The following is a 273,363-nucleotide window of genomic DNA, read 5'->3' on the forward strand; positions in this document are numbered from 1 at the left end:
TATATATATATATATATATATATATATATATATATGTGATAAAAAATATTAATAGTTCGATACTATTAATATTTAAAACACAACAAAACATGTTACTTGATATTTTTATGAATATATTTTTACGGGTTATTCAAACACATATAATATATTTATCAAATATTAACTAATTCAACAAATATATTAACACAATTATATCATAAAATATTACATTAACATAAATTGATGCAAGAGAGTATGAATCAATGGTTTAGTTAGTTGTAAAACATAATTATATATATATATATATATATATATATATATAAAGATTAAAAATACTAAATATTTACATTTCTAATGCGAATAACAAAATTAAATTAAAATAAGTCATAAACAAAACATCAAAAAATCTAATAACATGTGAATAAAAAAAGTAAACTAACTAAATAAATGAAAATTATATTTACAAACATAAACCATTAAATTGTAATAAACATATAGAAATTATTGATTCTCAAATATATTTCTTTTTAGTATGCATCCTCTCGAATATTGGTCTATTACCCTTATAACAAGATGAAAATTTAATTTTATTATAATAATTTAAGTCAAACCGAATTTCATATTGGATCATCTATCAGTTCAACCGGTAGCCAGATCCCGGGTTTTAGTTGTTTTACGGGTTTTATAGGATTTTAAAATAAATTTTTTTTTTTGAAAACTAAACCGAACTACATACGAGACCACACAATTTGTCAATTTAACTGCGGATCGGGTCGGATTTTAAAATACTCAATATAATGTTTCATTTATAAATCTAAATGTATAAGAATACATATTTATATTAAAGAAATTTTGAAATGTGTTGAAAATAATCCCATGCTTTCAAAATCTAGCAGCATCTTATGTGTTTACGAGTTATATCCTAAACAAGCAGTATAAAATTTCAGTTTACGAGTTATATTATAAACTGAAAATCTTTAATTATTATTAATGTCTAATGTGAATAAGAAAATTAAATTTTAAATCTAAAATAATATAAATATAAAACATAATACTATAATAGATAATTGATAACAAAATAAACTAATACCAAATCACAACAGTTAACTTTGTTAATAGATTCATGATCCACAAGATTGTATAATCTTATTTTATAAAAAAATAAAAAGTCTAACTTCCAAATTAGAATACAAACAGATTCTAATAATACAACTAAAAATCATATGCGTTAATAATTAAAAATATGTATTGGTTCAACTAGTAGTTCAACTGGCAACCGGTTTTGAGTTATACTGGATTATTAAATAATAATTTTTTTCTAAAACACAAACAAATTACAAACCGGATTGTTGGGTTTATCAGTTTAACTGCAGATCCGGATCCAATTTAAACAAAAATTAGGTATAAGTGTATAGTTATGCAACATCACAAATTCAATACAATTATCAAAACTTCTTACTAATATTTTTTTTTAAATAGTATACACAAATATGATTACAACAAAAAAACACAGATATGATTAAAAAATAAAAATATACCCGCTCTCTGAAGAGCGGGTCAGAATCTAGTCTATACTATTAAAAGGGAAGCAGTCTTGAAAAGTTGACTTATACAAGTTATTTTGGACCCTTTTATTTTTAAATTGTTTTGGTCTTACCTTATATTTCTCTAACAATAAATTATAAAGAGATAAATTTTATTTTTGGTATTACCTTATTTCTCTAACAATATTTTTTTGGTCTAATCATGTCTCTATTTATTTTAATAGATCTTATTTCTACAATTAACCCACCACGTATATGATCATATATAAGTAAAAAGTCTTTAACGAGAAAGTTAAAAGCTATAGATCTTTGTTATATGCCTTATTATTTTCTATATTTTATTGTTGTCATAACTATATTGTTTTCAACCTCAGTGTAACGTGGCTTCGCCAGTCCACAGAATCATGATTCCAAAAAAAAAATGAAGATTGGACATGTATATATTTTTAGTCGATTCTGATTTGGAAGAAAATAATTATTAGTTAGAAGAATAGTCTGTATTTTCCCTTGCCAGTGAAACAAGTATAATTTCAACGAGATGAAGAGATTGACTAGGTAATAATCATGAAAATAAACAAATACTGTCATATCAACAAGTTTTTTATATTTTTATTTTGATGACATAATAAAAATTTCATAAAAGTTTAAGGAATCACAATTTTATGTAATATTAAAACCTATATCAGAAATTTAATCAAAAAGAAATTATCGAATATTTTTTGTTTTTATCAGATCAATGATATTAAATCGCGGGTTAATAGCGAGTTTTTGGGTTTTTACTAGATTCTATCAAATTTTCAATGCTCAATCTATTTTATTAAAAAGGAAAGAGTTGATAAATCTACCTATAAAATTTGTTTTGAATTTTTTTTTTTGGTTTTACACTCTATATTATAAATATGCTAAGCCATCCAACAATTAGTTTCTATATTTATGCATTTCATCATTTATTATCTTTACATTTATTTTGTCGTCACACGATTTTAAAATCTATTACCCAAATATTTTTTGTACCTAAAGGTCAAAATTAAATGCCTCCAAACTACACTATTACCATACATGCATACACACATTTCATCGTTGTGATTTCAGGCTGTCAGCGTTTGTTTGACATCCTTTTCTGGGAAATCAAGATTCATCAAAGACGATAAAGTATCGTCATTCTCACGGAGAAAGAGAAGAAATGGAATACATTTTTGTAGTTTTAGTTGATGCTGCTTAGGTTTTTTAACAAAAACGAGCTGAAAACCCGCGGGTTGGCGGATCAGCGGGGCGAGTTCGATCTGCAATCCAGCTTTAACTATGTGTATACCGAATTAATTTTTAAATTGCTATTATTTAATAAAATATATTTTGATTAAAATTTATACACAAATATGACTACAAAAAATACAAATATAATCAGAAAGAAAAAATAAATATCAAAAATTAAATTTAAAATAAAAAATATGTCCGACCTTTTAAGAACGGTCAAAATCTAGTTAATAGATTATTCCCAAATACTTGTATCTAAGAAAAATGCTGCCAACCAATTCGGTAAAAAAAGAAAAATGAGAATCCGTCACGTGTGTGTTTCCATTTCGTGATATTTTTCTTCTCTGCGACGACCACTCATCCATCACTTATCACTACACACACAAGAGGAAACGGAGTAAAAAGACAAAACTCTATCCTCATCCTAAATCGAATCAGACCACAAAAAGAACCACCTCAGATACCCAAAGATACATATACACATCATTGAGAATATAACTGTATTAATTAGTATACGGTTTAAGAACAAAATATACGGTTTAATAACCAGCAGTTTTAATTTATTCATTTTATTTAAGAGATACAGTAGTCCATTTTTGTTTAATGGTGGCTACCGTTTTTCTTTGTCACTCCTTTTTTGTTAACAAAAACAAAAGTCTATATATAACCTCTTCTCACCACTCCTTTTTGCTATAATATATCTATACTCTTTTTCAGAACACTATAACACATTATGACTTTCTAAGTGCAAGCATTCGCAGACGTAAAACTATTTAGAAAGCTCACCAGAAAGGTCCTCCCATGGCGGATTCTAGCTCTTCTCTTCCTCCTCTTTTCGAAAAGATCTCATACAAAAGATATTTTCTGAGGGCTGTGGATCTCACGATGCTCGGGCTTCTCTTTTCTCTTCTCTTGTACCGGATTCTACATATGAGCCAAAACGACAACGTTTGGGTCTTAGCTTTCTTGTGTGAATCTTTTTTCACTTTCATATGGCTGCTTGTTACTTGCATAAAATGGACCCCTGCTGAGTATAAACCATATCCAGATCGACTTGATGAAAGGTATCATAGTATATTAGTACATATATGCACACAAAAAGCATACATGCTTATTAATTTTGTGTATTAAGATCTAGGCTTCTAGGTAGCTGCTACAATGCTCTAATTAAATTTTATGAACTAACTATTGATTTCAGGGTTCATGAGCTTCCATCGGTAGATATGTTTGTTACCACGGCGGATCCCGTCAAAGAGCCGCCGATTCTTGTTGTGAACACCGTGCTTTCGCTGCTAGCTGTGAATTATCCGGCGAATAAACTAGCATGTTATGTTTCAGACGATGGATGCTCACCTCTCACTTACTTCTCTCTCAAGGAAGCTTCTAATTTCGCCAAGATTTGGGTTCCTTTCTGCAAAAAGTACAACGTTAGAGTTAGAGCTCCTTTTACATATTTCTTGAACCCTCTGGATGCGACAGAGGATTCAGAATTCAGAAGGGATTGGGAAATGACGAAGGTAATTATTTGATTGTCTATTTCGGGTTTGGGTTTGTTTCTAAGTTTACTAAATTATGTTTACTTTAAAACCACAAGACTATAAACTTAAACAAACACTTTCTTTATTGAATTTGAGTTTACAACTTTTATAAATGATTTTTTTTTTCAAAAAAAAAAAGATTTAACCATGCGCATTATAGTAAAAAAAAAAGAAGAAGAAGAAGAAAAGGTAAAATTAAGTAGTCAACAAGAGAAACACGTTTTCCATTTGAGAAATAGCTATTAACCTTCGTGTTATTAAACATTCTACAAAAAACTGATGGTTCTTTTTCTTTCCAATATGTAATGATCAAGAGGGAGTACGAGAAGCTAAGCCGGAAAGTGGCAGATGCAACCGGAAATTTGGACAATAACGATGATTTTGAAGATTTCTCAAACACAAAACCAAATGATCATTCAACTATAGTAAAGGTATTTCTATAATTTACCAAAGTAGAAACTAGAAAGAAAATGAAATCTCATTCCATCACATCATAAAAGAGTTTGTTTAAAGAATATGAATTACTATCACATATATAAAATCTGAAGGTGGTATGGGACAACAAAGGAGGTTTGGGAGATGAGAACGAGGTCCCTCATTTTGTCTACGTCTCAAGAGAGAAAAGGCCAAACTATTTCCATCATTACAAAGCTGGAGCCATGAACTTTCTGGTTAGTGAATATTCTCACACATGTCTCTTTTTTTTTTAATTTAGTACACTTTTTTTTTTTAACTGTGTTAGTCCTGGCCGTGCCACCATTACAATATTGGGTGAGGTCCGAGATCATACATGTGACCTCTATAATTTTGATTTTCCTATAACATGCTTGCAAAATAAAATTATGAGACGGTATGAGGTATTTCTACTGGTTAGAACCTTGCGGGCCAATTGTCATGCTTCCGGGTTCGACGCCAGCCGGAGACGAACTGCCTCTTCCATGTTACTATTAGCGGTACTGAACTTCAGCTCAGGTTAATGTCTTCCCAGATGAAGTGGACCGCTACATGATCGGATCTAGGGAATGACCCGCGAAGCGGGGAACCCTGGATTATCAAAAAAAAAAATTATGAGTGTGGATATATGTTTGTGATGTTTTAAGTGAATCTTATTATATAAAACTTGATTTTTCAAAGTTACTAATTAACATGATCGCGACACATGGCAAATATATATTTTAAATTGTGACATGTGTGAATCTATTTTATATTTAAAATTATATATATTAAGATAATAACAAAAAAAATGTTAAAAATTATTATAATTATTATCTAATAGTAATTTTTCTTTTTTTGTGAATCCAACTCATAATTAAAAGTATATACTAAGATAATAACGAAAACGAGTTTGTTAAAAAGTAATTATAATTATTATCTAGTAGTATTTTTCCATTTTTTAGAATCCTAAACAAAAAATAATTGCAAAATATTATTTCATATTATTTTTCGTTTTAATATTTTGACATGTAATGACTAAAAAAATATATACTAAGATAATAAAACGAATTTTGATAACAAATAGTTTTAAAATTTATTTAATAGTAAATTTTTAAAATTATTTAAAATTAATTTTTAAAAATATTTTAATTTTTAAAAATCCTAAACAAAAAATCTTTTTTTTTTGTAAAAGATTATATAGAGCTTGGTTTTTGCTATTAACATGATTGTGACATATGACAGTTATATATTTGAGATTGTTATGAATTAGACAATATAATAATTAAAAATAAACATATATATTATTAAATAGTAATTTTCCATTTTTAAAATATTAAAAATATAATTGCAAATTATTATTTGATAGTAATTTTATTTTTAATATTGTGACATTTATTAGAATATCTCATGATTAAAACTATATATAATAAGAAAAAAAAGAAAAACTATTTTTCAAAAAAAAAAGAATTCAAAATAATTTTATCGTAAAAAATATTTTTAAAGTTATTTAATAGTAATTTGTTTTGGAAATTTCTTTTTTTAATCCTCAAGAAAAAATATTTGTAAAATTTAATACTAATTTTTATTTTTCTAAAATCCTAAAGAAAAGATCATTGTAAAAGATTATTTAATAGTAAACTTCCTTTTAAAATTTTGCCATATGTTAAAATATATCATGATTAGTAAAATATATAATAAGATGATGAAACATTTAAAAAAAAGTAATTTAAAATTATTTAATTGTATCGTTCTCTAATTTCTTTCAGTTTTAAACAAAAAACATTTGTCTGAAATCTATTTAATACTAATTTTTCATTTTCTAAAATTCTAAAGAAAATATAATCGTAAAAATTTTTTTGATAGTAATTGTCCTTTTCTAAAATCTTAAACATAAGAAAATTGTAAAAGGGTGTTTAATAGTAGTTTTTCTTTCTTCAAATATTAATCAAAAAAAATTTAGAATAATTATTTCAAATTTTTCTTTTGAATAAACAATTTTCTTATTTAAATAGTTAATTTTCTTATGAACTACAACTTTCATAAACCAAAAAGAACTAGAATATATTATTCACATCTATATATGTGATTAGGCTTTTTCATATTTTGTCACTTCTCATAGTTTGACACCAAACATAATATCAAATGAGTTATTCTGCATGCTCTTTCACATCTTTACCAATATATACTGAAAAATTGAAGAACTAATGTGAAAAAAAGATTTCATTCTTTGTATGTGTTCGTGAAACTAAAAGATTAAATAAAATCCGTGTAACGCACAAATCCAAATCTAGTGTTATACTAATCCTTTGGAGTATAAAAGAAAGAAAAATATGAAAGGTCACATGATCGAGTAGTACTTAGGACTAATAAATCCTTTGGTTTTAGGTTTGGGGAAAGAACCTTGTCCCGAACACCTAGTCATAAAAAGAAAGAGATAATGAAATGCTGTACTTCCCTATTGCAATGAATCATCACTTGATTGATATAAATGGGCCCGATTATATAAAACGATGTTCCATGTGATATTGGAGGTGGCATTTTAAAATAAGTGTTGAAGTGAAAAGGTAACCATGTATTGGAGGTGGCATTTTAAAATAATTGTGGAAGTTTATATAGTTTAAATTTTTGAAGCATCAGTTTTGCAACTGTTAATGATTATTATAGGTCTTAATTAGTTCTCTTTGTTTGTTATAATCATTAAATATGTGATGATCATAACTTCATAAGATGATTTGAACAGGTCCGAGTGTCAGGACTGATGACAAACGCACCATACATGTTAAACGTGGACTGTGACATGTATGTAAACGATGCAGATGTGGTGCGACAAGCAATGTGTATATTTCTGCAAAAATCAAAGAATTCAAACCATTGTGCTTTTGTTCAATACCCTCAAGATTTCTATGATTCTAACTGCGAGGACCTCGTCGTTCTACAATCAGTGCGCTTTCTCATCCTTACATTTTAGTTGTTCGTTTATAATATGAATATATAAAAGCATGATACTTTTTTTTCTACTATTTTTTTGTTTTTTGTGAAAATTAGTATTTGGGAAGAGGATTTGCGGGAATCCAAGGAATAATGTACTCAGGGTCGGGGTGTTTCCACACCAGAAGAGTTATGTACGGTCTCTCTGTAGACGACATAGAAGAAGATGGGAATCTTTCTTCAGTTGCTGCAAGTAAGTACTATTGGTAAAACCCATAATAGATATAAATCATTAAAACACACCAATCATTTCATATTATTTAATCTATCATAAAATATTTACGCAATACTATTGTTGTTCTACCAGTCAATTATATTCATTCACTTTTTTCAAATATTCATTAATTTATCAAATGATTCACGGCTCATGTTGTTATTTCATCAAGGGGGATTTTTGGATGAAGAGAGTTTTGCGAGAAAATTTGGGAGTTCTGAAGAGATAAGGAAATCGGTGGCGAATGCATTGCAAAGAAAAGCAAATTCTCAAAATATTCTTACAAACTCAGTGGACGAGGCCAAAGAAGTGGGCCATTGTCAATACGAGTCCCAAACGAGTTGGGGCAAAACCGTAATTCTCCTAGCATTAATCATTATAGCCTATAAAATCAAACAATAAATATTAACAATGTTATAATGTTTTTTATATATGTAGATCGGTTGGTTATACGATTCAACAGCGGAAGATGTGAACACGAGTATAAATATCCATTCGAGAGGATGGACTAGTTCATATATATATCCGGATCAACCGGTATTTCTAGGTTGTATTCCACCAGGAGGGCCAGAGGCGATGGTTCAGCAACGGCGATGGGGGACGGGCATGCTCGAAATCCTTTTCAACAAACAAAGCCCCTTGATCGGTATCTTTAGCCAGAAAATGAAATTTCGACAACGGTTGTCTTATATTTACGTCTTCACTTGGGGTTTAAGGTCAATCCCTGAGTTATTTTACTGTCTCTTGCCTGCTTATTGTCTACTCCACAACTCTGCCTTGTTTCCAAAGGTGACTTTCTCTCTCTCACTTCAGTATATACTGTATATAGCTAATTTGTTGTTAATATTTTTGCACACAAATTAAAAATTATTAAAATGCTCTTTTATTCATGTTTAATATATTATTTTGTTTAATTTTATTGATTCATGAACAAAAAATAAGAAGAAAATTAGAAAATAATTTAATATGTGCATTAAAAATGTGAAAAATATTTTAATAATTTTCTTTAATAAAACAAGTTAGAATAAAAATGTAAATTAACACTTATAATACAATAAATTTTAAATGCTAAAATGGCCTTAAATAAAACAATGGAAGTACCATATTTCTTTACTAGTATACTAGTCATAAATAATTAGAAATACCTTGTTCTGTGTTGCTTTAGGGAATTTGTTCAGGCATAACAGTCACACTTGTGGGGATGCACTGCCTTTACACACTTTGGGAATTTATGAGGCTTGGATTTTCGGTACATTCATGGTATGCCTCCCAGTCATTTTGGAGGATAAAACCTACTTGTATTTGGTTATTTAGTGTCACTGATGTCATATTCAAGCTTCTTGGAGTTTCGAAAACCGTGTTCATAGTTACAAAAAAGACTTTCACCGAGACAAAATCAGGAAATGGGGACGGACCATCTTGTAGTGCGGACCCAAATGCTGGTAAATTTGAATTCGACGACTCAGTTTATTTTTTGCCTGGCACGTTCATTGTGTTGGTCAATCTAGCCGCTATAGCCGGGTTTTCAGTGGGTCTACAACGATTAAGTCATACCTACGGAGGCGGTGGTTCTACTTTTGTAGAGGCTTGTGCATGCATTTTGGTGGTTATGTTGTTTCTTCCATTTCTAAAGGGTTTATTTGAGAAGGGGAAATTTGGTATTCCATTGCCTACGCTCTATAAAGCTGCCTTTTTAGCAGTGTTATTTGTTGCATTTTCTGTAGGAAAGTAATTTATATAGCAATGTGGGTTTGTTATGCAACAAAACTAAGTTTATCATGACATTGTCCCAATGAAGAACTAGTGATATTTTATTCAATTAGTTTTCATTTACTAGTCATATAAAATAACATTTCCACCAAATTGAAGAAAAAGAGCAAGCTACTTCACGTGAGCCTGCAACATGCTTGATATGAATTTGAATCGATAGAACCACGTTAGCACTGCCGCATTTCAAGGACTTAGCACCAGTTATCATTGCTTGTAAGATTATTACTAATTATTTTCGAGTGCTAACTATGTAAACATAAAAAAGCCTCTTAGAGCATCTCCAACATATTTTGCTATTTTTACCTTTAAAAGAGAGTATAATAAAAATAGGATATGTTCTAATATATTCATCTAAAATAATAATATTTAAATAAAAAATAAAAATAGAGAAATGTTGTTTTTTCCTATATAAATAGAGAAAAAATAAAGATCTCTATTATATAGGAAAAAATAGAGATAAATTGGAACAATTTCACTTTTAAATGCTATTATAGAAGTGAAAATAACAATGAGTTAGAAATTCTCTTAGTCAATTGGTTTGAATAAGAGTTTGTTTCTACAAATTTTGGGGTTTAAACTCGAAAGAAGCGTAAAATTATATAGATTATTGAGAAAATATTATAAGAGATCTTCAGTAATACGTGTATTTACATAAAACAGTATAATTGTTGACTGTATAATCATTTATTAGACTTTGATCTGCGTGTTCGTACGAATATATTTTTGTAAAATATATTGCTATTTGTTTTTCATGTTAATATTAGGGTTTGGCAAACAAACCCAAATTTAAAAAATCGAATCAATACCGATCCAAAAAGTAGTAAGAAACTTAAATCTAATTTGAATAAATATTCAAATTATTCAACATTTTGGTATTTAGAGAACCAAAACCGAATCAAATCTGAATTGAAGTATTTCGGATTCCCGAATGTAATCGAAATACATTTATATACTTATATATATTAATTATTTTTAGATTTAATGTATATAAAAACATCCATAATATATATGGTACTTTTAAGTTGGTTTAAATACTTGAAATAGTTAAAGTATACTCAAAATAGTTAAGTTGTTTAAAATAGTTAAAGTATACTCAAAACACCAAAAATACTTATAAAATTATTGGTTTTCTATCCAACTATTTAAACCAAACCAACTTATATGTTAGTTATAGGTTTCTGACATATGTTATTCAAATTTATATTTAATATATCAATTTTTATAGATTTTGAAAAATTAAAAGTATAAATGAATTTTAAAATCTTGAAAATAATTTAAATTTGTTATCCGAACCCGAACCAAACTCGAAAAGATCCGAATCAAAATCGAAAAAAAATTTAGAAATATCCGAATAAGACTGAAATCTTTGACTCTGGAAAACTGAAACTCAAACATACCCGAATCGAACCGAACGGGTATCAGAACGTCTACCCCTACTATTATATATCATATATGTGTCATCATATGTAATTAATTTTATTTTATATGTACCATCATACAAATAATCATATAATTAAGGCCTATAATTAATAGTATTTTATAGAGGTGTGCGTTCGAGTATCCATTCGGTATTTGGTTCGGGTTTATTCGGGGTTTTGGGGTCAAATATTTAAGCACTATTTATGTATTTCTAAATTTTGGTTCGGGTTCAGTTCGGATCTTTGCGGGCTCAGTTCGGATCAGATTACCCATTTAAATTGTTTTTAAAATTTTATAAATCATTATATATTTTAAATTTCTCAAAATCTATAAAAAATAATATTTTATATATAAATTTGAATAACATATGTCAAAATACCTATATTAACCTATAAATTGGTTTGGTTTGAATATTTGGATAGAGAATCAATAAATATTTTAAGTATTTTTGGTGTTTGAGTATATTTTAGCTATTTTAGACACATATTTTTGACTATTTGTATATATTTTCAAGTATTTTGGACAACTTAAAAGTATCTTATATATTTTGGATGTTTTAATGTAAATTAAATCTAAAAATAGTTAATATATTTAGATGTACATATCTATTTTGGATACATTCGAATACCCGAAATATTTCGGTTCATATCGGATTCGGTTTCGGTTCTCTAAATACCAAAATTTTGAATCCGTTCGGATTTTTTATCAATTTCGGTTATTGTTCGTTACTACTTTTTTGGATCGAATTCGGTTCAGTTATTCGTATTCAGGTTTCTTGCCCAGCTCTATATTATACGTACCATCATATAAATATTCAGATATATTATATTTTTTAAATTTAGTTTAAAATATAAAAATCATAATTTAATTTGATATATGAAATTGGAATTTATATTGTATTTTTCTGATATATATTGAAAATATTTTTTTAATAATGATTATTGGAAAATATTTTAATAAAAATAAAAATTTGAATATATGTATATTTTGAGTTAATTTTTGATATAAATCAATTTTAAATTATTATTTTGATTTGAAGTATGTAATTGATAATTTCTTATAATATAATGGATTACCAATTTTTTTTAATAACTTAAATTTATTACTTTCTTTTTCTTAGTATATTGCTATATATGTTTCTAAACAACATTATATTTATTTTTTATATTATTATTTATGTTTCTAAATAAATTTACTTTTAAAATTGGTATTTATGTTTCTAAACAAACCTATTTTTAAAATTACTATCTATGTTTCAAATCAAACTCAATTTATATTTCAGTTTTAATAATACAGATAGACGTAAGATTTTTCTGATACCATAATGTTACGTTAAGAAAAAACTATATTAACGTACATGGTATTAATGTATTATGTTACCTTAAAAAAAACTATGTAAACATACATGGCGCTCTGGGTTCGACATGCGGTGGCTATCGGGGCTAGCGTTAAATCGCAAGAATACGTGGGTTGCCGTCGGTTTCGTGGGATTAGTCTGGGCAAAGCATGGGACCCATGGTTATCAAAAAAAAAAATAACATACATGATACATTATCATTTTACGTAACGTTAACATCTCCAACCATCTACGCTTTCTTAGAAGTCAAACACCCCACGTGCTTATATTCGAATCAGTGGCACTTTCGCCTCGGACATGAAGACATATACATTGGCTAAATATTGTAATACTAATATAGATTCATGTTCCTTAATTTCATATTTACGAAATAATATTCATAGGCAAAAACAAATCATATCACATAGTATGTTAATATACGCCATTTATTGCTTAATTACCGTGGTGCACGCAAATTGTATTTGTATCATGTTGATGAATATTATACTTTGACAAGATACTAAATACAGTAAAAAATCTATAAATTAATAATGTTTATACTTTGATGTTTTATTAATTTATCGAGTTATTAAATTTACAAAACATTTTTCTCAGATTTTACCATAAATATATTTTAAACTTTAGGAAATCAATTTTCTATTATTTATTATATTATCTAGCGTATATAAAATATATTTCATATAATTTAATTGTTGTTTGAATATAATTTCACTAAAAATTATCAAAAGATATTGAAATATTAAAAAAATAGAGATAAATTATATTGTGAATATAAAATAAGTAATATTTTTTCTGTTTGTACTTATAAACTACATATGCATAAATTATTAATTTATTATTTCACTGGGATTATATATTTACATATGATTTTCTTAAAAAAAATATTTATCTAATCGATTTATGTATTATTCTGAATCCGTCTCTGAGAAATTTATTAATTTATTGTGTTTATTAATTTATCAAATATTATTTATATAGTTTTCACTATATTAGTAGCATTCTTAGTAATAGTATATATAGACGTGACGCATTTTAACCATTCGGAAAAATACAAAAGAAAAACTTAACAAAGCTTCTCCCATGGCGGATTCAAGCTCTTCACTTCCTCCTCTTTGCGAAAGGATCTCACACAAAAGCTATTTCCTAAGAGCTGTGGATCTCACGATTCTCGGCCTTCTCTTTTCTCTTCTCTTGTACCGGATTCAACGTATGAACGAAAACGACAACGCTTGGGTCGTGGCTTTACTCTGTGAATCTTGCTTCTTATTCATATGGCTACTTATTACGTGCATTAAATGGAGTCCTGCTGAATATAAACCTCATCTTGATAGACTTGACGAAAGGTACCGTTTTGATATAAACAGTTATATTTACAATCATCTGATCTATTAAAATAGAATCCTAATTTTTATCTACTTAAAAAGTGTTCATTTAAATTTTAGACATATTCCATCTTACTAGAATTATTAGCCATATTTAAATCATGTTTTATTAAAAGTAAATATATTTCATTATTGTTTTTAACTGATATTAAGATAATTGTTTAAACAACTAATCAAACTGATTTCCACTATTCACGTATATCTCAACATATATTTTTTATTTTGACCATATTTCTAATCAATTTCATATTTTTATTTGTGCTTACTTAATATAAAACAATTTTAATTGTTGTATAGAAAATCTCTATTTTATTAATTAGATAGGTTCTACACATATATTATTCTCGGTATATTATCATCTAAATACCATATATAATAAGATGTAATATGTTGAACCATATAGAATAACCTTTCATATTTTAATGCATATATCTATTCTATTAAAACAATCCAACTATTTTAATAGAATAGATTAAAACTTCTTATTATTCATTTAAGAAAATATTATTAAAAAAAACATAAATATGACCAAAACACCAATCTAAAAATTATCATCTAATCTATTAAAATAGAATCCTAATTTTTATCTACTTAAAAAGTGTTCATTTAAATTTTAGACATATTCCATCTTACTAGAATTATTAGCCATATTTAAATCATGTTTTATTAAAAGTAAATATATTTCATTATTGTTTTTAACTGATATTAAGATAATTGTTTAAACAACTAATCAAACTGATTTCCACTATTCACGTATATCTCAACATATATTTTTTATTTTGACCATATTTCTAATCAATTTCATATTTTTATTTGTGCTTACTTAATATAAAACAATTTAATTGTTGTATAGAAAATCTCTATTTTATTAATTAGATAGGTTCTACACATATATTATTCTCGGTATTTTATCATCTAAATACCATATATAATAAGATGTAATATGTTGAACCATATAGAATAACCTTTCATATTTTAATGCATATATCTATTCTATTAAAACAATCCAACTATTTTAATAGAATAGATTAAAACTTCTTATTATTTATTTAAGAAAATATTATTAAAAAACATAAATATGACCAAAACACCAATTAGGGCTGGGCAAAAAATCCGAACCCGAAAAACCGAACCGAACCCGATCCGAAAAAGTAGCACCGAACCCGAACCGAAATTGATTAAATATCCGAACGGGTTCAAAATTTCGGTATTTAAAGAACCGAACCGAACCCGATCCGAACCGAAATATTTTGGGTACCCGAATGTATCTGAAATAAATTTATATACTTAAATATATACATTATTTTTATATATAATGTATATTAAAAATATATAAGATACCTTTAAGTTTTCCAGAATACTCAGAAAATATATGCAAATAGTCAAAAGTAAATGTTTAAAATAGCTAAAGTAAACTGAAAACACCAAAATAGTTAAATATCTATTGATTTTTTATTCAAATATTCAAAGAAAACCAATTTATATGTTAAATTAAGGTATTTTTGACATATATGTTATGAAAATTTATATGTAATATATTATATTTCTTATAGATTTTGAAAATTTAAAGTATATAATGAATTTTGAAATTTTGAAAACATTTTAAATGGGTTATCCGAACCCGAACCGAACCCGCAAAGATCCGAACCGAACCCGAACCAAAATTTAGAAATATCCGAATGGGGCTGAGATCTCTGACCCCGAAAACCCGAAACCCGAATGGACTGAACCGAAACCCGAATGTGTCACCAATCTAAAAATTATTATTTTTTAAACGTAAAACAAAGAATATACTCGCCCTAAAAAAAGGCGGGTCATTATCTAGTATACATTAAAACTAAGGTTCTTTTTAATTTTATGTATTGTTCTAGCTAGCTGGTACACTACGCTCTTTCGGTTGTGAAGTTAATATTCCAAAAAAAAAAATGAATTTGCATCGTAATTATCATTTCAGAGTTCATGACTTTCCATCGGTAGATATGTTTGTTACCACGGCGGATCCCGTCAAAGAGCCGCCGATTCTTGTTGTGAACACCGTGCTTTCTCTACTAGCTGTAAATTATCCGGCGAATAAACTAGCATGTTATGTTTCAGACGATGGATGCTCACCTCTCACTTACTTCTCTCTCAAGGAAGCTTCTAAGTTCGCCAAGATTTGGGTTCCTTTCTGCAAGAAATACAACGTTAGAGTTAGAGCTCCTTTTAGATATTTTTTGAACCCTCTGGACGCAACAGAGGATTCGGAATTCAGTAGAGAATGGGAAATGACAAAGGTAACTAAAGAGCCATGCTATGTTTTTTATATCTACTTTAACTTCTCATGTTTCACCTTTCTTGAAATTATATCTTTGTTGTTGTAACAATATAAAGAGGAAGTACGAGGAGTTAGTTCAGAAAGTGGAAGACGCCACCAGAAATTCTTGTTGGTTGGATGCTGGCGATGATTTTGAAGCTTTCTCAAACACAAAACCAAGTGACCATTCAACTATAGTGAAGGTATTTCTACAATTTATTAAGTTTACAAAAGATCTAATTATATCTAATAATATTTACTTACATAGCAAAAGGTTAAAGTCAACTTGGACTAGACTTGATGATGTATATTTTGTAAACTGTTTTCTTTCGGGGTTGGACCAATGAATCTAGGAGGTTCCTTCTCATATAATTTATAGTTGACAAACATTACCTGTACTTGAAATTGTGGTTTGGTATTTAAAGGTGATATGGGAGAACGAGGAAGGTGTGGGAGACGAGAAAGAGGTCCCTCATTTTGTCTATATTTCAAGAGAGAAAAAACCTAATTGCGTTCATCATTACAAAGCTGGAGCCATGAACTTTTTGGTTGGTTAATTTTCTCACACATCTCTATTTTATTTAAAATTTTATCAGAGTACATAAGCTGTGTTAATTAGTCCGGTGAGGACTTACAATTAATATTGGTTGGAGTAAGATAGACTATCATAAAGCATGGGTGCGCGAAAAAATACTCTCATAAGGCATACCTCAAATTTGGCTGCAATGGTGTACTTTTAACATAACAGGGGTACTAAGTTAGTCAGGCTAGTTTTAAAGTAATAAGCATACATCAAGTTATTCATTCTTAGTTTTAAAGTAAGTGAATAAGTTCTGTTAGTCCGGCTAATGAAATTACTATGCAGTTCGTTAAAATATCATTCAGAAGAAATTAAATATATCTGTTGATCTATATGTCTTTTAATCAATTTTTTTATATATTCATGAACCCATCTCCCTAACAGACCAGAAAACCCCTTAAAAGATGGTTAAGCTGAAATAATCCTCCAAGCTAGTTTCAACCAAGATGTCATATTGACTTAATACCCAGACCCCTTTGTTTTTTGCCTGTACTGAATGGAAATCAAGATGTGTAATCAGTTAGTCCTTAGTCCTGCAAGATAAATAGTGGACTTTTGGATACCCTATCTTGAGGCCAGATCTCCATGTTCAACAACTATCAATTATTGTAGATCTTTGTTTTGTTATAATTAATGAATGTGATGAGTGTATAATTCATGCTAATGAATGTGATGAGTGTATAATTATACTAATGGAGTAGTTGTTTTCATACTAATGAATGTGATGAGTGTATAATTAATGCTTTGACCAGGTAAGAGTATCAGGGTTGATGACAAATGCACCATACATGTTGAACGTAGACTGTGACATGTATGTAAATGAAGCAGATGTGGTGCGACAAGCAATGTGTATATTTTTGCAAAGAACAATGAATCCAAACCAATGTGCTTTTGTTCAATTCCCTCAAGATTTCTATGATTCTAACGCTGATGAATTCGTCATCTTACAATCTGTACGATTTCTTTCTTACCTTTTATTTTATACTTTTCATCAATTCAATATTATTTTTCCAATAAATAATTTGTTATTTTGTTTATTGATATTTTAGTATTTGGGACGAGGAATCGCGGGAATCCAAGGACCAATATTTACAGGCTCTGGATGTTTTCACACTAGAAAAGTTATGTACGGTCTTTCTATCGATGATTTAGATGACGGTGGAAGTATTTCTTCAGTTGCTACAAGTAAGAACTTTTCATAAGTCTACCTATATACATCCAGCTATTTTGATATTCAATTATAAACCAAACTCTTTATGCCTCTCTTGATATGTGTGATTAAGGGAGGATGTTAGCTGAGGGGAGTCTAGCGAAAGAATTTGGGAGTACTAAAGAGATAGTGAAATCGGTGGCCGAGGCGTTACAAAGAAAACCAAATCCCCAACAAACCATTACAAACTCCATAAAAATAGCCAAAGAAGTGGGGAATTGTCACTATGAATACCAAACCAGCTGGGGCAAAACCGTAATTCCCTTAATTTAATAACCATATAATAAAATCAAAATAAAATATTTTACAGTATGCTTTTGTTTTATTCTATGTAAATCGTTTAGATCGGTTGGTTATACGATTCGATGGCTGACGATGTAAACACAAGTATTGGAATCCATTCGAGAGGATGGACAAGCTCCTACGTTTCACCAGATCCACCAGCATTTCTAGGCTGTATGCCGCCAATGGGACCGGTGGCCATGGTCCAGTGGCGGCGATGGGGGACGGGCATGCTCGAAGTCTTTTTCAACAGACAAAGTCCGTTGATGGGATTATTTCACCAAAAAATAAGATTCAGACAACGATTGGCTTACATTTCCATTTCTATGTGGGGTCTAAGGTCAATCCCTGAGCTCTTTTATTGTCTCTTGCCTGCCTATTGCCTACTACACAACTCTGCCTTGTTTCCCAAGGTGACTCTCGTTTATTATCTCTACTCATGTATAACTTAAAAAGCTAATGTTTTGTGTTGCTTACTTGCTTTAGGGACTTTGTTTAGGTGTCATCGTCACACTCGTGGGGATGCATTGTCTCTACACTCTATGGGAATTTATGAGGGTTGGTTTTTCCGTACAATCATGGTATGTCTCCCAATCAATTTGGAGAATAAAAGCCACTTCTTGTTGGTTATTTAGCATCCTTGATATCACGCTAAAGCTTCTTGGAATTTCGAAAGTCGTGCTCATAGTGACCCAAAAGACTACGCCTGAGTCTAGGTCAGGGTCAGGAGACGAACCACCTCAACGTATAGATGATGACTTAAACCCATCTTCGGGTAAATTAGAAATCGATGGCTCACTTTATTTCTTGCCAGGCACATTTATTGTGTTAGTAAATCTAGCGGCAATAGCCGGTTATGGGGTAGGTCTACAGCAATGGAGTTGCAAGCATGGAACAGGTGGTTCGGGTTTGGCCGAGGCTTGTATGTGTGTTTTGGTGGTTATGTTATTCCTTCCATTCTTAACCGGTCTGTTTAAGAAGGGAAAATATGGTATCCCGTTGTATACTTTATGCAAAGCTGTATTTTTAACAGCTTTATTTGTTGTTTTCTCTGTGGGAAAGTAGTATAGTGATATAAATTTGCTATGTAAATGTATTTATCCTGACACTGTCTCAAATTCATAGTATTATTTATGCAATCAGTGTGATTTTATCATCATATCTATACTATTAAAGCAGGATCCTATTGGCTTTTTTACTAAAACTACCCCTTTCTTTGATAACATTGCATATTTCATTAAGGGCAATCAAGTAATATTAATAACACATCTATGGGCTTGATTGACAGAGCATTAGCATTAGCATTATGCTCCTTATTATCCAATCAACATTGATCACAAAAGCATTTAGAAAAGCATTTACAAGATGCTAATGCTCTCCAAATGCTATTTGCTCAATGCTCTCATATGAAGCTTTTGAAAGAGCATTTGCATTTTGAATTTATATATATTCAAAAATAATTATATGTAATTAAATTATGTGTGTTTAATAATATAAAAATATGCTTATAATCAAAAATAAATTTATATTTAAAAAAATAAAATTTGTGATTAATTATTTTATTTTTTTTAAATAACAATATTTCACATTTAAAATACAATAAAATTAATATAATTACACATAACATTCATTATTTTTAATAAATACATAAAATAATATATATTTATATATTATAAAATAAACACATTTATATTATTTATAAATAAATAAATTATATGTCATAGATTATTTTTATGATAATATTATATATGGATCATTTATTTCTCAACCAATAAATAAATAATGATAATTTTTATATAAATTACTTTTTAAAATTTATTTATTTTATTTAATATTATCAAAATTATTTTTTCCAAAAATAAATTTTATTTTTAAATAGTTTTTTTTTATTTTTAAATAATACTATTTCACATTTAAAAATTAATTTAATTTATAAAATTAAATAAGATTCATTATTTTTAATAACAAATATATTATTAATATATATTATAATTTAATATATATTATTTTAAAATAAATATATTATATACTAACTTTTATGATAATTTTAAATTGTATAATGTTACTGCTCTACCAATCACTTTATTAAAAATTTTAGTGAGAGCATACAGCTTCTACAGCATACTGCTTTTACAGCATTCTGCTACTGCTTCTTCATCTGTTGTACCAATCGAGGCCTATATTGGGTCACTTTTTTTAAATTCAGCCCATTGCTCACATCATCTCTTTTGGGCCATTTGGGCCGATTAACAAATCAGATTCAATTTTTATTTTTTTTCGGATTGGGTTCGAGTCGGATCTTTCCGGGTCCGGGTGGGTTCGGTTCTCATGCATAAGAACCTGAAAAATAACCAAATAACCAAAATATCTAAAACGGGTTCGGTTATTTATACTCAGAGTAACCAAAGTATCCGATTCGATTCAAATTTTTGTATCCAAATTACTCAAAAATAACCAAAAGTAACCAAAAGTAACCAAAAATATCCATTCTATACAGTTTTTTGGGTAAACTTTTATCCAAACTATCATATTTTATCCAAAAATACTCAAAAGTACTAAAAATGACTACTATAGTTAACTTATGATATTAATTTAAAATATTAAAATAATTATAAGTATAATTATAACATATATTTTTAGATATATATTCATATTTCGGGTATCTTCGGGTACTCATTTGGTTCTCGGTTCGGATCGGGTTCGGATCGGTTCTTCGGATATAGCAATTTAGAATTCATTCGGATATTTACCCCGGGTCTGATCGGGTTCGGAACCCTGATTTTTGGGTCAGTTTTGGGTTGGTTCTTCGGGTCCGGATATTGTGATCAGGCCTATACTCATTTAAAATGAAACACGATAAAGAAAGATAAAAAGCTTAAGTCTTTTATAAAAAACAAATATATGAAAATATGACATTTATTAAATATTTGTCAATTTAAAAAAAGATAAAGGAAAATAAACCCGCGCTTTAAAAGCGCGGGTCAAAATCTAGTATGTACGTTTATTTTTCGTGCAAATTGTGTTTCCAAAAACTTATGTGAAATAATTTAAATCCGGTTCTTAAAACATTACGCTAATGTGGATCGTAATGTGAACGATCCAGAAATATATATTATATATATATATATATTATTTTTTTTTGAAGAAAAATTATATATATATTAAAGAATATCATATGAAATAGTTATTAGAAATTATGGCAATTTTTTAAAAAAGTAAAAGAAAACTAAACTATGATGCAAAAAAAAAAAAAAATCCTTAAATAAGTTGTCCAAAAATCCCGAAAAACCTTCAACCGGCACTTGTGTACGTAAAACCAAAGAGAACCAAACCGCATCAACCTCGTGTGATGTGATTTTGATTGAACCTTCGACACCCTTGAGAGGCTTTGACTATGATGACACCCTAGAGAGGCTTTCACTATGATGACTTCTTTTTAAAAGGCCGAATTAATATTAACCAATGTTCGACAGATATTTCAATCACAACGTAATCACTTTGACAAAATAAATAAGGAGCTAGACCAAAACGTGATCACTTTGTCGTAGTTGCTGACTTGATGTTACGCCCTCACTTTGTCAAAGATGAAGAATAAGAGGATTCTATTTCTCCACACTATATTACACATACCAAGAGCGATTCCGTTCCATTAACTGATGAATTTTCATAGTTCTGGATCGTGCTCTTGTTCGGTTTAACGATACTTCTGTTAGCTAAACCATAATGTGTGTACGTGATCACTTTAACAACAGCTTTGAAATCTGACAATCCACAAACAAACAACAATCATCAGAAACTTGTCTATCGATATACTAACTTGACTTCTTTAACTTTGAAAACATTTAATGTGAGAATTTTCAAACTGATGTCATTCTGAATCCAAATGTCACGTTAGTAATTGAGTGGCTCTTAGACATTCTTCTTTACAGGTTACCTAAGTCGACTTTTATTCCAATACAAAACCACATATCTCTATTTATACCAGTTTGTTTTCTTTCACTTTTCTTTAAACAGAAAGAAAAATCAGTCTTCTTTTAAAGATCTTATGACCACCATGTTAGAATCGCTTATGCGTTTGCATTTTCTCTTGTTACCCTTTCTATGTTGTGTCTCCCCTTCAAACTCCGCCACTATAAAATTCATTACAAGTGATCCTCTTGCTGGTCTTGTCGGGTGTCATCCCCACCAGATTAAAGTATTTAAGCAGTTCAAGAATGAGTTTGATGCCCGCCGTTGCAACCACCCCTACAACGGAATCTGGTGCGATAACTCAACAGGTGCGGTCACGAAGCTACGACTCAGGGCATGTCTCGCTGGAACGTTGAAGTCCAACAGTAGCCTCTTCCAGTTCCATCATCTTCGGTTTCTCGATCTTTCTCACAACAACTTTGCCTCCTCTTCACTCCCTTCCGAGTTTGGAAATCTCACCAAATTAGAGGTTTTATCTCTTTCCTTCAATGGTCTCCTCGGCCAAGTTCCTTCCTCATTTAGTAACCTAAGCATGCTTTCTAAACTAGACCTTTCCCAAAACGATCTCACTGGTAGTTTCCCACTTGTGAGTAATCTAACCAAGCTCACTGTCCTAGACCTTTCTCATAACCACTTCTATGGAACTTTGTATCCCAACAATAGCCTCTTTGAGTTGCACCACCTCCTCTACCTTAATCTAGCTTTCAACAACTTCAATTCCTCTATCCCTTATGAATTTAGCAATCTCAACCAATTAAAAGCCCTTGCTCTTTCCTCCAATGGCTTTACCGGTCAAGTCCCTCCCATATTTGGTAACCTAACCCGGTTAACTCTGTTGTACCTCGACCGAAACAACCTCATTGGTAGCATCCCACTTTTACAAAACCTAACCATGCTCTCCGTTCTAAATCTTTATGAGAATCACTTCTCTGGAACCATTCCTTCTTATCTCCTCTCTATGCCATCCTTAACATATCTCGATCTGCGTGGAAACGACCTCACCGGTTCTATCGAAGTTGATAACTCATCTAGTCTCCAATACATGTACCTTGGGCACAACCATTTTGAAATAAAAATCATAGAGCCTATCTCAAAGCTCATCAACCTCACACACCTAGACCTTTCTTTCCTAAACACAAGCTATCCAGTTGACTTAAACCTCTTCTCCCCTCTCAAATCTTTGGTGCACCTTGATCTTTCCGGTAACAGTATATCTCCAGCCAGCTTAAGTTCAGATTCATCCATCCCATTGAGTTTAGCAATGGTGTTCTTTAAGCATTGTGGAATCAAGGAGTTCCCAAACATGTTAAAAAAACTTTCAAGCATGCAGTTTATAGACCTATCCAACAATAGAATAAATGGGAAACTTCCAGAGTGGTTATGGAGCCTTCCTCAACTGGGCACACTAAACATTGTAAACAACTCTTTCAACTGTTTCGAAGGCTCATCAGCACAAGCTTTAGTAAATTCATCAGTGCGGATATTACTTTTGGAGTCAAACAAGTTCGAAGGAGCGCTTCCAAATCTACCACTCACCATCACCGTCTTCTCCGCCGGTACTAATAACTTCACTGGGGAGATACCTCTCTCAATCTGCAACAGGAGTTCACTCACCGTCCTTGACCTAAACTACAACAACTTCACCGGTCCGATTCCTCAGTGCGTGAGCAACTTCACTTTTGTGAATCTCCGGAAGAACAACTTGGAAGGAAGTCTCCCAGACATGTTCTGCGTCAGCACCTCCCTTCGGACGCTTGACGTCGGCCACAATCTACTAACCGGAAAGCTCCCGAGGTCGCTTCGAAACTGCTCCTCTCTAAAGTTTCTAAGCGTTGACAACAACAACATCAAAGACACGTTTCCTTTCTGGCTCAAGGCGTTACCGAACTTGCAAGTTCTCACCCTCCGTTCAAACAAGTTCCACGGTTCGATATCCCCTCCTAATCAAGGTCCTCTAGGGTTTCCGGAGCTACGGATACTCGAAATATCGGATAACAGGTTTACCGGAAGCTTACCGGCAAGATATTTCGAGAACTGGAAAGCATCATCATCATTATCGCCCGCCGCGGGGAAACAAGATGTGAGTATATACATGGTGTACGAGAAGAATCCATACGGGTTGATTGCGTATACCTTCACGGATCATATAGATATGCATTACAAAGGTTTGCGTATGGAGCAAGCGAACGTCCTCACTTCGTATAGCGCTATTGATTTTTCAAGAAACCTACTCGAAGGAATGATTCCTGAATCCATCGGTCTTTTAAAGTCGTTGATCGCACTCAACCTATCGAGCAACGTCTTCACGGGCCATATTCCTGAATCTTTGGCTGATCTCACGGCTCTCGAGTCGCTAGATATGTCCAGGAACAGACTCTCTGGAACTATTCCTAAAGGACTCGGGAGCGTGTCGTTTTTATCTTACGTAAATGTGTCTCACAATCAGCTCAGAGGTGAGATACCGCAAGGAACACAGATTACTGGACAGGCTAAGTCATCTTTCGAAGGGAACGCAGGGCTTTGTGGTCTTCCTCTTGAAGAAAGTTGCTTCGGTACTAGTGATGAACATTCAACAGAAAACTATAAGGAAAAAGACGAAGACCAAGAAGAAGAAGAAGAAGTGTTAAACTTGAAAGCAGTGGCGATAGGGTGTGGACCAGGAGTGTTGGTTGGATGGGCAATAGCACACAAGTCGTCTCATTTGTTCTTCCGTTGATCGACTATAATTATTATATTAGGAAGATTTTGTCACGTATTATAGATACATCTGTTTTTTTTTTTTTTTGCCAAAATATAGATACATCTGTTAAAAGATATAACAAGTCATTAATCATAAACTCAAGCTATATTATTTCTTACACACCACCTCTTAGAGGATTCTCCTCTCTTTGATAGTGAAATTTTATCGTTACTTCCTGGTGATTAGCGTTTAATCATTTTAGCTTACGTGTCTTCCTTCGTAGCTCTATAAAGTCTTTAGTTTTCTTATTGGTTTTGTTGAATACAGACTAGAAATTTCTCCGAAATGCTATCTTCAACATCAGTCATCAGGGGCATCTTTCCTGGAAGAAGTATTTCAATGATAAATCCGTTTGAAAGAAAAATATCATTGAAAACGAAGTTTTGTTTATGATTATTTTTCTTGTAAATTTTTTTGCAAAGCATAATCTTACATTTGGTAGATTTTGATCTGCGCTTAGAAAGCGTGGTATTATTTTTGTTGACATATTTATTATCTTATTTATTTGCTCACTAATATGTTTGTACGCATTTGGTTTTCGGTTTGGTTCTAATTTGTATTTTTTTGTTTTCAGATTCATTCCAGTTTGATTTCCATTTCTCGATTCAAGAAATATAAGAATCGTTCGGTTATTTATGAATTTGGATTTGATTTTGGTTTGGTTAACTTAGTTTTCGGTTTGGTTCGAATAACAACGTTAAGAACCCGTTAAAATTTTGAGTTCAATTCGACTATGGTCCGGTTCTTGTTTTTAGATAATTTAGAGTAATTGGGGTAAAAATGATCGAATATTTGGAAAAATAACGGATAATTCAGATAAATATAGATATTTAAGCTAAAGAGTAATCGAGTGATTCTATTCTAGCAGAAAATTAAAATAATTTTAAATATTTTGGATAAAAAATAGTATGAAAATTCATCTTTTGGGTAGAAATATAAGAATTGTTCGGTTATTTATGAATTTGTATTTGATTTTGGTTTGGTTAATTTGGTTTCCGGTTTGGTTTGGAAAACCATTAAAATTTCGAGTTCAATTCGACTATGGCCCGGTTCTTCTTTTTTTGGATAACTTAGAGTAATTAGGGTAAAATGATGTTTTTTGAAATTTCAGAAAAAAATAATGGATAAGTCGGATAAATTTAGATACTTTGGATAAAAAATATTCGGATGATTCTATTTTAGCATAAAATTAAAAATACTTTCAAATATTTTGGATAGAAATAGTAGGGAAATCCGTTTTTGTGTAGTTCAGTTTATAGATAGTATTTTAGAATATTTTATCATTTTAAAATTAAATATAATAAATATTTTAAAAATATATAGACTGTATTTTGAATATTTGGATATCCATTTGATTTTTAGTTTAGTTTTGACTTGGTTGTAGTTTTTCTGTCCCAAGATATAGGACTTGTTTAGATATTATAAATATTAATCCGGTGTTGATTTTATTTTTTTTTTATTTGGAAAATACTATTACTAAGAACATAATAATAAACTAAATTTATTTTAAATGTTTGGTAAATATTATATCATATAATAAATACTTTGGCTAAAAAAATATTCAGGTGATTCTATTCTAGCAGAAACTAAAAATAATTTCAAAATTTTTGAATAAAAATAGTAGGGAAATCCTTTTTTCTGTGTAGTTCAGTTTATAGATAGTAGTTTTAGAGTATTTTATCATTTTAAAATTAAATTTTATCATTTTAAAAATATATAAATTTTATTTTGTTTATTTGGATATCCATTTGGTTTTTATTTTGGTCTTAATTTGGTTTTAGTTTTTATGTCCCCAAGATATATGAATTGTTTAGATATTTATAAATATTAATCCGGTGTTGATTTTATTTTTTTAATTTGGAAAATACTATTACTAAGAACATAATAATAAATTAAATTTATTTTAAATGTTTGGTAAATATTATATCAAATAAGTATACTATTATAGTAATATTATTATACTTATAGAAATCTGTACTCAATTATTCATTTAATTAGGATTACATATTGAGAATAATTAATATATTTTGAGGTGGACAGTAAGTACAAAAGAAATTAACATATTATAACTTACCATATATTTTCGATTGTAAATAAGGTGGGGTCTGCAATTTATTTTTATATATCAACTATTTATTTGGTTGTTATAACTAATTTCTATAACTTATTAATTAAAATTAAATGATAATGGTACTCTTGTAAATAATTTAAAATTAAGAGGATGTCTGAAAAATGTCTGCTGTTTTAATTGTATTGATTGATTAAAAGAAAATAACAATGGGAATTTTTTAGGATTAATTGAAATTTTAGTTGAATTTGATTGAGTTATCCAATAACATGTGTGGAAAGAATTACTAAAGAGGATATCTTTTACTTTTGGTCAAAAATAAAGAGGATATCTATTTTCATCATCTTGGTCATAGTATTCAAAATTCCAAAATGAATTGATAGTTTTGATTGATTCTACAATTAAATCTGAAATTTTAAGTAAAATAAAACAATCGAATATTTTTCTGTAAATTAGGAATTTGCCCATATGTTTATATTAATCGTCACCTGTATTCTGTAAGCTTCGAATACGAATATGATCAACAACAGAGTACAACTAATGGGCTCAATGAGAAATGGCTAGGCCCAATATTAATTTACCAAACCCAAGCTTATCACTTCATTAAAATTTCAGGGAACTGAGGTCTGCAACAAGAACTACAACTTCAACGGTCCTCCAATTCCTCAATGTGTGAGTAACTTCCAAACATGTTCTATATTAGTGCCTCGCTTCTTCGGACGCTTGACGTTGGCTACAACCGACTAACCGTAAATCTTCCAAGGTCGCTTCAACGCTGCTCCTCTTTAATCTCTCCAAATGTTGACAACAACAACAACAACAACATCACTACACCAACAGCTACTCTCAACCATTTGATCAACGTTCACTTGCGGCGGCACGACGATGACGGTTTGGTGGAAGCACGCAGGCTATTTAATCAGAACCGGACATCGACGACATCGCTAGACATCTCAACATGGAACGCGATGATCTCAGCCTACGTTCAGCGCGGCTTGATGACGGGAGCTCGCCAGGTGTTCGATCAAATGCCTGTGAGAGACTTGGCGTCGTGGAACACCATGCTCATTGGTCTGAAGAAAGCCAGAGATGATCCAGAGAGTGTTATCAGGCTTTTCATAGATATGCGGAGATCATCGTTGAATCCAGACGAGCTTACTCTCCCCGCAGTGATCGATGCTGCAGTATCAGTATCAGTATCAGGATCTGCGTTTTTCTTTAGGGTTCTTGTTCTGCAGATTCACGCGCTTGCTATTCGGTTAGGGCTTAGCTCAAGCTCTGCTTTGTTGAGAGGCTACACGAGTTTAAGGGATGTGAGAGGTTTAGAGAGAGTCTTTGAGGAGATCTCGGTCAAGGATGTGGTGTCTTGGAATGTGTTGATTACGGGTTACATGAAGTTAGGTTTCGTGGAGGATGGTGAGAGAGCGTTTTGTGAAATGCGGGAGAGGAACATGGTGACTTGGCACACGATGTTGATTGGGTACATAAACAACGAGGAGATGGGTAAAGCTAGGGACTTTTTTAGTAAGATGAGTCAAAGGAATGTTTTTTCTTGGACTGTGATGATCAACGGCTACGTGAAGTGTATGGAGTTTAAAGTAGCCTTTTTGCTTTTCCGTGAAATGGTTGAGTTTTGGAGTAACAGGCCGAGTCACTACACGTTTTCCAGTGTTTTGAAAGCGTGTGCTGCTTCGTCGTCGCTTCTTATGGGGAGACAAGTGCACTCGATGATCGCAAAACGTGGGATGGATTGTGATGTAGTCTTGTCGACTTCTCTCGTAGATATGTATGCCAAGTCAGGTGATATCACCGCTGCTTTAGGCGTGTTTAGAGCAATGCCAGTGAAGAATCCAGCTTCATGGAACTCAATGATTGGAGGGTTCGCGAGACATGGACTAGGGGTGGAAGCTTTGGAAGAATTCGAGAGGATGGTCCAGTGCGGGTACAAGCCTGATCAGGTGACTTTCATTAACTTGTTGTCGGCTTGTGCTCACGCGGGGCTAGTGGAAGAAGGGGAGAAGCAGTTCATGTTGATGGGTAGGTTTGGGATAAGTGCAGAGAAGGAGCATTACGCATGTATGGTGGATCTGCTAGCAAGGGCTGGACAATTGGATAAAGCAGAGAGGTTGATAAAGGGTATGCCTTTTGAGCCTGATTTTGTTATTTGGGGGGCTTTGCTCGGGGCTTGCGGATTGCATTCATGTTTGGAGCTAGGTGAAGTCGCTGCTAAAGGAATCTCGAGGTTGAGAAGAGAGCATCCCGCAGCTTATGATGTTCTGTGTAGAGTTCATGGCGAGAAAGGAGATTGGACTAGTGTTATTGAGTTGAGGAGATTGATGAGGAAGACTAAAGCCAAGAAACAAGACGCTAGTAGCTGGATTGAATAGAGCTGATGTGAGTGAAACAGAGCTTTTTGGTCTTCCTACTCCTTTGAAGGTAATGCAGGACTTTGTGGTCTTCCTCTTGAAGAAAGTTGCTTCGACACAACAGAAAACCATAAGCAAGAAGAAGAAGAAGAAGTGTTGAACTTGAAAGCAGTGGCGATAGGGTGTGGACCAGGAGTGTTACTTGGATGGGCAACAGCACACAAGTCGTATCATTGGTTCGTCCGTTGATCGACTATTATATTAGGAGGACTGTGTCATGTATTGATACATCTGTTAACAGATATTACAAGTCAGTAATCATTAACTCGAGCTATGTTATTTCTTACAGAACACCTGTTTATTATCTGGATTTAGTTTACGTTTGAAATTTTCTGTTTTCTATTTTCTGTTTTGATTCTCGCAGATGGTGAAATTCTTCGTTGCTTCCTAGTGATTAGCGTTTATCATTTTAGCTTAGGTTTTTGATGGTTCTTTTTCTTTATCATTGATTCTAGGAGTCCACGATGCCCTGCAGAGGAAGAAGCTCATATTCTGCATATGTGAAACCACAGTAGATGGTCCAATGATTGAGGAATATGCTTGTAAGTTCTGGCGAGATGATGATGATTAGCTTGAGAAAAAAGTGTAGTTACTAGTTAGTTAACTGGTCGATAGTTCAGTTAATTGCCGTTTCATGACAGTTTATTCTATAATTTATGAGTTCGTCTTACGTTTTGATTGAGAACTGGTTCATGGTTGACATTCTTTTATGGTTTTCATTGGAGATCAGGAGTTCATCTTGCAAATGGTAATGAATATTGTAACTGCCCTGGCCTTCTGGGGGTGTTCCATTTCCGTCGGTTTCTTAATTGCTCATCACTACTTTTTGCTTCTGCTCCAGCGCACCATTGTGATGAAGCTTCTGTACTATGATGATGTTACAGTATGTATTGTATAGGCTTATAGCCATCTAAATTCTATGAATCCTGGTGATAAACAATGCAGCTTGAATAGAGCTTCTTAACTCTGACTTCCAGACAAACATTGTGATAATAAGCATTTGAACTCATTTCCTGGTTTACTGATAGTGTGCCTCTTTGCCTAGGTTAATGATTACTGGGTAACTACATTTACCAAAATTCTTTGCCTCTAATACTTGAACCATACGTTAAAAATATAGTCAAAGTCAAAACCATAAAAATCTCTTTACATCAACAGAAAAACACAGATATCTCTCGTTTGTAAACACAGAAGAGAACATGAAAATGAGGAACTTGTAGCTCCCAAAGAAGAGTAACTTGTCTCGCTACCGTCTAAGCACAAGATGCACTGAAGCCTGAAGGGAAAGTATATATATATATATATATCTGTGTACATGACAATAATGCCAAATATCTCCTAAAAAAATCTCATCGATGCTCCCTTGCAGTCCAAGAAACTCAAGACCCTAGAAAGAAGAAACCATTTGATTATATCTTGCTACTCACAGAGAGAGATATAGAGTTAGACCCATGTTAATGAAACTCAATCAATAAAATTCATTATAGAGTGATGAACTTACTCAATCTTGTGGTAGATTATCCGGTGGTGGTGGTGGTGGAGCATTAACACGGGCATGCTCAAAGAGGAATGCAGGGTTGAACTCTTCCCCTGGTGATTGATCTGGCGGCGGTGCTGGATCTCTCCACCCGAGAAGTGCGCAGCAATTGACGCACGAGACCTCATGGCCGCAGAAGCGATAGAGGTCGTAAAGAACTGGTACTTCTGCAATCATGACATTGTACCTGCCCAAAAAATCTTTATATTTTCAGATTTAACAGTTTTTTTTAAAAAAGGGCTGGAATTAATGGGAAACTTACACAAGGTAAAACTGATATAAGTCGAGCCATGTTGCTTCCAAGAGATCTTCACTTTTTGCGATTTGAACATTGCATGTAGCGCATGTATAGACTGGTCCGTCTTCTTCGACCAAGAACACTCTTCCCATAACTCTAAAACTGCAAAATCATTAACGTATGACTCGGAAGAAAGAATCCATGGAAACGCAACAAGAAACCGAGAGAAGAAACTCAAAAGATTTCCATTTCCGACGATCAAGTTAAAGAGATTTCTAAATTTTGAGGGTTTAAGAAAGACAGCAATAATCACTTTGGCCGGAGATAGTAACTGAAACGATACGGGAAGAAACAGAGAGAAGTTCCAAGATTCTCAAGAACACGGGATCAAAATTTATATCAAATACTATTAAGAAGACTAATTAGAAGATAAGGATAGATTAAGAGAGAGACAGATAATCACCTTCGAGGGTGATATTAGGGGGGAAACGTGACGAATAATGACAGGATAGAGAGAGAGAGAGAAGGAGAATCTCAGGGAGAATGTGGAAGACAAGACTTGAGAGGGTATTTCAAAATTTCCCGGGATTTATATGAATTTAAAGCCTAAGGCCCAATAAGAAAGCCCAATACGTATGCAAAGTTTTGTCTCATTTCTATTTAACGTCTCTTTCTTAAAGCATTTCTCCAATTCTTTGATTGATTCTCTGTGGCCTTCTTTTGCTTGGTTGATCCCTTGTGGTTGGTGATTCTGCAATTAAATCTGAAATTTAAAACAAGCAAAAAAAAAACAGTGGGTGAGGGCAGGAGGGCTAGTTTACAATTTGATTATTAAAATTAATAAAGATGTGTGCCAAAAATAATTACGTTTCCTGATCAGAAAGTGGTTTCAAAAATCAGTTTTTTGATCGGTCTCTAGGTATAGTTTGGTCCGGCTCTGTTTGACTGCGGTGGACGCAGTACAATGAGTTTTAGTTTGCAGCCAAAATCTACAGAAGAAAAAGCAATTCTCTCTTTGTCCAAAAAAAAGCAATCCTCTCTCTCATTTCAATCACTTTCTGCTCATATCCTCTTGCTTTAGGTTGTTTTTGGGTCGATTCGGGACTGTCAGGTCGCTTATTTAGCTTTAACTTCCGGTCCCAAACCTCAGTTGCAAACCGGTGGATAACACTAAATTAATCTTCATATGATGTTGAGATTAGACAAGTTATTAAAATCTAAAAACGTTCATAATGATGTACGTATGTTATATTGTTATGTACACCAAAATATATGGTTTATTTAATATCCTTTTGAAAATGACATTTTTATGGAGTGGACCATCTGTGTCCGCACATGAATAAATAGTGCAACCAATACAACACCGTAAGGAAGTTTATGCATCATTTAAATTCTCATAGTCCTCCCAACCATCTCTTCAAAAAGGTCTCTTTTCTTCACCCTTTATTTTTTGTTTGGTTTTTAGCTTCCACACACCTTATGAAGAGAAACAAAACATAGTAAACAAAACAACAAATGATTCGCTTTCGACTTCTTTGCCTCTTTGTTCTTCTCTTCACTCTCGTTTGTGTTTTCTCCAAAGCCCCAAGCACTCATGCTGCTGGAAGACGAAGCTTTTCCTCCGGACCTTCTAGAAGAGAGAAAGGGTTTTCCTACTCTTATGCCACACGTGTGATCGGCTCTGGACAACTGAAGCAGGAGAAGAGAAAGATTCCGACGGGGTCAAACCCTTTGCATAACAAGCGATAGTAAAGGGTTTATTTCTATGCCGGCAACAAAGAATATTAGTGTTCTTTTTATCTTTTGTTTTGCGTCTCTCCCTCTCCTTGTTTTTAAACTGGAGAATATATGTAAAATGTCTATATATAATTATATATACACTAATGTGATGTATACATGCTCCCATATATCCTGGTGTAGCTAGGAGTTTTTGAAACGTATATTGAAGGATTCAGATTGATTGCAGTTCATCATTTGATGTTTATGTATGCAGAAGTAAGTGTTGTATATCGTTTGTGTAATTGTGTTCTAAAAAATTATGATTCCTTATATGGTTAAATAACGCATATAACATGATTTTTTTTTGTTTAATCGTACCATACTATTGTTAGCAAAGATATGTTTGATCAAAGATGATTTTCTCTTTATAGCTTATATATTTTTCGGTTTATAAAGACTACTATTTATTTGACCAAAAAGACTATTATTCAAAATAGTTCCATCTTGAGAATAACAATCTTCAATGGCTGCAAGGCTACGTCCTAATAAGTTTGGAATTAATCTCTTCTCTGCAATGACTGTTAAATTATCTTCTACACCGTCGGTAAAAATAGTTTTCAATAATTAGCGGATCATTAGTATATATAAAAAAATATATATCAAAGGGTGACAAATATTGTAAACTTTTATGTTGATGCTTAATTATTTTGGAAACAGAAGAAGAAGGATAAAATACTTATTATATTTGTGGATGTAGAAAATTGTGGTTTAATGATTTGGTTTATGGTTGATGATGGAAAAAGAGCCTGTAAGATTGACTACTCCAACCAACTTTATGAAAATCGAGCTTTTATCTAAAAAAACGTGACTAGATTATCTCATATTAAAAGAGAGTCTGAAGAAATCACCAAATGAATTTGCTCCCATTTTGTATTCATCACGACTTCAATTTACTTTTAGTGTTTCGCGCAGGCGCATTTGTTTATTGTGGAAATAGGAAAAATCAACTTTGATCAACAAAATTATTATGCAGTTGAAAGTGTGAAAAAGGGTATAGTTGTTTTCTTGATATCAATTATAGCACAAGGCATTATAATCCCAAAAAGGCTAACTCAAAGTCGTATACGTATCGATATGCGAATATTACAGACATAGAAGTATAGTGTTACTATGATCTAAATGGTGACACTTCAAAAGATCAATCATGTGTATGCATGTGTTGTTATAAGAAAAACACTAAACAGTCCAAAAAAATATTTGGGGAAATTAATGACTATATGCAAGAGGTTATTGATAATCTCGAATAGTTCCCATAACACACGAGTGTATGTGACAGAAAGACAGGGCCTGTGCATACAGTATCAACTTATCAAAGCTGACCACAAATTTCTCCTTTGAGACCTTAAGCAAAATAACAGCACACCATGTACGTTTATTGGTTTGATCATGAGAAGACAAGCAGGAATGTCCCAGAAGGTGACCAGCTTTCCACCATACGTACCAATCTTATTTTCATTTAGAAAATAGCCTATTTTAAATAAGCATCATGTCAGAGTACCGTTGATATTCTCCTACATTTTTTAAAAACTTTATTTCATAATAATACCATACATTCTCTACCGCTCGAGTACTCAACCAAGTGTGGACCATGAACTGCATGCTACAACACTCCACAATCCAAGTCTTTGGGGGCAGATAACAAAAGAAGTAATCTCAATAACTCAAGAACTAAGTATATGAAACAATTTTCAACAGAGATCAAAGAATTTGCAAGACTAAGTAGACAATTTCAGTATTTTAATCTTTTTCATGTTGATAGGGTAACTAATTCAACAATTGAGTTTTTGTCGGTACAACCAGCGAAAGAGCTCCTTCATCGACCACATCCTTAACCATGGTGGTAGACTCCTCCTCGTCACACTTCTCAAAACCAGATTTAAACCGGTCATAATTAGTCATCTCAACCGGTTTAAACGGACGTTCACCCAAAATTCTCACAAGATCATCCTGATGCAACACTTCTTTCTCCAGCAAAAGCTCAGCCACCTCAGCCACTTGCTCTCTGTGTCTCTCAATAAGCTCCACGGTCTTGTCGTATGCTTTCCTCAACCATTCCCTGACTTCCTCGTCTATGATCGCACGTGTTTGGTCGCTATACCGTTTGCAAAAATCTTCACCAAATGAGACCAGCCCCACCTTGTCACTGAAACCGTACACAGTCACTTGCTCGTACGTCATCTTCGTCACTTCCTCTAGATCGTTCTGTGCACCCGTTGATATCTTCCCTATCAACACCTGCGTTGCAATACACCTTAAATCTTTAAATATTATCTTGACAAAAAGTATTTCCTCTCATTATAAAAAGAGTAGTCTATTGGCTAAAACACTAGATTACCTGCTCGGCTGCACGACCACCTAGTGTCACGCAAGTCATATCGAAGAACTGTTCTTTGGTCATGAAAAGATTCTCGTTTGGAACATACTGTGCAAACCCGAGCGTGGCAGTGCCTCGTGGCACTATACTCACCTTCAGTAACGGCTCGGCATATTCCAAGAACCAACCAGCAACTGCGTGACCAGATTCATGATACGCAACGGTACGTCGCTCCAGTTTACTTATCACCTGTATGCAAAGAGATACATTCATATTCTGGTTTCAAGAAAATATCAAAGTTAGCTTATATATGTTTACCAGATTATTCTTCTCAAGACCACCAATAACACGATCAACCGCAGATTCAAAATGCTCCATCCTAACCACATCTCCTTCATCTCTAGCAGCGAGAAGAGCCGCCTCGTTACACAGATTCGAAATATCAGCTCCAGAGAAACCAGGAGTGAGAGCAGCAAGCCTCCCAGAGTAGTAACACAACGGCTTCTCTTGTTCAAGTTTAATCTTGTTCAAGTAAATCTTGAAAATCTCATCACGGCCTTTCACATCCGGTTTATCGACAGCTATCTGACGAGCAAACCGTCCAGGACGTAACAAAGCTTTATCCAAAACATCCGGTCTATTGGTCGCAGCAAGAACCAAAACTCCTCCTCCGTCCATCTCAACTAGCAACTGATTCAGAGTGCTTTCATGCTCGTTGCTACCTCCACCTCCTCTTGCACGACCAATGGCATCGATCTCGTCTATGAATACAATGCTAGGTGTAGATTGTCTAGCCTCTCTGAACAGACGTCTCACCCTCGAAGCTCCAACGCCGGCGTATACCTCAACGAAGTCTGAACCGGACATGGACAGAAACGGCAAACCGGATTCACCTGCTGTAGCTTTTGCTAAGAGGGTCTTTCCCGTTCCGGGAGGACCTACTAAAAGCGCACCTCTAGGGATCTTAGCACCCAAATCTTGGTACTTCTTAGGGTTCTTGAGGAAATGTACAAGCTCCATGAGTTCTTGTTTAGCCTCCTCGCATCCAGCGACATCGTTAAAACGAATCTTCTTATCTTTGGAACTGTTATCTGCTTTCGTTACTGTGGCTTCGCCTGTATTGGAAACTCTAGCACCGGTTCTTTTCACAGCACCTGATCCGCCTTTCACTTGACTCGCCCAACAGATGAGAGTACCAACGAGCAGTAAAGACGGAGCAAACCTCAGTAGATCTTGAAACCAGACCATTTCAGAGACGAGAACAAACTCCTTCATGTACTGACCACCGCGTGTTTTGGCAGGGATAACGTTACCATTATTACCTTGGAGTTTCACTAGTGATTTGTTTGAAACATCGGTATGGTCAATCTGAAACAGACAAGGTGTAGCCACAGAACATTACTAATAGTGGGGGAAAAAAAAAAAAACCCCTAAGAATATCACAGAGTTAAGTTTATTGTGTATATGTGCTTGCCTGTTGATGTTCTCTAGAGCCATGTGGGAGAGAAGAAAAGAAGACAGCAAGATCCCGCAGCGGATTTAGCAGGTTTTGGAGACCATTCATGAACATATTGATTTGTACAAATCAGGCAACAACTTGATCAATCTTCCAAGAAAAACTCGTTGTTTATAATTCTCCTCCTCCCTCCCCTAAACAATGGTGAAGAAAACAAATTTTATACATATAAGAAGAGCCTAGAGTATATATAATAGAAAAACCCTAAACCCAATACAATTAGGAAACTGATATCGCTAATAAGTATGTAAAAACTAACAAAGAGAAATTTAACTTGAACAAAAATGGAAATTTTCTTTTTGTTAGATTCTGACTATTTTTTTTTAGTGGACAGGGAAGAGGGAATTATATTGTTCAGAACTACAGAGTGTATACTTTATGAAAGGTTCACTGCGGTATTTCAGTATCAGTGTCCAGTGTTGTACAAGTAAATCCTCTATTGACTAGGGTTCGGTGTAAGTGAACATGCAAGTATTCGGGTCTAATGGACCAGAACCAGCTGGGAAGGCCTTCAAGCAACAATACAAGATTTGAACATCCCAACCACAACAGAAGTTAGAAGATTTTTACCCCTTTGATTTCGTTTCTCTCCACCACAGCAACTCTTCAAAGCATTATTGTAAGAGTAATAATCAACCTCCAGCTTCTCCATCCAAGGGGGACATGTTCTCCATTATCTCCTGCATATCGAAATGAAGAATCCATAGTCAGCCAAAAAAGCATCTTCTCGTGAAGTTAAAAGAGTGCTTATGCATTTGGTCAAAGGCTTTCAAGATTCACACACTATAAGAATTTGACATATAAAAAAAAGAAAAGGAAATGAAACTCCTTGTCTCTGCAATGAAAAACCAGTTACTAGGAGCAAACTCTTATCAATGAACTAGGCCATTAATGGTTCCATCACAATAATGCAGAACGTAAAATCACTATCTAATTCTGATAAAGTTCGAAACTTTTGTTTCATATGAAAGATGCCACTCGGCACTAACTTCAGTTTTACCACTAAAGACAAACACCATTTTCCTTGGGAACCCAAACCAAAGTTTAGAAGCAGACGAAGAACATGGAATTGAAATCGTTCATCAAGCAAGAAACTTTAGAAGCACTTACAGAACGCATTCAAGCTCTGTCGAAAGCTTGAGACCTGTGTTTTAGAGGGGGACACTTGCGTTTGAACTCTCACTGTCGTGTCGGAGCTCTCCCTCTTACTCGCCTTGTCCGAGCCCATCTATGCCCAACTGCTGAAGTTGTGCAGAACCACCATGGCCATGAATCCCTAAAAAAAACTCGGAGATGCTATAATCTCCAGATTGTTGCAGTGTGTCAAGGAATCTCAAACAGTTATCAAAAACAAAAAAAAAAACATATGGGTTAAATAGCACAGAATAAACTTCCTTTGTAAAATTAAAAATATCACAAATATCAGGGTCTTTTCTGTAACTTTTAATTGTATCCTCCACTCTGTTATAATTTCATCAAACTGGGAATTGGATAAGCCTGGCTCAGGGTTTTAGGGTTCTTGAAGTCACTCACAGTTCCATCTCTATCCACTATCTTCACCATCCACAGGTAAAATGAATATAGGATGTGTCTTAGATTCTGAAATTCACAACATTTCTTGGCTTCTTGGGTTTCAAATTTCATATATTTCTGATTTTTTCGTCTGGTTAATCGACCTATATAGCTCTGTTTGTAACCAAACTCATGTTACGTTCGGAACTGAAACAATCACGACGTTATGTGAATCCTGATTTTATTAAACCCTATGTCATTGATTTATAAGCTATTACAACACTAAGTTAGATTATAAAGCCTCATGCTTTACAACAAACTCACTTGTAAGGAGATTCAAGATCTTGAGTTTAAATTCTTGTGCCCCTTCTTTATAGCTTTCACAGATCTTTAATTTGAAGAGAAGCAGAGATGGCAAGTCTGATAATGGCCACACCATTCCCAGGCTCTTCTCTCACCCAATTCAAGAAAACGAATAACCTCTCTGTTCAGAGAGCCTTTAAGGTAACATCTATGCAGACACCGTTGGAGGAGCTGTACAACGTTAAGGTGGAACGTAAAGTGTCGCAGAGACGGTTAGACGAGCTGGGTGTTTCGAAATGGTCGGTTTGGAAGACGGGGAAGTGCAAACTGCCGTGGGACTGGCAGGTGGATCAGCTGGTTTACATAGAAGAAGGAGAGGTTCGTGTTGTACCCGAAGGAAGCAAGAGGTATATGCAGTTTTTAGCTGGAGACCTTGTTCGTTACCCGAAATGGTTGGAGGCTGATCTTTTCTTTAACGCTCCTTACCGCGAACGGTATTGTTTCAAGGCCTATGGTGATGATTGATTTAGAAGTTAGAGCCAAGAAAGTTTAAACTTGTGTGTGTGTGTGTGTGTTGTTGTTGTTATAGACTGATGGATCTTTTTTGTGATAGTATAAGAAAACAATTCTCTTCTTCTTCAGAATTTGTAATGCTAAACGTAACAGAGCAGAGATAAAGAAATCACAAGTGAGCTCTCGAAGTTTCTTGTTTTGGAGAGAATGTAGCATTTTAATCGAACTAGTCAACTTTTGGAACAATAAGTAAAACAGAGTAGCTTTCAGACAGATTTGAGAGAGGGATGAAGAATCAAAAAGGATCTTGTTCCCAAGAATAGATTGTAGCATTTTAATTGAATTAAAAGGACATTTTGAAATTGAATAATTAGTTCTTGGAGCATTTTGAAGGTTTGTTTGCTTCGATAACCTCACAGTTCCTTGTTAACTTTAACTGAAGTTTCTTTAAAATGTTGGGAGGAAGTTTTGGTGTGTGTCTTTGGTATGCTTGCATCGGACGTCTCCTTATGTTGGGATAACCTAGACTTGAACGTTGGCTTTGCGTTTACTTTTCATGTTTTCAGGTTTGAAATTGATTCTCTTAGTTCTCTTGGGTGTTTGTTTGACTCCGGAGATGTTTCCTTTGTCTCCGTTGTAGGACCATTGCTTTGCCATAATGTGTGAACACTTTGGCCCTCACGTTACCAAGTCCCAGACAAATTCATTTATGTAGTTTTGTACATATGTGAAAATTCCAGACTGATTCCAGTCCAAGTTTTTATTCTTTTTTTTTTTTTCTGTTAAACTACTCCAATCCGAGTTATACGCTATAAAAAATCAACTAACGTGGCTTTCATTCATCTCAGGATTGAGTTTTAGCCATACAAATTACAACGTCTATCTTACAACTTTGTATTACGATTTACGTATATATATAGTAACGCTCTGATCATTGATTCACATGCCAAAGAAAAAAAAATCATTGCAACTCCTAAATTATCACGCACATCCATCTAAATGTCGAACTCACATTTGTGTTTGCTCTCACTCATGTCCATCTTATCCTTACTCATCACTACAACAACCAATCTTGTCGTCGCTCAGCGATGTCGTCCCGACCAAACCAAAACCCTCAAGCGTTTCAAGAACGAGTTTGCGTTCTCCAGCAGCTGCACCGACGAGGCCTACTTCTTACGCGGTGTGACCTGCGATAACGTGACCGGTGCGGTCACCCTGCTAGAACTCCCCAGTGGATGTCTGCGTGGCACTCTCAGAGACAATAGTAGCCTCTTCGAGCTAAGCCATCTCCGTTACCTTAACCTCTCTTTCAACAACTTCGCTTCATCTCCTTTACCTTCTAGTTTTGGTCAGCTACAGAATCTTGAGGTCTTGCTTCTCTCCTCTAATGGATTTTTAGGTCAAGTTCCTTCCTCTATACGCAATCTCACAAAACTAACTCAGTTACAGCTTGCTCACAATAAGCTCACAGGTGATTTAACTTCACTTGTAAAGAATCTAACAAAGCTTTCACATTTAGACGTTTCTTCTAATGAATTCTATGGAACCATACCTTCTTTTCTCTTCACTCTGCCTTCCTTGTCTTATCTTGATTTGAGTGAGAATCATCTCACTGGCTCATTTGAAACCCCTATTTCTTCACCTAAGCTCCGAGTTCTCACGCTCTCTTACCTAAACATAACCCACCAGATTGACTTAAGAATCTTCTCCTCTCTCAAATCTTTGTCAGACCTTGATCTTTCCGGAATCAGTTTGACACCAACGAGTGTGGATTCAGACATCGACTTTGCAAAGTCTCTCAGGTTCTTGTTCTTGTCGGAATGCAACATTTATGAGTTCCCAAGATTCGTTAAATCTCTAACGAATCTCGAGTACTTATATCTTTCTGACAACAGAATCAAAGGGAACGTTCCTGATTGGTTATGGAGTCTTCCTCATTTGACCTCACTGGATCTTCATAACAACTCTTTCACCGGCTTCGAAGGTTCATTAGATCATGTTTTAGCCAACTCATCGGTGCACGCTCTAGACATTGCTTATAACTGCTTCAATGGTTCCTTCCCTGATCCACCACTCTTCATCATCAACTTGTCTGCTTGGAACAACAGCTTCACAGGAGAGATCCCTCTCTCAACTTGTAACAGAACCTTTCTTGATGTTCTTGATCTCTCCTACAACAGCTTCACCGGCTTAATCCCTCCATGTCTCGGTAACATCAGCATAGTGAATCTCCGGAAAAACAAGCTGCAAGGAAACATCCCAGACGAGTTCTACATCGGCGCTTCCACACAGACGCTTGACGTGGGATACAATCAACTAACCGGGAAGCTTCCGAGATCCCTCTTGAACTGCACACTCCTAAAATTTGTTAGTTTGGATCACAACAGAATCAGTGACTCGTTTCCCTTCTGGCTCAAGGCACTGCCGAGTTTGAAAGTCCTTACTTTACGTTCAAACAGATTCCACGGTCCTATATCTCCACCTGATGGTCCAGGTCCTCTTGCCTTTCCCAAGCTCCAGATACTTGAAATATCCCATAACGGGTTCACCGGAAGCTTACCAAGAAATTACTTTGAGAACTGGACTGCTACATCTCTCAAGCCTAGCAATGAAGAGAAGATGTATATGGGAGATTATTTAAGTGATAGGTTTGGTTATGATGATACTTTGGATTTGCAATACAAAGGTCTATACATGGAGCAAGGAAAGGTTTATAATTTATATACGGCCATAGATTTCTCTGGAAACAAACTCGAAGGAGAGATTCCGGAATCTATTGGTCTGTTGAAGGCATTGATTGCTCTCAACTTATCAAACAACTCATTCACAGGACATATCCCTATGTCTTTCGCCAATGTGAGTGAGCTAGAGTCATTAGACCTGTCAGAGAACAAACTGTCAGGGGAGATTCCTCAGGAGCTAAAGAGGCTTTCGTATTTGGCATACATAGATGTCTCTGATAATCAGCTCACTGGTGAAATACCACAAGGGACACAGATCACAGGGCAGCCTAAATCTTCATTTGAAGGGAATCTAGGGTTATGTGGTCTTCCTCTTGAAGAAAGTTGCTTCAACGAAAACATACCATCAACAGAAGAACCAGAAGAAGATGAAGAAGAAGGAATATTGAAGTGGAGAGCAGTGGCAATAGGGTATGGACCTGGAGTTTTGTTTGGATTAGCAATAGGATATGTTGTTGCTTTGTACAAGCCTGAGTGGTTCATCAAGAATTATATTTAGAACAGGCTCCGAGGTATTTGATGCCTTTAGGATCAATTTGTTTCTGCTTATCTTTTTGTTGTTGTAATTTGATCTTTGAATGTGTGTTAAGTTAATCAAAAACATAATTCTAGTATGTTTAGTGTTACTTTAATTCTTGTCTCAAAGTAAAGTAGTTGAAACCACTGACTTAGTTACTTGCATATCAAACAACAAGCTCAGGTAACTGCGAAAACATGAGAAACAAAATAAATTGTGAGTTCTTGTGTGTGTGTTGTTGTTATAGCCAGATTAGATGTTTTGTGATAATACAACAAGAAGACAATGATTTTTCTCTTCTTCAGAATTTGTATTACTTATCATAACAAAACAGAGCAGAGATAAAGAAATCAAAAGTGATCTGTGACAGTATCTTGTTTCTGAAGAGAAGGTAGCATTTTAATTGAACTAAACAACTTTTTAAAAGGAACAATAAGTAAAACAGAGTGGCTTCAGACAGTTTTGAGAGAGGGATGAAGATTCAAATGGAAATCTCGTACACGGAGCAGCCCTGGCGGCAAAGATTCAAAAGGATTGATGATGTATCAATGTTTTGAATAGGTTAAACAGAGGAGATTGTTGACTTGTTGGAAGCTGCAAAGAAAGCCGCTGACGTGGCCAATGCTAAGGCGATAGCGAGATGTCGTTGCTTATCCAAGCTCTGTGCGTCTGTACTTAGCAGTCAATATTTCACAGAATTGTTCTTGACCAAATCTTCTGTTAGCCCTCAGCTTCTGTTCGCCTTCGAGGCTGGCAGAGAGATATCCATTTTTTCTTCGCCTCAGCCTGAAAATCCAGAAGATAGCTCGTATGTTGTAGCTGCCAATCACCTTGCACGTTTCCCACGTTCCTATAGATTCTCTGCTCCTACCAGTGGCTTCTTCTGTTATAAAGTTAAACATACATGTGAAGGGGTGGACGTTCCAGAGTTTGTTCCGGTGATATGTAACCCCAGCACGGGACAGTCCTTGACCTTACAAAGATTGAACTCGAGAAAGAAGTATGGAGGGGAAACCTATCTTGGGTATGACCCTGTTTCCAAAGACTTCAAGGTATTGTCAATGGAACACTCGTTTGTAAGTGGTGAGTTGATCTCTGTGGAGCACCAAGTTCTGACATTAGGAACCAATAAATTGTCATGGAGGATGGTCGAATGTTGCATACCACATTTTTGTTCTCATAAGTGGATATGCATCAGTGGTGTTATCTACTACGCAGCTACAGCAGCCGGATCTAAAGTGGAATTATCTATGGTAGCTTGTTTTGATTTGAGGTCTGAGAAGTTCTACTTTGTGAAATTAAGTAGAGAAAGGCCTGGTTCAACAACTCTGGTAAATTACAATGGAAAACTGGGTTTGCTTATGTCTGGAGATTCTGGTTATATTAGTCGAGCAAGTAAAAGTCTTGAGCTGTGGGTTCTACGAGATGCTGGAAACAATGAGTGGTCCAAGCATATATACGTATTACCACCTCTGTGGAAGGATGTAGTTGCCAGGGACATGCAAATACGCATTGCTGGAATGGTTGGTGTAAATGAAATTGTCTTGGCTCCTACTTGGTTCCAAAACGTGCCTTTCTATGTCATCTACTTCAACGTGGAGAGAAAAACGATCACAAAAGTTGGCTTCCAAGGAATGGAAGCGTTTCGGGGTAAGAGTTTCGACACCTATCTCAACTACGTTGAGAATGTGAAGCTTATTTAAGCATTTTAAGAGAGAGACAAGTGTAGTTTTCATTTTGTGTACGTTTCGTTTTTTTCCTAGCATCCTAGTTTGAAAAAGCCCACCTGTTGTGGTTTCATGTACGTGCACACATATACAGTATTGTTTTTTGACCAAAGGTTTACATGTACTTATATTAAGGCTATAGTTTTGTGCTATTTTTTTTAACAGAAGTCAAAAAAGTTCTAAAAGTAAACTACCTGCATTAAAAACAGAGGTATGATGGAATAGACTTTGTTAAAAGCCTTGGCACATTTATCCGGAAGCAAAAAAATGAACCGAACCGAAAAATGAGGTTCAGTTTTGGGTTCAAATTCTATCAATTATTCGAGTGAATCTTATATGTCTAGAACCAGAAAAATGAAAATCAAATCAGAAACAAACCAATAACCGAATGTGTACACGAATTTCTGTAATATAGTTTTATATACTTTTAAATATTAATTATATTTAGTTTTAAAATAATTAAATATTTTTAAAAGACTATTTATAAACCAAATTATTTGAAAAATCAAACCAGCCGAATACTCCACTCCTCAGATATTTTAAATTATCTAAATTTTTATTCGAAAACAGAAAAAAAATCTGATATTTAATCCAAATTAACTGAAAAAATTGAAACTTAACCCAAGTAAATTTGACCCAAAATGATCTCTAGCCCTTCTTCAACTTTAAGCAGAGGATCAGAGAACAAGAATCTACAAAGACGAGGAAACTAGTGATGTGAATCATTGTAAAAGCTCATGAATTAATCATTGTATCAAGAAGAGTATGAGTGTGAGGAAGAGCTGGAATCCATTTGTAAAAGTTTTGGTAAGAAATTGCTTCGGTTGTCAATAAATAAGATCCCACATTTTATCTTTGATTCTTATGTTTTTATTGTCTCTTATGCTTCCACAGTTGCATGAGTAAGCTGTTTGATATGCAAGTAATTAAGTCAGTGATATGTCAACTCCTCTGCTTTCAGACAAGAGTTTAAAGTAACACAAAGCAAACCAAATTTATGTTTTTGAGTAACTTTACTCACATTCAAAGACAAATTTACAACAAAAAAAAAAACTAAGCATTGATCCTAAAGACTTCCAATGCCTTTGAGCCTGTTCTGACCATAACTCTTGATGAACCACCCACCAGGCTTATACAAAGCAAAAACATGTCCTATTACTAATCCAAACAAAACTCCAGGTCCATACCCTATTGCTACTGCTCTCCACTTCAACACTCCTCCTTCTTCTTCTTCTTCTTCTGCCTCGTCCGTCGATGTTGTGTTTTCAGTGAAGCATCTTTCTTCAAGAGGAAGACCACACAACCCTAGATTCCCTTCAAACGACGATTTAGGCTGCCCTGTGATCTGCGTCCCTTGCGGTATCTCACCAGTCAGCTGATTATCAGAGACATCTATGTACCCCAAAAACGAAAGCCTCCTCAGCTCCTGAGGAATCTCCCCCGACAGTCTGTTCTTCGACAGGTCTAAAGACTCGAGCTCACTCACGTTAGCGAAAGACATCGGTATGCGTCCCGTGAACGAGTTGTTAGATAAGTTGAGAGCAATCAACGCCTTCAACAAACCGATAGATTCAGGAATCTCTCCTTCGAGTCTGTTTCCAGAGAAATCGATAGCCGAGTATAACGTGAGAACCTTCCCTTGCTCCATGTATAGACCTTTGTACTGCAAATCCAAAGTGTCTTCGTAATTAAATTTATCAGTCACGAAATCTCCCATATACATCTTTTCTTCATCTTCAGGCTTGAGAGATGTATTAGTCCAGTTCTCAAAGTAGTTTCTTGGCAATCTTCCGGTGAATCCGTTATGGGATATTTCAAGTATCTGGAGCTTGGGGAAGGCAAGAGGACCATCAGGTGGAGATATTGGACCGTGGAATCTGTTTGAACGTAGAGTAAGTACTTTCAAACTCGGCAGTGCCTTGAGCCAGAAGGGAAACGAGTCATCGATTCTGTTGTGATCCACGCTTACAAACTTTAGTAGCGAGCAGTTTAAGAGAGATCTCGGAAGCTTCCCGGTTAGTTGATTGTATCCCAAGTCAAGCGTCTGCGTAGAAGAACCGGTATAGAACTCGTCTGGGATGTTTCCTTCCAGCTTGTTCTTCCGGAGATTCACTATGCTGATGTTACTCAGACACGGAGGGATTAGGCCGGTGAATTTGTTGTAGGAGAGATCAAGAACGTCAAGAAAGGTTCGGTTACAGGTTGAGAGAGGGATCTCTCCTGTGAAGCTGTTGTTCCAAACAGAATAGTTGATGATGAAGCGTGGTGGATCAGGGAGCGATCCGTTGAAGCAGTTGTAAGCCACGTCTAGCACCTGAACCGATGAGTTGGCTAAAAGATGATCTGATGAGCCTTCGAAGCCGGTGAAAGAGTTGTTACGAAGATCCAGTGAGGTCAGACGAGGAAGACTCCATAACCACTCAGGAACGTTCCCTTTGATTCTGTTGTGAGAAAGATATAAATACTCCAGATTCTTTAGGGACTTGACGAATCTTGGAAATTCATAGATGTTGCATTCCGACAAGAGCAAGACCCGCAGAGATTCTGCAAAGTCGATGTCTGAATATACGCTTGTCGGTGTTAGGCTGTTTCCGGAAAGGGCAAGGTATGTCAAAGATTCGAGAGAGGAGAAGATTCTTAAGTCAATCTGGTGGGTTATGTTTAGGTGATAGAGCTTGAGAACTCGGAGATTAGGTAAATAAAAAGGTATTTCAAGTGAGCCAGAGAGATGATTCTCACTCAGATCAAGATAAGACATGGAAGGCAGAGTGAAGAGAAAAGAAGGTATGGTTCCATAGAACTGATTAGAAGAAACGTCTAAACGTGTAAGGTTTGTTAGATTCTGTAGAAGTGAAGTTAAATCACCTGTAAGCTTATTGTGAGCAAGCTGTAACTGAGTTAGTTTTGTGAGGTTGCGTACAGAGGAAGGAACTTGACCTAAGAAGCCATTAGAGGAGAGAAGCAAGACCTCAAGATTGTGTAGCTGACCAAAAGAAGAAGGTAAAGGAGAAGAAGCGAAGTTGTTGAAAGAGAGGTTAAGGTAACGGAGGTGGCTTAACTCGAAGAGGCTACTATTGTCTCTGAGAGTGCCACGTAGACATCCACCGGGGAGTCTTAGAACGGTGACCGCACCGGTCACGTTATCGCAAGTCACACCGCTTAAGAAGTAGGCGTCGTCTGTGCAGCTGCTGGAGAAGGCAAACTCGTTTTTGAAACGCTTGAGGGTTTCGGTTTGGTCGGGACGGCATCGCTGAGCGGCGACAAAGTTGGTCGTAGCAGTGATGAGTAAGGATAAGATGGACACGAGTGAGAGCAAACGAAAACGTGAGTTTGACATTTGGATGGATGTGTGTGAAAATCTTAGGAGTTGCAATGAGTTTTTTTTTCTTTGGCATGTGAATAAATAAATGATCAGTCCGTTATTATATACGTACAAGAAGACTACAAGTTATTTGAAAAACTGGGAGGGGCGTCTATCCGTGGGCATTCCTTCTCCTTGGGGATTAGTCTGGGCCTTCTGGGCCTGGGATACCCCCAGGTTAAACAAAAAAGAAGACTACAAGTTGTAGATTTTTTTTTTTTGTCAACAACTACAAGTTGTAGATAATTACGCCTTTTACGTTGCTTCAGTTCTTGATATACACAAAAGTCCAACTTATATTTTAAGAAAAAAAATATCGAAAAGCAGAAAGATATGATGAGGTCTATAATCTATTGTTTCAAGACGATGATGACCATGATAGTGTTCCGCGTTAATAATTGTTTTTATTTCATTGGTTTGTTAAAAACTTAAAACTAAAGTGTTTACACAGTGGGAATATTGACTATTTTTCTAGTCAATGTTTTATAAAGTAATGAAAAACTACGAGTGTACACTAGCATACACGTTTCTGTTGACAAAAAAAGAAGAAAGAATAACGTGTCAGTATAACTGGTTGCATATATATATTTGGACCAAGATGTCTCCTCCTCCTAAAGCTGACTAAAGATGTGGTCTTGACCACCTTTAGAATCTACGAAGATGAGGAAACTAGTGATGTGGAGAATGGCTTGAACAAAAGAAAAGAAGTATCTAGGGAATTCAAAAGGTTTTGAAATAATGTATCAAAAGAGGATGAGCGTGTTAGGAAAAATGGAAATGATTTTTTTGCATTGTCGAGTGGTAAGAAAGCATGTTAGTGGGTTTCCAGGATGTTACATCATCTTCGTTTGGATAGCAAATTGGTTTATAAAAATATAATAAAATGTATGTTAAGAGATAGATACAGTCAGTGGCGGACCTACAGCAAATAAAGGGGGGTCAACTGACACCCCTTAAATATAAGAAACTGATCTTTAACCTATATTTAGTTAGCAGACACAGCTCAGATGGTTACATTACTCCTTGCCCGACACCCCCAATCCGGGTTCAATTCCCTTCATGCACCATATTACTCCCTTTTTGTTTAATTTAGTGTATGTTATGACCCAGGTAAAATAATTTCCTGGGTCCGCCACTGGATACAGTAGTTCTGACACATGGATTACCGACCATTCATATGACCTCATGGCTTCTATCATTTTTTTTTTTTTTTGCCATCTGAAAGTTTATTAATGGGTCAAGGTCCAGCAGAACCAAGCCCGAACGATACCCCGAGCCCAAAGGCCCTATTACAAACAACCAAAATAAAAAGTCCACAAAAGGACACATAAACCCAAACTTAAGGCCCAAAATACAAAGAAAACGGCACCAACCACGCGTCCAAAGACCAACGTGTTACCGTCCACGTGTTTGCCCCACCGAACGCACGAGACACGCGTCACCTACTCACAGCTTCGTGAACCAGAGGTCGAAGCTTTCACCGAAAAAACGAAACGATAATGTTTCGCCGGAACCCACCGGAAACAAGCCATCGCACCCAACATCATCACCGCTAGAAGATCATCACCGGAGCAGCTTCCGTCGGTCCACCGAATCACACCAGAAAAAGACTCTGAAAGAAGAAGCCGTAGAGATGATCTTAGTCAATATCAAATCAAACCACTCCGATTTAAAAGCTGGAGGTCCAACCGAGATCTCCAAATCGGATGGCCGCGGAACTCGTAGGAATCCGAGTTAACTCGGATAGAAGCCAATCGACGCCACCGGAAGAGAAACCCGACATGCACATCGATGGAGCCAAAAGCCGGTGCATCACCGAAGAGAAAGGTGTTTCACCGGAGCCAAAAGCCGGGAGCTCCGTCAAAGAGAACGCGAGCTACCAGAAACCAAACCAACCGACCACCTAGATACAGATGCGCCACTGAAAGAGAAGACCCAAACAGGGTCGAGATTCGCCAGAAAAGCTGGCCTGAGATTTCCCTCTTCTTTCCTCTGTGATAGATCGTAGAGAGGAAACAGAGCAAAAAGGAGAGAGAAATCAATTTTGCTGAGACTTATGGCTTCTATCATATACTGGTCAACTATATATTTTTTTTCTTTTTTTAGTTAGGAAAATATGAATATCGTTACCTGAGTAGAATAGTTTCAGATTATTAGGAACAATCTGATGTCAGTGAAAGTCATATATGGATTCAATCATCCAAACATTACCATACAACGATAATTATAAACAAATCTTAATTAATAAGCGATTTATTATTTCTGATGTTTCATAATAACCTTATTTTAAAATTCAGGAACCTTTTCTTTGACAAAAAAATAGTCATGAACCTTTTCTTAGAAAATAATTAAATTTCTTGTTACACCTTTTAATAGTTTGCAATTATATTTTGACGGAATTAAAAAATGTAATTATATTATTTCAAGAGCAAATAATATAGTAGCACAGAAATTTGCACGAAGTGATCGAAATTCTCTAGATACTAGTATATATTATGTTGTTCATGTATGGCTCGATTGACTAATTCAAAAAATATGTAATGAACCCTCTTAATCATATCTATCTCTCATAAAACAAGACAAGAGTTTCATCGCACTTTTAAAATCCACTGTAAGTTAGATGTCCATTACAAGCTTTATACAAACCTAGAAAGCAGAAACATTTTTAATTAAATTAACTAATTATATCAGATAATTAAATTATGTAATTAATATTAATTAACACGAACGAAACCGTGATAAAAGGAGAAACTTCCTCTCTCTGTCTCACAAACGTTTTCAAATTTTGTTGTTTGTTTGTTGTCTCTTCAACAAGGTCTCAAACGATCGCTGCGTCGTCCCCATCTCTCTCTCCTCCTTTCATTCCCCTTCTATTTTGGATCTTTCTTACTTGCGTACTCACCAAGGAAACCAAAAAGGAAAATCAGATTTGCGGTGCGTTAGGTTTTTCTTTTCTCTCTTCTTCAAGACAAAATGGGACAAAAGAATTTGATCTACAGCTTCGTTGGTCGTGGCACGGTGATTCTTGTCGAGTATACTGAGTTTAAAGGCAATTTTACTTCCGTCGCTGCACAATGCCTCCAGAAACTCCCTTCTTCAAACAACAAGTTTACCTACAACTGCGACGGTCACACCTTTAATTACCTCGTCGAAAATGGCTTCAGTGAGTCTCCCTTCTCGATCCAAACACATTTTTGTGTGGATATGATTCTCTTTATGACATGGATGTGTCTTTGTATTCGTATTGCAATATATTACAGTGGATCTGTTTGCTTATTGGTGGAACCAGCGACGTTAGTGTGTATATTTATGGCATTATTCTGCTTCTGTTAAAGTATTTTGTGTGTTTCTGCATATTAAGATTTCTTGCCGATGAAGTTAGCTTTCGTTTGTATCTTTTTACTTACTGCTACATCTGTTGGTTTGGATCTCTCTGAGTCTCTGTTTTTGTTGTTCTTATTCGGTGGATGTTTTATGTTTGTCTTGTTTGTGAGAGGGGCTCGCTGTTTGCTTCATGTTTGATAATGTTAAGAGTCAGTGTATAGGTTGATAGGATCCTTAATGAAGATCAATTTTATGCGGTTATGTACTTGGCTCTTGATCGGCCTGCTGTATTTGTACTAGTTGGCTTTATGATCAAATTAGATCTGACAAAAGAACTGTGTATGTGTTATGGTTGTGTAGCGTATTGCGTTGTTGCTGTTGAAGCTGTTGGGAGGCAGATTCCAATGGCCTTCTTGGAGCGAATCAAAGAAGATTTCAGCAAGAGATATGGTGGTGGGAAGGCCACCAATGCTAAACCCAACAGCTTGAACAAAGAGTTTGGGTACTTTTACCTCTACCATCAGAATGAAACACAAAAACTTTCTTTCTAGTCTCTGTGGATATGATATTAACTTGTTTGCCTTTCCCATAGGTCTAAGCTAAAGGAGCATATGCAGTACTGTGTGGATCATCCTGAGGAGATTAACAAACTTGCTAAGGTTAAGGCTCAAGTGACTGAGGTGAAAGGAGTTATGATGGAGAACATTGAGAAGGTAAGAACAGTATTATCCATGTTAATCTCACAATTCGGTTTTATTAATTTGAGCTTATTTGTCATAACTGGCTTGAATTTTCTATCTCATTGAGGTAAAATTGACCCACTCCTATTTAACTGACTGAGATTTATGTAATTGATTTATTCGTAGGTCCTTGACCGAGGTGAGAAAATTGAGCTTCTAGTGGACAAAACTGAGGACCTTCGTTCACATGTTAGTGCTTACCTTTCACTGATATGTGTCTTAGGTTTCTAATAACATCCTTTTCAGAAATTTTAAATTCATGCATGAAGCAATCAAAGAAAAACTTATGTGTATACATAAACACATAACAAGGCATTAGAGTTCTAAGGCTCTTATATTTGCCATTTGAATATCAAAATGCAGGCACAAGATTTCAGAACGCAAGGAACGAAAATAAGAAGAAAGATGTGGTGGGAGAACATGAAGATTAAGCTCATAGTCGCTGGTATCATCATTGCCTTGATTCTCATCATCATCATCTCGGTTTGTCCTGGTTTCAAGTGTACTTGAAAAGAAGAACACGTTGATAGATTGTAAGCCCATCATATTGCTATACTAACCTAACTCCTCCCGGTATTTACCCTTCTATTTTGATCTTTTTTGTTTTCGCAGTGTCTATTTTATAGTTCTTTTTTTTTAAGTTTGTTAGGGAAAAGCAATATGATGACTCAGTATTGACAAATGATCCTTTGGGTCGTGAATGTTTGGAAAGAGATTTAAGCTGTTGGGGTTTGCTTATATATAGGCTAGGACTTTGTGCTCATGGTGACGACATGTTTTTTTCTCTGTAATCTTGAATCGAATGTTGGGCTTTTGCTGTTTCCTTCAATATCCTAAATTTTCTCATTAGGGGAAAAACATTATATTAGATCTTTGTGCTCATGGTGATAGAAAATTCACTCTTCTTTTTGGATAGAAGACGAAATTAAACAAAGTATTAGATTAAGATATAACAGAGCATATGGTAATGCTTTAATACACGACCACAATTGACAGACACAGAAATATCAACTCAAACTGAAACAATTCTAAAGATACACAAAGAAATGCTTCATTACAAGATCAACTACTTGAAAGACACATAAAGCGCAAACTCAAAACTGGAATAATCCTTGAGAAATAGTCCCTGTCAGTTGGTTGCAAGCTCTAGTGACTCCAGCTTCTTAAGCTTGGCGAAAGACAAAGAAATATGTTGTTCGACAAGTTGAGTGTAACCACTACTGCCTTCAACGGTTTCAGGAATCTGTCCTTCAAGTTTGTTTTGGCAGCGTAGAAAGTAAAGACCCATGTTTTCTCCATAGATATACCTTTATAATGAAAATCTCTAGTATCCACATACATAAATCATATTGTAAACCCCCATAGTCATTCATTGTGAGTGATGATGCTTTCGAATTTATAAAATAAGTTGATGGCAAGCTTCCATTGTACTTATTATCAGATATCTCAAGTAATCTGCAGATTGGGAAACCTCAGAAGACCCTGATAAGGAGGAGATATAGAGCCATAGAATTTCTTTGAACAGAAAGACATGGAAATTTTGTAAGGCCTTGAGCCAAAAAGGAAACTTGTATTTTATTATGTGGTGGTTAACAAGTAGAAACCTTAAAGACAAGCAATATAGAAGATAAGGAAATAGAACAAAGCATACGTGACAATTATACAACAAACATATGGAAATAATTCTAACGGTTTAAACGCTTATTCTGACGGTTTCTGCGCTTACTGGGACCAATTATCTTAACGAGCCACTCAGGTTTGTATGAAGCAATGACGTGTGCTATTGCCAATCCAAGAAACAGTCCAACTCCATACCCAATAACCACACCTTTCCAGAGCACTTGTTCCTCTTCCTCCTCATCTTCTTGCTTAGGTTGTTGTGTGGGTGGCATATTAGTCCCAAAGCAAGTTTCCTGGAGAGGAAGACCACAAAGCCCTGCATTCCCTTCAAAGGATGATTTAGGTTGTCCAGTAATTTGTGTTCCTTGTGGTATTTCACCCTTGAGCTGGTTGTGAGACACATTTATGTACGATAAAAACGAGAGGCTTCCAAGCCCATTAGGAATTGTCCCGGAGAGGTTGTTGCTTGATAGATCTAGTGACTCGAGCTCTCCCAGCTCGGAAATAGACAGAGGAATATGGCCTGTGAAGGCGTTGTTTGATAAATTGAGTGCAATCACTGCTTTCAAGAGACCAATTGATTCAGGAATCTGTCCATCAATTCTATTCCCAGAAAAATCGATGGTGGCGTAGGAGTTAAGGATCTTCTTTTGCTCCATCAACAAACCTTTGTATCGCAAATCTATAATCTCTGGAGCGTTATAGTACACTTGCCCAGAGTTAAATGGTTCGTATAGCATATATAGATCACCATCTTCATTCATTGTGAGTGATAATGCTTTCCAGTTGACAAAGTATCTTGGTGACAAGCTTCCGGTGAATTTATTATCAGCTATTTCAAATATACGCAGCTCTGGAAACCCGAGAGGACCTCGATCAGGAGGAGAGATAGGTCCATATAACTTGTTTGAACTGAGGATAAGGACTTTCAAATTCGGTAAAGCCTTGAGCCGGAAAGGAAATGTGTCTTCAATCATGTTGTGGTCAGCAACTAGAAACTCTAGAGCTGAGCAATTCTGAAGAGATCTTGGAAGTTTCCCGGTGAGTAGATTGTGTCCGACATCAAGTGTATGTAGAGGAGCACTCTTATAAAAGGCGTCAGGAATATTTCCTTCCAAGTTGTTCTTCCGAAGATTCAAAACCGTTAAGTCCTGACTCAAGCATTGAGGAATTGGTCCCGTGAGGTTGTTGTTAGATACCTTCAAATGCGTCAGAGATCTACAGTTGCAGATTGACAGAGGTATGCTCCCTGTGAATCTGTTGTATGATGCTTCAAAGACTTTGATAGAGAGTGGCAGAACAGGAATTTCTCCTTCAAAGCAGTTTGCCCCAGTACCTAAATTCTTTATGGATGAATTTACCAAAACGTCCACTGGACCTTCAAAACCAGTAATGGAATTATATGAAACAAACACGGTGGTAATACGAGGAAGGTTCCATAACCACTCCAGTATTTTCCCTTTGATTTTATTGCTGTTCAATGCTATAAACTCCAACTTCTCAAGGTTCTTTAAGATATTTGGGAATTCAGTGATGCCGCAGCTTTGTAAGTACAAACTCTCCATATTTGCTGGAAAGTCTAAATTTGCATCTAAACTGGCAGGAGATATACTATTACCGGAAAGGTCGAGAGCCAACAAATATTTTAGCGAGGAGAAGAGGCTTAAGTCAACTGGATAGCTTGTGTTTAGGTATGAAAGCTCAAGAATCTTGAGGTTGATGAGTTTTGAGATAGGCTCTATGATTTTTCCTTCAAAATGGTTGTGCCCAAGGGACAAGACCTCGAGCCTAGATGGGGTAGAGGAGTTTGGAATTATAATAGAACCGGTAAGATGGTTTACGCCCATACCAAGACGTGATAAGGAAGGCATGGTGAAGAGAGAAGAAGGAATGGTTCCAGAGAAGTGATTATCCATGAAAGATATATATGAGAGCATGGTTAGGTTACTAATGGTAGGAGGAACTTTCCCAAAAAAGTCATTATAGGAAAGAGACAAGTATTCTAGTCTGGTGTGGTTTCCAAATTCAGAAGGGAGTGATGAACTGAAGTTGTTGTAACTTAGATCAAGGTAACCCAGATGGTGCAACTCAAAGAGGCTAGTACTGTCGGGATTCAGAGTTCCAAAGAAATGATTATGAGAAAGGTCTAAAACCGAGAGCTTTGTTAGATTCCTAACAAGTGGGAAATTACCAGAAAGCTCATTTTGGGAAAGGTCTAAATAGGTAAGAAGGCTTAGGTTATTAAATGAGGAAGGAACTTGGCCTACAAAGTGATTATTGGAAAGAGATAAGAACTCTAACCTGCTGAGATTGCCAAATTCCGTAGGAAGTGAAGATGGGATGAAGTTGTTTTGGCGGAGGATAAGGTAACGAAGATTATGTAACCTAAATAGACTACTGTTGGGCTTAAGGTTTCCACGAAGGCAGGCTCTGAGTTGTAGCATTGTGACCACACCGGTCGAGTTATCGCACCAGACTCCATTGTAGGGATCACTGAAGTTGCAGTGGCTGCTATCAAACTCGTTCATGAACTCAGTGAGAGCTTTAGTCTGATAGGGAGGACAAGCAACATAGCTTCTATAGTCAATCTTTAAAATGAAGAAGCTTGAAGGGGAGACACAACAGAGCAAGATTAGCGAGAGAAAATGCAAGTGCACACGGGATTCAGACATGGTCTTTATGAAAAAGTATTTAAGATGAATTATTTTGATTTAAGAAAAGTGAGAGAGAAGGTTGGCGGTATAAATAATGATATGTGAGTTTCAACCGGAGCTCTATCACCCACACAATGACACAACTTGACTTAGAAAGAAGACAGAGCTAAGTTGAAGTTTTTGTATTTTGGCTTGAGGTACAGTATGGCTAAGTGGCTATTTGCCACTCAATCATGAAGTGAAATCCACGTTAGTTGATTTTTAAAGCGTATAACTGTGGATAAGTATAGTTTAACAGAAAAATACAAAAAAGAAACTTGGATTGGAAAGACATCAGTTTGAAATTTCTCACATATGTTCAAAACTACATAAATCAGTTTAGCATAACGACATGTGCACATAATGTTAGTGGAGTGTCAAAGTTGCAGACCTGGTCATAGACAAAGTGGTCACGTTATGGTTTGGCTAACAGAAACCTTACACGTTGATACAAGGAAACGTATGAGGACAGATGGCAGAAGAATAAGAGAAGCGAAGGTTGTTAAGAAGTTAGTTACAAGAGAACAGCTGTCATTAGATCAGTGGACGATCAAAATGAATCGTTAGAGTTGTTGTATAAAACAGAGTCTGTTGTAACTGAAACTATTCAGAATCATTTGTGAAATTTCTAAAGATCTAATAAAATTCTCTTGTGTTCTTGAGTTTGCTGCGTTTGAAGATTGTTCTTTACTCGTGATCTTCAACAGGTAGACTTCGATTCCTCGTTTTATGAACGTCGAATTGATCATAGAGTGAAACCTGGCTCTGATACCACTGATAGAGTTAAACCTACATAAAACGAGGAATCGAAGTCTACCTGTTGAAGATCACGAGTAAAGAACGATCTTCAAACGCAGCAAACTCAAGAACACAAGAGAATTTTATTAGATCTTTAGAAATTTCACAAATGATTCTGAATAGTTTCAAAGTTACAATGACTCTAACGATTCATTTTGATCGTCCACTAATCTAATGACAGCTGTCCTCTTGTAACTAACTTCTTAACAACTTTCGCTTCTCTTATTCTTCTGCCATCTATCCTCATACGTTTCCCTGTATCACACGTATCACACACTAAGGGAACAAGAATCTTCATTTGGTGTGTGTAATTTCGTGTGGAGAGATGTGTGAATGGGCTGAGTTACATCTCTGTGATTCTTCTTTCCCCTTTGGTATTTACGAGATTCTGGAGGTTTTGTAGTCTGTGCACTATGAGCCAGAAATACAAGATGATATTGAGTCGTATTGTTTCTTTTTTTTCTACAAAATAATTGTGTAGTTGTTCTGACATTAATTCACAATTTTGTGTAGATATGATTCTCTATAAGCCTTGGATTCGCGTAACAATAAGTTTCCGAAGGCAAACTAATTTCGCAGACATAGATATGTTTCGTTCTGTTCGTATTCCAATCGGTTACAGACTTATAGTTGACCTATTTTAGTAATTGGTAGCCCCAGTGATCTTGTTTTTGTATATTTATAGCATTTTTTCTGCTTCTGCAGTTCTGTGATTGTCTTTTTGTGTGTTTCTGAATTTTAAGGTTTCCTGCCAATGAAGTTAGATTTCGTTTGTTTGTATGGATGGATGTTGGATAGATTTTTCATTTTCTTTATTTTTTAAATTGCTACTGCATCACCTTTTACGTCTTGTTTGCTTAATAGTATTTGTTGTGAACAGCCGTCTTTTAGGTTAGAAGAAGAATAGAGAAGAAAACGTATTGAGGTAAATACCCGTTTAGGGTTTCTTATTAATGATGTGTTAATAATTTACAAACCCTTAGACCCATATTTATACAGCCTCAAAAACCCGATTTCCTTTTCCCAATAGAAATAGTAATTTTCCTTTTCCCACGAGTGCTGGGCATTTTACTGGTACAACAGAGATTTAAGACACACAGATGCAACAGTATTGTTGTATTGGCGGTGTGTTAGTCTCAAAGAAACTTTCTTAGAGAGGAAGACCACAGTGCCATGCATTCTCTTCAAAGGAAGATTAGGTTGCCATGTGTAATTTGTGTTCCTTATTGTATTCTTGAGTTGGTTGTGAGTCACATTTGCTTACTTCATTTACACATTTAAAAGCCATCTATTCTATTAATTCTTCAACATGTCCAATTGATATTAGTTGTGTCTATTTTAAAATATAATTTTGTCTAAAATATAACTACATAAAGTAAACTATAAATTCAACTAAGTATAACTGTATCTAAAGTATAACTGTTCCACGTTTGCTAACCACTAAAAATCCTATTTTAAAGGGATATGAATATGGCAACAAAATGTAGATGTACGTATGTTGACAGAAATGATAACCATCTAAATATAACTGCTCCATATATTATGTCCAAGAACTAAAATGAATTATTATACGTATGTTGACAAAACAAAACACATGTGTACATATATGTATATATATAACATTGGTGTATTTGATTTAGCTAAATCGTTAACTAATATCTTGATTCAAGTCTCAGTAAAGATATATATATACATATATATAAAATATTTAGAAAATACACAAATTTAGTTTTATATTTTATTTTATTTTCATTTGACATATAAAATATAAAAATAATCTTGATTATTTAAATATTTTTTTGTAACAAGTTAAGATTTATGACATTTAATTGAAAATATCAAAAATTTATAAATATTTATTTGTTTAATGTAAATAATAAAATTAAACTTCAAATCCAAAGTAAAACAAAAGTAAAATATTATTAATAAATTGTCGATAACAGAACTGAAAAACCTAACTACTTTATCAAAAATCACAAACAGATTTTAAAAACAAAATTAAAAACTAAAAAGGGTAAAATTTATTTATTGGTTTAACCAGTGGCTTAACCGGTAACCGGATTCCATGTTTTAGTGATTTTTGCGGGTTTTGTTAGATTTATAAATATAAAAACTTAAAATTCATAAATATTTATATGTGTAATGTGAATAATAAAATTGACTTTCAAAAAGTAAACGAAAAGTAAAACATTATTAATAATTGTCGATAACAAAATTGAAAAACGTAACTTCTTTATTAAAAATTATACAAAACAGATTTAAAAACGTAAATAAAAACTAAAATAAAAAGAGTAAAAGTTATCTATTGGCTCAACCAGTGGTTCAACCGGTAACCGGGTTACGAGTTTTAGTGGTTTTTTTGTGGATTTTATTGAGTTTTAAATATCAGAAATTATAAATTCATAAATATTTATATGTGTAATATGAATAATTAAATTAAATTTAATATCCAAAGTAAATCAAAAATAAAACATTATTAATAAATTGTCGATAACAAAACTGAAAACTTTAGCTTATTTATTGAAAATTATACAAAACAGATTTTAAATACATAATTAATTATCTTTTTAAAAGTAAAATTTATTTATTGGTTTAACCGGTAACCGAGTTCTAGGGTTTAGTGATTTTTAACGGGTTTTACTAGATTTTTTCACAAAACTCAAACTGGATTTATCTTGGTCACCGGATTTACTGGTTCATTCGCACCGAATACAGTTGATAGTTTTTACAAAAGCATAATAATAATATATATAATTTTATTAAAATATTTAATATATGATCATTAAATAGAGATTTCCTTAAAATTTTGTATTTAATATAATTATCAACATCCATTTTTATTGCAAACTATTCTTCCATATAAAACCAAAATTTATGTAGAAATCTGTTTTACATTTATAGTTAACTCAAGTATATTCTATTTATTAATAATGTTAGTTCCAAAACTCACAAATATAACCTTAAAAATCATTATAAAACCTATAAACTAAAATTTATAACAAAAATAAAATGAATTTACCATATAATAAAAATAAAATAATTTCTTCAATTTTATGTAAATATATGAGAAGTTTAATTTTTTTAAAATCAAACTTTTCTAAAATTTTGCATGATCCATCGGTGTTGGTTCATAGGTTAACGACAGAGTTTTAGATTTATTTTTATTATATGGTAAAAATAAAGAAGGTGACAAAGAAGCTTCACATCAAGAACATCATTTTGGTAATGTCGAGACAAAGAAGGCAAATCAAACTTCACAATATCAAGATTGGATGGAAATTAATAGAGAGGATAAAGATAAAAGAATGAGTAACCTGTTTACAAACTCCAAACAAAAAGAAATGCATTATATGCATTTTCTTTTAAATCATAACAAAAAATTGACCAACTACACAGATTTACGAACTGTTAATGGAGTTTTGTATCCAACTTTTGAAGATGCTTATAATGCTCTTTTTTTTTTAATTACTATTTTTTCTTTAGGGATTTTTTTATTTCTTTGTAAGCTTTCGTCCAATAATAATTTCATTTCAATGTTCAAAATAAGAAGACTAATCATTTTGAGAAAAAAAATACACAAGTAAAATTAGAAATAAAAATAAAGATTTGCCCAAAACACACATATCTGATACAAAAATATATATATAATAACAAAAAAAAGCATACACTTAGAAATGCAATTTCAATAAAACATACAAAACAAAACATATACCCGCCCTCTTAGGGCGGGTCAAAATCTAGTGACTGTTTAATGTTTTAACCCTCCTGCTTGTATCCCTCGTCTGCAAAAGTCAAGCCTAGTTGACTTTGATGTATCAAATGAAATGATTTTCTTTTTATTAAACTTTTATTTTGTATGCATCTGTGTGATCGATCTAGTATTTTTAAGCCTGCAATAGTGGTATTTTTAATAGTGGTATTTTTAAGCCTCAAAGACGTTTCTTAGTTCAGAAAATTTCCCTGTCGTCTGCCTTTTTTATCCCACTCCTCACTTTCGAGGCTTTTTCTTCTATCAAGTGAACAATGCATTCAGGCTTTTTCTTGTAAATTGAAAGGGAGAAATCTCGCACAACCAACTCCAAATTAATAATTGACCCAATCACAAAGATTTCTATACAAAACATTCATCAGTTTCTTGATTTTTCTTATCGGAATGTGATCGATCTAGTATTTGAATATCAGTAAAGCCCAATATGACCACCTTTCACCATCTTCCTTGCTTTTGCCATTTTACTCGGTAGAAAAAAAAGAGAGGGGTGCACATGAAATTGTCAACAAACATTCACCATTCTTTCTTTATTGAAAACGAAATAGAAACAAAACATCAGATAATGATACAACAAACGTAAATAGATGATTCCGTACACGAGCAACACTTGACATACATTAAAGGATCATACTCAAACTTTAAAATTCTTAACGGTTTCTGCGCTTGTTCGGACCAATTATCTTAACGAGCCACTCCGGTTTGTATGTTGCAATGAGGTGTGCTATTCCAAATCCAAGCAACACTCCAGGTCCATACCCAATAACTATAGCTTTCCAGTTCAACACTTGTACCTCTTCTTCTTCTTCTTCTTGCTTAGGTTGTTGTGTGGGTGGAGCATTAGTCACAAAGCAACTTTCCTGGAGAGGAAGACCACAAAGGCCTGCATTCCCTTCAAAGGATGATTTAGGCTGTCCAGTAATTTGTGTTCCTTGTGGTATTTCTCCTCTGAGTTGGTTGTGAGACACATTTATGTACTCCAAAAACGAGAGGCTCCCAAGTTCACTAGGAATGGTCCCTGAGAGTATGTTGCTTGATAGGTCAAGTGACTCCAGCTTGTCCAGATTGGCTAAAGACAAAGGAATACGGCCTGTGAAGGCGTTGTTTGATAAATTGAGTGCAATCAGTGCCTTCAGGAGACCAATTGATTCAGGAATCTGTCCTTGAAGTCTGTTTCCAGACAAATCAATGGTTGCGTAGGAAGCAAGGATAAACTCTTGCTCCATAGATAAACCTTTGTATCGCAAATCTAAAGTATCTCTATAGATATACCCGACTGTCTCCAATGTAATTTTTTGGTTTACCGTATATATACCCCAATCTTCAATCGTCCTAAGGGATGATGCTTTCCAATTCAGAAAGTAACTTGGTGGCAAGCTTCCGGTAAACTTATTATCAGATATCTCAAATATGCGTAGCTCTGGAAACCCGAGAGGACCTTGACCAGGAGGAGCTATAGGACCGAAGAACTCATTTGAACGAAGGGTAAGTATTTGCAAATCCGGTAAATCCTTGAGCCAGAAAGGAAACTTGTCTTCAATTTTGTTGTTGTCAACGCTTAGAAACTGTAGAGAGGAGCAATTTACAAGTGACCTTGGAAGCTTCCCAGTTAGTCGATTGTAGCCAACGTCAAATGACTGAAGCGGCGCATCAGCAAAGAACGCGTCAGGAATACTTCCTTCCAAGTTGTTCATGCGGAGATTTAAAAACATCAAGCGACTAAAGCATTGAGGAATTTGACCAGTGAGGTTGTTGTAGCCTAGCAACAATTGCGTGAGAGATGTACAATTGCAGATTGAAAGAGGTATGTTCCCTGTGAATCTATTGTTGTGTGCAGCAAAGATGTTGATAGAGAGTGGTAGCATAGGAACTGCTCCTTCAAAACAGTTATTCTCCATAAATAAATTCTTCATTGATGAGTTTTCCAAGACTTCTAATGGACCTTCGAAACCATTAATTCCATTGTTTGTAACAAACACTGTGTCCAGATGCGGAAGGTTCCATAACCACCCAGGTAATTTCCCTCTGATTCTGTTGTTAGACAAATCTATTAACTCCAACTTTTCAAGTTTCTTTACGATTTTTGGGAACTCGCCGATGCCGCAGCCTATTAACATCAAACTCTCCAAGTTTGTTTGGATGGATGAATCTGAACTTAAGCTGGCTTGAGATATACTGTTACCAGAAAGATCAAGGTGCAACAAAGATTTGAGAGAGGATAATAGGTTTAGGTCAAATGGATAGCTTGTGTTTAGGAAAGAAAGGTATAGATGTGTGAGGTTGATGAGCTTTGAGATAGGCTCTATGATTTTTCCTTCAAAATGGTTATGCCCAAGGTACAAGTATTGGAGACTAGATGAGGTAGATGAGTTGTCAACTTCAATAGAACCGGTGAGGTCGTTTACACTAATATCAACACGTGATAAGGATGGCATAGTGAGGAGAGAAGAAGGAATGGTTCCAGAGAAGTGATTCTCATAGAGATTTAGAACGGAGAGCATGGTTAGGTTTTTCAAAATTGGGATACTACCAGTGAGATGGTTGTACTGAAGGTGCAATTCGGTTAGCAAGGTTAGATTACTAATTGTAGGAGGAACTTGCCCGAAAAAGTCATTGGAAGAAAGATCCAAAACTTCTAATCTGTTGAGATTTCCAAATTCGTAAAGGTTTGATGACCGTAAGTTGTTGGAACCTAAACCAAGGAAACGGAGGTGGTGCAACTCAAACAGGCTACTGTTGGGATTTAAAGTTCCTGAGAAATGATTATGAGAAAGCTCCAGAAAAAAGAGCTTTGTTAGGTTTTGTATAAGTGGGAAACTACCGGTGAGCTCATTTTGGGAAAGGTCTAAAACGGAAAGGAGGCTTAACTTATTGAATGAAAAAGGAACTTGACCCACGAATCCATTACTTGAAAGAGATAATACCTCTAACCTGTTGAGATTGTCAAACTCAGAAGGAAGTGAAGATGAGATGAAGCTGTTTTGATCGAGGACTAGGTAACGAAGATGATGTAACCTGAAGAGACTACTGTTGGGCTTTAGAGTTCCACGGAGACAGGCCCTGAGTCGTAGCTTTGTGACGGCACCGGTGGAGTTATCGCACCAGACTCCATTATAGGGATCACTGAGGTTGCAGTGGCTGCTATCAAAATCGTTCATGAACTCAGTGAGAGCTTGAGTCTGATGTGGACCACAAGCAACATAACTACTATTATCGAAGTTTATAGTGTGGAAGCTTGAAGGGCAGACGCAACAGAACAAGAGTAGCGAGAGAAAATGCAAATGGGATTCAGACATGGTTTTTATGAAAACTTTTGAAGAAGATTTATTTTGGTTTAAGAAATATGAGAGAGAAGGTTGGTGGTATAAATAAAGATATGTGGGTTTCAACTTGAGCTACGTCACCCAGGCAACTTGACTTGAAGTTAGAGATAAGTGAAGTCTTTTTTTTTTTTTGCTAAAAAAAAAAAAAAGTGAAGTCTTTGTAATCTAGCTTGGAAAAAAATGGCTAAGTAGTTAATTGCCACTCAAATCATGAAGTGAAATCCACGTTAGTTGGTTTTTTTAGCGTGTATAACTTTGGACTGGAATAGTTTAACAAAAAAAAAAGGATTGGAAAGACATCGGTTCGAAATTTCTCACATATGTTCGAAATTACATAACTCACTTTTAGCATATAACGACATGCACATAATGTTTGTGGAGTCTAAAATTGCAGACCTGTTAACGAAGGACGGTAACAGACAAAGTGATCACGTATGTATTGGTTTAGCTAACAGAAGACCTTACTCGTCTCGCACACTTGGCGCATCACCGTAAGTAAGGGAACTAGAATCTTCATTTGGTCTGTGTAATTATTAGAGAAATTGCATCAATATATCTTATTATATAAAGCTTGGTTCTTCAAAGTTACTATAAAGCTTGGTTCTTCAAAGTTACTAATTAATATGATCGTGACACATGACAATTAAAACTTTAAGATTGTGACATGTGTTAATCTATCTCATAATTAAAACTTTATTATAAATATTATTAATAGTAATTTTCCATTTTTAAAATTTTAAACAAAAGATTTAAGATTATGACCTATGTTAATCTATCTCATAATTAAAAACCTTATTATAAATATTATTAACAGTAATTTTCCATTTTTAAAAATTCTAAACAAAAGATAATTGTAAAAGATTATTTGATAGTAATTTTCCTTCTAATATTTTTACATGTGTTTAAATATATAATGATTAAAAATATATGTACTTATATAATAAAAACGAATTTTGAATAATGAATTGTAAATATTTTTTAATAGTTAAAAATTATTTAATATTATTTTTTCAGAATTTTTCCTTCTTTAAGATTGTAACATGTGTTAATCTATCTCATAATTAAAAATTTATTATAAATATTATTAATAGTAATTTTCCATTTTTAAAATTCTAAACAAAAGATAATATTTTACAAACTGGTTTTAGTTTAAAACACATGTCAAAATAATTAATTAACATGATTGTGAAACATGACAGTAATATATTTAAAATTTTGATATTTGTTAAAATATTTCATAATTAAATATATATATATATATATATATATATGTATATATACACAATATTTTTTAAAATTCTAAACAAAAGATAATTGTAAAAGATTATTTGATAATAATTTTTTCTAATATTTTTACATGTTTTTAAATGTATAATGATTAAAATATATATATATATGTACTTATATAATAAATACGAATTTTGAATAATCTAATTGTAAAAATTATTTAGTATTTAAAATTCATTTAATATTAATTGTTTCAGAATTTTTCCTTTTTCAGAATTCTAAACAAAAAAAATTCTTATTATAATAAAGCTTAGTTCTTCAAAATTAGTAACTAACACGATCGCGACACATGTCAATTAAAACTTTAAGATTGTGACATGTGTTTAAAACTAAAATCAATTTGTAAAATATTTAACACTAATTTTCCTTTTCTAAAATCATAAAGAAAAAATAAATGTAAAAATATTTAATCGTAGTTATCCTTTTTAAAAATCTTTAACCAAAAAATTGTAAAAATATTGATTAATGTTAATTTCCTTTATTGAAATCATGAAGAAAAGATAACTGTAAATAAATAAAAAAACTGTCAAAAAATATTTGATGATAATTATATTTTTTTGAAAAAGTCTTAGACCAATGAAACTTTGTTTTTCAAAGTTATAAATTAACATGATCGCGACACATGACAATTAAAAGTTTAAGAATTTGTGACATGTGTTTTAAACTAAAATCAGTTTGTACAATATTTAACACTAATTTTTCTTTTCTAAAATCATAATGAAAAAATAAATGTAAAAAATATTTAATCGTAGTTATTCTTTTTAAAATCTTAAACCAAAAAATTGCTTAATGTTAATTTTCCTTTATTCAAATCATGAAGAAAAAATAACTATAGAGAAATAAAAAACTGTCAAAAAATATTTGATAGTAGTTATCCTTTTTAAAAAATCTTAGACCAAAAAATGTAACAGACTATATAATGTTAATTTTATTTTATTCAAATTCTAATTAAAAAGATTATAAACCAAAACGAATTACAATTATTCACATCTATTTATATAGAACTAAACTCTCTCATATTTGATCACCATGTATAATTACTGATTCAAGAAAAATACAAGGTATGGTTATGTATCCTTATCTTCGCATATTCTTTTCTTCTTACTCATGTTGATTTCTTTTGTCACTATTGTCATGCTGCCTACGTAAATTATTGCCACAATAACGATTAGGCATTTGTATAGTAATATTTATCACTCTATAAAAATATTTGTTTATTAAAGCAAATGATTTTTCTTAAAATAATTATTATTATCTTAAAAACTTCATATATAATTTTTATATATAAAAATATTAAACCTAAACCCTTAACATTACCCATCTCTCAACTCTAAATCCTAAGTTTAAATTACTTAACCTTAGTTTTTTTTGGTCGATGTTAATTCTAGGATTATAAATGTGTTTTCCTTTTTAAAAGTGAAATATAATAGTGGTTAGTGTAAACATGAAAAATAATAATATAAATGTAGTATTTTTGACAATTTTTTTATTTAGTTTAGAGACTAGAAACCTTACATTATGATGTATTCACTACTCCATAAAATATCTTATATCAACAACATGAATATTTGATAGTTTTTAGTTTTATGTTAATAACATGTATTAGAAAAACATGTTCAAAAGAGATGAAAATTAGGAAATAAAAGAAAATAGAGAAAAGATAATTTAGTAAATGACATTTATTTAACAAAATTTAGGATAAAAATGTGCATTAAATACTAGAGTAAATAGAAAAATATTTTTAATTAAAATTAATTTATTATTAAATAAAATATTTTTCTAAAGGATTTTTAAATAGAATTTATCTTAAAATTACTACTAAATATTTTAAATTGTAAATATAATATTTAATAATTTTGAAATATTTTTATAAATTAATTTATTCGTAGTATATATATTTTTAATCATAAAATATTCTAACAAATTTCACAATATTTAAAATAAAAATATCATCAAATATTATTTTGCAATTATTTTTTGTTTAAAATTTAAAAATAGAAATTAATATCAAATAATATTTATGCTAAACTATTAACAGAAATCATTTTGTTATCTTAGTATATATTTATTTATTTATGAGATAGTTTAACTCATATCACATTTTTAAATATAATAATTGTTATGTGTCTCAATCATGTTACCTATTAATTTTGAAAAACTAGGCTCAATATAGTATTTTATGATAAGATTTCACTAAAATTTTAGAAAAAGAAAATTAGTATTAAATAAATTATTTTTCAAATCTTTTTTTCTGTTAATTTAAAAAGGAAAATTTCTTCAAGTTACTATTAAATAATTTTAAAATTGTCTTTTAACATTAAATAATTTTTAAAATTAGTTGTTTCAAACTTCGTTTATTTTATTTTCATGGTACATATATTTTTAATCATTACATATTTAAACACATGTCACAATATTAGAAAACAAATTGTTATCAAATAATCTTTTGCAATTATATTTTGGTTAGGGTTTCAAAAATGGAAAATTACTATTAAATAATATTAATAATTACTTTCTAAATTTTTTTTTGGTTATTATCTTATTATATATTCTCTTAATTATGAGATATATTAGAACAAGTCACACTTTAAATATATAATTGCCATCATTTAATTATCAACTTTGAAGAACCAAGCAACTTAAAAATATTATTAAACAAAATTAAATTATAAAATTCAACAATATAATAAATTATTTAATAAAAATCATGAATAAAAACTATCTATTAAATGAATAAATAAAACTCATTTATGTATCATGATTATAAAATAAAAAATTTAACTTGAACTTATGTAAAAAATTTAATTATAAATAAATCTCACACAACATATGCAAATCAATCATAAAATTATAATAAAATTATTATTACTTTATGTTTTTATTATATCTAGTTAGAATATAAAGCTTATCATTATCTATTATATACTATTCCATATTAGTTTAAGAAATTATGTTATTTATTCTCTATATAAACATTGCATCTTATAATATTATTTTCATGAAAATCCTAATATAATTTCTCCATAAACACTCTTGTGTTCTTTATTCTCACTAATTTGTCATGGTATCAGAGAAAGAACAAAACTAAAAGCATCAAATAGTTCTAAATCTTTATTCTCATGTTGCTTTGCAAAAATCGCAGAACAACAATGTTTCATTCAAAACTTCTTTATTCACGACTTGAAGAAGAAGATTTTCATTCAATCATAGCCTTGTCGTCTTTGCAAAATCGCAAATCAGCAAACTTATTCTCTATTCATTTGTTTCAATTTGAAGCAACCATTCATTCATCAACTTTCGTATGGCTATTAGTTCACAAAAGCTTCAGATTTCTTGACGGTAGTTTACCAGCAGCCGATTCACCTATAGTTAAGATTGGACAACAAACAATCATCTCATTATAAAATGGATAAAACAAACAATCAAACCAAAATCAGATCGTCTATCTCAACTTGCGGAATTGTAGGAGTTCAGGGACATTCATCAAGCTTCTGCAAAATTATCAACCATCGGTGTTTCACAAGTTTTTGAGTTATTTTTACTAATATATTTTGAAGATTTTCCAATCTCATACGTGTTACTAAATATGAGTTTGAGGGAGGGTATTAGGATATACATCAATCAATATATTAGAATATGAAACTTATCATTATCTATTAGATACTCTTCCATATAAATTTAGGAAATTATGTTAATTTATTCTCTATATAAACATTGCATCTTGTAATATTATTTTCATGAAAGTCTAATATAATTTCTCCGTAAACAGTTTTGTATTCTTTATTCTCACTAATTTGTCAGTAATGTCGTGTGGAGAGATGTGTGAATTAGCGGATGTATTTTCTGAGATTTCTAGAGGTTTTGTGGGCTAGTATTGGCCTTAAATACAAGAAGATGATGGGTCGTCGTGGTCATTACTTTCCAACAAAACAATGAGGTCTCTAAGACGAGGAATGCTTCCGATTTGGAGTAAAACAAGACGTCCGAATATAATCACACTTTAAACTGAATATATCGGAATCCAAAAACGATAGATAAAAAACTACATATATCAATCTAGCATAACGACATACACGTATTGTGTTGTTGCTGTTGAAGCTGTTGGATGTGTCTTTGTATTCGTATTGCAATCGATTACAGTGGATCTGTTTGACTATTGGTGGAACCAGTAACATCGGTGTGTATATGTGTTGCATTATTCTGCTTCTGTTAGAGTTTTTTTTTGTGTATTTCTGCATATTAAGGTTTCTTGCCGATGAAGTTAGCTTTCATTTGTATCTTTTTTTTTTTTTTTTCATTTGTATGTTTTACTTATTGCTACATCTCTGTTTTTTGTTGTTGTTCTTTTTTTGTTTTTAATTTTAAGTGTTAAGGACATTTCTGAATTCAGAAAAACTCCCTGTCGATTGCATTTTGTGTAGTCTTGAAAAATTAACATGGTGTGATCCTCTGCTTTTCCTCACTCCTCTGCTTCGTTTACGTATATACAGAATCAGGTTTCTTTCTCTAGAAAGAGTGGCTTCCATATACGATCAATATTTTGAAACTTGAAAGGCAGAAATATCGCACAACCAGCTCCAAATTAATAAGTGACCCATTCACAAAGCTTTCTATACAAAACGTCCATTTGCTATGTTAGTTGTCTCTATATCCCATTAGTTCTCAACAGTTTCTTGGCATCTTCTTATCGGAGTGTGATCTATCTAGTATTTGAAATTTTGAATATCACTAAACCCCAATATGACCCCTTTTCACCATCTTCCTTGCTTCTGCCATTTTACTCAGTAGAAAAAAAAGAGACATGCAAATGAAAATTACTACAAAACATCCACCCTTCTTACTTTATAGAAAACAAAATATAGAAACAAAGCATCGGAGAATGGTACAGCAAACATAAAAGAGATGCTTCCACACAAGAGGAATCTCATCAACCACTTGACATACATACAATCCTAACGATTTCTGCGCTTTTTGAGACCAACTATCTTGACGAGCCACTCCGGTTTGTATGTAGCGATGAATTGTGCTATTGCAAGTCCAAGTAACACTCCAGGTCCATACCCTATTGCCACAGTTTTCCAGTTCAAAACTTCTTCCTCTTCTTCTTCTTCTTCTTCTTCTTCTTCCGGAAGTTGGTGTGCTGGTGGCGCATCAGTCTCAAAGCAAGTTTCCTGGAGAGGAAGGCCACAAAGGCCTGCATTCCCTTCAAATGAAGATTTAGCTTGGCCCGTAATCTGTGTTCCTTGTGGTATCTCCCCTTTGAGTTGGTTATGAGACACATTTATGTACTCCAAAAAGGAGAGGGTCCCGAGTGCACTTGGAATGGTCCCTGAGAGTTGGTTGCTTGATAGGTCAAGTGACTCGAGCTTGCTTAGATTGGAGAAAGACAGAGGAATATGGCCTGTGAAGGCGTTGTTTGATAAGTTGAGTGCAATCAGTCCTTTCACGAGACCAATTGATTCAGGAATTTGTCCTTCAATTTTATTCCCTGAAAAATCAATAGCCGCGTATGAGGTAATGATCCTCTGTTGCTCCATCAATAGACCTTTGTATTGCAAATCTATAGTCTCCACAGTGTAATAGTAAAATCCCCCAGAGCTAATTTGCCCGTGTACCATATATAGATCTTCAGCATCTTCTTTCATGGTAAATGACGATGCTTTCCAATCCACAAAGTAACTTGGTGGCAAGCTTCCAGTAAACTTGTTATCAGATATCTCAAATATTCGTAGCTCTGGAAACCCGAGAGGACCTTGACCAGGAGGAGATAGTGAACCATAAAACTTGTTTGAACTGAGGATAAGAATTTGCAAATTCGGTAAAGCCTTGAGCCAGAAAGGAAACTTGCCTTTGATTTTGTTGTGGTCAGCAACTAGAAACTCGAGAGATGAGCAATTTTGAAGAGATCTTGGGAGTTTTCCCGTTAGTCGATTGTGTCCAACATCAAGTTCCTGTAGAGAAGCACCGGTTACAAATGCGTCAGGAATACTTCCTTCCAAGTCGTTCTTCCTGAGATTCACAATCGTCAAGTTACTCAAGCATTGAGGAATTGGACCCATGAGGTTATTGTAAGATAGCCACAAACGCTTGAGGGATGTACAATTGCAGATTGAAAGAGGTATGCTCCCTGTGAATCTATTGATTTTTGCATTAAAGAAGTTAATAAATAGTGGTAGGATAGGAACTGCTCCTTCAAAATAGTTTTGCTCCAGATCTAAAAGCTCCAACGATGATGAGTTCACCAAAACATCCACCGGACCTTCAAAACCAGTAAATGAATTATTTCGAAGAAGCACTGAGGTCAGACAAGGAAGCTTCCATAGCCACTCAGGGACTTTCCCATTGATTTTGTTTCTGGACAATTCTATTTTCTCCAACTTCTCAAGGTTCTTTAAGATATTTGGGAACTCGCTGATGCAGCAGTCTTGTAGATACAAACTCTCCAAGTTTGCTGGGATGTATGAATTTGAATCTAAACTGGCCGGAGATATACAATTACCGGAAAGATCAAGATAGGACAAAGATTTCAGCGAGGAAAAGAGGTTTAAGTCAACTGGATAGCTTGTGTTCAGGAAAGAAAGGTCAAGCTTTTTGAGGTTGATGAGCTTTGATATAGGCTCTATGATTTTTTCCTCAAAATGGTTATTCCCAAGGTACATTTTCTCGAGCCTAGATGGGGTAGAGGAGTTAGGAAATTCATTAGAACCGGTGAGATCGTTGTCAGTCAGATCAAGACGTGATAAGAAAGGCATGGTGAAGAGAGGAGAAGGAATTATTCCAGAGAAGTGATTCTCACTGACATCTATAGATGAGAGCATGGTTAGATTTTGTACCAGTGGGAAACTTCCAGTGAGCTGGTTGTGGTCAAGGTACAATTTGGTTAACGAGGTTAGGTTTCTAATTGTGGGAGGAACTTGCCCGAAAAAGTCATTGTAGGAAAGAGACAAGAACTCTAGTTTGTTGAGATTTCCAAACTCAGAAGGGAGTGATGAACTGAAGTTGTTGAAACCTAGATTAAGGTAACGGAGGTGGTGCAACTCAAACAGGCTAGTACTGCTGGGATTTAGAGTTCCAGAGATATAATTTTGATTGAGGCCTATAAACGAGAGCTTTGTTAGGTTCCGTACTAGTGGGAAACTACCGATGAGCTCATTTTGGGAAAGGTCTAAAACCGAAAGAAGGCTGAGATTATTAAATGAGGAAGGAACTTGACCCACTAAGCCAATACGGGAAAGAGATAAGACCTCTAACCTGCTGAGATTGCCAAATTCAGAAGGAAGTGAAGATGAGATGAAGTTGTTTTGAGTGAGGTTAAGGTAACGAAGATGTTGTAAGCTGAATAGGCTACTGTTGGGCTTTAGAGTTCCACTAAGACAGTCGCTGAGCTGTAGCTTTGTGACCGCACCGGTAGAGTTATCGCACCAGACTCCATTAAAGGGATCACTGAGGTTACACAGGCTGCTATCAAACTCGTTCATGAACTCAGTTAGAGCTTGAGTCTTATGGGGATGACAAGCAACATAGCTATTGTAATCGATGTTTAAATCAAAGGAGCTTGAAAGGAAGACACAACAGAGCAAGATTAGCGATAGAAAATGCAAACGCATAAGTGATTCAGACATGGTCTTTATGAAAACTTTTGAAGAAGAAATGTTTTGATTTAAGAAAAATGAGAGAAAATGTTGGTGGTATAAATAGAGATACGTGGGTTTCAACTTGAGATATGTCAGCCACACAACTTGACTTATAGAAGAAGTTAGATCTTAGTGAAGTCTTTGTATTCTAGCATGGGAAAAATATATAGGGCTAATTGCCATTCAAATCATGAAGTGAAATCCACGATAGTTGATTTTACTCTAGCGTATAACTTGGATTGGAATAGTTTTAAAATAAAACAAAATTGGATGGGAAAGACAGCGGTTTCGAAATTTCTCACATAGGTTCAAAACTACATAAATCACTTTAGCATATAACGACGTGCACATAATGTTTGTGGAGTATCAAGTTGCAGACCTGGTAACGTGAAAGCGGGTCACAGGCAAAGAGGTCACGTGTATTTTGGTTTAGCGAACAGAAGACCTTACACGTCTCGCACACTTGGCGCATCACCGTAAGTAAGGGAACTAGAATCTTCATTTGGTCTGTGTAATGTCGTGTGGAGAAATGTATGAATTAGCGGATGTGTTTTCTGAGATTTCTGGAGGTTTTGTGGGCTAAGTAGGTATTGGCCTTAAATACAAGAAGATGATGGGTCGTCGTGATCATTACTTTCCAACAAAACAATGAGGTCTCTAAGATGAGGAATGCTTCCGATTTGGAGTAAAACAAGACGTCCGAATATAATCACACTTTAAACTGAATATATCGGAATCCAAAAACGATAGATACAAAACTACATAAATCAATCTAGCATAACTACATACAAGTAATGTGTTGTTTGCTGTTGAAGCTGTTGGATGTGTCTTTGTATTCGTATTGCAATCGATTACAGTGGATCTGTTTGACTATGGTGGAACCAGTAACATCGGTGTGTATATTTATTGCATTATTCTGCTTCTGTTAAAGTTCTTTTGTGCGTTTGCATATTAAGGTTTCTTGCCGATGAAGTTAGCTTTCATTTGTATCTTTTACTTATTGCTACATCTCTGTTTTGTTGTTGTTGTTCTTATTCAGTGGATATTTTATGTTTGGCTTGTTTGTGGGAGGGGCTCGTTGTTTTCTTCATGTTTGATGATGTTAAGAGTCAGGTATAGGTTGCTAGGATCCTTAATGAAGATCAATTGTATGCGGTTATGTACTTGGCTTTTTCTTATGGGAGTCCTTGAGGAATCTGTTTTCATTTACGCATTTAAAACTATGACTGTTTTAATCCTCTGTTTTTAGTCCTCCTCTGTAGAAGTCAAACCTAGTTGACTTTGATGTATCAACGAAAGGATTTTCTTTTTATTAAACTTTTATTTTGTACGTATCTGTCTTCTCTTCTAATTGTGGTATTTTAAGAGTTACTGATGGCCAGGAGATAAAATACCACAAAAATTATCTTAATGAAAGATGAAAACTCGCAAATTTGGTAGAGCTGAAAGGAACTGTGTCATTGATTTTTGCTGCTTTCAAGGATAAGAAACACTACAGAGGAGCACTTTACAAGAGGCCTTGGAAGCTTCTCTGTTAGCCGGTTATATCCAACTTGTATGTGTCTTTGCACAAAACTCATCAAGAAAAAACTCATGTGTATACATATAAACACATAAGAAGGCATTCGGGGTTCTAAGGCTCTTATATTTGCTCAAATTCAAATATGTACAGGCACAAGAATTCAGAACGTAAGGAACGAAAATAAGAATAAACATGTGGTTTGAGAACATGAAAATAATAATATTCAGTATACTTATGTGATAGAAGAATAAATTTGATAAGCTAATGAGTAAAATATAATTGCTTATGGTAACTGATACAATTTCAAGATCTCAAACGAGACCTTGAGCCTATACACAAGAGACCTTTCTCTCTGTATTCTCTGACATTCTTAACAAATTGACCAACTAACAAAGGTTATCACTCTCCCTATTTATATTTATAGGTCCCTATTCCTAACAAACTCTGTGTTTTTGGCTCTCAAGTTGTTGCAGCAGTGCCCGCTCAGCTCAACCACTTGTCAGTTGCTTTCCATCGTGTTCTCATCCTCCATGGCTAAGTTCTTCTTCTTCTGTCAACAATACACTTGCCAGTGCCTATCAATACCCCCTCGCTAAGAAGCTTGCCCTCAAGCTTCAATGGAAAAAATGAAGCTCCAGAAAAGCAGAAATATAGGCTTATGTCGACTACCGTCTCTTCATGAAGTTGCAGAGGAATAGTAGCCTCAGGTATGTGAAATAGCTTCTTTGTAACAGAGTTTTGTAGGCAATGTTTCTATTAGGAGAAAAAGATATATAACAAACTAGAGAATTTCGTATATCTCCTAATAGTTTCCCATGTAGGAAGAGCAATAAACCCCCTATAAATCTTATGGCTTCACTTATGTAAATGATTAATTGTTGCTGCAGTTGAGTGTGGTTCGGTTCACAGCTGAAATGGCCATGTTTATGATCTGTTCCAGCATCATGTGATCCTTTTTTCAAGTCACTTCCAACACTGCTTGTATCCCAGGTCGTGCATCGTACTGTACTACTCATGTAACAACCACAAAACAAACCCTGCACCCTCTTGTTCCACAGCATTTTAATGGCACCAACACAATATCCCAGTCCCACAGCCAGTGCAACCAGTTGTAGCTGTTGCGTAAATGGTGATAAACTCTCTTCCGTGGTTTATGATTCCAGCAATGCCACACAGCAAATTGGACTCTATAGGCTACAGTTCTCAAGTATAACAAGAGAACACTGAGTGTCTGAGTTGTGAAATATCTCTGGAATATATAGTCTCTGTCTGAACTTGAACAACAACACCCAAATGTTATAAAACTCTTCTTTCTTCTGATTTTGGTGTTAGCTCCGTCTTACAAACAAATACTTGACAGACATTGAAATCTCAAACTCAAAACTGAAACAATCTGTCGCAATTTTTTAGCAAAAAAAAAAAAAAAAAAAAAAATCTGTCGCAATAGTTATCTTCATGTACATTCCTAATTGCTACTCCCTTCCAATTCAGCTCATCACTTTCTTCTTCGTGCTTGCTTCTGTTATTGTTCTATTATCAGTGCATTACACTCAAAGAAACTTTCCAATAGAGGAAGACCACAAAGCCCTGCATTCCCCGCAAAGGAAGATTTAGCTTGCCCCGTACGTAATATGTGTTACATGTGGTATTTCACTCTTGAGTTGGTTGTGCGACACATCTATATACCTCAAAAACTAGGGGGTTACAACCCTTGAGGAATAGTCCTGATCAGTTAGTTGGTTGCTTGATAGGTCTAGTCACTAGTGACTCCAGCTTCTTGAGAATTGTGAAAGTCAGAAGAATCTGGCCCGTGAAAATGTTGGTCTACATATATAAATAATTTGGTGGCAAGCTTCCAGTAAGCTTATTAACAGATATTTCAATTATCTGCAGCTCAGGAAGACCTAAGGACCTTGATCAAGAGGGGACATCGAGTCATAGAATTTATTTGAACGGAGGATTAGGACTTCAAATTTGGTTTAGCTTTGAGCCAAAAAAGGAAACTTGTATTTGATTCTGTTGTGGTCAACAACTAGAAACCTTAAATACTGAGAAATATAGAAGAGACTTCAGAAGCTTTATAGAAGAAGAAAAAAGGATAAACAGAACAAAACATAAGGAAATGCTTGCATACATGAGCACTTAACGACACTGACATACATTCAAGGATTACACTCAAACTGAAACAATACTAATGGCTTCTGCTCTTATTGGGACCAATTATCTTAATGAGCCACTCCGGTTTGTATGTTACAACGAGGTGTGCTATTGAAAGTCCAAGTAACACTCCAGGTCCATACCCTATTGCCACACCTTTCCAGTTTAACACTTGTTCCTCTTCTTGGTATTCTTGCTTAGCTTGTTGTTTCGGTCGCACATTAGTCCCAAAGCAAGTATCCTGGAGAGGAAGACCACAAAGGCCTGTATTCCCTTCAAATGAAGATTTAGCTTGCCCAGTAATTTGTGTTCCTTGTGGTATTTCACCCTTGAGTTGGTTGTGAGACACATTTATGTACGCCAGAAAAGAAAGGGTCCCAAGTCCACCTGGAATTGTCCCTGAGAGGTTGTTGCTTGATAGGTCTAGTGACTCGAGCTTCTTAAGATTAGCTAGAGACAGAGGAATATGACAACTGAAAGCGTTGTTTGAGAAGTTGAGTGCAATCAATGCTTTCAAGAGACCAATTGATTCAGGAATCTGTCCTTCAATTCTATTCCCTGAAAAATCAATAGCAGCGTATGAGGTACGGACCCTCTCTTGCTCCATTGTTAGACCTTTGTATTGCAAATCTATAGCCTCTATAGTGATATAGCCCAATCTCCCGGTGGTAGTTTTTACGTAGACCATATATAGACCACCATCTTCGTTCATCATAAGTGATGATGCTTTCCAATTGACAAAGTATCTTGGTGACAAGCTTCCGGTGAATTTATTATCAGCTATTTCAAATATACGCAGCTCTGGAAACCCGAGAGGACCTCGATCAGGAGGGGAGATAGAGCCATATAACTTGTTTGAACTGAGGATAAGGACTTGCAAATTTGGTAAAGCCTTGAGCCAGAAAGGGAACGTGTCTTCAATCATGTTGTGGTCAGCAACTAGAAACTGGAGAGCTGAGCAATTTTGTAGAGATCTTGGGAGTTTTCCCGTTAGTTAGTCGATTGTGTCCAACGTCAAGTGACCGTAGAGAAGCACCCATATAAAAGGAGTCAGGAATGCTTCCTTCCAAGTTGTTCTTCCGGAGATTTACAAACATCAAGTTACCCAAACATTTGGGAATCTGTCCTGTGAGGTTGTTGTTTGAGAGCTTCAAAAGCGTCAGAGACCTATAGTTGCAAATTGAAGGAGGTATTCTCCCGGTGAATTTGTTGTCTAACGCAGAGAACATGTTGATAGAGAGTGGTAGAATAGGAATTTCTCCTTCAAAACTGTTTTTGTCCAGATATAAATTCTCCACCGATGAATTCACCAAAACATCCACTGGACCTTCAAAACCATCAAACAAATTAGCTGAAAGAAACACTGTGTTTAGACAAGGAAGGTTCCAGAACCACTCAGGGACTTTGCCTTGGATTTTGTTCTCTGGCAATCCTATATAGTTCAACTTCTCAAGGCTCTTTATGATATTTGGGAACTCGGTGATGCCGCAGCCTTCTAACAACAAATTCTCCAAGTTTTTTGGGATGTCTGACTTTGAACCTAGACTGTCCGGAGATATAGGGTTACCAGAAAGATCAAGGAGCAACAAAGATTTGAGAGAGGAGAAGAGACTTAAGTCAATGGGATCGCTTGTGTTTAAGAAAGAAAGGTCAAGAACCTTGAGGTTGGTGAGCTTTGAGATAGGCTCTATGATTTTTCCTTCAAAATGGTTATTCCCTAGGTACATGGACTCGAGCCTAGATGAGGTAGATGAGCTAGGAAATTTAAGAGAACCGGTGAAATCGTTTCTACGCAAATCGAGAATTGATAACAAAGGCATATTGACTAGAGAAGATGGAATGGTTCCAGAGAAGTGATTCTCACTGAAATCTACAAAAGAGAGCTTGGTTAGATTTTGTACAAGTGGGAAACTACCGGTGAGCCGGTTGTGGTCAAGATACAACTCCACTAACGAGGTTAGGTTACTAATAGTGAGAGGAACTTGCCCGAATAAGTCACTGGAGCAAAGAGACAAGACCTCTAGTTTGTTGAGATTTCCAAATTCAGAAGGTATTGGTGAACTAAAGTTGTTGATACATAGATCAAGGTGACGGAGGTGGTGCAACTCAAACAGGCTACTGTTGGGATTTAAAGTTCCAGAGAAACGGTTATAAGAAAGGTCTAAAACCGAGAGCTTTACTAGGTTCCGTACAGGTGGGAAACTGCCGGTGAGTGTATTTTTGGAAAGGTCTAAAACGGAAAGAAGGCTTAGGCTATTAAATGAGGAAGGAACTTGTCCAACGAAGCCATTATTCTTAAGAGATAAGACCTCTAACCTGTTGAGATTGCCAAATTCAGAAGGAAGTGTAGCTGAGGTGAAGTTGTTTTGACTGAGGACAAGGTAACGAAGATGATGTAACCTGAAGAGACTACTATTGTGCTTTAGAGTTCCACTGAGGCATGCCCTGAGTCGTAGCTTTGTGACAGCACCGGTCGAGTTATCGCACCAGACTCCATTATATGGATCTGTGAGGTTGCAGCGGCTGCTATCAAACTCATTCATCAACTCAGTGAGAGCTTGAGTCTGATGGGGACCACAAGCAGCATAGCTATTATTGTCAAAGTTTAAATTGAAAGAACTTGAAAGAGAGACACAACACAGCAAGATTAGCGAGAGAAACTGCAAATGCACACGGGATTCAGGCATGGTCTTTATGAAAACTATTGAAGAAGATCTATTTTGGTATAAGAAGAAAAGTGATAGCGAAGGTTGGTGGTATAAATAAAGATACGTGGGGTTCCAACTTGGGCTACTCCACCTTGGCAACTTGACTTAGAAGTTAGAGTTATGTTTTTAAGTCTTTGTATTCTAGCTTGGAAAAATAAAGTATGGCTAATTGCCACTCAAATCATGATATGTGAAATCCACGTTAGTGGACTTTCATAGCGTACAACTTTGACTGGAATAGTTTAACAGAAAAAAAATTGGATTGGGAAAACATCGGTTCGAAATTTCTCACATATGTCCAAAACTACACAAATGAATTAGTTTAGCATATGAAGAAGCATATGTATGTTCGCGGATTTGTACTGTTTTATCTTCGTACATCTATCTTATTAAAACAGAAACATTCTATTGGACCTAACATTTATTTTGTAAGTTTTTAAATTAAATACACTTTTATACTTTATAGTTAAACCTACATTAAATCACTAATGTTCATTTATTTATACTACTATCCATGTTTCCAAACAATATACTTATTTCTTTATACTACTATCAATGTTTCCAAACAATATATTTTTATACTACTATCAATGTTTTTAAACAATACAATAATTAATCTTAATATTTTATATATATATCATTTTCTCTTTAAAATTTTGTAGAAACATCATAATTTCATAAATTGCAAAATAATGAACTTTAAAATTTGGATTATAAGATTACAAATTATGAAACTATTACAATTTAAATCAAATTAGATTACATATTGGCCATCCATCAGTTCAATCGGTTAGTTTCGGATTTTAGTGATTTTTGTTAATATGAATATTTTAAAAACCTAAATTGAATTGTTAGATCTCCAGATTAAGCGGTATAATCACAATCGGGTTGAATTTAGAAACACTGATTTAAATACAAAAATATTTTAAATACACTCTTTAAAAGTTACCAAAATATTTGTTAAGTTATTAGTGAAAATTTTCATTATAAAATATTCCGCGCTTCCAAAGCGCGGGTCATAATCTAGTTTTCTAAGATAAAACAGAAATAATCGACAGCCAAATAAGAGATACAATACTTGGCAAGAGGCACCGACCGACTTTCAGTGACCTCATATGTGTTTGGCTTGAAAATAAGTAGTAATCCAATCTTCCATCCTATCCAAGGATTAGACTCAACTTTTTTTTTTTTTTTTGAAACTCTAGGATTAGACTCAACTTTGTTTTAACCTTTTTTGCCTTGGTTCAAACATTTTTTATTTTTAATTGAATTCAAATATTTGGCAAAGTAAATTAAATAAATAATTTACCGTTATTTAAAAATTGATAGTTTATGAGATGAATCTCGTTATTAATACAAAGGGAAACATACGAGAGTTTGAAAAAAAAATCTGATAAACTCTATCAGTTGATCTATTCGACTTCGAAAAAAATATACTTAATGCAAGAAAAGTGGACTAAAAGCATACCAGTGACTGGAGTTAAAAAAATATTAAAATAAACATGTATTAGAAACAGTGAAACAACCACTCAATAACTGTGGACAGAAGGCACAAATCGACTATTTTATTAACCAAACTTGAAACCAACCAAAGCATAACATAATAATAGCATACAATACGACTCACAAATCACAATTGCTAATGTATCATTTTATTGAATAATTACTCAATAATTAATCTCACTGTTTCACGTAATTAAATAATAACAACGTACGAATGTATGATCATGAGCCTCATCACTCATCAGTGATGGCCACCGCCACCATAACCGCCTCCCAAACCTCCTCCACCACCAATGCCTTTACCAAATCCACCACCAGCTCCACCGCCGAATCCTCCTCCGCCTCCATATCCTCCTCCGCCACCAAATCCTCCTCCTCCTCCAGCACCTCCACCGCCTCCAAGTCCTCCACCGGCACCACCACCGTATCCTCCTCCAGCTCCTCCGCCCACACCACCACCGCCACCTAGACCTCCACCGCCTCCTAGACCGCCACCGCCACCTAGGCCTCCACCTCCGCCCAAACCACCACCATGTCCTAGACCGCCTCCTCCACCCAAACCGCCACCGTGGCCTAGACCGCCGCCTCCGCCCAAACCACCACCGCCTCCGCCCAAACCACCACCACCGCCTAGACCGCCACCTCCTCCAAGACCTCCACCGCCGCCCAAACCCTTTCTAAAACCCTTCTTGTAAATGCCATGCTTGTGGAAGTAAGGACGAGGTTTATGGAAGTATGGACGCGGCTTGTGAAAAAAATGTTTGTCGTCATTAACCTCGACATTTCCGAATGCAAAGTCGGACACAAGGGCGAATACAAAGATAAACACACACACCTTACGGGCAATTAAACCCATAATCAAGTGGTTTTCGAAATTAATCAAATAATTTCACGAGTTTTATTTGATGGATATGAAAGGATGAAGACAGTTGTGTCAGTGAAGCCTAGTCTTGGTCTGTTTATATAGGCATAACGTTTACTCGTGAATACGTTGATACATAACCGGTTTGGCATATTTTCCTATTGGTCTCTAGTTAAGTCCGGTTTAGTTTAATTTATATCTCCATATTCTCTACTGATTTTGTGTTATTGACAGATTCCGCATAGGTCGTCTAATCATTTTGAGATTGCTAATAGATAATTTTTGAATCTGGATCAATGTTAATAAACTTATATGCATTGACAATTAAGCTACCTCGTATAGAACCGTGAGGAAAACCGGCAATGAATAAACCGAGTGTTCAAACTTCAAACTTGTAGCAAACCAAAGATAATATAATTGGTTGAGGACAACAATCAAATTAAATGACAATCTACCTGTCGTTGGACAATTTATTTATGTCTGCCAACTGCACAGATGATATGATCTCATCTAACGTAACAAGAAACTGAAATAATTTAACATTTTACCAAAAAGAAAGAAACTGAAATAATTTCTAGAATTGATAAATCTATGATATATATTCAATGTTTGAGTGTATACTATTGTTTAATAATTGGTTCATGTTCAATGCAATAATCAGCTAGAAATGTTTCCAATAAATGTACATTTCTTGACTTATAGACTTATAGTTAGCAGTGCATATATGAGGCATATATATATGATTCCACACAAATTAAAAAAGTACATTTAAATTTATCCAAAAATAATAGAGAAATTTACCTTTAGAGTCACTTTAGTAGTTATTAATAGAAAAATTTACACTATGGAACAGTTTCAAGTTTTTAATTACAAGATGGAGCACTTAGTGCTACCAAGGCAGTTTTTTGTAACAGCTTCCCACTTGTCATAACTAGCTGGTCACCACATAAATAAAAGCACTAACACTTTGACTAACTAAATCTAGTGTTTTAGCGGGAACTTCTCTCCACCCTTCATCTTTATTTTTTTGGACGGTGTAGATTTTTTCTGAATTTTTTTGACAAGACTTATATCTACCAATTCACAATCATCCGATTACATCATCCATCTCACCGACTAATGGTCCAGATTTTCTGAATTTTACCATCTCACAGTTCCTTTTCAATTTTTTTTTATCTTTTTCATTCTAACAAAAAAAAAAAAAGAAAAAATCAAAATTTCAGAAAAACTTCATATTCCTCGGACATTTTGCTGCAAAAAATAAGTTTGTTCTGCTTATCATTTCTTTCATCTTCTCAAACCCTCCTTTAAACTATTTTTTCCAATTCATTTCGCAAGTTATAATGTTGGACCATTGCATGGTCATCCCTGGAGAATTGACAATGTACATTCACGCCTTTGCCCGTATGTACACTATATGACGGTGTCCGTTTGTACACTAACGTCTGATGTCCATGCATAAACGATTATCTATGTATTTCAATGAACATGCATGTTGTGTACATGTGTACAGTTAAGGCCTATGCCCATGTACACCTTAGTGTCCATCGGCCACAACGTGTACAATGTATATTCATGTCTGTGTCCATGTATACATAACTGGGCGTCCAAATGTACTATGAGTCATTTACAAAGGTTGTACCCACGTGTATACATTAGTTCCCATGTTCCCACATGTATAAACGATTATCTATGTACAACAAATGTTCAATGAACATGCATGTTGTGTACATGTGTACAGTTAAGGCTTATGCCCATGTACACCTTAGTGTCCATCGGCCACAGCGTGTACAATGTATATTCCTGTCTATGTCCATGTATACATAACCGGGCGTCCAAATATACTATGAGTCCTCTACAAAGGTTGTACCCACGTGTATACATTAGTTCCCATGTTCCCACATGTATAAACGATTATCTATGTACAACAAATGTTTAATGAACATGCATGTTGTGTACATGTGTACAATTAAAGTCTATGTCCATGTACACCTTAGTGTTCATCGGCCACAACGTGTACAATGTATATTCATGTCTGTGTACATGTATACAGAACTGGGCGTCCAAGTGTACTATGAGTCCTCTACAAAGGCTGTACCCACGTGTATACATTAGTTCCCATGTTCCCACGTGTATACATTAGTTCCCATGAAGGCCTATCCGCATGTATACCTTAGTGTCCATCGGCCACAGTGTGTACAATGTACATTCCTCTCTGTGTCCATGTATACAGAACTGTGCGTTTAAATGTACTTTGAATCATGTCCAAAGGTTGTACATATGTGTATACATTAGTTCTCCTGTTCCACAGAGTCCACGAATATGATGTACATAAAAACATGGAGTTAGTTTACTCAATATACTCGTGTACATGTTGTACATAAAAACAAAAATGAAACATGGAGTTTGTTTACTTTATCCGAATTAATCATAATCTAACAAGAACATGATGTACATCTCTAACTCTATCCAAAAGAATCAAAATTTAAATAATTAAGAAAATTTAGACTTTACATTGAATTCTCCTATTGAGCTACTTATATAGATATTGATACAGCCTGGAAATCAGACCATATGAATTGATGAACTGAGGTTCAACCTGAAAACAAAGAAGATAGATTTTTATGAGTTTTTATGAGTTTTTATAAGGCAAAACAGAAACAAATGCAAAGGGATGAGATGCTGATGATAATAAGAATAAATCAGAGTAAATAAACAAGGGATAGAATGGAATTAGGCTGCTGGATGTGTATCACTCTCAGCCTAATCAGTTGATGATTGAAGTGGATTGAGATGGTGCTTTGCTTGCTGGTTGTGTAACTCTCTCAAGCTTGGCAAATGAATGGGATGGAAGGATGGATGGATTGAGGACGCCACAAGACACTATGGAGAGGAGTCTTGATAAGTCAAGGTGCTCTGGAGCTGCTTCACACAAACTCTAAAGACTTCAAACAATAGTTTTAAGAAAACTAGAAAACTGAATAATTCATATTACTTTCAAAGATGGGTGCTTTACAATGAAACAAAGACTAGAGCTTTATAGGCTCGACCAAGACAGACTCTAACAGTCATAAAATGATAAAAGGAAACTAATAAACTCGAAATAAAAGCAAAGGAAATCAAAGGTTTGATGGCTCCATGGAATATAGCCGTTAGAGGCTTAATGGTGAGAATCTTGGCCAAATGAATGTGGCTGATGTTCTTCTTGTATCTGGACGGTTTTAGGGGGTAAGTAAGCTTCCTGGGAATCTTCCTTATGGTCTGCAAGGTGCTGAGGTCGTGCCTTAACTGAAGAGAAAAGAGCTGTTGGAGCTTTATTGCAAGGATCTCCAAATAAGGCAGTTTGGTGTAAGTGTGGATCCTCCTGATCCAATGGGGGCTGGTGCATAGTAGGAACTTGTAGAACTCTTCTTGGACTCCTTTAATGTCTCCTGGACGTCCTGGTTTAATCCTGATGTCTTCTGGTTGGATTGGAATTGCTTGGAAATGATCAAACCGAAAGATTGTCCAATCTTGCCATAAATAGCTCCGGTTTGATTTAAGTGACTCTTCATTGAACCAGCTGATCTCCTGGGCTCTGGTGTAGCTAAGGACTTCTTCAATACCTCCTGATTGGTTGAAATGATCTCCTGGACGCCAATGTCTGGTTTGAAGATGATTGAACCGGTTAGCTTCCAATTGAGGCAGGTGTAGAACTGGTTTGACCGGTTTTGGAGAATGGATCATAACTTCATAATTCCGTGGCCATTTCTCCTGATATTGGGCTTCCTGGAAAGATGAGAGACTCCTCTTGAATCCTATGATCGGCTTTGGTTCAGGCCGCTCCTTCATTGGGCTTGAATCTCCTTCAAAAGTCGGGTACTCGCAGATGGATGTGCTGGCGAACCTCCGGTTTGTAAAATTCATAACTTCTTTCTCCGTGAAGTGTTTCTTGTAAATCCAAGCCTCGGTGAATCCTTCATGAGTTGGCTTTCTAGGAAAATTGGGTTCATGACAAAAGACCTTCTGGTTGTTGAGATATTCGCCTGGGACTGGACCTCTGTCACTGGTACCTCCAAAGTGGCCGGTTTGGACTGTTTGGTTGACCTCTGGTTCAACCACTGGTTTGATGGCCGCATCATTCCCTCCCCCTTGTGAAAGTTTTGACCTCAAAACTGGATAACCTGATACACCACAATAGAGCAAGTCAGGTTTCATTCTCATTTGGGAGTTTAGAACCTTACCTTGATGATACAATTTTGGTTTGGTGTGGCATGATGCATCTGGTGGCTCTTCTTTGGACAGATAGGAAAGGATCACGCCTCTGCTATGTTTCTGGTCATTGCATCTCTTCTGGAGTGGATGGTCCTTCAGATTATTAGGGGCCATGTTTCTGGTACTTCTTGGAGTTGATCTTCCTAGCAACACAAGATAATCTGGTGGGATATCTTTGAAGCTTTCTTCTTTGCAACCTGAAAATTTCTCAACTTTCTGGACAAAAAGCAAGTGCATTATATCTGTGTTTGGACACTGATAAAAATAATTTGAAATTTCCAGACTTACTTTGATAGCTTCCACAAGTTGGAAAATGATTTTCTTCTTTGGGCAACATGTGTTGGCTTGCTGCCTTCTTTGCACCTTTTGTGTTTGGCTGATGTGAACTTCTACTTCTCTTATTCCTGGATCAAAATTTCTTGGCAAAAGCAAGTGCATCACATCTGGAAAATCAAGTGATAAAGACATTTTAAAATTGAGAAGACTTTCCTTACCCATGCTGACTTTGAATGGAATTTGTTCAACATCTCCTTGAACTAGTTTCTGGACAGCATCTAATGACATCATGGTTAAGGTTTCTTCTTGCAAGATTTTACCACGAATTGGAGTGCCTTTTTCTTTGCTTATACCTGGGTCAAAACATCTTGGCAAAGACAAGTGTATTATACCAAAGTAAAGGAATTTATAAACTGATGAAAACAAAGAACAAAGAACCTTACTTTCAGCTGTGGTAACAAGAAATTTTAATTCTTTGTTTGGCTTGCTCTCACCTTGGTCTCCTGTACCTATTTCACTTTCCCTTGGACAAGACAAGTGCATTAATCTTATCATGGAAATAATAATAGCATTCTGATCCATAGTGAAATTTACCTCAGGTTTTGGCACTTGAACAATTCTTTGTTCAGATTTTGGTTTCCACTTGTGGTGTGGATTTTGATTGAGCTCATGGTCTGGCTCGGCCCTTGGCACTTCAGTAAGCATAGAGCTCTCATCTGGTATCCCTGTACCAAGAATATAAAAATTTAAACCAGTATCTAAAGGTGATGTTAAACACTTACCTTGGTTTGATACTTTGATTACTGGTTTTGCTTCTTTAAGCAACAAATCATTTCTTCCAGTCTCACTTATGGCTTCCTCCTCTTTAGCAATACCATGCTGGCAGAATATGTCTTCTCTTTTAAGTTCATGCTCCTTAATTCCTGATACAATACCCTTTGACAAAGACAAGTGCATTATACAAGAATTTGGAACCAACAAATCAGATTGAATAAAACTATCACTCATTTTAAACAATTCAGTTTTAGTTTCTAGTGATGTTTCTTTCAATACTTGCTTAGCTGGACAAGATTCAACAAGGTGGTCTATTTTAAAACATGTCTGATCTTTCAGAATTTTAAAATCAGAAGACTTACCTTGGCTTGATGTGTCCTTCTCTTTGGGGTCTAAAATCTCCTTGTTCCTTGGACAAAATTCTTTTTGAACTTTTGATTCAAACAAGGATGTGGATTTCGGATTTTTCTGGACCTCAGGACCTGTCTTAACATTCTTTGACAAAGACAAGTGACTTATACCAGTGGAAGCAGATTCATAAACCAAATTATCAAGTATAGGACTTACCTTAGCCTTTACTTGCATAGTATCTAGCAATGGTTTTGCTGTGGTTCTGTTCAAAGTGTTTTGGCTGACACTTCTAATCTCCATGGCCTTTGGGATGTCACTTTTCTGGTCTAAGTATGGGACAATGGCGTGCCCCTGTTTTGGTTGCAAGTTGGCTTGTTGAGACAAGCTTCTTTGACCCTCTTTTTGGACAGCTTCTCTTGCTTCTTGGGAACCATGAGTTGGATACCTCCTTGGGTACTGCTCCTTGATTTGAGATGTTGTAAAACCTGGTGCAAACTCATACCTCATGGCTTTCTTAAGTGCTCTCCACGTTTTGATAGTTGGCTCCTTGTAAAACCTCCTATCATCTTCTTCTTGTACCCACCATTTGAAGGCTTCTTCTCTAAGTAGATCAGTGGCATAAGCTAGCCTCTCTTCCTTCATGATGTTGTTGTAATGAAACCATTCATCAAGGTTTCTCTCCCATCTAAGATAACCTCTTTTTCCTGAAAATTTAAAGAGTTCAATTTTATCAGCAAAAGAGTTATATTCAAACCGAGAATTAACAACATGATGGTTGTGGGTTTTAGAAATTAGAGTTTGATTGATCCTTGAAGGATCTGGTGGCTTGGGCTCGACATAGACAGCCTCTGGTGCATCTCCAAATCTTCTTTCTCCTGGCTGTGGACGTTGGCCTTGTGCCTTTCTTCTTTTCCTCAACTGAGCAATCTGTTCAACCTCTTGCAAAGCTGTCAAATGTTGGCTCAGCTTGGCCCTTTGGTTTTGGCCGTGTCTCTCCTCTTCCATTGCTCCCTGAAACAATCTCAAAGATCAAGTGAAGGTATGGAAAGCTTTGGTCTAACCAAAATAAATCAAATGCAAAATGCAATTTACACTAAACCGAGAATTATACAAATATGAACCGATATGAAATAAACTATGCAATAATGATTTTTCTTTTGGTTTTCTGGATGCAAACTCGAAATGAAACAAAAATGAATGATAATTAACACAAATGTAAAGGAAATATGGAAAGAAAACTAATGCTGAATTTTTTTTGAATTTTCTTTGGATGAAATGCAACAATTAAATATGCAAATGATATAAACTAAAGCTTAAAAAAAAAATATTTTCTTTTTCTTTTCTGATGCAATCACGAAATGGACAAGTAGAAATGGTATGAAACAATAACTAGGATGATTTCTTTTGGCTTTTGAATTTATGAATGCAAATGAAAATGAATCAAATTCAAAACAGAAATTTTTATGGGATTTTCTTTTATGGAAACTAATGAATGCAAACACTTTCTTTTGGGATTTTCGATTTTAAATGAATCAAACAAAACTTTTTCTTTTCTTTTTCGTGGCTTTAAAGTATGATGAACAGCAAGAACAAAAATATGCAGAAACAAAACTTGAAACAAAAAGAAACAGTTTTTATGGATTTTCGGTTTATAAATGCAAAACAAATGCAAACAAATATGAAATGCAAGGATAGATATCACCTTAGTCAGGAGCTTGAGCTCTGATACCAAATGATACAGCCTGGAAATCAGACCATATGAATTGATGAACTGAGGTTCAACCTGAAAACAAAGAAGATAGATTTTTATGAGTTTTTATGAGTTTTTATAAGGCAAAACAGAAACAAATGCAAAGGGATGAGATGCTGATGATAATAAGAATAAATCAGAGTAAATAAACAAGGGATAGAATGGAATTAGGCTGCTGGATGTGTATCACTCTCAGCCTAATCAGTTGATGATTGAAGTGGATTGAGATGGTGCTTTGCTTGCTGGTTGTGTAACTCTCTCAAGCTTGGCAAATGAATGGGATGGAAGGATGGATGGATTGAGGACGCCACAAGACACTATGGAGAGGAGTCTTGATAAGTCAAGGTGCTCTGGAGCTGCTTCACACAAACTCTAAAGACTTCAAACAATAGTTTTAAGAAAACTAGAAAACTGAATAATTCATATTACTTTCAAAGATGGGTGCTTTACAATGAAACAAAGACTAGAGCTTTATAGGCTCGACCAAGACAGACTCTAACAGTCATAAAATGATAAAAGGAAACTAATAAACTCGAAATAAAAGCAAAGGAAATCAAAGGTTTGATGGCTCCATGGAATATAGCCGTTAGAGGCTTAATGGTGAGAATCTTGGCCAAATGAATGTGGCTGATGTTCTTCTTGTATCTGGACGGTTTTAGGGGGTAAGTAAGCTTCCTGGGAATCTTCCTTATGGTCTGCAAGGTGTTGAGGTCGTGCCTTAACTGAAGAGAAAAGAGCTGTTGGAGCTTTATTGCAAGGATCTCCAAATAAGGCAGTTTGGTGTAAGTGTGGATCCTCCTGATCCAATGGGGGCTGGTGCATAGTAGGAACTTGTAGAACTCTTCTTGGACTCCTTTAATGTCTCCTGGACGTCCTGGTTTAATCCTGATGTCTTCTGGTTGGATTGGAATTGCTTGGAAATGATCAAACCGAAAGATTGTCCAATCTTGCCATAAATAGCTCCGGTTTGATTTAAGTGACTCTTCATTGAACCAGCTGATCTCCTGGGCTCTGGTGTAGCTAAGGACTTCTTCAATACCTCCTGATTGGTTGAAATGATCTCCTGGACGCCAATGTCTGGTTTGAAGATGATTGAACCGGTTAGCTTCCAATTGAGGCAGGTGTAGAACTGGTTTGACCGGTTTTGGAGAATGGATCATAACTTCATAATTCCGTGGCCATTTCTCCTGATATTGGGCTTCCTGGAAAGATGAGAGACTCCTCTTGAATCCTATGATCGGCTTTGGTTCAGGCCGCTCCTTCATTGGGCTTGAATCTCCTTCAAAAGTCGGGTACTCGCAGATGGATGTGCTGGCGAACCTCCGGTTTGTAAAATTCATAACTTCTTTCTCCGTGAAGTGTTTCTTGTAAATCCAAGCCTCGGTGAATCCTTCATGAGTTGGCTTTCTAGGAAAATTGGGTTCATGACAAAAGACCTTCTGGTTGTTGAGATATTCGCCTGGGACTGGACCTCTGTCACTGGTACCTCCAAAGTGGCCGGTTTGGACTGTTTGGTTGACCTCTGGTTCAACCACTGGTTTGATGGCCGCATCAGATATGTTCATTATTGAGCTACTTATAATATTTCAAGATGTAATGGTTATAAAAAAATTTTACATTTGTAAAGCCACATTGGTTTATCCTTTTGAAATATCCACCATACATAGTTTCATGTGGACAACTATATTAGAATGTATATGTGTACAAGATATATTTGAATGTACAATCTTTTTGTTGATTAGCCATATCTTTTTAAATATGTCCTCCTTACACGATGTTCCATCAGAGTGTACATGTGTACATTATCATCAAAGTGTACATGTGTACACTATGTATCCAAAATAAATTTATACAAAAACTGAATGATTAAATGTGTAAAAAAATCAAAATTGACCATTGTTGCTCGAATTTCATTTTGTGCCCATGTACTGCTGCTCAGAAATGAACCAGTGACAATGAGGTGAGACTTTAGACAAAGATGACAGTGAAGCTTTATCCTTTACCTCTGATGTGGAAGAAGAAACACGACGAAGAAGATGATGTTACTGGTTGTCACTCGTCGGATTCTTCCACCGCTGGTGGCTCTACAAGTAAACAGAGAGTTTTTTTTTCTACAAAAACACAATAAAACAAAAGAAATCAAAGAACTTACCGTATGTCTTGGGTTTTTCGCAACTTGCCTTGGAAACATCCTATGAACCACTCTGGTCCGTCACAAATAGCTTCTCTAATAACCTTTCTTTCACATTCGCAACCTATCTCTACAGAAAAATTCCAAAATACAGATACAAATTTCCTAAAGTTCTACTGAGATAAACACAAGAACCTTCACCGCCATCCTTCTCTTTCCCACGCCGGTTACGTCTCCATGGCATCTTTCTCCGATCAATTTATTGAGATTCTTTTTCGTCGGAATTTCCGTCCTCTCACTTCTTCTTCTTCGGTAAAAGTAAAGAAAAAAAAATAAAAAAAAATTGACATCCGCTTTTTGTAAATTAAAGTATGTTAAGTCTTATTTTGGGCCCACCACTAACTTTGAATTTCAAACGTGAAACCAAATAAAACTCATCTTAACTAAATTCTATGTCACCGGTTACGTTTTTTGAAGGTCAATTTGAGTCTTTTCACTCAAAAACTACCTCAGTAGTGAAAACTGTTTTATGTTGTAAATAAAAACTGTAAACTGTCTCTGGATGTAAATGACTCTTAATATTTATTAATATCAGGATGACTCACTTCTTTATACCAGAGTACTTTCTTTTAAAGATAAGTTGGATACCCACGGGAAGAAACTTTTGTGGTTCACTCTCAACCATGATAATTTTTAACTAGAGTAACTATTAGAGTAACCGAAGTTATGTGATTTGACTAAAAATAACTATTTTCCATTTTTAATTTAGATCTTTTTCTCATTTTTTTTTCATCACCTCAAACCCATGACCAAAGTGAAACCTCTGTACAATTACTGAGTTGACTCAGTCAAAAATAAATCAAATTAATAGAGATGGGAAACGAAGGATTGATTATAAAAAGCTGGAAAATTGATATACACAAACACCATAATAGGGTTACCCATGAATTTGTATGTTGTTCATATCTTAATGATTTTGATGATTTTATCATTTAATTTTGCTCTTTAAATTCATATGTGCATATTGTAAGGGGTCATATTGAACAATTAAAAGTTTCTAGACAATTAATATGGGTGTATCCGCAAATTTGATAGTTTGGGTCAAACTAAGAATAAATGAATAATTAAAAGACCAAAATGTGAAAAAGTGAGATTTGGCCATTGTTGCTTGAATTCATCGCGGCTGGCTAGTGCGGCGGATTACGAGCATCACAACCACCACAAAATACTTTCCCAAAATGAGGCGGATGAGTTACAAAGCATATGGAATAGGAAGTTTGGTCCTGTTGATTGTGTTTTTTTTCATGAAATCAATTGCCCAGAAAAACAAGATTGAAGAAGAAGAGAGAGCTGTGTTCAAAAAAAAAGAAAAAAAGAAGTGAAAAATTAAAAAAGCAAGAGAGATGAAAAGTGGGTCCTACAAAATTATTATCTAGTTATGGTTTAGTTGATATAGAATGAAATAAGTTAAAGAAAGTGCTCTAAGAGCTGAAAGTGACTTATGGTGTAAGACAAACTCAAAAAGTGACCTTTAATGTTAATTTCTCAAAATAGAGAAATAATAATTCACTGCATGAATAAATTGTGACCTTATAAAACATAAAAGTTGACTAATCGTGGCTGCTTTAGTTTTCCTTTTATAGTTGGACATGATCTACTACACCTCAATAATTTAAGAACCCTTTTGCATTAATCGTCGCGGAGAAAATTTTCCGTTGCAAAATAAATGTCTATTTTAATGTAGAATTTATTAATTTTATTCTTCTGTTTGTTTTTTTATTGGTTGAAATATGAGTAGGTATATGAATAATGATATTTTTATATTGAAAATATGCAAAACTAAATGATTTCTTAATTCGTGTGCAGAAATGTAAAACGAAACTTAATATGAAACAGAGGGAATATCATTTAGTGAAAAAAAGTGATCTCATTTATTGTGACATTAATGATTCAAACCAAACATAAAGTATTAACTTTTCATTGTCCAAACCAACAAAGAAAGAAAAACAGTTAGGCAAGATTTTATGAACATGCACCATTTACTTTTAGAAAACAAGGTTAAGTTAATGCTAGATTCGTTTGATTATATGGTTATAGAAATTCAGATTACATTGCTATTGACTAGGATATGTAACATTTTGTCGAACTTTGAATTAATTCTTATTGAAGATATGCAATTATTTTTGTTAATTGCTACTGATCACTCAGTTCTATAAAATATGTAATTTTGTCATTCTACACAAATTAAGAAAAAAAAAATATTTATGTTTTAGCATGCATAATTTACAGCGGAATATTAAAGGATATTATTTGTTAAAAAAAGTATCAAATTAATATCATAGATATATAATCAGATCACATGTTATTAGATTATCAGGTAAATTGTAAATACGAAGTTCGAACCTAGACTTTTTCGCATATCTGTGATTTTTTTTAACAGATGAAGAAGAAGTAGCAGAATGCTGCAGAAGCAGTATGCTGCAGAAGCTGTATGCTCTCATTAAAATTTTTAATAAAGTGATTGGTAGAGCAGTAGCATTATACAATTTTAAAATTATCATAAAAGTTATTATATAATATATTTATTTTAAACTAATATATATTAAATTATAATATATATTAATAATATATTTGTTATTAAAAATAATGAATCTTATTTAATTTATAAATTAAATTAATTTTTAAATGTGAAATAATATTATTAAAAAAATAAAATATATATAAAATAAAATTTATTTTTGGATATAAAAATAATTTGATATAACTTAATAAAATAAATAAATTAAAAATAATTTATATAAAATCATCATTATTTATTTATTGGTTGAGCAATAAATGATCCATATATAATATTATCATAAAAATAATCTATGACATATAATTTATTTATTTAAAAATAATATAAATGTTTTTATTTTATAATATATAAATATATATTATGTTATGTTTTTTATTAAAAATAATGAATGATATGTGTAATTATATAAATTTTATTATATTTTAAATGTGAAATATTGTTATTTAAAAAATAATAATAATTAATCACAACTTTTTTAGTTTTTTTGAAAATATAATTTTTTTTTATTATAAACATAACTTTTATATTATTAAACATATATAAATTAATTATATAAAATTATTTTTGAATTTACATATATTCTAAATGCAAATGCTCTTCCAAAAGCTTCATATGAAAGCATTGAGCAAAGAACATTTGGAGAGCATTAGCATCATGTAAATGTTTTTCTAAATGCTTTTGTTATCAATGTTGATTGGATAATAAGGAGCATAATGCTAATGCTAATGCTCTACCAATCAAGCCCTAAGTGAAATTCAAACCCCCCAAGAAGTTTCATCGCATTTTCAAGTCTCGTAATACCACTAATTATCTATAACCATGTATGCTTATGTCATTTTAATAGACATTCCCTTGATTAATAATGTAAGATTGTACCAGCAGATAACAACCCAACTCAGGAAACCCTGTGTGAAATAACAAGAAAGAATGAACGACGAAAAGATGAATGGAATAGCGTAAAAAATAGCTTGATATATATAATGTGCACACAGCCATTGATGGAAACGAAGACTTTTGAGAGAAGGGGGGAGGTAAATACAACACCCCCACTGCCTAAAAGCTGAAATCGATAAAAGGCCCAACATGAGGCCTGTTAGTAAGCTCTCAAATACTAAGGCCCATTAATAAACCAAAACCGAATCCTAAGCTTTACCCAAAAGCATAATTCAAGAATTATGCTTGGGCAGTCAAATGTCAGTCAAGTCGCTGCTAAAATGTACTGAGACATCCCAACCCCATATGGATGCAAGGATGGCTCTTCTTAAATCAGGAGCAAACCATCATGGTTATAAATTTTGGCAGCTTGCGTGTATTTCCTGTCGTCAGACGGTTAGACAACTTTTTCATCCTGTATTGTCTGTCTTAAAACAGTCAAATGGTCCAAGGAAACCATCAAGGAGGTGTTCTGTTTCAGCAGCATCGCAGAAACTTCAGTCACGTAGTCAGCAGATCCCTGTAACTACCTTACTTGATGACTCTTCAAATCTTATAGAAAAGTATCCAATCAAATTTTTTTGGTGTGCATCTGAATCATTTGAACGTGCAGGAAATCAAAAGTGAAGTTGATCTCGGTGAATCTCCAAGACAACTGCCAGTGGATCCGTCTACGGTTTATGGCCAGGTAAATGCATCGTCTGAGTAACACTTAACTAAAGAATAGGGTTGTAAATACTGGTAACATGCCTTCCCCCTCGAAGTTAATTGACCTTGGACTCCAAAATTAACATATTGGTCCCTGATTTTGTTCTGAAGGATCATGATAGAGAATAGATGTATTTTATTGAATAACCGTCCAACCACCCTCTCTTGATCTCTTAAGTCTAAAGAGTCAAGCCTTTTACAATTTGAAAGTAGAAAGCAGGTCTAAGACAAATCCTCACTAACTCTCCAATTAACACTGGGTCCTTTTATATATACTAAGGCCTAAGGCCCAGTCACAACTCTTCAAACAACTCTAACCGCCACTCTCAACAGCTAGAGTCAGCTCATCATTCTTCTGCTCTTCTTTAGCTTCCTCCCTCCCACTCTTCTCTCTTCTCTTCCTCGTATATTCACACAACGGCATATCAGATTAAACCCTGGAGAAGGTGCTCTTACTTTAAAGGGATGGCCATTAACTGTAAGCCACTGGGATTCTTTTGCAGGGTTTATCTGTTTGTCATTCTAGGCCAGTTTAGTTTCAGTGAGGTTAGTTCTATTAGAAGAAGTGCTAGTAAGGTCGTCTGCTGCAGTTTCTCATCTGATGGGAAGCTGTTGGCTAGCGCTGGGCGTGATAAGAAGGTACATACAGTTTGTTTATAGGTATGTCAGATCTTGTTTGTTTAAAGAAGATAACGTGGATGCAAATTTTGGTTTTATCAGTTTGTTTTTATCTGATGTATAGTAAATAGTTATTCATCTCTTTTAGTTACAGCCGTTTTTTTTTCTTCTGTTGCGACTTACTAGTTGCTACTACCAATTTATTGTGCAGCCTGGTTACTTCTTATGAACAATTTCTGGTCAAACTGCACCTGTTATGTCCCTTGATTTTCACCCCAAGAAAACCGAGATTCTCTGCTCTTGTGATGGCAACAATGATATTCTCTTCTGGAACACCAACGATTCTAATTACATTCGTGCTTCAAAGGCAAGCCCCTGCACCCTCCTATGGCTTCTCCAACAATTGAACTATTGTTTTCTGATCTTTTTAATTTTTCTAAGCACAGGGGGCTAGCACGCAAGTACGGTTCCAGCCAATAAGTGGTAAGTTTCTTGCTGCAGCTTCGGATATATAGTACTGTTTCAATTGTGGATGTTGAAAAAGACATACGTATCCACTTGTTTAAGGTAAAACCGAAGTTTTTTTTTTTTTTACACCCTGGTTCAGTCCACATAAGACACTGTTTTCTATTGTTAAGACTTATGCATCATCCAAGTCCAATGTGTTTTCTTGTATGACAAAATCCAATGCTTAGATGTGATAAACGTGCATCATTGCGTCATGGACCCAACTATGCAGGACTGAGCTTGTGTCTCATGGGTTGTTTTTTCTTTTTTTAATTTTTGTTCTGTCAGGACATTCCTCAAATGTGAATTCTGTTTGTTGGAACACAAGCAGGAGATTGCATCCACGAGCTCAGTTCTAGTGGAAACAAGTTCCACTCTTGCGTTTTTCACCCTAGCTATCCCAATCTCTTGGTCATTGGTGATTACCAGGTATTAGCTATAAAATAAGCTGTGGTACCTTTTTTTATATTAGGCTCTAATGTTGCTTGATGTGAGGATTTTGTGTAAGTTGCTTTTAACTTTTTGGTAAACGAAACTGTTGCTGTCACTGGAGCTGTGGAATACAAAGGAGAACAAATGTATGACAATACCAGCTCATGAGTGTGTGATCTCTGCCTTAGCTCAGTCACCTTCGACGGGAATGATGGCGTCTCCAAGTCATGACAAATCCGTAAAGACTTGGAAGTAGAAATATGCATGTTCTTACAAGAAAGAAACGTAAAAAAGAAAAGCAGAGCTCACACCAATAAGTTGTTTAATGGGTTTGTTTGCATCAAAGAAAAAAAAAGCAAATAAACTTATGATATGATTACAATCTTTGTTGTATGATCCTACTCTCTTTGGGGGGGTTTGTCTTTGTTTCTTGTTGTTGTGATCTAGCGTTCGAAGTGATACAGAGAGATGTAAGTGTTCCTGTAGTCAATCAACCAAACCCTTTTGGTTCCAAAGCATCTATAGAAAAACAATTTGTTAGGTGGTTTAGAATGAGCAATACAAAAATGTAAACACACACATTGTAACTACACCAAGTATGTTATAACTTTGAAATTAGCATTAAGGATTGAATGGGCTCACACTCTTACAAAGCTTAGTAGGCTTAAGTAGTTAATTTACAGTGTTGTGATCCACCATCGTCATACACTCGCACATAAAGGAGTTGGACTCCTTCTACTTGAAAGTGGGTTCGAGAGAAGAAAAATCGAGGGACAAATTTAATTCTTTTTCGAACGTGTCTAAATGCTGTGTGTGCGTTTTCTTACATCCTATTGGGATTTGAACCGTGACGTTTTTTGAAACGATTTTGTATGTAAATTTCAAAAAGTAAACGCACATGCGAAACATTTAAAGAACAAAAAACAGTTTTTTCTTGTGAAAAAAAACAGTTTTTTTTTTGTGTGTTTACAAGTAACACAAACCTCTAGTGAATACATTGTGTAATTATCAACACTCTTCATAGAATTGTATGAACATTTTGTAGAATACTTATAAAACGCTGAAAGCTAATAATATGATATTAATTGTCTCCTTGTGCTTCACAAAAAGTAACTAATTACTCTAAAGTTCATACTTCATAGGTGAGAGTAGTTCTAGTCACTAGAAGTTGACATTCCAAAACAAGTTCGATCCCTCCTTAAACGAGATCAAAAGCTTTTCCTTGTGCTATATACAAAATACAGTAAAAAACAAGTATTATAAAATTAAAAATAAAAATAAAATAAAGAATTAAGTTTTTTTTATAAAGAATTAAGTTACCAACTGATAACATATGATAAACTTATATATTATAAATTCTCGAATTAATTCAGGTCGCGTAGCCGTGAAACCTTTCCTAACGTTGGACATCTATTTGAAGCAAACATTATTTAAAGTGAGAATTGCAACTCAAGTTTTATCTTACCAAAAAAGAAAAAAAAAAGTTTTATCTTACCAGAAAAAAACGTTCAATTGTTTAAAAGAACAATATACGTCATCATCTCCATAAGTATCGAAATTATTACACTCGAGTTTTCAAATAAAAAAAAAAGTAAAAAAAATAGCAAAGTACAGAGTAGTAGTGAAGAAGAAGCAGCCACCTGAAATAAAATAAAAAATTAAATAAACAAAAAGAGAGACAGAGAGAGTGGACCCAACACAGCACCATTCTTCAACCCTAACTCTTTAATAATCTTCGATCCTCTCTCTCTCTCTCTCTCTGAGCTTTCCATGAAAAGCGTCGGGAAAATGGGGAAATACATAAAGAAGAGCAAACTCGACGGAGGAGAATCTCTATCTCTAATCGACGTCTCTCCCTCTCCCCTCGGTGTCCTCACTCGAGCCAAATCCCTAGCTCTCCAGCGCCGCCTTCAAAAACCCTCGCCTTCTCCCTCCTCCTCCTCGCCGTCGAAACAGAAGACGACGACGGATTGCGGAGGCGGAGGCGGAGGCGGAGGCTCGTATCTTCAGCTGAGGAGTCGTCGGCTACAGAAGAAGCCGCCGATTGTAGTGATTCGTCGGAGGAAGAAGCAGCGGAGGGTCCGAAACCCTAATTCCCAAAATCAGGATTCGGGTCGTGGGTCTGGTGACGGGTCTAGGTCCGATTCGGTTGCTGAGAGTGCTGTGTGTGGTAAAGCCAATGACTTTAATGGTGAAATCAACTTGGATGAGCTTCATGGCAGTGAAAGGTTTAATCTTTTTTATTTTCTCAATTTTTTTACTTTTAAGTTTTCAAATTGAATATTTTCGATTAACTTTTTACCTTGTGTGTGATATGATGCCATCTCTTCTTTATACTGACACACCAGTCTCTTCTCTCTGTTTCCGGAAAATAATTGTATATATATTAATTTATTTATTTTTATGCATCTAAGAAGGTGATAGTGATAATTAGTTTCTCTTTGATCTAAAAATTGTTGTATTTGTTTATGAGATTTTTCTCCTATCACCGTTGATTATCTTTGTTAATTGTAGGATTATGCAAAGTGTTCTTAGTTATGAATGTAGAAATGCTGGATAGAGGTTCTCTCGTTGTTTTGTTTGGTAGATGTTGGTGTTAAGGGTCAGTTGAAAGTTGAGATCTTTTTTTGATATACTTTGGAACACCATTTTTGACTCTGCAATGGTATGAACAAGACGTTACTCATTATTTTTTATTTTTTCAGTAGATCCTAGCTGGGTTTAGCATTAATAGTTATAACTATAGGGCTATAAAGTTTGTTGGCTTTTACTACTAATTAAGGAAACATAGTTAATTGCTTTGATCCATGAGAGCATTTGTGGTGAAAGTAACATATTACTTACTCTTTAGTTTCATCAGGACCACAAGGGAATCCACGCCATGCAGTTTGATGAGAAAACCGGAAACCGTCACAAGCCCGGGTTCATCTCCGAAGCTTAACAATGTTGTAAGTGATGACAGCAACGAGAGAGAAGAGAGTTTGTCGGGAAGCCGTGGTCACCTACCGACCACACCTGAAATGGACGAGTTCTTCTCTGGTGCTGAAGAGGAGCAACAAAAGCAATTCATTGACAAGTATGAGTTGTTCTGTTCTGTAGTAACTAAACAACCTTTTTGGTTATGAGTTTCACATTTTGATCTGCTCTGGAAACTTTTTTTTTGGTTCAGGTACAACTTTGATCCTGTGAACGAACAACCACTACCAGGACGGTTTGAATGGAAGAAGATAGATGATTAGAAGCAACAAAACGAAAGGGTGGTGGGGTGGTGTTAATAGTTAACAAGGCTATATTAACATTTTCCTGCTAATTATCCGGTTTGATCTTTTATTTCCATCATCCGTTTCTTTAACTTGTAAAGAACTTAGGACCAAAAAAAAACCCATGTAGCGTTGGTGTCTGTAACATAAGTGGCTGAGAAGGGTTTGTGTAACACACAACTGATACCAATCCTTTTCAGTTCTAAACAGATCACCTTAGTAGTAGTACTAAACCATAAGTGGGAGGTTAACCCAAAGTCTGTTGGGGTTTTAGCGTTTAGGGGGTTTAGAGTTCTTTCGGTTAATGGTTTATTATAACTCTTTGTCTTGTATCCATTTGTGGTGTATACATGTACTGATCTCAAAACTCATTTCAATAAAGACTTATCCTTCTCTGTCTTCTTCTTCTCTTACTTCATCTTGAGTTCTTGTTCTTATCTTTATCATCATTATGGTCCATGTGTTGTGTTCTTCAGACATATAACATCACTATGACAGGTGAGAAACATGCAAATATATATATGCGGAATATATATACTGATAATAGAGAAACAGAACAGAAAAGCTGTTCGTTATGGATATGGATAGTGTCTTATAGTGGTATTTGTTGTCTCTGTCTTTCTCACTAATAGCAAAAGTGGTAGAAAGAGAATCTTTCTAGCATTTTAGTGTGTTGTGTCCATTGTACTTTCCACTTGGTGATTTGTGCCCACTATTTTTTTATCGTAACATGTAAGTTCTTGCCCACTACACATCATCATTGTGATCGTCTTTTGATCTATCATCGAAACATCGTCACAAAACTCTTTTTTTTTGCTGATTGTATTGATTTGAGTCTCGACACGACGTCGTTCAAACCTTCGCCAAACCAACCGCAGAAACCAATCTAGATGTGTTTTTAAATGAAATGTATTGCTGTCGAAGTTTAACAAGTATCAAACTTTGTGTCTGCGGTTGAGACTTGCGGCCAAAGCGGTGGAGAGGTACAAGAGAGAGACCCTACAATTACAGAACAAGTTTTGGACTCTTTCTGTGTTGGGATGTGGTCTAGTGAGCTCAAGTCACTAACTTCCACACACTATGAAGTATCTGCTAAAAACTCCATACTGCAGCTAGAGAGCTTCTTGGTTAGTTTCTCCTTTGTAGATTCATCTTAAGAAAGTGTTATAATCTTCAAAATTATCAGTCAAAGACATAAACTTTGGTTTCGCAACATGAATTATATTAGATCAATATCAGCTGCATTTCTGCAAGACTGCTTGTTTAGATGCGGCTTCATCACAACACGTAAGAAACAATACAAAACACGTTCACACAACAAAAGATAGGAACAAAGGGGAGAGACTTCGAGATTTGTCTTCTCAAAAGACTTAAATCTTTCTCTCTCTCTATATATAGTAGATATGGAAAAGAAGACTACTATGCTGACTTGGTGTAGATACGAATCCCAACTGCCAAACCGAGAATGGCAAGGGGAACGAGGAACTGGAGGATCTTGATTATGAACTCAGAGGTCTTGTCTTGGTTGTAGTGAGGCTGTTTCGGAGGTGTGTACTTGGTTTTCTTCGGGATTGTTGTCGGATCAATCTCTCCAACGTAGTATTGTTCCATCATCTCTCTTGCGCTCTCGCTATGCCCCACGTCCTCAAAATCATCCGTTGCATCCTTGCCTTTAAAAGGAGTAGAATCAAGATCAAAATGCTATGTATATCGATCAACACTAAGTGATATTGGTAGTTGCGTGTTTGTACATACCTGTTGAAGACAGGAGAACTTCATCTCCACCTGGATGGTCTTCAAGGAACTTGGTTACATTGTACACCTGCGATGTTTGCAATGGAGACACAGAGAGGAAAGTTCATAAGATTCTTGCTCCCTTTATGAATAAAACAAGACTAATAGTAACAACTTGAAACAAAATACTCCACTAGCCTCTACAGATTCATTAACAAGTTAATAACAAAACCACAATGATGGATCTTCTAAGCCAACTACTGATAGACACGTGTTAGCTATTCATTCCCAACAGAGATGTAAGAAGAAATATTTTTTTTTTACATTTCTCCATCTTCAGTTCAAGATCAGGTAAATAGATCAAAAGAGCTCAATCCTAAGCATATGTTTGGTGCTTTTAGACTCAGAAAGTGTGAGACTTCATCAGAAGCTAATCACCAAGACTTCAGATCCTTAGTTTCAGAGCTGAGAGTAAGGAGAAAGAAGAAAGAAAACCTTTGCATTGATGACGATCCAACAGTCATGAGCGTGATTGTGCTCTGAAACTTCTGAGAGAGTGAAGATCTTTGCTTCCTTCTCCCCCATTGTTTTTTTTTGCTTCTTTACCTCCCACCAAAACCTGACACTGAGATTTAAAGCTACTAACTTTATACGAAACCGAGAGGAAAGAGTTGTTGAGTGATAGGACCTTTTAAGACATCTGGTTTACTTTGGTTCGGTTTGGTTCATTTACAAGTGAATAGAAACCGGTCTACTTAAATTATTTATTTGATTTTAGAAATTTTATATTTTAAAGAAAACATTGCAAACTATTTTTCTTAACTAGACCTAGTTTAATTGTTACTATGCTATTTTGACATTTAGGTGTTTAACTAACACCAATGTTGAACCGATTGGTACATTGGTTTGGTACAGTTGCTATTCCCGGTTCGGTGGGTGGGGTAGGTGGACAGTGCAAATGTTGCGGTTGTGCTCCACTTTCGCCGTCTTCTTCATTCAAGATCGGTAGGTGAAATGATGTACAATTTTGCAAATTACTCTAAATTAAACTTGGACAGACCAATCAATTTAGAAAAGTACTAGACGTCTTTTGTAAATATTAAACTTAAAGGGACCTATAACATAATTTACAAAGTATAAATGACCCAAAGTCCAATTAACTTATACTTTCGGGGTAGTTTTTTAATATCCTGACTTGTTGGGTAAGTCTAAAATATTCGATTAAGTTTTGCATCTAACTCCCTTTTCCTTTTCCTTCTCCAACTCAAACACTTTCGAATCCAGCTGAGATTCAAGACGAGAGTTTCTTAGTTACAATTGTCGGATTTGCTTTCTTTATTTAGGGTTTTTTCGATCTCGATTAGTGTTCTTTCATCAATGGCGGCCGTTATGGTTAGTTCAGCGGGAGGGTTACTGGCAATGCTCAACGAGCCTCAGCCTTCCTTGAAGCATCACGCGCTCTCGCATCTCAACAACTTGGTCGATCGGTTCTGGCCCGAGATCTCCACCAGCGTTCCAATTATGTAACTTTTTTTTTAATTTGCCTGTTTGAGAATTAGGGTTTTTGTTTCCCAGTTCGATCTGTTTTGCTTTGTGGAGAATTCGAGTAAAGGTTGTAGATTTGGGTTAGTTGACCTCTCTTTGTTGATGGGTCTTCTCGATTTGGGTCAATTAAGCTCAAATTTATGCAGATATAATGGTTAGGTTGAGACAAAAGATAGTGTTTTTATTTGATATGACTAGCTTTAGCAAGTTTCTGTAGTGATTATTGTGGTTTGTGAATGTGTAATTGAGTTCTAACTTGTTCCTGGACATTATAATATACATTTATTTATTTTACCGATTTAGCGTAGAAACTTTTCTTACTGTAAAGTTGTAGGCTGTGCTGGCACAGGGATTAGGTTTTGTTAAATTATTAGTTGTTAGATTTCTACAGTGATTTCTTTTATATCGCTTGACTCATGAGACGTTTTTGTTTGCAGTGAGAGTTTATATGAAGATGAAGAATTCGATTTGCATCAGAGACAGCTTGCTGCGTTGTTGGTGTCTAAGGTACGTTCTACTGTTTGCTAACTTAAAATGTTGTCTGGTTAGTGGTTACAGATGGTATTTGCTGTATATATGTTAGTGGGGGGAAATGTGTAATTGTTACACTGAACGCATGATGGTCGTCTTTCCCCTTTGCTGATGATCGAATCTTGTCTCAGGTTTTCTACTACTTGGGCGAGCTTAATGATTCCTTGTCCTATGCCCTTGGAGCCGGACCCCAGTTTGATGTTTCAGAAGATACTGATTACGTTCATACGCTTCTAGGTGAGAATTGAGAATCTTGTTTCTGTGTTTACTCTTTTTCTTTGTGCTTTTTGACTAAACTCTAGCTAGGGTACTGTTGACTGCAATATGCATGTACGATAAAAACATATCAAAGTTGGATTAATTTTTTGCTCACCCAATGCCTTTGTTATGTTTTCAGCCAAAGCTATAGATGAATATGCCAGTCTCAGATCAAAGGCAGTCGAGTCGAATGATATGGTGGACATTGATCCCAGGCTGGAGGCCATTGTTGAAAGAATGCTTGAAAAGTATGTATGCCGACAATTATATTGCTCTAATCATTTTAATGCCTCAGTTATTCTTACGTATTTTTTTTTCTGCAGATGCATCACTGATGGGAAGTATCAACAGGCCATGGGCATTGCGATAGAATGCCGGAGATTGGATAAGTTGGAGGAAGCTATCACAAAGAGCGATAATGTTCAGGGGACTTTAGCATATTGCATCAATGTTTCTCATTCCTTTGTTAACCGCAGAGAGTACAGACATGAGGTAAGATAAGACTGACTTCGATTGAATAGAAAGTAGATGTTCTGATACTTCTGATTGAGTAAAACAGTATGGTTCTGCCTCATCTAGTAGATATTGTGATCATTTAGTATTGACATGTAAATCTCAGTTTGCTAGCGTTCTCCGCCTCTGAGCTGTAACTGAAGTTCTGTTCCATTTCCTGTTATGTTTATTTTGTCTAGCGTGTTTTATTTTAGTCGTGACATCCTTGTTTATTCTTTCAGGTGCTTACTTTACTTGTTAAAGTCTACCAGCAGCTGCCTTCTCTTGATTATTTGAGCATTTGTCAATGCCTCATGTTTTTGGATGAACCACAAGCTGTTGCAAGCATATTGGAGAAGCTTCTTCGCTCAGAGAGCAAGGACGATGCTTTATTAGCCTTGCAAATTGCATTTGATCTTGTAGAGAACGAGCACCAGGCCTTCCTCTTGAGTGTCAGAGATCGCCTCCCTGCTCCCAAAACACGCCCTGTAGAAACAGTCCGGGCCGTTGAAATTACTGATGCTCCAAATGAGAATCCCTCGGGGGATGTTCAGATGGCGGATGGAGCTCCAGCTCCAGCTCCAGCTCCAACTCCAACCATTGTGCACGAGACCGATCCAGTTGACGCTACATATGCTGAAAGGCTAACCAAGATTAAGGGAATTTTATCCGGGGAGACATCTATTCAGCTGACTCTTCAGTTTCTTTACAGCCACAACAAGTAAGCTACTGTTGAAGTTTGGATATCTTAAGATGAGATACTTTTTCTTCTAAATAGTTTATCTCAGGAACTAATCATATGCTTCATTGATAATATTGTTTTCCTGTAGATCGGACCTGCTGATACTGAAGACAATCAAACAGTCTGTTGAGATGCGGAACAGTGTTTGCCACAGTGCTACAATATATGCTAATGCCATCATGCATGCTGGAACTACAGTTGACACTTTTCTTAGAGAGAATTTGGTAAATTTTGACTCCCACTATAATATTGTTCTTATGTTCGAGTTTGACTGTGTGGGTTTAGTGTTTTTAACTCTACTCATTTTTTAATAATTGGCAGGATTGGCTAAGCAGGGCCACCAATTGGGCTAAGTTTAGTGCTACGGCGGGATTAGGTGTTATTCACAGAGGTCACCTGCAACAGGGTAGGTCATTGATGGCTCCATACTTGCCTCAGGGAGGAGCAGGTGGTGGTGGAAGTCCTTACTCCGAAGGAGGAGCTTTGTATGCCCTTGGCCTGATTCATGCGAACCATGGCGAGGGCATCAAACAATTCCTACGTGATAGCTTACGAAGTACCAATGTTGAGGTGATTATCTTACTTGACACAGTCTCTCAATTCCTGTCAACCATTTGTAATCCGAAAATATGGATGTAGGTCATTCAACATGGGGCTTGCTTGGGTCTTGGTTTGTCAGCTCTTGGGACAGCTGATGAAGAGATATATGATGATGTAAAAAGCGTTCTGTATACTGACAGTGCGGTTGCTGGTGAAGCTGCTGGCATCAGCATGGGTTTATTGTTGGTTGGGACTCAGACTGAAAAGGCAAGTGAGATGCTCGCTTATGCTCACGAGACACAGCATGAGAAGATTATAAGGTAATGTTTTAAGGAACTTTTTTGGTGATGAGGGTCCAACATACTCTGATTTAGTATTTCTCTAATCAGTTTCCTTGTATGCTTCTTTTAGGGGTTTGGCTCTAGGCATAGCTCTTACAGTATACGGCAGAGAAGAAGGAGCAGACACTTTGATTGAGCAGATGACTAGAGATCAAGACCCTATCATCCGTTATGGTGGCATGTACGCACTGGCACTGGCTTACAGTGGAACAGCAAACAATAAGGCAATTCGCCAATTGTTACACTTTGCTGTGTCTGATGTTAGTGATGATGTTAGAAGGACTGCCGTTCTGGCACTTGGATTTGTCTTGTACTCTGATCCAGAGCAGGTCAGTTTCAGATCCTCCCTTACTTGTTACCTCTAACTTCTGTTTCTTAGTGTTTCCATGGATCTTGTGTTTGCTTATCCTCTCACTAATAGATTTCGCCTATTGTCTTTTTTTGTAGACTCCCCGTATTGTATCATTACTTTCTGAGTCGTACAACCCACATGTTCGCTATGGAGCGGCACTTGCAGTGGGTATTTCTTGTGCAGGCACTGGCCTCAGCGAAGCAATATCCTTGTTGGAGCCACTTACATCAGATGTGGTTGACTTTGTCCGTCAAGGTGCTTTGATTGCAATGGCCATGGTGATGGTCCAAATCAGCGAAGCAAGCGATTCTCGTGTTGGAACATTCAGGTTAGTACACATCTATTTCTCTTCAGCATTGGGAGATTAGAGAATATTATTGGTAAAACTTTGAGTTTTTATATATGTTTTTTCTAGGCGCCAACTTGAGAAGATCATACTCGACAAGCACGAAGACACAATGAGCAAGATGGGAGCGATTCTGGCCTCTGGTATCCTCGATGCCGGTGGTAGGAACGTCACTATAAGATTGCTCTCTAAGACCAAACACGACAAAGTCACTGCTGTTATTGGCCTCGCTGTCTTCAGCCAGTTTTGGTACTGGTACCCTCTGATCTACTTCATCAGCTTGGCCTTCTCACCAACAGCGTTCATCGGTTTGAACTACGACCTTAAGGTCCCAAAGTTCGAGTTCATGTCACACGCTAAACCGTCTTTGTTTGAGTACCCAAAGCCCACCACAGTGCCTACAGCCAATACCGCTGCCAAACTTCCAACTGCTGTTCTCTCGACCTCAGTTAAAGCCAAAGCTAGGGCTAAGAAAGATGCAGAGCAGAAAGCTAATGCTGAAAAAGCATCTGGTGCGGAGAAGTCCGTCAATGAAAGTGGCTCTGGGAAAGGGAAAGATTCGGCTGAGAAGGAAGGTGACTCTATGCAGGTAATGTATCTAGCCTCTTCTAGTAGTTTCTGTGATTGTTTAGACGTCTAAGGTTTGCTTCTTTCTTACAATTACACGTAACTGTCAGATTGATAGCACAGTACCGGTGGAGAAGAAAGCTGCGGAGCCAGAGCCAGCGTTTGAGATTCTAGTGAACCCAGCACGAGTAGTCCCAGCCCAAGAGAAGTACATTAAGCTACTTGAAGACAGCAGATACGTACCAGTGAAGCTAGCTCCATCGGGGTTTGTTCTTCTCAAGGACTTGCGTGAACACGAGCCAGAGGTTCTCTCTCTGACGGATGCACCAACTTCAACAGCTTCTGCTGCAACTGGTGCAGCTGCTGCGGCTACACAAGGAACCACAGCCTCGGCTATGGCTGTAGATGATGAGCCACAACCTCCACAGGCCTTCGAATACGCTACCTGATTTTTTAGTTTCTTTTTAAAATTAGTGGGAATTCGTTGTTGGTATCTGTTGAAAAGACTAAAGCTAAGAGAGAAGAGACGCATTATCTTACTTTCAGCTTTTCCGTACTGCTTCTTGTCATTTGAAATTGGAACCAAGTTCAACTACTTTTTTTGTGTTCGTTTCTTGTAATGATTATTTTGAACTCTAAAAAGTTTGTCATTTCGTTTTCATATGGCTCGATCAAATATCTAACGTCTACAACACTATCAGTAGGAGACTCTGCATACATTTTAGCGGATGTTAAATCTATCAACTGAATGGAGTAGATTATTGGAAGAGTCTCTTCTTAAAGCATTTTACTCATATAGTAATAGTGTAATCCTAGATTGCTTATGTAATTATATATTAAATTAAAGATTTAAACCACTAACAAAATGACAATTAGCTTCAGGTTTCTTGTCATTTTGTAATGTTTTTCCATCAAGATTTTTTTTTTTTTTGAATTGTTTCCCTTTGTCGAGTAAAATAACCGGCAAATGTGTGTAAGAATTGGTAGAATATATATTAATGCAATAACAGGAATAAAATATAGTAAAATGGAATCGATTGATTTCTTTCATTCTTCGTCAAATTTATTATGTAAATTTTATTTTATTTTATTTTATCTATTTATTTATGGAATTGATAGAAAAACTATTTCATTCCATTTAATTTAAAATGGTAAAAAATATTTTGGAATTGATGCAATAAATCATTCTATATCATTTTATTCTAACTATTGATAATGCAGTTTTGCAATTTGGGTGGGCAGGCATCCCCCAACGATGATGTTCTAATATGTTAGTTTTGGTCTTTATTTTTAGTATTATCCATTTGTCAAAGTGTCAAAAGGTCATTTTAAAATATTTGAGTTTGAATGATTGTATCATTATAAGCTTGACGTGTTTCATTAGGTAGTAGCACTAACCATATCTATATAAATTCTCTAAAATATTAGGGACTGTGTCATTTTATATTTCAGACACATCATACATGTGGGTGTAATGCAAAAAAATATATATAAGTGTAGGAAACCATTTTAATTGATGCAAAGAGAAAACAAATTAAAGATTCATATCTCCACCAAGTGAAAGAACATTCTTTTATTTTTTCTGTAAAGCAATCTTTTTTTTTTTTGAGCAACCTGTAAAGCAATCTTATCTTTCACAAAATAGACTTTTGTTTCTCCATCTTCAATCAAGTCAATGGAGAAATTCAATCCCAAAAAGAAAAAGATTGTGAGGAAACAAGCTCCAAATCTTTTGATACACATATTACCAGTACTTGTGTTCTGTGTACTCTTTGTCCCTCACATCAACCAAACCGTAACCTATCTCTTTCTTTCCGACCAAGAAACCCAAAATATCACTCTAAAGACTCAACAAGGAGAGACAGATACTTGCGCCGGAAGGTACGTGTATACCCACAATCTTCCCAGTAGATTCAATGATGATCTCATAGAGAGTTGTGAATCATATGCCGAGTTACGCAACAAGTGTAAGTACCTAGTTAACTCTGGCTTCGGTCCACCGATCTTGGAGGATGAACATAACCACACAACAAGGGTATTAACCACCGAGACCGGTTCTTGGTACTCGACGAACCAGTTCATGCTTGAGTTTATCTTCAGAGAGAAGATGAGACACTACGAGTGTTTGACCAACGATTCCTCCCTCTCTTCAGCGATCTTTGTCCCGTTCTACGCTGGCTTCGATGTGAGACGCTTTTTGGATTACAACGTGAAGCTCAGAGACGAACTCGGTGAAGATCTTGCTCGATGGCTTAGGGAGAGACCAGAGTGGAGGAAAATGCACGGACGAGATCACTTCTTTATCACGGGACGAGTTGGTCGTGATTTCAGGAGGGCTTCTGATGAAGACTCTGATTGGGGTAACAAACTGATGCGTTTGCCTGAATTTGAGAACATGACGATGTTATCTATCGAGACAAACTCTTGTTGTAGCAACGAGTTTGCGGTTCCTTATCCAACTTACTTCCATCCTAAGACCAGAACCGAGGTTAAGACATGGCAGAGGCAAGTAAGAACGGTTCAGAGACGATACTTGTTCTCGTTTGTCGGAGCTCCAAGGCCGGAGATGGAGGAATCTGTAAGAGGAGAGGTTATAAGACAGTGCCTTGCGTCACAAGAAAGATGCAAGTTTCTTAACTGTGATACACCGAGTAAGGATTGCGGTAACCCGGTTAAGGTGATGGAAGTGTTTCAGGATTCGGTTTTCTGTTTACAACCACCAGGAGATACACCTACAAGGAGATCAACGTTTGACTCGGTTTTAGCCGGTTGTATACCGGTTTTCTTTAGCCTAGATTCGGTTCAGTACAAATGGCATTTCCCGGATGATCATACCAAGTATTCGGTTTATATTCCGGAAGAAGATGTGAGAGATGGTAAGGTTAGTATTGAGAAGCTATTGAATATGATTAGTGAAGAAGAGATCTTGAGTATGAGGAATGAGGTTGAGAAGATTATACCGAAGATAATCTATGCCAAACCGGGGGCTGTTGGACCGGAGAGGATTGAAGATGCGTTTGAAATTGCGGTGAGTAAGGTTCTTGAGAGAGTGTCATCATTATTCAAGAGTCAAGATAGTGACCCAAATCTAGGAATGACATAAATGGTTCATAATATATTCTTTCTAAAATGCATTATTTTGCTACAAATATTGAAATCTTAATTCAAAAGAATAATATAATTTTCCTACAAATAATATACAAATGGTTCACAAGAGTTATAAAATCTCTCTTTCTTCTTTTAAATTTTTTTCTTATTTATTATATATAATAATTGACTTTTGGAAGATATTTCTTTTCACAAAACCGTAAAATCATGTTTTATCCCAAAAATTATAAAATTATATTTTTCAAAATTGCAAATCCGTCGAAATTACAAAATTGAGTTTTCCACAAAAATACAAAATTAATTTTAAATATATTTATTTAAATATTATAACTTCATTATTAAAATAAAAACCATGCTTGTTTTAATCTTTTTACCTACAATGTTCAAATTTTATTATAATATAAAAAAAATGAATAACTTAACATCAAGATTTACATCTAAATGCAAATACTAAATAGAAAAATAAATAATATCTGAATATAATATCTATATGTTGTATTCAGATATTATACCTAGATGTTGCATCAAACTCAAATACAAAAACGAATACGGCCTAAAATCGAATTTACAACGTTGTCTCTTTCTCCTTCCTAAGTTACATGATTGAGATATCTAAATTTGATTACACAATAAGAACATGATTAACCGTTCGACACCGAGAAAACCGGTAGGAATAGTATTGGTTCGGCACACACAACTTTTGGTTAAATAATCATGCTTTTCCGTTAAATCGTGGATCCAACGGTCCCTACTGCTCTTTACAAAATACCCGCCCGAAAATATCCGACCCGGGAGATTCTCTCTCTCTTTCCTAAATTAAGAAAACTTCAAAAAAAAAAAAAAATTCAGAGGACGAATCAAGCCTGAGAAGCTTCTTCATCCTGCACAATTTGATTCTAACATATCGATCTTCCATTCGTTTGCCTTCTACGATTGAACCAATCATCGCCAATCGAGTCAATTCTCTTCCGATTCCGATCAGTTTAGTTAGGGGTCCGTGATTGTTCTAATCCGATTATCCATCGGGTTCCTGGTGATGAAACTCGAAGACTTGATTCCGTTGCGTAGTTTCCGAGACAGCTGTTGATGGAAAGAGAAACGGCGCCAAGTTCGTCAAGAGGCGATAGAGAAGAAGATGCGAAGGTTATCGAGTGGGAAGAATTCGACGATGAGCTCACTCGGTTATGGAGTCTCTCCTCTGCTCTGAAGTTAGCCACAGAGAAGAAGCTAACTCTTCAGCCAAAACTCGAGTCTCTTATTCAGGTTTCTTTCTCTTATACCCATGTGTTGTCCATTTTGTGAGCTTGTCTGGTTTTTGATTAGAAAGCATCAGTTTTTGGTATTGTAATAAGGAATGTGGATGAAGCTTAGCTAGAAATACATTCAAAGCTATAGCCTTTTGTTGTTGGGTCTTATTGTTATTGATGCATTGCTTAGTTAGCGTTTGAGACTTTCACCTTAAGAAGTTTCTTGTGAGGACAGAAGCTATTGGCCTTATGTTGTCTGGTATGAAAGCATTAATTTTTATTTAGTGGCGTTGTCTTAAGGCAATTTTGATGAGGACCAATTGTGTGGTCATTACACGGAAGCTATGGTCTCATTGTTATAGATGCACTACTTAGTTAGCGTTTGAGGCTTTTATTGTGATGCATCTTGCTTTTATCTCTTACTTTCTCTACTCGATGAGCTTTAATTGATTAGCCCGCGTATTAGCGGGCGGCTAAATTTCGGGCAGGTTAGTGCTGAATCATTGAGACGCACTAATGAGCTTGAAGAGATGCGTCAGCGGCTGGAAGCGAAGAAATTGATGGTGGAAAATACATCGGTTGCTTGCAAAGTTACTGAGCAGGATCTTAAAAAGAAAGAGGATGTTCTCAGTGCCGAAGTGCGGTCTTTGCTTGTTGGCGGTACAACCCTTTCCATCGCTAAAACCAAATTGCAGGTATGATCTCATTAATGCAAACAAAAATAAATCTTTTGTAGGAAGTAGTATGCGTCACTTGTACGTTTGCTATAAAGACTATGATGTTTGTCTATTTGGAATTAGTTGTTTCAAATATAAATTGCAGGTATAAAACCTCATTCAATGCAAGCTAATCTTTTTTTTTACGAAGGCAAATGAATCATATTGAGACTATGGTGTTTGGCTATTTCAAATTAGTTGTTTCCCCATGTTGTCTTGGCCTGCCCCATCGTTGGCTATGGTGTATTTTTGTGTGTGTATATTTTGCGTTTTACAATTCTTCATTAAACTGTCTCCTTGTTCTAATATTAGATGTCTGGCAAACAGATTTTTGCTGTTAGGTTCTCCATGCTCTGACCATTGGTGAATGATTGAATCGTAGATACTTTATTTAAACTTCCATTTCTTTTGCAGGAGTCAAACTGTCAACTAGAAGGAGAGAGTGGTTATGCTCATCTGAAGACTGTAACGAATAAGCTGAGAAAGAGGCAGCAGTACATGATATCTCAAGTTTCATTTATCTACCCTCTGAAGATCGAGGCTGGACCTTCGCAAGACCAAGAACTGGAGTCATTTCCAGGTGGCAGTAGATTAGGTCAGTTCTGTAGTTGCAGTTAAAAAGCTTATTATTAGAAGTAAGAAGATAGATTTTGATGAGAACGAGACCAACTCCTTTACATCTTCCAGTGCATCCCTTTTGTGCCTTTGTTGCCGTTAGTGTTTGAAAATAAGTTTTTTTTTTAGTTGCAGCATCTCACCTGCTTGACTTGTTCTTTATCTATGGCTTTAGCAGGAACTAAACCTGTGAGTCAAGGATCCGTGAAAATTTTGGGGTTACCTTTTAGTATGGCCCCGTTTACAAAGATGAGCTTCTTCACTGACAAGAAGGAAGTTCAGAAGTCAGCAACTGCCCTAGGATATGTAGCTCATGTATGTGTGTTCCGTTCTTTTTCCTCGCTTACTGATATATATGCATTAAAACTTGCTTCATACTTCATTTTTTCTGTGTGCGGCCTTATATCTGTTGGTGCATTCTATGAAACGAACCCTATTTGGATTAATAGTCTTGATAAAAAGTACTAAAGGCTTCCTGCTTTGGATTTTGCAGGCCGTCTCTCTGTTAGCTCCTTACTTGGGAGTGCCTATTCGCTATCCTTTACGCCTAGGTGGTTCCAAAACATATATACGGGACTATGCGCCTTACATTGAGCCTTCAGCTTCTGATATGCCTCCAGTTTCCACACTTTCCGAAAATGCTAAATTTGTAGAGTTCCCTCTGTTTCTGGATGGTCAAGATACAAATCGAGCTGCCTATGCTGTCTTCTTATTAAACAAGGTTAGTTAAAAGTCAGTTTTTGTTTTTGATGATGCATATTTACTTCTCCCTTCAACTAACCATAGTATCACATCACAGAACATTGAGCAACTCCTGAACTTTGTGGGAGAAAGTAGTCTTGGACCACGTCAGGTTCTAGCTAACCTCAAGGAGCTAATCCGAATCATCCAGTCTCCAGATTATATAGATTATTGATGATGATGACGACGAACTAATGATGATGATCGGATATTCAACACTGTCGTCTTCAATGTCTCTTACATCTTCTTAAGAGTGGAGGCACAAGGTCAGATTGTTTATTCGTTAGAGAAAGTTGTAGACATGGACATTCTCTCTAGGACGAGGCTCACCTCTCTTAGGTGTGATGTTATTGAAGTGGAGAATAAACAAAAGCTTAGTCTAGTTTTCTTATAAGTTCTAACAGATGTATCACTTTTTTTTTCTCTTTTTTGTATCATTTGAAATATATTTGAATTTGTACCTTATGAGCATTTTTCTTCTGAGTCGTACTGACAAGTTTCAACGCACTGTTGAGTGTTGGGATGTGTAACAACGCATGATGTTGATGACTCAAAGGCAAACAAAAAACACAAGACCAAGGGTAAAAAAGGAAAAGTAAAAAAAGAGAGAGTGATGGACCAATAGTAGTCTAGTGCGAGGATCGTCCTTTAATGCTCAAAAGCTCTCTTTTCTTTAACTTTCATCAGTTTCACACTTTTCTTTATCATCCTCTCTCTAGAACTCAAAAAACCTTCTTAGAGTAGAGATAACGTTTGTTCATTCTTTTAGTTTCCTTTTTGTGTTGACACGACAATGGTGAGCTCCTCTACGACCATCTCTGCATCTACTGCATCAAAGTCTCGATCTCCTACTCCCCAAAGGAAGATTACCCTCATGGTCAAGACCCAACAGGTCTCTCTCCTTCTCTCTGCATCTTCTCAAGGATTGCTGCCCTGAGATTTTTAGTGTTGGGTGTTCTCTTTCCTTAAATAGAAACTTCTCTTGCTCGATCTGGCTAACTTTCTTCTATGCTTTTTTGAAGTTAAAAGAATAATTGTTACAACATTTTCTTTAAAAAATTCTTGATATATTTATAAAAAAAAAGAAAATTGAAAATGCACACATGTTCTTTAACAGGATGGAAGAGAGGATGTTTATAAGATTGGTTATAATGCACATATGAAGAAACTGATGGATGCATGCTGCACCAAGAGAAACTTAGACAAAGGAACTGTCAGATTCATCTTCGGCCGTAAAGAGCTCAAGCCACGACATACTCCTGCTCAGGTTCCTTTTTTTTTGTTTTAAAATTTTCACCCTCCCCTTCCCATCTTTTTAAACCTTGTAGATTTTTACCAATTTAAGGTTAATTAATATAATTATTTACCTCAGCTGATGATGGAAGAAGGGGATATCATTGATATTCTCACCGAACAAGGTGGTGGCTAATCTCGCCGGAGCTAGGAAAGCATTTAAGGCTTTTTTTTAAATTAAAAGACCTTTTTAACTATTAAAAATTTTCATTATTAGACTTCAAATTTCTGGTTTGTAGTTGTTGTTGCATCTTAAAGTCTGAACTTTTGTTACCCAGTTGATTTTTAATTCGTATTGTCGAGGAAATTAATTACAGTATGTTTTTATCTCTATCTCTCGGTATTTGTAGTTTGATTAATTAAAATTTCAGGACAGGAATATTGATACCCGAAAAGTTTCTGTCTCTTTATCGTACAGCTCTGACTCTGTCTGGATTTTAGTTGCTCAAACTTTGACTTCTTACTTTTACTTTCATGTGGATTATGTGATTAGTTTTGCTTGAAAACATATGCTTATAAGTTAAACACCATTTTATAAGCTTTGAGGTTCATTATACATAAATATTGATCTTGTTACTAGTCAAGAAACTTCAACACTTCTTTAGCCGGTCTACCAAGTTTGTGGTTAAATTTGTAAAATGTAGAACACAAAAACGAGTTGAACAAACAGATTACAAATGAACAAAATTCTCTCAAACGATTGTAATCATAATTCATAACCAGAAAGACCTATTGCGAATTCAACGTCCACATATATATCTATACGAATGCACTATTTAAACTAATAACAAATTTTTTTTTGTTTGTTAAAGCTAACAAACAATAGCTATAATTGTAAAACTAAGTTGTTGCTGAAATTACGTAACTAAGGAACCCTCCAAAAGTACTAACTTGATTTAGCATGCACAATCAACCATTTATATAAAGCACCAACAGAAATTTCGAAATCTACAAAAAAAAATGAGTAAGAAAACTAAGTGAAAACCCATTTAATTTACTTCGTCTTAAAGATTCATGGCGACGTTGAATACGGTCGCGGTTTTATATCTCGTTCTATCAATTATTCTAGTTTCCGAGGCGATTACGATAAGCATGAAGGATGTTTCATACCCGGAAAATATTTCGAATGATGTTTCAGACAAAAAAAATAGCACTGAGGATGTTTCATACGAAAAAAATAGCACGGCGAAGGTTATAAGCTACGGTGCTATGCGTGCCAATCATGCATGGGGATGCTCTCCGAAGCACCCTCAGTTTTGTAATAAAACTCAGGCAAATCCATATACGAAAGTTTGAAACTATTAGAGATTAATTGATTACTCCAAGATAGAAATCAACGAAGAGATTACGGAATGAGAATGGAGGGGGGGGGCTATGTCTTCTTTTATATAGATTCAATTTTTTTCTTATGCTATTTAATATTCCTGTATTTAAATAATTTAACACATATAGTATCTGATGTTATATAAAAAACACATATAGTATCCTTCCATAAGAAATTGGAATTACAACTTAAATGGAAAAAATTGTAACGTGATTATCTGAAGATTACATTTGTGTAAAACTATACTATTGAAGAAAACGATAAATCATAAGCATATATATGGAATTACGTACACAATTCTATTTTATATAATATTTGTTAACATCGTGTATTTATACAGATTTAGATTCAAGTGATACATACATCCACGATGTTAACATAAACTTATAAGCTATATATATTTAAGCATTTTGTTCTATATTCATAGCAGAAAAAAATGAAGAATATAACCATGCCATAGTTAAAAGCAATATATGAGACAATTTGTACACAAACATGACCACACTCTCTTTTACGGCGCGTGCGTGTGATATTGGTACTCCAATGCTAAAACTATGTTACTATACTATATATCATATAGTATAGTCATACAAAGGATTAATTTAGTTACAAAGTTCAGTTTCATCAATTATGTGACTATAATATATGTGATTATAATATAGTATGGAATACTCGACACAAACAGATAAGATTTTCATTTATATTTATGTCCACAATGCCTAAACCCAAATTATAAACTCTAAATCCAAACAGTAAATTCCTAAATCCTACACCCAAATCGTATACCCTAAACCCAAACCCTAAATTCAAATTCTAAACCCAAACCGTAAACCATAATGGAGCTATCTAAACCCTAAACCCAAACTCTAAACCCTAAACACAAATTCTTAACCCAAACCATAGACCCAAACATAGCTACCTAAACCCTAAACCTCACTAAACCCAAACTCCAAAACTCTAAACCTAAACTGTAAACTCTTAACCCAAATCCTAAATCCAAATTGTAAAACCAAACAATTGTCCATAACTGAGCTATCTAAACCATAACTTTCAAGGTCTAAACTTTTAACCCAAACCGTAGGCCCTAAACCAAACTCTAAACACAAACTCTAAACCCTAAACCCAAACCGTAGATTCTAAACCCAAACCCGAAATTCTAAACCCAAACTCTTAACCCAAACCGTAGACTCTAACGGAGTTACCTAAATCCTAAATCCAAACTCTAAACCTTAAACCCTACACACAGTCTTGACTTTATTCCCCCTAAAGTGTGTGCACGTGTATTTCATACATCATGCAAAACGTATTATACTGTAGTATGTTTATTATGTAAATAGCATAGAAAATCTGATATATTCTATATTATCTAAAAAGGAGAAGGAGGACGAAGAGGGGAGGGTGAGGGAGAGGGGCGGAGAAGGAGGAGGAGGGAGAGGGGGAGAGTAAGGGGAGGAGGAGATGGGGAGGAGGAGGAGGAGGAGGAGGAGAAAGAACCAGGGGGGGTGGACATATGAAGAGGAAATAGAGAGGAACTATACTATTTTGATAAATAGATTTGTATTCTAAACATATTAGTAAATCATTGCTTTATATATACGTTCAAAGTAATGATATACTATTCTACTTTAATATGAATCAAATATAGTATAGTATAATTTTCGTCCGATATTTTTTTAAAAATCTGTATGAAAAATTTTAAGTTTTGGTATATGTAAAAAATATGTATATTTTTACTTAAATTATCATTCACTTGAATTATATTTGATCTAAAAATATATATATCAAATAAGATTGGGAGGGGAAGAAGAACAAAAAAGAACAAAGAAAAAAAAGCTGAAGAAAACAAAAGAAAGAGCAAGATCAAAAGGCAGAGCATAAGAATATACTTAAAGGTAAGAAATGTAATATTACATAAAATATACAGAATATTGTTGTCATGTTGTTGCTATGTATATTCCTTTAATTTTTTTTCTACTATGGATATGACTCCAAATTTCCCTATATTTAAAGTGCGATAACGTAGTCTACTTGTTACTAGTACCATATCCGCCCGGAGCTGCCAATTAAACGTTCCATTTAGTACTTTGTAATCATATGCAAATTTTAGTTTTATGTTATATAATTTGTCAACATTGTATTATAAAAATAATAAAGGTTTGTAGAACATGTATTTTCCGAAAATACAAAGCGTGGAACATTTGTTGGTGTTTGGCATAAGAGTTTTGTTCTTTTATATTAAGTTTTACTTTACATTTAATAATTTAAACTTTGTTAAATTTGGCATGTTTATATTTTTTTTTAAACATACGAAATAAATATTTTTGTTGAAGAAGAAAAGTTTAAAATGACAGATATTCAAAAACGAAGAATTATAACTGACTTTTATGAAAATTTAGATGTTTTAAAATAATTAACAATACAATGACATTCCACTTATTAATGTAAATATTTTTTTAAAAAATATCATCCATAATTCTTATATATATCATTTAATTTAATCGATTGTGCACATAAATATATTTCGTTCAATTTTGTAAACTACGGTTATAGAATTTTTTACATTTCATAAAATAGACACGAAAATATTCAAACAAGTAAATAATATATATATTAGATTCAATAAACTTATCATATCTTGGATATGATTTGGGCTTAATACGCTAAATTATTTTTTCATATTAAAATTTCTAGTATATGGACTTTAAGTTTTATTTAAATTCTACAAAAATTTAATAACTATTTCTACATAATTAACATTTTAGATATTGATTATCCAGAACATTAAAAAAATAAATCCACACAGTAATAAAGCAAGGTTCTCTCCATATGTTGACACATCAGACTTTTAGATTGCTGAGAAATCGACATGTCATTAACTGAAAAAACATTAAAAACCAGTTAGAACATTTGGTTTCTCCACGTCATTTGGTTATCTCCGTTGATGTCTAGGAGAGAAACGATGCGGAAGAAACGAAGCATCTTCTTCGCTAACTCCACATCAGAGGAAGCGTCGGCGACCGATTCGGAGACCATACAGGTTATACGAGTGACTAAGTCGATGATTGATCCCACTCCTATTCGTCGCTCTAGCCATAGCCCAGTTAGGTTTCAGTAACGGCTCCATGACAAAGCCCAGACTGTAAACGTTAAGCAGACGGAATATGATCTGGCCGCGGCTGTGGATGGTGTTGATTTCAATTTGATGGATGGGGAGTATCAAAGTCCAGTTAGCTACGGTAACCATCTTGTCTAATGCCATTAAGCGGATTAGCCTTGGAGTTAAGGCTTCGGTCATCAACACAGACAGCCTTGACTTTTTTTGCCCCTTCGTTATTGTTATATTTACTTGTCTAGAGAGGCTGGGGTTTAGAGAAATTAGGGTTTCGGTGGAATTGATCACTGCTACTGCTTGCACTCTTTTTGATTTTGACAATGGTTATGTTTCTTCTATTTGTAGAGACTTAAGATTAAGGCATCAATTATTAAATGCTTTACAGAGCAGGCAGGTTTGTAGCATTCTTTTTCTTAAATTTTTTTCTATTTGTTCTATTTATAGTTGTCTAATGAATTGTTATTTTATTTTTTTATCTCTCTGCAGGTTGATTGCCAAATACAGGCCAACTACCGATTATCTTTGTAGTCATTCCTGGGGTCCAGACGAATCAACTAAAATGGAGCTTTAGTGTAGCCTTTGAGGTATGTTTCCCTCATGATTTCGTTAAGTTTATAAACCACATGGATTACGCTTATGAGTTTTCAGGTTGCTGGGACTATCTGTAACTGCTCTTTTGAAGCCAAGAACCATCTTGAGAATATACTCTTGATATCAGAGTTTCTCTGGCCCGCTCTGCTCCTGCCAGTTGCAGGCAGTAAGGTTTGTTGATTTCGTTTTTTAGCTGCTAAGAAAATGGGTTATCTTCTTTATACAGGAGAACAGCTTCTGACTATTCGGTTTTTTTCCTTCCTTTAGATATACAGTGAGGAAGATATCTCAGAAATGCCACCTGAGCTTGGAAGTGCGCTTGCCATTGAGCGAGAGCCAGTTACTGATGCTGACATTCGTGTTCAGACACTAGAAGCTATATATTTGATCATCTTACAGGTATAACAATTTTCTATCTTGCCTTCTTTTTTCTTCTTAAGACATGTCCGCTGTTATTGTCACAACTTCTTTGGTTTGGTGTTGCAGGAGGCAGGACGAAGGACATCTCTCTTTGTGTTGTGTTTGCTTCCTCTCGATTTTCATTGTTAGCTGTGATATCACATCTGTATTTAATTGTCTGTTTGATGTTTCTTAATGACTTGTTGTCTTTAGGGTGAGCCAAGGTTTCATCTGTTTGATTCCTTATGTGCATTGCAGCCACAGCTGCGAGAGCACTTAAATCGGTGCTTCAAGGGATTTTTCATTCTTATGAAGGGTAAGACATGGCTGCATTGTCGCGGTGATGGTCTTATCAAAGTTCTATATGTTTCAAAAGTTGGAACATGTTAAAGACTCTTGCTGAAAAATATTTAAAATTGTCTTGAAGGAAAAAGCTAAACTCCATGAGTCTCTTCTTTCAGAACCTATATAAATTTTGCCAGACATAGCAAAACTAAAAAGAAAATAATATCTGCCAGACGCCAAAACGTAAACTAACATAAACCAGCAATGCTTTAATTAATTGACCAGTAACAATGATTTATTTTTCTTTAAAGCGTAGCATTTTATGAAACACTTTGGCTACCAAATCATCGTTCTTGACTTAAAGGAAAACGTACTGGTCATACTTCTAAGAAACATAAATTAGAAAGATGGTTTGTCCAACGCACAAAACTGGTGATTACTTGTTTAGGTGAAAAGCTTGAAAACAACAGACTTAAGATGAAAAGAAGACAATTTCCAATAAGATTTTGTTATGGTATGACAATAAACAAAAGCTTGAAAAATGTTGAAACCTGTTTTCAGTCATAGACAGTTCTAAGTTGCCTTATCTCGAGTCACTTCAAAAAAAAAAGATTTAAACATTTGGAGTGAATTTTGGAGTGAAGCTCCAACATAAAGAACAACATCAACAGTCAAAGAACGTCGTTTACAAAAAATCTTAAACAATCTTCGATACAGAGAAACATGTACATATCATTCCCTTCACTATTACCTAATAACAATTGAATTCTATAAAAATAGGAGACTAAAGCAAGAAGAACAAAGAAGACCCAATTCTCTTAAAATGTTGTGGACAACCAAATATATCTGATCACTTATGTGTTCTTCTCTATGTGAATGTCGATGTCTTTTTCTTTCCTTTTAGTACACTATATTATTTCTAACGTCGGATTATGTGAACAAAAGTATTTTTCAAAATATAATATAACAATAAAAATATCAAAATTAAAACAAACTTTTACATCATGCATAAAATAAAAAAATATATATTACAAAAATCCCCCACACAACAAAACAATAAATTAACAAAGATATAAAAATCCTTAAAACTAAAAAAAAATTTACTAAAAAAATAAAATTCAAAACCAAACTATATTGATATCTCTTAATCACAATTTTCTCAAAATTTTTAATAATATAAAATTTAAACAAATAACAATATCAAATTGAACATATTTTAATAAAAATTTAATGTAGAAAAAATCCCGCTGCGTAGCGCGGGTATCTACCTAGTACTAATTAATGTTTTTTCCAACTAACTATTAAATGTTACAAAACATTCTATAAAATTTAATTACAAACTAGATTTTGATCCGCGCTTCGAAAGCGCGGGTATTATTTTTCACTTTTATGAAATATATTATTTGTTTGTAATTATTGAATTTATTTATTTTAATAAAAAATTTCTTTATAATAAATTCGACACATAGAGTGTCTCTGGTAAACTATGTATTTCTCTAGTTTTGTTTTATTCGCACTTCAATCAACATATTTATTTGGCTTGTTGTTAAAATAAATGATTATAGACTTTGATCTCTGCACCTCCGCAGATGTATATTTTTAAAAATATGATGATATTTGTTTTTCATGTAATTATTAGAGAACCGAATCGGATCCGAACCGAAGTATTTGTGTACCTGAATTTATCTAAAAATAGATTTATATACTTATATATTAATTATTTTTATATTTAACGTATATAAAACATCAAGAATGATACTTTTAAATTGGTTTAAAATACTTGAAAATATATATAGATAGTCAAAAACAAATATCTGAAATAGTTAAAGTATACTCAAATCACCAAAAATACTTAAAATAATTATTGATTTCGTATCCAAAATTTTAAATCAAACCAATTGATATGTTAAGCTTAGGTATTCTGACATATGTTATTTAAATTTATAGGTAATATATTACTTTATTTATAGATTTTGAGAAATTTTAAATATATAGTGATTTGAAACTTTAAAAATCATTTAAATAGGTTATCCAAACTCAAACCAAACCCGCAAAGATCCGAATCAAACTCAAACAAAAATTTAGAAACATCCTAATAGGAATGAAATCTTTGACCTCGAAAACCCGAAACGCAAACCGATCAGAACCAAACCCGTATGGATGTCTGAAAACCCATCCTTAGTCATTATTATATATCGTATAATTTCATCATATAATTAATCGTATCTTATATGTACCATCATATAAGTAATCATATAATTAAAAGTATTTAATACGTATCATCATATAAATAATTACATATATTATATTTTTAAAACTTAATATGAAATACAAAAATCATAATTTGGGTTGGTATTTCAAATTGGGCTTTGTATTGTATTTTTTTTATATATATTGACAACATTCTTTTATAATGGACTTAATAACTTAAGCCCATTACTTTTTCTATTTAATACTACTATTTTTGTTTCCAAACAATTTTTTTTTTTAAAAGACTACAATCCATGTTTCCAAACACACCAAATATTTTTAATACTCTTATCCAAGTATCCAAACACACCGAAATTGTACTTCAGCTTTAATAAGATAGATTATGGATATATTTATAATTAGGTTTAACATAAAATTTAGTTACAGATTTTATGTTATAAATTAAATATTTTTCTATTAAACTTAAGAATATATATCCAAAATATTTTTGGGTGGGACTAGATTCAAATATTTCGGATTTTTGCAGGTTTTTGGAATGGGCTGGGCTTAGCCTGTTGACTTTCCTACTTAGACAAAGACTGCCTTATACAAACACCAAAGAGTCAAAGACAATCACTTGCGGAAGAAGATAACCCTGATCCCATGTACCTAGTTCCCGACCTACTGGAAGAGATCTTCTTTCGACTGCCACTGAAATCCATCGTCAAACTCAGAACCCTCTCAAAACAATGGAGATCAATACTCGAGTCGAGGAGGTTCGAGGAGAGGAGGAGGGGGCGTATCATGAATGCTCAAACGAAGACGACAATCATTGCGGGAGGAGACCACGGAAACCAAATCCCACCGCGGTCCAAAGGGGACGAAGAGGTCGAGATAGTATATCTACAGTGTGATCTCGCCTCACTACCGTCCATGTCATGTGACGGTCTGGTCTGCATCCCCGAACCAGGCTGGGTCAATGTTTTCAACCCTTCCACCGGAGAGTCTCTTAGATTCTCTTCCAGCCGAGATCCACCGATTCCCTGTTGTGCTACTGCTAATCGTTACTCAGGTAAATATATATATATATATAGTTTCATTTTTGTTGTATATATAAATATTCATTGATAACCACAGATCATATATTATATGATGTCTTCCCTGGATATTGGAGGATGGGATTCGGGCGAGACAATGTGAGTGGGAGCTATAAAATAGTGAGGATGGTCTTTGACAGTCATTGGGTGATTCTTGATGTTAACATTGGGACGTGGCAGAAACTGAGTCCGCCTCCTTATGAGATAGGATACAAAAGGAAGTCAACATGTGTAAATGGGTCCATCTATTGGGTAGAAGTAAGTCCTGATGATCACAAACTTTTAGCTTTGGATCTTCATGCACAAGAGTGGCGTGACGTTGGACTACCGTTAGGAGCACTCGGAAAATCATGCCAGGTGGCAAACCTTGACGAACACCGTCTAGCCTTAGCCGCAACCTATATTGAGAACGATCACTGGTTGTTTACTAGGCCAGTGGCGGTTTCTAAGCAAGGAAATCTTTTCTTGCAAGACAGCAACAAAAGGTTGTTCAAATGTTACCCAGAGACGGGTGAAGTTCGTTTCATAGCTGAAGAGATTTGTGTGATATCTCCTTTTGTTGAAAATTTGGTCCGCCTTGGACGTTTGGACATCAGGAAACATGGACTTCAACATCTAGATCACGTGCCCTTGTCCTCTCGGATATCCAACTTTTTTAGACGAATGAAACTTAAGACCCCGAGCATTTTGGCTATCACCACTGTTGTTGTGACTCTTGTAATGTTTAGCAATCGTTCCCGTTTGTCTAGATCTTGATATCATCTTACGTGGTTTTATGTTAGTATTATCATGTTTTGCGTTATCAGAGTATCATAATGTTTATAGTTGGAAAGGTAATATATGAAAACAGTGCTTTTTTTTATTCACTTCGTTTTCCAATTAGTAGTGTATATTTCATGGAATTTGGTTATTTGGCAAAGTTCACATGTATCTTATTTTTGTTATTTTAATCCAAAAATTTCTTTAAAAGAACTATGCAACGAAGGTGCTGTCAGTAATATAATGCGTAACGCATACACAAACATAAATATATGCATTTATGACAATCGAGTTTAAAACATTACAAACTGCCGAGTGTTGCCCAACATTAACAACAAACTGTACATGCATAAACATTCAAGATGGTTTCATGGTTCACATTCTATTGGTCACAGTTTAGGCATGTTCTTCTTACTAGTTGATCAACTGGGGTCTTCTTCAGGATATTATAGTCATGTAAAAAACAGTTGTTCATCAATCTGAAGCAGTTTCACGCTGTCGAAAAACCGAGGTAACTCGTGTTCTGAGAAGGCGAACATCGTGCCATAACCGCTAATGTCTTTAAAGTTCCTCTACATGGATCACTCTGAAACGCAGTATTCGACACTTCAATGAAGCAGCTGATGCGTCCTCTACAAGCCTGCAGAGTAGAGAGAACAATGACTTTTTAAAGTCATCTTTCACAGTTGCTACGAACCAATTTTATAGCTACGTATGTCTTAACATTTACCTCAGAGACGATTGACAACGATTTGGATGCGTGGCATTTCCCGGTAGAGAACCTCTCGCAGCTACCTCTTGGAGTTCCATAGCTAGCAAACTCGATGGAGGATATTACATGCCCTTCTTCACAGCGCAGATGCATCTCTGGTGCCACACTGTTCATCGACAGTGTTCCATTCATGAAACCTGGTGTGGACCATTTCCTCAGAGGTGGATAATGCGACTCCGAGACTTGACCGCACAGAACACCAGCAGTAACCGTCTTAACCGAGATTTCAAACGGGTTTCCCCCGGTTTCTTCGAAGAGCACTAGTAGATTACTGTCAGGCTTCAACCAAGAACGTGGTACATGGTACCTGTGCAATGATAAATAGATCAGTACGATGGAGGTTTAATAGTCACTGCTTAGTTATTTTTACCTGGTCTGTGTAGGCTTTCCACAATTTGTTGTGCACTTATCTGAATGGTAGGCTCCACGGTAATCACAAGTTCTGTCACATCCATCCTTTTGGGCAATGATACTCCAGTACCTTCCGATATGGTGTCCGTCGACCCAAGCTTGTCCCTTTCCCATACTTCCCAGATCTAGAACGACAGGATCTGTTCCTTCTGGGGTGTTGAAGTATGTCTAGTTCAATAAGGACAAAGAAAAGGAACCAGGAAGATGATAAATAAAAGATAAAATAAGAAAACAAAACGTCAACATGTTTCACATACCTTGTACCACATAAAGATGGAAGGTGAAGCTTCGGTCTCCAAGGTACTCCACTCAGCTTTTTCACTGTGTTCAACGGTATATACTTTTTCAGCCTCACCCTTCAATCCCACCTACAATAAACCCCAAACATTCAAATGCTTCCACAATGATCTTCAGATTTTAAATAAAGCGAGAGAAAGAAAAATGAATCTACAAAGTTCATGTGTTTTAGTTAGACCATATACACTTTAACTACACCTGATAGGTCCATGAAGATTTTGACAGGTCTACATCTCCATTTTTGAAGCCAGTAAGCTTCGCTTTGCCTCTGAAACCTCCTCCATCTTTCTCCAAGAAAGCACCGTAATTCTGTGCCATGTAGTAGAAAATGATCACAGTTAGCTTTAAGAGCAAAAGTAAAAAAAGAAAATAAGTAGTAGAATTTTTACCTGTAAACCAACTGTTTGAGTCAAGAGAAGTAAATCATTGTTTCCCTGTACAAAACGTACAGGCTGCACGGCCTTCACCCAGTGACCAACAATACTGCCTTTACTTCCATTTAGCAGGAGAACAAAGTTAGTGAACATGACCGAAAATAACTCCTAAGACTTTGCACTTCATGAAAGCAACGGAACCCTCTTGTATGGATACCATACACAAAGGCGGTAGCGCACACAGACGCAATACGGAACCAGTCCAATCGTAAAATGACAGATATGCATACGAAGCAGGAGAAAGTGTTGTAAATTACCTGAGAGATGTTTGTTTACAAACACGCGCAATACATCCCTCATGCTATCAACTGACAGTGTTGGGTTAGCTCCATTTTTCTTCCAGAACGAGATATCATCTTCAGATACGCTTATTCTACATTTGGTTGAGAATAAGGAAAGCTATTACAGCTAAAAAGACAGAACTAGTAAATATTATAGATTTCACAGTACTAAACTCCTCCATAATAATGAACTGCCAAGAGCATAACAGTCAAATTTTTATGTAATAGCTTCTTGAAATGATTGTTGTTACCTAGATCATGAAATAGATAACAACGCATAACTTACCTTGTTTTATGCCACAGGTAATCAGACTGGTCTTTGGTAACATTCAAATGCTCCAATAATCCTTGGGTAGTGAAATTGTTTTCACCCCATATGCCAATAGGCTCTTTCAAGGCCATCCATGATTTTGAGATATAAGAAGCATTATCCTCCCTCATGCCTTTTTGCAGTATAGACATACTACCTAAAGGAGACCTAGCAGGTTCAACCGTTTTAACAGAAGTTTGTGCTCCTACCTGCTCAAGAACAGGCAACAAAAAAACGAGAATCTCAAGAACCACCTTGGAAGACTAAAAAACCGGACACTACTACCTGAAGGGAAACAGAAATGTCAAGTTCATAGCAGAAGATATTTGGGCAGATTCAAAACGACATAAACAGAACTAGTCCTTCTAAGTGTTCTTACAGAAACAGCTCTGTTTTTTTTAAGATTTCGTACACAGCTAGCAGTATTCCCCATTAAAGAAGGATATCACTGAATGTGCTAAAGGAACATTCGAAACTGAAAATCAAACCTTGGCAGTATTGTAGGCCACATGTCGACAGTCTGGCAATATACTAACTGACCAAGGTGGTAAAGTATATGATTGGCCATTAAATTTCACATATGCGGATTTATGCTCATCAATGTTTGCGAGAAATGCAGCGCACACCTTTCCTCCAGTCTCACCATCTCCATGATAAATGTGTGCCTAGAGTTTGCGTTATTTACAAGTAAGAATCCAGAATCTTCAGCATATAGTTCAGTACATAAGCCAAATCTATAAATGGAAATAAGACTGCACTTGGCAACGTAACCAAGTGAAACTTTTGACAAGCAAAGGAGAGTACCAATCAAATCGTTAGGGAACTTATCTAACAGCATTGAGCTATTATAACTTAGAAAGAGTGAACTATACGCAACAAGCATTTGAAAGTAGTAGCACACCTCCTGATTTGATCCCAGTTTTTTATACTGAGGTGCATCTGCCGCAACAAGGGCAGGTTCACAAAGTTTTATGGCAGCATGAAGATCCTTTAGATGCCCCCACTTTGGCTCGCTCCTCAAACCTTAGTATATGACAAACATAATCTCATTAAATAAACAAGTAACTATATTTCCTTAGCAATCTGCTTTCGTTGTCCAAAAAAAAAAAGCAATCTGCTTTCCTGCTAGTCTTAGCTTGTACCCACCATATTCATCAAGAGGAGCATCATAATCATAGCTGGTAATGTAGAAAGGACCACCCGAAGTTCGACCAAAGTTTGTTCCACCAAAATACTGCAACCGTAAAACAGAATAATTGATATATGCAGTACAAACAGATTAAAAGCATTGAATGTTTATCACAGGCATTCTATAATCAAGTTGAGCAAAAACAATCTACGCAAGTTGCGCAACTATCTTCAACATAGCTCGCCCTTTAAGCGTTTGAAGGGAGGGATGTAAAGTAAATACTATGGCTTACTAGAATCTAGTTTCTCAACTGAAGGAAAAAAAATTATGGAGCTAATCATCATTGTTTTGTATATCATTCACCATCACCCGCACAGAAAATATCAAACAGTAAGATGATGCTGCATGAACTTGGGCAAGAAAGGAGAAATACAAAGAAATCTAGTGTGTAATAGTTGTACCATGTAATAATTTTGAAAGCTTCCTCCGCGCTGATAAAATCTTGCGACTGCAAATGCAAGATCTTCAGCAGGTCTGTGAGGCAAACTGCCACCCCATTTCGTGTACCTTCAAAAATTCAACCTAACATACTAATTCAATCCAAATAAGGAAAATTCTCTGAAACAAATTAAGGCCAACTGTTACATTGACCTTGAGATAAAAGCTTTGTCAGAAGACTGCATGACAGAAAAACATACCATCCATCCCAATCCTCTGTCCAAAGTACTGGCTTGGTCTTCGAATTTGGTTTGAAACCATCACAATAGTATCCATTGCATGCATCAATCTAAAGAAAAGAAGATATTAATAGACGTCAAAAGGAATACTTCTTACCGGGAATTATAACATATATGTAGCATCCTTTTTTGTTAAGAAATATGAAGGACTCTTTTCGAAAACAAGTGATCATTTCATTGCTAACAGAAAGATAAATCCTTTCAAAGTTCTAAAGTTAATCAGCGTCAAAACAGGTTAAAGACTCCTTATCAATGACCGCAGGTGGGTAAACACTGAGCATCTCAGCCATACTTTAGGAACTCAAGTAAAATGGCTCTATATAAAGTTATCAGCCTGATGACAGGCTTAGCTACAAGACAAAAGCGAGTCATCTTAATGCAAAAAAAAAAAAGAAGAAGTCAAGTTAGCAACATTACAATATTTTCTGGAGCATCTGTTTGCTTGCACATAACCCAAGGAACTCCAGCACCAAGCCCTAGAGCCATACTAGCAGCCCATTTGACGTAATCCTTTCCCTTCTGCCCATATGATTTCTCAACATCCCCATATTCATTCTCAATCTGTGCCAAATATACCTCTAAAATTCAATGCGAGAGAATGTCACCAACATAAGCATCATCATAGCCATTATAGCAAAGAGTAAAAAAGGAAAAAAAAAAACTCAATGCTTTGGAAATAAGGTTCAGAAAATACAAAAATTCTCACACGACCTGCAGCATGATTACAGGACCGCCTTGCCAACAGAACATCTCTGCTTCTCGCATCAGGTCCACAATCTTCGTCACAAACCTCTGCATCTCCTTCTGCAAAAACATCAAACCGAAATATATGATTTATAAACCAAAAGCTAAAACAGACTCTAACAAAAGGGAAATGTACCTTGAAAGGCTCATTGTCTGTTCGAAACTCAATCCCAGGAACATCACGCAACCACACTGGGAACCCTCTAACAAGAACCAACGAGGAAGAAAAATAAAGAGAGCTGAACAAAAAAAAAAAAAAGACTACAAATGGTTTGTGAGAAAACAATACCCAAAGTTCCACTCAGCACAAACGTAAGGACCAATGCGAAGATGTAGATATAGACCACTTGATCCAACAAGCTTCACAAATTCAACAAGGTCGTATCTTCCTTCAAAGTTATACTGAAACAGAACATTTCAAAGTTCCCATCTTTAAAAAAAAAAGTTTACATCTTTAATAACTTCATAGACACAGAGAGAGAGATATAACAAACCTGACCCTTAACAGGCTCGTGGCAACTCCAAAACACATAAGTCTGAACCACGTCAGCACCCCCTTCTTTGCTCTTCGCGATGAGGTCAGGCCACATCTGAAAATTTCCAATTTTCAAAATATTTTATAAATCAAAAATGATCACACAAATTTCAATAGTAATCAATCAATCGATCTCAGATAGTTTTACTTGAGGAGTGGCGCGAGGGTAGTGAACTCCAGCTGAGACTAACATGCGCCGTTTCCCGGCGATGGTTAGAGCCCTGTGGTCGTAGCTCACATTGAACGGTTCGAAGAAGCTCCCCGAGACGATCGGGAGAAGCAAGAGTAAAGCTATAATCGTTGGTAGTAGTATCCGACACTGAAGCGGAGCCTTTCGTGTTGACTCAGACATTGAAGTGAAACTCATCAATGTCCACAGATTTTTTTTTTTCTATGTATGTATCTTCCAATGAAGAGGAAGAAGAAGACGATGTTCCACTTGTTTTCATTATTTTTTTAATGATATACCCTTGTGTTTCTTATAAATGCTAAAAATGTCCCAGAAAGTATATAAAATACAAATTAACCCCAGTTTACAGGTCAAAATCTCAAATACTATTAGTAGAAAAAAAATTAATCTCATATAATCAAATCTTAGTTTACATACTCTCATACATTTATCATTTATGTTCCTGTGATACTATTTTATCCCGAAATATTTGAAGCAACTTAAATGTAACAACAGTATTATTAGTTTGGATACATTTCCACGAGGAACACGACCACTTTAATTCGGGCTGGTCTATAAAATTCAGCCCAGAGAACATAACTAAACGATATTTACATTCTCATCCATAACTGAAGGATTAAAAGGAGTAGAATTCCAAACTGCAATAAGTAGGCTCGTGTCACGCATGACATATCTAACACAAACTTGTAACATAAAATGGGGTGAAGAAAGAAAAACAAGTAGATAACGACGGATGTATCGGCAAGGTATTAGAATAATCTTTTTTTAAAAACACGGATACTCTTTGATCAAAATTCAGAAAAATATCTTCGTCATTACTGAGAAAAAATAGCTTGAATATTTTGTTCCTTGATTTCTTCATGTAAAACTATATCAAAAGTTGTACGTTTGAGAAAGTTTATATGTGCGGCTGCATCTCTATTTAAAAAAAAATAGTCTCGTTTTTCGATAGATTTGGATTATTCAAAAAAAAAACTATATCAAAAGTTGTTATGGTAAATATAAACTACATCAAAGTTGTTTCCTTCGTTCGTTGTATGGTTGGGTTTCCAAAAATAAAACGCATGCAGTCTCTCTGTTGTCACGTTAATGACTAAAAATGTGTTGAATAAAAGACGTAGTTGAAAGCCCAAAAAGGGGAGTAGGGAATATGAGACAGATGTATGCTACCAAAAAAAAGATTGGAATAATTATATATTAAAGTTTTGAGCAAGGTATTAAATTTAGAATAGTGAACAATCTTTCAAAAGTCACTAAAATGCATTTCGTGCTGTGTACTGGAAAATGACACTTGACATATATATTCATAAATTTAAAACTAAAGAAATTTGAAGGAAAAAGTTACATTGAGCTAAAAAGAAAAGTTAAACGAGTAAAGTGCCGTATAATGGCTTGTTTTTGACAAACTTATATTAGAAACTCTTTTTAAAATAACTGTAGCAGATGATGAATAGAAACTAAAGAAGTCCCACAAGATATGAATTGGTGTAGTTCGATTTTTGTTTTATCAAATCTGATTCTAAATAGAAAATGTTAAATTTAGTTGAATTCAAATTTTATAATTTAGTTTGGTTTTGTGTGTGTATTCGATCGGAATTTACATTCTGTTTTGGATATGTTCAAATATTTATCGTTAAAGCCAAGCTTTTTTATATACAAAAGAATACAATAATACTAAAACTTCTCCTATAGCCAAACCAAATATGTCCCACAAAATATGCGTGTAACAGAAGTTAAATCACGAATTCCACTTTCACTTAATACATCAGTTGTCGGTTCCTTTCTATAAATAGAAGACCCCTTGGGAAGTAGAGAAGAACCAAAACAACTCACTAATAACATTCACAAGATCACCACTCATATCTATAATGGCTACTACTACCCTCACTCTTTTCCTAGGGTTTTTGGCCCTAACGAGTACCCTTAGCTTCAACGCTGAAGCTAGGCCTCAACCAAGTGATGAGGATCTCGGTATCGTCATTGGCCCTCACACTACGTTCGAAGAGGACCTTGGCATCGTGATTGGACCGGAAGAGGGCGAACCACAGGTCAACCTAGATGATGAAGACTTGGGCACCATCATTGGACCCGAGTTTGAGGTTCACAAAAGTGATTTCCCTGACGATTTCATTTTTGGAACATCCGTTTCCGCATATCAGGTCAATATACATTTGATATTGTACACATCGTATTCACATACATTGTAACATAGATAAAAAATCTTATCATGTTCGATCGGTTCCGGTTTTAGGTTGAAGGTGCTAAAAAGGGATCAGGGAGAGGCTTGACAACATGGGATGAATTTACACACATGTTTCCTGGTATAAGTTACATTTATTTGTTCTATGACTATAAAGTGAATTCGAAAAAAATTAAATATATCACTGTTGATGTGGTATCTTCCAGACAAGGTTGAACAACGTAGTGATGGAGATGTCGGAGTCGACTTCTATACTCGTTACAAGGTATGTCAGTGTTTACAGTGGGTTTAGATTTTCTTGAATAAAATAAATTTGTTTTTATATATATATTGAAAATATTGCTTGGGATGTGGTATTATAGGATGATATAAAATTAATGAAGGAGTTAAAAACGAATGGGTTCAGATTTTCAATCTCATGGACCAGAGTCTTGCCTTGTAAGTCCATCACACTAGTCCTTGTAACTAATCAATCAAAACCCATATTTTTTCTAATCTAAAATCTATATTGCAAAAAGTAAAGAATCTTAATATTTTCTTTTTAACTCATGTATGTGTGTTTATATGTTAATTTTCAGATGGATCAGTAGAGAAAGGTGTCAACGAGGAGGGGGTGAAGTTCTACCAGGATCTTATAAAGGCACTTACAGATGATGGTAAATCATTTTAATACTTATGATTCCATATATAATCTTGAATGTTTCGCCTAATTATTTCAACATGATTTGTAATAAATAATAATTAATTGATAGGCATTCAGCCAGCGATTACTCTATTTCACTGGGAATCTCCACTTGCTCTAGAAATGAAATACGGAGGTTTTCTAAGCGAACAAATTGTGTAAGTAAATATGTCTATAAGAATTCTTCAGGATTTCTAAATCATTCTTCTTGCTATCAATTAATTAGAATAATCTCTAATGTAGTGAGGATTTCCGGAAGTTTGCAAAGTTCTGCTTCGATAGATTTGGAGATAAGGTTAAGAACTGGGCAACGTTTAACGAGCCATCGGTATATAGTGTTGCTGGTTATTCAAAAGGTAAGAAAGCCCCAGGACGGTGCTCTCCATTTGAAGTCATCAAATGCCCCTCAGGAGATTCATCCGAAGAGCCTTACAGAGTTGGTCGTAACCAAATCCTTGCTCATGTTGCTGCTGTTGAAGAATTCCGAAAATGTAAAAAGGTTGTTGTTAGAAATTTTCATATGAATAACCCTAACCTTAAAAACCATAAACTCTATGTTATATAATTGTTCGAATTTATTTATTCGTTACGTTGAAAATATATATAGTGCCAAGAGGGAGGAGGGAAAATTGGAATAGTGTTGGTGTCTCACTGGTTCGAGCCTAAAGATCCAAACTCAAGTAAAGATGTCGAGGCAGCAAGACGTTCCCTCGAGTACCAACTCGGCTGGTGAGTTTTTGTTTTTAGAATGTTTGGTTATATAAGATGTGATATCTAATCCTTTTGAGCGACGTGTGGACAGGTTTCTTCGCCCTCTCGTGTTTGGACAGTATCCAAAGGAGATGCTAGAAGGTACCACAAGCCGAGTGAAGGCATTTACACCAGAAGAATCTAAGAGAATAAGAGGCTCTTTGGACTACGTTGGAATAAATTACTATGGAGCATTCTTCTCTACTCCACTCACTAATGTTAATTCATCGCAGATTACTTATCATTCCGACATGCGTGTAAACTGGACAGGTGCCAACCTTAGTCGATTTGACATGAAATGATTATTTAGCTTATATAATAGTTGAATAATTAACATTAGTTTCATTTTTCAAATAATGATATCTTTGCTTCTTCTTGGTTTATGTAGTTGACCAAAATCATTCACCACATCTCAAGGTACTCCGGATAACAACTCCTAAAACATGTGTGCATTTTTTTCCCATGTCAACATACATTATACAAGAACATAGGTAATGTATAGTGTATATATTTTCACTGGAACAAAATTTATCAAGAATTATGTTAAATTCTATCTACTTGTTTTATTTGGCTAGTAGAATATTTCAGCTGCAAATGGTTCTTTTTTCATTCTTCAGCCAATAAAATTGATAAGATACGTACAACCTATATATATTGTTTAATTTGCAGTCAACAGCAATGGGTATAGTGATATACCCAGCCGGTTTAATGAATTTGATGAGACATATCAAAGATGAATACATGGATCCAGAGATTTACATCATGGAGAATGGTAACCAATTAACAATTAATACACAAATATATAATTTGTAATTAGTACGATGATATGATGGTTTGGTAAATTTAATTGGTAGGGATGGACGAGCTCGATGATGGGACCAAGACCGTAGAAGAAGCCCTGAACGACTACGGGAGAAAAGAATTCATCAAGAGTCACATCTTAATTATGGGCAAAGCCATCAGGTATACCATTAACTTAATACTTTTACTTCATTATTTTCTTATAATTGCGATAGTTCACCAACGTATCTTTGGCCCTTTCTTACATTTATAATTAATTAACTGAATTTTGTCCGAATCAAAGATTATATACAAATTATGTTGATGGATGGTTCGCAGGATGTACAATGTGAGGCTGAAGGGCTACTTCATATGGTCGTTAATGGACAACTTCGAGTGGGAGAAAGGATATAAAATCAGGTTTGGGCTGTACCATGTCGATTTCGATGACAACATGAAACGATATATGAGGTCATCTGGGAAATGGCTAAGCGAGTTTCTTGATTCAAAAGAGTCTCTCCATAAATGCTACTTCGAAGGCCATCGTGAGAAAGGATATGCTCCCAAGCTGTCTGACAGAGAGATATATGATCGTGACAACTGGCGTATCAGATACACGAGCGATGTTATGTGAAAAATATGGTGAAAGTATGACATGATCATCGATATACACTATGCGCAAAATAATAAGAATAAGATCTGAGATGGTCTTATTTATGTTTTTAATGTATGTTTTTTTGTGTTTACGTTTATCAGTGTTTGTATGCACATACTATAATGAATAAGACTATTACCTAAATTTTCTTTTAATCTACGGCACACGGTTTCTTATTTTTGTTCTTATTCTCAATATACATATAAATTAAGTAACGAACTTTCAAAGTTAACATCTAGTGCTTGTGAGATGACCTGTGTGAAATAGAGTATTACTCCCTCCGTTTCTTAAAGAGTGTCGTTGTGACATTTTTCACACAGATTAAGAAAGTTGTTGAAATATATGTAAATTGTAATTAATTATACCTCTTTGACCAATAGTATTTTAGATAAATAAAATTATTTATAAAATCAATGCAGTTTGCAATTTATTTTCAGCTGAAAATTAGTATAATTTACTTTGGAATTGTAAAGTAACACTTTTTGTGTAACAAGAAAGTGAGTTTAGAGTGACATTTATTATGAAACAGAGGGAGTATGACTTTATTTGTTGATCTTAGTCTTGCCTTGGAATCATGAGGACATAGGAGTGTTAATCCATTGATTTAGTCTGCCACATAGACAGAAGTTTACTTGCGCTTATAAAGAACATGAGTCAACCAAATCTATTTCCTGAAGTATTAATCATCCCATGTGGATAGTCTGTACATTGGCACATAACATAACCACATAAAGAAACTACAAGGTACATTCAGGCATATGTGTAACGTTTAAAGAAAAACTACGTACATTCTACTAAAAAAATTAGAGAATCATGGGATATTGAATGATTTGAAACATGGAAGGTTGAATGAAAATGACTAGAATCGCATGGTTCAGATCATAATTTATCTCATTAAAGGGAGGAAAAAGAAAGATAAAATCAAATTATAACAAATACAGAAGAATCAATGCCAGAAAAAAAAGAAACAAACTTAAGAAATATAATGTATGATTATGAAGACCTAAAATATAATTAAATGGTGAACCATGATCAAGCATATATCCTCAGCTTGTTAATTACTTTAAAAACATCATCCACGTCATTGTCGTCATGTTCTTTGACCGCCTCCACACACCGCTCATTATCGTCCCCGAGACTGCCGTCGCCTCCGCCACATCCTTTTCTGGTGATGTCAGCAGCACCAGACTCGATTCTCATGAAGAAAGTGCACAAGAGAAGTGTTAATAGGCAACATATGATAAATTCTCTAGATGCAGCCATCGATCAATAATACAATAGGTCAATCAAAAACTGCTTTTAAAGCTTTGGTTATTTTCTTTTGTGTTCTTTTGTTATGTTTTTCTATTACATTATCTTTATATAAGAAATGGAATTTACTATTATTGGTATAGAGTTTTCCTTTGCGCTGGTCTTAAGGCTAACTATTTGTTGCAGTATTTTAAACTTGTTTTCTCTTCAATGAACCAATTATTTAGAAAATGAATTTCTTTAATTTGGAAACATTTAAAGCTACATTATTTAACGTACAGTTCTTTATAAAAGTCATTTAATTTAATGTACAATTAAGTGGTTAAGGGTTTCAAAACGTTACATACTTTACATTTTTCACACATATTAATAGAACATATTAAATTTTATTTATATTTTTTCCGGAATTTTATTTTATTTATATATGCATAATTTTTTGTGATTATCTTTTCCATAATTTTAAACCAATAAAAATCCAATAAATACAATTAAGTTTTTTAAAGTTTACAATTAATAAATAAAACATGCATTGAAAATGTAAAAAAAGTTTCTAAAATATGTAGTTTTATGAAATAGATAGAGTATCTTACATCCACGTTAAATCATCATTTTGTTGAATAGTTATTATATGCTTTGATGAGGAAGTCACAAACCCACTAAAAAGTTAATACTCCACCAGAGATCACTGATTATATGTCTACATCTAAATCCAGACATGTTGGGAAATTATTCTTGCGGTTTGTACATGTCTCTCGAAAATGCTCTCATCTTACTTTCTTTTTTGGGAAATATATAGAGTGAGAAACAGTACGGTTCACAATCCAAAAGTAGTGGAATCAGGTCAAACCTTGGATTCTTTACAACTCATTCTTGGTACCAACATTAACATCATCACCTCCCATGACTTCTTCAAGTGAGAATTCATCTTCCTCCATCATTTCACCTCCTTACGGTCCCAAGATTTTGTCTTCACGATCTCTGGTGTTTCACTAATAGGCAAGTTTTCTTTTCCACCAGCTCCAGCATCCCTTCATGTTGTAATGCTTTGAATCTTTTATTTACTAACAGCACTGAATTGTGAGCATATTGTTCACAAATAAAAAATGTTCTTAATGAACATGATACTATTTGTTCACAAATAAGAAATGTTCATCAGGACATCGACAAATTGATGCAGACTGCCCAGTTGACAGCTATACAAATAGATGAAAAACTGGTTAATTGAGCATCTGAAACTGGCTAATTGAAAGCCAAACTTTATCAACCAATTAAAAAAAAAGAATGTTCAATTCCTATTTTGTTTCAGCCATGACTGTCTTAAAAATCCAAAAGAAAAAGATAGAAAATATCCAAGCCCTTCTTTCAAAAAAATCATAAAAAGGGCAAAAAAAAAGATCTTCAGAGATTGTTAGAAACTCATAATAATGATCATGCATCATTATCAGATGAGCCCTGCTTTCCTGAGGTGTCAGCTGGTGAAGGATCATCGTCCTCTTTCTTAGCCTCTGAACTTGGATTCTCAGCCTCATTGGACAAGGCAGCTGAATCAGAGTGGCTTAGCTGTGATGAGTCCTGCACTTCTGACTTGTCCGGTCCACGGTCTTGTTTCTCAGTGTCCGAGCTCTTATTCTTTGCAGCAGGTTCATCACCATTGGAGACAGTAGTTGAATCAGAGCGGCCTGGCGGTGGTGTGATCCTCACTTGAGTTGAAACAGGTGGGGCATAAGCAGTAGGCAGAGAAGGCATGGTCAAGCCTGGGTTTACTGGCACTGGGTGATCAAACTTGCAGCTTGCTCCATACTTGCAAAATCCATAGGCCTTGAAGTTACCACATGCTGGTTGTCCCTGAACATAACAAAGGCATTGTCTCCATTGATGTTGATGAAATAAACAGAAAGATCTTGTTGGTAGTAAAACAAAGAGAGACAAAAGAACTCACTGGTCTAGCTGGGAGAACCACAGGGTTAAAGAGATTTGGTAACATCCTTTCTTTTGGATGACTGTATTTGCAGTTATCTCCATATTTACAGGTCCCATTTTTCATAAAGAAACTACACTCAGCTCTTTCAGAACTGGAGTCAATCTTAATTTTCACATCATAAATAGAGTTAGATCCACCCTGCACCACAAGAAGAAAAAAAAAACACACAAGATCTTTCAAATTAAGACAAACTCTTGGAACATTGGTCTCTAAATAAAGGGAAGGGCCAGAGCCACAGCAAGACAAAGAGAGAGTAAGGCCTCCACTGGAGCCATGACCAAACATATATAAGACATACCATGTAAGTAGACCAGCCCTGAGGAGGTGCAACCATTAAGGACAAATAGGCCTGAGGGTGAGGAGCATGAGGACGTGCCATAGCTTCATATGTTGCAGGAGGCAAAGACATGAGCGGCAAGCCACCAGCATAAGGAATACCAACAGAAGGAAAGCTAGTAGGTTGGACATTATGAGTCTGAGTCTGAGGATGATGGAATTTGCAGGCAACTCCGAACCTACACATCCCTTTCTGCATGTAATATGGGCATGACTTCTCACCCTGGAGAGACAAGGAAATATATAAAGTTCTTTGTACCAACCATGCAACTAACTGGTGATGAAAATGTAATAATAACCCTCACCTTCCGTATAGGATAACCGAGGGCATTAAACAGCACCGGTCCAGCACCATTCCTGTCCTTAGGGTGGTGATATTTACATGCTGAGCCATACTTACAGGCTCCTGTCTTCAGAAAATACTAAAGGAGAAAATTGTATATAGAAGAGTAATGTGTGGTTTGTTAAACATCTTCAGAGAGTAAATAAAACAAAATCTAATACTATTAAAAACACATTCGAAATAAGGAAAGACGCACAGACAATATATGGATCTGCACCATAAATGCCATTAAAGACTCAAAAAGCAAGTTTCAAGGACTATTGCTAACCCTACATGCTGCATTCACTCAAAGAGACAGAACCAGATACTCAAACTATTCAGACCAAAAGAAAATAAATACTATTCAGACCAACACAAGAATACAAAAATGATAAGCAAAACGTAAGAAGTGTACCTCACAGTCTGGCTGACCAATCCTCTCAGGCAGGTCCTCTCTGTGATAAAACACAGCCTGCAAAGACATTACAAAGTGTTAAGAGATAATGTGCAGACAAGAAGAGTCTGCCACAAAAAAGTATATCTCGCACACCTCTGGCACATGAGAAACAGGATGATTGTAACGGCAGCTGCTTCCATAGCCACACTTGCCAGTCCTCAGAAAGTAGTGGCAATCTCGCTCACCTGGACGATCAGGATACAGACTTGGTTCATCCTTGTTCTCTTCATTAACTTTCACCTTCGTCAAGGTATCTAAACCAAGAGAGAACACGAGATATGAACATCATAAAACTTAAAACAGCACCAATCAAACGTGAACAGACCAATCAAAATCTGAACTTTGAATACATTATCATCAGAGAACAATCTCCCGCGACGTGAGATCGTGATCAGAATCAGTGATCAGACAAGATAACTCTAAAGATCCGAACTTTTCGACGTATTGATCCATGATGTAATAAAAAAAAAGAAAAGAAAAGAGAGAGAGTACCTTCAGTTTTGTCGGAAGATGGGATTGACTCAGTAGAGTTTTGAACCTGCTGAGTTTCAGACATGGCTCGTTATTACAGGACAGACACGAAAGACTCTTGTTCTGGTCTCTTATCTTCTGAGAAGGGTATTTATGAGTATGCGAAGAAGAAGAAGAAGAAGAGACGATGATCACAATGATCAACACCTACTAATAACAAAGAGAAGATAAAAATAAATCTGTGAATATTATATAAGGAAATAGATTTGTTTTTTTTTTTCACAACAAATGATAAAAGAAGAAGAAAATGTTGAAATCTTAAAAAATATTAACTTTTGTTTGGTTCTTTCCCAAAGATAGAATTTTATTGTTTGAACAAATCTAAAAAAGAAAAAATCTTTGCCCAAATATTCTCTTATTCTCTCCCTTTTGCATTTTCCTTTTTTTCTTAGAATCTGAGATTTTCGTGGGTATTTTTCGGATCTTGTTTTTTTTTTGGTTTTTTCTCTTTCCCGATGTTAATGCGCTTCAATGTGAAAAGAAGAAAATAAAGACAGGAAAAATAAAAAAAGATTTAAATAAATAAATAAGAGTGCGGAGTAATGAGATTTTCCCTCTCTTGTACGGATTTACAAATTCTACCGGTCCCAAGAAGTGACAATATTACACCTATAGCTTTTTTTTTTTTTGTCACGGACACCTATAGCTTCATCAATTCTTTTGCAAGTGATTTATATTTTGGTGTCGTGGTCCGACCGGAGCCATCGGATCTCAGCCTTGTGGAGTAATACTGAAATTTTCTCTAACATTAAATAAAATGTATTTTATGAAATTAGTAATCTTAAATATTGGATTTTTTGTTATCTACTTTATTAAAACAGAAGTACACATATGGATTAACCCTACAAGTTGCACAGTATTTACGCCTAAATACCACTGAGAATTAAATTAAACTACCTAATTTAATGCTTGTCTTTTCCAGTTAAGTTAATGTGTTGTACTAATATAAATTAAGTTACATATTTTAATGTTGTATTTTTCAGTTGAGTTAATGTGTTGTCCTAATATAAAATTTAATTTTCTTTCTCTATTAAATCAATTTCGAAATTATTTATAATTTTATTAATGCTGTCTTTTCAGTTTAATAAATACATTTCCTAATTCTAAATTTATCATATTTAATGATAATAAAAATCGCATATGATATGGTAGGAGATCACTATCTTTTAATATTCGAACCATAACAATTTTTATGTTAAGTTTAAGTTTTTGCCATATATTATTCAAATTTATTTGTTATATAAATTTTTACTTTTATATTTTAAGAATTTTAATTTTTTTAAACAATTCAAATGAGTTATCCGAACCAGAACATGAACCGAAATTATAAATACCGAATGAGGCTAAAACATTTCACCCAAAAAATCTAAAACCCAAAGAGACCTTAATCAAATCCGAATGAATATCCGAACACCCATCTCTACTACAAGATATAGAAACTGAATCACTTTATTTATTTCAAAAAAATATTTTCCATTGATTTTCTCATTAGTCTACAGTAATTATGAAAACTAATTGTCAAAATCCAATCTGAAAATTATTGAACATGTAAGCCCATTTATAATGAATTAGCAGTTAGATCAAATATATATTATATTACATTTCATTTTCTTACAAATTATAATCTTAATTTTATATGTCACAAATTTGTTAAAAGTCTAACAATTATTTATTCTTACAGATTTTATAAGTAACGTATCATATTTAATAGCATACTAACCATATTGTGTATTTTCATACTTATCATTTAAAACAAAAAAACTAAAAACAGAAAATAATTACCCGTGCGGTCGCACGGGTCAAGATCTAGTAATAGATGATAACAGTATGACTAGATTTTTTATTATTACCATGAAAATTTCAAATTTAAGCAATATATTCACTTTATCCATATGTAAGAAATATATCCTTTTGTTAGATCTTAAAATTTTCAATGTAATACATATAAAATCTCTATTTAAAGTTTTATCTACTTTAGAGTATCTCCCAAACTAGCCTCATTTTTAGTCCGATGAATTTTAAGTTTGAATTTTGAGTGTAGTGTTCTCCAATCGTAAAACATTAAATTTAAGTTTAAAATAAATTTGTTTACACTATATTTCTTAAAATTGATTAAAGTTAAAAAAATTAAAATTTAAAATAAGAAAACACATTTTAAAATGTAATATAAATAGTATTAGCATTATACTACAATAAATGAGAATTGTAAAACACATAAATTGTAAGTAAAATATCAGATTATTCAATTTAAATATTTTTTGATAATCTAATACAAGATCAATTAATGAATTTTGAAATAATAAATTAATTAATTTATTAGTTATAAGTAGATTCGAAGCTTAAAATCTAACATTTTATATGTAAATATTTGTGAAATATAAATTATAATGACTAATTCTAAAAATTGAGGTAGTTATTTAAAAGATACATAACTGTAGGGACTGAAAAATATGAAATTTTAAATATAAAAAAATTGACCGTAAAACCTCAAATATATTATTTATTTAGATAGAATTAATAAATAATTAAATATATTATTTTAAAAATCATTAGTTGATCTGTATTAAAACATTAAAATTTATATTAATTAATTTTATATTTTAATTAAAATTTATGGTTTAATTAATGTTTATAATTTTATTTATTATAATATGATGTTAAAACTGTTTTTAATACTTTTTAACATATGTTTTTAGTCATCAAAGTATTTTTATTTATAAAAGTCTTGTAATATTTATTAATATTTGATCAATACAAGGACTATAATACAAATAAAAATTCTTTTAAAGTTATATTTAAGATTTTACCACTAGAGAAAATCATCCTCAGAAAATATTTATTGTCAAAATATAACTCTAAATGGATAAAATTTTGTGTTAACAAGCTCTGGATGTAAATGAATTTATACATCTTTAAAAAATATTTATTGTCAAAATAAATGTTATAGTTCTTAATTAAAGACTAATGTACATTTTAAATTATAAAGTTTTTATTTACTGTAAAACTATTTTTTCATCTGAAATATTGTTGAAGAATATTAGTTTGATTTTACTTTCACGAGAGATGGTATTACACTTGTGACAAGCCGACCTATAAAAACTATTACGACATTTGTTTGAACACATATTACAACAGTTTATAGCTCAAAAATTTGGAATAACCCAAAAAATGAAAAAGAAAATGACATGATGAGTGTTTTTGTCATCTTAGTATGGACTATGGAGTAGGGAAAAAAAGAAAGAGTGATTTACATAGTTTTTAATTTAATAAAAAGGTAAAACTATGATATATAGTTATAATATTTTTAAAGTTTTTTAAAAATAATAAATCATAAATTTAAAGTATAATTTAAGTTTTTGTTTAATTTGAACCTTTAATCTATGCATTTATTCAGATTTGATTAAGAAAATAGTTTTAACTAAGATTATGATTGCAACTCAATAGTTCATGCCACATTTTTTATAAATACATTTAAATTTTATTTTGTTTTTCTATTTTAACCTTTTTCTTTGTTTTAACTTGTTTGCGTCAATTTACTTATATAGTAGTTGTAATTAATATCTACATCATACATGTAAAACTACGTTATTGACTTATTTCAATCACATATAGGTAGACTGGACGACAATTCGATTGTATGATCGTATTCGAAAGAGCACAACCACCGATAACTAAAGTTCTGACTTCTAGAAATATCTCCAACCTTAGTTTATTTTTCATTTTAAAGTTCAGAGTAAAAAAATTCAAAGCTTACTCTATTTTTTATACTATAAAAGGGAATTTATTTTTTATTTTTATTCTATTATTTACTTTAAAATAGAATATCATTGGATTATAACTCAGTTCTATTATATAACTATTCTATTTTAAAAAGAAAATTAAAGAAATGAGCGAAGATACTCTAACATATGTTAAAATGTTTAAAATAGTAGTAGTACAAGTGTACAATCAATTTTATTTATATATATTCATATTATTTTTGAGATAAGTCTCTTCAATACTTATTTTGTTATATAGTATAAGATATTTGTATAAAGCACAAAAATTAAGAAAATGCACATTTTAAAAGATATTCTTTCCGTTTCATATTAAGTGTCTGTTTTAGATTTTAATTCTTGTTTCATTATAAATGTCGCTTTACATTTTCAATACTTATTTTACACAAAATTTTCATTTTGACCCTTATATTTAATTCATTAATTAATAGAAACCAAACAAAAATTACATTAAATAGGGGTAAAACAATAAGTTTTATAATTTTCTTAATTCACGTGCAAAATCCTGAAACGACATTTATATTGAAACGGAGAGAGTAATATTATTAGTAGTACTTCATTTGTTTCATAATAAGTATCGTTTAAGATTTTTACGCACAAATTCAGAAAATATTAAATTTTCTGTTTTACCCATATTGATATATCATTTTTTAATTAATGAGCTGAAAATAAATGTAAAAGTTGGAAAATTATTTAATATATGCATTCAGAAGATAAAACGATACTTATAATGAAATAAATTTTAAAGTCTAGAATGATACTTAATATAAAACGGAGGGAGTATAAATTTAAAATAGGATAACCAAACATAAATAATGCAGTAAAATACTACTTCCTCCATTTCAAAAGATGCATATTTTAGATAAAAAATTGTTTCAAAAAGATACATTTTTATAATTTTAGTGTAATTTATGTCAATTAATAATGAAAAATTGTGAAGTTTAAAACCTATTGCATTTTGTAAAATTTTATTGGTTTAAAAATATAGGAAATATAAATTTACAGAAAACTATGTATTTATTACTAAGTTTAATATGTTTTATTAAAAAGTGTAAATTTTTTAAAACATGTATTATTTTTAAACGGAGGAAGTATTAGTTTACAAATTTTTAATAAAATTAAATTATTTTTAATATATCCATTAGTTTTGAAACATTAAATCTTTTCCAAAATATTTTATATTAAGGGTGACAACTAGGTAAACATTGGGTTAATAAATAAATAACAATAATTAACATTTAATGCAGTTAGGCACGAATCTACCAAGCGGCCTTTCTGCTGTATTCCATCATTTTAAAAATAGACATAGAACAAGTGTAGACTATAGGTTCAGAGATTACATGAGGATTATTGTCTTAAAGCACTCTAATGTCTACGGATGATGATTATTTATTTTCTCCTCAACAATCAAATGTTTGTTTTGTTGTTTTGTATTACCACTCAAGTTTAACTGTACGGTACACAATTTAGAAATGCAGAAAAAATGAACAAAAAGTAGAAATAAGTATAGTCAAACTGGCTTTTGATAATTATATATACGAGGGACAAAAAACACAGAATATACACAGCCTTTGGGACCAAGCTAAGCCTTTGACTCGTACAATAGAAGAAAACAAAGTTAAAGAGGGGGCAAGATGGTAAAAATAAAAGATTGATTCAAGCACAAGAAATCTTCTGCATTGCAGTTTTAGCAGAGCCAGTAGGATCCACATGTGGGGTGAAGGAGAAGAAGAGGAGGTGGTGGTATTGGGAATAGCGTAAGAGCAAATGATACTGACCCGTCAATATAGTGCCACGTAAGCAGTTCTGAAAGGTGGTGATTGTTTCTGTGGTTACGTCCACTTCATACTTGCACGTGGGTTTTGAGACCGACAGGTTTGACCGTTTGATAGACTTTAACGTCAAGAGTTTTCCTCAGTTTTCAGGTATGCTCCCAATAAAATAAAGAGTCAAATTAACCAACGAAACTCTAAAATGTTGTTTTGGGTCTAACGTTGAAATTTATACTAAGTTAAAGATGTAAACCATTTTAGTGTGGTAAAATAATAAAATATATAAATGTCTTCGTCGTTGGTTTATCGAGAGTTACTCTAATGCTTAAAAGCTTGCATTTGCTTCATTTGAACTTGAATTTCATCTTCTTAATCATTTTCTCATTTCAACAGTTTCTTTTTAGTTTTGTCACTGATTCAATTTTACATAATATCTCAATTAAGGTTGGCAAACCATTAGTCAGATTTTATGGTTAATAATCTTAACTTAAAGAGGTCAGGGCATGGTTTAGTTAAGCTTTAGACCTAAGAAAATTAGTATTTTTATGGCATGATCCCTGCATGAGCAAACTGTATATTGTCGGGTGTACAATCTTCGTGTCCACAAAGCATAAAAAGGAAAAGGACTAGTCGAGGAATAAACCATAACAAGAGTAAAAATTATCTGTATCTATCCTTGGCAGACAGATTACATTGTTGTTAAAGTTGAACCTACAACTGCAAGATAAAATATCCTCGTTCTTTCCAAGCTTCAGCTGTACAATATACAAACCACGCCTTCTTTCCTTCCGAGATCTCTATATCATGTGGCACATCTTCTTTAGAGACTGGAGGTTTACGTACTGGACTTCGTTTTTAGCCCATTTAATTCAGGTTAAAAACCCAGTTAGTTCAGGTTAAAAGCCCATTTTATCGGTCTCGAGATCAGAAAGCCACAACCACGCCTTTTTCCTTTCAATATCTTTTTTTATTCAACGTTTTCAATTTCTTGGGTTTTCTTTTAAAGCTGAACATTGTATATACAGAATATTTTTACATATTATATTTTTAGGCTACAGCAACGGTCTTGCAGATTTTCAATCTGGCTCAAGCAACTTCATTGCGGTATATATACTCTCATGACTCCGCCAACTTTTCATCTCACATTGATTTCTTATTCATGTTTGAGCTACAGGATCACACATTCGTTAATTCAATAGAGAGAGTTAGACTAATAAGCCTGTTGACTTATTGCAAGTGGGATCAGCTGATCATCACATCCACTATTACGATTTAAGAAACATAAACCAACCACTTCACGTCTTCAGTGGACACAAGAAAGCGGTTTCGTATGTGAATTTTTGTCCAACGACGAGCTCGCTTCAGCTTCTACAGATAGCACACTACGCTTATGGGACGTCAAGGACAACTTGCCAGTAAGATTACTTCTCGAGATTGCATACAAAGAAACAAGTCTTGGCTACGTTGTTCAGTCTTTAATTACTTTGCGTTTTTTTTTCCCTTTCCAGGTTCGGACATTTAGAGGACACACTAACGAGAAGAACTTTGTGGGTCTAACAGTGAATAGCGAGTATCTCGCATGCGGAAGCGAGACAAACGAAGTATATGTATATCACAAGGTTCATAAATTTGAAAGCCTCTGCTTTACTTTTACAGTTATAGTTTACACAATATTGAATCTCAGATGTGTAATATCGTTGCAGGAGATCACGAGACCTGTGACATCGCACAGATTTGGAACACCAGACATGGACGATGCAGAGGAGGAAGCTGGTTCTTACTTTATAAGTGCTGTTTGCTGGAAGAGTGATAGTACCACGATGTTGACTGCTAATAGCCAAGGAACCATCAAAGTTCTGGTACTCGGTGCTTGATTGTAAATAAATATTTTCAAAAGATTTCTAAACCTTCTTGAATCAAAAAAATTCACCATTTAGTTTAGTTGTAGTTTAATAGCAAGTTATAGAGAGATTAATTTATCCAAATCAGGGTTCTTCATTTGTGAAGCTTGTTTGTATTATACGGGTTCCTTAATCTAGTTTATGGGTATAATCAAAATGTTGTGACAGATGATATAGGCGCTTCAAATGTTTATAAACAATTAATAGTAACAAATCTTCTTACATATATTTATATATATATATATATATATCTATATATTTTTGTTATTTTGTTATTACTATGATCACACCGTAGTTATTCCATGATCACACCGTAGTTATTCCGCTGTTATCATTTGGATTCAAAAACCTTGACTAACCTGCAAAGCGTTCAAACCTATGCAATGATTAGTCATTAATATGTGTGCATGTAGCAAGATCGTTTAGGGAATCCATGATAATTAAAGACTTAATTTGTGGATAAGGTTGGCAATCCACGTCTATTCATTCGTCTGGCGGACAGTATATTTTTCGAAAACTCCAAATCCATGTCTATTGACTTTATAGTTACTATATGATTTTTTTTCGTGCTTTAGTTCCACTCATACTTTATAGCAAATTATTTTCCGACAGATCACATATCTTTTTACTATTACATCATTCAAACATGTTTAACTCTAGAGTTATAAATAAATATGTGTCGAAAAAAATAAACGCATTTTGGTGATATAGATAATCAAATCAGTTTTTTCTAAACATTTCCACATATCAAAAATCAGGAGGTTACAAAGGTGTTATATAATACTTAATTACTCTAACTTAACTTATAAAAGTGGTATTGTAGTGTGTACACGTTCTCATTAAACGGCCATGTTAGTATTGTAATAGTAAATCCTTTTACATTTTGATACGTAACTACTCTGAAGTCTGAAATGGCGTGAAGTCTATGAACATGCATGCTTTCGGAAGTTTGAATCCCATGGCCAAGACGCTTTAGTTTTTTCTTGTTAAATCATAAAATACGTTACATCTGCTCATCCTAGTCACTATAATTATAGGTGGCTTGGTAAAAACATTTTGCTAAGCTTTTCTAGTTCTCTAAGTCCATGACTGTATTAATTTGTACGTTGTAACTAAGAAGTCAAAACCTCGTTTGATAGGAAACAACGACTTTTTCACAACGAGGGGGACACATGAATGTGTAATGTGTTACTTCCCTTTAAGCAACCATATCCATCAAATCCTTTTTTTTTTTTGAAACACAAAAATCCTATTATTTTAGACCACAGTTTTTCCCATTGATATTCTCTAATTGGCTTATCGTTTTTAAATGTTGTAGTTCAATAGATCTAATTATCCATGCTCTGCTTATGTATAACTTAACTACGTATACTTCTAAGTTCTATCTATATCAGTTGATAATTTCTTGAATGTATATAATTGTTTAATTGAAACACGCGAAGTACGATCGATCAGGACGTCAATAAAGATGTTGTAGTATAGTAATTTAAGTTCATTAGACCAGCCGCAACGGCGTTTCACGACGAGTCCTTAGCTCGTTAACATATGTTAACACGTGTGAGAAATTATTAAAAAAAGAAGGAATGGTAAGGACCAATCCTTAAATAAGGGGTTTACGGACTCGAGTCCGTATCGACGTGGCGTCTAGCTTGGCGAGTTTGTGTTTCGTGAAGAATAAAAAAGTCGTCATTCTCGTTTCTTCTTCTCTCTGGTTCTCCGCTTCTCGACCCTTGTGGTTGATCAAGATTGTAAGCTTAAGAGTCTGCACTTACTTCAATCTCTCTCCCTTGGTCGTTGTTCGATCCGTACATCAAAGGTAAGCTTTCATATGTATTTCGATGGAAAGTTGCTTCTTTTGTAGCACCCAAATTGGGAATTGTAATCTGTTCTTATTGGGTTTAAATAAAGTTGTCAACTTGTGTCTCGAGCTTGATCGTTGAGCTCTGTTTGATTCCTTAATCCAGATTAAAATTATAGAAGAAGCTCTCCAAAGTTTCAATCTTTATTTGTTTGTCTCCCACAGGACTCTCTATCTCTCTCTTGTTTGATGGGTGAAGAGATAATCGCAAACGATGAAAACATCGCAGAGACGAAACCAAGTTCAAAGCTAACACTCTTGCCTCTCGTATTCCTCATCTTCTACGAAGTCTCCGGTGGCCCTTTTGGTGTGGAGGACTCTGTCAAATCAGGCGGCGGTCCTCTCCTAGCCGTTCTCGGCTTCCTCATCTTCCCTCTCATCTGGAGCATACCCGAAGCTATAGTCACAGCAGAGCTCTGCCTGCCTCCTTCTTTGCTTCTTATCCTTGTGATGGTTTTAGCCACCGCTAAGACGTTTTTAATCAGCGGTGTGATCATTGTTCTCGGGTTCTGCTTGCACCCGTTCTTGGCACTTGTGAAGGAGAAACGATGGGCGAGATTCATCCCAGAGGAGACAAGACCAGTTTTAGAAGTTCCATCTGAGTCTCAGGTGGATGAAGAACATGGAGACGATGGGAGTTGTATAGTTTGTAGCACAGTAAGGTGTCTATGATTACAGTTTGATTATGTAAATGTGTACATCATAATCATTATCTGCTATGTATATGCAGTGAATGTGTTTTTGAAACATGAAACTGAAATAAACTGTTGTGTTTAGAAGGGTCCTCATTAACACTCATAAGTTACCTTTTTCCTTAGTTATTTCCATCATCATTTCAGTAGCTAACTTTGGGTGTTTGCTTCTAGGAAGTGGTATGGGTCCTGATTTCCGAGTTCTTGTTTGAAAGAGTAGGAAGCAGGCTGACCAATACAACCGATTGTACAAAGTAATCTTCATGTGTCTCTATTCTTAATCTACTTTCTTGGAATTATAGTACTGCATCTTCTAAAGGAGCAATGATTGAAGTATTCGAAGGCGATGCAAGAGATGTCCTATGCGAGGTTATTGATAAACACCATGCTTCTCTTCTCGTTGTTGGAAGTCATGGTTATAGAGCTATCAAGAGGTATACTTATTCTACTTTTTTTCTTTTTCTTTGTTAAGGATTCCATTAGCAGTCTCACCATTGTACATACCATTTAGATTAAGATCCTTAACTATTTAAACAAAAAAAATAAAAAAAAAAAATTAGTTTAATAATGCTAAGGATTTTATTAGCAGTCTCACCATTGCAGCTGCTCTTAGAATATATGTACAGCTCGATAGGCACATATTTGGATTTTTCGTTGTTATGGTAAAAGGTTAAAAGCAATCGTTTCACGGTAGCCACACACACACATTATATATATATATATATATATATTTTTTTTTTTTTTTTTATCAACTGCCACATATTTTCTACACATATTCTAAGTTAATATCGTATAATAATACTTATGTAGCTCGAGTTACGTAACCATATACTTATGAAATCTAAATGTGACCGTATTCTTTGTCTGTTTCCAACGCTAATCCAAACGTCGTGTATAAATCAAGTATATTATATAGTTCAACATTTAACTAGTATCACTATCAGTAAGAAAAACATTTAACTAGTACTACTGATTAATTTTATTCTCAGAGCACGAGTCGTATGATCTTTTTAACTTAGACCATCTTAAAAACACTCTATTGTGAAGGTTTTAAAACTATATTTGAAATTTAAATGTGTTCTTTTCCAAAAGTAAAATTTTAAACTTAACTTCAAAACTATTTGTGTTTTATAATATAGTCTTTATATTTATCATAATTAATTTAAATTTATAAAAAAATGTAAATAACTAATCACATATATAAAAATATTACAACATTATTAATTACTTAAAATGTTATATTAAATAGATATTTAAAATAGAATTATAGAAATAACATAAAGTGAAGTTTTGAAATTCATTTTTGGAAAGCAAAAGCTTCATATTTAAAATTATAAAATATTTTTTGAAGATATTCTAAATGCGGAACACTCAGATTAATCGGTAGTAGAGAGCTGCGAAGAAAAAATTGTGACTCGCAGCCATCACTTCCATGGACACCTTTTGTTGTTTTCATTAGTTATACAGGATATCACTGTCTCTGTAGAAATGAATTCAAAATATACCATGTGTTATGGTATATATATACTACGAAGTTGTTATTTAGGACGAAATAGTACGGATAACTCGTTTTATAAGTTTTATGTTAATCAAATCAAAAATATTTGCTATTAATGAAATAAAAGTAAATGTATTAGGCACATCATTTGGATTCAGTTTTTTAGACCACTTTAATATTGTTTGGATTTGGTTCGGTTAAAATTATTTCTATTCTAAGTAGATTTTATAATCTCTTTAAATAATATTCTGAGTCTAAGCAGATAAGGTTAATAAGTTCGAATAATATATAAAATTTAAAAAATTATGAATTTGAATATTTAAAATATTTATCTAGATTTTGAATACTAAGTATTATTCTGTTTAGACTTTTTTTTAGGTTTTCAAAATTTAAAATATCTATTCGAGTTTGGATCAGATTCAGATACTAATATTCAAAATACTTAATACAAATTTTATTCTGATATTTTCATAAATTGGACTAGATACACATTTAATTTTTTTAAATTTTGATATTGTTTAAATTTCAGGTTCAGTTTAAATTCAGTTAGGATTTACCCGTACTTATTTAGGTTTTTACATCCAGCAATTTTAAAACTCAACCTAACCATCATGAGTACATCCATCAGTAAAGCTAATGAAGATTTGAATAAAGTAAGCACATCCCAGTTGATTTATTACTAGCCATTAATTAATAAATAATAGGTACTAGACCCTAGTAATCATCCATAAATTCCTTAATGGTGGGCTTCACAATTATGAACTATTCTCCGGATTAACGGCTCTAGTTAATTTAAATAAGGTGAGAACATGGTCCTCGTCACGTATAAATTGATTAATAATTTTGATTAATTAATATGAAATGTAAGCCCTAGTTTTTGTAGCAATAATCATTTTCTCAATAATCATTATAAAAATTATTTGCTATACGTAGATATAACAAACATTTTTTTGAATGAATATTAACTCATGTCGTTGATAACAAAAAAAAAGAAGAATATTAACTCATGGATTGACGTTTGGTAGCAAAAGTTTAACAAAATTGGCTATTGTAATTCTTTTAATAGTACAAACAAATATTACCAACTAAAATACAATAACTTTGGGTTTGCCTGTTTTGACCAAAAATATTGGAAAATTTTGAGAAATATCACTTAAAAACTATTTTAGAAAAGTTCCCCCTTTTTTCAAAATATCATCTTACGCTTTATGAAAGTAGAAATTTGTGTATATAATATAACCTTTATTATGAGAATTTTGTTACAGAATTTTATAATTTTAGATAACTTATAATAAGCGTCATAACTACCTTATCAAATTTATAAATAAAATTATAATAATGTATACAAGTTCATAAATATGCATTTAAAAATTAATTTTTAAAATTCATAAAAATAGGCACCAGATAGTGATTTTAAATGGTATCATAAAATTTTTGGCTTTATATGCGTGTTCAATAAAACATTCTTTGAAAACGCCAAAAGATTGTTTTCCTTTTTGTATGTTTATGATACTTTATCGAATAATCTATCTATAATATTATTTGAGAAGTAAATTTGCTTATTTGTCATGTTTTCCATGGTTTTAGTTAATTTTGCTTATTTGTCATATTTTTATTAAGTTTAAGCTAAATTATCATTGATGTATTATTTGTTTTGAGCTGAATCACTAAATCATTAATTTAAAATAATAGCCTTGATGAATATTCTATATAAATAAAAACGAATTTATTTTATTAATATTAAATTTATATGTTATATTAGCTTTTCTTATTTATCATATTTTTATTAGGTCTTAGACTTTTAGATAGGTTATTAATTTATTATTAGTTTCTAACTATTCACTAATTTATTTTAATGATATAAAGTTTATATGTTGTAAATTTGCTTATTTGTCATGTTCTCCATGATTTTAGTTAATTTTGCTTATTTGTCATATTTTTATTAAGTTTAAGCTAAATTATCATTGATGTATTATTTGTTTTGAGCTGAATCACTAAATTATTAATTTAAAATAATAGCCTTGATGAATATTCTATATAAATAAAAACGAATTTATTTTATTAATATTAAATTTATATGTTATATTAGCTTTTCTTATTTGTCATATTTTTATTAGGTCTTAGACTTTTAGATAGGTTATTAATTTATTATTAGTTTCTAACTATTCACTAATTTATTTTAATGATATAAAGTTTATATGTTATATGCTATATTGAATAATTGATTACAAAATAATATTTTAGAAAATAATATTTTTATTATAAAAGTTAAAAAAAAATTAAGATACAAAACAATTTATTATTGAATATTAGTCAACCAAAAATATAAATATATTTTCTAAATTATCTCTAAGATATGAGTGTTTGATTTAACTATTTAAAAACATAAATAGTAATTTATTATGCTGGTTTTAGATCAATAAGACATAAACTAATAAGTATTTATAAAAAATTTATGTCCGCATGTGTGGGCAAGACACTTAGTTATGAAATAAAACTACGTTTCAAAAGATGAAATAATTTTTTTCTTGGCTTTACGTCGAATATTTGACCACTTGATCCAAATAATCGAACAATAATTGCTTCACTTTTTTACGAACTAATTTATTTTCTTACTAGTGAGGTTAGATTGATTCCATCCGCACTAGTAGTTTTCACAATTTGCGGCTGACCAGTCGGTACAGTAAATTATTCCGTATACATATAATATAACCAGTGTTTTTAAAACCGGACCGGCGAGCGAACCGGAAATATTTTGGGTCACGGGTCATTGTGGTTCGACCGGGGTCGATTAGATTAAACTGAATTTATTATTTTATAAATATTATATATTTTTTTCAAAAAGTAGTCATAATGTTTAGAAAACTTTCAAAAATAACAAATTGAAATGTGATAAAATAATATAAAAAAATTAATAGTTCAAATCTAAAGTCAATAGGAAAAAAAACATTTAAAGTTTATTCTCCAAATCTTTGTTCTTCTAAATCTTCATCACCTATAAAAATTATATACACATTAGTTACAAAACTCTATTTTGGTTGCAATTTGTGACAAATAAAATAGTATATATGTTAAAAAGGGAGAAAAAATAATTATTTTATTAACAAAATTTTAATTTTTATACGAACCAGGGTTTCGTCGGTTCGTTGGGTCACTCGGTTCCGGGGTTTTTAGCGGTTCAACATGGGTTTTTAACCGGTTCAACTTTAGTTGGGTTTTGACATTAAACCAACCCGGATAGGTGTCCGGTTTGCGGTTGAACCCGGTCCGACCGCCGGTCCGGTCCGGGTTTAACAACACTGAATATAACTGGGAAGGCCAAATTAAAACAGTTTTATCATTCCAGACGTCTATAAGAAGTAAACAATTATCAAGAAAGAATCGAGTTTTAGTCCAGATTTACATGATGAATCACCGTATATGAATAGGCTTTGTTGAGTTTAGTTTTGAAATGTCGACACTCGACACCCTGTTATCTTTTTGTTAGAGGGTAAGAAAAATTATTTGCCTTTAGCTTTGCCTATTTCTTCATCTATTAGTCTATATTATTAATCATTGAAATATTCCAAAATCATATTAAATCTAAATATTCCATCGTCGATTGTGTAAATGTGTGTGGATGTATGAGGCATTATTATCAGTCCGGTCCTACTAAGCCGATTCGATAAATTCGATCACAATTAGAAAATGAAGATTTGAACTTTTTAGTTTGAATCAATTTATTCTAACAATAGAAATATGACCGCAATATAGAATGAATATCTATGTTTTTGATCAAATACTATTAATATAGCAACAATATTTTTTCATAAATATAAAACTATTTATAAATATTAAAACTCTCACATCCGTATTCACAACAATCGGATCTATTCGAGCTGGTGATCTAGTAAATTCCACCGTTTTAGATTAGTGTATTTATTTGTGTATTCCGTGGTCTAAATGATGTCAGATTCACTTGTCTAATCAAAACGCTAAACTCAAAAAATTTAAATAACAAAGTAAAATTTTAAAATATCATTCCGATTATTTTCATCTAACTGAGGGTTTTGTGCCAACTATAAGGTGATAATTAGTTTGGTAAAGGACTATACACTTTTTACTTTCAGAAAATGCAAAAAAAAATTGTTATTATGGAACCATATATTTACTGTAAACAAAATGGTACTTAAAATAAAATAAAACATGGAAGCTTATTAAAAATATCATGTTAATCAAAAGTATAGCACTGATTATAGTTTCAATCAAATATTACAAATCTTTTGTTTGATTTAAACTTGCATTTCATGTTGTTAATTACGAATTAGAATATCTTTTTAAAAGACAAACAAACTTTCACTACTAAATATAAATATATTCGAATACTGGTGTATTTTACCATAGGTTCACATGGTTGGAGACAAAGAATATTTAGATAGACAGAGAATATTTTATACGATATGATTTTTAGTCTTGTCCTTTTGTTTTGAAGAGAGGTTGGAATGGTTGGATCGGCTTCTCTTCTCGTCTTCTCTTCTTCTTCCACACAGTGACCAACTCGACAACAGAGAATAATCGGAGAGATAGGAATGAAATTCCCACTTATTAATGTTGAGTCACTTACATGGAACAATAATTCAGACGTAAAGTAATAGTATTTTGGGCTTAGCTATAACTTTTTCATTTGACCAATTCAACCCTAAAATAGTAATTGCTAATTATGTCTACATTCTGCCATTCACCATCCAAAGCTTTCTTCCAAATAAGTTTTTTTTTTTCAAATAAGTACTGGACATTAGATTCTGTAATTTCGTTTATTGTAAAGTTTGGGGAGTTCATAATATAATAATTCTCAATTCAAAAAACCATAATATAGTACTTAAACATTTTTTTTCAAGTAGTTCAACTTATAGCATCTCATGGTGATCCAACTTAGTTTTTTTTTTGAAAAAGAAGGTGATCCAACTTAGTTTTACAAGACTCTTTAAATTAATATTGAATACGAAGTTGTAAATGATATCTAAAGCATGCTTCTGATGAAATGGTACAAAATACATTTTTGTAAATATATATGTTACAGTAATACTACCTTTAACATGTGTCAATAAAACCATTTTCAAAAGATTACTCTATTTTGAAAAAAATAGAATTGATCTTTTCTTTCTAATAATATTTTATTTTATAATAAAAAATAGATGATGAGCGAAAAAAAATAATTATTCTATTTATGAAATAAATCTATTTTCCCTAAGTGTAACGACATGGTGTTAACAACATTACACTAGTTAAGCATCAACATAAGAACTTGTATCTACTAACTTTTCCTTGATTAAAATGGTCATGGAATCTCTTTAAAGGAGTCTAAGAAGACCAATATTCACATTTTATCGAAAGGACAAGAACACATAATACTAATGGTGGTATCAACCATGTGAGGTGATGTATCTTTTCCAATACTAAGTTTTTTATAGTCCGAAAATTATTGTGCAAGGGTCATCCACCATCATTTCTTTTTTTTGTATGTATTTGTCTGTGGTCAATTATATTAGAAGCCCGGCCGAGAGATTGACACAGTTTGGATACAAACAAAAGAAAACAAGAGTTTCTTGCGTAGGAGCTCCACAGTGTCTGACCCTCTATAGAGATACCAATATCGGGCACTCAGTTACATGAATCTCATTTTTGAAACAGCATTATTCAATTTTTTTTTTGTCAATTGATTTGCATTAATCAGAAAATAAAAGAAAACAAATAAGTCTGGCCTCAGGCCCATACATTAGCCCATTACGGGAATAGAGAGACCCAAAAGAGAAGATTTTGCCAACACGTCGGCATCGACGTTTTGCAATCGAGGAAGAAACGAGAACGAGATATCGACAAACGCAGAAGAGATTTGATGGATATCCTGAACGATTCCATAGATCTCTTTGTTCTGCATGTCGTTGTTGATTGCTCGGATGAGCGTTGTGTTGTCAGAGAGCATCCTAATCTCCGTGAGACCAAGATTCACTGCTGCTATGAGCCCTAGACGCAAGGCTAGAGCTTCTGCTACGAGGGGGGGAGCTGACTAGGCTTTGGGTGGTGGTTCCTTCCTTGATTCTCTTGCCTGTGGAGTCCGATATGATCCACGCTAGCCCTGCTGTGTTCGTCGCTTTGTTCCAAGCCGCGTCTGATCTGCAAGTTGGGTAGCTGCTGTTCATTTGTCCATTGCTTCTATTAGGCTTCGTTCCAGGTAGCTGCTTAGTATCTTTTAGACTTTTACTCTGAGCTAAGCACCATTCGCTTGCTAATCTTATCCCCTTGATTGCCGTTTCCTCTTCTGAAAGTTGTCGCTTTTCAAAAATCAGGGTGTTGCGAGCTGTCCAGAATGTCCAGCATATCCAAGGAAGTATTGCTCCGGTGATTCCTGAAGGAGGGAGGCAAATACTCTTCCTATACGCCACGATGATGTCCTTGAAGTCCGCTTCAGTAGCTATGTGAACTACTTTAAACAGAGGTATGAGTTCCCAAACCTTTTTAGCAAACGGGCATTCAAAGAAAATATGCTTTGCTGTTTCGAGAGCATTGCATCTTGTACAGTGTGCCTGAGCTTGAATCCCTCTTATTTGCAGGTTCTCTCCTAAAGGAAGCGCCTTTTGGACTATGGACCACATGAAGACTTTCATCTTTGGTGAGCATTCGCTACTCCAAATGTCTTTTATCCAATTGAAACTCTCTGGTGTCCTGATTTCTTGTAACTCTTTTGATGCTCTGGATACCGTATATCCTGATTTTGTTGAGTAGACTCCGGAGGTTGTTGGTTGCCAGATATGTAAGTCTTCTGCGTCTCGTGTCCCCGGCTGGATCATAAGTATCTGCTCTTTGAAAAGAGGTAAGATTTCTTCTACTCTCTTGCTATTCTACTTCATATTGTCTGTTAGCAAGTCTGATACCCTTAGATCAAGTTCCTCTTCCTGTATTGGTCCACATGGTTTGACTTGCTCTGTCAATTATATTCAATTTCAATGGCAAATTATCATGACTCTAGAAATGTCACAGTATCAAAATCATTCCACAGCCTTATTACCAAATACCAATCATAATCTTTTTTAAAAATTATATTTTAAGGAGTCTAATTTTAAAAGTGGATCGAGCTTATCAATTATCTTCAGTCCCATCTTACAAAATGGCTTCCGTATGAGCCAAAATGCAATGCATTATAATTCACCCGAAGAAAACTTTTGTAGATGAGACTGAATTACAGACCTTCTTCTTTCTATCACTGATTGGAGGACACTACGTCAAAACTTAAATTTGTTGGGTTACAAACCAATACACAACCATTAAATGCTAATCGACAATTTTATTTTGTGAATCTTCTGTCCTAAACGTTTGTTTTATAAATATTCTTTTAACAACCTTGGTTTGTGAACTTTTTGAATAAGAAAAAGATTGAATTCAGATAAACATATATTTATATAATAATATTTTCTTTAAAACATTTTTTCACATTTTCACATGTATTAAAGACACCTTAAAGTTTGATCATAAAATCATCATTTCTTTGATTATCTAGTATAAATAACTTAGTTTAATACCAATTTTATAAATTCAGTTGATTTTATTTTTTATTATTGACTAATAAAACACATAGTTTCTTTAAAAAATATATTAGATTTATTAAACATATTTCCTTCAGAAATATAAGGACTATGAAATTAAAATTTGTTGTAATTACAATTTTATAGCATTAATTATTCGTATGACTTCAAGTTTATCGTAGCATTTAATGCACTAATGTTAAAACATAAATCTTGAATCAACACAACAGTTAATTATAACAAAAATAATACTAGTAAACTAACAATTAGGGTTTGTTTGTACATGCTTCTTAACACGGTGAGGTCCTTCCGGTATGTGGAGCCAGCTCAGCTCGTGGCCCCATAACCTTTCCCAAATCTGAAGCATATTCCACAGAATGTGCCTTTTCGATTTTCCCATTAGTTATTTTTTTTCTATTTTATTATTTTCGATTTTAGAAAGGAATGACGAAAAAGAAACCGGCTTGGAACTAATTGTTCTATAATTGGGTCTTCTAAATATACAAAATGTTCTTATTCTTCAATAATATGATAACCTTACACTGATAAACTACGCATTTTTATTTATATACGATCTTCGGTCAAATCCAATAGTTAAACTAAAAACAAAAGAACGACAAAATTAATAACAAAAGATTCTATACTTATCATATCTCTATATTTTATAAGTTTTGGCCTTATCTCTGTTTTTATTTATTTTAAGTAGCTGTTTTCAAAATAGAACTTTATTTCCACTTATATGTGTGAATATTGTATATGACAATAACATGACATGGATGGCACAACGATTGAACCAATTAGAAGGTTTCAACTATTTAAACATATAGAGTAGAACACATTTTTCTTTGCTAGTGGAACACATTTGATCAGTGATTGAACCAATTTATACATTCTTTGAACTTTTCATCGTTTTCGTCCATATTATTGCGAATTTCTTAAAATGTCTACTTTAAGTTATGTAAGCAAAGAAAACTGCACTCTTTGCAACATATTTATTGATTGGGAGCTCATGAGCTTCACTCAGTCTTTTGTAGGATATGTCCTCTTGTTGTATACAATCTAGTCGTTAAGCTGATAAAGTATGCGCAATTTTCACTTCTCTTAGCAAAAAAAACTCTTACCAATTTTTTTACTTCTCAGCTTTTGTCATCATTATAATATGATTAGTAATTCAAATATATTAACTAATCATTTAAAAAAACGAATCATTTTTTGTATTGTCTATGATCTACACACATCCTTGAAGATAATACTAGCATAAATCTCTAAAAATGTGTAGATTATATCATCACTTATATTTTCTATATGTACATAAAAACAAAATAATTCGTGGAACAAAGGAGAAAAATCATCAATTATTGGATGCTTATAACAAATAGCACAACATTAATAACAGTCTTAAAATAGTGACAGTAGCTACTAACATTTATGAAGAATTGTACTGAACATAAGATGATGGAAACCATGAAACCTAAAATAAAAATATATTATCATATTCTACACAAAGAAAACTATTCTTAAACATATGTGTTAGACTAGTTTAACAAAATAGACAGTTATACCTTTGATAAAATATACAACAGCAGCCGGTACCTTATACATTAATTAGATTTTAAAATTATATATATATATATATAGGGAGGGGAGTAACAAAATACCTAATTTATCTGTTACAATAACTCTAAAGTTACCAACCAAACACTGTACTTTTTATTAACGTAAATGTGTTCCGGACGTGTGAAAATTCGCTATTAACCTGTAAGAAGCAGGGCCGGGCTTGAGCACAAGCTCATCAAGCATTAGCTTGAGGGCCAATACTGTTAAAAATAATTTAGGGGCCAAAAACATTGAATGTCCCTTAGTTAAATGGTAAAATTTTTGTTGTTATGTGACCTAGGGGCTGAGTTCGAAACTCATACGCAGCAAATTCACAATTATTTTTTAGAAAAATGTTGTTGTAGGGCCAAATATATTTTAGTTGCTTATGGGCCTACATATGTCAGTCCCGGCTCTGGTAAGAAGAGATGCAGTCTATGTACGCATTTCTTATTCGGATATTCAAATGGAACAAAAACAAAAATTTACATTCATGTAGATAGTGTTAAGCCAGATGGGCTTCACACTTAAAACCAATTGGTGATTAGTGGAGTGGTTCATCTATCTTATATATTACTAAAGATCCCTTCCAATACCCGATGTGGGACAACTATGTGTCTAATACGCCCCCTCGAGATGATGGCTCTCTAAGCGTCAATCTCGGAATGTTCGGGCAAGGATCGATGGGCCGACTTTGGGCTGGATCGATGTGGATCGGGTTGGACTGTATGGATCGGGCTCTGATACCATGTTAAGCTAGATGGGCTTCACACTTAAAATCAATTGGTGATTAGTGGAGTGGTTCATCTATCTTATATATTACTAAAGATCCCTTCCAATACCCGATGTGGGACAACTATGTGTCTAATAGATAGGTCTAACCTACAACGTTCTAAACAACAAAAAAAAACGTTCTAAACATATTTCTTTATCTTTCGAGCAGATACTTGAATCATAAGAACTAAACAAAATAAATACCGTAGACAAAAACATGTTTCCTTACCACTCGACCATGAATGCTTGAATCATACGACTTAAAGAAAATACATACCGTCGGCAAATTCAAACGAGTTATCCAATAAGGAAAGACTCGCATATAAAAGAAATTGCAAGCTTTTAAATGAAAATTCACCTAGAAAACATCAAAATACTGACACGATCGGGTCGGTCCTTATAGATAGTAACTAGATATGTCCGCGAACCATCCTTTATTTACTACAAAATTATTGTTTGGATGTCAAATGACTCACAATATTACTGTCAGCAGTTTCATAATTTCTTTGGCGTATTTTTTTTTTTTTTGTAGTTTTACTCAGCTAGCTTATTTTATTTGCGGAATTATTGGCTTCACTTGATCAGCCCCATAGTTTTCCTTCAATTTAGTTTGACTTTATTTGCTATAAACCCACAAATATGAACTGTTTTCTTTGGTGTACAATTTAAATTAAGTGTTTTGCCCGCACTTCCGAACTTAACAATTTTTTAAAAAAAATTCAAATAGAAGTATTATCAATTCAGAACCCATTAGAATAACTAATCAAATATTATTTTTATATACTATAGAACATATTTTAATAAGATATTTTTTATTATGTAAAAAAGTTGAAACATTTATATACACACATAAACTATATACATATATTTACATTAATTTTTTAAAATATTATGATGTAAAATTATTTTGGATAACATAACATATATATTTTTAGATAATAATCTTATCAAATTAATGGATTATTTTTTAATTTATAGGTAATTAAATATTAACAATTTTAATCTAATTACTTATTGATGATAATAAAAACTTTAAACGCTCTAGTTTTTTAACATGCGGACGATAATTTTTTTAATAAATAGTAGTATAAATATTTTTGAATTTTTTACCATTTTTTCAAAAATTATCATAATGAAATGATTTTAATTATCCTAAGAAGTTTATCTTAAAAGAGAGAGGAGCCACTCTATCTTATGTGAACATATACTTTCCGGATAACTGAGATATATTATTTGAATTGGTAACTATTACTAAACCAAATGTAGTATAAACATTATATAATATTAGGATAATTGGAATATATTGTTTGAATAGGTAAATATTACTAAACCAAATATATATATATATATATATATATATATATATATTATTAGGATTATTGAGATAAATTATCAATAAATCACTAAAACTATTTATTAAGATTAATAATTGAGTATAAAATACGAATAAACCTAAAACTATGAAAAACATGACAAATAAACAAATTCACTTCTCAAATAATAGTATAGATAATTAGTTTGACAAAATATAAAATAATGTATTATAATATGTGCAATATAAAACTGAAAAAACCACTAAAACAAAAAAATATAAAAACACAATCAAATCAAATTTAACTAAAATAACTAGAAAATTTAAAATCTCGTTAATAGTGCTTTGTAAAAATAAGAGTAACTATGTAAATTAAATCTAATATAAAATAGAAATAAAAACTTTAAAAATCACAAAAAAATAATTATAAGAACACAAACGAACCAAAGTTAATCAAAGTGATTTAGAAATTTAAAAAAACCAACATTGTTAATAAATTTAATAGTTTTTTAGTTTTAGATTTTAGTATATTATATATTGCTAGTATGTTTAGTTCAAATAATAATTAACAAAAATACATTGGTTTATCAGTTTAATTCAGTTCGATTTGGATCTGTTTTGGTCAGTTGGCTTGGATTGGAAAAATCTTAAACTGAAGACTTTGATTTGATTTTGAACGGTTGGATCGTTTTTGACTCGGTTTTTTTGTCAACCCCTAATATTATCTACAGAAAAACAAACAACCAAACTTAACTTGTAAACGAGTTCGTCGTATTATGTTTCTGCAAATAAAAGTGTAGAAATTTGGCGTATGTATTATTTTAGCTTTTTACACAAATAAGAGTATTACTAATATTTTCATATACCCCACAAAACTGAATTAACATCATGCAACACTTTAAAAATTAATTAATCGAAAACACACACGCAAGTCTCATTCACCATGTCCTCCAAATTGTTCTTTTACTTTTTTTATCTCTCTAAAAGTCACAAAAGCGACAACGGAGTTTCTCTATGGCGTGTCTATATAAAGCAACAAGGTTGTCGAAACATAACGTCCATCAACTTCTTCCTTTCGGAATCAACACTTTGGGAAGAGACAAATCTCCGATTCAGAACTCGTTTTGAGGATGAAACTGATTGAGCAGACTATGAACAAGTTTATCAAGGAGGAGGAGAAAGCAGATGGAAGCAAGATCTTCCAGATGATCAAAGTAGCTAAGGTTGACCACCGGAGCAACGTATCTCCGCCGCCGTCAGCTGGTACCACCGCACCATTGCTAGAAGTTTCCACCGGCAGCGAACTTAACCTGCTTCCTCCGTTGAACTTTGCCATGGTTGATAACGGTATTTTCCGGTCTGGATTCCCGGACTCAACCAACTTCTCCTTCCTCAAGACTCTTGGCCTTCGTTCAATCATGTAAGCATTACGATCAGTTGAGTATATTTTCTATATAAAAACATATATTTATAGGACTAATTTATTGAAGATTTTCTTGTTCTTGTTTCTGTAAAGATCGTTGTGTCCAGAGGCGTATCCTGAGAACAACATGCAGTTCCTCAAATCCAATGGGATTAAGCTTTTCCAGTTTGGCATTAAAGGCTCTAAGGTTTGTGTCTGCTTTGGCATTTTACCATGTTGGCACTTTCTTGCTACTCTGTTTTCTCAAATGCCCATTTATATTTGCTTTGATCATTGTCTTGCTTGCTCTGTAATTCTAGTTTACCAATTGTTATTAGCTCAACTGAAAAGTATACAATGCAAATCTTAAAGGTCACGTTAATGAATGAGACAATAACAATAATAAGAGCAAAATAATGTGTTTTGAGCCCAAAAAAAACTAATATTAGAATTCCCAAGAACCCTTCTAGATACCCTAGTGACAAGTATTCCATTTTAGTAAAACTCTCTTTTCCCTGAATTATAAAGGAAACCTCAGAATTTAAAGTTTATTTTCTTAAAATTTGCAGTGTCTCCCAGGACTAGAGAACGAGGTTTGGTTGCATCTTTTGAAGCATCAGAAAGAGGGTTCCTACACAAATGGAAATTCCAAAACTTCGGTATTAATCTGAATACTATTTATCATGACTTCTAATCACAATCTGAATTGCATAATATGCATGTGTCCTAGCTAATTCGCCTTTAATCCTCCTTAATTTCCCGTTACTTCAGAGCGGTCTTTATCGTTGTCATGTTATGATTTAGACTTTAAATGGACTTGACCCCTTTTAGGAGACTATTCTAATCCACATTTTCTTTTATATGACCTCCCAAGAAAAGCGTACACCATTCATTACAATTCATGGCCCCATTGTTTGTTTCTTCTTGCCTTCCATCAACTAATACCGCCTTGTCCTTTTACTGTATATATTTTTTTTAAAAAATTGATAATGGGCTGCGACAAAGAAGTGCCGAGTTGCTTAATACAATTCTTGTCAGAGATCCACTACTCTGAAAGTTGTCACTTTTCTTTTGTGTTTCCGTTGATACTGTTTTCTTGGTTCATGTTAGTTGCGCGTGCACTTTGATGCATGACTGGTATCTTATGCAATGTTGAACCAAAAATATATAACTAAAAGTGGTTCTTGAGTCAGCACAAGTTGTAGCTGAAAAGGACAATACATCTCAAACTTTTGGTTTTGATGATGAAAACTTGGAGAAAGTGACTCGTCGAAAATGTGTTAGTGGTAAAATTTATCCAATTATGAACTGGTGGTAGGTATGTAGCTAGATACAGTTGGAAATCTGAAAGTGATAGATAGTTCAGTGGCTGTTATATAGTACCTACCTATACCTGTCTCTTCGTTTCAAGTGGCTTATGTTTTGGAAAAATGACTCTTCGTTGCAAGGAAATGTTGCTAAGAGAGGGAAGAACAAAATAACTTGTGCGTAGCGTTAACTAGTTGTCTTTATCGTAAAATGTCTTTGTGTAACTTTTTAGATTTCTACCGCAGCCATAAGAAGCAAACCAAACATTTTAATTTGTTGAACTTGTGATGGGGCGGCTAGTTTTATTTGATATGGATCATCTTTATAATCGAAAAGACAAGGCTAAAAGTAATAATAATTGTGCCAATATATTGTTGTGGTAGTGATGAGAATTTTCTCTCCAATAGACTTCTCAATTAAGCATTTTAGACGAGAAAAGGATGTAAAGTGGCTTTTATCATCTTTTTAGAATGATTTGACTGGAAGGGCATGAATATTCCACAGTCATATTTTGTTTGTTGTGATCTCTACTTCAATCTTCTTATTGGCTAAGATTCTTTATGTTGGGTGTGACAACTCTCTAGTCCTCATAGGAAAGCATTTTGGCTTTCATATTCGCTGCTTTTGATGAACCTTCTTTGATTTTGTGGCTGAAACTAAGACTTGCTAAGCAAATGGAGTGTGTGATCTAATTTTTCCTTATTTTTTTGCAGGAGCCATTGGTAAATATCTCAGATTATAAAATCCGCGAAGCACTTAAAGTCCTTCTTGGTACGAATCATAAAAAGCCCTAAAAGATACTATGTTAAAAAACATGTTTCATGCTTATATATGTCTAATATCTTTTCATCTTCTTTCTAATCTTCAGATGAGAAGAACCATCCACTTTTGATTCATTGCAACCGAGGAAAGGTATGTAAAAGCGCGTAAAATCTCCTCCTTAATTAGACTATTTGATCATATCTTTGTTGTTGACTAAAACAAATGGACATTATGTTGATAATTGCAGCATAGGACAGGGTGTCTTGTTGGGTGCATGAGGAAAATCCAGAAATGGTGCTTGACATCGATCGTGGATGAGTACAAGCGATTTGCAGCGGCTAAAGCTAGAGTATCAGATCAAAGGTTCATGGAGTTATTCGATGTTTCGAGTTTCAAGAACAATCCAATGTCTTTCTCTTGCTCCAGTAGCTAGGTAGATGAAGCAGCAGCAAACATCAACATTGTCCTTTGGATTTGATTGATTGATCAATCGGTCAGTCCCTTGAGCCTTTTTCGTATATCTTCTTAGTTGAATAACAAAAGGAGTAGAGCAATCATGAGCTACCAGAGGAATATCACCATCATTCTTCTTGTTTTTGTTTCTCTTCTCCTTATTCAGTCAATAATAATACAGCTATAGTAATTGGAAGAAGAAAGAAATAATAGATTCATTTTCTTTTGATTCTTTTGTATGCTAATAATGTAATGTATCCATGTACTCAACTCACCAGTCTAAGCATTCAGCTAGATAAATATAACCTTAGACAAAAAAAAGTTTACTGAATAGTCCTCTTCCATATGAATGATGGTAGTACAGTATTTTTTTTGAATTTAAATTTTTTTATGTTTTAAAATTTAACTATTACATTTTATATAAAAACTAAAACATAAATTAAAAATTAAAATTATTAAATTATTAAATTAATTAATTTTTATTGGAAAACTATGTGCAAACTTTTAAAAAAAATATATAATTTGAAAATGGAATAAATTCGAGTCCCAACATGACCATCTAATAAAAAAATCTGATTTTTACTCATATAAATAAAGGTCGTGTAAATGATAGCGTGAAACGATGACTTGACCTAATTGAAAATGAAGACTGACTACTGGCTTTGAGAAACGATGGCACAAGAACGACGACCAAATATCTCCCTGATGAGTTACAACCGAGTTAACCCGAGTCCACTCGTTCTGCTCATCATTCTCAAGAGGCCACCGAAGGTTCGTGTGAGCCACGATAGCATACCGTTCCGCTTCTTCACCAAGCCCGTCATATTCACAATGCTGAAAAGTCACACTCATTGCAGATGGAATCTCGACGAAGTGAACGGCTCGATCTCGGCGTCGGTTGGGTAAAGGAAGCTTCGAGTAGCTTCGTGGACGGAAGGGACGCCTCTCACGGCGACGGCGCCGAGTCCGGTCGGGAGGATCGAGCTCAAGGGGACAGAACTGTTGAAGTACTTTGAATAGTTATTCATGACAGTGCCAGGGCCGGCCCAATATGAACAAGGGTCCTTGGGCAAAACCTTACTTGGGGCCTATAATTAGTTTATTTTTAGTGTTGACAAAAACTTTTAGTTATTTTTAAGCGATACTATTATTCTTTTGGGCTTTTGTGCATCAAAACATGCACATCTTTATATATAAAAGAAGCTTTTCATCCCTTCTGGGGTGTTCACCTCATCATCCACGTCACTAATTCAAACCTTCTCGCGTCGACACGTCAGAAACTCACCGTTTCATTAAACGCGTATCATGATGGGCTTGCTTCGTCAATTGCGTGTTTGGGCTCTGCATTTGGTCTCTGTAACCGGCCCGAGAAGAGGTGCGTCCTCTCCTTTCCTCCGACGACGGCGCATGACGTCTAAGCTTCCTTTCCCAGACTGAAACTGATGGAGTCGTAACTTCGTGTTTATTCCAATTAATTCCATCACTCACTATGAAGTCTTCAATGCATCGTTCGTATCTCAGAGGCGGTGTGAAATCTGTATAAATATGTGAGTACTTCTCCTTGCGAACTCACCATCTCTTTCTATCTCTTTTGCTATACTGATTCATGTTTTTATGGCTAACTCGAAATTTTTGGAACTTTGCTCTTTTGTTTTCATTTATTGGAGTCCTAATGGTGATTGACCTGTACTTTGAACGCGAAAAATATCCTACCCAGTTCTGTGCATTGAGACGATTTCTTAATTTCCAAATTGTTATCTATTTTTGACTCTCTCGCTTCTCTGAGCATGGATCTGTTGGTACTTAATTGTTTGTGTTCAAACTGTAGGCAAAGCTCCAAAAAGTTAGGTTGGTGAGAAGCCATTTCTATCAATTTCAACAGTTTTCAGGTACTTCGTCTTTACTAATTAAAAATAGTCCAATTAATTAAAGAGCCTGTACTAGAGTTTTCCTAAGGCATATTCTCAGATTTGAAATTAGATTCTTGACCTTTTGATATCTGATCTCTTGGTATATGTCATGGCATACTCTCATCTACGTATCACCTTTTTACAGTTTATTGAGTTTGTTAGATTTTGGAATGTTGATGTTACTGACCAGTAGATATACCTTTAACTTCTGAGTTTAATTAGTTGACTATTTATAATGCAAATCGCATTTACATGAGTCTATTTTGCAGGCAGCCCGAAACAGTGTATTTCTTGCTGTTTCAGCAGTGTTATATGCAACAATAACTATCCAAGATTCACGGTGCTGTTACTGTATAGCCAGTGTGGCTGCATCTGTTGCTGCTATCGCAGCCTCCCCCACCATGTTCTTCGATCTCTGGGAAGGATGAGCAGATAGATAAAACTGACATGGCCATTTCTTCTGCTGCGACCCTTGCTGATGCTCAGTGTATGGAGGCTTCTGAAGTGATTAGAGCTGAGAAAGAGTATTTGGCCTCTGTTGTCAGAACCGCCATCAGTGTTCATTCTGCCAGAGATATCATGACATTCACTGCCGGTGTACCACAGGTTTAGTAACTTCAAAAATCTCTGTTTTGGGCATTTTAGGTTCCTAAAAAGATTTGATTTTGATGAAGAAACTCAAGTCTTTAGATTTTACGTGAGACATGCTTAATACTGACAATATAATCGACATTTCTGAAGTTCTTATTATGATGTAGAATATGTAAGAACAGTTTATTAGCTCAAAGTTGGAGCTTTATGAAGAGATTTAAGTTAATATGGGTATTTTGTGCAGTGTTAAGATGAGTGGCGACACTGAAAGTGAGGGCTATGAAAGAAGTTTGGAACATTGCATCAGAGTTTACAGGGATAAAAAAACTCACTACTTCTGAAGGATGCAGTAACATTAGTAATTGTAGCAATGGAAGCTTGAGTAGTAGTCAGAGTAGCGAACTTATACAAGGGATAAGCTCTTGGTAATGAGTGGCAGAGAATGGCTTGCAAGAGGCTGTCAACTGCTCAAACGTACTTGCCAAGGTAATGAAGATTATCTTTTCTGTTTGGTTTAGTTTACATTTCAAGTCTTGGATATTTTTTTCCTAATACTTTGTTACTTTTGGAAGTGATCGCCGCTGAAAAATAGTTCATGTTTAAATCAACACTCTGATGAAATAAATAAAACAGAGCCAAGTTTGTGAATAAGTGGAAATTTTTTTAGCTTACTTTACATGGATGTGAATTTGTTATATGAAACACACAGAGATTTGTTTGAAAAAAACACACAGAGACATTTCAAATGGCAGGATAAGAAGAGAAAGCAGAAACAAAGCTAAAGCTGATATAAAAAAGCATACTTTGTGACAAGGATGATGATAAGGTATGTCTTGGTAATAGCCAAGATGAAAGACTGTTAAAGATATGTCTTGGGATTGTTATTTATGCTTTTTAGTATTGGTTTATTTTGTGGAAAAAGTCTTTTTCGATCATATATATGTTTATGCTAAGTTTGTAATTCTCATGATCTTTTTGCGATTTGACTTTTGGTGGAATGTCTCTTTAATAGTTGAAGTGTTTACTTTTTAATTTGCCTTTTCTACCATGATCTCTTTACTCATCGCTTTGACAATTTTCCACGTTGACGATTTTGGAGTGAAAATTTCAACAAAGTTCAAAACTGATTATCATTCATATCCTTCTCTTGCTTGGGAGAACCTAAACAAAATCATGCTTCCGACTAAGGCTGGATTTAATCCCTCTTTAGCAAATCATTTTTATACCGTATCCTATATTTTGATATCTCTTCCTCTTGGGTTAACCTCGGATCTCTTTTCTACAGGTCTAGATCTTACCCTTTTAAAATTTAAGTCATTCATATTGGGTGTAGTACCCTGGATGGAAAGGGATATGAAAAAAGTTGGATTGACTTCGATCTTTGTTTGAGAGATTCACTAAAGTTGATATAATAAAAATATAAATAGTGACGACAGTTCTATTTATTTGTCTTAAAATATGTTTTTAATAATGAATAAGATATTTCTTTTACATCGTAAAATTCATTAGTGTAAAAAAATATAAAGTGAAACAATTAAATTCATGAAACAAATATATAACTAGGAAAGAAAATAACTTAACTATACTTACATTGACTTTAATTTAAAAAACACTATATGACTTATAACTAAATTGAAATAAACATAGGGAGAAAGTAAATATTTACATTTTATTTTTTTTATTACAGTTAGAAAAGTATTTAATTTCTAAAATTAACAGAAAATAAATAGTTACAGTTATTTTCAAAAATTATGAACATAAATATTACTTTTGAGTTAAAATAAATTTTAAATTTTAAATAAATTTATATTATTAATTTATATACGCGCCCGCCCGTAGGGCGGGTTTACCCTAGTATTAACTAAAAAAATTTGTAATCAGATGTGCTAGTGAAAATGATTCAGACCCCTAAAATTATTAGATGCGAAGCGGACCCTGGGGCGGTCGCACTGACCGCCCTCCCTACTCAGCCGGCCCTGGACAGTGCATGTGTACAGGAACCAGTTGGTTTGAGAATTCTAAAAGGTTTGAGACCGAAGTGAACTGAGTGGCTTTGTCTGCGGCGTTGACACGTGTTGCATCGGCGAAGACGGAGCTCCAGAAGGCGCGAGCGGAGGCGGTTTGCTGAGGTGTGGCGAATAGTGAACCGCAGAGCTGTGGACCCATGCGGTTCAGCTTGTTGTAGTCTTGAATGGTTTGAGAGAAGAAGTTGCTGTACCATTGAAACTGAAAGCTATCAGCAGCATCGTTATATTCAATGGCAGCTTTCATTAGCAACTCTGAAAATTGTTTCTGGAAATTGTTTCTGAAAAACCAAAGCTATGTACACGAAGATCCGACGGTAAGACGCCTAAAGTAATGATGGGTGTTGGAATTGAACCTTTGACTAAACTTACAAAGTGAAGATGGAATAAAGTGAAGAGAAGAAGTGGAAGCAAGAGGCTTGCCACACAAGGAAAATAAGAGTAGCTTAGAAGAGGCTACAAAGGAATGGAAGAAGAAGCTTGGATCACAAGCAACAGAAAAGAAGAAGAAGCAAAAGCCAACTAATTACAAGAAGTCCAACCAGAAGTTGAGAGGTGACTTTAGTCACAAATAATCAAGTTGTGAAGGAAAATAATTAGTTGGCTAAACTATCTAAGGAAGAGTGAAGCAATGAATAAAAGCCTAGCTAGGAAGAGTTAGTGAGAGTTGTTGAGAATTGTCTAAGTGTAAGTCTAGGGTCCAAGTTGTGCAAGTGTAGTAAGTAGAGAAGTATACTATAAAATGTATGTCTGTGTTGTTGCAAGAAAGATATCCAATTCTAACAAGAAAAGCGTTGGAGAAAAAATAAAATGTAGACATACAAAGAAATGAAGAATACTCTCTTCTCTTACAAGAACAACAACGTGAGAGTCAAGAGAGTGTATATGCTTGTGTGATATGATACACAAGTAAAGAAACAAAGAGAGTGAGTGAAAAACACAGTGTGAGAGTGTACAAGCAAGAACAGAGTACAAAACAGAGTGTGCAAAAGATAGAGTTTTGGGGCTTGCCGTGAGACTAGAGAGTGGAGAGGTAAGCCAAGAAAGAGCCGAAGTGTCAACAATGGGCTTCGTTTAATAAGGCCCAACGTGTTTATGCGAACATGAAATATAGCCACTGAAAGTCTGAAACAGCTGATACGTGAGTAACAAACAACAACCACAAAATCAAAGGGGGTCTCTGATTAGTATGTTAAACAAATGGGGTCTGAGCATTTTACTTAGTAAGCACCATTTACTTCCCATGAGCGATAAAGTAAAGACTCGTTGTGATGAAACAAACAAGCAAAAGGGAGTTTGATCAAAGTGATCAATCACCATGGTAACGGCTTAATTTCAAGAACATGACGATCTTAATTCAGTGACTTAAATGTGAATGGACTTTGAAGATTCCAATTCTTAATGTGCGATGACTTGGAGATCAAACCAAAGATGGTATATAGTGAGATTTTGGAAATGTCATAAGAGATGGTCAAATCGAGCCTCGGTAGTACATATGCGTGACAGTAAAACATCTTTTCCTAAAGGTTAACTAACGAATATTCAAACTCAGACACAGAACTACACAAGAAAACTCAATTTCTGTCCCAAAATGTAGCTGACCATACAGGGTATGAAATAAAGCTATTGTAATGTGTCCATTAACAAGTTAATTAATCTATTAAAGTTTCTTTATAAGATCGTAGTTTTGTAGATGGGAATAGAAGCTACTTTGGAGTGTGAGGGCGTCGGTGATGTGCTGGAGAAATTTTTGTCAGGATGTGACATTTGGCACCCAATTATTTTTGTATAGTTTTTTTTGGTAAATGGAATGAAGATGTGGACACCTCATCGACAGCATTTTTTTTTTGAACGACTGACAGCATTATTAACTCCGTAGATTTGGAGTTAATTGAGACCGGAGGATTGCTTCCCGTGCGTTGCACGAGACACACACACTCACACAAACCAAATGGCAAAATAATTGCTTGTGTATAAATAAGACATTTCATAATAACAAAAATAAAAAATAATGAAACCTTACAAGATTAAAGTTGCTTTGTGTTTATACAATATACATTTGAGAAATGTCACTGACATGATGTCCAAAAAAAAAGAAAAAAACATTTGAAAAATGTCACTGAGAAATTATCTCAGTGCAAGTTCAAGCATCAAGTTTAACTTATACTGTTATACGATAGTTTACAAAAAAAAAGTTTAACTTATACAAATAAACAACACATGTTTACATTAACATGTCAAAATTACGTCTCCAAGCTTAGGGGCGCTAACAAAAAATAACAATAATGACACCTTACAAGATTGTAAGTTGATTAAGTCAAAAAAAAAAGATTGTAAGTTGATTTATGTTTATAAGATATAACTGAGAAAATGTCACTTCCCAAATCAGTTTCAAGCATTTGTTATCAGCAGGTGTTATATAGTAAGTTTAATGATAAACTAATAAACAGCGCATGTTCCACGTTAACAACATATCAAAGTTTACGTCTCCATGCTTAGTGGTGCTAATCGTACCTTTTGGTTGCTTAAGTCAAAAGTATTTTGACAAAGTTGTCGGTCGAGGCTCGAGGTTAACAAAATGGTAGGTCCACGATCCACACCAAAATGTCGGTGCTCGGAAAAATATACCGTCCAAACCGGTCATCAAGTAGTAGTAAACTGCGAAATTTATGGATGTAGGAACTTGCACACGTGTTGGTGTCTCTTAGTGGCACACCCCTCTCCGTCTCGGTTTGGTGTGGAAACTGTACTTAAGATATCCAGCTCGATCTTAAACCTGAATATTAATTCTGTCGACGAAATATAAGACGTTATTTTAAGAATATTGTTCGAATTGGAAATAACGAAATGAAAACAATTGAGTTTAAATATATGCTACCATTGAACCACATTATAGTTTTTATACTATCCCAAACATGAAAATCGAAACATTTTTTATCAGTGGAGACTATATAAACCAAAATCAACTAATTCTTAAAAAGATAATATCAACGACTAATCTATTTTGAGTTTCTTTCTTGAGATTAAACGTTGTCCTATTTTTGTCTGGTCAAACATCAACTTAGAAATCAAACCCAAAATCAATAAGTTTTATGTTTGGTTCCAAGAAAGTGTTGTGTGGATGGTTTCAGTCGTGTTATTGCAGTTCCTGAATATGGTGGTTGTGGAAAGTAACTCAAACCTTCTAACTTGCCTATCAATCAGATACTCTATCCGTTTTTAACAAATGACGTTTTAAGACTATGTACATAGATTAAAAATATATTTATTTTTATATTTTAAAATAAAAATATAATTAAGTATTCACTTAACCACAATTCGATCAACAAAAAATAAAATGTATAATATTATTAGTCATATATAAAATAATTTTTTAATAAAATGATTGAAAATATCATCTAATTCGGTATAAATAATTTTTTTCCGAAACAAAGAAGTATTATGATTGAAAAATATGTTATCTTAATTGTCTCCAATTAGGTTGTAATGATTACTCTACTAATTAATTGGATTATTTCATGGAAACCTGTTGTAGTCATTATAGTCAGACAAAGAATCTAATTAATATGTTACAAAAAAAAGAAGAATCTAATTAACCCCCAATCCTACTCTTCGCTACTACAGTCTACAACGGACTTTCTCCTTATGCTTTTTAAAATTTCAACAAAATCGCCAAAATTTTGAAATTATAATACACTTTTGACAAAATTGATTTTCCTGAGGAATGGCTTTTTTTTGTCACATTCTGAGGAATGACTATTTTTGAAATTCAGAAAGTAAAATAAAACAGTATTAATATACACTTTTTAGCAATAAGTAGTTCAGATTTGCACAGTCAACGCCAATAGCTACTGCATAAATTACGCACATTAAGCCGAAGACCACTATTATGTCGAAAAAGCAAAAGTCTCATCTCATTTTAAATATTTTCACTCCTATTCGGTTTCAATTCTTAATTTTTTTTCAAAATAAAATAATTGTATTTCTTACTTTACTTACTTAATACTAGGTGTTTTCCTGCACAATGTGCAGAAAATATTTTTTATTCAATGTATATTTAGTAATATATATGTATATATATAAAAATTACAATTTTTAAATATTCTTTAACTTATATCTTTTTGTTAAAATATATTAAATCAAATTTTGTAATGTAAGAGAAAATTTTGTTAAGTGTATAATTATCAAAACATAAAACTAAATAATTTTCTAAAATTTATGGATATTAAAAATAAACTAATAGTATTGGATTAGAAAATTACATTTAAAAACTGTATAATTTTGAAAAATTGTTTTAGTAATAATAATTATAAAATAGAATTAAATTTTGAAAATTCCAAAATAATATTATATTTATATTTATAACATTATATTATTTATTGCTATATTAATGATGATCTATGAGTTATTACCATATTTATAAACTTACTAAAAATACAAATCAATAATAAATGTAAATGTCAATGTCACTATTTAAAAAATTATTCTTAAAATGCATAGTATTTTGAAGAATTGTTTTTGTAATTAAAATTATAAAAATATAGCTAAATAATATTTCGAAATTTTAATTATTATTATATTTCTATTTAATTTATTATTTACCATATTTTAAAAACTTATCTTAAATATAAATCAATATTAAATGTAAATATGTCATAATGATCTATAAGTTATTACCATATTTTAAAAAATTATCTTAAATATAAATCAACACTAAATGTAAATATCCATGTCATAATTTACTTCAAGCCATGTCATCAATGTTAGTGTGCCATGTCATAATTTTTTTTTCAAAATTAATATGATGATGACACATGTCAAAATCACTTCTCAAATATAGACTAGGGAATTCCAATTTTACCTTTTTAAATAGAGTAGAGTTAACAAAGTTCAAATTCATTTTAGAATTCTTTATATAAGAAATAAAGTAACAATTAGAGATGTTCTTACACCAAAAAAAATTAGAGATGTTCTTACAAACAAAAGTTACCACAAAATAAAATAAAAACAAGTCACGTCATCTCTCTCTCCGTACTCCACACAGCTTTCAAATATCCCCTGCGAAGAGCAGAGAAAGAGAGAGACTAGTGAGAGAGTCCATCACTCCCTCTCCCTCTCCCTTTCCCTTTCCCTCTCCCTCTCCCTCTCACTCTCCTCTCTCCTTTCATCTCCAACAGAGACTTAAGAGAGAGAGACACACACAAAAATATGACAGTGAAGGAAATTCACCGACAAAAGCGATGTTATTTTCTCCTCCTTATTCTGATCACTATATCCTCCGTTGCGTCGTTGATAGGTGTTTCATCGGAGACAGACGTCGGAGGATTTGACTACGGCGAAGCATTGTCTAAAAGCTTACTCTACTTCGAAGCTCAGAGATCAGGTCGACTTCCGTACAACCAGCGCGTGACTTGGCGTGATCACTCTGGTCTCACTGATGGTCTCGAGCAAGGGGTTAGTGTCTGCTACAAACTTTAGCTTAAATGTGTTTTTTGTTATTTTAAAAAACTTATTTTACATTTTTGCTAAAAGATTACTTAATTATCATAGGTTTTGAAAGAGACTTGAAATAGGCTCAGTGTGTTTAATTTTTCTTTAATGTAGATAATTAATATTGAAATTTATTATTGCTCCTAGAAATATTTTCTTTAGTTTTAAATAGAGACATACATTTTTTTATTTAACTGAACACTTAATCTAATTAGTACTGAAATTCGTTGTTGGTTTAGTCAGTCGTCTGACTTCAATTTCTGTAATTTTATTTTGTATATTTGGTCATAAAGGTGGATTTAGTGGGAGGATATCACGACGCCGGAGACCATGTTAAATTCGGACTACCGATGGCTTTCACGGTGACTATGTTGTCGTGGAGTGTAATAGAGTACGGTGATTCACTCGCTTCCACCGGCGAGTTATCTCACGCACTTGAAGCTATCAAATGGGGAACCGATTACTTCATCAAGGCCCACACAAGTCCAAATGTTCTATGGGCCGAAGTAGGCGATGGTGACACTGACCACTATTGTTGGCAAAGACCGGAGGACATGACAACTTCACGGCGAGCTTTCAAGATCGATGAGAATAATCCGGGATCAGATCTCGCCGGAGAAACCGCCGCGGCTATGGCTGCAGCTTCGATCGTTTTCCGCACGACAAACCCACATTACTCTCACCTTCTTCTGCACCATGCCCAACAAGTACATACACATTTTACTTTTATTTAATGTTCTTAAATGTTACGGTTGAGTTGGAACCATCGTTTACTTAATTTACTTATGGTTTTGGTGTAGTTGTTTGAGTTTGGAGACAAGTACAGAGGAAAATACGATGAGAGTCTAAGAGTTGTGAAAAGTTATTATGCCTCGGTGAGTGGTTACATGGACGAGCTTTTATGGGGTGCTACGTGGCTTTATAGAGCCACCGACAATGATCATTATATGAGTTATGTTGTTGACATGGCTCACCAACTCGGTGGCCTTTCTTGGGCCATGTCCGAGTTTAGCTGGGACGTCAAGTTCGCTGGCGTTCAACTCCTCGCTTCCATGGTTAGTTTTTCATATTACCAATCACATAATTAAATTAAGAATTCGGTCTGGTTCGCTAAAAATAAGTTTACAGACGAGCTAGCAACATTTATAATTCTAGCATTATACAAACAAACAATCAAACTCAAGAGTTTTTACATGGTGGAATTGAAAACAAAAATTGTGAATTAGTTTTTTTAGTAAAGAAAGTCTTAATAGGACTAACCTCTAATTTACGGTCCTAATTAAACGATCTTATTATTGCGTAATGTGAAGGGATTATCAAAGCTTTAATTTTCTCACGTTTAAGTAGATTATAACCAAAAGCAAGGTATCCCCACACCACATCTTACATTCAACAACTATTCAAATACTGTCTTTGAATGCAACAATATAAATATTAAAAAACTTTTTGTTATAGAAAAAATTAGTTATAGAAAAATTGTTGTTTATTTTCTCACGTTTTTGTATTGTTGTTTATTTTACCAAAAACAATATGAATATTAAAAGATTACAAATAAATAAATGAATTTAAATTTTCAAAAAAATATATTAAAATTAACACTTTTGTTATAGAAAAATTTAGTTATAGAGCAGAAAAGAACTAAAAGTCACGTGCTTTTGTTCCTCTGACTGGGTACGTCTCTTTAACTGGTTCTCTTATACGGCATGTGATTATAACTTCTAAGTTTAGGATAACTGCATAAGTAGTCAATGACATTGTTGCCAAAAAAGTGTCAATGATATTTACTTCCGTTTTGTGCAAAAACACAATTGTAATTTTAAGGATAACTGGGAAACTCATTTAATAAAGTTCCAAAATTTTGAAATATACATCTCTTAGAAAAAATACTACATCTCGTAAAATTAAATAAACAGACCATTTTATATAGGTTTTATAACTAAATACTTATGTATGTTGCCTCATTTTTTTCAGTTGGTAAAAGAAGAAAAGCACAAGCAACACTCGAAAATAATACAACAATACAAATCAAAGGCCGATCATTATCTATGCTCAATTCTAAACAAGAACATCAATGGGACAAACGTCCAACGAACTCCGGCCGGTTTACTCTACGTCCGGCAATGGAACAACATGCAATACGTTTCCACCGCATCATTCCTCCTAACCGTATATTCCGATCATCTCCGCAAATCAAACTCCGATCTCGAGTGTCATGAAGGAACCGTTACTCCTGATGAGATGCTCGTGTTTGCGAAATCCCAAATAGACTATATTTTAGGATCAAACCCGATGAAAACAAGTTATCTAGTCGGATACGGTCCGAAATATCCGACTAGGGTTCATCACAGAGGTGCATCGATCGCTTCTTATAAAGAATACAAAGGATTCATTGGATGCACTCAAGGATATGATTATTGGTACGGACGGTCCGAGCCAAATCCAAGTGTTTTAGTCGGGGCTTTGGTTGGAGGACCGGATCACCGAGATGAGTTTGTTGACCGGAGGGATAACTACGTTCAAACCGAGGCTTGTACGTATAATACTGCCCCTCTGGTTGGTGTTTTTGCGAGACTTATAGAGCTTGAAGAGCAAACACTTGAAGAAGAAGATGTGAGTTTGGTTGCAACTTCTAAGAGATAGGTTTTACAATACAAAAGAAAAGAAGAAAAGAAAATGATTTTATTTGCACCCATTTCTATATATACTTATGGAGTTTTACTTCTCAGCAAATTTTTTTTTATCGAGTGAAAAGTGTGTATAAATATGGATTATTAATACAGAATGTTTTGTTCTTGCTTAAAGGTCTTTTAGTAAATTTTGTTCTTTACAGGCTAGAGCGGTCTCTTCTTGCCTCAGTCTTTTTTTTTTTAACTTTTTAGTCACCTTTTTACCTTTTTTATTATGTTGATGGATGTAAAAGAATCACACGCGCTGAGAATATGCTGTAGTAAGGTTTAGCTGACGTTGTTTTAAGGAGATGTATATGATAATGATTCTTGCCTTGGGTAGAGAGGAAAAAAAAAGTAGAACAGAGCAGCTTCATACTTGTTTTCAGATAGGAAATAATAAGGATAGAGTACTCAGTATAGGTTTGACTGCGTACAGTTACTAATATTGATGGAAACATAGAGAGAACTTAAACAACCATTGTGTCACATATATTTTTCTGGTCGAAATGTTAAACTCATTGTGTCACATATGTGTCTTCATTAACACACTACAGAACAGAGCAGATGCATACTTTTCTTTTGATAGATGTATTGTAGATTAATTTAAAGCTGTGACTTATAAAATCCAAAGCTGCTTATCAAATACTACTTTTCTTTGCCATTGTCTCCTTCAACTTGATCCCTCAAGAGGTTATAGGGAAGATAAAGCCAGCATTGACATAGGAGTTGAACAAAATGGTAAAGATCATAAAGGAGTTGCTTCATTACTAAACCTTGCAACCGCTTGACACACTCAAAGATCATGCAAAAAACAACGAGAAAAAATTCTAACAACTTTTGCAATAATATGGACCAATTATTTTGACGAGCCACTCCGGCTTGTATGAAGCAATCACTTGATATATTGCCACTCCAAACAACAAACCAAGAGCATATCCTATAGTCACTGCTTCCCAACTCACCATCTCTCCTTCTTTTTTGTCTTCTTTCACATATTGTATTGACGCCACACGAGGGCCGGTGCAGCTACCCTCTAAAGGAAGACCACAAAGCCTTGCATTCCCTTCAAAGGAGGATGCAGGTTGTCCAGTGATTTGCGTTCCTTGTGGTATTTCACCTTGGAGTTGGTTATGAGACACATTTATGCACGCCAAAAACGAGAGTGTCTTTAGTTCATTAGGAATAGTCCCGGAGAGTTGGTTTCTGGAGAGGTCAAGTGACTCCAAGGCTTCAACGTTGGCCAAAGAAGAGGGAATATGGCCTGTGAATGCATTATTTGAGAAGTTTAATGCAATCAGTGTTTTCAAAAGACCAACAGATTCAGGAATTTGTCCCTCAAATCTGTTTCCAGACAAGTCAATGGCGCTGTAGAAAGTGAGTACTTTCACTTGCTCCAAAGATAAACCTTTGTATTGTAAATCTACAAGATCTGCATAAATGTAGTAAGTATTTTTGATACTTTCTTCTTTGTGGTCCATATATATACTCCCATCTTCATTCATCTGGAGTGATGATGCTTTCCAGTTCACAAAGTAGTTTGGTGGCAAGCTTCCGCTAAAGTTGTTATCCGATATTTCGAATATACGCAGCTCGGGAAACGCACCTCGATCATCATGAGTAGCTATAGGACCATAGAACTTGTTTGAACGAAGGGTAAGCACTTGCAAATTAGGTAAAGCCTTGAGCCAGAAAGGAAAAGCGTCTTTGATCCCGTTGTGCTCAACGTTTAAAAGCCTTAGAGAGGAGCAGTTGATTAGAGACTTTGGAAGCTTTCCGGTTAGTTGATTGTAGCCCACGTCAAATGACTCTAGAGGGGAACCATCATGGAACATGTCCGGTAGACTTCCTTCCAAGTTGTTCTTCCGGAGATTCACAGCCGTCAAGTTACTTAGACATGGAGGAACTGCACCGGTGAAGTTGTTGCTGGCTAGATCAAGTGTGAGAGAGTTGTGGTTGCATGTTGAAAGTGGTATGTTCCCTGTGAATCTATTCCCTCTTGCAGTGAAGGAGACTATGAAGGGTGGTAGATTTGGAGGTGCTCCTTCAAAACAGTTGAGAGACAAATCTAAAAAGCGTAGTGATGAGTTTACCAAAACCTCCGGCAAGCCTTGGAAACCATTGAGAGAATTGTTGAAGAAATTCGCTGAGATGAGACGAGGATGACTCCAAAACCACTCAGGAATTTTTCCTTTGATTCTGTTGCTGGATATGTCTAATGACCGCAAGTTCTTAAGAGGTTTTAAGATGTTTGGGAACTCACTGATGTTGCATTGGGACAAGAGCAAGGCTTCCATGCTCAATGGGATGCCTGAATCCGAACTTAAACTGGTCGGCGATATACTGTTACCAGATAGAGCAAGGATAGCCAAGGATTTAAAAGAGGAGAAGACTCTTAAGTCAATAGGGTAACCTAAGTTTAGGAAAGAAAGATCGAGAGTCGTAAGGGTGATGAGTTTTGAGATAGGCTCTAGGATTTGCCCTTCAAGTTGCTTATGAGATTGGCTTGGAATCTTTGTTAGATTCTGTGCAGGTAGGAAAATACTTGTGAGGTCGTTATGGCCAAGAAGCAACGTGGTTAGCAGACTTAGGTTACTAAATGAGGAAGGAACATGGCCAATCAAGCCGGTGGAGAAAAGAGACAATGCTTCCAATCTATTGAGATTGCCAAATTCAGGAGGGATTGTGGAGGAGACAAAGTTGTTGTAACAGAGGTTAAGGTAGTGAAGGTCATGCAACGTGAAAATGGAACTTTTGGGATTCATAATTGTAGAAGATAGGTGGTTATAGGAAAGGTCTAAAAGGTTGAGTTTGGTTAGATTCTGAGCAAGTGAGAAACCACCGGTGAGGTCATTATGGGAAAGGTCTAAATAGAATAGCTGGCTTAGGTTGCTAAATGAGGAAGGAATTTGACCTATGAAGCCATTAGAGGAAAGAATCAAAGTCTCTAATCTGTTGAGATTGCCGAGTTCAGAAGGAATGGTGGAGGAGCCAAAGTTGTTGTTAGAGAGATTAAGGTATCTGAGGTGAAGCAAACGGAAGAGGCTGCTGTTGGGCTGCATAGTTCCCCTGAGACAGCCACGTGGTAGTTGTAGCGCCGTGACCTCACCAGTCATGTTATCACACCGGACTCCGTTGAAGTAGTCAGTTTGGTTGCAACTGCTGGAATCAAACTCGTTCTTGAACTGCATAAGGGACTGAATATGGTGGGCGCGGCAAGCAACATCATGAAATTTTCTAATAATGGCGCTTGACTCTGAGAGACAACTTAGTAAGAGTACCAAGACAAAACTCAAACTGGATCCCGACATGGTCGGCATATAAGAAATTTTTTATAGGAAGAATGATTTTGTTAATTAGGCTAATGAGAGGATGAAAACTGAGAAGATGGGCGTATGTTACATTTTATTTATATTTCAAACTTATTATGTGTATCCATGCTTACAAACTTGGAGCTTTGCTAAAAGTCTTTTGTAGTTGAGGATACATGGGAGAAAGTGATGTTTCAGAGTTTATTCAAATCATGACTGAAAACACGTGTTTATATATATCTAACGTAATTTTTCTATTAGGTTCACATTGTTCTAGCTTAACATTGGTTATTCAGTATGTGGATATGTTAAACATAAATGTATATGGTAGTTCATCACCTGCGTAATATCTAGTCCATTTTCGTTTGCCTACTTACATTAATTTGGTTTCGAAGAACACTAGAAATACAAAGAAAAAACATTTAGTTACTTAGTAGCCAATTAGGGCTTCAATTAACAAGAGAAGTGTCATGAATTTGTTTGTGAATTGGAGTTGGAGAAGACATCAGTGAATTTCAAAGCTGGTGACAACTGACAATGCAAATGTGAAGGCACACATTGTGTTGTTCTTTGGGGGTGCTAAACGGCAAGGATGATTGACATCGTGGAAAATGTGTTGTTTCACGAATAAAAGGAAATACTATTCCAAACAAATGAACAGTCAACATAGATGTTATGTAACCGGGTGAGATTCGTTTATTCATGACATTGAGATTCGTTTATTCATCTAGATGATACCTCTCGATGAAGATGTAAATTGATATTCGTTTTATAAAATGCACTATCCAAATAGATCACCTAACTGTTTTTAAATATTCAGTTCAAATTCTCATCCAAATGAAGATGAGTTTTTATAAAACATCTAAATGTATCTAATTCAGTCTAAAATCATAAATGAATAAATAACATTTTTAAATTTAAAAGTGATATTTCTAAACTAAATACCATGAAATTACATATTTTTCCAAACAAAAATATATTTTCTACAAATTATATTTTTTCACTAAAACCGTAAAACGAGTTTTTCTCCACTAAAATCGATGAATCGCATTTTTCTGCTAAAATGCTAAAAATCACTTTTCCGCAAAAAAAAAGAAGTAATCATTTTCTGCAAAACCATAAAAACACTTTTTTCCGTGAAGCCCGCAAAATCAGTTTTCTCCACAAAAACCGCAAAATCATTTTTCCTGCAAAAACCGCAAAAAGACATTTTTCAGCAAAACTACAAGATCATCTTTTCCACCAAAGTAGCAGAATCACATTTTCCCGTCAAAACCGCAAAATCATTTTCTTAAAAAACCACAAATCACATTTTCGTTAAAACCCGCAAAATTCCCGCCAAAACTGTGAAATCATTTTTTCTCTCCAAAACCGCAAAATACAAATTTTCCATCAAAATCGCAAAAGTCATTTTCCCACCAAAGTAACGAAATCACATTTTTCACACGAAAATAGTAAAATCGTTCTCCCGCCAAAACCGCAAAATATCTTTTCCTGTTAAAAAATCACAAAATGACATTTTCTCGCCAAAAATCAAAAGTTAATTTTTACTGTGAAAACCACAATTCACCTTTTCCTGCAAAAACTGCAAATCACATGTTTTCACCAAAAACCGCAAAATTACTTTTTCCGCCATAATCCAGAAATACATTTCCCGCTAAAATAGCTTACATTTTCCGGAAAAACCGTAAAAGTAAAAAATTCTACCAAAATCGAAAATTTTTATTTTTCTACCAAAATTGGAAAATCACTTTTTTCATAAAACCCGTAAAATCAGTTTTCGTCGCAAAAAATGCAAAATCATATTATTTTCATAGTCGTAATATTATTTTTGCCAAAATTATATGAGTTTGCATTTTTTAAATATAATAAATGTATGATAAGATTTAGATATATTCAAATAAAAACTATGTCCATTTTAGTCTTTTTATTAACAAGTATATCTGAATGTAAATACAAATTCAAAAACAAAATAATACATCAAGATGATTCATCTGGACACACAACCAAAATACAAGTAAACAACATTCAGATGCTTCATAAAACATCTAAATGAAGCATCAGGATGCATCTTTCAAGATCTATAAATGAAAAGAACCCTGTCTGATCATATGGTTTCGTCTACGTACGTTGAATTATTTGACTAGACGATTTCGGCTCAGGCCGACGACAAGTGCGTGGAAAATGAGATTGAATATAATTTTTTTTTTCAATGTTAACAAGCCCCTAAAAAGAACAAAATATCTACCAACAAACTTAACCTAGCCAAGCATTTCTTAGTCTATTTGAAATTAGGCTGTGCACTGCATGAAACCGAAAAAAAACTTGGGAAGCGAACTCAGAAAAGGACATTTTCTTTCTTCGCCTCTCATTTTTTTTCCTGTTTGCGCTCAGTGTCATCTTTCCATCAGACTTCAGTCTCAGTTAGTTTATTGTAGTATAAATCAATTATCTGTAAAAGACGCACCAATGTATACTTAGTCCAACATGGGTGCAGTTGCCACCAGTCAATTTTTTAATATCAATGCAAATTATTTAGACACCGAACTTATGCCCCCACTCATAGTTCTATTTATGCACCCACCATCAATTTGTTTATAGAAAACCGATTCTGAATCCCAAAAGTTAATACTCCCTCTAGAAGTGCTTCAGAAATCAGAACAAAATGTGAATGCAATCATTCGTAATCCTGCTAGAAAATTACAGGGACATTTATTATAAAAGAAAAAAAAAACATTTGAGCAAGTGGTCTCAACAAGAAGCCAGCTAAGGAAACTGATTAATCCCTTAGAGCTCAAAACAGACTCTTCTCCTTCAAGGTGGATAGTATAAAAGCCAAAGTTAACGCAAACAAGGATGTGTTTATTTAGCAGCTTCAAGTGCAGAAGCTCCAGAGATAAGCTCTGTTGTAAACTAATAGAGGCTTGACGAGTCCTGTTGTAAGTGAGGGTGAGACGGTCAAGTATTTCTCTTGCGTTTCTGCTTGAGCTGTCCATTGCAGACATTCTAGCTCCCATCTCACTACACGCATTCTCCAGCACCGCATTGAACATTACCTAAACGTATAGTCTATCAAAGCCACTATAAAAATCCACCACACTTATTTTATAGAATATAAAATAATAAAACACATAAAAGATAAACCAAAAAAAAAGAGAAAAACACACATAAAGTAACTGCTTCATCAACGACTTGATAGTAGTCATTCACTGATCAAACGACAAAACCGAACAATCTTGCATCTTATCTTGACGGCCACTTTAAGCTTGTATGAAAAAAAACTTGAGCTACTGCTAATCCAAACAACAGTCCTGGTCCAAAACCTATAACCACTGCTTTCCAGCTCAACACTTCTTCTTCTTCTTCCTTGTCTTCTTCAATATGTTGTGGTGGTGGTGGCGCAAAGCAAGTTTCCTGGAGAGGAAGACCACAAAGCCCTGCATTCCCTTCAAACGACGATTTATCTTGTCCAGTAATCTGTGTTCCTTGTGGTATTTCGCCCTTGAGCTGGTTATGAGACACATTTATGTACGCCAAAAACGAGAGTGCCTTGAGTCCCATAGGAATAGTCCCTGAGAGTTGGTTTCCTGACAGGTCTAGTGACTCGAGCTCCGTAACGTTGGCCAAAGACAAAGGGATATGGCCCGAGAAGGCGTTGTTCGACAAGTTGAGTGCAATCAGTGTCTTCAAGAGACCAATGGATTCAGGAATCTTTCCTTCAAATCTGTTTCCAGAAAAATCAATGGCGCTGTAGAATGTAAGGACCTTGCTCTGTTCCATGAATAGACCTTTGTATTCCAAATCTATAGTATCTACATAACTATAGTAACCATCTTTGGAAGTTTTCTTTTTGTATCACATGTATATACTCCCATCTTCGTTCCTCTCGAGTGAAGATGTCTTCCAATTCGTAAAGTAACTTGGCGGCAAGCTTCCGGTAAAGTTGTTATCCGATATTTCAAGTACCCGCAGCTCAGGAAATGCGAGAGGACCATGATTAGGAGAAGATATAGGACCGTATAACTTGTTTGACCGAAGGGTAAGGACTTGCAAATTGGGTAAAGTCTTGAGCCAGAGAGGGAATGTGTCTACGATTTGGTTGTGGTCCACATTTATAAACTGTAGAGAGGAACAGTTTAGTAGAGACCTCGGAAGCTTCCCAGTGATTTTGTTGTAGCCAACATCGAGTGCCCGCAGAGAGGTACCAACATGGAACATGTCCGGAAGACTTCCTTCCAAGTTGTTCATCCGGAGATTCAGATCCGTCAGTTCACTCAGACACTGAGGAACCGGACCGGTGAAGTTGTTGTAGGATAGATCAAGAACAGCGAGAGAAGGTAAGTTGCAGATTGAAAGTGGTATGTCTCCTGTGAAACCATTGTACCGTACGGACAACACGTTGATAGAGAGTGGTAGAACAGGAAACGCTCCTTGGAAGAGGTTTAAAGCCAATATTAATATCTGCACTGATGAGTTTCTTAGAGCTTTGGTTGAACCTTGGAAACCACGGAACAAATTGCTACCGAGATTCACTAAGCTTAGGCGAGGAAAGCTCCATAACCAATCAGGGATCTTCCCTCCAATTGTATTTTTCGAAATGTCTATATGCTCCAATCTCAGAAAAGTTTTCAAGATGTTTGGGAACTCACTCAGGCCGCAACGTGAGAAGAGCAAAACCTCCACGTTCATCGTGATGTTGGAAGATGAACTTATAATACTAGTTGCCAGCAAACTGTTTCCTGAGAGATCAAGTCTCAACAATGACTTGAGAGTGAAGAAAAGCCTTACATCGATCGGGTAGCTTATGTTGAGGAAAGAAAGGTCAAGATATTCGAGGGTGGTGAGTTTTGCGATTGGCTTTAGGATCTTTCCTTCAAAAAGGTTATCCCCGAGGAACAAGACCTCAAGTCGAGATGAAGCAGAGGGTTCAGTAACTTCAATAGGATCTGTGAAATGGTTTCCACGGAGATTCAGATATGACAAGGAAGGCATAGTGAGGAGAGAAGAAGGAATGGCTCCGGAGAAGTTGTTACTGGAGAGGTCCAAGGTTGAGAGGTTGGGTAGATTCCATATAAGTGGAAAACTACCGGTGATCTCGTTCTTGTCAAGGTACAGCAAGGTTAGCATGGTTAGATTACTAAAAGAGGAAGGAGCTCGGCCGATGAAGCCATTAGAGGAAAGAGCCAAGATCTCTAACTTGTTGAGGTTGCCTAAGCTGGAAGGAAGGGAGGACGAAGTGAAATTGTTCAAAGAGAGATCGAGGTAACGAAGGTGATGCAAGCCAAAAAGACTACTGGTGGGTTCAAGAACCGAGAATTGGTTACTGGAAAGGTCTAGAAGTGAGAGTTTGGTTAGGTTACGTATATTTAGGAAACTACCAGTGAACTCATTTCGGGAAAGGTCTAAATAGGAAAGCAAGCTTAGGTTGTTAAATGATGAAGGAAGTTGACCGATGAAGCCACTAGAGGAGAGAATTAAAACCTCTAGTTTGTTGAGATTTCCGAGTCCTGAAGGGAGTGAAGAGGAGGTGAAGTTGTTGTAAGAGAGCTTGAGGTAACGAAGATGATGGAAAGTGAAGAGGCTACTGTTGGGATACAGAGTTCCGCTGAGGCAGCCACTTGGTAGTTGTAGCTTAGCGACCTCGCCTGTCTTGTTATCGCACCGGACTCCGTTGAAGTAGTCAGTTTGGTTGCAAACGATGGAGTCAAACTCGTTCTTGAACTTCGTAAGGGCTTGAATATGGCGAGGATGACAAGCAGAAAGACCGACAACGGGGTCTTCTACAATAAAGATGCTCGACATAGAGACACGACATAGTAAGAGGACCGAGAGAAAACTCAAAAGCAGTTGCGAACCGGACATTGTGGCCATCGCGAAATTTTTTAAGATGAAAATATTTTTGAATATGATTTGGCTTTGGAGCTGTCCACTTTACTTGTATCTTATAGTTGCATGTTTACCGATAAGTCTTAGCCGCTTTGGTAATGGCGTTTACTTAAAAGTCTTTCTTGACTTGGACTAATTTGCCATAACTAAAGTCTTCCTAGTGGGATCCAAATGCGGGGTCTTTCTTGACTTGGACAAGTTACTAGTAATTAATAAAGGTCTTTGTTGACTATTATAAAACTCTATTATTGGTGATGTTTACCCTTGCCGTGCTCACCTTGTTCCACACGGCACCATTGTCATCATATCAACCCAAATCAAACTCGAGAACGAAAGTGATAAAACTTTCTTTTTTTTTTGAAACACAAGTGATAAAACTTTCTATTTTGTTAAAACTGCCGAGTCCAGGGGATTGAGTTATTAGACGATAGAAAAAGGTAACGGAGATGATGCAAGCGTAAGAGTCTGTTATTGAATTTTCAGAGTTCAGTGAGGCTACCCACTTGGTATAATAGCTGTGAGAACACTTCATTAAGGATGTTGAAAATTGAAGATTGGTATGTGCTAGGTCATGGTGACGTAATTTTATTGTATGTGCGAAATCCTCTTAATTGCATGTGAGGGTTATTCTTGTTGACTTGATTGCCCTTTTTAGAATGCTTTTTTATGAAAAAAATGACTTTCCTTTTAGTATAGGGTTAATATGTACAAGGAAAAAAATAGATACAATGTATTTATCTTTGTAATATTTTAATAAAAGTAACTAATAAATTGACTATAATTTTAGAAACCCACATTGAAAAAGGAAAATAGGTGTTAATTGGAAATAACTCCTTTTCCATATCTTATTTGTCTACATAAGAAATAGAGAGGTTTGCTAAAAATAAATAAAATAGAGAGGGAAACCCTAAGAATTGAGAACCCTAATTAATTTGTTTACAGAAACAATGACAATGATCACTGATCTCTCACTGGATTTGGTAGAGGAGATACTCTCTAAAGTCTCGTTAACTTCTCTCAAAGCAGTAAAATCCACTTGCAAAGGATGGAACACTCTATCCAAAGATGAGAGGTTTAAAGAGAAACACTGTATACAATCGGCCAAAGAGTTTCCGATGTTCTTGACTTTTGATGATAGTTGGTATAATAAAAGATTCAATCTCCACAGAATCCATAACATCAAAGACTTGCCATGTATGAAGGAGATAAGTAAACTACATACTCCTCCCGATTTAATATAATATAGAGGAGATTCCATGTTCCTGTTTTAGAGGAGAGCAGCTTGCGGTGCTATATCAAAGGCCATATGACTTTGGTGATATGGAAAACAACTAAGATTGAGCCTGATGCAGTGTCGTGGACCAATCTCTTTAAAGTTGGTATGCAACCTTTTGGTTTGGACCGTTGGTTTGAAGTTAGTAGTTTCTGTTTGATTGACAAGGAGAAGAAAGTAGCAGTGGTTTGTGGTGACTACGAGGAATATAGAAAATATATCTACGACTACAAAGTTTATATGGTTGGAGAGGATGGATTCAACCAAATAGAAACATATATGCAAGATGTCTTCTCTTATGTTCCAAGTTGGGTGCAGATCCAATTACCTTCATCATGAGGCCAAAGAAAAGGAAGAGATTATTAGTCATTAGTTCCTTGAATCATCTCTTTTTTATTTATTTAATTTAATTATTGTTTGAAAAAACCTGGTCAATTGTTCCTTTGGTTGATTTAAATCCATACTTGATTATTATTAAACCGGTGAGGGTGTTTTGACCAAAACAACACTGCAGGTTCTTGAGGAAGTGCTTCGAATCAGAACAAAAAAAAAAGTGAATGCAATTATTCGTAATCCTGCCGGAAATAACAGGGATATTTATTATAAATAAAAAAAACTTTGACCAAAGACTGGTGGTCTCAACAAATCAAAGCACAGGAGGGTGTGTTTATTTAGCGGCTTCAAGTGCAGAAGCTCCAGAGATAATCTCGATAAGCTCAGTTGTGATAGAAGCTTGACGAGTCCTGTTGTAAGTGAGGGTGAGACGGTCAAGCATTTCTCCTGCGTTTCTGCTTGAGCTGTCCATTGCAGACATTCTAGCTCCCATCTCACTACACGCATTCTCCAGCACCGCATTGAACATTACCTAAACACGTAGAGTTTGTAATTAATTCCCTATGATTCTTTCTATGTTTATAAACCCATAAAAGCAAGTTCGTATCTTCTTTGTTTTACTTACACAAGAGAATTGGAACTCAGCCAGATTCTGCAGAATCTCTCCCTTTGTTTCACCACCTTCAATCTCGTATGAGTCAAGCTCACCGAGTTTGCCTCCAACTTCAGATTCCTTTTCGATAATCTTTCAAAGAAAAACAAGTAAAAATATGTGAATTGCTAAGCACAAATCGTAGTGCTGAGATATTTTGACACTTGTGAGACATACCTCTGGTGACAAAACAGTGGCCACGGTCGGTAGGAATGCGACAACAGAATGGAACTTGTTGTAGACAATGCGCAAAGCATCAAATTCAACGTTCTTCAGGATGTCATCAGCTAGAACTGAGACCTGATCCACCACGTAATCTCATAAGAAACATTCAAGAAAACAATACATAGGCTTCGAATGAATAGGGGCGAGCAGAGTAAAATTCATCTAACTACTATTAGCAATTATGGCCTCACCTGAGCATAATTGAGTGGATTTTTATTCAGCTCTGTAACAGTAAGGGAGATGTCGTTCTTTGAGTCACGGAACATTATGGCCTTTGCTTTCTCTCCCACAATAACAAACTTCACTTCCTTTTCAGGACCTGCAACGAAATAAGAATTAGTAACATGTACGGTAATTTAGGGAAACAAAACCATAAAACCATTGATAAAGCATTCAAAACATACCAGCATTCAACTTGTACAGAGCCCTGCTCACTTTAACAACAGTGGAGTTAATTCCACCACAAAGACCCTTGTCAGAAGAGAGAGTGACCACCACACTCTTCTTCACGTCAATGCCTGGTTTGAACATCATGTAAGCGCTAGAAATCATAAAAATACATCCAAAACAACAACAAAGAGATAGCAAGAGGATGCATATCTAAGAAGAGAGTAAGAGCAAGAGATTGTTCGTCATCATCAATACAAATGCATGTGCCATGGGATATAAATTGATTAATATAAACTAATCCAACCGTACTGGGATTGTCTCCAAGAAGTGCGGTAAATGGCTGCCAGAGTCCACGGGAGTTCTCAGCTCTGCCTTGAACAGCTCTTAGCTTAGAAGCAGCAACCATCTTCATGGCCTTTGTGATCTTTTGGATGTTCTTCACACTCTTCATGCGGTTACGCACTGCACAGAGAATAATACATATTAAAGAGACAACATCTTAGGATTTCGCATTATCATCTGAGACTTACCGACTTGAGTTGAGATAGATCGAACTCCAAGAAGTCCCTCTTCCCTACAAAAAATCAAATGCAGGTTAATCCTCACCCTCCAATTACATTATCTACTCAATTGCCAAAACAAAAAAAAAATGATGTCACTCGCACTAAGTCAAGCTACAGAGCAAATTGATTTCATCTTGCGATTAGATTCGAATGAATCGAACAGCACAAAATATCTCATCCACGAGAGCCATGGAAACCAATTCAATTCAAATGAAACAAAACCTTTCCAAGGAGAAAGGCTACCTTTAACGATCATACATCACAATACGCAAACATCAAAAAAAGACTTAATCAAACCAAGAGAGAGAGAGAGAGAGATCTCACTGGTCAGAAGCGAGAGGGGATCGGATGGCAGCGATTGGGCGAGCAGCGATCGAAGGGAGGAGACGCCTCCCTTCGCGACGGAAAACAGCCATTGCCATTGATCAAAGATTGACTATAAACGACACAACTAGCTCCGGCGAACTTTCAGATCGGTGTTCTTCTTCTCGACTCGGATGGTATAAGATTGACTGCTATGGCCAAACCGGGGGGGGGGGGGGCTTTATTTGTCAGACTCGCGCATATTTCTCTACGACGTCGTTTTCCGATGGTGACTACCAAAATTTCTCCTGAATTCATTCAGTTTGGGACCTCAACAAAGGCTAATACTAATTCAACCTCGGCCCGTTTCGTACAAGGCCCAAAGTTTAGTCCATATGCCTTCTCTTAATTTGCCACGCCATCTCTTGTTTCTTACGTTACGTTACACATCTTCTCCCTCCAATCCACAACATAAATTAAAATACGAATTAGTTAATGTATTTTTTCAGCAATCTCAAAAGAAGCAAGCAATATTAGTATGGTACGCTGATAATTTGTTAGCGATGTAAGAAATAGGTCTTACTAGTTTATGTAACCTCTGTTCTCTTAAATTGAACCTCTCTTTTGGCTGATCATGTAAGCACCGGGTCTTACTAGTTTATGTAACCTTTGTTTACCTTAGTGGCTTAATGCTGGACCGGTTCATGGACCAGAAATATCACTTGCATTTTCTTTAACCAATTTTACCTCTACATAAGATAGACCTATGTAAGAAAGAAAACATGATACAATGGATCTAAAGGTTACCGGCAACCAACTCTTCTCCAATCCACAAACAAAATTAATGCAGGTTCATCCGTAGGGCCATAAGTGCTTTAAATCTGTTAGCTCAAAAAGATATAAAGGAGAATACAGTATAGTCGTTGTCAAGACTTTAATACCTTACCGGTGAATGTTGATTAGTCACAGCTACACTGGCAATTTGGCAAACCACATTTATACTACTCTTCTCCTTATCTTTGCTTACAAACTTTTTACTTGACGACCACAATGTCAACGATGCGTCTACTTTTGCTTCTTCTCTTTGTACTCTTACGCTCTTGTATCTTTGCTTCAAGCGTCTTCATCATAAAAAATCCTGTTGATGGTCTTGCTGCTTGTCATCCTCAGCACATTCAAGCCCTTACACAGTTCAAGAACGAGTTTGATTCCAGCGGCTGCAACCAAACTGACTACTTCATTAATGGAGTCCGGTGCGATAACACGACTGGCGAGGTCACGAAACTACACCTAGCAAAGGGATGTCTCAAGGGAGCTCTGAGTTCCAATAGCAGCCTCTTCCGTCTGCGTCACCTCCGATACCTTGATCTCTCTTACAACAACTTTGGCTCCTCCTCAGTTCCTTCCGAACTCGGCAGGCTCAACAGACTAGAGGTCTTGATTCTTTCTTATAGTGGCTTCGTAGGTCAAATTCCTTCCTCAGTTAGTAACCTAAGCCAGCTATTCTATTTAGACCTTTCCCATAACGAGCTCACTGGTGGTTTCCCACTTTTACAGAATCAAACCAAACTAAACTTTTTAGACATTTCCTATAATCACCTATCTTCTAAAACTTTGTATCCAAAAAGTAGCATATTCATGCTGCGTCACCTTCGTTACCTTGATCTCGCTTCCAACAACTTCAGTTTCTCCCCAATCCCTTCTGAATTTGGCAATCTCTTTAGATTAGAAGTCTTGTCTCTTTCCTCCACCGGCTTGACTGGCCAAGTTCCTTCCTTATTTAGTAACCTAAGTCGGGTAACCAGGTTGTTACTTGATCATAATGATCTCACTGGTACCTTAGAGCCTATCTCAAAGCTCACCACCCTCGAATTTCTCGGCCTATCTTTCCTAAACATAAGCTACCCATTTGACTTAAACCTCTTCTCTCCTCTCAAGTCTTTGTTGACCCTAGATTTTTCCGGTAATAGTATATCACCAAATAGTTTAAGTTCATATTCAGGCATCCTATTGAAAAACTTGCAGAAACTGGACTTGTCAGGATGTGGCATCACTCAGTTCCCAAACTTCTTGAAAAGCGTTTATAACTTGGAGGCTGTAAACCTTTCGAACAATAACATCAGTGGGAAAGTTCCCGAGTGGTTGTGGAAGCTTTCTCGTTTGAGCGTGGTGGCTCTTGTTAACAACTCTTTCACAGGTTTTGAAGGTTCGGTGGAAGCATTAGTAAATTCACCGATTAGCTATTTAGATTTGGCCTTAAACCATTTTAAAGGACCATTTCCAAATCCACCACACTCCCTAAAATCCTTATCTGCATGGAACAATAGCTTCATAGGAAGCATACCTCTTTCAATCTGCAACCTGAGCTCTATTGATCTTCTTGATCTATCCTACAACAAATTCACCGGTTCAATCCCTCCATGTCTGAGTAACTTTCAAAGCTCTCATTTCCGTGAACCTCCGGAAGAATAACTTGGAGGGAAGTCTTCCAGACATGTGCTATGGTGGTGCCTTACTTCAGACACTTGATGTTGGTTACAATCGACTAACGGGGAGACTTCCAAGATCTCTCTTGAATTGCTCCCATTTGAGGTTTCTGAGTGTTGACAACAACAGAATGAAGGACACGTTTCCTTTCTGGCTCAAGGCTTTGCCTTATTTGCAAGCTCTTACCCTCCGTTCAAACGGATTCTACGGTCCTATGTCGCCGCCTTCTGACCAAGGCTCATTTGCATTTCCCGAGCTGCGCATACTTGAAATAGCATATAACAACTTTTCAGGAAGCTTGCCCTCAGATTACTTCCTAAACTGGAAAGCGTCATCCCTCGATGAAGATGGGAAGTTGTATATGGAAGACGGCAGTTATGGTACCTATATCTATCAAGATACCATAGACTTGCAATACAAGGGTCTATTCATGGAACAAGGAAAGATACTTACATCATATGCCACCATTGATTTTTCTGGAAACAGACTAGAAGGACAGATCCCTGAATCTATTGGTCTCTTGAAGAAACTGATTGCACTCAACTTATCCAACAACGCCTTCACAGGACATATCCCTCTATCTTTGGCAAATGTTACGGAGCTTGAGTCACTTGATCTATCAAAGAACCAACTCTCAGGGACTATTCCTAAAGGACTCGAGAGACTCTCGTTTTTGGCGTACATAAGTGTCGCCCATAACCAACTCAAGGGTGAAATACCACAAGGAACACAAATCACTAGCCAACCTGAATCCTCCTTTGAAGGGAATGAGGGGCTTTGTGGTTTTCCTCTCAAGGGAAGTTGCTTCGGGACTATTGCACCACCAATGCAACAACGAGAGCAAGAAAAAGGAGAAGAAGTGTTGAACTGGAAAGCAGTGGCAATAGGTTATGGGCCTGGACTGTTGCTTGGTTTGTCACTAGGTCATGTCATCGCTTCGTACAGGCCGGAGTGGCTCATCAAGATATCCGGTCTGTATAAATTCAGAAACCGTTAGGACCATTTTGCGTTTGATCTTTAAACGCATGTCAATTCGCTGGGTGCCCTTTATTGAAGTAGTACTACTTTTTCTTTTGTATCGTTTCCCGAAGCTTTGTTCTGTGTCCTTTTCCATTATATAAGATAGCAAAAATCTATGTCATATCTATAGACATCTCTATTTCTCATATAACTTGAGGCATCTCTATGCCATAAGCACATGACACACCCTTAATTTCTGCAGAGAGTGGAGAGCCCATAGTACGTTTTATTGCATTCAATATTGCTTCTGTGTGCGGTTGATTAAAGAAGCAGAGGAAATATACATAAAGAATTATCAATGATTTTGGACCATAGAAGAATCTTGTGAAATTGAACATACTCAAATAATGAAAGTTTTTCTCAAGTATTGACTATATGTATCTCAGTTACAACTAAAATTAACCTTCTTTCCTCTGTTTCCATCTTTTAATACGTTCCTCTGTTAACAGAACAGAGGATATAAGAAAACAGAGCCACCGATGTATGTTTGAGTTCCAAGTAACAATAAGAATTCATAAACTATCAAGAACTAAAACATTATTTTCTCCACATAAATTTACATAAACCAAATTCTTATAAACCAAAAAAAAAAGATTCAAAAACCTGTCTGAGTATTATTTTTATTCAATTTACACTGATATTCCTCCACCGCCTGTAGCATCATCTGGAGGACTAATCGTGATCCAAAGCAGCGATACAGTAATCGAGACAAGCCCTGACCAAACATAAACAATGGTCGGAACCTTTCCTCTCCGACCCATCAGCCCTTTAGCAAACGGATACATATGAGTCAAAACCCACATGCTAAAGAACATCCCTCCTAGCAACTTGTTCCACTGCGGAATCACACTATATATCGTCCTCGAAGCTCCTATCACAATCGCTACGAGGTTCACTACAATGATCGTTAGAGGCATGATGAACAGCCCCGTCCACTTCACGATGTAAAGATCGGCAAAGGCGTCGTCTTCATCTTCTCCTGCAGCCTTAGATGTCAATGTGAAGGAGATTTCGATTCCAGCTATCACTTTGAGGAATCCTTGGACAACTGCTGCTAGATGAGCACTAGTGCCTCCTATAAGCCAAAACTGTTCGTTCCTCCACCATTCTTCTAGTCCGATGCCTGACCATTTGACCTCAAGGAGGGAGATTAGAGTTAAGGTAATGGTGATGCAGAGGAGGTATGAGAGGAAATGAATGTCAAGGCTCTGGACGATGAATTTGCCGGAGAAGAGACAGAGAGCTGGAAGGAAGCAGTAGACGACCAGGAAGATGGAGGTGAAAGGGTAGATACCGACGTTGAGGTAGGCGACTCGCTGGAGAAACTTGAGCCGTCTGGTGGCGAAAATCGCGTTGTTCTTGGAGAAGAAGATCTCTACTGAGCCAGTGGCCCAACGGAGGACTTGGTGGAGACGGTCGGTGAGATTTATCGGTGCTGTGCCGCGGAATGCGTCACGTTTTGTGATGCAGTAAACGGACCGCCAACCACGGTTATGCATACGGTAGCCGGTCACCACGTCTTCTGTGACCGAACCGTAAATCCATCCGATTCTATCTCCCCATTCTGTATTGTCTTCATACCTGAAAAGCCATATTCACACTCGGTTTAACTACATAACTTCTAAGTGCGGGTCAAAATCTAGTATCCGTTGTTTCGAAACCTTACCAGCAGGAAATGACAGCGATGGCTTCAGCTACGGTTGGAGCATCAAGGGGAGGTCGAGGCAGGAGCAAAGCACCGGGTGGTCGACCGTTTTTAACTGACATGTGATCTGCTAGAGGCCGTCCTTGGTACTCTGCAACTGGAATAGTGTCTGTGAACACGGTTGAGTTACCAAACTTTTTAGGCAGACCAAGATCCGGATCATCGGTAAGAGGTTGTGTATCTGACTCTATATCAGATGTTTGAGAATTTTGAGAATTTTGAGACGCGCCGGACTGAGTCCGGGCATACATAGCCGGGGCTTTCTCTTGACCAAACACACCTGAGTACTCATTAGCTCGAGGTGGGTTAAATCCATAGAGAGCATACCTTCGGAACATACACCCTGTTCCGACATAGACCGGACCTTGTAACCCATCTAATGCTCTCATGTTACCTGTTTGAGAAATCCAAAAAAAAATGCTTAAGCTATGGTGGCTTGTGGTACAAGCATTAAAACTTAATTCAAGAACTTACCGTCAAAGAAGACAGTATTGTGATTTGCATATCGATCAGATGGGTCAATTCCTTCGAACCTTTGTGGAAACTGAATGTAACAGATTCGATCACCCCCTCGGTCCATCATGAAACACATTCCTTCTTTGATAGCTTTAGAGTTGTAGATGTAATGATCACAATCCAAATTGAGGATGAATGCACCATTTGATAGAATAGCTGAAGCTCTAACCATACCGTTCATGGCACCAGCTTTCTTGTTATGGTCAAAACCTGGACGTTTCTCACGTGACACATACGCAAACATCGGTACTCGGATATCAATCCCTGTAAAGTCCAGCGCACCTTCATTCGGTCCTCCCATCACCGGTTCAAGCTCAGGCACTTTACTCATAATCTACAAATAAGATTCAAGTTTTGATATGTTTCTTGTTTTTTTATCTAAATTCAAAGTTGATGGTTAAGTACCTGTAGGATTCCGGCGTGGTCTCCTTTTGAATGATCAGGTTTAGGTTCAAACCACGTCCCTGGCCAATGCGTACCATCAGCCATCCACGTTGCTTTTACAACCTCAACTCCATCAGGTGGTAGTACACCGCCATTTTTTTCTTTGGCAATACGCCTCTCCTTGAGCTGTTCCCTCATGTTGAACTGCTCAGCTCTTTTCTTGATTTGTTCCGGAAGACCATTGATCCTAACCTTGAACTCATCATACTCACGCTTGACCCAACGACGATCTTTCACAAAATCTGGCTTTTTCTTGTTCTTTGTCGGGTCTTTCTTGAGGTTGAAGTAACTATCAGGGTTCCTTGGCTCTATGTCATGTTTTCTACAAAATGGCACCCAATACTGCACAAGAAAATGCAAAAGTCATATCAGATAATCTATTGTACTAGCCAAGAAGCAGAAGAGGAGAGAGTGTGTGAATGAATGAAACCTCAGCAAAGCGAACAGCTTCAGCCATGGCTTCAAAGGTGAGAATGGCACCACCATCGTCTGAAATGTAAGCTGAAAGCTTCTCGATTGGGTAATCCACAGCGAGGATCGAAAGAAGGGTGTTCGCGGTAACTAAAGGAGGCTCTTTCTCCGGGTCAGCAGTGGAAACAAACACATCAACACCGGGAAGATCAGAGCGACCAGTAGGGTTTGAAGGAGAAGGCTGCTCAAACTTGTCATGCAAGGCATCGAGATCGGTTGCTCTGTTTATAGGGTTTAGCTTCGGAAGAATGTCAAGAATCCAAGAGAAAGCGAACCAAAGCTCGCACACTATAGATAGTCCCCATAGCCACATTGCATCCTCGTTAGGGTTCGCAATACGCCACCAGAGGAAGAAAAAGAGTACAACAAGACGACATACGATTAATAACCTGAACACATAGAGGGGAGAGACATTGTAAGACTATGAAGAACAAAGAAAATCTTGAGAGACAAATCAAATCACCTGTAAGGACTAAGAACTTTGGCGGGAATCTGAACTTTTCTGGTGAGAGGTTTCCACGGTTTGTCGAAAAAATCAGACATGCTAACACCACCGTCATAGTTTTCATCCTCTTCCGACCAATACGCGTTTCCTATACCGTACTTACCTTTAGATTCAAACAACCACCTGTTATGATCAAAGTCTCCCGTTTGGCTCCTCAGCAGCATTGACTTGTTATTCGATTTCATGACGGATAATCTCCTCTCCATCTTGTTCCTGGGTGCAGGGGTGGAGCCGGAGGAGCCAGCGGGTTGGTTGTCCGGTGTAGGAGGCATGTGGACGGTGTAGTTGATGTAATCGGTTTGGCTGGAGGAATCTCCAGGGACGTCCATGTCATCATCGCGGGAAAGGCTAACAGAGCGGCCACTGGACGTCCGGCGACCAAACTTGACGGCTTGTGGTGGCCGGTTTAAAGAAGAGGATTGGGAGTTTAATGTCTTTTTGGGTGGACTTGAAGCCATTACAATGATAAGAGCTCTTTGTGTTTGGGTTGTTTGGTTTCTTCAGAGAGAAACTGAACCCATTTTCTTTGACAAAACCTGATTTAGAAAGGAATAGAATTTAGGGAAACAGAAGAATGTGTGAAAATGTTTAAGAGGGAAGAAAGAAAAGAAAAGACAAACGAAAATGTATAGAGTTTTAGAGAATTCAACGGTTGATAGATTATTTTCTATTATAAGAAAGAAAGAAAAAAACTTCAAAGAGGAAATTTATGAATCCTGAAATCTCCTTTCTTTTAGCTCTGCCTCTCTCTTTCTTTCTATATTACTGTACGTGCAAAAGGTATTTGAGTGAAAGACATTATGTATAGATCCATCACAGCTTTGTGAAAGATATAAAGACTAAGGCAAGCACAAGCGTTCATATTAGTTCCAAATAATGGTTTACAAGAATCAGTGTCTGTACAAGTAATAATAATGTTGGCAAAATGTTGAACATTCATACATATATATACACGGCCTATACAAAAACAATTTCAACAAGTGCAATCTAAGCAGAAACATAGCATGAGGATTTAGAAACCACAAAAAAAAACAGCACAATGAACATATCTTATTTGCCACAGTTGAAGCCACCGCATACTGAAAGGATGATGATGAGGATCAAGGCTATGATGATTGCAAGAACAATGAGTTTAATCTTCATGTTCTGAAACCACATCTTTCTTCTTATTTGATCTCCTTGTGTTCTGTAACGGTCCGCCTATACAACATGGGTTCAGTTAAATGTTGGAAAACCCAAAACAAAAGCAGTAAGAAAGAGAGAGCTGTGTGTGTGTATGAAAACGTGGAACCATTAGCATACGACAACTAACCTCAGAACGAAGGTAATCGGTTTTGTCCACCAAAATATCAATTTTCCCACCACGCTCAATAACCTGCAAATGAATGTGTTCCACAACAATGTGTAAAGGGTTTAAATCAGGCAGAATAGGCCAAACGATCCTGGTACGTAAGTCATACTATCTTAAATCTATTGGAAACATAAAATAACATGGGTAAAGAAAATTAAAGGGTCAGAATCAAAAACCTTCTCAATGTTTTCTATCAGGACACCTTTAACTTCAGACACTTGAGCGTTCACCTTAGCAAGCTTGCTAATCTCATCAGGATGATCCATACAATACTGCATGTGCTCTTTCAGTTTCGACCTATATATCAGTCCTAAACGGAGTCAAGCCACAACCATATGCCCATGAAAATAACATAAACTTTTTCAATAGCAATAATAAAAAAGAGATTATCGAACACAAGTACCCAAATTCCTTATTCAAGCTGTTCGCTTGAGCAGTAGCAGCCTTTCCACCACCGTATCTCCTGTTGAAATCCTCCTTTACTCGTTCCAAGAAGGCCATAGGAATCTCCCTCCCAGCAGAATCGACTGCAACAACACAATAGGCTGCACAACAAGAACAAAAAAGGTTTACAATTTTCAAGTTCCATACTGATGAAAGATAAACAAGACTAGATGACCCAACATATCGCTTGATGAACTCTGTAATAAGAATACATATCTATCACCTGAAACCTAATCAAGTATAGTTAAACAGAGCTACATAAGGGAATAGTCCAATGCAATTGCTCTCAAGTAATATAATCCCCAACGTTTCCCAAATAACTCCCCATAGTGATTATTTTTTTCATGGTCCGTACATACTGTAGGACATATACTGACTAGCCTCAAACCATGTTAAATTAATTTTTCTTACTAGAGATTCCAAATATGATCCTTTGGACACCTTTTATACTTTTAGCCAATAGGCCAACTCTAAATCAACCAGCTAAAAGTATGCTGAAAACTTCAAATAACAGATACAGAATAAGGCTTGTTCTTAACATATCACATTAGTATATAACATCAACTAAAGCTAATACATACCAAAGATAACAAGCTATAACGCATCATCAAATACATCGAACTCGAAGGTATAGATGGAGAAAAATAGTGCGACTCACTGAAACCATTTTCGACGAGGTAATTGAAGGTGTGACCATCGCAGTTGTAGATGACCTTGTTGTTCGAGGAAGGAAGCTTTTGAAGGCACTGTGCAGCGATGGATGTGAAGTTGCCTTTGAAATCAGTGAAGTCCACGAGGATCACAGTGCCACGAGCGACGAAACTGTATAGCAACGTTTGTTGCGCCATTTAAACGATTATGTCCGATGGATTTACCGAGTCTATCAGAGAGTTATATCGGCGTGAAGGAAGGAAGGAAGGAAGGAAGGAAGCTAGAGATATAAAGAAAACTAACGCTGAAACGCGTACAAAGAGAGACAGAGAGAGGTAAACAAACAAATTCAAAATCAAACCTTTGAATTGAACGACTTAGCAAGCAAATTCAGAAAGTTGATATTGATGGTTTCAACTTTGAACGTATATCCCAGCGTAATTATTTGAATAATTGGATAAATAATTTTTTTGAACTTTTCTTTTCGAAGAAACGCTTGCTCATTAAGTTTAAACTTTGAATAATGGATTAGATAGCGTATGGTCGTTTCCAATATGAAAGGAAAGGAAGTATATTAGAAAAAATATTCATTACAAATGTTTTATCTTCCTGTGTATTTGGATAATTTGCGGGTAAATTAAATAGAATAATTTCGATGTTTTCAAGGTTTATGACAGGTTTGAAACGTTTTAGTCACATTATCAACTGAACCTACTACATGCACCCACGTCCCTCACTATTTATTCAAGTAGTTTCTCTATTTATGCTGGTAAATTTATTGAAATCCCCTATATATTATTTGTGAATCTTTTAAAAAATATGAACCTCAATTTTGTAAGAATTATAAAATGACCATATCCTATTTAAGAGCTCAAAAATCCTACGTGGCAGCTTTATAGAAGATTTAAGCAAATCATAGTGTAAATAAAAATAATGTAATTGAATATATGATATGTGTCGCATATGATCACATGGTTAACGCTATGGTTTGAAATCATAAGTTACCTTGGCATAATTAAACGAAACTTTTAAATTGTTCTGTCTAAATTGCAATGTCACTTACAAGTAATCACGTGTACTGGTATCAAACACAACATCTTTGTATTTGAACTGATTACGCTTAGCTTCTTCCATTTAAAAACAGTTTTTCTTTGAACTTTATGAACAAAATAAAATTCTGGTTATTTGTGAGAGATGTATGTGACGGGTCTGGGCATTTCGGGTATCCGTTCGGTTTGGGTATTTTGGGTTTCGGGTAGTTCGGATATGGGGTTAGAGGATCCACCGAGTACTTAACTTCTTTTCGGTTCGGTTCGGTTCGGATAGTTTCGGGATCGGTTCGGATAGTTTCGGGTTCGGTTCGGATAGTTTCGGGTTCGGTTCAGTTCAGATAGTAAAATTAGGAACCGGAAAATACCCGAAATAATTTCGGTTCTCATTTGGTTCCGGTTCGGATAGTTCGGGTAGTTCGGATAGTTCAGATAAAATATTAGTTATTTAGGATAAACTATCAAATAATTATGATGATTTAGATAAAAAGTTTGAATATTTTGGATTATTTTGGATATTTCGGATAAAATTATCCGAATACTTTTAGATAATTCGGGTAATTCGGATTTTATAATAATGTAGTTATCTTCAAATATTTTTGTTCTTAAAAAAATTAGTTATAAATATATATTTAGTTATGTTATATGTATCTATAATTAATATTTTATATATTCGGGTACCCGTTCGGTTCTCGGTTCGATTCCAGTTCGGTTCGGTTATTTTGGATATAGAAATATAGGAACCATGCGGGTATTTAAAGGTCCTTGGTTTGGATATTTTGGTTCGGTTCCGCTTCGGTTCTTCGGTTCCGGTTTTTTTGCCCAGGCATATGTGTTGTAAAGATGTTAATAAATTATTTAATCGTTGTTAAATCGGATCAGGTCATTAAAAATTTTGGCCGATTTTCTTGGTACCAAATACCGACTCAGTTAGTAGTTAGCTTCGTATGAAAGTTTATGTGAAGTAACAAAATAATATACGTGATATACAAGTTCTTAAAATAAATATTTGACGATATTCAATTCATTTATGTTCAATGACAAATATCTTACTTTGATACTTCATCCCCAAGTATATATGATTTGTTTTATTATATCGTCATAATTCCATCCTAAAATTTAGGGGATGTCGATATTCTTTTACCAAATATGCAAAAGATTTGTTAGTGGATATTATTTTTTGAAAGAATCAATATATAGTGTATTTAATGTGACATGCTAATATGTATAATTTACCAAAAAGTAATCACATTAAGTCATACAGAAATTTATTTTATGGTTTATACAATTTAAACATTTATTATAAGGTCCCTTTACTATACTACTAATATTTTTTGTGTACAAAATCTCTATATAAAGCTACTGTATATGCCCTATGCATGAAAACAAATAATACAAAGTAGATCCCAGAGACTTTGTTTCTCCCTCACATAAATTAGCTCAAACATGGAGAAAGATCAATGGATCTTCGGTTTCGCAAACAGATTTATTTTGGTAGAGACAGCAGTAGAGATAAATTTATAATTCAGAGGTCGAAATGAGTAAATAAGTGTTGGGTTCAAAGAATCTGGTAAATGGAGTTATGATAATCAAATCCATCGTTTTGGGTGAGGAAAAACCTAATTTACTTTTCATTGCCTTAATATTCAAGTGATAGAAAATGAACGGAATGTCATAGTAAGACAATCGCCTTTTAAAAGTTTGGTCCAATACTTCTCAAATTTTTTTTGATCTGGCTTATCACTAATCACATTTTATGCTCTTTAAACAACTATTGCAACACTTTCAATTTAGTATTAACCGATCAAATATAACGTATGTTTAATATAGTTAACAATATACTCCGTCTGTTTCATAGTATATGATGTTTTGTCTTAATCTAAAAAGATTTAATAAATTTTTTTTTATTAAAAAACTTTAAAATAGAATTTAAAAATCATTCAACCAATTAGAGAAATGACCGAAAAATCTATTGGATTACACATTTTTAACAAAATTAAAGATAATAACAAAATATTAAAACAACTTTTATTTTGTAACAACAAAAATCTTCTAAAACATATATATTATAGATAAATATAGTATATTATTGTTCACAATGTTTTACTCCGGGCAAAACACGAGTTTTTATTGGTATAAACAGGATGATAAATTTTTTAAACCCAAATCGATCATGCTAATCATAAATTCAAAATATATTTTGGTCTATAATAAATCTGTTTATAAAAATTGATGCCTGCTGAAAATTATATTATTTCCAGAAGCAACAAACAACTGCAATTCGAGAAGAATCACCCGTACATGTAAGATTGTATAGAAGATTTCCCTTCACGTAATGAAAAAAATATACTTAAAGCACATGACCTGGTCAAGACGAATACAAGACTCAGGCAAACATTGGTTGTGCTGCTTTATTCAAACAACTACAATAATTAATAAACTGCATAAAGGAAAAAAATGGACCAGATTCTCTCCAAGGAGAATATAGAGTGTCACAAATATTCTGAAGAGTGAAGGGATTGAGACTTTGTTAATCTCTAACGAGCGTCCTTGGACAAATAGCCTTGCCCTTCAACTTTCCTTGCGTTGCGAAGCTCATCAACTCCATCTCCTCTCTCAAACACAGCCGCTGCACCCATCCCCGTCCCTGCATTCATTTTCCCAATCAACAATGCATTTTCAGACAACGATTTACAGATTGCGAGTATGAGAGTATAGAGTAAGAGAGGGAGAAGCTTACCGATGCACATTGACACAACCCCAAACCGACAGTCTTTTCCACGGCGTTTCATCTCGTGCAACAAAGTAGCAACGCAACGAGCTCCTGTCAGAGATTCAACAAGCATTAGCCAAGTCTCTATGGCTAATTGGTGAACTGAAAATAAGAATAGTAATTTTCATATAGCTCCTCCGTTCTTATTTTACCTGTAGCGCCCAAAGGATGTCCGATGGCCATCGCGCCTCCGTTGACATTGACCTTCTCTGCGTCAATTCCCAACTTGTTACGGCAATACAAAAACTGAGATGCAAATGCCTGAAACACACAAGAATCATCATCAGAATGTGAGAAGAAGATCATGAAAGTAATTGCTATTTTTACCTCGTTAATCTCAAACAAGTCGATGTCATCGAGCTCTAAACCAGCTGCCTTAACTGCGGCAGGAATGGCAACTGCTGGACCGACACCCATGATTGCTGGATCAACACCAACTGCAGCAAACGTCCTGCAAAAAGTTGTCCAATAATGTGTAAAATGGACATCACAAGCATAATGCAGACTTGTGACGTTATATAGCTTTATCATAAAAAAATCGTCACGCACCTGAATACACCAAGAACCGGAAGTCCTTTTTGCATAGCAAGACTTCTCTTCATGAGGAGAACAGCTCCTGCACCATCACTTACTTGGCTGGAGTTTCCTGTTTTGAGACGAAACACATGAAGCAATGAATTCAAATTTGTGATTTAACAAGAACTGTGTTGTTCTCTGCAACTGAACAGTTAGATTCAAGAAAATGTACCAGCAGTAGTGGTGCCATCCTTTTTAAACACAGGCTTCAGCTTCCCAAGAGTAGCAAGAGTAGTACTTGGACGGATCCCATCATCAACAGAAACTGTAATGGGAGTCTCATCACCTGTCTTTGGGTCCACAAGCTGAATATACAAAACACAAGTTAATTGACAATAATCATAAGAACATGATTGAAGTTCAGTAAATAACGCACCAATACAAAGTCTTAGTTACAGTTATTGTATCGAGGATCTGGAATATACCTTGGTTTGAACAGGAATGATCTCATCCTTGAATTTACCAGCAGCAGTAGCAGCAGCCGCCTTCCTGTGTGAGTCGACCTACCAATATGACCTCATAACTTAGCATCGGGAGCTCAAATATATGAGTTACAACAATACTAAACAAGTTCAGTTGCCTTACAGCAGCTTGATCTTGCTCCTGCCTTGAAACACCAAAGCGGTGTGCTACATTTTCTGAAGTAACACCCATAGGGAGGAGACAACTCTGTGCTTGCGCAAACTTCTTCACCTGCAATAACATAACAAGTTTTATATTACTCAACAGAGCCACTTAACAATCCAGAGAGGAGATAGTTAAGAGATTCGGTACCGCTGGGTTGACTGACCCTTCCCATGCCATGGGATTGGTAGTCATGGACTCCAATCCAGCCCCAATACCTGCATCCATCCAACATCATCCGTCAGCTACACGAACACGTAGACACCAGTCAATCTAATCAAATGACAGATACTCTCTTACCGATATCATAAAACCCAGCTTTGATGGCAGCAGCGACATCAGCAACAGCCTGAAGCCCAGAGGAGCACTGCCTATTCACGGTTCTTACAGCCACGGTTTCTGCCAAAGAAGATAAACAGCATGAGCATACAGCAAAACAGACACAAGGATATCCATCTACATATATAGAAAGAAAGAAGGAACATACCAGGGAAACCAGCGTAGAAAGCAGACATCCTGCATTCGCTGGCTCTCTGAGACCCCGGAGCCAAAACAGTACCCACAACAATGTCAGCGACTTCACTTGGGTCGAGATTTGTCTTCTCTATCAATGCCTGCACCAAGAAGATAACAATATAAGGCAAACATAAAAAAAAAAAAGCAGAACAAAAGAGTAGAAGGAGATATCAACGACGACAGACCCTCAAAACAGGTGCAAGGAGATCATCAGGATAAGTATCCTTGAAGTTGCCACGTTTGGCCTTGCAAAGTGCTGTCCTATGTGCCCTGCAATCGAATCAAAAAAAAAAAAGAAAGAGCGTGAGTATGTGAGATAGAGTCTCTATCATAGAGACAAAGAAGAAGAACAAAGAGGAGAGGGACGTACGCGACGATGACAACATCATCTCCATAGAGAGAGGTCCTCTGGTACGCAGCACTGTCTCCAGCCACGCAAGCAGATGCCTGATTCGTTGCAAAAAAATGGAACCGTTATAAGATCTCAATCAATCAATCAATCAAATTTGATCTCAAACCACAATTCACAGTCAAAACTCAAAATCAAGAAATCAAGAAATCAAGATCGAGAACAAGCATAGAGATAGCGATAGATCTCTTTCGAGAGAGAGAGAGAGAGAGGAAAGCTTACAGAGAGAGAGCCTTCGAAACTGTGGGAGGAGGAAGAAGAAGGACGGAGATGTTCAAGAAGAACTCGTTGCCTCTCGATCGCTTTCTCCATTTTCTTTTTGCAGATTTAAAGATAATAATAAAATGAAACTCGATCTGGTGTAACTAACGGGAAGCTACACAGTCGTTGGGTTTGATCAATTTAATAAGGAAGATCACCGCTTTGAACGTAACTGTTAATCCTAAATTAAGGAATCAAATAATCATTTTCTTTTTGTTACTAATAATTTAAGTGGCTGATAATTCCATTTGGACACACGTTCTCTTTTATCCTGTAAATTTTTCAAACCAAAACAGTGTACTACTATTAGCCTTGTCCTTTTATTTTTTGGTCAACTATTAGCCTTTGTCCTAATCCTTACATACGACCTAAACTTTTTCACATTTATCAGAAATACTTGCATTTACGACAAAAAAATCAATCGGTCTGGTTGGTTTTACGTCCAATTAAGAAAAAGATTGATGATTTAAATGAGAAAGAGACAAGAAGATCGGATTAGAGGCGTAAGCGTGACGTCTGCACCCCGCCCAGTTTTGGGCTTTGAAGTACGTGCCGTGTATCCATATTCATCATCTTCTAGATCGTAACCTTTTTTTTTTAAGTTTACATGATGACCCCAAACTTTCTCTACTAGACGCCTCAAAATTTATTTATTTATTTATTTAAGCGTAGGAAGAACCCCTCTTGCGATGGTGAATAATCACTGATGATGCCATTTTTCTTCAATTGTACGTAAATTGTAATCTACCGATGAAAACAAACAAACAGTTTAGATTTCCATTACTAGTTGTTAAATATCTGAACTTTTTGTTTTCGGACTCATTTCTTTCTCCTGAAGTGTCACCGATCACCAGCCACATCCCAGGCTCTGTTTTTATACGATTAGGATTTAATTGGTTTTGCTGATATCACTCATAAACGTTGAGTTTGTGGATGATAACAGTTCTCAGCATTTCGTAAGATCATAAAAATTGTTGTAAACCATTTTGCATTGCTTCAGAAATTGGTTTCAGATATGTTTGCGATTGTAGATGTATAAGAACACCCTTAACGGCAATATACTCATAATGAGTTTTTCAGCCACAAAGTAATCATACTTTAATATACAATAGAAATTTTATAAATTAATATTCGATAAATTAATAATCTCTAAAACTTAAAAAAATTTGCCGGTCTCAATTTCGACTGATTCAAAATTTGATACAAATCAATAAAATAATATTTTCAAAAAATTATATGTAAATATATAGTTCCATTTAAAGTATAAATTAATAATTTTATATTTATATATATTATATAAATAAGAACATATTATTATATTGTTTGTTTTATATTCAAAATGAAATTATCTTTATATTTTTTTAACGCTTAGTCTATTTTTGATAAAATTTAGTAATATTATATCTAAAATAACTTTTAAATTCTATGCAATATATATTATATATACCCCTGGTATACACCAAGTAATATAATAAATAAATATAAATTTCAAATTTAAAAAATAACAATTAATATTTATACACTAAAATCAAATATTTTTATTATCTTAGAATAAACATATCTTAAAATAAGAAATCTAAATAAGAATTTTTTTGTAAATTAATACTTCTATAATTCATAAAATTTTTAAATCTCAACATTATTAATTTATAGAGATTCTACCGTAGTTTCAGAAAATAATTAAATATTATCCAATTTAAAAAAACTAAACCACTCATGTTTATAGGTAGTTCTTAACAACATATCTTAGATTAAATAAGATTAAAAAATTAAAGCAAAAGAAGAAAATACAAAGAATGTATCTTAGTTAGGAGAAGCAAGGAAAGGTTCTTAATACACGTGTCGATACAAGAATGAGCAGAGAGAAAATGGAGGGATCATATTGAAAGATCTGGTCACGACGGGGTCCACCGTTAATGATTAAAAAAAATAAGAACCTTCAAGTGGGTTTTGTTGATAAACATGCTCTTAAAACAGACACATAGCTAAATGAGTATCTAGAAAATATCTAAAAAGTTCCAAATGAAGAACTTGTGGCTTGCATGTCTTTTTTTTTTTTTTTTTCCGTCAAAGGTTTTCATTAAACAGGGCCTAAGCCACAAAATTACAAAGCCCACTACGGAGCACACAGTCCACAGAAGAGCACCCAGTACCCAAATGGGCTACAAAACCGACAGGCCCAACTTGGAAAACCCTAATACCCGAAGCTCTAAACGACGCTGGCTTCTCGAAAATCAGATCTTGAGTGGAGGCCACGTGTAACCATCTTCGGAAAAGAGGGACACGCGTCGCTACAGCCATCACCTCGTCGCCGCTTCTCACCAAACCACTTCTCACCATCGTCCGGCGAACCACAAATCGAATCGCCGAACACACCGGAGTTCATCACTCCCTTAGCTTCATCGCAATCATCTTCATCTCTTGAGGAATCATAACCCAGGAAGCATCAATCGCCGAAGCGAGAGCTAAAACTACAAACAGTGACCACCCTCCTCAAAGGATAAAATGTCGCGCACAAACAAACGCCACCCTCGACTGAGAGCTTCCCTCGTCCTCCGACGAGATCTCATCCATCATAAACCTACCAGACCCATAATCTAACAAGATAAGCAAACTAAAATTAACCATAACCCAGAAATAGGGCGCCAAAATCCGACAGCGCAAGGCAAGAGATCGCCTTCACGCCCCGACAACAAGACCGGAGTCGATGGATCTTTAGGAGCCTCCACCTCCCGGAAGAAAAACCGGCAGCGACGGATCTATGGTAGCCTCCATCTCCCGGACTCACACCTTGAACTTGCGAGCCTATCTTCTCACGCCCTGAGTCTCCACCGTGCGCGTCTTCCCTCCAAGCGAGGAGCCACCGTTGAAGATGGCGCCAATCCAGAGCTCGGACAAGGCGAACAGTTAGAGAAGGCAGAGAAGAGGCAATAGAAGCAGCTTGACGGAAGAAACAAAGGTACCGGCGGTGGCACGGACGCTCACGCGCCGGCCGACCGCCGATTCCGAAACTAGATCGCCTTTCTCTCTCTTTGGTCTCTCTTTTGTTTACTCGTTTCTTACGTTTTTCAAACGTTATATATATATATTTGATTATTTTATTCCCAGATACTTTTTTTTTGTCAACCCCAGATATATATTAACATCCCAACAAAGATGCTCTTAATGTGGCACTGGCACATATACAGTCATAACGATCAACATTATCATTTAAATTACTATTCACACAAAATATAAATATTATCATTCCATCTTTGATAAGATCTTGCTTTATCTTCTAATCATAATTTTGTGTATGTAAGGAAGTAATAGATTGTGTTCCCCATATACATATTTGGTATTGACGTTTAATGTAATACTCTTAAATTTGTTACCCTATAAATAGGAAGCTCAAACGCTTCAGTTTACTTCAACTAATCAAAAGGCTAAGAAAGAAAATAGAACTTAGATCGATGGCGTCTAGGTTTCTGATCCTGTGTTTCTCGCCTCTCTTTTTCTTCTTCTTCCTTGCTGTCGCAGGTGCTCAGACTAATGCATTTCACGGTGAAGAAAAGGTCTTCGACGTAAGAAACTACGGTGCTCGTGGCCACCTCGAAAGAAACAATACTCTTGCGTTTACAGAAGCGTGGAGCAAAGCTTGTCAATGGACTGGTGGAAGATCAAAGGTCTATATTCCCGCCGGAGAATTCTATCTCGATCAAATAGCGTTCTACGGTCCTTGCAAAAGTCATATTACTTTTACAATCAAAGGAACGTTGTTCGCTCCTCGGACCCTTTACGCCGACAAAAAAGCAGAATGGATCTCTTTCCGGTACGTCGATAACCTCACCGTCAACGGAGGTGGAACACTTGACGGTCGAGGATCTTACTCCTGGCCTCTCAATGATTGTAACAAAAACGTCAACTGTCGTGCTATGGCTATGAACATTGGGTTTGCTTTCGTTAGATCCTCGAGGGTTAACGGTCTAAAATCGCTCAACAGCAAAATGGGACACTTCAACTTATTCGCAGTCGAGGATTTTGACATTACCGGCGTCGTCATCACCGCTCCCGAAGACAGCCCTAACACCGACGGAATCAAGATCGGGAGATCTAAGAATATGCATATTTCCAACGTCACTATCGGAACCGGTGACGATTGTATCGCAATTCTTGACGGTACCACCAACTTGGATATCTCTAATGCCAGGTATATATCTCAAGTAACACAACATATGTATAACTACCTTAACCATAAGATATATTTCAAGAAAATTTTAGGCTGTAACTAAACGCTTTAAAAATATATTCAAAATATTCTCTCTTTTTGGTATTAACAATATATTAGTGTTACATTTTATGTGGATTCAATACATATTGATGTTCTGATATCTTCCAACACCAGGTGCGGACCAGGGCACGGGATTAGTGTCGGGAGCATTGGGAGATACAAAGATGAGAAGAATATTGAGGGCATAACCGTAAGAAACTCTGTATTCAAAGGTACAATGAACGGTATAAGGATCAAAACATGGGCTAAGTCGGTCTCGCAGACTTCGGTTTCGAAATTCTTGTTCGAGAATATCCAAATGATCGATGCTGGAAACCCCATCGTCATCGACCAGCGGTATTGTCCACACAATCAATGCGACAGTTCTGGAGACTATCATTCTCATGTTCAGATCAAAGACGTGAAGTATAACAACATTTGGGGAACGTCGAAGACTCGAGCGGCTTTGATGATGCAGTGTAGTAAAACGTTTCCTTGTCAAGGCGTTGAGCTCTCAGACATCGACTTGGTGTACAAAGGAAACGGGCCTGCCACGGCTACGTGTGAGAACGTTGGTGGTTCAGTTCATGGGAAGATCGTGCCTGGTGATTGCCGGATGTGATGATTTAAAACTAGTCATGTGTTAGTTTTTAGATTGTATAGGCAGAACCGGTCTAAATCTTCCGAGGCCCCATACAAAACTAAAAATAATAATTTTAATATCAGAAAATATATTATATATTTATGCAAAATTTATTTATTATAATAATTATACATTTTATAGAAACAAACAACTGATATCAATTCTAAAAAAAAAATTTACATATAACATAATTCAATTAGCTTATCTGGTTTTCTTGCATGCTATAGTTTGTGTCTTGACCGTCTTTTTCAAATAGTATATAACAATGTTATATTTTTATTTCATGAAAAAGATTGTAACTATTCACCTAAATATATTTTAGTACTTGTTTTTAAAGTATGAGTAGTGTAATTTATAGATTTTCACTGATTATATTGGCAAATTACATTTACATTACATGAGATACTCAAAGAATAAAAGAATAAACTCATTTTTTGTATTGAGAAAATATTATTAAATCATCAACTTTCAAATTTGATTAAAATACAGCATCAACTTTTCGCTAAACCAAAAACAAATACTGAAATTTTGTTGACAAATCATTATAATCATAAACTTTCGTTGAACATATCATTTTATTCATATCGTTAGACAACAATTATATTGATTAATAGTATGCCTAAAATGAATTTTAAATTTGATGATTTTTTTACACAAATATAAATCAACATTTTTAAAAAAATATTGAAAATATATTTTTAATAACATCAATAAAAAACTTTAGATAAGAAATAACTACGACTAAAATATTTAAGTTTTTCATTTTATCAAAATAAAAATTTCTATTATTTTCATTTATATTCTAAAATAATTAGTTAACATATCATTAATTGACTATTTAGTTATAAAATGATTATGAAGAACTTTTATAATTACTTACTATAAACTATTTATACAATCTTATTTGGATTATGTTTTATAATTTTACTGTCAAGAAGTTGTTAGGGAAATGTTAATTCAACTTTTATTGTCAAATGAAAAGAGTTATCAATTGATGGATTCTTCATGTTCTTTATGTTTATAATAAATATCTTCAAAAAAAGTTTATATAATTTCTATAAAGGAGTTACACATTTTTATGCATTTTAATGATTTTTTTTTTACTAAAGACTGTTAAGATCAAAAATATAGCTACATGATGAGAATTATGAAGAATTTATATACCACTAATTTTATTCTTATAAGAATCAAAATATACTAATAACTTTAAAATAAAAATAAAAAATAAAAAATAGACAAAAAATTATGGAACATAATCCAATTGGGGTTATATAAATAGTTACAAAATTGGCTTTATTATCGTAAATAATTTTTAAAGTTCTTTATAATTATTTAAAATTGTTTAAATTTATTTTTGAAGAAAATGATGAAAAAAAATTATTTTAATTTATTCAATATTTATATTGTTCTTAAATAATTTATTCTAAAAGTTAACATCCGTTTTTTTTTTAAAAAAAGTTGATTGATATTTATGCCAAAAAAATCATCAACTTTAAAAATTATTTTAGACATATTGTTAGTCACTATAACTGTTGACTAAAATGATATGGTTAATTAAAAATTTATGATTAAAATGGTTTATCAACAAAAGTTCGGTGTTTTTCTGTTTACCATAAAGTTTGATGTTTTATTTCAACTAAATTTGAAAATTGATTATTTAAATAATTTTTTTTCCAATTTATATTTGTTTCTTGCTGTGTGTTCTATTCCAAAAGTAGTTGATTCTAAAGTGGATCAAAACTAGAACATAAAATTTGTTTTTATCTCTAATTTTATTTACTTCTACTCCAAAAAAATTCTTGCTAAATCTAGATTTCTTTCTCTTCCTTTTTCCATATAAATATTTCTAGTAAATCTACAATTTGAAATTCAAAAATTTAAATATATTCTTGTTGACCGAGTCGCATAAGAGTTTGAAATGTTGACATCAAGAGGACACTACCTTGGAATGTGGAATGAAACTAACAAATGTTAATCGAATTATTTCAAAATTTTATTTTTACCTTTCATTAAATTCATTTCCTTATCTTGAATTCTTTGTTGTGTTTCAACAAACAAAAATTTCTAATATTATTTCAAGTTTTCAACGAACTAGGAATGATTTATACGTATGCTCATGCTTTCTTTCTTCTATAGTGACTATATACAAATCATCTTTAAATCTATACAGAAACCAACTAAGTTAACACGGCTGCGCCGGTGGAGGTAAATCGCCGCACGTGGCAGACACAATCACTTTCCCGGCACGTTCTCCAGACTCTATCAGCATCAACACCACTTCCCTCATCGTAGGTCGATCCGAAGGCGAAGATTTCGTACAGAGCACAGCAATTTTCGTGACCGTGATCATGTGAGCAAGAATCACATCGTCTTCTACCTTGGTTAGATAAGGATCAAGTATCTCACTTGTCAACGAATGATCTCTGATATGGTTTCTTGTCCACGTGGCGAGATCTCCACCTTGGTCGATCGGTTGAACCGGAGTCTTTCCGGTTAACAGTTCAAGGAGTACAACTCCGAAGCTGTAGATATCGCATTTCTCCGTTACTTTCATTGTGTACGCATACTCTGCAAAACAAAATAAACCGGTTTTCAGATTAAGTCCGGTTAACTCAGAATCTAAATATCTAAACCGTAAGAACGTACATGTTTGGAATTAGCACCGGTTAAACCAGAATCTACCTGTTTTGAGATTAACCCCGTTAACTCAGAAACTAAATGTCTAAGGGTTTGATTGGCAGAGCATTAGCATTAGCATTATGCTCCTTATTATCCAATCAACATTGATCATAAAAGCATTTAGAAAAGCATTTACAAGATGCTAATGCTCTCCAAATGCTCTTTGCTCAATGCTCTCATATGAAGCTTTTGAAAGAGCATTTGCATTTTGAATTTATATATATTCAAAAATAATTATATGTAATTAAATTATGTGTGTTTAATAATATAAAAATATGCTTATAATCAAAAATAAAATTATATTTAAAAAAACTAAAATTTGTGATTAATTATTTTATTTTTTAAAATAACAATATTTCACATTTAAAATACAATAAAATTTATATAATTACACATATCATTCATTATTTTTAGTAAAATACATAAAATAATATATATTTATATATTATAAAATAAACACATTTATATTATTTATAAATAAATAAATTATATGTCATAGATTATTTTTTATGATAATATTATATATGGATCATTTATTTCTCAAACAATAAATAAATAATGATAATTTTTATATAAATTACTTTTTAAAATTTATTTATTTTATTTAATATTATCAAATTTTTTTTTCCAAAAATAAATTTTATTTTTAAATAGTTTTATTTTATTTTTTAAATAATACTATTTCACATTTAAAAATTAATTTAATTTATAAAATTAAATAAGATTCATTATTTTTAATAACAAATATATTATTAATATATATTATAATTTAATATATATTATTTTAAAATAAATATATTATATACTAACTTTTATGATAATTTTAAAATTGTATAATGCTACTGCTCTACCAATCACTTTATTAAAAATTTTAGTGAAAGCATATAGCTTCTACAGCATACTGCTTCTACAGCATTCTGCTACTGCTTTTTCATCTGCTGTACCAATCGAGGTCTAAACCGTAAGAAACACGAATGTATTGAGATTAATCCCGGTTAACTTAGAATCTAAGTATCTAAACCGTAAGAACATACCGGGTTTGAGATTAACTTCGGTTAACTCAGATTCTAATGTATAAACCGTAAGAACATATCTGTTTTGAGATTAAACCTGGTAAACTCAAAATCAACATGTCTAAAACCCTAAAATCACACCGGTTTTGAGATTAACCAAATGTCTAAACCGTAGGAACAAACTGGGTTTTAGATTTAAGTCTGGTTCTGTGACAAAAAAAAAGATTAAGGCTGGTTAACTCAGAATCTAACTGTCTAAACCGTAGAAACATACCGGGAGCGATGTAACCGTAAGAACCAGCTACTGCTGAGACAGATTTGGACACTGGCATGTCAATGACCTTAGCCAAACCGAAGTCCCCGACATGAGCTTCAAAGTTCTCATCAAGTAAAATGTTATTAGACTTGATGTCACGGTGAATAATCCTCGGTTTACAATCATGATGCAAGTAAGCAAGACCTTCCGCCGCACCGAGCGCGATCCCAAACCGAGTCGGCCAATCAAGTCCATACGACTTCCCTCCGTGTAGAATCTCACCTAAGCTTCCTCTAGACATGTACTCGTACAGCAAAAGATTCGAGTTCGAGCCCTGGTGGTAACAGAAACTGTACAGCCTCACAATGTTCCTGTGCCGGATCTTGCCTAGCGTAAGAATCTCCGCGCGGAAACTGTTATCCGTGTTATTGTTATTACCGCCTTCTCTGTTCGATCCTAGCTTTTTAACCGCGATGGTTTTACCCGACGGCATAACCGCCTTGTAAACCGTCCCGCAAGCTCCTTTACCGATGATGTAGCTTTCGTGGAAGCCTTTCGTCGTTTCGAGGATGTCTTTAACGGTGAACCGTTCTTTCGGGACGAAGTAGATGTCCGACTCCTGAAAGAACGGTTCCTTGTCGTGCACGTAAGGAGGCTTAGCCTCGGCGGGGTGCTGTCTAAGGAAATGAACTACGATAGCTATGAGGAAAAGAGAGATTCCGCCGACGACCGAAGACAAGACGACGACGATTCTTCTCCGGCGACGAAGGGCGGAGTCTGATCTGAGAGGCGAAAGGTTGCTCCAAGAAGAGAGGTTAGAGTCGCAGCTTCTCAGATGCCCGCCGCAGAGTCCTCTATCTCCGAGGAAGCTAGTTAGACTCATGTTTTGAAAGAGAGGTGTGAGCGGTAACGGTCCGGTCAGATTATTGTAGGAGAAGTTGCAGCCGAGTAAGCTCGATAAGTTCTCGAACGTCGTTGGTATCTCGCCGCTCAAGTGGTTGTTGTTGAGAGATAGGTACATGAGGAGATAAAGGTTCCCTAGCTCAGGCGGTATCTGGCCGCTGAAATCGTTGTAGCTCAAGTTCATCGCGATCTGGAGACTCGAGAGGGAACCTAGCTGAGGAGGTATGGTTCCAGAGAACGAGTTTCCTCCCATCTGGAGCTCGGTTAGATGCGTGAGGTTACCAATGGTGAACGGTATGTTGCCGGATAATCTGTTTTCGTTGAGTCTGAGGATCTCTAGCTGATGCAGGCTTCCTAGCTCGCAAGGCAGATGGCCGATGAAACCGTTCCGGCTCAGGTCGAGTCTTTGAAGCATCTTGCAGTTGGATATCTCCGACGGGATTGGTCCGGTTAGAGAGTTTGATGAGACGTTAAAAGTGACTAGGCTGGAGAGGTTACTGATCTGTTTCGGTAGGTTTGAGGAGAACCGGTTAGCTGCCAGGTGAAGCCTTTGAATCCTATGGCAAATGCTTATCTCAGGTGGCAACGATCCGCTAAACCGGTTTTGATCCAGCTCTATAGCGGAGAGATTGACAAGCTTGCATAACTCGGTCGGGAACTGACCGGTTAGTCGGTTACCAACGACTCTAAGCTGCTGGAGCGGTTTGCAGGTCAGGACACCCGGTGGGATTTCTCCGAATATCCGGTTCGAACCGAGATTCAAGAGGATGAGATTCGATTGGTTACAGATAGAAGGCGGTATCTTCCCCGAGAGCTGGTTCTCGGAGAAGTCAACAACCCATAGAGGACTGTACATACCGAGACCCTGAGGGATCACACCGCTTAGCGAGTTGTGGAAGAGCTGAAGCTGACGCATTGAAGTAAGGTTCTGAAAACCGGACGGTATAGGACCGGTTAAGGAATTGATTGAGAGATCAAGCTTCATCAGATTCTTCAACTCACTAATCTCATCCGGTATAGTTCCGGTTAACTTGTTCTGAAACAAATACAAGAGCTTCAGCTCACTGATCTTGCTCAGCTCAACAGGGATCTCACCGGTCAACATATTCTCCGAAAAATCGATCTCCATGGCTCTGGAAAGGTTACCAAGCTCCCTTGGGATAGTCCCATTCAACTGGTTTTGGTACAGATACAGCTTCTTCAATGACTTCATGTTACCAATCTCTGAAGGTATCGGTCCAACGAACGAGTTAACGTACAGAGCAAGTATCTCAAGCCGCGTTAGGTTCCCAATCTCTTTCGGAATCGTCCCTGAGAACTTGTTCTGCCACAGGATCACCTCCTTGAGTTTCACAAGCCTCCCAATCTCCTTGGGAAGCTCTCCAGAGATGAGGTTCTGCGCGAGACCGAGGAGTTTCAGGTTAAGGCATCTACCGATCTCGTTAGGAAGCTCTCCAGAGAACTCGTTCTGCCCCGCTCGAAACGACGTCAGCTTGGTGAGGTTCCCTATAGAATGAGGCAGTGGACCGGTCAAGTTGTTGGTGTAAGCCACAAGCTCTTCCAAGTTCCGTAACTCGCCGATCTCTTCAGGCAAGGGACCAGAGAGCTTGTTGTTGCAAATGTTGAAGCTTCTAAGAGCAGACAGCTTCCTGATCTCGACGGGTATAGAACCACCGAACTGGTTGTTGTTCAGAAACATGACTTCGAGGTTAGAACAGTTCCCAATCTCACTAGGGATGTCTCCGGTTAACTCGTTGTAAGCGAGGTTAAGATACACCAAGTTAACCAAACCGCCAATGCTGGGGGTTAATACACCAGAGAGGTTCATAGAGCTCAAGTCAAGAGATGTCACCATTAGATTGTTGCTGCTGTTGCTGCAGTTCACACCTATCCAGTTACACGGCGACTCGTCATTGCCGTTCCAGTTGTGGAGACGGTTGAAAGAATCTTGAAATCCTCTGTTCTTCAACTCCATGAGAAACTGACCGTCTCTGTTCAGACATTCTGATGTCCAGACCACAAGTGTTAAAAGAAACAGAACTCCACCAAACATTGGTTTCGGTTCTGTCTTAAACTCAGAGATCCAACCCATTGATAATAAAAGGTCAGCACCTGGCAACCACATAGATTCACATAAAAACTCAGAGAATGCTTTTGGCAAGTAAAAATCAAATCTTTTTAATTCAAACAGAAACAGAGCATTAACCCTACAGGTTAGATCTATGATTTGCAACAGGGATAAAAAAGGAATCTTTAAGAAATGAAATGACTTTTCTTACTTGTGTAAAAGAGGTTTTAGAATATCTCTTCAGCTTTTTGTCTTTTTGATTCCTCAAAATAAAAAACTCTCAGAGAGAAAGAGATCTCATTTGAGTGTTGCGGGAATCAAAAAGAGATCATCTTTGATCTGGGAATCAAAGCAGAATCAGTAAAAAAAACTCACAAAAAGGTGAGAAAATAAAGGAGCTTTTAAATCCAAATAAACTTTATGGATATAGATAGCTCCACGATCCCAAGAATTAAAAGAGAAGCTAGAAAAAAGTGAGAGAGGGAGAGATAGTGATGAGAAATCGATGAGTGTATATTCCAATAAGGATTTTTTGATTATTATGGAAAGTATAAGCAAGTTTTGCTTTGGCTTGGAGGCAATTGCTCAAGAGCCCTTAAATGAGAAAGAGCAAATCTCCTATGGTCCCCTAAAATCTCCTATACCCCATTTTCATTAACTCACTGCGAAGTTACAAAATTGCCCCCGTCGGCTTTTTAAAAAGAAAAAGAAGAAATCAAATTTAATTCTGTTGGTATGGTTTTCGGTATGGTTTTCGGTATGGTTAAAGAGATTTTGGTTGAGGCATTTCGGTTTCGGTTTCCAATTGAATTTGAATTGAAAAAATACTAAAAATAAAAGAAATTAAAAAATTAAAAAAGCAAATCGATCGACATCGAGAGCTCACTCTCTCTCCTCAAGTCGAGCTTCTCCCTCTCCTCTGAACTCGAGCTTCTCCCCTCTGAACTCGAGCTCACTGGTCGCTCCTCTGACTCGAGCGCACTGTCTCTCCTCTGAACTCCAGCTCACTCTTATCTGTCTTGTTCTTCTGGTTGTTTCCCAGCGAGCTCTCTGAGGCCTCGAGCTCTCTCCTCAGTTGTCGAAGTCGATAGGTACTCCGGCGAGCCTCTACTCCGGCGACGCCGTGGGACCTCAACGTTGTAATGCAGGTTAGTTTTTCTCTCTCCCGCGAGCTCTCCAGTGCCATTGGCTCCAATTGATTCTAGGTTAACAAGTAAAACTGATGTAGAGTAGGTAAAACAGACAAGTCGATACTCTGATTCAACTGGTATAACTAGAACTTTATTCATTTGTTTTTGCAGGATACAATGATGAACTATGTGAGCGTCTATTTCAAGTTCAAAGGGGAGATCTCTTGTTTAAACTTGAAGACAACAGTGGAGGATTTAAGTTTGGCAATGCTAGAAGAGAAGTTGTATAAAAAGCTTGCTTTGGATGAGAGTAAGGTAAAACTTGCAATGAGGTGCATGCCGTTGGTGTATGGATCTGAAGAACAGCAAAATATTCGTGATGATGATGATCTGTTTGGCTTCCTAATAACTGTTGATAAAGACAACCGTAGATCTCTTTTGTTAGTGGATGAGGCGAGTGTGGGCATAAGTTCGTATGGTATGAACTACGAAGTGTTGCAGGGAGATGATGATAATAGTCATGAAGTAGGACCTAAGGCCATAACTCTGTATGTAGGAGACGGGCAAGCTTATCAACAGAAGCAGATGATAGTTGCAGGGAGATGATGATAATAGATATGGATGTTGAGCAGCCAACTATTATAAAATGTAGTCAGGTTATTGAGGCTTGGGAAGACGGATTACTAGATCTTTGGAATGTTGCCTTTGTTGTGTTGCTATTTCGTTCGTGTGTTGCTTTTGGTGTGTTTCTTTTCGTATGTTGATTGAAGCCCGTGATCAGATTGAAGAGCAGCGTCGTCTGATCGAGCAGTTACACGAAACCATTTCAGAACTCGCACACAATTTGGAGAGGATCCAACAAGAAGAGGAAATCGCTAGAGACTTTCAGAATCTCTATGTTTAATTTAGTGATTTGAGGAGAATGTTGTTTATGAGTTTACTTATGTTTCCCTGTATTCAAACCGATGTTTAATGATCTGAAATTGTTGTTTATGCGTTTACTTATGCTTCCCTTTTATTCGAGAATTATGGAAAACTACAGAAAACTAGTAAAATCATAGTGTAACAATGTAGAAAGTAACAACACAGCCACCTAATCCCCTCTAATCCAACACACATAATTGTTAGAGTCTTTAATACACAAAATCTCCTTAAGCATCAACAAAAACTACTGCTGAAATATATTTGCCAAAATATGAAATTTTTAATATAACAAATTAATCGACATCACATTTTCTCTTATGCATTGTATAGTCTTTCAAAGATCACTTTTCTAATAAGACCACCTTACAAAGGAGTATTTCACAATTCTCGTGATTTCGAAAATATTCTTCCACTAATCAGTATAGCTTACATGTTAATGTTGAAAAATAACAAGTAAAACTTTATTAACAAATTAAATTTTCCGTAAAACTAAAAAATGTTGAAATCACGAAAAATAAAACTATGAAGAAATGTTGTAACACCAGAAACTTAAGTATAACTATGCCCAAATATTTTGGGGGGAAACAAAATAAAAAAGAACGCGCCATTTTGAAATGTTTTCGATTCGGTCAAAAACAAGATTCTTTCCTTCTCTGCTTTCGTGACTCTCTCTCTCTTGTCTCCTCAGCTGACTCCCTCAACAGGAAAAGTTGACTCCCTCAACTGTACCACTTTAGTCATTTCCCACACCTCCACTCCTCCACTCCTTCTCTCTCTAAACCCACGTCTCCATCTCTCTCCTCAAAATGTCGATATTTACTCCTCCTCCTCAACCTCCTTATCTTTCTAAATTCTCTATAAATACTGTCTAAATACACTCTAATTTCTCACTAATACTCTCTAATTTCTCTCTAAATTCTCTCTAAACCCACGGTTTTATTCTTACTCTCTCTACTGACCATGAATGGAATTCCTACCCGTTGCCCATGTGGTGGTGACATTCAGACGGATATAACTCTACCGCCGAAGTATCGCCACGATTTCGATACCCACCCAGGGCTTAGGTTCTTCACCTGCAAGAAATATGAGGTAATTTTCCTTCTTTGTATAGTCATACTTAGTGAAACTTATTTTATACTTTGGTGAAACTTAGTTAATGATACTGAGTGAAACTGATGTATACTCCTGGTATAACTGTGTAGGACGATGGGATGCATGTTCGTCAGCCATGGGCTTTGGGTGTTGAGGATGAAGTGAGGCGCCTAAGGAGGGAGGTTAATAATATGGCTGAAGAGATTGCTAAGCTGAAGAGCCTTATTACCTCTACCTTCCGTCCATGAATGAGATTCAGTCTTAGTATTCTCTATCTATTTCGTAGTGTTCCCTATCTATTTCTTAGTGTTCCCAATCTATTTCCAGTGTCTCAGTTTATTTCCACTTTCGGTTCGGTTACAAGTCTTTTTTTGTTTTGTTAAGACTTGTATAATGTACTAAGGTTTGTTTCAGTTATTTTAATTAATCAATATTATGTGGTTGTGTTTCAATTAAAAACCTTAGTTGTTAAGAACTTGTGTTTCAATTATTTCTCTTCTAGTCGAGGCCTTCTAGTCTCTAGTTGTGTTCACTACTTGACTACTTTTGACCAAATTCAGAAAATAACATCACAAACCTAGTTTCAAAATATCCGATAAGTATTAGTTACAAACAAAAATAAACAACCGAATACAAAGAGTTTGTCTACCAGATAAAACAAAAACAACAACACATAGAGTTCTTCACTTCTGTAAAAACAACACATAGAGCTCTTTCTCTACGTCCTTCACAAACTCCTCCACCGAGGCCAATCTCTCATCCAAGTCGTCCTTCACAAACTCCTCCACCGAGGCCAATCTTTCAATATCCTGTCAATAGAATAAATGTACAAACTTAGTTCTACCTTTATTCCACCCTACTCCTACCATAGGCTTACCTTAGTTCTACCCTAGTCCTACCTTAGTTCTACCCTAGTCCTACCTTAGTTTTAACTCAAATATGTAGGAATTGCCTCGAATGCAATAAGCTGTAAAACATCACAACACCACATTATGTAATGCCATCATAATTGTTATCATGTCATTAAAGGGATTTCACATACCTCTAGTTGGGACACAGAAACCTGGAAGAGGCCACAACGTATTCTCTTTCACAACCCTTCCAAAATGTTTCATTGTGTGAGAGATCTCCTTCAACATGTAATCAGATTCCTGCAAGTTACAGTAAATCTTAATCAAGTTATACCACTACTACTTCAAAGTATATTAGTTCATCCAAATGTGATACCTTTTCTTCTGGTCTTTTGTCCTCAACGTTCTCAATCTCTTCTCTTACTTCTTCGGAACCTCCATTCTCATCATCCTTTCCTTCTGCAGCTCCATCTCCATCTCCATTTTCTTCTTCAGAACCTTCTCCGTCTTCATTTCCTTCTTCAGAACCTTCAATCTCATCATCTCCAGAATGAGTCCCAATCGCCGGAGTTGCTGGAGGAGCTGGAGGAGCTGGAAGAGATGGGCCACCAACAACTGTCGTCGGAGCAGTCGGCTCAGTCGGCTTCGTTCCCGCCGTAGTCTCCCTCGAGTCCTCACTCGTCTTCTCCGCAGTCTCCGTCATCTCCGTCGTCTTCTCGATGTTATCGAAGTCCTCAGCCGCCGCCGTCGTCTGACTTGTCTCCTTCTCCTTCGCAAACTTCACTCTCCGAGTCTCTTCCTTCGTTGGATTATCCTTCCTCTTACCTCCTCTCGTTTCAACCACCATCGCACTCGATTTCCTCTGAATTCTTCTCTCTCTCCGTTCGTTCTCACCGTTGATTTTGGGTACGTAGAGGAATTGGAGGCTGAAAGAGTTCAAAACTCGAGTTCAAATCCTTCGAATTAGGGGATTTGAGTGAGTGAAAGGGGGAAAAATGGAGAAGAAGAGATTGTCGAAATTCAGTTAAATTAAATTGAGTTATTGAAAACCGACAGATTTCGTTTGGTTTTCCAGGGATTGGTTCGGTTTCGAGGATTGGGTTTGGTTTCGTTTAGTTTCGAGGGATTGGTTTGGTTTCGAGGGATGGGTTAGATGGTTAGACGATTCGGTTCAATTCAATTGACCATAAATCCGGGTCGGGTCCGGGCGGATGGGTTATACCCTGGTAAAACTTGTAAATACTTCAACTATTCCACCGTTTTTATGTCATTTCCACCATTTCCGATTTTTTAAATAAATGTTTATCTTTATGTGAATATGGCTGTCTATGAGAGATTGGCTTTTCACATTTAGGGGCTCTGTAGGAGTTGCCTCTTTGGCTTGAAGCTCTTATGGCCGACAAGCATGCCTTCTCTCTCTACTGTATTTGCTATTCTCTCTCTTTAATAGTAGAAGCTTGCGCCTTGTGGGTTTTTTCAGCTTTTTTTTCTTTGTCCATTTTGTTCAGTGCCAAGAACATCAATTTTCTAATTGAAAAGGAAGTTGTGGAAAAAAGTTGAAAGTGGCAAGCTTTTACAGGCCAGGGAAAGTGATAGATTTTTAAAAATGTTTTTTTTCCACAAAATATTTTTCCTGGAATAAAGCTTTTCTAGATTTACCGATTGTGACATTCTGGGTTATGGTTATCTAGACCAAACATGTAACATGTTTAAAGAATATAAAATCTAGGGAAAATTTTCAGTTTATCATCTATCTACATACAAAATGTGAGACGTACTATAATATTTAAACTTGGGAAATTCAAAGAAATTAGTCAGAGTCATACATTGACTGAATCTATATAACTCATTTTAATGATAGAGTAATTCAAAATTTCTCTCTTCTAAAAAGATAGTTTCTAAATAATGTCATTTATTTTTTAAATAGTTTCAAATATTTTTCTAATAATGTCAATTTATTATCAAAATAAGGTTTAGCTTAAAATGCTGATTATTCTAATTCAAACAAAATGAATATTTTGGGAACACTGCTTTGAGTTAAAGTGATTTAGCTATGAATTGAAATTGTGAATTGATCCACCCATATTAAAGTAATTTAGTTATAAATGTTTTTTTATGAAAAAAGTGTTTTTACCTATTTACCAAAAATCCAAATATTGTAAATACTCTTTCTCAATATGAATATTTTTGGAAACATCACTTTGAATGTTCATTTCGAGTGAAAGTGATTTAGCTATGAATATTGGAAATATAACTAATAAACCCGTTTACAGTCAAGAAAAAAAAAGAGTAGTCTCCGATTTTTTTTTAACTGGCTACTTCTTGTTCAACCAAAATTTTGAACATGGGAATTGACTAAGTAGATTTGCTTTAAATGCTTAAAGTCTTCATAATATATTTGTTCTGATTACAGTGCCGTATTAAGGACAATGTGATGTGACTGGGGAATATGGGTCCCATGTGGAGATCGTGAGTAAACTATTCAATGAAAGGCACTGAATAACTCATCCATCACCGTCCGATGTGGACTTTCTGAAGTTTTTCTTTTTTACTTTGCTTTTGTCAAGAAAATTAAAATTTGGAATTTTTTGTTTACTGGATAAATAAAAAGTAAACTTCATTTTTTTATTTTCCATGAAAAGATTAAAATTAAGGTTTTATTTTTCAACGGAATTGCTACTCTACACAATTTATATAGCAAAAAAAAGAAAATGTATTTTCTGAACTGAGAGTGTGAAACTTTACATAGAGTTCTAGTTAGCAAAAAAAAACTTTATGTAGAGTTCGAGCTAAGAGACCATTAACCATGGTAAAAAAAGATCATTAACCATGGTGACTAATAAAACCTACCATTAGTTATAATTTACTGATAACTCAAACTTAACAGGAATTTTCTAACACTATTTTGGATTTAAATTATAACCTTTTTGGATTGTATATTTTAAAAATGTGACAAACATTTAATACGCTAGAAATAGGTTATAATAAAATATAATAAACATTAGGATGATTTATTTTGTTGGTAAAGACACATTAGGAGGTCCATGTTGCTTGCCACGCAATGATTAAACTATAAGAACAGAAAAGCGCCTTTGCACTCGAACTGGGACCTCAATAATCTTTTTCGATAACATCTTCTAATAAAAATATACGTATATGAAAATAACTTTGTACACTATAATTGTTAGATTCCACCCACTGGTTAGAACAAGATTAAGGCGGCAAATTAAGAAAATAAAAACATGTGGAACATATTAACAAAACCAAGTGGTTACTTATCTTACATGTTCATGATACTTTGGATAAGTGGAGTATCGGATAATGGTTTATAGGGATCTCCCTAGTAAGTATCAGATTCAATACTTTTCAGGGCGACGCTAAAATTGAAGAGCTACTACGCCGTCTAAGTCCGAACTCATCATTGATTTAAGTCTAAAATCAAAAACTGAAACATCCGGAAATAAATTGTTTTTTTTTTGAAAAAAGAAATAGATTGTTTTACATACAAAGAAAATGAAACCACTAGACCAAAAAGAAAAAAAATGAAACCAGACTGGTTTTAAATCCAAAATGAAGAATGATGTTTCAACAATTTATTCCAGTAGTCACCATTTAAATTAACGTGTGTGCATTTGATGAGTTTCTATAATTTGTTTGAAGAATTTTTATTGGATATAGACATTTTTTTGAGTTGGTCTATAGCCACTATTGCTACATGTATATTCAATAAAGTTTTCAAATCTAGTTAGGTGATATTTGACATTATTTAAAATGTTCGGCCAAGATGAGAAGTGATGCGCCATAGGAGGCTACTTGCTACATGGGTCACGCTACTCTTATTCTTCTTCTTCTTCTCTTCTATTAAATTATTCTGATTCTTTTGAATTGAATTGGCCACTTCGACAAGTTAGGAACGGAATATTTTGATGTAAAATCGGTTGCTTTTCCAGTTTTCCTAACAAAATCTTAGTACCTAACTTTTATATTGTTATATATCAGTTGTGATAATGAGATAGCTATGAAAATGTATCATATTTTATATAAATGTTTAATAAGAACCATGTTATATATATTAATATTATTGCCATCGTTCTTTACATCTTTTTATGGCCATTGATCTTAGAAAACCAAATAGTACTACCAGATGTCTTTATAGTGTTACAAACCATATGATGACAAAAAAAAAGTTACAAACCATATGAATAAACAGATAAACCAACTCCAGCAAGAATCGAATTCGAAACATCTTTATAATGTAAAACATATAGTCCTTTTTAGGAATATAAGAATGCATACATGAACTAACAAATTCATACAATTGAAGGAAAACTCTAATCTCGGTCAGACGTCTTCCCTGCAAATCTACTTGGTAACTTTAGACGAAAACATGAAACCGATCTTTAAGGTGAAGAAATGATCAATGCTTTGTTTGGTTTTACCGTTATAGAAGAACATCAGGTCGGTACATCTTTAGATTCAGTTGCTTAATGAATATTAACCAATGTTACATTTGACTTCAAAAAGACCAATTTCAATCCAAAACTAACTGTTTTTAATCAAACCAACTCCGATTATAAACCACACAACTGACACAAGCATTCAAGCAATACATATAGATAGTTTCGAATAAATATGTTAACGCAGGGAGAGTCGGGCTCGTTTTAACGCGTCGTACAGTTGTTGTTTTACACGTTAAAATAAATTTGATTATATATTTTTGAATTTAGTTGCATGCATGTCTGGAGTAATTTCATAGACCCTGGAGGCATTCGTATATAACACTTAAGTATTAAAATAATCTCACATATGCATCAATCCCAAGATAACACTTAAATGGTATCAGATATCGAGCAATAAAATTCACTAAACAAAACTTGTTTTCAATGCAAGAGTCCAAGGATTACGCAGCGTTGTATCTTTCAGTAATACAATAATAACAATGCAATTTTTTTGATGTCCACTAAATTTTTTTTTAACACTGATTGATTAAATCATTTAATAATTTTATTACAAATAATAATTAACAATATATCTACTTTATATCTGTTACTGATGAATTTTCACAGATAATAATTCTGATATAATTTTTTTTAACTTTCGAAATCGCATGTATTTCGATAGACAAACTCTCTTCTTTTTCAGTTACAGAAAAAAAAACTCTCTTCTCATCACATAGTTACAATAATACTCTTAAACTTTTATAAATTTTATATTTTTGTATAAAATATAAAATATATATTTTATATTTTATAAACTATAAAAGTTTAAAAGTTTAAATCTGGTGCAAAAATTTATAAACTACTACACCGAGAGGCTTCTACAAATAAATATGTTGTATCTAAGAAAAATCGAACCCAAAACTATACCTAACCACTAAAAACAATCTAGTTGATGTTAAAAAAAATGTATCGAAGAAACTATAAGACTAATCAAATGTTATAAATGTCTTTCTCTGTTAATTTAAAGAGAGTTCACACTGAAGCTATTAATTAAACCAATATGATTAATCAAGCCATATATTTGATTTATTTTTCAAAAATATTATAATCGAAGTTGCTTAGAAACTCTCGGATTTTAGATCTGCCAAGCTTTGACTCAACAGGCGTCAATAAGTTAAGAGTTTAATTGGTTTATTACATTTTCTTACGAAAGCATCACTGATCACCCAGTTTTTTTCTAAAGCATACACATATATTTAGACAAGTAGTGGTCTTTTTAATAAAATGAGCTGACATATTGGGATGTATATCAAATTATCAACACCAATTTAAGTACATTACCAAAAATATTTATTATTGAAAGTGACAATTAGTAAACTTACATGCTTTGCGCTTCACATTATCTGAAAATGTAGAATGGTTTGATCCCCTGTTCGAAACTACGCTAGGCGCTAGTCGGGCGGTGACTTCGGGCCTAGCGAGTTATCAAAAAATCGGGGATTAAGCGGGATATACGCGGGGCCTAGTTTTTAATATTTTTTTATTTTATTTAATAATTAAAATTAAATAATTTCTATATACTCAAATTTATATCAATAATTAACTTTAGTAAATCTATTATAAAAATATATATACATATACATAGGTCTAGATAACAAATACGGAATTAACTAGAGATGAGTTTTTGTACTTTTATTATAATAATATGCGTATATATATTACCATATGCGCAAATAATTAAACACTTGATGTCTTTTAGTGGTCAATACCACTGCTATCTCGTTCAGCAACCTGGCTTCGAACTCTCATCAATGCATAATATTCATTTTCGCATTATAATCTTAAGTCACAAGAGTCCCACATCGGTTACACAAGGAAAAGGAGGTGGAATATGTCTTCTATATATAGTGTCCTCTACGTGAACTAAAATCGGTAAGATATTGGGCTTCACGTAAGGCCTAAAATATCTTAGTAGTCAAATTTAGGCCGCGTAATCGGATAAATGGGCCGATTAATTGGTCTATTGGGCCGATTAATTGATTTGTTCACCGATTTTTTGGATCCCGATTTTATTGACCGATTTGGTCAAAATCGATGCGGATGGGGTCCGAGCAGCGATTAGGCGGGCGCCTAGGCGGCTAGGCGCCCGCGTTTTAGAACAGGGGTTTGATCCATGCATATATCCTCTGTGTTTTAGGTACTCATTCGAATTCGGATGTTGTATTTTAAATTTTCAGGTTAACACTTTTAAATTCTATTTAATATTTTATTAGTATGGTCGAGTTCAGATATTAATATTTCGGATTCGGTTTAAATTTGTATCGTGTTCTAAAACCTCGGATTATATCTATTCAGTTTAGATATATCCAAAAAGAAAAAGCAAAACATGAAAAAAAAACACTTAAACTGAATCAACTCCCATAACATTAATAAAATAAAAATAAAATGTAGATCTAATATTAAAGTAACACTTGTATATAATTTTGCATGCTCTTTTTTGAATCAAATAAGAAAACTTTTATACAAATTACGTTACCATAACTTCTGCATTTTTATTTTAAGCCCAAAACTCCAACGGTTTAGTGAAAACGGTAAGTTGAAGACCACATTCCGTAGTTGGCTCCATTCAATACGTGCAAAACCATCTCGTTCTCAGACCCAAAACTGGTATTAGGATATGTACATAATATACATGTATTAAACTACTATATGATTATGTATTAATACGCAATCGTACGTTTCTCTGTAAGACCCACACAAGCGTGTAATCGGAAGAAACGGTGGATAATGAAGACCCACACATGTCCATGTCACCTCAATCTCCCATTTTCTTTTCCAATTGTATGCTTGCAAGTTGTAACCATGTGACTTGTCAATGATAACACCATTTATCTACAGACTCTATTTCCCCTTGTAGGCTTTTTAACAACCACCCTACGGCCCATACAATTTTATGTCCAATAAGCCCATATTGCTGATCTTGGTTGAAGTGAAAACGCACGGTTGTCGTTTCGCCACGTCACCTTCAACTTATCAAAAACCACAAGTCCCTTACCAGTCAGACAAGATTTGCGTAAAGTGGCCATGGAAGTGGTGGCGTTTCCGTACCACCACCGTACCCCTCTGCCGGATTTTCCATCACGTGAAACCGGAAAGCCAGCAGTTAACCGAAGTGTACTTGCTCTACAATTCAGAAATGTTGGAATGACAAAGCTGACGTATGAAGGAATAATCTTAACGCAGAAATCAAGAACACTAACGGCGGTGGGAGCAGTTTCCGGCGGCGGAACTTCACTTCCGCCGCTGGACTTAACGGAGGATAATATCCGTCTGGTCCTAACCGAAGCTCGCGTCGAGGTACGCTTTTTTTTTCTTGTACCATTTTTGCATAATTCAAGATTGGTACGGTAGAGATTTAGAACCGGTTTAAAATTCCAAGTATTTAATTTAAGAACCGGTTTTGTAATTGGTGGTACAGCTTGCACAACTGTTCGACTTATCGGTGGGGATAACCGGACAAGTTGAGTTAGTGGAACTAGACGGACCGTTCGTTAAGATAAGTCTAAGAGGCAAGTTTTGGCACACACGTGCAATGGTTCTAGCTCGTATCGGAAACTACTTGAAACAGAGGATCCCTGAGATCTTGGAAGTTGAGATTGAAGATGAGAAGCAACTCGATGATAGCCCTGCAAATTTCTAAACTTCATTACTTGAAAACTAGTATCCATCTTTTATTTCTTGCTTAATGTGACGACGATGATGTATGTTTATGAGTTGCGTAAGGTTTAAAAAAGATTTACAAACATGATTTATAACCAGATAATTTGAAAGAAAGCATACTTATTTATAATCCATTTTTTTGTGTTTAATAGCCATCTCGCAAGATGATATAAACACTTGGTAGCTAGAATAATTAGAACATTAATTTATATCCCAAGTATACATGAGCTTCGTAGGCCCATCGTTTTTTGATAAGTAAATACCATCATCTTGCGCTTTCCAGTAGTATAACAAATGGCATTGAGGAAGCGGACCTTCTTCATATGCCACAAAGGTTTTATGATATTCAAGATTAGCCCCCTTCGATAAGATACATGTGAATTTTGTCGTAAAAATATAGGGAATATAACTGTCATGAAAACTGAAAGCCCATGCAGGGTCTTGAAACTTCAGAATATGCTCGCCTAGATCATCGTCTCTGGATTGGCAATGGACTTTGAGAATACTACGGCTAAGTGTAAGCTTGTTTTCAATAGCCACGAAGTTTGAATTACACTTTTCTACATTCGACTCAACATGCAAAGAAAATATAAGATACAGAAAAATAAATACAAATTTCATTTTTCTTTTAATTAATTGTGTGTATGCCTCTACAGATTTATAGACTTCATAGTTCATAGGTTTCTCAGACCAAAGTCAACAATGGTTTCTTGGATACCTCTATTGGTGTTTGTGCTTCTTTTGGCAGATTCTCAAAGACTTCAACAGTGTCTCATAACTCGAGCTGGTTTCTACTTAAAATAGGTTTACTTTCTTAATACTTTAATTTTGTAACCGTTAATGCAGTAACCACATTTGTTGCTATCGTGAAAGGAAATTCAAATGTTAATTTAAAAAGAAAGTTTCTACGTTTTTTTTGACATCAAACCATTTTTTCTTTGTTACGATGAGATTATTTTTTGTTACTGCAAGAAGTTGGACCTTCAGCATTAGAGCATCTCCAATGGTGTTACCCACCATTGGAGTCCTTAGCATTAGTAAACTATTTTTTCTTTGTGTTTGAATAGTTAAGGACTCATCTCCAAATTTGAAGTCCAATGGTGTTCTCCAATTTGGAGTTTTTAATACTTGTGAAAAAAAGCTTTGGCAAAGAACAAGAACAAATAAAAGAACAAGAATAATAACAATCCAGATAGTCATCCTACAAGTACACACACAAATAGATAACGAATTACTTCCTGACATCAAATAGCACTCATGAAATGCATAGCAACTAAACTCTTCTACATGCACTTGGAAGTAAATTCCCATGTCAACGAGAACATTCTTGACATCAACATGGTTTTCCAAATTCTCGCCAGCCATTAGCAAAGCACAAGCAACCTAAGTACCAAAAATCACAGCTCGTTACACTAGATCTATATAAAAACATGATTGCTAATTTACTGTGGAACCCAAGTATAAGAGAATCAATACTCACAGGGAGGTAAAATGAGCAATTAGAGGTTTTGTACAGGACAATACGCTGGTAGCGGCATGTTGAAAACCATTACATCACTCACAAATGGACTTGTACCCTGCAGCCTCCATCTCATTCTTTAGCTTGGTCAGCATTATCTGAATCTCTTTATTCATTCTGTGTGATCTGTCCTTACTTTACAAACTGTTTCAAGAAGATTCTGAAAACTGGAAAGCAAAAAAACATTTTAAAAAACTATAACATTTCATCAGTTATATTGTAAAACCTTCGTTTACATATATGTCTTGCAAGAAAAAAGCAAAAACAGAGCATATGCTTGATCTTCTTCTCATTCATTGCTTTTTCAACACCAAAGAAAGAAGCTTTTTTTTTTACCAAAAAAGAAAGTAGCTTTATCAATTCCAATCAGAGACCATGATAGCTGAAGGCAACACTAAACAATCAGAGACTACATGAACCCTAAAGAGATAAACAATTCCAATTACAATCATATTCACCTGAAACCCTAATTCCACGAACCTATCAAAACAATTACGACAGAGAGAGAGAGAGATTAAAGAGAGGCGTTTTACTTGGGAAGAGCAGGAGCCATCTTGTTAGTAAGCATCCCTGCGACAATCATACAATCCGATTGGCGAGGGCTAGGCCTGAAGATGATACCGAATCGATCAACACCGGATCGCATCTCGGCCGTTGCGCCGCCGAGCACCACTTCAAGCAATACGCATACGGAACATGCAACGGGATGACCATCATCGTCTCCGACAAAACCATGATCTGGAATGATTTTTTTTTTAAACTGAAATACATAGAAAAGAGCTTGCCACGTCACTAAGGATTTGCTCCTTCAAACCCTTAATTACGGACTGATCCTTACCAAACTGAGCTTTATTAATATTATTTTATTCCAATTAGTCTAGGATTATGTGCTAAGGATCCTTAAAATACACCGTTGGAGTATCCCTTTTCGGCCCGGAGCCAATCTTTGACTTTAAAATGAGACATGTCCAATCCACTCTTTCTACCGGGTCTTGAAGCAAGAGCGCAACAAGTCAAATGTCAAAATATATTGAAATGTTAAAAAAATAGTGATATTTTATTGTGAATATAAAACCAATAATATAATATTTAGTTTGTACTTATATATATATATATTAATTATTAATTTATGACTTTACTAAAATTATATATTTACATGGAAATTTTAAAATATTATTATCTTATTATTTTATCAATTTGTGTCATATTTTACACCGACTCAAAATGAGACCAACAAAATTTATTAATTTATAAAAATTATTAATTTATCAAGTATTAATTTATACATGTTTTATTGTGTAACTATGTAAGATCTATTTTGGATCCAAATTTATTCCGAATTCAGTTTGCATTCAAATTTTTTAGATATCTTATCAACTAAACATAAAATTGAATATTTGCAATCTTTATTTAGATTTTGAATATTTGTTTCAGATATTAATTCAGATGTTTTAGATCAAGGGTTTAAATTTAATAGTTTTACAGATATTAAAAGATTTCGGTTAATTCAGATCATCAAATTTGTTGGGCTATCCATTCAAATTTGGTTAATAACAATCCGGGTTCTCTAACATGTATATTTTATACCATTCTACATAATTCATTCTGATATTTTTACAATTCTATTTGCACAGCACAAATTGCATACTTTCAGATTTTTGCCTTAACCTAGCAATATTTTTAAACAATTAAAAATAATAATTCCTGTGGGTAATAATATCTGGCGCAAGTCTTTGTTTTATGGGTTTTAGTTCGGAACAGGCTCCGAGATTTGATTTTTGGTCATGGAGTTACAATAAGAGGACCTGTAAAATATAGGAGTCAAGAGTGATTCAATGTGCTTCCGTGGTGATGATAATCTGTCTGATAATTATCTTACGACGAGGCGAGGCATACTTCTTAGGATCTTATAATCCATCTTGGTGCCTATTAAGAGATGATTAATGTATACATGATTTATTATAACCAGATAATTTGAAAGAAAGCATACTTATTTATAATCCATTTTGGTGTTTATTCAAGCACCAAGAAAAAGGAACATATACTATCTCGCAAAAATGATATAAAAACTTAGTAGCTATGATAATAGAACATTATTTTTATATATCCCAAAAGTACATGAGCTTCATAAGCCCACCGTTTTTTGATAAGTAAATACCATCATCTCGCGCTTCCCATGAGTATAACTGACCGCATTCAGGAAGCGTCTCTACTTCATATGCCACAAAGGTTTTATGATATTCAAGAGTAGCCCCCTTCCACAAGTTACATTTGAATCTTGTCTGAACAATAAAACTGTCATGAAAACTGAAAGTGTATGCAACGTCTTGAAACCTCAGAAAATGCTCGCCTAGATCATCGTCTCTAGATTGGCAATGGACTTTGAGAGTACTACGGCTAAGTGTAAGGTTGTTTTGAAAATTTACGGTGTTTATATGACACTTTTCTACATTCGACTCAACATGCAGAGAAAATATAAGATACAGAAAAATAAATACAAGTTTCATTTTTCTTTTAATTAGTTGTGTGTATGTCTCTACAGATTTATAGACTTCATAGTTCTTGGTTTCTCAGACCAAAGTCAACAATGGTTTCTTGGATACCTCTATTGGTGTTTGTGCTCTATTTGGCATAACTTCAAAGACTTCATTAGTGTCTCAGACCAAAGTCAACAAAGGATTCTTGGATACCTCTAGTTTGGTGTTTGTGCTTCTTTTGGCAGACTCTCAAAGACTTCAATATTGTCTCATAACTCATGCTGTATTCTACTTGAAATAGGTTTACTTTTTAATACTTTTATTTTCTAACCGTCAATGCAGTAACACCACATTTGTGGCTATCGTCAAAAGGAAATTCAAATGTTAATTTAAAAAGAAAGTTTCTACGTTTTATTTCTTTGATACGTTAACCTATTAATGGTGAGATTATTTTTTGTTACTGCAAGCAGAGTTCGGCCTTCGGCTTTAATATCCCTTTTCGGCCCGGAGCCAATCTTTGACTTTAAAATGAGACATGTCTAATCCACTCTCCCTACCGGGTCTTGAAGTAGGTGCGCAACAAAACGGACACATGCGCTTAACCACTAGTCCACGCACACCTGTGGCATGGTGAGAAATATCGAGAAAAAAGTAGTAAGAAAACGAAATTCTTATGATTTTGCAATTTTGGTGTTTATTCAAGCACCAATAAATAAGAAACATAGCTAGCCCATAAGATGAAATAAGAACTTAGTGGTTAGCACACTAATCTTTATTTCAACTATACATGAACCTTATTGGCTCATCCTTTGTTGATAAGTAAATAGCATCATCTCGTGTTTAGTTTACAAAAAAAATCATCTCGTGTTTTCCATGTGTATAACGCGCCACATCTTTTATTCTTATCAGCTTCATATCCTATATCCTGTACAGTTTTTATGATATTAAAGATTAGCCCCTTTCCACAAGACACATTTGAATCTTATAAGTTGAATGAAATGATCATGAAAACTAAAATTGTATGCAACGTCATGAAAACTCAGAAAATGATCGCCTAGATCATAGTTTCTGAATTCTCCATAAACTTTGAGCACACTTCTGCTAAGAGTAAGGTTGTTTTGAAAAACTATGGTGTTTTTATGGCGCCTAGCTTCATTCGACTCAACATGAAAAGAGAATAAAAGATACATAAAATTAAATATTCGATTCATTTTTCTTTTAATAAATCAGATTTCTCTTGAAACTTTGTTTATATCTCAACAGATTTATAGACTTCATAGGTTTCTCAAACCAAATGTAACCAATGCTTACTTGGATACCTATCGTCTGGTGTTTGTACTCCATATGGCTGACTTTCAAAGGATTCATTAGTGTCTCATAACTCGAGCTAGATTCGACTTTTAATACATTTACTTTCTTAATACTGTACCTTTTATTTTCTAACAGTTAAAGTAGTTACCACACTTGTTGTTGTCGTCACAGAGAAATTTAAATGTTAATTTAAAAGAAAGATCCTACGTTTTGTTTTTTTTGTTACAGAATATTGATCAAAATTTACAAGATAACGTGATTTCTTTATGCTTTTGCAATAGTGAAACCTCATGAATCATGATACAAAGTTCTTCAAAATCGATCCTGTTTTTTTGGTCATTACTCTTTGATGTCTTGCTTCTTACAGACATCCGCAAATGCAATTATTAAAGAGTTTCACGAATCGTAGATTCTATATATCTTCAATACCTAGTTGAAGTACTGAAAAAACTTTTCTTTTATTCTGACTTCACCATAAGTTGTGCATTGGATTATGTTCAATGGAAATCAGTATTTAACCGGAATAGACTTGCTTTACGATTCCGCAACGTCAGAATGACAAAGCTGACGTATGAAGGAATGATCTTAGCGGAAACATCACGAACAAGAACACTAACGACGATGAAGGCAGTTTCCGGTGGTGGAGTTTCACTTCCACCACTATATTTAACGGAGGACAATATCCGTGTGGTCGTATCCGAAGCTCGCGTCGAGGTACGCTTTTCCCTCTCTTACCGTTTGCATATATAATTCAAGATTGGTACGATATAGATTTGAAACCGGTTTACAATACCAGTATTCAATTTAAGAACCGGTTTTGTAATAGTACTGCTTGCACAACTCTTCGATTTATGGGTTGGGATAACAGGACAAGTCGAGTTACTGGAACTAGAGGGACCGTTCGTTAAGATAAGTGTAAGAGGCAAGTTTTGGCACACACGTGCAATGGTTCTAGCTAGTATCGGAAATACTTGATATAAGCATTGAGCTTAGAGTAAAGTGCAAAAATAAACAAGACACAAGTTTTTATCTTTTAGAATTCACTACAATAAGAAATCAAATTACACAAATCTGCTAATACATGCACAACCCTCTTGAAATATCATTATTTTCTATTACAAGAACTATTTAGCTCAATCTTAAATTAGAACTCCCTATAAAGTCCATATTTCAATTTAGAATATTTATTTAGGTTTTGAATATTTTTCAGATATTAATTCAAAATTTTGGATATATAGTTTTAGAGTGTTCTCTGGTTATTTATATTTTCGAATTTTTCGGATTACTGATTCACGTTCAATTAATAATATTTTGGGTTCTTAAAAATATATATTATATACCATTCTACATGATCCATTCAAATATATTTACAGCACGGATTTTTGTTTTTCGGATTCAAATTTCTGGTTTCAGGTTTTTCCCAAGCCTAGCAATATTTTTATACATAAAAATAATAAATTATACTCATGGATAATTACGATATAGTGAAACGTAGTTCAACTAGGAATGGTAAAACATTACTTAATTTCCTAACATTATTTGGACAAGGAAATTTAAGAGCCATTATAAAAAAAAACATAATTTGTCAACTCGTCGAGCAAGTCTCAATGTCGAACAATGTCAACTGGTCGGAGCTTCACGCTGACGTTCTACAATTGATTCTGGAACGTTTGAACATCGTTACTTACGTTGGAGCTCGAACCGTTTGCAAGAATTGGTACGCGGTTTGCAAACGAATCACTTCAGTACAGGACAAGTCTCCATGGTTGATAATCTTCCCTGCGGGAAGACCAAAGTGCGGTTCATGTCTAGTGTTGGACTTTCATACTTTTCGACTCACCGGTAAATACAAGTTTTACAGATTGCACAATCTCGGCAATGACTTTAGTTCTCACCGCTGTATCGCAACTTGCGGAGGCTGGCTCTTAATGTTTGACCTACGTTCTAGTTTATATGTTGTGAATGTTTTCACACGCGAGAGAATCGATCTTCCACCACTCGAGTCAGACCCAGGAAGGCTACGTGTTGAGAGACGCCCAGACACCAATTTCATAATAAATAAATCGTCAGTAACCACAAGAAACGCTATCAACAAGACAAACGCGGTTTTATGGGTCGACGAGAGAACCAAACGTTACATAGTCGTGTGGTCGATAGGTCTCTGGTATATGATGTACACTAGGAGTGGGTTCGATTCCTGGAGAGAGATACCTACACGTGAAGGTCCTGAGAATCTCCATGGATGTCAAGGTATTGCTTACAAAGACAACAAACTTTACGTTCTAAGCCGTCAAAATCAAATCAGAATCTTGGATTTCTCTCAAGAACTCCCTTTAGCGCTACCGAATAACGTTGAGGAAAATCCGTTTACTAATGAAAAACCATGGCGAGTTAAGATTGGAGTTACAGCCTCCGAAAATGTTTTGATGGTTAAGAATCGTTTAAATAAGATTTTGAAGATATTAAAGATGGATTCAGGAAGGACAAGTTGGGATACTGTGGAGTCATTAGAGGGAGAAGCTTGGATCATGGATCTCGGTGTGACGATACCAGCAGTTAATGGGATTAATCCAAACTCGATTTATTACAGCAAAGATAAGTATGCTTATTGGGGCGAGGTTTCGACTCAAGAGTTGAAGAAGGCCCTAGATGTTGACTTGAATCGTAACTTCAGTTACGCGAGGTGGTTTATTCCTAGTCTTCGTGAGTTATAATTGTATCAAAATATTTTCTTTTGTTCTGTATTGTTTTATATATTTCTTGCTTACTGGCGTATAATAATAGTAGATCATGCTCTAGGTTTTCATCTCTTTATCGTGTTTACTCGTGAAACAACCAATCTTCCTCCATTAGAGTCGTAGATTCATACGACAGGACGTATTTGGATATTTTCTTGGGCTCTACGGCACCAAGTTTCTTTTGACTTGGGACGATTTCAGGTTCTCAAAGACAGCTGTTTTGTGTATAAACGAGAGAAATGGAGATTCGTAGTTCCTTGTGCTATCAAACAGATATATAATATCGATCTCATACAAGAAAAGAGTAAACGATGATGCTGAGCAGTGGATTATTACATGCACACAGTGTGAAGATATGGCTTATGAATATAACAAGCTTTACGTCTACCTTTTACATAAAGCAAATAGAGATCATACTTCTTATAAGCCATTTTATTCAAGCACACCGAGAAAGGGGAGGCAACAAAGCTATAAGTTATCGCATAAGATGAAATAAGAACTTTAATTAGAACATTAATATTTATCCCAAACATACATGAGCTTCATAGGCTCACCGTTTCTTGAAAGGTAAATACCATCATCTCGTGCTTCCCATAAGTAAAACCGGCCACAATGAAGATATGCACCTCCTCGATATGCCGTAAAGTTTTGATGATACTGAAAGTTATCCCCCTTCCACAAGGTACATTTGAATACTGTAAGTAAAAGACTATCATGAAAACTAAAATTGTATGCAACGTCTTGAAATCTCAGAAAATGGTCACCTAGATCATCGTCTTTGGATACGCAATGGGCTTTGAGAATACTACGGCTAAGTGCAAGGTTGTTTTGAATAGCTATCATGTGTTTACGACACTTTTCTAGATTCGACTCAACATGCAAAGAAAATATAATTAGATATTATAATTTATAATATCTAAATTTGAGTGGCGTGTGCATCTCACTCGTGGCTCTCTCCTCTCTCCTCACAACGACTTTTGCTTGGGCGGAGGCTCCTCCGAGACGGCGCCGTTCGTCGGATCTCTTGAGCTCTCCCGCCCTCCTTCTTCCTCGGCACGTGCTCATCTGTCGGTGGTGATCGTTCGGAGCTCCGGTTAGGTCACCCTTCCCCTCTTCTTGGTGAACCGGCTAGGTCTCATGGTGTGATGACCTCCACGATGACTCGACGGTCCTGGTGTCTCGTCGGAACCCTTGGCTTCACCGATCTGTTAGAGGACGACAGAAAGGAGGCTGTTTCCGCTGGTTAGGCATCGAGATCTAGGGTTTGTCCTGGTTTTGTGAGAGTTGCAGCCGTCGTCGGAACGACCTTGGGGATGGCGGTTCCTCGAGCTCTGTCTCCGCTCCGGTGTAGCTTCCTCTCGCCTCCGTGTTGGAGGTGAAGACGTGAGTGGACTCCTCGGACTTGGAATAGGCGTCGATGCAAGGCTTGATATGCGGCGGCTAGGGTTACGGTAGTTGGATCCATCGATTCTGGCGTCAGTGGCCGCGGGGTCACTCCGACGGCGTAGGTATCTTGACGGCGACAGTCGACGGAGCTACGATCTGGTTTGGACACCCAGATCTATGAAGTCGCGATTTTCGTCGGGATCAACGCTGGTGTTCATCGGAGCAGGAAGCTAGCTTCCTCAGACCTTCTCACCCACGCTGTCTCTCTTAGTTTCTTGTTGCGTTTTTGCTTTGTTGTTGTTTTGTCGGTTCTCTGTAACCTAGGGCCACCGTTTCCGGCCGGTTAACCGGAATTGTATCACCTCCATATTCAAAAAAAAAAAAAAAAAAAAAATATATAATTAGATACATAAAAATAAAAGCAAGATTCATTTTTCTCTTAAGTAATTATCTTGTGTATGTCTCTACAGATTTATTAGACTTCATAGTTCATAGGTTTCTCAGACCAAAGTCAAACAATGGTTTCTTGGATACCCCTATTGGTGTTTTTGAACCACTTGGCAGACTTTCAAAGAATTCATTAGTGTCTCAGACCAAAATCAACAATGGTTTCTTGGACACCTTTATTAGTCTTTGTGCTCCATTTGGTTTACTTTCTTAATACTTTTATCTTGTAAGTTGTAACCGTCAAATGCAACCACATTTGTTGCTATCGTAAAGAGAAATTTAAATGTTAATTGTTTCTTTGCTACATAACCAATTAATGGCGAGATTTTCTTTTTATTGCAAAAAAAGTTGGACCTTCGGCTCTAAGAGATAGCTTTAGAAAAAAATAATTAAATAATCAATAGATCTTACTAGAAGCTAATGATTCAATTTTTAAAATTCTTAAATAATGATTCATTTTTAGTGGATCCACGACATATAGCGATCCACGATTAATTGGTATTTTCTGTCTTTTTTTAATCTGAAAAAAATAATTAAAAATTTATAAAACACTATTTGTAAGAATTTCAATAGGCTATCATCATTGGAGGTGTTCTAATATCACTTTTCGACCCGGAGTCAATCGTTGACCTTGAATTGAGACATATACTAACAAGAATTGGTAAAGAATATAGGTGTTCTAATATCATTTGGTTTACCTGGACTCAAAGTAGGAGCGTAACAAAACCGACACATGCGCTTAACCACTAGTGGTATAGTGAGAAATATTGGAAAAAATATAAGTAAACGAAATTCTTATGCCTTTTGGTGTTTAGTAAAGCACCAAGAAAGAGGCAACATAGCTAGCTCAGCTCATAAGAAGATGAAATAAGAACTTAGTAGTTTAGAACACTAATCTTTTTTTTTGTCACTGAGAAGTGAGAACCCTGATCTCTATTCCCACTGGCGGAGCCACATTGTGTAAGGGTGGGGCATCTTCCCCCTATGCTTTTTCAAAATTTCAAGCAAAACCTTGAACAATTTCAGTTATGCCACCTTTGATTTTAGCAAATTTACCCTTAATTCTTTGAACAATACTAACTATGCCCCCTATATAACTCTTCTCTGCATCCGCCCCTGTTTATTCCAAATATACATGAGCTTTATCAGCTCATCCGTTGTTGATAAGTAAATTGCATCATCTCGTATTTCCCATGTGTATAACGCACCACATCTTTAATACTTATCAGCTTCATATACTGTCAAGTTTTTATTATATTCAAGATTAGCCCCTTTCCCCAAAACACATTTGGATCTTGTAATTTGAATGAAATGATCATGAAAACTAAAATTGTATGCAATGTCATGAAATCTCAGAAAGTGGCCACCTAGATCATTGTTTCTGGATTTGCAATGCACTTTGATATAGTACGGCTAAATGGAATAATTTATTTTTGTTTATTCATCACTCCACTATAGAATAAAATTTAGAGTTGATTGGAGCAATTTTACTCCAATTTCTCTTTTACTTCATTCTGGAAAAAAGATAGATTTTTACATTGGAGATACTCTAAAAGTAAAGTTGTTTTGAAAAGCTAAGGTGTTTTTATGGCACCTAGCTTCATTTGTCTCAAAACGCAAAGAAAATAAAAGATACATTTAAATACAAGATTCACTAAAAATAAAAAAAATCAACTTGGGAGGGTCAAGAAAATATTATTTGTGTATGTCTCTACAGATATATAGACTTCATAGGTTCCTCTAACCAAACGTTGCCTATGGTTTGTTGGATACCTCTCGTTTTGGTTTTGTGCTCCATTTGGCAGACTTTGAAAGACTTCATTAGACATTAGTGTCTCATAACTAGAGCTGGATTCTACTTTAAATAGGTTTACTTTCTTAATACTTTTATTTTCAATTTGTTAATGTAGTAACAACATTTGTTGCTGTCGTCAAAGAGAAATTTAAATATTAATTTAGAGAAATATTCTACGTTTTGTTTCTTTGTTACAAACCCTATTAATGGTAAGAATACTGAGAACAATTGATAAGACATCGGGATTCTTTATGATTTTGCAATAGTGAAACCTCATGATAAAAAGTTCTTGAAATCGATCCTGTTTTTTTTTTTTAATTACTCTTTGATGTCTTGCTTACATACATCCACAAATGCAATTATTAGAGTTTCAAGAAATCATAGACTCTATAATCTTCGTGAACAAGTATTGAATTATATGTTCTTTTGTTCTAACTTCATCACCACATTCTGTACATTGGATTATATGTTCTTAATGGAATCACATTAAGGTAAAAAATGAAGTTTTCAGAAAGAAAAAAAGCTTCACAAAGAATGGAGATACGGGTATGACCTCAGTGATGGTGGATATGTTTCGGTATTAACTTTCAAAAATTGAGCAATATCAGTGAACATTCACTTTATATATCTATATACCTGCTGACTTCTGTTGTTGTTGGCTGAGGTTGCTCATGAACCATAGGTTGTCTCACAATCAGATCAATCAACTTCCAAACTATATTCAAAACCATAAATATATATACACAACATCTAGAGCTTCTGTAAGATCAAGAACTGAAACAAACAAGACCGAAACCATTTGGTTACGCGTTTAACTCACGGTATATCCCTGCTGCAAACCACTAATCTACTATCTTCACCCATTTACTTGTCCAGCCAACATTCATGCTCCATCTATGCGTTACATTTTTCATAGTTATTATGTGAAAAAAACTGGAGATAAGACATACTTTTGGTTTTTGTCTTGTGGGGCGCTGTGCTTTGCACTGTTGCAACAAGTACAATCACATGTCATACAAGATTTAGATGATCGGTCTTCAAAGATTTACTGGTTTTATCCAGGATACTCTTTAACTTGCCGTGTTTTCCGATTTTTCTAGTTATTGAACATTCACCTTTTACATAAAGCAAATAGAGATCATACATCTTATAGTCCATTTTGGTGTTTATTCAAGCACACTAAGAAAGCGGAGGCAACATAGGTATCTTATAAGATGAAATAAGAACTTCAGTTAGAACATTAATCTAAATCCCAAATATACATGAGCTTCATCGGCTCACCGTTTTTTGATAAGTAAATAGCTTCATCTCGTGCTTCCCATCTGTATAACAGGCCACATTCACGAAACACAGCTCCTTCATATGCCACAAAGTCTTTATGATATTCAAGACTAGGCCCCTTCCGCAAGTTACATTTGAATCTTGTAAAGAGAATGACATTATCATGAAAACTAAAACTGTATCCAAGGCCTTTAAATTCCAGAGTATGCTCCCCTAGATCATCGTCTCTGGATTGGCAATGGACTTTGAGAATACTATGGCTAAGTGTAAGGTTGTTTTGAATAGCTACGGTGTTTTTATAACACTGATCAGCTTCATTCGACTCAACATGCAAAGAAAATATAAGATACAGAAAAACAAAGACAAATTTCATTTTTCTTTTAAATGGTTGTGTGTATGTCTCTACAGATTTATAGACTTCATAGTTCATAGGTTTCTCAGATCAAAGCCAACAATGGTTTCTTGGATACCTCTATTGGTGTTTGTGCTCTGTTGGTTTACTTACTTAATACTTCTATTTTCTAACCATCAAATGCGGTAACCACATTTGTTGCTATCGTTAAAGAGAAACTTAAATGTTAAATGTTAATTTAAAAAAGAAAATTCTACGTTTTATTTCTTTGTTACAAAACCTGTTAATGGTGAGACTTTTTTTAATTATTATTGCAAGAAGAGTTGGGCTTTCGGCTTTAATATCACTTTTCTGCCGGAGCCACCGAGCCAGTCTTTGACATAAAATGAATATTGTTTAATACAATTTTCTACTGAGACTCAAAGTAGGAACGCAAAGAAAAAACGACCCATGCGCTTAGCCACTAGTCCTCCACGGAAACAAGTGGTATGGTGAGAATATTAAGGAAAAAAACGAAATTCTTTTGCTTTTTCGATTTTGGTGTTTATTCGAGCACCAAGAAAGAGGCAACATAGCTAGCTCATAAGATGAAATAAGAACTTAGTAGTCAGAACATTAAATCTTTATCCCAACTATACATAAGCTTTATGGGCTCATCCTTTGTTGATAAGTAAATAGCATCATCTCGTGCTTCCCATGAGTATAACGCGCCACATCTTTTATACTTATCTGCTACATATCCTCGAAATTTCTTATGGTATTCAAGATTAGCACCCTTCCACAAGATACAATTGAAAATTGTATACTGAATGAAATGATCGTGAAAACTAAAATTGTATGCGACGTCATGAAATCTCAGAAAATGGTCGCCTAGATCATCGTTTCTGGATTTGCAATGCACTTTGAGTATAGTATGGCTAAGAGTAAGGTTGTTTTGAAAAGCTACGGTGTTTTTATGGCACTTAGCTTCATTCGCCTCAAAATGCAAAGAAAATAAAAGATACATAAAAATAAATACAAGATTCATTTTTTTTTAATAAATCAACTTGAGAGGGTCAAGAAATACTTATTTGTGTATGTTTCTACAGATATATAGACTTCATAGGTTTCTCTAACCAAACGTTACCTATGGTTTCTTGGATACCTCTCGTTTTGGTGTTTGTGTTCCATTTGGCAGACGTCATTAGTGTCTCATAACTAGAGCTATAGTTTCTCTAACCAAACGTTACCTATGGTGTTTTGGATACCTCTCGTTTTGGTGTTTGTGCTCCATTTGGCAGACTTCATTAGTGTCTCATAACTCGAGCTATAGTTTCTCTAACCAAACGTTACCTATGGTTTCTTGGATACCTCTCGTTTTGGTGTTTGTGCTCCATTTGGCAGACTTCATTAGTGTTTCATAACTCGAGCTGGATTCTACTTTAAAGAGGTTTGCTTTCTTTATACAACAACAACGTACATTTGTTGCGGTCGTAAAAGAGAAATTCAAATGTGAAAGATTATTTGTTTTGTTTGTGTTACAAACCTTTGAATGATAAGGAATATTGATCAAAATTAATAAGACAACGTGATTATTTATGCTTTTGCCATAGTGAAACCTCAAGATACAAAGTTCTTGACACCTATCCTGTTTTTTTTATGTCATTACTCTTTGATGCCTTGCGTACATAAAAGGGCGGGTATATTTTTTCTTTTATATTTTTTTTAGAAATTTTTTTTTTTTAATATTTGTGTGCTTTTAGTTTTATTTGTGTTTTTCTTTGTATATTATTTTCTTAAATGATTAATTAGATATTTTAATATTTATTCTATTAAAACACAAGTATGACCAAATTTCTAATTAATTTATGTGATAATTAGAGATTTTAATATATTCTATTAAAATAGTTGGACCAAACATATATCAATAGATTATGTTTTTGTTTTAATAGATTTAGATTAAAATATGATTAAAAGAAAAACTTTTACTATATCATTATATATAGTAAAATCTAAATTATCAGCTAAATTATCAAATTCATATTTGTTTTCTAATATATTCTAATGATTTTTATATGAAAATATTTTATCATAAGTTTCCTTAAAGTCTAGATTCTTACCCGCCCTTTTAAAGAACTGGTATATTTTCGTTTTAATTATTTTGAGAAATTTAATTCTATATTTCTATTTTCTGTAATTATATTTGTAATTAATATTAATATAATTTAATATAATTTTTGGTAACTATATTAAATATGTCATGTTACATAACTATATACTTGTGTCATATGCCTTTCAAAAATTATTTTTAAACTTTATTTCTAAAGTTTGCAACATATTATATTTTCTTATTTGTTACCTAACATAATTAGTCAAGAATATTCGTATTAAAAAAACCGATTCAGAATCGACCAGAAAATCAAAGTCTCATAACCAATGTTTTGAAACCTGATCCGGACCCGCAGTTAAACCGGTAAATCCAGTGACCAAGCTAAATCCGGTTTAGGTTTTGTGAAAAACCTAATATTTAAAAACCCAGTGAACCCGCAAAAAATCACTAAAACTCGGTTGCCGGTTGAACCATTGGTTGAACTAAAATATAACTTTTACTTTTTTTTTAATTTTTAGTTATGTTTTGAAAATTTATTTTATATAATTTTAATAAAGAAATAAAGTTTTTATTTTTGTTATCGACAATTTATTAGTAACGTTTTACTTCTGATTTACTTTGGATTTGAAATTTAATTTTATTATTCACATTAAATATATAAATATTTATGATTTTTTAAGTTTTGATATTATTTGTTAGATGTCATAAATTAACTTGTTACAAAAAAAAATCTAAATTACTTTTGATATTTTATCTATCATGAATATAAATGCTATTAATAAACCGGTAAATCCAGTGACCAAGCTAAATTCGGTTTAGGTTTTGTGAAAAACCTAATATTTAAAAACCCAGTGAACCCGCAAAAAATCACTAAAACCCGGTTGCCGGTTGAACCATTGGTTGAACTAAAATATAACTTTTACTTTTTTTTAGTTTTTAGTTATGTTTTGAAAATTTATTTTATATAATTTTAATAAAGAAATAAAGTTTTTATTTTTGTTATCGACAATTTATTAGTAACGTTTTACTTCTGATTTACTTTGGATTTGAAATTTAATTTTATTATTCACATTAAATATATAAATATTTATGAATTTTTAAGTTTTGATATTATTTGTTAGATGTCATAAATTAACTTGTTACAAAAAAAAATCTAAATTACTTTTGATATTTTATCTATCATGAATATAAATGCTATTAATTGTTATTGATAATATATATACAAAATGGTATTTGGCATGGAGAAATCAAAACATCTAATGTATGAATTGCTTGCTGTATAAAATTTAAAAAGTGGATACAACTAATATCAGTTGGTCATATTTCAACTTTAATAGTATTGATACAAATGGCGATTGGGAAAGGAATCTTTTGTTAATCTTGATTCTCTTCAGCGAATCTCTTCGCTGGTAAATCTTTTGATCTTCATTCTTCATCCTTCATAGATAGTTGAAGCTACACATATTTCTGAAACAATTTATTGATTTGTTTTGAATGTCATGTCAGATGGCTTTGATGTTATGGATAAAAAGAAATCGAAGCCGATCTGAAACTTTCAGAGGTAGATCCTCGTTAAATCATCCAATTTGATGGCTTACTGCATAAAGATAGAGATCCACCATAAAAGCACTTCAACAGATCAGTAAAGGTAAATTGAACTTAACATCTTTGTATTTCTTCTTGATCCATATATAGCTAATGCAATATAATTAACGTTCACGAAGAACAAAAACAAAACCACAGAAAATATAAGAATAACATAGATGTTAACTTACGCGATTTCATGAAAACAAAACATACACAAAATAAATAAATAAACAGATCGATATTGAAGCTTTTATTTTTTAAATTGATTGATTAACAAAACCATATAAGATTTGACTGGACATACTTTCGCTACAATAACAAAACGTACTCTTTCAAGATGATGAATAATATTTACCTTTTTATCTGCAAATATGATTTCCAAACTCTCACCAAACCCGGCGTTGGATGGTTTGCAGGTATGTAGCATTGACTTGGATCAACCATATCCATTTCCATGGACTAAACCATATCCATTTCCATGGACTAACCTCGTCAAGGTACGATATCTTTTGACTGGAAGACATTTATAGCTATTATTCATTGAAAAAAATATGATTGCTTTGAGGTTTAGAATGCAGTATATATAAGATTGGTCAAGGCCGATATTTTAGCATACAGTATTTCCATTCAATACAGTTTGAGAATATTTTTTTCAATATTAAAAATCTTGAGTATCAAGTTAGTTTAAGTTATGGAAAATAAGATTTTCTAAATCAGCATATCCGACAGTTTGTTAGAAACTTCCGATTTATTTTGTTTCTATTTGAAAAAAATGTATTTGTGGAAGATTGGTAAATATAATGATTGGCCTAGTGTATTTGATTTGTAATGTTAACGACTTTTAATTTTCTAGTTTTTGTTGTTTGTTATTAATTTGAAAAAGATTTGCAACTATAACTGGAACAGTAGTTTTAATAATTATAAACGAATTTGGCATAATAATAAATTTGATATATATATATATATATATATATTTTTTTTTTTTAAACACGCCGGCTTTAAGTTAATAATTATCTATAATTGTATTTTTGTGGTTTTTTCAATATATGAGGGGTAAAAATAAAATAAAAACATTAATATTTGGGGTTTAGGATTTGTGAATTAGGGCTTAATGATTTATGATCATATACGTTAGGGTTTCATAATTATGAATACTGACAAAATACATTATATCAGGTTTTAGGTATATATATTACTCCCTCCGTTTCAATTTATTTGTCGTTCTAGACTTCGGCACACAGATTAATAAAACATTTAATTTTGTATATTTACTAGATAAAAATATCATTACCAATACAACTAACCAGATTTAAACCAATAGAAAAATAGAATAGATTAAAAAATCAATAAATTTTGCATTGAAATCATAAAACGACACTTATTTTGAAACGAAAATTTTGCTCCAAAACGACATATAATTCGAAACGGAGGGAGTACCTGTTAATTTGATAACCTTGAAACTTTGAATCCGATATGTTATTAGACCATGATGGTGTAAGTTTCGATACACAAAACCCACATGCATCCATCTACCTTATAAGCAATGAAAAACAAATGATTAATGATTGGTTACGTTACTTGAAATTATAGCTACTGTTTTTTTTATGTGCAGAGAAATAATATGGATTGGTGATGTTACGATCGGCTAAAGTGATTTGGTTGAACGGCAAAAGAGAGATGAGGCAACAGATTGTTTGTTGGAAGAAAAAAGATATCGTGGAAATATATATTTATATAAAATCATAGCTTAAAAAATAATTCAGTGGCATAGCTGTAAATATTATTGAAAAAGAAGGTCACTTCAAAAAAAAGCCTTCTGTTTTAATAGTATTGATAGAATCTATATATCTTTAATGTCTAGTTGAATTATCGAAGAAGATTTCTTTTGTTCTGACTTCATCACAAATTGTACATTGGAATATGTTCTTAATGGGATCACATTAAGAACATATTCCAAAATGAATGAACTTGGTAAGAACATGAATGGAGAAACGAGTATGGCATCAATGATGATGGAACTGTTTCTGTATTAAATTCAAAAATTGAGCAATGAAAGTGATAATTCACTCCACCTATCATCTATCTGCTGACTTCTGTTGTTGCTGGCTGAGGTTGCTCATGAACCCTAGGCTGTCTCACAATAGGTGCAATCAACTTCCACACTATATAAAATATCAATAAACAAATATATAAATATATATCTCGTATTTAGAGCTAGATTCTGTAAGATATATACATAAAAGAGACTGAAACCATTTGATTACACGTTTTTAACTTACGGTATATCCCTGCAGCAAACCACTCATTCACTATCTTCACCCATGTGCTTGTCCACCCAACATCAATGCTCCATCTGTGTGTTGCACTTCTAAACTATTAGAGAGAACAAAGTGGAGATGAAATATGAAAATGTTTCTTACTTCCTAGCTGAATGCTCGAGGTTCCAGCTGATGAACAACATAGCAAAGTACATTGCTCCTAAGGAAAACACAAGATGGAAGAATCCATAGCTATATGGAATATCATCTTCTTCTTTAGCTTCGTCTTTACGGAACTGGAACTGTAATTAGGTCTGCGTCAGGAAAGTCATGATTTTCAAGGTGAGATGTGAATGTTAAACTTACGCTGAAGGATTCTGAATCGATCCCGGTTGAGAATGTTGCCATCACAATTGCGCCTATAGCTATAAGGAAACTCTGAACATAATTACAAAGAAAAAAGTGAGACTTGAGTCTAAGTAAGCAAAAACTCAAGAAGAAAGAAGAATTTAAGTCTTACCAGTACTGTAATCCAATCGGTATGACCATTTTGTGTATGCGCATTGCATTTGGTATGTGAAGGTTCGCTGGTACATAACTTTTATACTTTAAGTAATGTTTTGAAGAACCAACCAAACAAACATTAGCTTATGGTTTTGGTCTTTACCTTCTGATGGCAGACCAACATAAAAACACAATGTATGAAGCCATAATACCAGATGACATAAGGCTGCTCTTCACCTTAAATGAAAAAAAAGGCTACGTAAACCATCAGAAATGGATATAGAGATCGAGAAAAGCTTAGGAAATGTACCTTTGAATGCAAGGATACAACCATCATAACAGTTAGAAGCACAACAGTAAACGAGATGAAGAATATATTGAGGGCACAAGCAGTAGAAGCTGCATAGAAGTAGTACATCACTGCGATCCCACAAACAGAGCCGATGTAGAAAACTATTGACATGACCAAACCCAAAAAACAGCTGCAGAGAAAGCAGTAGGAACCAACAGGTTATATATCCATAAAGAACAACATCGCTTCTGTAATGACTGACACTTGCTTACCTTTGGTTGCTTTGGTTATTAGGCATCCAGTAGTTATTCCACCAAGTGATGAATTCGATTACACTTATAAGTTGAAGACCAAGAAATATCCTGAAACCATAGAAATGCTATATGATTATTTTAGATAATTGTTTATAAAGAGTGTAACTTTACCCTTAGCGAAAAAAATTAATTAAGAGATGAGTTTACCCTGCACCAACACGCGCGATTTCTCCTATAAGGAAAATATCATTCTTGTGATCAAACCAGTCATAACAAATAGAAAAAAGGTTATGAAACTATAGTGAAAAATGATGATACCGTATATTTGGATGTAAAGCTGAGGTATGAAGAAAGAAGCAACCATGGCTGAAACCAGCAGGAGAAACTTGAAGGACCAATAATCTGAGTGCCAGCTGTTTTGAGCTTGGTGGAGTTTCATTGTGTTCCATGTTGAGAGGAACAAAATGAGGAAAAACATCTTCGTTGCTGAGGATTAACGTAAGCTTTATACTTTCCTCTGTTTTGTGATATAAATTAATTTTCTTTTTTATTTTAAAATATAAATTATTCTCACATTTCAATATTACTTTTGTATTTGTTAAATACTGCGAAACTAATTTATAATATAATATTTCTATTATTAGTTGAATTATATATATATATATATATATATATATATATATATATATATAGAATGATACTTTTTAAAATTAGATAACTTTTTTAAGTGGGTGCTTTTAGCTAAAACAACTTGAAATTGAGAAGTATAACATAGTATCAAATACTTCAGCATTGTGATTCTATAAGCATAAATTTCAATTTCAGGATACGAAACATCCAAGACTCACTCGGAGTACCCCAAGAGTATGGAAACAATGACTTCCTTCTGGTCCACAACTACTGACATCTGCTTTTAACATTATATTCTACATTAAATATGTTCAAATTAACATTTGATGGATCTCAAAAGATAATGACTTTACGTGGAAGCAAGGTCAGAGTCTTTTGTGCATAGTCACGGATGAACCAAGCGCATAGGTTTATGATCAAGAAGATGGTTCCATAGGCATAACGAGCTCTCAAAGACTTTTTCTTCTCTTGGTGGTAAAAGAGACTCTTCTGTTCTATCTCCCTTATGAGATCATCAAGCTGAGCAGCCTCTAAGTCACCAGGACTTATCTGGAACGATCTCACCCGTGGATCATTCATAGCTAAAACCTACAAGATTCTGAAAATATCCATATAAAAGACTAAACAACAAGATTCTGAGAGCTTTATCTCTAGGATCTAACTTCAAGAACAATACCATCAGAAACACACAAGGATCTGACCTTTTTGGCTCTGGCTGGTATCAGAAATAGATACAGAATCCAAAGAAAGATGAAGAGAGAAGAACAAGAAGAGACCGAAGCTTAAGAGTTGAAGTGTGAGTATGTCCACTGTTCTCACACGACAACCTTGCAGAAAGAGTAAAGAAGACGCGGCTCCAAAGTCGATTTTAAAAGTATGCTTTGGTGCGTGATTCTATGTTGCAGTTTTATTTTGGTGATGTGTGTTACTCTGTTCACAGCCGTACGATTAGATGACTATTATCTTCATTTGTTTTGACTTCTTTTTTTTCTTTTTGGCTATTATGTATGGTAGATCTTTGTTTGATTTTCTCTTTTTTTTTTTATAGAAAGGAGTTCTTAATGAATAGTACTAGCCACACATGTTGAATTTCCGCTTGAGTGTTTATTGTTTCTAGGTTTAGTGATTTTTAATTTCGTCACATGAATTTTGTTGATTGAGAACTTTGAACATTTCAAATTTTAAAATTATAATAATGTGAAACATTCCCTGAGCACGAGGAAACATTTCAATAGACGGCCACGTCGCGTAGACAATGTATAAAGAAATAAATAACGTGGAGCGTAAAAAAAAAACGCGGAGCGTTCTCAAATTACATCCATGATTACTTGTAGTTTAACAAAAACTTTTGGAAGTATGTAATCAAACGAGACATTAACTTTCTTGCCTAAACAGATTTAGTTTTTTCTCGTTAAGCTAATTGATCATCAAGCTTCTTTATTATCTTACTACTAATTAGATTTCCCAAAATAATTCTAGTAAGTTGTGACAAACTGACAATATATTTTGTACTAGATGAGTAGATGTTTTAGGAACATTCTTTGATTTTCTTTGTTTATTTTGTCTTATAGTTGAATGGATTTATGCTTCTTTTAGCTTCCACGAAAGCTCGAACATATGAGGTGTGTGGTCACATTGAGAGTTTCACCAAACCAAATCAAATCAACTCGTTTCTTCCTGTTTATCCAAGCTGTAAATTAATCTAAAATATTAGATTAATTGAATGTGGTTACCTGCTATAATTATATTATGGCACGGACAAATAAGTGAAGACAAAAGAAGAGGCTTTTGTGTTCATGACATTTCTTTGTGGAGTGAAACGTTCGGGGGCCACGTTTATATTTAATTAATCATCTTTTGATTCGTTCGATTGCATGCTACATTTGGCAAAATCTTTATTTGAATTCTAAGTCTGTTAATTGAACCACGTATTTTGTGTTAATAAGAAATTAGGGTTTTGGTGATGGTTGGCAAGAAATAGATATCTCCATGCGAAACCTCTTTGAAGATTTCCTTGAACTATAATCTGTCGAATATTGGAACTAGGAAAGTTCAAAAAAAAAAAGAATATTGGAACTAGGAAGATAACACAAAACACATGGACCAACAATGAAAACTTATTTAAAAATAATAATTTAAAAATCGAATGTGATAATATATATAGGAAGAAACAAAAAAAATTAGTGCCTTGTGGATGAAGCAAACCATATCATGTGGCAACAGTTTCAAAAGTAAACTAGCTAGGGTTTAGGATTCTCATCAGAAACCATTCACTGCTTTGTTTTTGTAGAACTCTTATCTCCCGTACAGCCTAAGCCACCTCTCGTAGCCGGGGAGGCTTCTTCTTTCTTTGAAATCTCAGTTACAACTTCTTCCGTCGTTGTAACCCTAACTTCCGCACCAACGTAACCGTCCTCTGCAAGCTGAAGCTCTCTTGTCAAAACCTCATTCAATTCGGCGTAGAATATACCGTCCGCTACAAACTACAAAACTCAACAAAGATACTAAAACGGTTCAAAGTTCAATAAAATGTAGTGAGTGGGATCTAGTGAAATTCACCTTCTTCCTCCCTCTCATTTGCGTCGCCATGATGTAGATGTTGAAGTCTGCCGATAGCTGGAAAGCTTGATACCCTAGAGTCGCTGACGGTGAGCTGTAATTAGCAAATAAATAGTTGGGCCTATGGTTTATGTGGCTCTTGCTCGGGCTTAGTTGTTAACAAAACTAGCCCAATCAAACTTGGCCTATTACATTATGTGATTAAATGCCGATTATTAGCAAATACAGTATTAGCTAGCTCTACTCAATAGTTCGAATTAGGTGTGGATTGTAGATCAATATTGTAGCAGGCGCTTCCCAATAAAATAACGTTATTAGAGCATCTTCAACAGTGAGATTCATTGGAATCCTCAGCACAAGAACATTTCAGATTAATTTTGGATATTTCAAATTAAAAAAAAAAGAAAATCTAACCAATCGCGAATCGCCACGTTGAATAGTTAACAGATTCACCAGATTTAATCCTTAGCCAAAGATTTTCGTGGCACATAAACCTAAAACTAGCGGGTTCCACATAATTTTATATCCAAGTATAGGTTCTTCCATATATTAAGCATCAATATAACTATGCACTAAGTTAGAAAAAAACTTTCGTACAATATTGCACGTAAGTTATGTAGTTTAATTAGTAACTTAGTTCATCTCTTCTAAAACAGGTATACAAAATTAGAGTGTAGTGTAAAGATTCTGTATGTAAATTTTGAAAAAAAAAATCCTCATCATCAAGCTGAAAATAACAAAAAAGACTGACCATAATACTTAAATCTTGAAAGATTTTATAAAATATTGTGAACTGGAAAAAAATCCAGGAATAATTAGTGCCTTATGGATGAAGCAACCACATAATCTCACAACAGTTTCTAGTAACCTAGCTAGCGTGTATGGTTCTCATCAGAAAGCCATATATGGTCCTTGTCAGTTGTCGCCACCACTGGCACCCATAGCCGGAGACACATCTTCCTTAGTAGAATCTCAGTCCCAGCTGCTTCCATCGTTGTCGACAAAGACTAGACACTAAACCAACAGAACAACAAAGATTAGCAAAAAAACATTGAAACAACAAACTTCAAAATTTGACAATAAATTTTCAGACCATCTGCGTTCCTTGCAGCATCAACCAATGCAGTTCTGATCATTTTCACAGGGTCGATAATACCAGATTTCACCATATCGACGTATTCTCCTGAATATATATTGGGACGGAAGTTAGCTCAATATTTAGCAAAATAACAAGATGGACCAACAGCAAGTAGACTTTGAGCTACCTTTAACAGCATCATAACCTAGGTCAGGATTATCTGATTCCAAAAGCTCGTTTACGATGGCTTCACCGTCGACTCCAGCGTTGGAAGCAATAGTGTAAACAGGTGTCTGCATCAAAGAAAGATTTCAAAAAACCGGTTTAAACTAATTATGAAGAATGATGTGAGTGAGAAAAAACCTTGAGAGCGTTTTGGATGATTTGGACACCAAGGTTCTGATCAGAATCATCATCTGTGGAAAGCTTCTCAAGTTCTTTTGACGCGTACAGAAGAGCAACACCACCGCCTGGAACAATACCTTCTTCTAAAGCTGCTTTGGTGGCATTTAGAGCATCGGTTACTCTATCTATCTTTACTTCTCTCTCACTCGATCCTCCAATCTAAAAGCCAAACCCATCATCATTAGATATGCATCAATAAATATCGAGTCCATCAGTGTGTGTTACCAACAGAACAGTTTCATCTATCTTATTAAAGGTGAAGTACAAATTCGGTGCGTTTGGATACTTGGATAAGATTAATAAAAAAATTTGGTGTGTTTGGTTATAGCTATAAAAAATGGAGTGTTTGGAAACTTGAATAGTAGTATCTATTAATTGTGTTTCCATATTTCACTTAGTTTAACAATTTAATTAATTATATTACCTTAATAATAAATTACATCATTAATTATATTACCATAATAATAATAGTGCATATTTTTATTTATTAGTTAATCAATATTAACTTTGTGCCAATTATAAAATCAAAAATGCTAAATAATTAGGTTTTATATATGATTAAACATTTGGTTTATTTTATTTTACTAAAATATTTTTATTTTAGTTACAATCGGTGGAAAATTACGTACCCAAAAACATAGTTCAAAAATATGTTTTGTGAATAAAATAATAACTTAAATCAAAATACTTAAAATGTCCTACATTTATTGTCACTTAATTTTCCACTCCATATAATTATTTTACTTGATAAAAAAACTCTTTCTATTTCACTTAATTTAGCAAAACACATAAAACAGTTTTTTATTAATTTATATAATCATTTAGACATGAACATTATCTGTCTATTTAGGTACATGTTGTTCTTTTCGGGTATCTTTTTTTTTTGGTAACCAAGTCCCGCTTGAATATTATAAACTTATGTGTGGATTTTGAGTTGGATCATTCTAGATCTGGATGAATTCGGTTCTGATGTATAGGAACGTAAAAATATCTAAATAACCAATGTATCTAAAACGGGTTCGGATATTTGTAATAAAAATAACCATATAACCTGATTCGGTCCAGATCTTTTGAGTATCGTTAGTTACCAGATCTTTTGAATATCGATGTATAAAAACATATTTCACGGGCCAATTTAACAAAATATTAATTAGTTCAGTTGAAATAAATATATTTTAAAAAATTATATGAACTGAAAAAATCACTATAAGAGTACTTACATTTGGATTCAAATCATTTTTTTAATAACAAACTACACAAATATGTTGATTTGTATACAAATTTAAATTACAATGTAAATATTTAATTGAACACAATTAATACAGAAATAAGTCACATTGTTTAAACAAAATATCAAAATAAACAGTTGCGTTCTAAAATCATTTATTTTAACAACAAGCCAAATAAATATGTTGATTGGAGAAAGAATAAAATAAAGCCAGATAAATACATAGTTTACCAGAGACACTATATATGTCAAATTTATTATAAAGAAATTTTTACTAAGATAAATACATTGAATAATTACAAACAAATAATATATTTCATAAAAGTAAAAAATAATATCCGCGCTTCGATATGTTGATTGGAGAGAGAATAACACAAAGTCAGAGAAACACATAGTTTACCAGAGACACTATGTGTGTCAAATTTATTATAAAGAAAATTTTACTAAAATAAATATGTTCAATAATTACAAACAAATAATATATTTCATAAAAGTAAAAAATAATACCCGCGCTTTCGAAGCGCGGGTCAAAATCTAGTTACCTTTATTACAGCAACTCTACCAGAAAGCTTATCCAACCTGTCTTGTAACATACCCTTGTCATAGTCAGACTCGCTCGCTTCAACCATGGATCGTATCTGTATGATTATTTAGACTTACAACATATATAACATCCTTCCCATTTTGCAGAAAAAGAGTCAAAGCAGATCACTGACGCTGCTACATTATATAATATGTGAGAAGTATAGACCGACCTGTTCACATCGTTCTCCAATATGTTTCTTGTCACCAGCCCCACCAATAAAAACAGTGCTGTCTTTGGATACAATTACCTGTTCACAAATGAAGATCATGTGATCATGGCTGGCTATGAGATTTTGAGCTTCAAAAATAATTTAATAATTTTTTTTTTTGTAATTTGGAGGAATATGTCTATTTATGTTAACTCTTAAAAATTGTGTTCAAAACCAATATTTCACTTCGCTATGTCGGCTGCAGTTCTGCATGTGATATCATATAATTGTATCTAAAGGTAAGTAGGAAGTGAGCCAAACCAACCTTTTTGCAGTTTCCAAGCATACTGAGTTCAATTTTCTCAAGACTCATACCTCTGTCTTCTGTTATTACCTGTAAATTAAAATCATCTACCGAGTAGTATTACACATCATGCATGCAATTTGTGTAAGCTTGGAAGATAGTTAAATGGTCTTGCCTGGGCTCCTGTGAGGGTAGCTAGATCGTGCATATAAGCCCTACGGTTTTCTCCAAAACCAGGGGCCTTCACAGCACAGAGCTATATATAATAATGTGATGGCATTTACATTAAACCAAGCAAGCAAAAAAAGATATACTAAGAACATATAACAAAACGCTGAAAAGGAAAACCTTCATTTCACCACTAGGAGTTTCCCAACTTAGCCCTTGCCTAGTAACATCGCGAGAACGAGGCGTTTTCCAAATCAGCCCACCAACAGAAAAACTGTCCAAATCCTCCGCAATGATCAGTAACGACCTTTTTTTCTGAAAAAAAAAGAGCAGAGAAAATATATATTCAGAGACAAAATAACTTGAACATTACTGAAAAATCAGCAAATGATTTATACCTTGAGGGCCAAGTCTAAGACTTTAGTCATATATTCAAATTTGGTAACTTTCGCCTTGTTGAAATAGTGACGGAGAGGATATTCCAGCTTCTGCAAAAACCATATCAAAATACATAATACTGATTAAAGTAACCAGGTTGTGCATCAGTAGACATTATTGAATTTACTTGTACCTGGAGAGCCAACTCTAAGACTGTAGAGATAGAATCAGGACCGGTAACTTTAGACATAGGATCAGGACTAGTAATTTCCTTCTCGTGGATGAGAATGAGAGGATCTTCTAGCTCCTGCATGCAAACCGTACCAATACTTGTGAGTTCCTTAAAACTGATAAACACATCAAGATTTGGATCCTGATCCCTTACACATGTTTGGTTTTTCTTGTTTGTAATGAAGAGTGGGGATCTGTATCCCCTGTCAATCTTCATACCCTCCACAACTTCCAACTCGTTAGACCAGGTGTTGCCAGCCTGTTACCAAGAGAGATAGTAGCATAAGTTAATCGCCATTACAGCCGGTCATGAATATAGAGAACTATAACTCCCAAAATTATAGGCTCCTAAAATATCAAAATAAAATATTTTTTTTGTTTTTGTCTATAGTCTCCAAAATTTCAGAGCCAGTCCATAAAAAAAATAAGCAAAATAAGTTTAGGCATTAAATTCAACTCACTTGAACAGTGATCACTCCCTCTTTGCCAACACTTTCAATAGCCTTTGCAATTAGTTCACCAATCTCTTTATCTCCATTAGCTGATGTCGTTCCAACTTGGGCAATTTCTTCAAAAGTGCGAATCATGCGTGCCCTACACTTTAAGTTCTTCAAAACGGTACCAACTGCTAACTTGATACCACGTGTTAGTTCCCTTTCATTCGTCCAAGAAGCAATTGATTTACAAGCTTCCGTGAGGATAGCTCGAGTAAGGACTGTAGCATACGTTGTTCCTTGTTTTTTGTCGAATGCAAAAACAACAATTAATATAAGAATCATAAGAAACTAAACATATAACCCACTAGACAAAAAGAGAGAAGAAAAAAAACGTTCTAATACAATGTAAAGTAGCTCCATTACCATAAACAGCTACATTATTTGTGGCTTTGGAAACCGGTTTGACAGGACTGGCAAAAACCTTCTTGTCTACTCTGTCCTTGGACTCAATGCTCTTGGCAACAGTAACATCATCTTTTGTCACCTTTGGTGCACGCCGTCGCCAGCTATGTGTGATGGTGATATTACCCTCAGAGCTTTGTTCGATGGTGACATTACACCCCTTAAAAAAGGATAAGGTGATTTAGATAGTTGTATCAAATAGTGTGAGAGGTTTTCACTACTCACTAGGTCGTCACATGTTCCTTTCGTTAAATAGTATCACTTGCAATACTAATCTCTAGCATAGAAATGATCATAAACAAAAGTTTATATACCTTGGGTCCAGAGCCGTGCGTAGTGTGTGTTTAGAAAGGCATTTGCCTTAGGCCCCACATTTATATAAACTTTTAGGGTCCCCAAATATCAAAATGTGTTATACCGATATGGTTATGACATTAATGTATCTCAACACTCTGTGTAGCAAATTCAAGTTCTATTCATGATGTGCAGTTTTTTCCCTTAATATTTTTGAAAAAAGCTTTAAAAAAAGAAATCGAGATAATAAAACCAAAAAAATATCTTTTTTTTTGTCAAACACCAAAAGAATATCTAGAATCCTAAATATAAAGGAACCATATCAAGCTTTGTGAGTCCCAAATAATTTTAGGGGTTAAATTTTATAAAATTCAGATTTTTTCTTACACAATCCTGTTTCTTTTATGTTCTTCTCTTTTGTTGATAGTCTTGTAAGATAATATACTTTTGTTTTCAGTATTTGACATCATTTAAAACTATATCAAAAGGGCCCCATATTTAAAATTTGCCTTAGGTATTTACATACCTTCGCACGGCACTGCTTGGGTCCCATAGTGACTTGACCTGTATCAGAAAGCTCCTTGTTAACACCGGACCTTTTGTCTTTTGCTGAATAACTCCTAGTGGAACTGAGCCTGCTTCCAATCTAAACAATACAAAAGAATATACTTCAATACATACCCACAAATGGCTAAAGCAGCATAATTAAGTAGATACGATATGAAGAACCACACGAACCTGGGTTGTACACTTTCTGGCATTTCTGTTAAAAGAAAGAAAAATCATCAGTAAAAGAAAGTAACTTCCAGAAATACAGAGAAAATGAAGAAAGTAACCTAGATTTTGAAGCAATGTTGGAGACAAGACGATACATGGTGATAAATTCTCACTCAACCAACCGCAGAAGATTTCAATAGATACAGAACAGATCTAGCTAAGCTGAGAATTCACACTAGGAGTAAGGGTAGAAAACTAAGTAGAGCTAAGATAGGGTTTAGGGTTTTACGTGTTCCTCAAGCTCATTCATTGAATTAAGTTTTAGCGTCCCGATTTGGATCCGGCTCGAGTTTTATGGGCCTTAAAAAGGCCCATTTTATTGATACAGTAACCCACTACTAGGCACTGTAAAACCGGATTTTAATTTCGAACATTTTCTCGTGGACCATTCCGGTTAACGGTAATTCGATTTCAATGGAGGAGATGATGACAACGTGGCGCAAGTTCAGTGGACATACACGGACCAGAATATTTCCTTCCTTCACTTGCTCTCTCTCTCTCTCTCTCTCTCTCTCTCTCTTCCTCAAAACGTTAATGGCGGATAGAGGAGCTCTTCCGCTTCTTCGCCCCTCCTTGCCGCCGCGGCCGTCTATTTTCCTCAGCTTCTCAAGCCTCCGTCCGTGGCAAATCCAGAAGCCTTCATCCTCCCCATCCTCTGTTTTCCATCCTCTCTATTCATCATCCTCACGCTCTACAGTAGTTTCGGTGAAGGTAATCTCCCTGAATCGCCGGAGATTCAGATACAAAGTCTGTGCAGTCGCGGAGGAAGAAGGAAGATATGGACGGACGGAAAGAGGGAAGAGAGGGAGGAAAAGGCGGCAGCTTTGGGAAGAATTATTGGAGGATAATAATGTTGAAGACGATGATGATGTTGATGTTGGTGATAGTGGTAAAATCGATCTGTGGAAGATCTTAGAGGAGATTGTAGACAATGTCTGGATTCTAAAGGTACCTCATTTATGTGTTGGTTGTCTCAATTGAACAGTAGTCAATCTAAGTTAGTTTGGTCTTTGTTAGAGTATGCTCTCTTCTTGTTGGTGTGTGTGTCTTTACAGTTTTTTAATTGTTTTTCTTGTGTTCACTTTTGTAGGCATTCAAGTCCTATGGATATCTTCTCCCTTTCATCCTCTTATCGCTCTTCTTCAGCACCGGGCCCAAAGCTTTCCTCATATCGCTAGGTGTAGCCATCGGTCCATCACTGTTGTTTCTCGCGTTCCAGAAGTTGGTTGGTTGGGATAAACGTAGAAGAGCATCAACGGCTAATCAGTTCGGGATAGAGATGGAGGAGGACGAGAGAAGGAGCCGAGTTCGATACACCCCGTCTCAGGTCAGAAACAGTGGAATGGCTTCTAACTTTGGTGGGTGGGACGAGCTAGAAGGAGGTCCCGGGACGGTTCCCAAGCAGCAGAGAACCGAACCGGGGAGGAAACCGGTTAAGAAGAGGAAGAAAATAAGAAGGGAAGAAGCAGAAGCTGCACAACCATTGTTGTTTAGATTGTTGGTGTCTTTGTTTCCATTCTTGAGCTCTTACACAAACATGCTCAAATAAAATAAAATAAACCCTCTAAACCGATTAAACCAATTTTTAATTTCAATAAACCGAACCGAACCGGTTAAAAATATTATCCGACAAAAGCGAAACGTACGCGTCTCGAATTTCAGTTTCTGTCTTTTTCCCATGACATCATCACTTCTCTTATCAAGATCATTCCTTTCCCTCACACTCAGACCTTCACCTTCTTCTTCTTCTTATCGTTCTTCGATCTCCATGGCGAATCTAACAACAACAACGAACGCGAAAGCTCGCCTGAGAGGCGTCGTATTCGACATGGACGGGACCTTAACGGTTCCGGTCATCGATTTCGCGGCAATGTACAGGACTGTCCTCGGTGAAGACGAGTACAAGCGAATCAGGGCCGAGAGCCCTACCGGAATCGATATTCTTCACCATATCGAGTCATGGAGCCCCGATAAGCAGCAGAAGGCGTACGAAATCATCGCCGATTACGAGCAACAGGGGATTGATAAGCTCCAAATCATGCCTGGTACGGATTTTGAGTTTGAGGGTTTGTGTGTATCTTTGTTGTTTATGATCTATGTGGCGAAAGATTTCGAACTTGGTTGATTTATGATTGAGAAAGATTGTAGGCCTGTTCTTTTTCTTGACGCGGTGCGACAGCGTCAGCGGCTTAAAAACAGGAAGAAAATATTATAGTTAACACCATCACCTTTTCTTAAAATATTATAGACATTATTTTGATACGCTTGACGCTGCACCGCGTCAAGAAAAAGAACAGGGCTTGTAACTTTTAAGGGTGGAGATGAAGTAGTAGTTTTGATTCTCTTCTAGTATATGATATTAAGTTATTGTTGCAGGTGTTGTTGAACTATGTGGCTTTCTTGATTCCAAGAAGATGAAGTAGGTTTTCAAATTCTTCTCTCTCTCTCTCTCTCTACAAGCTTGTGTTGTTTAGCCTTGCTCATCAATGTTAAGAAGGTAAGCAACTTGTTGTTTCATTTTTGTAGGAGGGGGCTAATTACACGCAATGTTAAGAAGGCAATTGACATATTCCACCAACGTTTTGAGGTACGTATCGTTATGTTAAATCTTTCTTGTTTGCTGCTTGATTGGTTTTGGTGGGTTATCAGAGAGGGCTTGTCTAATTACTCTTTGATTGTATTTTAGGTTGTCTTTTCTCCGGCACTAGGCAGAGAGTTTCGTCCATATAAACCAAACCCAGACCCGCTGCTGCATATATGTTCTGCATGGGACATCCAACCTAATGAAGTCATGATGGTTGGTGACAGCTTGAAAGATGATGTGAGTGGCTGAATCTTTCTGCATAGCAGATATTTCTTTAAGCAATGTGAAAATTAAGATCTGCGTTTTAAGCCTATATAAAGAAGCTTAAACAGAGACCTTCTTATGCAATTGTTTAAAAGATCTGATCAATATTATAACTTGTAATTGATTTCTCTCTTCACTTGATTCTGCAGATAGCTTGTGGGAAAGGAGCTGGAGCTTTCACATGCTTGCTTGATGAAACTGGAAGGTATGGACCAGATGACTTTTCTGTCTCTGGACTGCATCCTGATTTTAAGGTTGATTCTCTGTCCAAAATTCAGAACATATTGGAGAGGAACTTCGACCTCAACCCATAGTTTTTTTTTTCCCGGTCTCCAAGTTCCTCATCTTATAGTCTCAGTGAACCTACTCAATACAAAAGGCTGTAGTTTGCAACAAGATTATTATTGTAAGAGATATAATGCATTACAATGTATAATCTGTTCAGGATAGCCATTGATTATAAATTACAGAGTTCTATTCGTCTGCCATCTTAAGTCTCTCGATTTTATTTTATGTTTTTCCCTTTTCTGTTTTCATGCAGCATAAATTTTGATTTTTGCTACGTGATAAAGACTTCACAGTCGCTTTTAGTGTTTCTACAAGGAACCCAAGAACCCAATAACAGTATCTAAGAATTTGTATGCATCACTTGCGTACACAAAAAAAAAGACACAAGGAAATGTTATATAATACATGATCGAAAACTACTCGACAGACACTGAAAGCACAAACTCAAAACTGAAACAATCCTTACGGTTTATACGGTCGGACCTATCGTGCTTGCTTCTAGTGTTGTTGTATTGGCAGTGCGTTAGTCTCAAAGCAACTTTCCAATAGAGGAAGACCACAAAGACTTGCATTCGAAATTCAAAGGAAGATTTAGGTTGCCCTATAATCTGAGTTACTTCTTGTATTTCACTCTTGAGTTGGTTGTGGAACACATTTATATACCTCAAAAACGAGGGGCTATCACCTTCTTGAGGTAAGTCCCGATTACTCGGTTGCTTGGCAGGTCTAATGACTCCAGCTTCTCAAGATTTGTGAAAGTCGGAGGAATATGGCCTGTGAAAATGTTGTTCCACATGTATAAAGCCTACTGGAGTGTAAACGTTCTTAGTGTAATTCATATATGACCTCCCATCTTTATTCATTGCGAGTGATGATGCTTTCCGATTCAGAAAATAAGTTGGTGGTAAGCTTCCAAGTTAGCTTATTAACATACATCTCAAGTACCTGGCAGCTCAGGAAACCATAAAGTACCTTTGATCAAGAGGGGACATTGAGCCATATAATTTGTTTGAACGGAGTATAGAAGAGCCAAATAAAAGGAACTTGTATTTGATTAGATGGTGGTCAACAACTAGAAACCTTAAAGACTGAGAAATATAGAAGAGACTTCGGAAGCTTTATAAAAGAAAAGGAGAAATAGAACAAAACATCAGATAATGATACAACAAACATAAGGAAGTGATTGCATACATGAGCACTTAACCACTTAACATACATTGATTGAAGGATCATACTCAAACTGAAAACAATCCTAGCGATTTCTGAGCTTGTTGGGACCAACAATCTTGTCGAGCCAGTCAGGTTTGTATGAAACAATGATGTGCGCTATTGCCAGTCCAAGCAACACTCCAGGTCCATACCCAATAACTACAGCTTTCCAGATCAACACTTGTTCCTCATCTTCTTCTTCCCGGGGTTGTTGTGTCGGTGGCGGCGGTGCATTAGACCCAAAGCAAGTTTCCTGGAGAGGAAGACCACAAAGCCCTGCATTCCCTTCAAATGAAGATTTAGCTTGACCAGTAATTTGTGTTCCTTGTGGTATTTCACCTTTGAGCTGGTTGTGAGACACATTTATGTACGATAAAAACGAGAGGCTTCCAAGTCCACTTGGAATTGTTCCGGAGAGGTTGTTGCTTGATAGGTCTAGTGACTCGAGATTGCTCAGATTGGCCAATGACAAAGGAATATGGCCTGTGAAGGCATTGTTTGATAAGTTGAGTGCAATCAGCGGTTTCAAGAGACCAATGGATTCAGGAATCTGTCCTTCAATTCTATTCCCAGAAAAATCAATGGCTGTGTAGGAATTAAGGACATACTCTTGCTCCATAGATAGACCTTTGTATTGTAAATCTAAAAAATCTGAATATCTATATACCAATATTCCTTGAAAATTTGTTGTGCGTGACATATATTGACCACCACCTTCTTCGTTGTTCAGCGTAAGTGAGGATGCTTTCCAATCCACAAAATACCTTGGTGGCAAGCTTCCAGTAAACTTATTATCAGATATCTCAAATATATGTAGCTCTGGAAACCCGAGAGGACCTTGATCAGGAAGAGATATAGAACCATAGAACTTGTTTGAACTGAGGATAAGGACTTGCAAATTTGGTAACGCCTTGAGCCAGAAAGGAAACTTGCCTTTGATTTTGTTGTGGTCAACAACTAGAATCTCTAGAGATGAACAATTCTGAAGAGATCTTGGAAGTTTCCCGGTGAGTAGATTGTGTCCAACATCAAATGTCTGTAGAGAAGCACCGTTGTAAAAGGCGTCAGGAATACTTCCTTCAAAGTTGTTCTTCCGGAGATTCAAAACCTTCAAGTTGTGACTCAAGCATTGATGAACTGGACCCGTGAGGTTGTTGTTATCTAGTATCAAATGCGTGAGAGATGTACAATTGCAGACTGAAAGAGGTATTCTCCCTGTGAATCTGTTGTTGTTTGCAGCAAACAGGTTCATAGAGGGTGGCAGAATAGGAATTGCTCCTTCAAAGTCGTTTATCCCAATATCTAAATTCTTCACCGATGAATTTACCAAAACGTCCACTGGACCTTCGAAACCACTAATGTTATTATATGCAACAAACAAGGTGGACAGACGAGGAAGGTTCCATAACCACTCTGGGATTTTCCCTTTGATCTTGTTGTCGACCAAATCTATAAATTCCAACTTCTCAAGGTTCTTTAAGATACTTGGGAACTCGCTGATGCCACAGCCTATTATTGACAAAATCTCCAAATTTGTCGGGATTTCTGGCTTTGAATCTAAACTGTCCGGAGATATACTATTACCGGAAAGATCAAGTTGCAGCAAATATTTTAGCGAGAACAACAGGCTTACGTCAATCATGTAGCTTGGGCTAAATAAAGAAAGGTCAAGCTTTCTGAGGTTGACGAGCTTTGAGATGGGCTCTATGATTTTTCCTTCAAAATGGTTATTCCCAAGGTACATTTCCTCGAGCCTAGATGGAGTAGAGGAGTTAGGAGATTTTACAGATCCGGTGAGATCGTTTCCTTGTAGACTAAGAGATGATAAGGAAGGCATAGTGAAGAGAGAAGAAGGAATGGTTCCAGAGAAGTGATTCTCATACAGACTTAAAACAGAGAGCATGGTAAGATTGTGTACCAGTGGGAAACTACCATTGAGCTGGTTGTGGGCAACGTATAATTCGGTTAGTGAGGTTAGGTTACTAACTGTGGGAGGAAATTTCCCGAAAAAGTCATTGAAGGGAAGAGATAAGGACTCAAGTTTGTTGAGATTTCCAAACTCAGAAGGGAGTGATGAACTGAAGTTGTTGAAACCTAGATTAAGGTAACGGAGGTGATGCAACTCAAACATGCTAGTTCTGTTGGGATTCAGAGTTCCAGAGAAATAATTATTAGAAAGATCTAAAACCGAGAGCTTTGTTAGATTCCTTACAAGTGGGAAACTACCGGTGAGTTCATTATCGTAAAGGTCTAAAACGGAAAGAAGGCTTAAGTTATTAAATGAGGAAGGAACTTGACCTACAAATCCATTACTCTCAAGAGTTAAGACCTCTAACCTGTTGAGGTTGCCAAATTCAGCAGGAAGTGTAGATGAGATGAAGTTGTTTCCACTGAGAAAAAGGTAACGAAGATGATGTAACCTGAATAGGCTACTGTTGGGCTTAAGGTTTCCACTGAGACAGGCCGTAAGTCGTAGCATTGTTACCACACCGGTGGAGTTATCACACCTGACTCCGTTAAAGGGATCACTGAGGTTGCATTGGCTGCTATCAAACTCATTCATGAACTCAGTGAGAGCTTTAGTCTGATGAGGACGACAAGCAACATAGCTACTATAGTCGATGTTTAAATCGAAGAAGCTTGAAGGGCAGACAAAACAGAGCAAGATTAGCGAGAGAAAATGCAAATGCAAACGAGATTCATACATGGTCTTTAAAAAAAGTATTGAAAAAGATTTATTTTGGTTTAAGAAAAATGAGAGAGAAGATTGGTAGGTATAAATAAAGAAAAATACGTGGGTATCAACTTGAGCTACGTCACCCACACAACTTGACTTAGAAAAAATTAGAGCTAAGTTTTTAAGTCTTTGTATTCTAGCTTGGAAGAGAAAAAGTATGGCTAAGTGGCTAATTTCCATTCAAATCATGAAGTGAAATCCACGTTAGTTGGTTTCTTCTAGCGTATAACTTGGATCGGACAAGGACATACTGATATGATACTTTTTCTTCTACTTTCTTCATCGGTAATCCACCACAAAGACCTACATTGTTTTTTTTTTCGAGAAAAACTTGGGAGTGATCGGTTCACTACCTATTTCGAATTGTCTACTAATAGAATCTGTTGTATCCGGTTTTAAGACCGGTTTACCTTGGGATGGAGAGCTTTGCATCCACCACAACCGGTGGAGAGCCAAGACCAAGACCTACATTAAGTCCCAGAATTGTGTGTTCTTGACTTTTTGTTCGAAAAAAGTGTGTGGTCTTGACATCTTGTTACTTTAAACATCAGTACGGATCAATAAGCACTAAAATCTTAGTTTAAAAAAAAAACTTAAATGTTAAAGTTCAGTAAAAAACCTTAAATGTTAATACAGAAAAATGTTAATCTAGAAGTTTAGTTTAGAAAAACATTTGAGTTTTCTCTTTAGTCAAAAAGAAAAACATTTGAGTTTGCTTATTAATCTAGTTTAAAATGATTTACTACATGAATTAGCACACATTACACAAAGGAATTTCACGGGAGAAACCTATTAGAGCATCTCCAAAGGACAAACTTCAAATATTTTTTTTTTTGTTTTCCAAAAAGAAACTTCAAAACTTCAAATTTGAAATTTTGAATGTTGAACCTTCAAATATAGAGTGTCAGTACTCAAAACTTCATTTTTTGTTTCATCTTTTCCATTGTATTCTACTCATTACATTATTATATTTATAATTCTTAAATATTTTGTCTTTTAATCTTTTTAGTCCTTCAAAATTTTATAATTCATAAATATTTCAAATTTACTTTTATAATTTTAATTTCTACAAATAAAATCAAATTAAAACTTTAAAATAAGTTCTTTTTCTTTTTAAAACTAGATTTAGATAACAACAATATTAGAAAAGAAATTTAACAAATGTGTACTAATTGATCAGAAATGGAAGTATTACGAAAATAGTTTTATAGAATAATATAGTAATTTACTTGTAATTTAATATTTAATTATTTATTTCTATGTAAAATTATATATTTTATTGTATCATTTTGTTAATTAATATTTTTATATATGTGCTATTTATTTATAAGTTTTTTAAGAATTTAAATTAAATATCATAAATATAAAGATCATAACATAAAATAGAGATTTTTTTTAAATTAAATTTGAAGTTTTGGTTTTAGAAAATAGTAGCTAAAATTTCAAATATGAAGTTAAACTTCAAAATAGAGTGTCTTTTTGGAGATGCTCTTACAACTTCGACTTTTTCGGTTGTGTATTTTCCTTCATCATGAACTTAACATAAACTAGAACTTAATCTGTGCTTTTTGGTGTTTGATTTTAACTTGTGTTCAACGTAAACTCATAAATTGTTGGTTTATAAAAAAATTCTCATGCATATTTTTTATGTTTTGTAATTTATATTAGAATAGATAGTATTTTATAATATATATGTTTGATAATATATTTTTTATTTATACATGATATTATATTAAAAATTTATAACTTAATGCAATTTGATGTAATTGTACTATTCATATATTAACATGTTGTTCTTTTGTTAATTTATTTTATAATGAAACAACATACTATTTTTTTTAAATTTTTGTGCATTAATTTTCTACAGATTATTCTTAATTTTATGATATTTTATTTTTTGAAATTGAACTCTCAAAAGTTTTATATTTGACTAAACTAAATAAAGTAATATTATATCAAAAATTGTTATATAATATATATTTTTTATTTCAGTTTGTGTTTTTATTTTCACCACAAAAAAAAACAACAATCATTTTAATTAATTGATTTTAAATACAGTGAGAAAATCATTAAATAAAAAGTAATACAAAAATACTTACTTTACTGTAAATCCAATAGCTAAATGTATAAATAAAATAAAATATTTAATCTATTATCCATTTTTCAAATAATTCTCATTTTTACAGTATTCATATTTTAAACAGTACCAAAAAGATATTTGAATTTTAATAATATAGATTAAAAAATTATATGAACTTTTGAAATCATGGTTAAATGTACATTGACCGCAGTCAATTGACCAGATGTATAACTGACGTGGTGTCATCGTTTAACACCATGTTGTAGGTTTCTAACTCAATTTATAGGTTTCAAAGAAAGAAAAAGAATAAATTTGTCTTTCAATAACAAAACAAAATTGATATTTTAATTAACATACACTGTATAATATACTCTCTCCGTTTTATATTGAGTATGTTTTGTAAAAAAAAAAAATCATTGCAAAATAAGTGTTGTTTTAGTATTTTTTGGCATAATTAATTAATTTCAGAATCACATTGAGATTTTAAAAACGATTATAAATTACTAAAACTATTAAAATTCTCACACTGAATTTTTTTTCATCAATAAATTTTTTAATAAAAAATGTAAATGATCATAAAATCATATGAGTAGGAAACCTCATTTAATAGACAGTCATATTAAAATGTACTATATATATGTTTATATCATTTAAATTTAATGATATACCATATAAAATAGATAAAAAGATTGTTTAAATTTATTTACCATAAAAATTGTAAATAAATAAGAATAATTGTTTTAATTTATTTATTTCGTATCAGTTTAATTATATATGTAATAGTTATAATATACATATTAATAAATAATAATAATTGTTTTAGTTTATTTGTTCGTATCCATTTAACTTTTATATTTCTTATTGATGATTAAAATTTTATAATTTTTAATTTTACTAAATAATAAAAAATTATAAACGTTTACATTTTCTAAAATTATTTTTTATAAAACAACTATTTTTATTTATTTTATTATTTTTTTAAATATTGTAGACATGACATCATTGTTAGAAAATTAGTTGTTTTAGCACTAACATCAACAAAATTAGATGATGTGACAGTTGATATGATGTTTGATACTCCCTCTGTTTTTTAAAGATAGATGTTTTAGAAAAATAAATTGTTTCACAAAGATGTATTTTTTATGTTTTCTATACAAAAATTGCAAATTTCAATAAAATTGATTGAATTTATTGAAAAACTATTGGTTAAAATGCATTGGAATTTGATAATTTCTAAAAATGATGTATAGTTAATGTGTTTTCTTAATATGTGTGAAAACACCAAAACATACATCTTTAAAAAACAGAGGGAGTATATGTTTTCGTCAAAAATAATCATTATGTATATTATTTAAATTATTCAAAAGCACATGTATATTTTGCACGGTTATATAAGTTAGGTATTAACCCTGTTTTAAAAATCTGGTGCCTAAACGGCCACCTGGGCGCTAG

The 273,363-nt window shown here is 34.7% G+C and overlaps 46 protein-coding genes, 3 long non-coding RNA genes and 3 pseudogenes across 62 annotated transcripts; 28 read left to right on the forward strand and 24 right to left on the reverse strand.

Annotated features, from left to right (window-relative positions):
- The first annotated feature begins 3,477 nt into the window (after nucleotides 1–3,477).
- Nucleotides 3,478–9,774, forward strand: LOC108848427 (cellulose synthase-like protein B3). Its single transcript, XM_018621789.2, has 9 exons — nucleotides 3,478–3,841; nucleotides 3,976–4,294; nucleotides 4,630–4,746; nucleotides 4,864–4,986; nucleotides 7,491–7,691; nucleotides 7,796–7,931; nucleotides 8,125–8,306; nucleotides 8,391–8,741; nucleotides 9,118–9,774. Exons 1-9 carry the CDS (start codon nucleotides 3,579–3,581, stop codon nucleotides 9,682–9,684), a joined length of 2,259 nt encoding a protein of 752 aa, XP_018477291.1. The 5' UTR covers nucleotides 3,478–3,578; the 3' UTR covers nucleotides 9,685–9,774.
- A 3,786-nt stretch (nucleotides 9,775–13,560) lies between these two features.
- On the forward strand, nucleotides 13,561–19,345 carry LOC130510590 (cellulose synthase-like protein B3). Its single transcript, XM_057007047.1, has 9 exons — nucleotides 13,561–13,841; nucleotides 15,835–16,153; nucleotides 16,251–16,376; nucleotides 16,599–16,721; nucleotides 17,506–17,706; nucleotides 17,803–17,938; nucleotides 18,037–18,218; nucleotides 18,308–18,658; nucleotides 18,732–19,345. The coding sequence occupies exons 1-9, from the start codon at nucleotides 13,579–13,581 to the stop codon at nucleotides 19,308–19,310; spliced, it is 2,280 nt and encodes a 759-aa protein (XP_056863027.1). The 5' UTR covers nucleotides 13,561–13,578; the 3' UTR covers nucleotides 19,311–19,345.
- A 2,895-nt stretch (nucleotides 19,346–22,240) lies between these two features.
- LOC108835542 (receptor like protein 23-like) lies at nucleotides 22,241–25,005 on the forward strand. Its single transcript, XM_018608781.2, has one exon. The coding sequence runs from the start codon at nucleotides 22,291–22,293 to the stop codon at nucleotides 24,928–24,930; it is 2,640 nt and encodes an 879-aa protein (XP_018464283.1). The 5' UTR covers nucleotides 22,241–22,290; the 3' UTR covers nucleotides 24,931–25,005.
- Nucleotides 25,006–27,662: 2,657 nt separating this feature from the next.
- LOC108849792 (pentatricopeptide repeat-containing protein At5g15300) lies at nucleotides 27,663–30,457 on the forward strand. The gene is made up of 3 exons (XM_018623395.2): nucleotides 27,663–29,698; nucleotides 29,904–29,990; nucleotides 30,179–30,457. Exon 1 carries the CDS (start codon nucleotides 27,712–27,714, stop codon nucleotides 29,407–29,409), a length of 1,698 nt encoding a protein of 565 aa, XP_018478897.1. The 5' UTR covers nucleotides 27,663–27,711; the 3' UTR covers nucleotides 29,410–29,698; nucleotides 29,904–29,990; nucleotides 30,179–30,457.
- Nucleotides 30,458–30,577: 120 nt separating this feature from the next.
- Nucleotides 30,578–31,780, reverse strand: LOC130510452 (uncharacterized). Of its 2 annotated transcripts, none has more exons than XR_008944100.1 (4): nucleotides 31,687–31,780; nucleotides 31,248–31,385; nucleotides 30,950–31,172; nucleotides 30,578–30,835 (listed from the first exon to the last, which is right to left on the reverse strand). It is a non-coding gene; the product is annotated as an uncharacterized LOC130510452 (long non-coding RNA). The 2 variants fall into 2 exon arrangements; XR_008944101.1 differs by lacking the exon at nucleotides 31,687–31,780 and adding an exon at nucleotides 31,537–31,628.
- A 2,804-nt stretch (nucleotides 31,781–34,584) lies between these two features.
- Nucleotides 34,585–38,155, reverse strand: LOC108850914 (ATP-dependent zinc metalloprotease FTSH 3, mitochondrial). Its single transcript, XM_018624367.2, has 6 exons — nucleotides 37,943–38,155; nucleotides 37,403–37,512; nucleotides 36,791–36,966; nucleotides 35,635–36,684; nucleotides 35,338–35,565; nucleotides 34,585–35,237 (listed from the first exon to the last, which is right to left on the reverse strand). Exons 3-6 carry the CDS (start codon nucleotides 36,884–36,886, stop codon nucleotides 34,767–34,769), a joined length of 1,845 nt encoding a protein of 614 aa, XP_018479869.1. The 5' UTR covers nucleotides 36,887–36,966; nucleotides 37,403–37,512; nucleotides 37,943–38,155; the 3' UTR covers nucleotides 34,585–34,766.
- Nucleotides 38,156–38,286: 131 nt separating this feature from the next.
- LOC108851559 (uncharacterized) lies at nucleotides 38,287–39,283 on the forward strand. 2 transcript variants are annotated; one of them, XM_018625006.2, is made up of 2 exons: nucleotides 38,287–38,401; nucleotides 38,722–39,283. In XM_018625006.2, exon 2 carries the CDS (start codon nucleotides 38,756–38,758, stop codon nucleotides 39,170–39,172), a length of 417 nt encoding a protein of 138 aa, XP_018480508.1. In that variant the 5' UTR covers nucleotides 38,287–38,401; nucleotides 38,722–38,755; the 3' UTR covers nucleotides 39,173–39,283. The 2 variants fall into 2 exon arrangements, with proteins under 2 accessions (XP_018480508.1, XP_056865953.1); XM_057009973.1 differs by having other exon boundaries at nucleotides 38,315–38,401; nucleotides 38,731–39,283.
- An 826-nt stretch (nucleotides 39,284–40,109) lies between these two features.
- LOC108849566 (receptor like protein 22) lies at nucleotides 40,110–42,533 on the forward strand. The gene has a single exon (XM_018623123.2). The coding sequence runs from the start codon at nucleotides 40,160–40,162 to the stop codon at nucleotides 42,398–42,400; it is 2,241 nt and encodes a 746-aa protein (XP_018478625.1). The 5' UTR covers nucleotides 40,110–40,159; the 3' UTR covers nucleotides 42,401–42,533.
- Nucleotides 42,534–42,958: 425 nt separating this feature from the next.
- LOC108850915 (F-box protein DOR-like) lies at nucleotides 42,959–44,134 on the forward strand. The gene is made up of 2 exons (XM_057008275.1): nucleotides 42,959–42,968; nucleotides 43,013–44,134. The coding sequence occupies exons 1-2, from the start codon at nucleotides 42,959–42,961 to the stop codon at nucleotides 44,119–44,121; spliced, it is 1,119 nt and encodes a 372-aa protein (XP_056864255.1). The 3' UTR covers nucleotides 44,122–44,134.
- Nucleotides 44,135–45,120: 986 nt separating this feature from the next.
- LOC108852231 (receptor like protein 22) lies at nucleotides 45,121–47,532 on the reverse strand. Its single transcript, XM_018625735.2, has one exon. It carries the CDS (start codon nucleotides 47,480–47,482, stop codon nucleotides 45,212–45,214), a length of 2,271 nt encoding a protein of 756 aa, XP_018481237.1. The 5' UTR covers nucleotides 47,483–47,532; the 3' UTR covers nucleotides 45,121–45,211.
- A 2,728-nt stretch (nucleotides 47,533–50,260) lies between these two features.
- LOC108810180 (vesicle-associated membrane protein 725-like) lies at nucleotides 50,261–52,293 on the forward strand. Its single transcript, XM_018582309.2, has 5 exons — nucleotides 50,261–50,669; nucleotides 51,191–51,332; nucleotides 51,423–51,543; nucleotides 51,697–51,759; nucleotides 51,934–52,293. The coding sequence occupies exons 1-5, from the start codon at nucleotides 50,480–50,482 to the stop codon at nucleotides 52,078–52,080; spliced, it is 663 nt and encodes a 220-aa protein (XP_018437811.1). The 5' UTR covers nucleotides 50,261–50,479; the 3' UTR covers nucleotides 52,081–52,293.
- An 811-nt stretch (nucleotides 52,294–53,104) lies between these two features.
- On the reverse strand, nucleotides 53,105–55,930 carry LOC108848915 (receptor-like protein 39). The gene has a single exon (XM_018622378.2). The coding sequence runs from the start codon at nucleotides 55,860–55,862 to the stop codon at nucleotides 53,256–53,258; it is 2,607 nt and encodes an 868-aa protein (XP_018477880.1). The 5' UTR covers nucleotides 55,863–55,930; the 3' UTR covers nucleotides 53,105–53,255.
- A 5,019-nt stretch (nucleotides 55,931–60,949) lies between these two features.
- Nucleotides 60,950–63,772, reverse strand: LOC108848914 (receptor-like protein 41). The gene has a single exon (XM_057008540.1). It carries the CDS (start codon nucleotides 63,741–63,743, stop codon nucleotides 61,098–61,100), a length of 2,646 nt encoding a protein of 881 aa, XP_056864520.1. The 5' UTR covers nucleotides 63,744–63,772; the 3' UTR covers nucleotides 60,950–61,097.
- Nucleotides 63,773–69,871: 6,099 nt separating this feature from the next.
- On the reverse strand, nucleotides 69,872–72,832 carry LOC108848917 (receptor like protein 23). 2 transcript variants are annotated; one of them, XM_018622381.2, is made up of 2 exons: nucleotides 72,309–72,805; nucleotides 69,872–71,066 (listed from the first exon to the last, which is right to left on the reverse strand). In XM_018622381.2, exons 1-2 carry the CDS (start codon nucleotides 72,677–72,679, stop codon nucleotides 70,010–70,012), a joined length of 1,428 nt encoding a protein of 475 aa, XP_018477883.1. In that variant the 5' UTR covers nucleotides 72,680–72,805; the 3' UTR covers nucleotides 69,872–70,009. The 2 variants fall into 2 exon arrangements, with proteins under 2 accessions (XP_018477883.1, XP_018477881.1); XM_018622379.2 differs by having other exon boundaries at nucleotides 69,872–72,832.
- Nucleotides 72,833–76,271: 3,439 nt separating this feature from the next.
- On the reverse strand, nucleotides 76,272–79,143 carry LOC108853291 (receptor-like protein 42; annotated as a pseudogene).
- A 1,474-nt stretch (nucleotides 79,144–80,617) lies between these two features.
- On the reverse strand, nucleotides 80,618–81,525 carry LOC108853356 (glycine-rich protein 23). Its single transcript, XM_018626775.2, has one exon. It carries the CDS (start codon nucleotides 81,435–81,437, stop codon nucleotides 80,823–80,825), a length of 615 nt encoding a protein of 204 aa, XP_018482277.1. The 5' UTR covers nucleotides 81,438–81,525; the 3' UTR covers nucleotides 80,618–80,822.
- A 13,267-nt stretch (nucleotides 81,526–94,792) lies between these two features.
- On the forward strand, nucleotides 94,793–96,259 carry LOC130511016 (transcriptional corepressor LEUNIG_HOMOLOG-like). The gene is made up of 3 exons (XM_057007794.1): nucleotides 94,793–95,012; nucleotides 95,104–95,178; nucleotides 96,028–96,259. Exons 1-3 carry the CDS (start codon nucleotides 94,797–94,799, stop codon nucleotides 96,043–96,045), a joined length of 309 nt encoding a protein of 102 aa, XP_056863774.1. The 5' UTR covers nucleotides 94,793–94,796; the 3' UTR covers nucleotides 96,046–96,259.
- Nucleotides 96,260–98,463: 2,204 nt separating this feature from the next.
- LOC108835508 (cyclin-dependent kinase inhibitor 4-like) lies at nucleotides 98,464–100,414 on the forward strand. Of its 2 annotated transcripts, none has more exons than XM_018608753.2 (3): nucleotides 98,464–98,983; nucleotides 99,607–99,831; nucleotides 99,925–100,414. In XM_018608753.2, the coding sequence occupies exons 1-3, from the start codon at nucleotides 98,526–98,528 to the stop codon at nucleotides 99,992–99,994; spliced, it is 753 nt and encodes a 250-aa protein (XP_018464255.2). In that variant the 5' UTR covers nucleotides 98,464–98,525; the 3' UTR covers nucleotides 99,995–100,414. The 2 variants fall into 2 exon arrangements, with proteins under 2 accessions (XP_018464255.2, XP_018464256.2); XM_018608754.2 differs by having other exon boundaries at nucleotides 99,616–99,831.
- An 801-nt stretch (nucleotides 100,415–101,215) lies between these two features.
- Nucleotides 101,216–102,403, reverse strand: LOC108849291 (cytochrome b5). Its single transcript, XM_018622839.2, has 3 exons — nucleotides 102,245–102,403; nucleotides 101,771–101,837; nucleotides 101,216–101,685 (listed from the first exon to the last, which is right to left on the reverse strand). Exons 1-3 carry the CDS (start codon nucleotides 102,332–102,334, stop codon nucleotides 101,435–101,437), a joined length of 408 nt encoding a protein of 135 aa, XP_018478341.1. The 5' UTR covers nucleotides 102,335–102,403; the 3' UTR covers nucleotides 101,216–101,434.
- Nucleotides 102,404–102,994: 591 nt separating this feature from the next.
- Nucleotides 102,995–108,124, forward strand: LOC108854600 (26S proteasome non-ATPase regulatory subunit 1 homolog A). The gene is made up of 13 exons (XM_018628204.2): nucleotides 102,995–103,272; nucleotides 103,732–103,801; nucleotides 103,957–104,062; nucleotides 104,223–104,331; nucleotides 104,407–104,575; nucleotides 104,818–105,296; nucleotides 105,406–105,541; nucleotides 105,639–105,887; nucleotides 105,957–106,177; nucleotides 106,269–106,527; nucleotides 106,646–106,878; nucleotides 106,966–107,485; nucleotides 107,574–108,124. The coding sequence occupies exons 1-13, from the start codon at nucleotides 103,127–103,129 to the stop codon at nucleotides 107,910–107,912; spliced, it is 3,036 nt and encodes a 1,011-aa protein (XP_018483706.1). The 5' UTR covers nucleotides 102,995–103,126; the 3' UTR covers nucleotides 107,913–108,124.
- A 925-nt stretch (nucleotides 108,125–109,049) lies between these two features.
- On the forward strand, nucleotides 109,050–110,566 carry LOC108853537 (probable xyloglucan galactosyltransferase GT13). The gene has a single exon (XM_018626949.2). It carries the CDS (start codon nucleotides 109,139–109,141, stop codon nucleotides 110,564–110,566), a length of 1,428 nt encoding a protein of 475 aa, XP_018482451.1. The 5' UTR covers nucleotides 109,050–109,138.
- An 809-nt stretch (nucleotides 110,567–111,375) lies between these two features.
- LOC108848740 (vacuolar protein sorting 38) lies at nucleotides 111,376–114,366 on the forward strand. Of its 2 annotated transcripts, none has more exons than XM_018622171.2 (6): nucleotides 111,376–111,834; nucleotides 112,307–112,513; nucleotides 112,949–113,129; nucleotides 113,325–113,464; nucleotides 113,643–113,870; nucleotides 113,949–114,366. In XM_018622171.2, exons 1-6 carry the CDS (start codon nucleotides 111,658–111,660, stop codon nucleotides 114,063–114,065), a joined length of 1,050 nt encoding a protein of 349 aa, XP_018477673.1. In that variant the 5' UTR covers nucleotides 111,376–111,657; the 3' UTR covers nucleotides 114,066–114,366. The 2 variants fall into 2 exon arrangements, with proteins under 2 accessions (XP_018477673.1, XP_018477674.1); XM_018622172.2 differs by having other exon boundaries at nucleotides 111,380–111,834; nucleotides 113,328–113,464.
- A 136-nt stretch (nucleotides 114,367–114,502) lies between these two features.
- On the forward strand, nucleotides 114,503–115,578 carry LOC108848741 (small ubiquitin-related modifier 5). The gene is made up of 3 exons (XM_018622174.2): nucleotides 114,503–114,782; nucleotides 115,008–115,157; nucleotides 115,263–115,578. Exons 1-3 carry the CDS (start codon nucleotides 114,684–114,686, stop codon nucleotides 115,317–115,319), a joined length of 306 nt encoding a protein of 101 aa, XP_018477676.1. The 5' UTR covers nucleotides 114,503–114,683; the 3' UTR covers nucleotides 115,320–115,578.
- A 4,601-nt stretch (nucleotides 115,579–120,179) lies between these two features.
- Nucleotides 120,180–121,005, forward strand: LOC108820236 (uncharacterized). The gene is made up of 3 exons (XM_057008618.1): nucleotides 120,180–120,381; nucleotides 120,478–120,609; nucleotides 120,697–121,005. The coding sequence occupies exons 1-3, from the start codon at nucleotides 120,256–120,258 to the stop codon at nucleotides 120,757–120,759; spliced, it is 321 nt and encodes a 106-aa protein (XP_056864598.1). The 5' UTR covers nucleotides 120,180–120,255; the 3' UTR covers nucleotides 120,760–121,005.
- A 2,711-nt stretch (nucleotides 121,006–123,716) lies between these two features.
- LOC108850917 (F-box/kelch-repeat protein At2g43270-like) lies at nucleotides 123,717–125,043 on the forward strand. Its single transcript, XM_018624371.2, has 2 exons — nucleotides 123,717–124,156; nucleotides 124,222–125,043. The coding sequence occupies exons 1-2, from the start codon at nucleotides 123,748–123,750 to the stop codon at nucleotides 124,935–124,937; spliced, it is 1,125 nt and encodes a 374-aa protein (XP_018479873.1). The 5' UTR covers nucleotides 123,717–123,747; the 3' UTR covers nucleotides 124,938–125,043.
- Nucleotides 125,044–125,195: 152 nt separating this feature from the next.
- On the reverse strand, nucleotides 125,196–130,994 carry LOC108855097 (beta-galactosidase 9). The gene is made up of 19 exons (XM_018628811.2): nucleotides 130,739–130,994; nucleotides 130,550–130,645; nucleotides 130,345–130,457; nucleotides 130,192–130,258; nucleotides 130,023–130,115; nucleotides 129,729–129,872; nucleotides 129,273–129,361; nucleotides 129,036–129,141; nucleotides 128,592–128,679; nucleotides 128,347–128,468; nucleotides 127,934–128,110; nucleotides 127,422–127,654; nucleotides 127,112–127,227; nucleotides 126,810–126,907; nucleotides 126,619–126,729; nucleotides 126,381–126,491; nucleotides 126,083–126,291; nucleotides 125,671–126,019; nucleotides 125,196–125,580 (listed from the first exon to the last, which is right to left on the reverse strand). Exons 1-19 carry the CDS (start codon nucleotides 130,955–130,957, stop codon nucleotides 125,431–125,433), a joined length of 2,691 nt encoding a protein of 896 aa, XP_018484313.1. The 5' UTR covers nucleotides 130,958–130,994; the 3' UTR covers nucleotides 125,196–125,430.
- Nucleotides 130,995–132,599: 1,605 nt separating this feature from the next.
- Nucleotides 132,600–136,002, forward strand: LOC108848257 (beta-glucosidase 33). Its single transcript, XM_018621578.2, has 13 exons — nucleotides 132,600–132,939; nucleotides 133,032–133,101; nucleotides 133,187–133,245; nucleotides 133,343–133,418; nucleotides 133,559–133,636; nucleotides 133,733–133,820; nucleotides 133,906–134,161; nucleotides 134,270–134,391; nucleotides 134,465–134,682; nucleotides 134,801–134,829; nucleotides 135,082–135,184; nucleotides 135,267–135,375; nucleotides 135,532–136,002. The coding sequence occupies exons 1-13, from the start codon at nucleotides 132,649–132,651 to the stop codon at nucleotides 135,824–135,826; spliced, it is 1,794 nt and encodes a 597-aa protein (XP_018477080.1). The 5' UTR covers nucleotides 132,600–132,648; the 3' UTR covers nucleotides 135,827–136,002.
- An 857-nt stretch (nucleotides 136,003–136,859) lies between these two features.
- Nucleotides 136,860–137,161, reverse strand: LOC108853091 (protein RALF-like 17). Its single transcript, XM_018626551.2, has one exon. It carries the CDS (start codon nucleotides 137,108–137,110, stop codon nucleotides 136,880–136,882), a length of 231 nt encoding a protein of 76 aa, XP_018482053.2. The 5' UTR covers nucleotides 137,111–137,161; the 3' UTR covers nucleotides 136,860–136,879.
- Nucleotides 137,162–138,300: 1,139 nt separating this feature from the next.
- Nucleotides 138,301–141,128, reverse strand: LOC108849240 (zinc finger CCCH domain-containing protein 26). Its single transcript, XM_018622781.2, has 7 exons — nucleotides 140,687–141,128; nucleotides 140,288–140,448; nucleotides 140,153–140,209; nucleotides 139,721–139,837; nucleotides 139,378–139,638; nucleotides 139,038–139,217; nucleotides 138,301–138,943 (listed from the first exon to the last, which is right to left on the reverse strand). The coding sequence occupies exons 1-7, from the start codon at nucleotides 140,748–140,750 to the stop codon at nucleotides 138,527–138,529; spliced, it is 1,257 nt and encodes a 418-aa protein (XP_018478283.1). The 5' UTR covers nucleotides 140,751–141,128; the 3' UTR covers nucleotides 138,301–138,526.
- A 6,243-nt stretch (nucleotides 141,129–147,371) lies between these two features.
- LOC108853329 (uncharacterized) lies at nucleotides 147,372–148,349 on the forward strand. The gene is made up of 3 exons (XR_001949713.2): nucleotides 147,372–147,688; nucleotides 147,782–147,892; nucleotides 147,977–148,349. It is a non-coding gene; the product is annotated as an uncharacterized LOC108853329 (long non-coding RNA).
- Nucleotides 148,350–149,726: 1,377 nt separating this feature from the next.
- On the forward strand, nucleotides 149,727–150,849 carry LOC130510593 (probable polyamine transporter At3g19553). Its single transcript, XM_057007050.1, has 2 exons — nucleotides 149,727–149,990; nucleotides 150,198–150,849. The coding sequence occupies exon 2, from the start codon at nucleotides 150,222–150,224 to the stop codon at nucleotides 150,702–150,704; it is 483 nt and encodes a 160-aa protein (XP_056863030.1). The 5' UTR covers nucleotides 149,727–149,990; nucleotides 150,198–150,221; the 3' UTR covers nucleotides 150,705–150,849.
- Nucleotides 150,850–164,465: 13,616 nt separating this feature from the next.
- On the forward strand, nucleotides 164,466–167,719 carry LOC108854986 (tyrosine-protein phosphatase DSP2). Its single transcript, XM_018628668.2, has 6 exons — nucleotides 164,466–164,883; nucleotides 164,980–165,073; nucleotides 165,435–165,524; nucleotides 166,887–166,944; nucleotides 167,042–167,085; nucleotides 167,183–167,719. The coding sequence occupies exons 1-6, from the start codon at nucleotides 164,594–164,596 to the stop codon at nucleotides 167,366–167,368; spliced, it is 762 nt and encodes a 253-aa protein (XP_018484170.1). The 5' UTR covers nucleotides 164,466–164,593; the 3' UTR covers nucleotides 167,369–167,719.
- A 222-nt stretch (nucleotides 167,720–167,941) lies between these two features.
- On the forward strand, nucleotides 167,942–170,988 carry LOC108854987 (uncharacterized). Of its 4 annotated transcripts, none has more exons than XR_008944771.1 (5): nucleotides 167,942–168,159; nucleotides 168,246–168,935; nucleotides 169,217–169,277; nucleotides 169,568–169,904; nucleotides 170,134–170,988. It is a non-coding gene; the product is annotated as an uncharacterized LOC108854987 (long non-coding RNA). The 4 variants fall into 4 exon arrangements; XR_001949980.2 differs by having other exon boundaries at nucleotides 167,964–168,935; nucleotides 170,134–170,375; nucleotides 170,599–170,946; XR_001949979.2 differs by having other exon boundaries at nucleotides 167,965–168,935; nucleotides 170,134–170,375; nucleotides 170,642–170,939.
- Nucleotides 170,989–176,976: 5,988 nt separating this feature from the next.
- LOC108854985 (endoglucanase 11) lies at nucleotides 176,977–180,218 on the forward strand. The gene is made up of 4 exons (XM_018628667.2): nucleotides 176,977–177,367; nucleotides 177,697–178,110; nucleotides 178,204–178,458; nucleotides 179,375–180,218. Exons 1-4 carry the CDS (start codon nucleotides 177,122–177,124, stop codon nucleotides 180,041–180,043), a joined length of 1,584 nt encoding a protein of 527 aa, XP_018484169.2. The 5' UTR covers nucleotides 176,977–177,121; the 3' UTR covers nucleotides 180,044–180,218.
- Nucleotides 180,219–180,899: 681 nt separating this feature from the next.
- LOC108833759 (receptor like protein 24-like) lies at nucleotides 180,900–183,380 on the reverse strand. Its single transcript, XM_057008276.1, has 2 exons — nucleotides 182,984–183,380; nucleotides 180,900–182,935 (listed from the first exon to the last, which is right to left on the reverse strand). Exons 1-2 carry the CDS (start codon nucleotides 183,378–183,380, stop codon nucleotides 180,900–180,902), a joined length of 2,433 nt encoding a protein of 810 aa, XP_056864256.1.
- Nucleotides 183,381–186,279: 2,899 nt separating this feature from the next.
- LOC108850920 (receptor like protein 23-like) lies at nucleotides 186,280–189,308 on the reverse strand (annotated as a pseudogene).
- Nucleotides 189,309–191,075: 1,767 nt separating this feature from the next.
- Nucleotides 191,076–193,302, reverse strand: LOC108855305 (ATP synthase subunit gamma, mitochondrial). The gene is made up of 8 exons (XM_018629090.2): nucleotides 193,027–193,302; nucleotides 192,670–192,713; nucleotides 192,449–192,601; nucleotides 192,154–192,267; nucleotides 191,941–192,068; nucleotides 191,702–191,824; nucleotides 191,498–191,617; nucleotides 191,076–191,404 (listed from the first exon to the last, which is right to left on the reverse strand). The coding sequence occupies exons 1-8, from the start codon at nucleotides 193,122–193,124 to the stop codon at nucleotides 191,207–191,209; spliced, it is 978 nt and encodes a 325-aa protein (XP_018484592.1). The 5' UTR covers nucleotides 193,125–193,302; the 3' UTR covers nucleotides 191,076–191,206.
- A 711-nt stretch (nucleotides 193,303–194,013) lies between these two features.
- On the forward strand, nucleotides 194,014–196,639 carry LOC108849634 (receptor like protein 26-like; annotated as a pseudogene).
- Nucleotides 196,640–197,141: 502 nt separating this feature from the next.
- LOC108852425 (cellulose synthase-like protein D1) lies at nucleotides 197,142–200,634 on the reverse strand. Its single transcript, XM_018625931.2, has 6 exons — nucleotides 200,112–200,634; nucleotides 199,608–200,037; nucleotides 199,139–199,519; nucleotides 198,692–199,067; nucleotides 198,179–198,611; nucleotides 197,142–198,093 (listed from the first exon to the last, which is right to left on the reverse strand). Exons 1-6 carry the CDS (start codon nucleotides 200,609–200,611, stop codon nucleotides 197,142–197,144), a joined length of 3,072 nt encoding a protein of 1,023 aa, XP_018481433.1. The 5' UTR covers nucleotides 200,612–200,634.
- Nucleotides 200,635–201,003: 369 nt separating this feature from the next.
- Nucleotides 201,004–203,004, reverse strand: LOC108852444 (vesicle-associated membrane protein 722-like). Its single transcript, XM_018625952.2, has 5 exons — nucleotides 202,607–203,004; nucleotides 201,908–202,049; nucleotides 201,681–201,801; nucleotides 201,466–201,528; nucleotides 201,004–201,353 (listed from the first exon to the last, which is right to left on the reverse strand). Exons 1-5 carry the CDS (start codon nucleotides 202,794–202,796, stop codon nucleotides 201,204–201,206), a joined length of 666 nt encoding a protein of 221 aa, XP_018481454.1. The 5' UTR covers nucleotides 202,797–203,004; the 3' UTR covers nucleotides 201,004–201,203.
- A 2,953-nt stretch (nucleotides 203,005–205,957) lies between these two features.
- LOC108855575 (3-ketoacyl-CoA thiolase 2, peroxisomal) lies at nucleotides 205,958–208,985 on the reverse strand. Its single transcript, XM_018629427.2, has 14 exons — nucleotides 208,769–208,985; nucleotides 208,508–208,584; nucleotides 208,323–208,407; nucleotides 208,109–208,235; nucleotides 207,922–208,020; nucleotides 207,772–207,839; nucleotides 207,583–207,690; nucleotides 207,423–207,500; nucleotides 207,170–207,302; nucleotides 206,971–207,067; nucleotides 206,749–206,872; nucleotides 206,574–206,682; nucleotides 206,389–206,472; nucleotides 205,958–206,295 (listed from the first exon to the last, which is right to left on the reverse strand). Exons 1-14 carry the CDS (start codon nucleotides 208,856–208,858, stop codon nucleotides 206,186–206,188), a joined length of 1,389 nt encoding a protein of 462 aa, XP_018484929.2. The 5' UTR covers nucleotides 208,859–208,985; the 3' UTR covers nucleotides 205,958–206,185.
- A 3,258-nt stretch (nucleotides 208,986–212,243) lies between these two features.
- Nucleotides 212,244–213,744, forward strand: LOC108853401 (exopolygalacturonase). Its single transcript, XM_018626816.2, has 2 exons — nucleotides 212,244–212,996; nucleotides 213,192–213,744. Exons 1-2 carry the CDS (start codon nucleotides 212,260–212,262, stop codon nucleotides 213,676–213,678), a joined length of 1,224 nt encoding a protein of 407 aa, XP_018482318.2. The 5' UTR covers nucleotides 212,244–212,259; the 3' UTR covers nucleotides 213,679–213,744.
- Nucleotides 213,745–215,752: 2,008 nt separating this feature from the next.
- Nucleotides 215,753–221,207, reverse strand: LOC108837785 (probable leucine-rich repeat receptor-like protein kinase At2g33170). The gene is made up of 3 exons (XM_057008670.1): nucleotides 220,830–221,207; nucleotides 217,666–220,662; nucleotides 215,753–216,267 (listed from the first exon to the last, which is right to left on the reverse strand). The coding sequence occupies exons 2-3, from the start codon at nucleotides 220,640–220,642 to the stop codon at nucleotides 215,882–215,884; spliced, it is 3,363 nt and encodes a 1,120-aa protein (XP_056864650.1). The 5' UTR covers nucleotides 220,643–220,662; nucleotides 220,830–221,207; the 3' UTR covers nucleotides 215,753–215,881.
- A 3,171-nt stretch (nucleotides 221,208–224,378) lies between these two features.
- On the reverse strand, nucleotides 224,379–225,701 carry LOC108852348 (uncharacterized). Its single transcript, XM_057007546.1, has 2 exons — nucleotides 224,992–225,701; nucleotides 224,379–224,915 (listed from the first exon to the last, which is right to left on the reverse strand). Exons 1-2 carry the CDS (start codon nucleotides 225,460–225,462, stop codon nucleotides 224,799–224,801), a joined length of 588 nt encoding a protein of 195 aa, XP_056863526.1. The 5' UTR covers nucleotides 225,463–225,701; the 3' UTR covers nucleotides 224,379–224,798.
- A 6,406-nt stretch (nucleotides 225,702–232,107) lies between these two features.
- Nucleotides 232,108–232,862, forward strand: LOC108851810 (uncharacterized). The gene is made up of 2 exons (XM_018625279.2): nucleotides 232,108–232,411; nucleotides 232,533–232,862. The coding sequence occupies exons 1-2, from the start codon at nucleotides 232,139–232,141 to the stop codon at nucleotides 232,752–232,754; spliced, it is 495 nt and encodes a 164-aa protein (XP_018480781.1). The 5' UTR covers nucleotides 232,108–232,138; the 3' UTR covers nucleotides 232,755–232,862.
- A 6,826-nt stretch (nucleotides 232,863–239,688) lies between these two features.
- LOC108853637 (probable F-box protein At4g22060) lies at nucleotides 239,689–240,845 on the forward strand. Its single transcript, XM_018627045.2, has one exon. The coding sequence runs from the start codon at nucleotides 239,689–239,691 to the stop codon at nucleotides 240,793–240,795; it is 1,107 nt and encodes a 368-aa protein (XP_018482547.1). The 3' UTR covers nucleotides 240,796–240,845.
- Nucleotides 240,846–249,323: 8,478 nt separating this feature from the next.
- On the reverse strand, nucleotides 249,324–254,684 carry LOC108853818 (uncharacterized). Of its 5 annotated transcripts, XR_008944814.1 has the most exons (14): nucleotides 254,396–254,684; nucleotides 254,048–254,292; nucleotides 253,895–253,971; nucleotides 253,383–253,542; nucleotides 253,272–253,296; nucleotides 253,083–253,172; nucleotides 252,829–253,000; nucleotides 252,682–252,755; nucleotides 252,535–252,601; nucleotides 252,381–252,452; nucleotides 252,177–252,316; nucleotides 252,036–252,129; nucleotides 251,829–251,918; nucleotides 249,324–251,285 (listed from the first exon to the last, which is right to left on the reverse strand). XR_008944814.1 is itself a non-coding variant. In XM_057007820.1 (13 exons), exons 2-13 carry the CDS (start codon nucleotides 254,271–254,273, stop codon nucleotides 251,836–251,838), a joined length of 1,275 nt encoding a protein of 424 aa, XP_056863800.1. In that variant the 5' UTR covers nucleotides 254,274–254,282; nucleotides 254,396–254,684; the 3' UTR covers nucleotides 251,623–251,835. The 5 variants fall into 5 exon arrangements, 4 of the variants coding, with proteins under 4 accessions (XP_056863800.1, XP_056863799.1, XP_056863801.1 ...); XM_057007820.1 differs by lacking the exon at nucleotides 249,324–251,285 and having other exon boundaries at nucleotides 251,623–251,918; nucleotides 252,036–252,124; nucleotides 254,048–254,282; XM_057007819.1 differs by lacking the exon at nucleotides 249,324–251,285 and having other exon boundaries at nucleotides 251,623–251,918; nucleotides 252,036–252,124.
- A 1,109-nt stretch (nucleotides 254,685–255,793) lies between these two features.
- Nucleotides 255,794–256,381, reverse strand: LOC108852612 (40S ribosomal protein S3-3-like). Its single transcript, XM_018626114.2, has 2 exons — nucleotides 256,254–256,381; nucleotides 255,794–256,177 (listed from the first exon to the last, which is right to left on the reverse strand). The coding sequence occupies exons 1-2, from the start codon at nucleotides 256,281–256,283 to the stop codon at nucleotides 255,965–255,967; spliced, it is 243 nt and encodes an 80-aa protein (XP_018481616.1). The 5' UTR covers nucleotides 256,284–256,381; the 3' UTR covers nucleotides 255,794–255,964.
- A 592-nt stretch (nucleotides 256,382–256,973) lies between these two features.
- On the reverse strand, nucleotides 256,974–263,109 carry LOC108852613 (chaperonin CPN60-like 1, mitochondrial). 2 transcript variants are annotated; one of them, XM_057008688.1, is made up of 17 exons: nucleotides 262,809–263,109; nucleotides 262,711–262,735; nucleotides 262,499–262,618; nucleotides 261,640–261,838; nucleotides 261,241–261,512; nucleotides 260,934–261,038; nucleotides 260,742–260,855; nucleotides 260,569–260,658; nucleotides 260,351–260,485; nucleotides 260,178–260,258; nucleotides 260,024–260,092; nucleotides 259,720–259,797; nucleotides 259,507–259,602; nucleotides 257,695–257,895; nucleotides 257,519–257,624; nucleotides 257,347–257,436; nucleotides 256,974–257,260 (listed from the first exon to the last, which is right to left on the reverse strand). In XM_057008688.1, exons 1-17 carry the CDS (start codon nucleotides 262,844–262,846, stop codon nucleotides 257,226–257,228), a joined length of 1,854 nt encoding a protein of 617 aa, XP_056864668.1. In that variant the 5' UTR covers nucleotides 262,847–263,109; the 3' UTR covers nucleotides 256,974–257,225. The 2 variants fall into 2 exon arrangements, with proteins under 2 accessions (XP_056864668.1, XP_056864667.1); XM_057008687.1 differs by having other exon boundaries at nucleotides 256,974–257,267.
- A 127-nt stretch (nucleotides 263,110–263,236) lies between these two features.
- LOC108848285 (uncharacterized) lies at nucleotides 263,237–264,331 on the forward strand. The gene is made up of 2 exons (XM_018621605.2): nucleotides 263,237–263,697; nucleotides 263,840–264,331. The coding sequence occupies exons 1-2, from the start codon at nucleotides 263,284–263,286 to the stop codon at nucleotides 264,296–264,298; spliced, it is 873 nt and encodes a 290-aa protein (XP_018477107.2). The 5' UTR covers nucleotides 263,237–263,283; the 3' UTR covers nucleotides 264,299–264,331.
- Nucleotides 264,332–264,406: 75 nt separating this feature from the next.
- LOC108848286 (haloacid dehalogenase-like hydrolase domain-containing protein At2g33255) lies at nucleotides 264,407–266,085 on the forward strand. Its single transcript, XM_018621606.2, has 5 exons — nucleotides 264,407–264,794; nucleotides 265,126–265,168; nucleotides 265,276–265,336; nucleotides 265,436–265,570; nucleotides 265,747–266,085. Exons 1-5 carry the CDS (start codon nucleotides 264,428–264,430, stop codon nucleotides 265,909–265,911), a joined length of 771 nt encoding a protein of 256 aa, XP_018477108.1. The 5' UTR covers nucleotides 264,407–264,427; the 3' UTR covers nucleotides 265,912–266,085.
- An 896-nt stretch (nucleotides 266,086–266,981) lies between these two features.
- On the reverse strand, nucleotides 266,982–269,854 carry LOC108849415 (receptor like protein 24-like). Its single transcript, XM_018622966.2, has one exon. It carries the CDS (start codon nucleotides 269,799–269,801, stop codon nucleotides 267,138–267,140), a length of 2,664 nt encoding a protein of 887 aa, XP_018478468.2. The 5' UTR covers nucleotides 269,802–269,854; the 3' UTR covers nucleotides 266,982–267,137.
- Between the last annotated feature and the right edge of the window lie 3,509 nt (nucleotides 269,855–273,363).

This window comes from Raphanus sativus, chromosome 4 (genome assembly GCF_000801105.2).
Source record: "Raphanus sativus cultivar WK10039 chromosome 4, ASM80110v3, whole genome shotgun sequence".
NCBI classification, from domain to species: Eukaryota; Viridiplantae; Streptophyta; class Magnoliopsida; order Brassicales; family Brassicaceae; genus Raphanus; species Raphanus sativus.

Excerpts from the sequence above, each read along its gene's own strand:
- LOC108848427 (XM_018621789.2), top strand. The coding sequence starts at position 3,579 with ATGGCGGATTCTAGCTCTTCTCTTCCTCCTCTTTTCGAAAAGATCTCA. Across the intron at positions 3,842-3,975 it reads CCAGATCGACTTGATGAAAG|GGTTCATGAGCTTCCATCGG; the intron begins GTATCATAGTAT and ends TATTGATTTCAG. Across the intron at positions 7,692-7,795 it reads ACCTCGTCGTTCTACAATCA|TATTTGGGAAGAGGATTTGC; the intron begins GTGCGCTTTCTC and ends TGTGAAAATTAG.
- LOC108853356 (XM_018626775.2), bottom strand. The coding sequence starts at position 81,437 with ATGGGTTTAATTGCCCGTAAGGTGTGTGTGTTTATCTTTGTATTCGCC.
- LOC108848740 (XM_018622171.2), top strand. The coding sequence starts at position 111,658 with ATGGAAAGAGAAACGGCGCCAAGTTCGTCAAGAGGCGATAGAGAAGAA. Across the intron at positions 113,130-113,324 it reads TCCAGGTGGCAGTAGATTAG|CAGGAACTAAACCTGTGAGT; the intron begins GTCAGTTCTGTA and ends CTATGGCTTTAG. Across the intron at positions 113,871-113,948 it reads CTGTCTTCTTATTAAACAAG|AACATTGAGCAACTCCTGAA; the intron begins GTTAGTTAAAAG and ends ATCACATCACAG.
- LOC108854985 (XM_018628667.2), top strand. The coding sequence starts at position 177,122 with ATGACAGTGAAGGAAATTCACCGACAAAAGCGATGTTATTTTCTCCTC. Across the intron at positions 177,368-177,696 it reads CTGATGGTCTCGAGCAAGGG|GTGGATTTAGTGGGAGGATA; the intron begins GTTAGTGTCTGC and ends TTGGTCATAAAG. Across the intron at positions 178,111-178,203 it reads TTCTGCACCATGCCCAACAA|TTGTTTGAGTTTGGAGACAA; the intron begins GTACATACACAT and ends GTTTTGGTGTAG.
- LOC108853401 (XM_018626816.2), top strand. The coding sequence starts at position 212,260 with ATGGCGTCTAGGTTTCTGATCCTGTGTTTCTCGCCTCTCTTTTTCTTC. Across the intron at positions 212,997-213,191 it reads TTGGATATCTCTAATGCCAG|GTGCGGACCAGGGCACGGGA; the intron begins GTATATATCTCA and ends TTCCAACACCAG.
- LOC108853818 (XM_057007820.1), bottom strand. The coding sequence starts at position 254,273 with ATGAATGATCCACGGGTGAGATCGTTCCAGATAAGTCCTGGTGACTTA. Across the intron at positions 252,602-252,681 it reads TGTTGGTCTGCCATCAGAAG|CGAACCTTCACATACCAAAT; the intron begins GTAAAGACCAAA and ends GTTATGTACCAG. Across the intron at positions 252,317-252,380 it reads TCGATTCAGAATCCTTCAGC|TTCCAGTTCCGTAAAGACGA; the intron begins GTAAGTTTAACA and ends ACCTAATTACAG.
- LOC108848285 (XM_018621605.2), top strand. The coding sequence starts at position 263,284 with ATGGCGGATAGAGGAGCTCTTCCGCTTCTTCGCCCCTCCTTGCCGCCG. Across the intron at positions 263,698-263,839 it reads ACAATGTCTGGATTCTAAAG|GCATTCAAGTCCTATGGATA; the intron begins GTACCTCATTTA and ends TCACTTTTGTAG.
- LOC108810180 (XM_018582309.2), top strand. The coding sequence starts at position 50,480 with ATGGGACAAAAGAATTTGATCTACAGCTTCGTTGGTCGTGGCACGGTG. Across the intron at positions 51,544-51,696 it reads TGATGGAGAACATTGAGAAG|GTCCTTGACCGAGGTGAGAA; the intron begins GTAAGAACAGTA and ends ATTTATTCGTAG. Across the intron at positions 51,760-51,933 it reads CTGAGGACCTTCGTTCACAT|GCACAAGATTTCAGAACGCA; the intron begins GTTAGTGCTTAC and ends ATCAAAATGCAG.
- LOC108854600 (XM_018628204.2), top strand. The coding sequence starts at position 103,127 with ATGGCGGCCGTTATGGTTAGTTCAGCGGGAGGGTTACTGGCAATGCTC. Across the intron at positions 104,332-104,406 it reads GTTGAAAGAATGCTTGAAAA|ATGCATCACTGATGGGAAGT; the intron begins GTATGTATGCCG and ends TTTTTTCTGCAG. Across the intron at positions 105,297-105,405 it reads TTTCTTTACAGCCACAACAA|ATCGGACCTGCTGATACTGA; the intron begins GTAAGCTACTGT and ends GTTTTCCTGTAG.
- LOC108835508 (XM_018608753.2), top strand. The coding sequence starts at position 98,526 with ATGAAAAGCGTCGGGAAAATGGGGAAATACATAAAGAAGAGCAAACTC. Across the intron at positions 98,984-99,606 it reads GAGCTTCATGGCAGTGAAAG|TTTCATCAGGACCACAAGGG; the intron begins GTTTAATCTTTT and ends CTTACTCTTTAG. Across the intron at positions 99,832-99,924 it reads CAAAAGCAATTCATTGACAA|GTACAACTTTGATCCTGTGA; the intron begins GTATGAGTTGTT and ends TTTTTGGTTCAG.
- LOC108848741 (XM_018622174.2), top strand. The coding sequence starts at position 114,684 with ATGGTGAGCTCCTCTACGACCATCTCTGCATCTACTGCATCAAAGTCT. Across the intron at positions 114,783-115,007 it reads TCATGGTCAAGACCCAACAG|GATGGAAGAGAGGATGTTTA; the intron begins GTCTCTCTCCTT and ends GTTCTTTAACAG. Across the intron at positions 115,158-115,262 it reads CACGACATACTCCTGCTCAG|CTGATGATGGAAGAAGGGGA; the intron begins GTTCCTTTTTTT and ends TATTTACCTCAG.
- LOC108837785 (XM_057008670.1), bottom strand. The coding sequence starts at position 220,642 with ATGGGTTGGATCTCTGAGTTTAAGACAGAACCGAAACCAATGTTTGGT. Across the intron at positions 216,268-217,665 it reads TTACGGTTACATCGCTCCCG|AGTATGCGTACACAATGAAA; the intron begins GTATGTTTCTAC and ends TTTGTTTTGCAG.
- LOC108848257 (XM_018621578.2), top strand. The coding sequence starts at position 132,649 with ATGGCTACTACTACCCTCACTCTTTTCCTAGGGTTTTTGGCCCTAACG. Across the intron at positions 133,821-133,905 it reads TTTCTAAGCGAACAAATTGT|TGAGGATTTCCGGAAGTTTG; the intron begins GTAAGTAAATAT and ends TCTCTAATGTAG. Across the intron at positions 134,162-134,269 it reads AATTCCGAAAATGTAAAAAG|TGCCAAGAGGGAGGAGGGAA; the intron begins GTTGTTGTTAGA and ends AAATATATATAG.
- LOC108853091 (XM_018626551.2), bottom strand. The coding sequence starts at position 137,110 with ATGGCTGCATCTAGAGAATTTATCATATGTTGCCTATTAACACTTCTC.
- LOC108853537 (XM_018626949.2), top strand. The coding sequence starts at position 109,139 with ATGGAGAAATTCAATCCCAAAAAGAAAAAGATTGTGAGGAAACAAGCT.
- LOC108849566 (XM_018623123.2), top strand. The coding sequence starts at position 40,160 with ATGTCGAACTCACATTTGTGTTTGCTCTCACTCATGTCCATCTTATCC.
- LOC108855305 (XM_018629090.2), bottom strand. The coding sequence starts at position 193,124 with ATGGCAATGGCTGTTTTCCGTCGCGAAGGGAGGCGTCTCCTCCCTTCG. Across the intron at positions 192,602-192,669 it reads ATCTATCTCAACTCAAGTCG|TGCGTAACCGCATGAAGAGT; the intron begins GTAAGTCTCAGA and ends TTCTCTGTGCAG. Across the intron at positions 192,268-192,448 it reads ACTTCTTGGAGACAATCCCA|GCATTGACGTGAAGAAGAGT; the intron begins GTACGGTTGGAT and ends TGTTCAAACCAG.
- LOC108849291 (XM_018622839.2), bottom strand. The coding sequence starts at position 102,334 with ATGGGGGAGAAGGAAGCAAAGATCTTCACTCTCTCAGAAGTTTCAGAG. Across the intron at positions 101,838-102,244 it reads GGATCGTCATCAATGCAAAG|GTGTACAATGTAACCAAGTT; the intron begins GTTTTCTTTCTT and ends CAAACATCGCAG. Across the intron at positions 101,686-101,770 it reads AGTTCTCCTGTCTTCAACAG|GCAAGGATGCAACGGATGAT; the intron begins GTATGTACAAAC and ends CTCCTTTTAAAG.
- LOC108855097 (XM_018628811.2), bottom strand. The coding sequence starts at position 130,957 with ATGAGTTTCACTTCAATGTCTGAGTCAACACGAAAGGCTCCGCTTCAG. Across the intron at positions 130,458-130,549 it reads ACGAGCCTGTTAAGGGTCAG|TATAACTTTGAAGGAAGATA; the intron begins GTTTGTTATATC and ends GTTCTGTTTCAG. Across the intron at positions 130,116-130,191 it reads CAGACAATGAGCCTTTCAAG|AAGGAGATGCAGAGGTTTGT; the intron begins GTACATTTCCCT and ends ATGTTTTTGCAG.
- LOC108849415 (XM_018622966.2), bottom strand. The coding sequence starts at position 269,801 with ATGTATGAATCTCGTTTGCATTTGCATTTTCTCTCGCTAATCTTGCTC.
- LOC108850914 (XM_018624367.2), bottom strand. The coding sequence starts at position 36,886 with ATGTTCATGAATGGTCTCCAAAACCTGCTAAATCCGCTGCGGGATCTT. Across the intron at positions 35,566-35,634 it reads GTCTTGAGAAGAATAATCTG|GTGATAAGTAAACTGGAGCG; the intron begins GTAAACATATAT and ends CTTTGCATACAG. Across the intron at positions 35,238-35,337 it reads GTGGTCGTGCAGCCGAGCAG|GTGTTGATAGGGAAGATATC; the intron begins GTAATCTAGTGT and ends ATTGCAACGCAG.
- LOC108852612 (XM_018626114.2), bottom strand. The coding sequence starts at position 256,283 with ATGGCGACGCAAATGAGAGGGAGGAAGAAG. Across the intron at positions 256,178-256,253 it reads AAATGAGAGGGAGGAAGAAG|TTTGTAGCGGACGGTATATT; the intron begins GTGAATTTCACT and ends TGAGTTTTGTAG.
- LOC108848915 (XM_018622378.2), bottom strand. The coding sequence starts at position 55,862 with ATGTCTGAATCCCGTGTGCACTTGCATTTTCTCTCGCTAATCTTGCTC.
- LOC108848917 (XM_018622379.2), bottom strand. The coding sequence starts at position 72,679 with ATGTCTGAATCACTTATGCGTTTGCATTTTCTATCGCTAATCTTGCTC.
- LOC108851559 (XM_018625006.2), top strand. The coding sequence starts at position 38,756 with ATGGCAAGTCTGATAATGGCCACACCATTCCCAGGCTCTTCTCTCACC.
- LOC108855575 (XM_018629427.2), bottom strand. The coding sequence starts at position 208,858 with ATGGAGAAAGCGATCGAGAGGCAACGAGTTCTTCTTGAACATCTCCGT. Across the intron at positions 206,873-206,970 it reads CCGGTTCTTGGTGTATTCAG|GACGTTTGCTGCAGTTGGTG; the intron begins GTGCGTGACGAT and ends AACTTTTTGCAG. Across the intron at positions 206,683-206,748 it reads ACTTGTTTGAGATTAACGAG|GCATTTGCATCTCAGTTTTT; the intron begins GTAAAAATAGCA and ends TGTGTGTTTCAG.
- LOC108851810 (XM_018625279.2), top strand. The coding sequence starts at position 232,139 with ATGGAAGTGGTGGCGTTTCCGTACCACCACCGTACCCCTCTGCCGGAT. Across the intron at positions 232,412-232,532 it reads TAACCGAAGCTCGCGTCGAG|CTTGCACAACTGTTCGACTT; the intron begins GTACGCTTTTTT and ends TTGGTGGTACAG.
- LOC108852444 (XM_018625952.2), bottom strand. The coding sequence starts at position 202,796 with ATGGCGCAACAAACGTTGCTATACAGTTTCGTCGCTCGTGGCACTGTG. Across the intron at positions 201,802-201,907 it reads AGCTTGAATAAGGAATTTGG|GTCGAAACTGAAAGAGCACA; the intron begins GTACTTGTGTTC and ends ACTGATATATAG. Across the intron at positions 201,354-201,465 it reads CCGATTACCTTCGTTCTGAG|GCGGACCGTTACAGAACACA; the intron begins GTTAGTTGTCGT and ends CATGTTGTATAG.
- LOC130510590 (XM_057007047.1), top strand. The coding sequence starts at position 13,579 with ATGGCGGATTCAAGCTCTTCACTTCCTCCTCTTTGCGAAAGGATCTCA. Across the intron at positions 16,377-16,598 it reads ACCATTCAACTATAGTGAAG|GTGATATGGGAGAACGAGGA; the intron begins GTATTTCTACAA and ends TGGTATTTAAAG. Across the intron at positions 17,939-18,036 it reads TATTTCTTCAGTTGCTACAA|GGAGGATGTTAGCTGAGGGG; the intron begins GTAAGAACTTTT and ends TGTGTGATTAAG.
- LOC130510593 (XM_057007050.1), top strand. The coding sequence starts at position 150,222 with ATGGGTGAAGAGATAATCGCAAACGATGAAAACATCGCAGAGACGAAA.
- LOC108835542 (XM_018608781.2), top strand. The coding sequence starts at position 22,291 with ATGACCACCATGTTAGAATCGCTTATGCGTTTGCATTTTCTCTTGTTA.
- LOC108852613 (XM_057008687.1), bottom strand. The coding sequence starts at position 262,846 with ATGTATCGTCTTGTCTCCAACATTGCTTCAAAATCTAG. Across the intron at positions 261,039-261,240 it reads AGGGAGTGATCACTGTTCAA|GCTGGCAACACCTGGTCTAA; the intron begins GTGAGTTGAATT and ends TCTTGGTAACAG. Across the intron at positions 259,603-259,719 it reads TTGGAGAACGATGTGAACAG|ATACGATCCATGGTTGAAGC; the intron begins GTCGGTCTATAC and ends ATAATCATACAG.
- LOC108849240 (XM_018622781.2), bottom strand. The coding sequence starts at position 140,750 with ATGTCTGAAACTCAGCAGGTTCAAAACTCTACTGAGTCAATCCCATCT. Across the intron at positions 139,218-139,377 it reads AGGGCTGGTCTACTTACATG|GGTGGATCTAACTCTATTTA; the intron begins GTATGTCTTATA and ends CTTGTGGTGCAG. Across the intron at positions 138,944-139,037 it reads TGGTTCTCCCAGCTAGACCA|GGACAACCAGCATGTGGTAA; the intron begins GTGAGTTCTTTT and ends TGTTATGTTCAG.
- LOC108850917 (XM_018624371.2), top strand. The coding sequence starts at position 123,748 with ATGTACCTAGTTCCCGACCTACTGGAAGAGATCTTCTTTCGACTGCCA. Across the intron at positions 124,157-124,221 it reads TACTGCTAATCGTTACTCAG|ATCATATATTATATGATGTC; the intron begins GTAAATATATAT and ends TGATAACCACAG.
- LOC108854986 (XM_018628668.2), top strand. The coding sequence starts at position 164,594 with ATGAAACTGATTGAGCAGACTATGAACAAGTTTATCAAGGAGGAGGAG. Across the intron at positions 165,074-165,434 it reads TTGGCATTAAAGGCTCTAAG|TGTCTCCCAGGACTAGAGAA; the intron begins GTTTGTGTCTGC and ends TAAAATTTGCAG. Across the intron at positions 166,945-167,041 it reads AGCACTTAAAGTCCTTCTTG|ATGAGAAGAACCATCCACTT; the intron begins GTACGAATCATA and ends TCTAATCTTCAG.
- LOC108848286 (XM_018621606.2), top strand. The coding sequence starts at position 264,428 with ATGACATCATCACTTCTCTTATCAAGATCATTCCTTTCCCTCACACTC. Across the intron at positions 264,795-265,125 it reads TAAGCTCCAAATCATGCCTG|GTGTTGTTGAACTATGTGGC; the intron begins GTACGGATTTTG and ends TTATTGTTGCAG. Across the intron at positions 265,169-265,275 it reads CTTGATTCCAAGAAGATGAA|GAGGGGGCTAATTACACGCA; the intron begins GTAGGTTTTCAA and ends TCATTTTTGTAG.
- LOC108833759 (XM_057008276.1), bottom strand. The coding sequence starts at position 183,380 with ATGTCGGGATCCAGTTTGAGTTTTGTCTTGGTACTCTTACTAAGTTGT. Across the intron at positions 182,936-182,983 it reads TTCCTCTAATGGCTTCATAG|ACCTTTCCCATAATGACCTC; the intron begins GTCAAATTCCTT and ends TATTCTATTTAG.
- LOC108852425 (XM_018625931.2), bottom strand. The coding sequence starts at position 200,611 with ATGGCTTCAAGTCCACCCAAAAAGACATTAAACTCCCAATCCTCTTCT. Across the intron at positions 199,520-199,607 it reads AAGCTGTTCGCTTTGCTGAG|TATTGGGTGCCATTTTGTAG; the intron begins GTTTCATTCATT and ends TTTCTTGTGCAG. Across the intron at positions 198,612-198,691 it reads CAATACTGTCTTCTTTGACG|GTAACATGAGAGCATTAGAT; the intron begins GTAAGTTCTTGA and ends TTTCTCAAACAG.
- LOC108848914 (XM_057008540.1), bottom strand. The coding sequence starts at position 63,743 with ATGTCTGAATCCCATTTGCATTTTCTCTCGCTACTCTTGTTCTGTTGC.
- LOC108852231 (XM_018625735.2), bottom strand. The coding sequence starts at position 47,482 with ATGTCAAACTCACGTTTTCGTTTGCTCTCACTCGTGTCCATCTTATCC.
- LOC108849792 (XM_018623395.2), top strand. The coding sequence starts at position 27,712 with ATGTTCTATATTAGTGCCTCGCTTCTTCGGACGCTTGACGTTGGCTAC.
- LOC130511016 (XM_057007794.1), top strand. The coding sequence starts at position 94,797 with ATGGATGCAAGGATGGCTCTTCTTAAATCAGGAGCAAACCATCATGGT. Across the intron at positions 95,013-95,103 it reads CACGTAGTCAGCAGATCCCT|GAAATCAAAAGTGAAGTTGA; the intron begins GTAACTACCTTA and ends TTGAACGTGCAG.
- LOC108852348 (XM_057007546.1), bottom strand. The coding sequence starts at position 225,462 with ATGGTGGTTGAAACGAGAGGAGGTAAGAGGAAGGATAATCCAACGAAG. Across the intron at positions 224,916-224,991 it reads ACAAAAGACCAGAAGAAAAG|GAATCTGATTACATGTTGAA; the intron begins GTATCACATTTG and ends TGTAACTTGCAG.
- LOC108820236 (XM_057008618.1), top strand. The coding sequence starts at position 120,256 with ATGAGTTTTCAGGTTGCTGGGACTATCTGTAACTGCTCTTTTGAAGCC. Across the intron at positions 120,382-120,477 it reads TGCCAGTTGCAGGCAGTAAG|ATATACAGTGAGGAAGATAT; the intron begins GTTTGTTGATTT and ends TCCTTCCTTTAG. Across the intron at positions 120,610-120,696 it reads TATATTTGATCATCTTACAG|GAGGCAGGACGAAGGACATC; the intron begins GTATAACAATTT and ends TTGGTGTTGCAG.
- LOC108853637 (XM_018627045.2), top strand. The coding sequence starts at position 239,689 with ATGTCGAACAATGTCAACTGGTCGGAGCTTCACGCTGACGTTCTACAA.